We start from the raw sequence: 288,358 nt of genomic DNA, 5'->3' as shown, positions 1-288,358 counted from the left end.
TTTAAAGAGCATTTTTATACTAATGTGCAGACATTATAATGCAGGTTAAATGCATAATGCAGGTTAAATAGATCAATCAATGTATCCATGTATTAAAACTCATGATTAATCCAGATTTCCTTAACTGAGTAGCAATCAAAAACAAAAAACAAAAGGAGATTTGTTCTCCACCCAGCCAATGCCAAACATATGTCCTATTTATTCCAGCAAGGGAGAGTTAAGCATATGAATGCTCGTGTTATTTATTTATTTATTGTTCAAGCTTTATACCGCCTTTCATAATGTATCTCAAGGTGGTTTACAAAAGTTAAAATACAATAAAAATCCATCAAAGTTACATTTAAATCTTTAAAAGCAACATTAAGAACCATTAACACAGAGAAAAACAATTTAAAAGATAAACAGAAGTAAGGAAGCTGAGAAACCTGAAAAGGATTTAAAAGTGCTTTGCTGTGGCTGGATCATGCCAAATGCATTTTTTTTAAAATGGGACAGTTTGTATTTGTCTTTAAGGGAGGAAACAGCATTCATAATTTTAGTTCATAAACTGATTAGGAAGTAGAACCCACCTTTGCAGGTGCAGTATTTCAACACAATGTGTAATCAATTATTAGTACTCCGCAGAACTAGATAGTCTGCTTAATTAAGTCCTAGATATGTGGGTGTGGTACTATAGGAAAAACATGAATATTTGCCCTGGGAACTGCTAGGGTTTTTTCAGAATGCCCTGAAAGGTTAGCTATTGGTTTGCCATTCATTGTAGGAGTTGTGCTGAAGAGGGTGCTGATTTTAAACACTGAAACTAAATCTATTTGCTAATTGCCAAATTCTGTTCACAGGTATTAAGCATGTAGACTGAAAATGCAGCCACACAATACACACCATATTCTGAGGATACTGAATGAACATGTTATCTTGAAGAACACAGGACTTGACACGGCTATTTTCTCATTTGTCAGGTGCAGCTCAGGAGTTCATAGCAGCTATGGGCCTTTCCCAAGTGATCTCAGGACCAACACATGATAAGAGGTCACATGCTCGATTTGGTTTATTGCTCTGATCAGGGAGGTGTTCTGTGAGTGGGGACTCCTATGATTTCCCCATTGTCATGGACAGACCACCACCTGGTGAAGGTTTGACTTGCAGCGGCTGGTCATCTCTGGAAAGGTGAAAGGCCTATTAGGATTGTCCGCTCAAGGAGGCTATTGGACCTAATAGGATTCCAAGAAACTTTGGAGAGTGTTAAGGTTGGCTTTGCCAGCACCCCTGTTGATGCCCTGGTGGAGAACTGGAATAATGAGCTCACCAGGGCTGTAGAAACAATTGCTCCTCTCTTCTCCAACCTGCTTCTAAATTAGCTCCATTATATATGGAAGAACTGCAGGAGCTGAAATGGCTAGGTAGACACCTAGAGTGCAAGTGGAGATGGACTCGACTCGAATTTGACAGATTACAGCACAGAGCACAATTGAAGACCTATGCTCTGGCAATACGTGCAGGAAAGTGATTATTTGCTGCACGTATTGCATCCACAGGTTCACGTCCAGCAGAATTGTTGAAGGTGGTGAGAGGACTTACATGGAGCCCTTCTGCCCCAGCTTTGGAACCATTAGTTAGCCACTGTGAGGTTTTGAATGAGTTTTTTGTAGACAAAATATCTCATATTTGAGCTGACCTGGATACCACTTACGGTGCAGAGTCTTTTGTAGGGGCATCCAGTAACTCCTCTAGTGTGATTATATTGGATCAATTTCAGTTTGTAACTCCTGAGGATGTGAGGTTTACACAAAATTTTTAAAAAAGACTATTAAAAATGACACAATTAAAATATAACGCTAAAATATAAAACAAATCTGATTTAAAATATTTAAAATACAAGCATAAAAACTGTACAATATACAAAGAAGCAGAAATAGAGACAATTATATAAAAGCCTGGGTAAAAAACCAAGATTTAACATGCTTTCTGAAAACTGTGATGGAGACTGAGGAGTGAATAGCCACCAGGAGAGCATTCCAGAGTCTGGGGGCAGCAACAGAGAAGGCCCTGACTCGCATGCACGACAACCAAACCTCCTTCATTGTTGGTACCTGGATCAGAGCCCCCTCAGATGACCTCATCAAGCCGGCAGAAACCTTTGGGATCAGGCGGTCCCTCAGTTATCCTAGGCCCAAACCGTTAAGGGCTTTAAAGGTCAAAACCAACACCTTGAATTGGACCCAGAAACAAACTGGTAACCAGTGCAGCTCTTTCAAAATAGGTGTGATATGATCACACTGGGCAGCTCCAGACAGAACCCTAGATGCCACATTTTGCACTAGCTGCAGTTTCTGGATATTCTTCAAGGGCTGCCCCACATAGAGCGCATTACAGTAATCAACACAGATTAAAATACACGAAACAATAAAAAACAGTAGTATAAAACAAACACAATAAAAACAGTAGCCTAAAACAATTATTAAAACAAATTATTAAAAATAATTATAATTAAAAACCTGTGAGAATAGGAGAGTCTTGAGGGTCTTCCTGAAAAGAGATGCTGTTATTTCAGCAGGGAGCATATTCCAAGCCCTGGGGCAGCCACAGAGAAACCCTGTGGCATCCATAACCGGACCTCTCCTGAGGATCGTAACAGGTGGCAGGGTTTATGACAAAGGAGGCGCTCTCTTAAATAGCCTGGACCTAAGCCGTTAAAGGCTTTATAGGTAATAACCAGCACTTTGTATTCCACCTGGAAACATAGTGCAGTTCTTTCAAAATTGGTGTTAAGTTCTCCCAGAGAGTACAAAGGCAGCCTGATGTAGAGTGCATTAGGAACATAGGAAGCTGCCATATACTAAGTCAGACCATAGGTCCATCTAGCTCAGCACTGTCTACACAGACCAGCAGCGGCTTCTCCAAGGTTGCAGGCAGGAGTCTCTCTTAGCCCTATCTTGGAGATGCCAGGGAGGGAACTTGGAACCTTCTGCTCTTCCCAGAGTGGCTCCATCCACTGAGGGGAATATCTTACAGTGCTCACACTTCTAGTCTCCCTTTCATATGCAACCAGGGTGGATCCTGCTTAGCTAAGGGTCATGCTTACTACCACAAGACCAGCTCTCTTGCATTGCAGTAGTCAAGCCTGGAGGTTATCAGCACATGTACCACTGTTTTAAGGTCATTTACATCCAGAAATGGACATGGCTGTCGTATCAGCCGAAGCTGATAAAAAGCGCCCCTGGCCACTGCCTCAGCCTGAGGAACCAGGGAAAGCTTGTTGGGGTCCAGGAGCACTTCAAGCTACATACCTGATTTTTCTGGGGTAGGGTAATCCCATCCAGAACAGGCAGATCTAAACCATCTCTCAGGTCCTGACCAGTAGTTCCGTCAGTAGTTCCGTCTTATTTGGATTCAACTTTAGTTTGTTATCCCTCATACAGCCCATTACCACCTCCATGCAGGCATTTAGAGAATATATGTCATTTCCTGATGAAGTTGATATGGAGAAATAGATCTGGGTGTCATCAGCATATTGATAACACCCAGCACCAAACCTCCTAGTAATCTCTTCCAGTAGTTTCATGTAGATGTTAAAAAGCATTGGAGAGTGGAGACAGTATGGAGCCTTGTGGCATTCCACACTTTAGTTCTTGCATTGCAGAACAACAGTCTCCAAATGACACCATCTGGATTTTACCAGAGAGGTAGGAATTGAACTACTGTAAAACAGTGCCCCATAATCCCACCTCCCTCAGGTGGTGGTCGATAGTATTGAAAGCCACAGAGAGATCCAAAAAGATCAGCAGAGTCACATTCCCTCTGTCAGTAGCCAGTTAGAGATCATCCATCAGGCCAACCAAGGTATCTCAACTGCATAGCCCACACAGAAGCCAGTTTAAAATGGGTCTAAATCAGGGCTTCTCAACATTGGCTCCCCAGATGTTATTGGACTTCAACTCCCATAATCCCCAGCCCCAGTGGCCTTTGATTGGGGATTGTGGGAGCTGAAGTCCAATAACATCTGTGGACCCAACATCCCCTAGAATCCCTGGTCTAGATAATCTGCATCATACAAAACACCTCAAGTTACGCAAACAGGAATGTACGCAAACAGTGTTAGGAAACTGGGACTGACTTTTCGATGCCCATAGGACTTAGCTGCTATATTGAATCTGGAGATCCTAGCTCTGGTGAAACCCTTCATGGTTTCCTCCCAAGGGAAAAGGAGTGGAAGCACAATTAGAATGTGTTGTCAACACTTTCCACATGGAATCAGATTTATCATGCTTTGATAGAGCTCCTGATAAAATGGTTGCCCACATGCACAAGCTTGATTGTATTAGTAAAGCTTTGGCATCAGTTGCACATTTCCAGTGATGTCTCAATTGCTCCTCAGGGGACCACATTCATATGGGGTACCAGAGATGAGAAAAGCAGATGAAACTTCTCTAGATTAGTTTTCGCTGCATGGTTACACAAAGTCTTATAGAATGTGATTACATTACAATAGATGGTGCAAGATCAATTCCAGTGATAAAGATCAGCTAATAGCAAAGGAGAACCTGTTCACAGGGATATATGCTTCTAAACATGGAAGTCCTGAGCAGCTAGCATCTATCTATCTATCTATCTATCTATCGATCTATCTATCTCATGTATATACTGTCCATACCAAAGTCTTGAGGTGGCTTAGAAAAACAAAACAAACAAAAAATTAACACATTTAAGACATATATAAAAATTAAAGTTAAAACAATCAATAACATTCAACTAAAAACATCAGCTAAAACTTCAACTAAAAAGCTTGGCTGAAGAGATGTGTCTTCAGCTGCTCCATAAAAGCCATCAGGAATGGAGCAGCTCTAATCTCAGCAGGAAGTGTGTTCCACAGCCCTAGAGCAACTACAGAAAAGGCTCGCCTCTGAGTCACCACCAGACGGGCTGGTGGCACCCTCAGATGAACTTCCCCTTATGATCTCAATAGGTGGCAGGGATCATAACAAAGAAGTCATTCTCTTAAATACCTTGGGCCCGTTAAGAGCTTTATAGATAATAATCCACACTTTGTATTTTGCATGGAAACCTATTGGCAGCCAGTGTAGTTCTTTTAAAACAGAAGTGATATAATTTCTTCAGGGCAACCCAGAAACCAACCTGGCAGCAGCATTCTGCATAAATTGCAATTTCCAGAGTATGTTCAAAGGCAATCACACATAGAGTGCATTGCAGTAGGAGTGTGCACGGAACCGGCTGGCCCGGTTCGAGTCTGAACCGGATCCGAACCAGACCAGGCTAATTTGGTCCAGCACCCCCTCGACCCCTGCCCCGGTTTGGTTCAGTCTGGGGGTGGGTTCTGCGAATTTCTTTTTTAAAAAAAATTTAATCACTTACCCCCTCCGGGGGACTACCTCTAGATGGTGAGGGGCTTCCCCCTCCCCCGCCAGCCTCCTTGCCACCCTAACTGGCCATTCGGCTGGCTCTTCGGCCCATTCGGGCCTTCCCCCTCTGGCATGGTGGCCATTTTGGATGACCCAGGCCATGCAGAGGCCCATTGCACAGGCATGGCAGCCTCCCAAATGCCACCTGTTAGGGTGGAGAGGTTGGAGACAAGTGTATAATTGCTTAATTCTGAGGGATCTAATGTAGGCTTCTTTAAAAGAGATCTAGTTATTGCCTCCTTAAGACAATGAGGCATCCTACCTTCCCTCAGATAACCATTATGACCATTATCAACCAGACTCTTTCTAATAATCTCCTTGCTAGTAGGGATGTGTGAAATGTTTTGGGTACAGAATGATCTGTACCCGAATCTGCTTGTTTTGGGCGATTTGTGCACAAAACAAATTGCCCATCTGCAAGTCCTGAAAGATTTGGTTCCAAAACAAATCGCCCAAATTTTGGAGCCGAAGGTTTTGTTGTTTCAGACCTCCATTTTGTGGCAATCTCCATGTAGTCTCCATTTTGTGTTTGACGTCTGTTTGAATTTCCCACCCTTCCAAGCTTCAGATCAGTGAAGGAAAGCATGGGCTGATCTGCTGACGATTCCCTCCTGGTTCCAGATTGGCTCTTTTGGCTCTTGCCACTCCTGAGTGACCCCACATTGGCCAGGGGAAGGGTCGAAGAAGAGGCAGGGGTGGGGGGGAGTTCAAGGAGGGATTTTCAATTAGATTTAAAGAGGCAGCAGCCACCATTCTGCCTTTTCTGCCTCGTGGGAGGAGAGAGAGAGAGCTTTGCTTTGCCTTGCCTTGCCTTGCCTTGCCTATTGCCTTCTGCCTTGCCAGCCTGAGCCCAGCCTGTTTGCCCCTGCTTCTGCATGCAAGCCTGGGAATGGATTATATCTGCTGCATTGCTTATTTTTTGTTCCTGAGAAGAAGAGAATTCTTTTTTCACCCCCTTCCTGCTGCTGAGAGAATCACTGCCTGCCTGTGCCTGCTGAGTCTGTGCCAAACACCAACCCCAGTCCCTGTGGCCACTGACCACCTGGCCAGCCATCCCCTTCCCCCTCAGATTTTCCAGGCTTTTGCCCCAGCCCCCCCCCCTGCCCAGCCCCCCAAAATCTGAAGATTGAAGAAGAAGATGAAGATTGAAGAAGAGTAGACTCAGAGACCAGACCACAGAAGTAGACAACTGGACACAACTTGGGTGAAGCCCTAGACTGAGTGAGTGTCCATTTTAACACACACACACACACACACACACACACACACACACACACACACGTACATCTCTGGAATTGTTTATTCTTGGGGTTTTTTTCCTGTTTGGAGGGAGGTTTGGGGTTGCAATTGAATTTTAAAAGTTGTGTGTTATTTAGTTTAGAAAAAGTTTAAACAGGAGTTCTGTGTGGGAGGGATCCTTGTTAGCTAGTACTAGTAGGTGGTTAGAAGGGTAGCATAGCCTCGTGGTTTTAAAAAACAATTGTCTTCTTCCCCATTCCAAAGTGGTTTGTTTGGGTTTTTTTGCATTTTTAAAAAACAGAAGCCTGTCCTCCAGCCCTCTGTGCCCATAATATATCAGTATGAATATTCTCTGCCCAGCAGTCTCTAGGCTCTGAGTGGGCAGGAAGGCACAGACTCCAGCCTCCTTCCTGTGCCCATTTACCCTCCACCTCCAACTGCAGCATTCTGCGGCCATGGCAAAAATTAACACTAAACCCACTAAGCCTTTTGCAGAGCACAAATATACAGGTATACTATGTGTCAACGGGTTCAGAGAACCCGGGCCGCACCCAATCAGGGGCTGTGCCTCACAGCCCCAACACGCCCCCCGCGTCTGACATCAGACACGGGGTTGCTGCTTTAGCTCCTGAGCGGGGGACGCGTGGCCCTCATTCAGGAGTTAAATGGCTGCTGCGTTCATGGCACGGCCATGAGTGGCTCTTTCCTGCCTTTAAGGCAGGGAAGAGCCACTCCTGGCTGCACTGCAAACACAGCGCCAGTCCACGTCTAGCTCCCGAAGGGGCACACGGCCCCTTCGGGAGTTAAATGGCCGGTGCTGCTAATGCAGCGCCGGCCGGATTCCAACTCCCGATTGGACAATAGTTATCTAGATTTTCCGTGTTGAGAGAAGGCTTCTACAGAAGAGGGTAGACCACCACCTCTTTAAGCGTTGATGGAACAAACCCCTCCCAAAGAAAGGAATTAACCATCTCCCGAAGCCAGGACAAAACTTTCCCCCTCACAGCCCTAACGAGCCAGGAGGGACAAGGGTCCAGGCTAGAGGTCACTGTGCTCACGGTGGCAAGAATCCTGTCCACATCATCAGCCCCAATAAGCTCAAAGGTATCTCAGATGGTTTCACAAGACTCAGCCTCTACTACCTCAGCAGGTACTGAGCAATTACTCTAGAGGATGTTCTAGAGATCTATAGAATATTAGAGATGGACAGCCCTTGGAAGTCTTCTAGTCCAACCTCCTACTCAGTGCAGAAACTGCTACAGCATCTGTCCCTGATAGATGGCTGCCCATCTTGAAAACATCCAGCAAATGAGAGACGACCGCTACAAGGCAGACTGTTCCCCTGTCCAACAGTAGGGAACAGAATTTGAACCAGTTCAGTTTGAAGGTTTGAAGTCAGACCAAACAGGGCATTGCACTGGCAATGCCGGTCCGAGTTTGAACCAATTGAGTCAGGTTCATTTGGAGCCTGGTCGAGCCAGTTTGAGACAGTTTGAAGATTCTAGAGGCCATTTTAGATGTTGTCATCCATTTTGTGTGACTTGTGTTTCTTTATTTCATTGGCTGAGCTCTTGCTTCCCTGATTGGCTAGATGAGTCTGGCTCTCTGGTAGGTTCTGCACTGTGCCAGTCCTCGAGAACTGGCACCCTATTGGCCAGGGAGGAGGACAATGGTGGGGGCTCTCAAAGGAGGGAGTTTCAAATCCTATTTAAAGCCAAGCCTATGGCCTAGCAAAATCACTCTGGCTGCAGTCTTTCTTGGCTTCCTTCTGGCCTGCTGCTGCTACTGCTGGTGTGGTGAGAGTCTGCTTGGCAGACTGCTGTGTGCTCCTATCCAGAGGAGCCTACTGCCACTGAACCAGTTCCGTGACCAGTGGCAGGTCCTTCAGGTGGTGCTCCACCAGTGTTGCTGCCCCGTCCAGAGCCTGGTGGTGTGGGGAGCTCTCCTTTCAGGGAAGCTCCTTCCATGGCAGGGGTGGAAGGCACGGGCTAACGACTGGAAGTGCAGCCAGATTTTCCCTCCCTCTTGCGGTGCCTCCAACGCTCCTCTTGCTACTCAGTGGGAGCTCCCCTGATGATGCCCAGGTCATGGCAGAGTCCAGTGCTGGATCTTTCCAGTCTGGCTCCGAGGAGGAAGTTGCTGCTGAAGTGGAGGGGATGGCCCCTCCTCCAGTGAAGCCGGGCCTTTCTTCTTCCGCACAGGGTGGAAGGGGGATGGGTGATGGCAGTGGGTGAGCACCAGCAGCCCCCCTCGGTAGGAGGAGAGCTGGTCTTGTGGTAGCAAGCATGACTTGTCCCCTTAGCTAAACAGGGTCGGCCCTGGTTGCATATGAAAGGGAGACTAGAAGTGTGAGCACTGAAAGATATTCCCCTCAGGGGATAGAGTTGCTCTGGGAAGAGCAGAAGGTTTCAAGTTCCCTCCCTGGCTTCTCCAAGATAGGGCTGAGAGAGATTCCTGCCTGCAACCTTGGAGAAGCTGCTGCCAGTCTGTGAAGACAATATTGAGCTAGATAGACCAATGGTCTGACTCAGTATATGGCAGCTTCCTATGTTCCTATGCACTGTCATCCAAGAGGCAAAAGATGGCACCCAGGGCATCGGAGGCCACCCAGAGAGCAGAGATGTTTGGCGGCATTTTGAGGTCCCTCGAGATGCCCCAACCCTGCTCACTGTGCCAACTGCAGGGCACAGATCAGTAAGGGCAAGGATGCTAAGCATCTGGGGACGACCTCCATGTAGCGACACATGTAACAGCATCACCCAGATCTCCTTGACTCTGCTGGCAGCGCTAGTGCGCCCCTTGTGCCTTCAACTAGCACTGAAAAGGGCAGTCTACCAGCTTCCATGAAGCAGGGCACACTGCCAGTCAAGTGGATGCAGTCGTCGGGCAAGAAGCACCCTGGTCACATGGACCCACGTCTCCTCCCCCGCTTCATAGGGGAGATGATGGCCACTGACGACCAGCCTTTTCAGGTGGTCAAGAACTCCAGCTTCCACCGGATACTCCAGCTGCTAGCACCCAACTACACCATCCCCTCAAGGACCACGTTCAACTGGAACATGGTCCCTTCCCTGTTCAGGCAGTGCAGGGAGCTCATGTCAGCCATGCTGCGTGCAGCACCGTGCAGCATGCATTTCACCACTGATCTGTGGAACAGTGTGAGTGGGATGTATGCTCCTTTCCTGGCCCTGACTGCCCACTGGTGGGGTCTGGAGAGAGAGGGGGCCTCCGTTGCTGCCTCTGGCATTCCACACCGCATTTCAACACAGGTGGGTTGTCTTGCACATGGAGACCTTGGATGTCAACCACACCAAGGAGGAGGTGGCAACTGTACTTATCTGCCAAACTGAGGCATGGATAGGTGGTCCCGGGGCTTGATTGTGACAGATAATGGCTCCAACGTAATGGCAGCGGTAGAGTCAGTGCTGGAGTGTGTGAACATCCACACACCAGACACGCATGAACTGGCAATGATGAGTAAGTGGTCTCTCACCACAGCACATTGTGTGTGGCCTCCACTGACCCACCTCTGAGCCAGACTTTCCTATCCCTTTAATTTTTTCAGAGCCCCCCCCCCTTTCCCCTCTCCAATTTGGTTCTGCTGACACGCACACAAACACACATACCAGACAGGCATGCACTGACCATGATGAGTAAGTGGTCTCCTGCCACATCACATTGTATGTGGCCTTCACTGACCCACCTCTGAGCCGGACTTTCCTATCCCTTTAATTTTTTCAGAGCCCCCTTCTCTTTCCCCTCTTCTAGCTAGCAGCACACATACATACACACCAAACACAAACACACATGCACGCCGATAATGACTATAACTGCTCTAGTGCCACCCTGTGCCTGGGGCCCTGTGTGGCCTCCAGCAAGGATGTGGTGGACCAGACATGCTGAAGCATTTCTTTACCCACAGGCAAAACACATGCATTGCACATAAAGAGAAGAACAGAAGGACCAGGTACGTGGTGTGTGTTACTTTAAGTTCTCCTTCAGTGTGTTGGTGTGTTTTTGCCTTGCCCCTCTTTCTCTGCAGTTTGCGTGCCGGGTTGGTTTTACTGCCTTGCGCCATCTAGTTAGGTCTTGTTGGTTTGTGGCTGTCATTGTGTAGTCTGTGCTGTTGTTTGGTTTGGTCTCCTTGGCTTTGCAGTTGTGCAGGCACAGCAGCAGGTGTTTCTATGGTGGTTTTTTGGTTTCCAGTTGGTTGTCTTTTTAGTTGTATCACCGTGTGTTGGTATGGTGTTCTGCTAGGGGCACAAAACTGGGGTGGGTGGTGGGCACCCAGGGGTGCCAAGCACCCACCGAAACCCAAAGCAATTGGACACTTCTGTGATTTTAGATTTTTCCAATTTTTGAATTCCTCCCATAGAGAATACTGGGGATTTGAGGCATCCTAGCCAGCCCATTCTCCCCTTTGAGAGGGGGGATGCCAGGGTACTCCAAAGAGGGTCTGGAGGCATGGTGGGTTGTGCCACAATCCCCCCCCAGGCAGTCCCAAGCCGGTGGGGTTTATGGTTCCCCCCCACCCCAGGCATTTTTCAGTTACTATCCTTTTAGCAAGTCTATCTCTATCAGAGTAGCGTCTCTGCTCTGTATATATATGTGTATGGAGAGATCTTGATAGGGATTCATTGAGAGAACTCATACAACCACCAAGAATCCAATTTGTGTTTGGACTTGCTATGTATGGGTTCTCTCAATGAATCCTTGTGAAGATCTCCCATACACATATATATGCAGACCAGAGAAGCTACTCTGATAGAGATAGACTTGTTAAAAGGACAGTAACTGGAAAAAAATTCCGTGTGTGTGTGTGTGCCTGGGGGGGGGGGGAGTTGTGGTACAACCCACCGTGCCCCCAGACCCACTTTGGGGTGCCCTGGCACCCCAAAAGGGGGAATGGGGCTGCCTCAAATCCCCATTATTCACTATGGGAGAAATGCAAAAATTGGAAAAATCTTCAAAAATTCATTAAAAATCGTAGGAGTGTTTGATTGGTTTAGGGTTTGGTGGGTGGTTGACACCCCTGGGTGCCTACCACTCTTCCCAACTTTGTGCCCCTAGGTGCTCTACATAGGGAGGAATGGGCCAGTTTGTGTCCCCATTATACCCTTAGAATAGGTTCGAATTGGGTTTGAATTTGAACTGAACCGGTGTGGGGGGGGGATTTGAGCAAAACCAAAACCACCCTGGTTCAAAGCTGGTTCAAATTTGAATCAAACAGGCCATGCTGGTTTTGTGCACATCCCTATCCAACTGTTCTTACATTCAGGAAATTCTTCTGAAGGTCGACCCTGAATCTGTAATTTCAACCCATTAGTTCTTGTCCAGCTCCCGGAGCAACAGAGAACACATTTGCTCCTTCTTCTCATGACAGCCCTTCAAATATCTGAAGACAGTTATCATATTTCCCTTTAGTCTTCTCTTCTCCAGGCTAAACAGACCTACTCCTTCAACTATTCCTCAGAGGACATGGTTTCCAGACCCTTCACCATCTTTGCTGAGCTCCTGTGAACCAACTCCAGAATGGGACACAGTGGCTGACCAATAGTGCAAGGCAAGGTGGGAGGATCTGAACTGCCACTACAAAGCAATGCCCACAATGTTGCAGAATAGACCTCATTTGCTACTACTTAAAACTGCACAAACACACTTCTGTGACACTAAGTACATCATTTCCAATTTATTTAGTACTATGGAAGTGCAATTGCACAATGTTAACTATGAACAAGCTCTGTTCTGCAACACCATGGACACCAATTTACACAGCCACAGTGGTGTGAGCAGTTCAGAAATGCCTGCATCACCTTGTGCAACATGTTGGTCAGTATTCTAAGGGAGTGCTTCTTTAGCAGCTGCATCACAATGCTGGCTCACGTCCAATTTGTTGTTATCCACTAAGATACCTAGGTCCCTTTGACATGTACTGCTACCTAGCCAGGTCTCCTCGATTCTGTACTTGTGCATTTGATTTTTCTTGCTGAAATGCAAGACTTTATATTTGTCTCCCTTGAACTTCACTTGGCTGGTTTTGATGCAGTGCCTCTCGAGATCCAAATGACTCTTGATTCTGTTTCCTAAGAACTATTCCCCGCAACTTTGTGTCATCTGCAGATTTGATAAGCATCCCCTCTTCTCTCTCCTCCAAGTCATTGATGAAAATGCTGGATGGTACAGGGCCAAGGACAGAGTCCTTTGGCACTCAGAACTGACCTGGCCTCTGCATATGTGCAGAGGCCATTTGTGTGACCTCTGCACATGTGCAGAGGCCCGGTCAGCTCTGGATGGACTACTGGGGGGAGCGCCGCGGTTTTGAGGAGCAGCCACTGCTGCCACTGCAGCCAAACCAGTAAGCACCTTACATCCACTTTTAAAGGTGCCCTCTCACCGTTCTCCCAGCCACCCTTTAGAAGATTTTCATGCCAGGATTTCCCTTTGCTTGAATCCCCTCACTGGGTTCCCCTTTACAAGCATAGCCCCTCAAACCATCGAACCACAGTGAACCAGTCCTCCACGAACTGGACTCAGTTCACAATTGCAAACCAGTCTGCCTCTCCTGGAGGCCAGCCAGTTCATGACTGAACCGTCGAACTAGCCCAGTTCATGGTGGACCAGTTCGCTGTCAAACAGATCGTGCACACCCTTCATACCTCCTCCAAGATGACATGGAGCCATTGATGACTACTCGCTGGATACAATCATTCAAGCAGCTGGCCACCTACCTAATGGTAGCATAATCTAGCCCACATTTTATCAACCTGTCAATGAGGGTATCTTACCAATCTGGTCAATGCTTGAAGGAGGGACTGCTCAGAAGTCTCATACATGCAAACTATCCTGAGCTTCCAAATAAAAGAATGGATCATGGATGCTCATCACTTGAAGACCGCACTACCAAGTGATGGCTTGCATTTGTAGAAGAGCCACCCAGATAGAACTTCAAGTCTCCAGTCCCTTCTCTTCACCAAAGTGACCTTGTAAAGGGCTGCCCCTGGAAATTCCTACCTCACAAGGAAGTGGGGAGCTGTAACACAAAATTTCCATTGAGATCGTGCTTCAGTAGAAAATGCCCCAGTTTGTAACAGGACATTTTCTTTGACTTGCTGCCTTATAACTCTGAATAAGAAATTACTAAAATTATTTCCCTCCCATCTTGTTTATTTCCTCACCTCTAAATCTTTCATAACCCAATTTATCACCACATCTTTTCAAAATCTACTACTTTCTCCTCCCTTGGTCTTGACATACTGCCCTAGGCTATTTTAAAACTTGCCTCTCTCTCATCACATAATTTGGTTGCTTGCTGAGAATTTAGATTTCTTTTATCTGTCAGCTGGGAGGCAGCCAGTGTTGTGGTTTAAGAGTAGGAGCCAAGATCAGCTTGGCTTCACACCCTAACCCTGCCTCTGACTCACCACATGGCCTTGGGCAGTTCATCTAGCTTATTTTCCCATATATAAGATGGGAGTAATATACAAGTTGTTAAATTTCTAATTGCTACTTTGAAAGTGTTCTATATCTCTTTTCTTCCCATTAATGACTGAACTTTAAGGCCGAAAGGTGCCTTAAAAGGTTATTCAGTCTATGAGCGTAGCCTGGTTGAACTTCCATTCTCTCTCTCTCTCTCTCTCTCTCTCTCTCTCTCTCTCTCTCTCTCTCTCTCTCTCTCTCTCAAAACTGTTATTGTCAGATGGTTATTTAACCCACCAGAGAAAAGGAGTCCAAAGCCTCCCTCAGCAGTGTCATTGTCTAGCACATTTTCTACTTCCAGGGACCCCTTTTTGGATCACCTTGTCTGCTGAGGAACCCCTGAGTGCCTGCTGCAGAACCTGTGTGCATTGCAGAATATTCTGGGGCATGTCCTAGAACTCACTGCTAGTTCATTTGAAGCACTAGCTAGACCTCCTAGATCTCATCATTGTCCCACGTGGACTGAGCATGCAATCCACAAGACTCTTAACTGGTGTGAAATGCAGGGAGAGATTAATAGTGGTTGAGAGCACGCTGTTATTCAAACCAATTATGCTTTGCCATTATTAATCTTCTTGAAGAAAAGCCTCAAGGCTTCTCTTATACACAGCTTCAAAACTGTTCATCTACCGAATCTTTGCAAAATCTCAAGAGGTAACTGGTAGAGACCATATTATGTCTGTACTTAAACAGTTGTACTGGCTGCCAATATGTTTCCAGGCAAAATACAAAGTGCTGGTTATTACCTTGAAAGCCCTGAATGGCTTAGGTGTGGGCTATCTTAGAGAGTGCCTTCTTCTGCATGATCCCAACCGCACACTAAGGTCATCTGGAGAGGCCCATCTCCAGTTGCCACCGGTACGTCTGGTGGTGATTTGGAAGTGGGCCTTCTCTGTGGCTGCTCCTGGGCTGTGGGAAGCATTCCCAGAAGAAAATTGTGGTCTAGGATCACTGTTGGCCTTCAGGAGAGCCCTTAAAAATTGTTTGGTCTGGCCTTCCTTTAAATTGCTTTTAAATATTTCTGTTTTTAATGGTTTTAAACTGTTTTAAAATTTCTTTTTATTGTTTTAAGCTGCTTGTTTTAAATGATTGTTTGTCAAGTTTTGTTATATACCTCCCAGAGCCTTTGGATGGGGCAGTATAAAAATGTCACAAATAAATAAATAAAATAGCACATGCTTGAAATATCTCTGTTTCCCAGGTATATTCCCTGTTTGGGGGTATCTGTCTCTGGAAAATTACAGTCCCCGCTTTCTTCCTTTTTGACTTTTGGGGGAGATTTCAAGGATGCTGTGTTAAAAAGTAGGTTAGCGTGACTTGCTACTTTTAACATTTCTGTCATTTCCTGCTGGCTTCAGTTGCATCTTTGAGTGAAGAATAGATTCATTGTAGTGCATATGCATGACTACTAAGATGCAGCCTGCCATTTCATAATTATTGTTTTCCTAGTATATCTTACACAAAAGGAACAAACACTTGCCTAGCTTTGAAATCAGGGTACGTCAAGCAATTGCCGAATAAATAAATATAATAGAGAAGAGCCTTCAGTAATATGTCATGGGGCGTTGAACTCATACTGGAAGTATTGTAAGAATGTCTCTGTTTTCCCCTCTGAAATGTTAGGAACATAGGAAGCTGCCATAATACTGAGTGAGGCCCTTGGTCCATCTAGCTCAGTATTGTCTACACAGTCCGGCAGCTGCTTCTCCAAGGTTGCAGGCAGGAATCTCTCTCAGTCCTCTCTTGGAGATGCCAGGGAGGGAACTTGGAGCCTAGATGCTCTTCCCAGAGTGGCTCCATCCCCTAAGGGGATTATCTTACAGTGCTCACACATTCATATGCAACCAGGACAGACCTTGTGTTAATTTCATTAAATTAAGCATATATCTAACTTCTCCATTAAAATAATTGGCCCTTTGTCCTTAACTTTGACTGAATTGTATCCCCAGTGGATTTCTAGAGCATTTCTTGTAGCTTACATTTTAACCTCAGAATCACCAGAGATACTGATGCTCCTGAAGAAGAAGAAGAATATAGTCTGAAACACAGAAGAAGGGGAGTGCCTCCTTGCCTTCCTAAAGGAACCCCAATGATACGCTTTTTAGTCAACCAATATCTATTGATGCGAGAATACTTGCTTTTATTTTATAGACTTGCTAGTTGTTTTTCTATTTCAAAAACCTACCTACAATCAAAGCAACATTAAAAGCTCCTATTTACATTTTTATAGCCAATATAAAACAATCTTCAAGTGACAAAGTAACATACTAACAACAGTAGTCAGGAAGAAGTTTCTTTTCAAAAAAAGAGAGAGATAACATCTTTACCTGCTGCGTATATTAAAGAGAGATCCACTGGGCGGTGAGGTGGGGGTGGGGGGTGGGTGCTTGAATGAAATTCCTTCTCAACAGAGAAAGCTTTTCCCTGTGCCAGAGTATGCAAGTTTTCGCATTACACAGAACTTATAGGGAGGAATAAGGACGTATGAGAAAGGAACTTAAAAAGCAAACAGTGTGTTTTAGCTATCTCAAGCTGTGGCTTATCTTTTCAATACAGGTTTATTTTTAAGGTCATGAATTAAGGGTGGGCTACATATTACATTTCTCACACAGTAGTGTCTCTACCTGATGCCTAAGTGTAAGCACTGCTGTAATATGAACATAACTTCCTCATCAGTTGGGGAAGATCGATGCCAACACCTGTTTCCACAAATTGCATGGAATTGCCCCACTGTTGAGGAAGTATGGTGTATATATTGATACCATACATGATAAGAACATAAGAACAGCCCTGCTGGATCAGGCCCACGGCCCATCTAGTCCAGCATCCTGTTTCACACAGTGGCCCACCAGATGCCGCTGGAAGCCACAGACAGGAGTTGAGGGCGTGCCCTCTCTCCTGCCATTACTCCCCTGCAACGGTATGATATGTGTGGCATCGAAACCACAAGTAATCACATTCTCTAATTAGATTGTAAGCATGTGGGCAGGGCTTTGCAATTGTTTTTAATAAATGCACAGCACAGTACATATTAAATGTGGCCATTCACATGACTGGGCGAGAGGTGGGGTGGAAATCTGGTCCAACTCACCATCCCCACAGACAATCACAGAAATGTTGCTGGGTGCACAGACCGTGCTTCCAGATGACACATCCCAGCCTCCAGATATCCCACAATGCACCATACCACAAGCACAATGCATCTATCTATCTATCTATCTATCTATCTATCTATCTATCTATCTATCTATCTATCTATCTATCATATTTTTATACCACCTGATATGTAAATTTTTGGCGATGTACAAATCCCAACATTAAAATCGCAGGTAAAAATACATAAAACATGATAAAAACAATATAAAACAAATCATTAAAATTATTAAAATTCTAATTAAAAGCTTGCAAGAACAGGAAAGTCTCGAGGGTCTCCCTAAAAGCAAACAGAGAAGGAGATGCTCTTAGTTCAGCAGGGAGCATATTCCAAAGCCCTGGGGCAGCCACAGAGAAAGCCCGGTCCTGAGTGGCCACCAGACAAGCTGGTGGCAACCGCAACCAGACCTCTCCAGAAGATCATAAATGGTGGGTGGGTGCATGACAGAGGAGGCACTCTCTTAAATAGCCTGGCCCCAAGCCATTTAGGGCTTTATAGGTAAAAACCAGCACTTTGTATTTCACCTGGAAACATATCGGCAACCAGTGCAGTTCTTTAAAAAATGTTGTTATATGGTCCTTTCATGTTGTGCCAGAGACCAATCCAGCTGCCGCATTCTTTACCAATTGTAGTTTCCGGACTACGTGCTAAGGCAGCCCCATGTAGAGTACATTACAGTAGTCAAGCCTGGAGATTACCAGCATATGTACCACTGTTTTAAGGTTATTCACCTCTAGAAATGGACATAGCTGACAAATCAGCCAAAGCTGATAAAAAGCGCTCTTGGCCACCACCTCAACCTGAGAAACCAGGGAAAGCTTTGGGTCCAGGAGCACTCCCAGGCAATGTACCTGATCTTTCAAGGGGAGTGTAACCCCATCCAGAACAGGCAGATTGAAACCATCTCTTGGGTCCTGACCCCCCCCCCCAGTCAGTACTTCTGTCTTATTTGGATTCAGCTTCAGTTTGTTACCCCTCATCCAGACCATGACCACCTCCAAGCAGGCATTTAGGGAAGATATGCCATTTCCTGATGAGGTTGACATGGAAAAGTAAATGCTGCTAGTCTAGCAAAGATGCTTCATTGGTGAGATAATAATGACATCAGTGCATGGGTGATAGAAGAAGGAATACTGAGATCCCTCTTAAGGAATAGATCCTAGAGAAAGAAATAGTTATAAGGTACTTTTGTATATGATCAGACCAGGTATACTCAAGGTAGGGATGTGCACGGAACCAGGCGGGGGTGGCTTGAGGGGGTGGGGTGTCACTTTAAGGGTGGGGGAGCGTGCACTTCCCCCCCACTCCCCCCCTGCCTGCACTCAGTTTCTGTAATAAACCTCCCTGCTGCCCCTTCCCCCTCTTCGGCCGGAAGTGGCCAGAAGTACCTGGTGTCCGTATGCATGTAATGCATGCATGCATGCATGTCAGATGGATGCGCGCGCACAACCAATGTGTGCATGTGCACCCAGTACTTCCAGCCACTTCCGGCCGAAGAGATGGAAGGGGCGGCAGGGAGGTACACTGCTGCCCCGAAGGCTTTTACGGAAACTGAGCATCGGCAAGGGGAATGCGGGGGGAGGGGTAAGTGACCCCCCCCAGTTTTGAACTTTGAACCCACCCACCCCCGGTGTTTGAACCTGTTCAGAGGCCTGTAAAAGGGCCTCCAAACAGGTTTGTGAACATCCCTAACTCATGGCATGGGTAAAATAGAAATCTAAGATAGTATGTGGAGTGTCTCCTATTTCACTGATAATTAATGCTAAGAGATTTCTAACGTTGGATAGTTTGAAGAATTTTTCAGGTTGAGAGAGAAGTTGCTTATTTTAGTTAGATATAATAATCTGTTGGAAGGCAAAGTGTGTCAATCATATGGATATTAGGACTAGATTTTTAAACAATCTGCCACTACTTTTTCAATGACCCCAAATCAGGAATATGATCCATGGAACTAAATGGTAATATGACATAAGTAGATGATGAACAAGACTTTGAAAAACTAATGAATAATATGTCACAAATAGGTAAAGGGAAGGGCTTCTATCTAGACCAGGGCTGCAAAATATCAGCCTTCCAGCTGTTGGTAGACTACAACTCCCATTATCCTCAGTCACTGTGGGAAATAATCAGGGATGATGGGAGTTGTAGTCCAACAATAGCTGGAGGACCAAAGTTGTATAGACCTAATCTAGACTATATAAGCTATTTATTCCATTAGATAACCATGGAGATAAATACAAAAGCAAATGAGAGGATGATCTGCAGTGCAGATTCAATTGAATGATGTAGTTTGATGAGGACTATGTAGACTGGATTCCTCTATGTCACAAAATATAGCAATCAAGGAGAATGCTATAGTATTGGTGGTACCTGACCCAGTAGAGTAGACTGGAGCCCTATTCAGACATCATGTTGTATCTCATGATATATGCCATCATCTGCCAACAATGTCCTTCTGCCATGTACATAGGTCAAACAGGGTGTGTTCAGATGTCTGTACACTCATATATGGTTTTGTTTGTTTCAATGACTGTACCTGGGTTCATTTTAAAAATGAACCTGGTATAGGTCTCTTTAAATGCAGCATGCAGATAGGAAGTGTACTGTTGTACCTGTGTTGACCATAACATGTGAATAAATGTACCTGAGTACATATCTGTCAGTGGCGCACCTAGGGGAAAAAGCAGCCTGGACCTGAAGGGCTTTGGAGCCCTCCACCCATCACAATGCCGCCTATTTCTTTTTTTATCTGTGGCTACCACCACTGCTGCTCCTGTCACTGGGGGGGGGCCTCCTCCAGAGAGGAGCCTTGCATGCCCGTGACATCACGGACATGTGATGCTCAATACTCACTGTGCAGGTGCACCCGCTGACAGGCCAACCAGCTGCTGCATCAGTGGCCTGCCGCCACCACCACTGGCGGAGACCTGCTCCGCTCAGCCACTCACCCCACCCCCTCAGTGGTGGGGATGACAAATATCGGCAGGGCAGCGGTGGGTGCAGGGCAGTGGCAGGGCGGGTGCAGAGAAGTGGCGCAGTGGCAGGGCTTGGGGGGCAATCATTTGGAGCCCCCCCCAACAGAGGAGGCCATGGATCTGATCCCCAAAGTCTGTGGCTAAATCCACCTCTGAGATCTGTACACAGAACTGTGAGTGGATTCAGACATAAATTGAAACTGTGGTTTGTTTAGCTAAACCATGGTTTCATTTTATGTTTGACCCCAAGCCTGTCCATAAATGATGGCTTATTTGGAGCCAGCAACAAACTAGAATCTGAAACTGTAGCTTGAAGTTTGTTTGCAAACCACAGTGAGTGCTAATTGTGGATTCAGGTTATGTCTGAATTCACAAACCCTTGCTAAATCACAGAGTCATTGCTCAAGAGATTCAACAGCGTGGCAATGGGAGTGAACTTAAAATCTCATGAAACTGAGCCCTAAGCAGAAATAGAAGAAAAGCAGTCAAGCAGCAATCATAGTTTACCTATTATTATAGTTTACCTATTATCCATCTGGAAACTCAGACAATAGTTTGGGTTCTTAACTATAGTTGGCACAAATAATGGTTTTGTGTTATGACTGAATCTAGTCTAAGAAAATGTATAACTTGGAACATATACAGTAAAAGTTTGTGTTGCAAGTTTCGTTATACTGTATGGTGGAGATGCAATCAGCTTAAACCTTTTTGGACAGAATTATTAAAGAATTGTTGGGTTAAAATATTGTTTTGACACCCAGGATGACATAAATTTTGAGGACAGTAATGTTCAGATGGCTATTAATGTGCATACAGTAACCAGACTATTGATAGCTAAATAGTGGAAGGCAAGAGTAATTCCCTCTTTAAACAAATGGTTGGTGAGAAAAAAGGTTGATAATGATTATGTCTAAAATTACAACGGAATCACTTTTCTGCAGGTAAATGAAAAGCAATTCAGATTTTCTTTAAAGATCAGAAGACAATTCTTGAACACTAGCTGATCCGGCAAAGAGCATCTGCGCACCTAGTTCTCTGTCTCTCCTCCCCATCTTCATTCCCCCCTCTTTCAGCCCAGGTCCCTTCCTGCCCGCTGGGGACGGTTTCCCCTGCCGGCCTGGCTGGCACTTTCCTTGGCCACCCATCGACTGGCTGCACTGTGGCTACCTGCCGGCCTGGCGGCTGCCACTTCTCCTCCATAGCCGCCTGGTGGCTGCTGCTTCTGCACCATCGCCACTTGCTGGCCTGGCAGCAGCTGCTCCCGCACCATGGCTGGCTGCCGCTTCTCCTTCACAGCTGGCCGGCCTGAGAGCGGTTGCTTCTCCTCCGCGGCCGTCCTGGCAGTGGCCGCTTCTCCATGGCTGCCAGCAGGGCCACCCGTCCCCATTGCAAATTGGCAGCTCGCTCATGAACTCTCATGAGAGCTGCCACGCATGGGATTAGCAATGGGTATGTTTAGGAGAATTATATAGATAGATTGGAGGAACCCGTTTTTACATGACAATGAGGCTATTCTTATGAACAGCCTAACCTGATGCTCCCAGCCAGCCTAACCCCAGTCCCAAGCCTGGCTCTTAGCGGAGGTGAAGGGAGCAAGAATTCCTTAACCCGGCTGCCAGGCTCATGTGTCTCTCCTTGGGCTCCACGCAGCCTGAGGAGACACCTAGAGCGCCACCTGATGGGGGAATCCCACCAAGGCACCATGCTCATTGTGTGGAGCCTTGTGGGATATCCAGAAGCTGGAAAAATGAGTCCAGGCCTCTGTTGAACCATGCTGCCAGGAGCAGTGCAGAGAGTGATATGTGCTGCTCTGGGCAGCATGAGTCATGTGGGCCCATGTTGAAGGGACAAAGATCAATCGTCTGGGGGAAGGTAGGTTGAACACTGCCTTCCTCCACACCTGCCCACCTGTGCAATTGTGTGAAAAGGCCAATGTCTGTTAATATTAAGCTAACATTATTATAAAAGAACCATTTGGCTAGTATTTTGATGTGTAAAGAAACTTCAAACGTGATTACTTAATTTCTGTGATGTATTTATGTTTACACACACTGCATATATGAAACTCAAATATCTACATAAACAAAAATTATAAAACATTGGGATACTAGATTTCTTTTAGACCACCTTAAGTGGCACAGCAGGGAAATGCTTGACTAACAAGCAGAAGGTTGCTGGTTTGAATCCCGGCTGGTATGTTTCCCAGACTATGGGAAACACCTATATTGGGCAGCAGTGATATGGGAAGATGCTGAAAGGCATCAAAGGAGAGCCAGCGTGGTGTAGTGGTTAGAGTGCTGGACTAGGACTGGGGAGACCTGAGTTCATATCCCTATTCAGCCAAACATTTGCTGGGTGACTCTGGGCCAGTCACTTCTCTCTCAGCCTAACCTACTTCACAGGGTTGTTGTGAGGAGAAACTTAAGTATGTAGTACACCGCTCTGGGCTCCTTGGAGGAAGAGCGGGATATAAAAATGTTTTTTTTAAAAAGTTTGAATCCCCATTCAACCATGAAACTCACTGGGTGACTCTGGGCCAGTCACTTCTCTCTCAGCCTAACCTACCTCACAGAGTTGTTGTGAGGATAAAAATAACCATGTACTGAGCTCCTCTGAGGAACAGCAGGATATAAATGTAAAAATAAATAAATATAAAAAATAAATCTCATACTGCACGGGAGATGGCAATGGTAAACCCCTCCTGTATTCTACCAAAGAAAACCACATGGCTCTGTGGTTGCCAGGAGTCGACACCAACTCAAGGGCACAATTTTACTTTACTTCCTCAGTAGCATTCCATATCAGCTATCGCCATCCTATTATTTTCAGGTAAGTTGTAGGATGAGCTACTATGAGTAGATGAGGATACATATGGAAACCAGTATTGGATATAGATAGCTGATGTTCTTTAAGAATGCCACCAAGGAAGACTTATTTTCGAAACACATCTGGCATTTTAAATATTCTCATGAAGGTTCTTATGGAGTGCCATTTGGCACTCCACTTGGGAAGGGCATACATTTCATTCGAGAATTGGATTTTATGATAACTGGTGGAGATATGACTTGACAAGTGGCATTTTATATATGCATTCCCATTAAGATTTTTTGATTCCATTTCACACTCCACTTGGAAAAGATATTCATTTTATCTGAGAACTGTATTTTATCATATTTAGTGGGGATGTGACTTGGCATTTTGTGAAGAATTTCTCTGTTGGAGATTCACTCAAAGAATTTCATCTGATATCCTATTTGGGGAGGACATATCTATATGGGTCTCTAACTGGGTTTATAAGAATTTTTATTGTAATATTGTTGCTTTGATAATACTAGACAGTTAGATTATATTTTTCATTTAGCTGTGTTGGGTATTTTAATAATTAATAATTTTTAGGGTTCTTTGGACTGATTGTTATTGTTAGCACCCTATGATGATTTAGTATTGCACTAATTGCTATTGTGTTATTTGTACGTTCGCTTGACATCAGCATGGTGTAGTGATTAGAGTGCTGGTCTAGGACTGGGGAGACCCGAGTTCAAATCCCCATTCAGCCATGAGACTTGCTGAGACTCTGGGCCAGGCACTTCTCTCTCAGACTAACCTACTTCACAGGGTTGTCGTGAGGAGAAACTTATGTATGTAGTACACTGCTCTGGGCTCCTTGGAGAAAGAGCGGGATATAAAATGTAATAATAATAATAATAATAATAATAATAATAATAATAATAATAATAAATAAAAAGAAATAGAAAAAAATCACAAAATACAAAGATCTACAAATTGAAATTGAAAGGCTGTGGCAGAAAAAGACCAAAATAATCCCAGTGCTAATTGGCACCCTGGGTGCAGTTCCAAAAGACCTTGAAGAGCACCTCAACACCATAGGGGCCACGGAAATCACCATCAACCAATTACAAAAAGCAACTTTACTGGGAACAGCCTATATTCTGCAATGATATCTATAACAGCAGCAACAACATTGACAATAAAATTCAGCCATCCCAGGTCCTTGAGAAGGACTCGATGTATGGATAAAACAAACCAGTCAATAACACCTGTCTGTGTAAATAAATAATAATAATAATAATAATAATAAATGATAATCTGTTTCTTGCTATTGCAACTGTAATTGCTGGTTTGTTCTGGTCAATGACCGTAAATAAATAAAACTGAACTGAGCTGCTATATGCCATTATCTAGACGTTTTTCACATCCGGTTTTTAGTTCGCATCTCTTCCCGAATGGAGGTGTGCATTCATATATTGGCCAACTTTACCCCCAAGTCCCTGTGAGCTATCAGGGAGCACTTCACACACAATTTGGGGTGTTCATTGCATGTTAGAGTGTAGCCGGATTTATATCCGGGTTAAAAGAAGTCTGCTTTTTGTGTCATTTGGGGGGTGGGTGGGGCAACTTCAAACTCACAGGAAAACCTCAGAGAAAACCCGTGGGAAAGCCCGCTGTCTGGGAAAGCTCCTACCAATACTGCCCTTCTACCACGTACATAAGCCAAACAGGTTACTCTCTGTGCAAAAGAACAAATTAGATATTTAAAACAGGAATACCCATTATTTCTTTTCTATGGATGTATACAATAAAAACATTACTGGGATGGGGGGGAGGTGCCACAGAAACTGGCAGAGGAACCTTTCAGTTTCCAAGGACATTCTGTAGGCAATCTTAAAGCTGTTGTACCACAACAAAAGAAGCTTCAAAGGGTATGAAACTCAACAGTATGAAGCTGTTGAATTAGGATTCATTAGGGACCAGGTCTCAACAAATCTTGGGAGTGGCTTGCTCACTAAAGAAAATAATTGCCATCTTTAGGTATTTGCTTACACTATTGATTTTGCTATGCCTATTCATCACAAACAGCTGTTGGGAGTGGATCACTCCCACGCTGATTGGCTTGTATATATTTGATTGGCTTTTATATTAATTTGTGTATTGTATAGTGCTCTGGCACATCTATAGCTGTCTTGATTTGTTCGAACTTTTGACCTCACATTGCAAAAAACACTCCAATCTCCCCCCCCGCCCACCTTCTTTTTATTGTAGCCACAGTATATATACCTGTTTGCCTAGGTGACCACTTCATGCATCTAATGCAAATTAAAGCAGTCTGGTTTGGGCTGCTTTGGCTCATGTTGACCTGAAGCAAGCTGCCAGATCACTTGGGCTGAATCATGTCAAGTCAGCCTCAATTTGGTCTGCTATTTGGATCCAAATAGTGATCCACAGTAGAAGCAGAATCCCCTGACCCTTGTACTTACCAGGCAGGAAAGGCAAGAATTTATCTATTTTTAACTAGCCTTTATCCTGGTGATGAAGAAGCAGCAGCTGCCACAGCCTGACTTTGAACAAGGTACTCAGAAGAGGGGATTCCCTCCTCTGCAAATCTTGGGAAAGGTACAAATGCTCCTTCACCTTTCCCAAGGAACTGTAGTTCTTTCAGGGTCTATGGCCATTGCAGCAGCTGCTGAGGAGACGACCGTTTCCAGGAACACCTGCCCCTTTTTATTTACATTAAAATAAAACACATATCATAAAACAATTAAAACCAAAAATCATTTAAACCAGATTAGAATTAAAATTTAAACTAGATATCATTAAAAGCCAGGCTAAAAAGATGAATCTTTAAGGCTCTCTTGAAGGCCTTTAAAGAAGATAATCCTGTTATATCCATGGGGTCCCATAACCTAGGGGTGACACTAGGGGTGATGTTCTACGACCTAGGGGTGACAACTTAGAAGGCCCAGTCCCAGGTCACCACTAGATGAACTGGTCTCACCAAACGACAGACTTCTCCTGATGAACCTAATGGTAGGAATCTTGTAGAGAAAGGCATTTTCTCAGGAAACCCAGACCTAAGCCATTCAGGGATTTAAAGGTAATAACTAGTACTTTGTGCTTTTCCTGGAAATATATTGGCAGCCACTGCAACCGTTTAAGAATAGGCACAATGTGGTCTCTCTGGGATATCCCAGAGACCAATCTGACTGCCACACTTTGGACTCACTAAAGTTTCTGAACCACATATAAAGGTGGCCCTACACAGTGCACAATGCAGAAGTCCAACCTGGAGGTTACTAGCTGGTGCACCACTGTTTTCAGTTCATTCTCCTCAAGAAACAGGCAGAGTTGTCGAATCAATCGCAGCTGGTAAAAAGTGCTCCTGGCCACAGCCTCAACCTGAGGCACCAGGGTGAGACTTGGATCCAAGAGCACTCCCAAGTTATGAACCTGTTCTTTCTGGGGGAGTTAAACCATGTCCAGAACAGGACGTTCTATCCTGTCTTACAGATTATGACCCCCCAACAATGAGGACCTCCATCTCGCCTGGATTCATTCAATTTATTATCCCTCATCCAGCCCACTACTGCATGTAGGCAGACATTTAATGGGCTAATTCCACTTCCTGATATTGATGACAAGGAGAAGTAAATTTGGGTGTTATTAGCATATTGATAGCACCTAGCACCAAATCCCTCAATGACCTCACCCAGCGGTTTCATGCAGGGTATTACAAAGCATTGGTGACAGAACGGAGCCCTGAGGGACTCCATATAACTGTTCCCATTCTGAAGAGCAACTGTTAGCAAGCACCACCATCTGGAATCTACTTAAGACATAGGAGTGGAACCACTGTTGATCCAGAAGGATACCATGGTCAATGGAATTGAAAGCTGCTGAGAGATCCAAAAGAACCAGCCGAGTCACACTCCCTCTGTCAATTCCGTTTTGGAAGTCAAATCAAGGAAGGTGTTGTTCCTTCATCACTGAAAGCAAAATAAAGTATTGATTGATTGATTGATTGACTGATTTGATTTTATACCACCCTTCCAAAATGGCTCAGGGTGGTTTACAATTAAAAATAAAACCATTAAAACCTGTAACAGTTAAAACAGAAATATAAACAATATAAAATATCAATTAACAATTAAAACATCATAAAAACAAAACAATTTTTAAAACCCTGAAAAGCAGGTTACAGTATTAAAACAATTAAAACCAATTAAAAACCCTGAAGGCTAGGCCAAACAGATAGGTTTTAAGGGCTCTCTTGAAGCTCAATAAAGAATTCAGATTGTGGATTTCTGCCAGGTGTGCATTCCACAGCCCAGGTTAAACACAGAAAAATTATTGGCTCTTCTGTCTAATATGTACAGGGGTCAGGGAAGTGTTCACCATGCCCTTGGGCAAAGGTTCCAATTCAGAGGGGTCATTGTGAAGGGGCAGAACCAAGATGCAACTCTCTGGAGAAGTGCCAAATAGAACTGAGGCCGCTAGCAAAGCACCAAGGTGACCTCTGAATTGAGCCCTTGCCTTCTTGCACAAGTCTTGTAAAAGGTTCTCATCCCTGCCCACCCTGGATGGCAACTGGATCTTTCTGAACATGAAAGAGTATTAAAGACTTCCTGTTTGCGCTGTGACATTGCCTGAACACCAAGCTGTCATGGAGTCTCTTGACTGTGACTATGGCTTGGCTGCTTAGTCCTGACTCCTGGCTTGCTTCTGGGTCCTGACCAGTATGCCATCTAAGAGAGAATTCCAGATGTTGTTGACCACAACTCCCAGCATTGCCAGCTGCGATGGCATTTGGCTGGGAATTATTTCCCAGCCAAACCAATTCCATTCACCTAACAAATTTATGTTGCTGATCTGGCATTTCCTTTGCTGCTTCTGCTCAAATTGCATCAAGAGCAATTTAGTTGTTCTCTTAATTGGCAGTGCTTAAAAGTGGGACACCTTAAAATATACCTGATAAGATCTCTTTTTGGTCTTATCCAGGGTGAATCATGGATAAGGCTTCCCTCCCATTTTTCTCATTGGCACATACACATTTGTGGCAGATAATGAGGCATGCTGAACTCTGAGGTAAGGTCATAAGACAGCACAGAACAATATACAATGGTCCTTAATGAAATGTGAATTGGAGATAATCATTAAAAACACATCAGGGAGGAGGGATCCAGGGCTTCCAAGTTCTTTCTTGTGTTTTAGAGGAAAATGCATGATTTATTATCAAGGGGGAGAGATGACAGGGGGCTACATAATTATGAATTGTGTAAAAATCATTCATAGCAAAAATTCATTTATCATTTATTTGTTTATTTATTTATTTGCATTTTATTTAACATATTTATATGCCACCCAAAATGTATGTCTCTGGGTGGTTTACAAGAAAACAAATATTTTCATAAACAATACAAAAGTGTAGCAATATGTTCAGTTCAAAGGAAATAATTTATCTCAGACATTGATTGATTGATTGATTGATTTGATTTCTATATCACCCTTCCAAAATTGGCTCAGGGCAGTTTACACAGAGAAATAACAAATAAATAAGATGGATCCCTGTCCCCAAAGGGCTCACAATCAAAAATAGACACCAGCAACAGTCACTGGAGGTACTGTGCTGAGGGTGGATAGGGCCAGTTACTCTCCCCCTGCTAAATAAAGAGAATCACCACGTTAAAAGGTGCCTCTATGCCCAGTTAGCAGGGATTACAATGCAGAATTCCTTATGAAATTTATTAAAAAAATGATGTGAAGGTCTTTGGCTTGCATTACTGACAAGGATTAGGCAGATTAACAGTTGGATGGAATTGGTTTGGCTGGGAGAACTTAATGTATTTCAAAAATGTTAAATGTCTTCTGTGCCCACTGAAACTCCCATTTAGGAATATTAGTTGATAACTCCTGGCCAGAGTATCAACTGAATCAGCTCTTTGATAATTGTATTTGTTTACAATTTGATAAGCATTCTAGGATTGTTTGATTTAGGAACATAGGAAGATGTCATATACTGAGTCAGACCATTGGTCTATCTAGCTCAGTATTGTCTTCACAGACTGGCAGCAACTTCTCCAAGGTTGCAGGCAGGAATCTCTCTCAGCCCTTTGGCAACGTACTGTATGCTTTGGTAGTTTGTTGGTTCAATTAAAAAATCTTGTCCTATTTTAAAAAAAAAATCTTGTCCTATCTTGGAGAAGCCAGGGAGGGAACTTGAAACCTTCTGCTCTTCCTAGAGCAGCGGCTCCATCCCCTGAAGGGAATATCTTACAATGCTTACACTTCTAGTCTCCCATTAATATGCAACCATGGAAGACCCTGCTTAGCTAAGGGGACAAGTCATGCTTGCTACCACAAGACCAGCTCTTGTGGTATAAATACATGTTTATATGTTTGTATATAATACATACATGTTTTACCCCGACTTCTATATTTCTTCCCTTCTGTCAGCCAAAATATCTAAACATCCAGAGACTTACCAAATGCTAGAAGCATTCATACAGCTGAATCTTAGAGATATGCAAAATCTTCCCTATTATTTTCACAGATATTTCCACCATATCGAAAAGCAACATTGCATGTTTGAAGTGCACGTTCCCCAAGAATTGTATATGCCATTTTTGTGAGGTCAGATTTCCTCAATTAAAAAAAAAATTATGCATGCTAGTTTGGATCCTATGATTATTGTGCCCTTTCAAGGCACAGCACATGGTTTCTGTCTCTCTGAAATGCACAGAAACTTGGCTTACTTGTATATTGTTTCCGCTTTGGAAGAAAGTGGGTAGTTTTGCTATTGTACAAACGCTGACCATCTGATTGTTTAATTTCACAATAAGGGATTTAAGACTTCTATAATAGTAAGAAAGATAATTTTTAGTTGCAAATATAAATACAGCTACACCACAGAATACATACTGGATACAATGCAGCCAAAGTGAACCACTTTTCAATCTGATTGGTTTCAATGGGGAGAATTTCTAATGGAAAGTAATCGGTTGAAGAGTGCTAAATGTTGGCTAAATCATGCTCATTTGGGTTTAATTCCCCCCCACAGTAGCTTAACTCGACTATTATTGTGATATAACAGTATGTAATAAGATATATTATTCTGCTGCTAGGAAGAAAAGAAGTAGTAGCTAAGCAAGTGTCCAGGTTTAGGAAGAGAAAACGACAAGAAAAAAATAAGGGCTAAGCAGATGATTAATAATAGGATAGGCTATTGACGGTGTATTGATACAAATGTTCTATGCAAAATACACACCCCAAATGGAAGAGCAGGAAGGTACCTAGGGAACCAACCAGTACTTTATGCTTGCAACAGTAGAGATGAAATAATCAAGGATAAGTCTATCAAAGAACATAAGATCAAGTCCATGAAACATAGACTACTAGCATGAGAGGTGCATCGTTGCCTGTGTAAAAACTTTTTGTGTAGATTACATTTATAGGAATTAAGTACAAAATAGCTGGGCAGGGCACAGAGCATCTGCGCTTCTGCCGGCCCACCCAGCCCGCTTCTCCACCCCACCCCCCGCCCAGCTGCGGTATCTGGCCGGCTTTCAAGCCGGCCTGTCCCCTCCTCCTGCCCATTGCCTGCTCCCAGCAGCCGGGTCAGCCCGCCCCACCGCTGCCGCCTGCTCATCCTGGAGGCCATTTTCTCCCATCCCCGTTGCTAGTCTGGCAGCTGCTCGCAAAATCTCGCGAGAGCGGCCATGCATGAGATTAGTGCCTTGGAGAAATAAATATATAGATATGAATGCCAAAAAAGGTAACTTCTATCAAGTAAAGCTTCCATCACGCTTTGCATAACTAATTTGCATTATTTTGTAATTTGTAATTTTGTAAAAATGTCTGTTGCACTAAAATGAGAGTTGAATAGGCAGCTTAATTTTAATGTTGTTAGCAAATATCTTGTATGAACTCTAATCATGTCTTTACTTCTTTTAAATGGAAAAAAACAACCATAATTATTTCAACCTTTCAAGTAATCACGAAAGATGACTTTATTTTGCACAAACAAATCCACAAACAAATAAACTCTTCAAAATATATAGTAGCCTAGAAACTGGAATTGTCTAGAAATTTCAATTGAAATCAAATTGATTACATTACTGGTGCAAGGAGGTGGAAGAGTTCAGTTATAATAGCAAAGACACAGCCGGGGGCCGACTGTGGAACAGATCACGAACTGCTCATGTGCAAGTTCCAAGCCAAGCTAAAGTGGAAAAACAAAGCTATCTAGCTTCCACCACGATATGATCTTGAGACTGTACCCACCATTTTCAAGGAGAACATCAGGAACCACTTTGAAGTTCTGAACCTCATTGACAGGGAACCAGAGGAACTGTGGAATGAAACCAAAGAAGTTGTTAAGGATGAATGTGAAAAGAGACTGCCAAAGACCAAGAAACAGAAGAAAGCAAAATTGATGTCAGAACAGACAGTTGAAATTGCCCAGAAGAGGAGAGAGGCCTCAGGAAAGAACTTAATAGGGAATTACAGAAAGCTGTTAGAAGAGACAAGGAGCAGTACTACAATGACATCTGTAAAGACCTTGAGGATGAAAATACATTGGGAGAACAAGGTAAGTTTCCCAAAAGATCTCTGAACTCAGAGGGAGATTCCAACCTCAAATTGGTATGTTAAGAAATGCCAAAGGACAGATAGTAACTGATTCAGAGAAGATCAAACAGAGATGGAAGGAGTATACTGAAAATCTGTACAGCAGGGACCTCAACATCCAAGATACTCTAGAAGATATTCCCTACTTGTAAGAACCTCTAGTACGGGAAGATGAATTTAGATCAGCACTCCGGTCATTACCAAGTCGGAAAGCTACTGGAATTGATGGAATAGCTACATAGGCAGGCAAGTGAAGAATAAACCATCAAGGCTCTAACCAAACTATGCCAGCAAATTTTCAGAATGACACAGTGGCCAACAGATTGGAATGGGTCAGTCTACATACCCATTCCAAAGAAAGGAGACTTAACAGATTGCACAAACCATTGCACAATATCCTTAATTTCACATGCTAGCAAAATAATGCTCAGGATCATCCAACGCAGATTAGAGCCCTACGTGGAAAGGGAAATGCCGCATGTTCAAGCTGTTTTCAGAAGAGGCCGAAGAACGAGAGACATCATTGCTTATGTATGCTGGATAACTGAGAAAGCCAAAGAATACCAGAAAGAAGTCAATATGTGCTTTATTGACTACAGAAAAGCCTTCAATTGCATCGACCATGTCAAGTTGTGGAACATCCTTAGGAAAATGGGCGTCCCGGATGTCCTGTCTATAGGACAGGATAGGAAGCCACATGGTGAAACAGACTCGTTCCAGATCGGCTACCGAGTAAGAAAAGGCTGTATACTTTCTCCTCCTTTATTCAATTTATATGCTGAACATATTCTGAGAGAAACTGGATTGGAAGAAGATGAGCGTGGTTTTAGAGTTGGAGGAAGAAACATCAATAACCTGCACTATGCTGATGATACCACTCTGATAGCTGAGAATTACCTACAAAGATTAGAATCGTTCAGACAGTGTTTTTTCCTGTGACACTCTATGGATGCGAAAGCTGGAATTTGAAGAAGCAAGATAGAAAAAATATTGACGCTTTTGAACTTTGGTGTTGGAGAAGATATCTGAGGATACCATGGACAGCCAGGAAAACAAACAAATGGATCATAGAACAAATCAATCCAGAATTTTCACTCGAGGCACAAATGACCAGGCTCAAACTATCAAATTTCGGACACATTATGTGAAAGCCCCAACTCCCATAATTCTTGGAAATGCTGAAGGAAAGAGAAGAAGAGGATGACCAGCAGCAAGGTGGATGGACTCGATTATGACAGCAATGAATGCACCACTGAGATCTTAAAAGCCAAGCTGAAGACTGATCATCCTGGAGAGAATCTATCTATGTGTTCGCTAGGGGTTGACACTGACTTGATGGCACTTAATCAATCAATCAATCAATCAATCATCATCATCATCATCATTAATAATAATAATAATAATAATAATATTTTAATATAATGAAATAATTATCCCATATAATTTATATTATTGCTTACTCTTCCAGAATATCCCTGGAATAAAAGGCGGTCACAATTCAACAAAGATAAAAATATTTAAATCCAATGTATTTCAATAGAAAATTAAGTACATGCTTCATTAACTCCCATTGAAATAAATGCAATTTTAAAGTGTTTCAAATGGTTGAACTATGCTTGATGAATATTGTTCAAAACACGTTGAATTTCTTCATACTGCTTTTTATAAAAATAAAAAAGTCACTTGCATTATGGATGGAAGGCATCTACATGTTTCAGTCTAATTGTTATCAATGCAGGAGATTTAAGTACATACTTAACTCTCTCACTGACATCAGTAGGACTGGGGAAAGTGTTTTGTTTTTGTTTTTTTGCTGGTGTGTTCTCTTTGCAGCAGATAGAGCTATGACGAAAATGAGATCTTATACAATGGGGTGGGGAGGGACCCGGTTTCAAATGTGCATATTTTCATTGCAAAAAAGATTGTAGGAGACATTGAGGTGCTTCACACAATTGGTGTGAAGCGCCATTTGGGTTAGTGCAGGGAGAGCGGGCTTAGCCGGCTCTCCCCACACACAGGCAGGGAGCTGTCCCTGGGCGGCCGGATCGGCTGCCCATACAATTGCCGGTTCTGTCACAGAGCCGGCAGGGATGGCGGGGATTGGGGGCCAGCTGGCCCCTGGAAGTTCCAGGATCCCCCCCGCGTGTGTTTGTGGGGCATTCCGGAGAGACCCCCAGGCCCGGGAGGCATGTTTTAGCCTCCCGGCGGAGGTCTCCTAGTGTGTTGCCATGGCATGGAGCCGCGGTGCGGCCCCACATGATCCACCAAATGAGGTTACCATAGTGCTCGCTCCGCTAACCTTGTTTAAGGGGAGTGGTAATTTGGGCAGTTTGCTGCCAGGAGCCGTGCAGCTCCTGTGGCAGCAGACAACCAGGAGGAATCGGACTAGGCTCCCTTAGCCCAAATTCTTCTGGCCATGAGAATAGCTTCTTTATATTTAGTAGCATTACTACTAAAGGAGAGAAGAGCTGGTCTTGTGGTCGCAAGCATGACTTGTCCCCTTAGTTAAGCAGGGTCCACCCTGGTTTGCATTTGAATGGGAGACTAGAAGTATGAGCACTGTAAGATATTCCCCTCAGGGGATGGAGCTGCTCTGGGAAGAGCACAAGGTTCCAAGTTCCCTCCCTGGCTTCAAGATAGGGATGAGAGAGATTCCTGCCTGCAACCTTAGAGAAGCCACTGCCAGTCTGTGAAGACAATACTGAGCTCGATAGACCAATGGTCTGACTCGGTATATGGCAGCTTCCTATGTTCCCTATGTTCATTTCAGGACAAAAAGAAAACTTACAGAAATTTTATTTATATGGAATAGGTTTGTATTAGACTGGAATGATTCAAATCAGAATTAGTACAGGGAAGTATTAGTTATTTTAGGTTAAACTATAGCACACATAACATTTCTGCATTATTTCTCAATGTTAGATGTTTTATCTTTAATATAAAGCTGCTTGGGCCTCACTGACTGAGGTGAAACTCCCAGATCAAACCAAAACAGATAGAAACATGACATTTTTGCAGGTAGGTTCCAGACCCTGCCCAGACTAGCATCATCATCATCATCATCATCATCAAAGGCAGGACGCCTCTGAGTACCAGTTGCAGGGGAGTAACAGCGGGAGGGAAGGCATGCCCTCAACTCCTGCCTGTAGGCTTCCAGCATCTGGTGGGCCACTGTGTGAAACAGGATGCTAGACTAGATGGGCCTTGGGCCTGATCCAATAGGGCTGTTTTTATGTTCTTATCTTCATCATCATTACCATCACCATCACCACAACAAACAAGCCCTTGTGAAAATTCAACCCTTTCCCAGAAAATCCAGAAAAACCTTCTCATTGGATAGCATGGAGAATGAGACCACATAGGGATAGCAAAAGACTAGAGTAATAGAAAGCTAAGACGTTAATATGATTGCAAACTGCAAGCCCTCATTAGGTCACTGACTGACTGCCATGAAACTTCTAGACCAAACCATGGAAGATAGACACATGCCATTTTTTTCCAGTAGGTTCCAGACTACCCAAAAAACCAAACCCCAGGAAAAACTCTAACATCCTGGAAAATCCAGGAAAACTCCTCCATTGAAACATGTAGGGAATGAGACCAGTTAGAGCTAGAAAAAGACTGTCACAAGATATTGATATGTTTGCATACTACAAGCCCTCACTGACTCACTCACTGCCTGCCTGCCATGAAACTCCCAAGCCAAACCACGAAAGATAGAAATACGCTATTTTTTGCAGGTGGGTTCCAGACCTCGGCCACACTCCCATAAAAATCCAGAACTCTGTATAAATGCCCCAGAAAATGCTAATTGAGCAAAGAGACACCTTTTAAAGTGGTGATTCTCTTAGATTTAGCAGGGGGTGAGCAACTGGCACTATCCAACCCCAACACAGCATCTCTCCCATGGCTGTTGCTGGTGTTTGCTTATGTTTCTTTTTAGATTGTGAGCCCTTTGGGGACAGGGGACCATATTATTTTGTATTTATTTTTCTATGTAAACCGCTTTGATAATTTTGTTGAAGAGCAGTATATAAATATTTGTCGTCATCATCGTAGTAGTAGTAATATGTTTGAAAACTGGGTACATTTTACAAGTATAATATACAATATATATGCTTAGCTATTTGTAAATTTATTAATAATTACTATTTTTTTAGTGTGTGAATTCTTTTTCTTTTCTTCTTAAACTATAATTTAGGGTAATTTATTATGAAATAAATTTTGAAAAAACAAACTTGGGCTCTTTGGCATAAGCTAAAATATGTCAAGATTATGTAGATAAGAATGTTGATAATGATTATGATGATACCTGTGGATTTGTTCATGGTTATGAAGATACCTGTAAAAAACACGTCCTAACTATTATAATCAAATTTTTCTTGGCTGCATTCACTTGGCTGCATTCACTTGTGTGGATATACAAGTTCTGGGTATATTCATTCCTCCCACTCCCTGTTCATCTTCAGCCTGCTTTTTCTCCAAGGTATGCAGTGAGATTATCCAATGTTATTCTCACAACCAGGCCAAAATTTTGGCTCAAGTGTTACATTGGATTCAGATCTACCGCACAGGTAATTTCCATTCATTAGAAGTTGTCCAGGTGGGATTTCTCCAGGCCATTTTTCAACTTCCTAGATGTGTTTCGAATGCTGCTCTGCATTTGGAATCTGGAGTAATCAGAATCGAAGCACAGGCATGGCTTTGTACGATTAATTTCTGGCTCAAACTCCACACCTGCCCAATGGGCCTTGTGCCCTTAGTTTTAAAAGATGAATTTCAGTCATCTTGGAGAAAGAGCTTGCAGGTTACTCTAGGTAAATGTGGGTTCTCAGGGCAATATTTACTTATATTTATGCACTGATGTTGCCAAAAAGATCGTCAGTTGGAGAGTGTTAGATATGGAGAAACAAAGGGACCTAAGCCTGGTTACTTCTAAAAACACCCTAGGTAGCTTTCCAAATTACACTCAGCCTGCAGCATACCTCAATCACCTGACCACATGAAGTCAGAGGAGAACATTTTCACAAGCACGATTCAATGTGTTGCCTTCTGCCATCTTAGACGGGAGATTTAAAGGAATTCCCCTAAGGAATCGGTTATGCCCATGTGGTGTGTGTGTGTGTGTGTGTGGAGGGGGATGATGTTGAGACGGTAGCCCACGTTTTACTGCACTGTACTTTCTATAAGACCATTTGTTCCATCTGGATAGAACCATTATTTTAAAATAGGCTGGGTCACTCAGATGCTTATTATGTTTCTCACTTTTTAATGGATAGTTACATGGAGGTCACGGAGAGGTTAGCAAGATTTTGTGCAGCAGCTGGCAAATTGAGATGAGAACAACTCAGCTGTACGTGAGTTTTTAAAGTCACTTTTATTTAAGTTATTGTTCTGAACTTTTGTGTTATGTTTTGTGCTGTATTTCGTTTTATTATCTGGTCATGGACTGTAATAAACTATTTATTCATTCATTCTCACAACAACTCTAGAAGGTGATGACTCTTCAAAGGCCACCCAACAAACTTGGTGGCATTTGACCAGTCAAAAATATTTTGTCAAACCATGTTCAAATAATAGCTGCGTTAACACAGTCATGATCTGATCTTGGTTATCTATCCAGCTTAAATGTGGTTTAACCACAGCAGTTTGACCAGGATTGTCCGGGAAGTCAGGGTTCCCACAATCAGCTCTGTGAGGTTCAGTGATCCTGTTTAACATTTTAATTACCATGATTGTGTGTCAACACAGCTGTCATCAAATCATGGTAAAGTATTTTTGAAACATCAGCTCTATTAGAACAACACAACAACAAAAAGATACTTTAATCTTCAATAGGTTTGATACCTGTGCTAATTAGAAAAACAAATTATGTAACTGTTACTATGAAACCATTGTTGGAAGGGAAGGACTCTGCACTGTTTCATGTCTCAGTGACAGAGGGGGACAGATTAGTGAGTCAGAGGGCTAGAGGGGTCAAGACATTGGTCATCCCTTCTCTACTGCTCTGACACTATCCCTTTGATTTGTAAATTGCTACTCTCAGTGACTTCCTTCCTGCCACTTTCTCTTCCCCTTTCTTCTCCCTTGCAACACCCACATTCCTCTCTCCCTGCACCATGTGTGCAGAGATGCAGAAACCATCCCTCTGCTTCCAGCTAGCTAGCTAGATTAGAGATCCTATCTCTCCACTTTACTATCTAGAATGGAGTTCACCAATAAAGACTCCTTTTATTGATTTGAAGCTATGAACTGGCTCTTACCGGAGAGAATTCTGAACAGGTTATGAGACCCAGAGACTTGAGCTGCGTGTACTGCAACTAAAGAGTTAAGTTTGTTCCCAGAGATCCAGTGAGATCTAGCTGTGGGCACTCTGAATTGCTGATCTACAGCTGCTTTTATGGAACACGGTGAGGATGGCTACTTATCTAGAAGGAAAGCTTGGGCTGACTGTCCTGAACCCAGACTATTACTCAGAATGGCAAATTCGACTGCAGCTTGCATTACGAGCTGAAGGACTACAGAAGGCCATTGAGGAAAATGCACCAGCAGATGGAAAAACAGCTGCAGAAAAAACTGCTAAGGAAGCTTGGGAACTGAACGATGCTAAAGCGCAAGCCCTCATCGCTGCTTCTGTTAGTAAACACTATCTTTCTACCATATGTGATCTTGCTACTTCAAAGGAAATGCTGAGAAAGCTAGATTCCCTGCATATGAGAAAGGGGTGACAATACACCTTTAACTTGAGAAAGAAAATGCAGAATCTCCAGTATATGCAGAATCTTGAGAAAGAAAATGCAGAATCTCCAGTAACAGACGGGGACTGTTTTGCCAGCCATGTGGGAATACTACAGGACTTTTTTTTTTTTTTTTTTGAGAATTTAAAGCTGCAAGAGAGAAATTTACAGAAAATCAGAAATTGGAAGCTCTGTTTCTAAGCATGCCTCCCAGTTACCGTAATATTATTGGGCAACTGGAAACCCACACCACTCTAATTTTTGAGAGAGCCGTGGAAACTATCTCTGCTGAGGCAAGCAGAAGACAAGTTTTGAGTTCTCGCTATGAAGATGAACTGGCAAGTAACTTCGCCCTTAAAGCAACACTGGCCATGCCAGAGAAAACCCAAGGTGGAGAGGGAAGAATGCTGCAAGAGGAAATCGCATGGGCCCCTATTTGCATACCAAAAGCTCTGGCTCTGTTGCCAAGGGAACTCAGTCTAGAGGGAGAGGTCACATGACTGCCCACAGGGAGACTGCTCCTGGGATGTCTGGAATGAGGCCAACTGGGACTAATGCCTTTAGATGTTTTCTGTGCAACCAATTCGGCCACAAGGTGGCAAACTGTCCCAAGAATCAGACAAGAAGAGTTGATTTTACTGAGAGAGATTTAAATAAGAACTATAATGTGTACTTATTTCAAGGAGATGGAGGATTCATTCTAGATAGCGGATCCACAATTCATATCTCAAACTGCCTGGATTTCTATACTGAACTGTTTGATATTCCCGAAGAGATTGTTCATTTGGGCAATAATACTACAATTAAAGCAAGGAGGAAAGGCAAAAGAATTTTGTATTGCATGCAGATGGATCCATTAATCAATTTTTAGTGAAAGATGTTTTGTATATCCCTGATTTCTCAAGCTCCTTGCTTTCATTATCCAAGCTAGAGAAACAAGGCTGTGAACTGAATATTAGAAATGGACAATGTGTTGTTACCCAGAATGGAGAGGTTTGCCTAGTAGGGTCTGAATGCAAAGACCTGTACAATGTGCAGGAGCAACCTGTGTCAAAGACAGACTGAGAAAAACCAGCCTGGTCCAAATCTGAAGCATGTTAGCCTAATGAAGTGAACCTTGCTCAGTCATGCTCATGTGAGAACTGCTTGCAGCTGTAGCATAGACGTCTAGGACACAGTGTTACCATCCAGGCCTGATTTATATACTAAATCTGCTTATTAGCTAGCATACCAAATTAGGCCTGGCTCATAGTGTCACCAAGTGACCAAGTTCTTTTATATGATGACCATGTAGGATCTGGGTGCATGGAAGAAAGGAGATCAAACCAATCCTCAAAGATTCAGTGGGCTTTATTGAGTATAAAAGACTAACAACATAATCTATCAAAGCAGAAAGCAGAACACTCTATCAATATCAGCAACAGTATTTCCTAGCCAGCACCAATATTCACCCAGTGTTCCTAACTACATATGTGTGTGTATTAAATCTTCCTAAAGCCTAATACAATTCAGATACAGGCAGAAAGGGGGGGGGGAGGAAGGCTGAGGGCTGGCATGGTTTGGGGGAGATCAGGAATTAGTAGGGGGAGAGGGGAAGGGAGCAGGAGAAGGGGAAGGGAGGAAGGGATTCCAGGCTTGTAGGAACAGCATATTTACCAGGATCAGAGACTTGAGAGTGGAGATCTTTTCAGCTTGAAGGAGCAAGGCGCTTGGCAGGAGACAAGAGCGTTTGCAGTTGCTCAGATCACACTGAGAGCCAGAGCACCATGGCTGGGGAAGTCTTGACTTCTCACTGTGCAGTAGAAGTCACAGACAGCTCCTGTCCATGGACAGAGTTCCTGCTTTGCCCCGTGGCTTAGCAGCAAACTCTTGGTTTAGTCATGAGCAAGTCTTGCATGGAGACACCAGATTGCCCATAGGCACAAGACTGCTGAACTCTCTGTCCAGTAGCCTGCTTCTTATAGTGTATTTTCCTTTGATCTTTCATAGAACCTATTCAAATCTCATCTTTTCCTGGGTCCCCCAAAAAGGTGACAACTTGCTGCTATCTTCTGGACAATGTCTTTTAATTATTCAGGATATTGGCCAGTCCAGAGAGATCTGAATCTCATCTTCTGTAAACTGTGTGCTCAGAAGGGAGGGGGAACATTGCCCAAAGCAAATCTGCATCTCTGAGCAAATGGGCCCCTTTTCTTGTCCCAGATGTGCTAGCCTGATCCAAAAAGGTGTTAAAAGCCAGGAGTTAGTGAGAGAATCTAGTTCTATTTGTGTGAGACAGCAATTACATTATTTCTTGTGTACCTCTATCTAGTGTGTAATTGTAACAAGAGAATATTTAAAGTAACATAGGAAGGGGGTACATGTGTGAGACGTCCAATACATTTGGCTAGGGAAGAAGCATCAGTGAGGTAAGAATTAAAGTCTACAGGTATTTACTTTGTATGCATTTACCTATGTGGAATTTCTATAGATAGCAACTGAGTAATCCCCTTTGGGCATAGCAGAGCCATCATTGACAACGATTACCATAGATTTCTTGCAACAGGAAAGAGGAGTTCAGCCCCTGGCCTCTTCCACAGACATCTGGTAGTCAGTGGCATTTTAGCATATGGATATAGCATTCAGCATTCAGGCCTGGCTTTTGTGTTTCCTTGCATATCCATTTTTACAATACAATGTTGGATTGCCTCCTCCCTTCGCAGAGCAGGGAGAGCAGTATGCCAGTTCACCTTGAGTTCAGGAGTTAATTCATTTCTTAATATAAAATGAAATCAGACACAGGTCTATATTTCACATACTTCTGAGTTGGTACCTCTGGTTCTGATATGTTATATGGACCGTCCTCAACAACAGGAGCTATGAATCAATCCAGAACATGAAGGAAAGGGGATTAGCTGATGGCATTGATTTTATACCATGTGACATTGTGACTAACTGTGTTTGTTGTCTTGAGTCCAAAGCAGTAAACAAGTCATTTCCTAAGCAGAGTGAAAGGAAGACCAGAAGACCTCTGGAGCTGATCCACAGCAATATATGGGGGCCACTACCAGCAACCATAGGTAATTACAAATACTTCCTAACGTTTACTGATGATTATTAACGATATATAGTTGTCTTTCTACTAAAGGAGAAATCAAAGATGCTCGAGAAACTCCAGAACTACGTGGCCATGGCGAGCAACAAATTTGAGTGGAAGCCAAAGATCCTGAGCACAGACAATGGAGGAGAGTATATGTCCAGTGCCATGCAGCAGTTCCTGAGAGAACATGGAATTGTGCATCAAACCACAGTAACTTATAACCCATTGCAGAATGGAGTGTCAGAGAGCAAGAATAGAGGTCTCCTGGATATGGTAAGATGCATGCTTGCTGATGCACACCTCCCACAGAAACTCTGGGGAGACGGCATCATGACTGCTGCATACATACAAAACAGAATGCATGCAAAGTCTGTAGGGTCATAAGCTCTCCATGACGCATATGCGCGTCTTTGGAAGCATGGCTTACTCATATATCCCAAAGGAAAAAAGGACTAAGTTAGGAGCTAGGGCCACAAAAGGGAATTGTGTAAGCTACTCTGCGCAATCCAAAGGTTACAGAATTCTGGATCCTGACACCAACAAGTTAACCATTACCAGATCAGTGTATTTTGATGAGGAGGAAAGAGCTGCTTTTTCAGAGGGGGCCTACACCAAAGCAAGCAAACAGACCAAACACCCTGACGACTGAGCCATTTTTGGAAGGGCGGTATAGAAATTGAATAATAATAATAATAATAATAATAATTATTATTATTATTATTATTATTATTATTATTATTCCTGATGTAAGCAGAATTGAGGAGGAGGAGACAGCAGATCCAGATCCAACTATGTTTGACACAGAGACCTCCAGTGATCCACCAGACGCATCTGAGATAGTGGAAGAGACCACAGAGGGTGAGGTGAGGTGATCAATGTGCTCAACCAGAGGTGTTTCAGCCCCAAGACTGTCCTACCTCGCAAGAACAGCAGAACAACCAGAAACCTTGTCATGGGAGGAGGTATCCCAGCTACCACAATCAGAAGCCCAGAAGTGGAAACAAGCCACAACTGAAGAGATTGAGGCTCTACAGAAAAACAAAACCTGGACTCTTACTAAGCTACCTCAAGAGAGGAAAGTTATAGGCTGCAAATGGGTTTTCAAACTCAAACATGATGCTGACAGTGAGGTTCAGCGCTATAAAGCCAGACTAGTAGTGAAAGGATTTTCACAGAAATATGGAGAAGACTACGATGAGACATTTGCACCAGTAGTCAAACACACCACAGTAAGAACTCTGTTAAATATTGCTGTTGGCAAAGGAATGCACATTGAACATCTAGATGTGAAAACTGCAGTCTTGCATGGCAAACTGGAAGAGGACATTTATATGCAACAATCACCAGGTTTCTTAGAGAAAGGCAAAGAGAACTTTGTACGCAAACTGCAAAAGAGCATTTATGGTTTAAAACAGGCTGCCAGAGCATGGAATACAAAGCTAAATGATATGCTACTTCAAGTAAACTTCAAAAGAAGTGAAGCTGATCTCTGCCTGTACACCAAATGCAGAGATGGCAAATGGACTTACATTTTGATGTATGTTGATGATCTGATTCTTGCCTATGGGAATCCAGATGACAGCAAGGAAATAATGCATCATCTGAACAGAAATGTGGAAGTCAAGCAACTTGGCAACATTGCACACTACTTGGGCATTCAAGCACAAAGAGAGAGAGATGGAAGTTTCCTCATCAACCAAGAACAGAAAATTAAAGAACTGATCAACCTGCTGAGACTGGAAGACGCAAATCCTACACCAGCTCCAATGGAAGTGAACTACATAAAGCAAGAAGATCAAACTGAGCCACTATCTGACAACCATAGATATCGTGAAGCATTGGGTAAGCTTCTATACATTAGTACACTCACTAGGCCAGATATCAGTACAGCAGTTAGCTTACTTTGCAGAAAGACTGCATCACCAACCGTCAAGGATTGGAATGTGATTAAGAGACTTGTTAAGTACCTAAAGGGTACTGCACACCTTAAGCTCAAGCTACCAGCTAGTAGTCAACCAAAACTAGAAGCCTACGTAGATGCAGACTGAGGTGGAGACCTTACAGAAAAGAAATCCACCAGCGGTCACATAATTTTATATGGAGATGGAGCAATAAGCTGGTCAAGCACCAAACAAGACATAACAGCATCATCTACCACTGAAGCAGAATATATATCAGCTGCACAGGGCTGTCATGAGATACAGTGGCTGTGTCAACTACTGAAAGATCTAGGTATAGATGTACCACAGCCCATACCAGCATATGAAGACAACCAAAGCTGCATTCAACTCTCCAAACAAGAAGATGTAAAGAGGGATACCAAGCATATTGATGTGAAGTACCATGTAGTGAGAAATCTGCAAAAGGATGGACTAATCAAGCTGATCTACTGCCCAACAAATGAAATGCCTGCAGATCTACGCACTAAGCCACTACCAAGACCCTGCTTTGAAAAATTGAGAGAGAAAATGAATCTTGTGAACTGAGGCACGAGACATTGAGAGGGGGTGTTGGAAGTGAAGGACTCTGTGCTGTTTCATGTCTCAGTGACAGAGGGGGACAGATTAGTGAGTCAGAGGGTTAGAGGGGTCAAGACATTGGTCATCCCTTCTCTACTGCTCTGACACTATCCCTTTGGTATGTAGATTGCAACTCTCAGTGACTTCCTTCCCTCTTGCCACTTCCTCTTCCCCTTTCTTCTCCCTTGCAACACTCACGCTTCTCTCTCCCTACACCATGTGTGCAGAGTTGCAGAAACCATCCCTCTGCATCCAGCTAGCTAGCTAGATTAGAGATCCTATCTCTCCACTTTACTATCTAGAATGGAGTTCACCAATAAAGACTCCTTATATTGATTTGAAGCTATGAACTGGCTCCAAGTTTCTTTTACTCTCAGCATACACACATGCCTGGGCAGACTCCGCTGTGTTTTGCCTCTGTGCATTCTGCTGTAATAGAAGGGTATCTCTTACCGGAGAGAATTCCCAACAACCATGACATTAACTCAGTTACAAAAATTGGTACTCTCTGGTTCCTACAGCAAACAAAGGAGAGTAATGGATGATCCAAACCATTGATGGAAATGCCTGTTGCTGTTTGGAGATGCCTTAGGAAATGAAGTTGTCTTCTATCATGTCAGACCTTTGGCCCATCTAGCTCAGTATTGTCTTTGCTATATCTGGCAGTTGGTAAGTCAGGGTTTCCCCCAGCCTTTTTAGGAGACACCAGGGATCAAACCTGAGGCCTTTTGCATGCAAAGCATATGCTCTATCATTATACTAAAGCCACTCCCAGATATAGTAGGTGGCTATAAAGTTTTCAGCAGGAAATGTTTTGATATTTTGCCAGGTTTGCACCGACTATGGGGCAGGGGGCGAATAGCCCTTACCATTGCTCTTGATGATACTGCAGTGAAATGAAAAAGGTAAACTGCTAGCTAGACAGAGGTATCACCGGCATCATGGAGTACTGGTAAACTGACCAGCTGAATATTGTCAAATATTATCAAACCATTATTTCATAGTGATCAAATATTAAGTGCTCCATGATGCCAGTGGTAGCCAGGAATCAACATTGATTCGATGGCATGACTTTACCTTTAAACTGACCAGCATGCCTGCCCTAGTGTGACAAGATCCTGATTGTGGACTTTTGCTTCACTTTGCTTCATTTTGAACTCAAAGGTAGATTTTTGGTGGGGGCGGAAGGATTTATTATGCAAAACTCAAGTCAAGCTGTCCCTGCACTAGACAACACTGGTTCTTTATTGTGAATGTACTGTTCTAAACAACCACCTTAAGTGGTGCAGTGGGGAAATGCTTGACTAGCAAGCAGAAGGTTGCAGGTTCGAATCCCCACTGGTACTATATTGGGCAGCAGCGATACAGGAAGATGCAGAAAGGCATGATCTCACACTGCGTGGGAGGAGGCAATGGTAAACCCCTCCTGTATTCTACCAAAGAAAACCACAGGGCTCTGTAGGCGCCAGGAGTTGAAATTGACTTGACGACACACTTTACCTTTTACCTTACTATTTTAAACAGAACCCAGTCACACCAATTTGTTGAACACTTGCAGAAGCAATTTACCCTGAATTAACAAGCATGCATGCCCCACAATTGCATTAATGCAGGGATTCCCAACCTGTCACAAACCTTCATCCCAGGTACACCATAGAGATGTGTTTGTGTGTGTTACAGTGATGGGACAGGCTACTCCAGTCATTGGCTTACATCCAGACCATATTACTCATTAGTATTCCCAGTGAAATTAATTAACTTCAATAAGATTGATTATGAGTAACTTAATTTGGATGTTAACCAGTGACTGGAGTAGCCCGTTTCATAACTGTAACATTCAAATGCGTGTATATGTGTACACACACACACACACACACATTTAAGTGTTACTGATAGGGGGTCAGGCTTGGGTCGTAGCTAGGGGAGAGGGGGGCCCATGTTCGCCCTTCTCCCTGGCGGCCCCTCAGAGTTAGGAAGATAATAAAGAAAATAGGGAGAGGTGGAGCTGGGGGGCCCTCAGGAGCTGGGGGTGGGGCTGGGTTCTTTGAACCCATCCACTCAATTGTAGCTACACCCCTGGTCAGGCTACTCCAGACACTGGCTCACATCCACACTGCGTTACTCATAAGCAATTTCAATGGGAGTGTGATTTTTTGGAAGTCTCTCTGACTTCTGTGACTAAGGGGAGGGTTATGCCAAGTTTTAGCCAACCAATCAGGAGTAGAGGAGAAGGTTCTTAACTCTCCTCCCTTCCCTTCTGCAGTGGAGTGGACACATCACTGAGGATGCCCTGGCTTAAAGCTGGTGATCAGATGGAGAATAGCACGGCTGTAGCATGGGGAGGCAGGAGGTTCCTGCATGCCCCCCTCTGCCCAAGTACCTCCTGTTGGGAACCCCTGAATTAATGTATTCTAGATCAATGTATTCCAAATATCCGGAGCATCTCAGTTCTGTCCTTATAATCACTGAACACCCATTTTTACTGCTTGTTTTTTCAGACACAAGGTTTATTCCAGTCTGCACAGGAAATTGAACTGATACCAAACAGGTCTGACTTCCAGACAGAATAATCTTATCCTGAATTTATTTTGGAATGGATTTTGCATGGCTATCGATGAGTCAGATATCATGTTTGGCCAACTCCGGTATTATGTTTTCCTGTGGTGATAATCCATCTCCAAAAATGCAATGGATACACAGGTATGTTTTTAGGTTTTTGTTTTTTTAAGTATGTGTTTTAATTAGGCTTTAGCCGCCTTGGACTAGCAGATCACACCAAGTAAGCTGAGGATCCTACCAAGCACAAAACCCCAAGCCAATCTTATTGGGGAGTAAGTCCCAATGAAACTTACTTCCAAAAAAACTGCACTGTCTGGGTCAGTTTCCGTTTCCACCTTTTAACAACTGTTCCAGTACAGTAGGCAGCAAGCCCGGTCCTAACATGTTTCAATGCTATCTTTTAAAGCAGTGATCACAGAATTAAGTGAAGGCCAGTTTAAGGGAGAGAACGTGGCTGGCCCAGAGACAGAGTGGGAAGTGGAATCAAGCCTTATTTTCCTTACTCTTGTTATTACAAACATACTTTCTCCACCTCCACTGAATTTATATACCACATGGGAGAGGAGGAAAAGAGAGAGACGTGTCTGTTTTTAAGCAAACATGTAATCTCCACAAGCAAGTTGACTAGATGCCTGGTCTGATTTGTAGAATTGTGTGAGTGTGGGTTTTAAAGAACCCTCTTCCACCTTCCTCCTTAAAAGAGTCTTTTCCTCTCGTGCTTGTTTTGGCTTGATTCTTGCCCTCGCTTTCTCTAAGCTCTTCTGCCTTTGTCTCATGTGCGTGAATGTATTTCCCGCCCCCTCCCCTCCAGCTTTCCCTGTGCTCAGTTTGTGTAACCGAAGCTCCCATTTCCTGGTAGAATCTCTTAAAGAGGCAGCGCAGAGCAAACTATAAACAAAAGGCGATTGTTTTGTCTTCCTCACCTTTCCTCCCTTATTCGATTTTTTTTAAAAAAAAGATAATCTGGCTCTGCTGGATATCAGATAATAATGTCCTTCTCAGCTACTCCTCTGTTCTAAATGCTTATGACATTTCATTTTATTCTATGCTGATGTTCGCCTTGCACCCACCGCCCATCCTGACGCTCCACGCTGCATTTCGAAATGCGCCGTGCAGCCCGATCCAAAGCCTGTTGTTTACTCGTCACGTCAGTTAAAAGCCACTGGGGCTTTTACACCGTTCCATGAGAGTAGGATTGCAACAGCCAGCCACGCAGCTCGATCCTCTCCCTTTTTGCCTTAGAAGTTAAATTGATTTCAATGAGACTGACTCCCAAGTAAGTGTTTATAGGATTACAGCCCGATGCCATGCACGCATATTTTTCAAAAGTGAAGCGTTCATCGGAATTTGCTCCCAAGTAAGGATACAGAGGGTTGCGATTTTATGCACACCTGCGAGGAAGTCTCGAGGAATTGCGTGGGTCTCATTTCCGAGTGAACACGCATAGGATACGGCTGCAAGGCTCCAATCCTATGCACACGTACAACACAGTCCTGTGTAGGTTTACTCGGAAACAAGCACCATTGTGCTCAACAGAGCTTACTCTCTTGTAACTGTCCATAGGATTGCAGCTTTACGTTGTAAGAAGCTACAACTCGGCGTCTCTTAGTATTTTCCACTTCTTTTAACGGGTTTACTGGTTTGAACGAAATTATTAATTTTTTAAACCACAGTGATCATTTATTCCTCCTATTTCTCCATGACTATGGAGAGAGCTGTTGTGATTGTTGACCCTCCTCCTCCCTCTCCACAGATCCCATTATATATTTCCTTGTAACCTGAGCTTTTTTATATTGTTATTATTATTTCCTGGTGGATCCGGCTCCTTTAAGAGGCAGAGCTCAGTGCTGGGAACTCACGTCACTTTTCAGCTCAGAAACTCTCCACTGATCAATGAGCGAAGAAGAGCCGCTTTTCTCAGTTCTGTCTTTCAGTTTCTCTCTTCCAGGAAGGGGAAAATTCCCACATTCACAGGCAGAAAGTGGGGGAAGGGACGGATTGAGAAAGAGCCGGCTCCAGCTTCTGGGAGCTCTCAGCATTCATCGCGATTCAATCCCCCCTCCCTTATTTTTATCCAAAACTGAAAAGGCAAAACTGAATCATGCAGGGCGCATCTCTCGAGGCAGATCTGTTGCAAACCTTTTGGGTTTGCCTTTTTGGAAAGATGATCGGAGGAACTTCTCTATAAAACGCCTGCGGTTGGCTGGGAAAGGATTTTTGCTCGGGTTGGAGGAAGAGGAAAGGAAAGAGAGGGGAAGAAAAAAAAAGAAAGCTGAGAACTTCCTGGTCTCTTTATTTCCTCCTCTTCTGAGACATGTCTGAGGGTCCTGGCCAGTGTTGCATAAAGGTAAAAATCAAATTATTTAAAAACCTACTTAGATTGAGCAACGATTGTTCCTCCCCCCTCCCCCGGTCTTCTTTTAAAAGTAAACGTGCGGTTGTATATGTATCATTGATCGCAGTTAGGAGTCGTGTTGAGGCGGAAATAAGCAAACGGGTTTTATTTTCTTCTCCTCCGTCCAGCTTTAATGTGATATCCTTTCCCTTAACCTTGGGTTTCTTTATTTGCTTAAAAAGGAGATAAAGCCAAATCACTATTTATAAACTGGGAGAATCAAACTTGTTTTCTGTTTGCCCTGCTAGTTTTGGCTGTAAACACAGAGTGGGGTTTACTCTTATTACACAGCTGGTATCTTGCTTTGCACAGGAAGATCTGGAGTCAGTAATAAGTATGGAGTTTCTGTACTATTTGGAGGAGTGGGGGAGTTTCCCCTTTAAACTGGAAATGTTGTGGGGGGGGGGAACCTAAATTTAGGAGAACATGAACTGCCCCCACCAGATCTAACTAGAAATAGTTATTTAGAGAAATACTTGCTTGGAAACAAAGTTCCATTGGGGTCAGTGGAACGTACAGCTTGAACGTACAGTTTTCTTGGAAGAAAGTCCCACTAGTTAAGCTAGGCTTACCCAAAACCAATGTATGTGTGCAGAGATATATAGCTTTACTTCAGAGTAAACATCCCTGGGGGTAGGTGGCTGCACATGTATATTTCAGCACAAAGCTATATGTATTTACATGGACCTAAGTCTTGTCCAGTTTAGTGTGGCAGTTACAGAGGTGCTTGGTGGTGGTTTCCCCCCCTTAAATAGCTACATATTTGAGGATATTGGGCATATGCCATAAAACTCCATATGCACTCTGTGTTTTGTGTATGTCACCTCAGAATGGGCTGGTGTTGTGATCCTATGCACACTTACCTGGGAGTAGCATTCACTGAATACAGTGGGACTTGTTTCTGAGTAGGCATGCATATGGTTGCACATAAGCGATTTTGACTACTGTGAGTGGCATTTAGACTGTTAAAAAGCCAATATTAAATTATATTGAGATCGCTCTTCAAAAGAGAGTGTCCTACAACTTGACAAGTGAAATATACTGACTCCTTGCTATAACTACACAATTTGCTGCTTGATTAACTTATTCAGTGGCTGCTTCAGTGAATAACAGCTCTAGAACGGACTCTTTTATTTTGTGAAGTTGCATCTCTTCCTGCTTTAATAAACTTTTTTTAGAATTTCCTGCAACTTTTAACAAAATGAAACAGGTGGTTCTATGATCTGGTCAAGTGCTTCAGATTGTGATAAAGGAAAGCCCAGCTGAGGTGAGCTACTTCCATAGTATAAACCCTGCCAAATTGCCTCTGAAAATATTTGAATAGAGAGTTTCCCTCCTAAACTAGAAAATGCTTCTAGAATTTATGAATAAGTGTTTGGGGTGTTTTGTTTTTTTTGTGGTTGAGGGATGTGTGTGCGTGTGTGCCTCAGAATTTCGGATGCACTGTGTATTAATTAGGCACATAAGGTATTTATGTCTACATTTATAAAATCTTCTTCTAGGTCTTCCTCCAAGGAGCTCAGAGTAGTATATATGGTGGTTCAGGTATAGCTTAAGTACAGATTATACATAGCCATTCTTGGTGGATCTACAAGTGATGTTTCTGGAAACTACACTCTTTCCGTCTGTGAGGTAGTGGCTATGAGTGTGAGGTGGAAGTCTCAAACCTCACCACATCCACAAGAAACTTCCACCTGGTAGCCTTATGCAAATCATTGTTCTGTCAATTTCATTCTTCCCATCTGTGATATTGTTTATTTCTATGGCACCATCCACGTATGTGGCTCTGTCTTAATGAAGAACAGGTCTCTGCCCGAAGGGGCTTACAATTTATATATCTACACAAGACAAACAGGAAGGGGAAGGAAATGGAGGCAGGGATAAGCAATGTGGAGACACATCCCCTGCCCAATCTTTAGAGGGCTGTTTTAAGGATAATTGATATAATATATAAATGAAATACTCCAAACACTCAAATTACACCATATGAATGCTAGTGCTGCTGGAAATCTTTATCTCAGAACATGTTTTGCAGCATTATGAGGGGTAAATGCTATGTATCTAATCACACGGGTAGCCTGATGTTAACCATGTTTACTCAAAAGTGAGTTCTGTTGACTTCAACAGGACTGACTCCTAAATAGCTAGGAAATAGGACTGTAGCCTAGGGCATGTGTGGACACTCCAAAGAAGGGTATTTCTTGTCTTGTGGAATAATGGTATGTAGTGAAGCTTTTCATTTTAAGGGCACTCTCGACTCTGCTTTGTGTTGTCCTCCAGCTGTGCCTGGTCACAAAGATATTTTCTCATATATATATATATATATATATATATATATATATATATATATATATGAATGATAGTGTATGGACAGTTCCTTTCTAATTTCACATATTTATACTTTTAATTTATGTTTTTCTTTAGGGACAAGTCCTGTTGCTTTACACTCAAATTTTTGAATTCAGTATGTTTCTAATGTATGTCACTCAGAAATATGCCAACATTTTATGGTAGTGCTTCCATCCTTAAGAGGGTGGCATTTTAAGGATGAGTGACCATTTATCAGTCTTGAACACAAGGGTGCTCAGTAAGTGTGTGAGTATATAATTTGTTTATGGTAGCGGTCAACTCTGTTGCATTAGGTGAGATCTGAAAGTTTCATTTCCAAGCTACATTCTTCTGCTTTGGAAATACAAACTTGCTTCATATTGCTTATATTATTTGGGAGTATGCAGTACATAGCTTACCAGAAACATTCTATCATAAGCAAACTAAATCGTGTGGTGCACAATGATGGCTCAGATTCCTGCTGGTCCATATCCCAATTAAGCTGGAGCCTTTAGAATTAAGCTAATTTTGGTTCTGTTCAGTTTCAGTGCATCTGAATTGGCTACTGTCCAAGATCTTCTGTTTTAAAAGGAGTATGGATCTGGTTTTAAAAATAGGAATTGCTTTTTGTTTGCTGGTTCCAAGTTTCCATTCCAGAAAAGTAGTCCTTTATTAAAATAGGAGGGAAGAGATCTAGCCCTTCTCTGTTAATTGGATTGACCTGTGGATTTTAGTGAGAGATCAATTCCTAGGACCTGAAAAACCATAGCATGGGCTTTAGAGCTTTCTATGTCTGCTTTCCCAGACTTTTGATACTTGGTTCACTAGGTATATGCTTGTGTGTATATTTTCCCACACCATTAAAATTACATCTCATTTTATACTTAAAGGCTATATATGTATCTAATTTATTTACAGATGGTTTTATTGATCAATAATAAATAAATAAATAAATAAATAAATATCTATATGCACTGTGCTCTCTATTGTAGATATAATTCTTCAATAATCATGCAATGATCAGTTTACTATGTATTAATCCAATGCAGATTTGTATGGTTTGTCATAGGTGATTGATTTAATGACCATCTATTAACATTGCTATTTATAGTCCAATGTTTATTGTTCTTAGAACTTTTGTATCATTTATGTGGGGGAGGAAAAAGGTGTGTGTGTGTGTGTATTTATTCCTGTGATTGCTCATAGAATAATGAAAAGGTATTCTCCTTGCAACTGTGGAATTACTCAGATAAGCCAGAGCCAGTGTGGTGTAGTTGGAGTGTTGGAGTAGGACTGGGGAAACCTGAGTTCAAATGCCCATTCGCTCATGAAACTCACAGAGTGACTCTGGTTCAGTCACTTCTCTCTTAGCCTAACCTACCTCACAGGGTTGTTGTGAGGATAAACATAACCATGTTCACCACTAGTCTGGGCTCCTTGGAGGAAGAGTGGGATATAAATCCCAGTAGGTTTCTGGGCAAAATACATAGTTCTAGTTAAAGCCCTAAACGGCTTAGGCCTTGGGTATTTAAGAGAACATTTTCTTCATTATGAGCCGTCCGGAGAGGTCCGTCTCCAGTTGCCGCCAGCTCGACTGATGGCCACACACAGGGATGGGCCTTCTCGGTTGCTGCCCCGAGACTGTGGAATGAGCTCCCTACTGAGATACGATCCTCCCCATCTCTGACAATTTTTTAAAAGCATTTGAAAACCCACCTCTTCCCCCAAGCCTTTTCAGCTTTTTTAAATTTTTAGGTTTTAACCTGTGGTTGATTTTTAAATTGTTAAATTGTATTAAGTTTTTGTATATGTGTTTAACTTGTTTTATGCTATTGTTAACCACCCAGAGATGAAAGTTTGGGGTGGTGTACACATTTGATAGATAAATAAATAAATGTAAAAATAAGTTCTGTTAAGAACAGCTCTGCCTTCTTTCCTTTCACTATACTTAATTGATAACTACCATTCTCACAAGTTGGCCCACTTGCTCCTTAAACATTTACGCATCTGCTATCTTGAATCGGGGTGGAGAACATCATCACAAACTACACCATTGAGGTGCCCCTATGTGTCACTCTCTACAACTGTACCACATTTGGTTCAAATCAGATGGCCCACTTGCACCTCAAATGTTCATGCGTCAGCCATCTTGAATTGCGGTGATTGACATCACAAACTGCATTATGGAAGTGTCCCTATCAGTGTTCCCTCTAACAGGGATCCCCAGATGTTAACTACAACTCCCAGATTCCCCAGCTGCAATGTCTTTTGCTTGAGGATTATGGTAGTTATAGTCAATATCTGGGAATCCCTGTTAGAGGGAACACTGGTCCCTATGTGTCCCTGTAGCAAATTTGGTTCATATTGATCCAGACACTGTGACGTTGATGGGGGCAGGGATGCATACACACTGCCAGGTGATCTCATAAGCCTACTTTCTTTAAGGAAAGTAGGCTAAAAATAGTCACCTGGCATCTTGCCCTCCTCATTGCCATGGCTGCATCCCTGCTCAGGGGTGATGCTTTTGAGCTCTGCCAGGGAATTCTGGTGCATTCTTAACTTCATCCTTTGGGATGATGTCATTGCTCATATATTGGTGGGGTGGGAGATGAATCAATACTATGCAGCCTTTCCACTCCAAGGGGGCTAGAGAGATGGGTGCATCCTACATGGCTTAACATTTAGCAGAACAGTCTCTTATAGGAAATGATGTGCTCTGACAACATAATTTGGGGATCATTCTTCCTTTGTTGCTTGACCAAGAACAATTTTTCTTATACTTTCATCCTGCACCCTCTCATGAGTAGAACTCTACGAAACCTATGTAATGGTCCCCCCCACACCGCATCCCATCCACAACTCTGCTTGTTGACTTTGTTTGCTTTTAGAACACAGAACCCCAAAGCATCTTACAAAAAGTAATACGTGTTTTGAAATGTTGGACATTTCAACAGAATGTCTTCAATAGAGGAATGGCCTTCAGTATGCTGGGATAAGTATCCTTGGTTTCTTATTAGGCAAGAATCATTTTGGCTAGAGAAATAAATGAAACTGACTGTTCCCAAAAAGGATTTAAGTGAACAAAGCAAAAACACAAGGGATTTTGGATGGAAAAGCACAAGGGATTTGGGATAGAAGAGTGAGAGAGATGTGTGGATGTGATCCCGAGGTGCATTACTTTGGGCATCTACTTGCACAGCTCCTGTTTATTTCAGTGGGGCTTACACTGATAGCTGATGTTCAATGTATATTATATTATATTATTTATTAATTATTATTTATTTATTCAATTTCTATATATTAGTGGAAGCATGGTGTCATTTTGGAGTTTCCATATAGTGCACCCACACATGGCTGATGGACTTATTTATTTAGCAGATTTATATACCCCCTGATACGTGTATCTCTAGGCAGTGTACACAATTTAAAACAACAAATATAAAATAGAATGAAAACAGTTAAAATAATTTCACAGAATAAAAAATTAAAACAATTTCATAGGATAATAAACAGTTTAATTTCATTTAAAAGCCATGCGTCGTGGTGTTCAGTTAAGCTTGGTTTGTAGCTGTTGAGTATTGCTGGGTGCTTATTTCCTTTAGGGGAAAGAACTTCAAATGTACTTTAAGATTCAATGGGCTGCTTCCAGTCTCTGTTAACAATGTTATTTTGCAACCATCATTGTTTTCTTGAAATTTGACTTCTTAACAAATTGAGTTTGGAGTGTTATGTTGCACCCTGGATAGGGAACCAATGATTGTGTTGTTACACAATCCTAGTGTTGCCACTTTCCTTCTTTGCAGAGGTAAAAAGCAAATGTTAGCATTGCATTATTTTGATGACAAAGTTGAATGACTATGAACTGAAACACTTGGAAGCTGAGTTGGGAAGCTGGTCATTGTAAGCAGTTTGTCTCAGTTTTGTTCCCCTTTGGAAGAGAAAAAGTCTGTCTTGTGACCTGATCCTTAGATGGATTTTGTAATTCCCTCTTTCTGGAAACTCTCAAAAGTTCAGGCTAAGAATTCTTCAGAAGTGTCGCAAGACCAGTCTGCTTTGGAGGTCTGGGTTAAGCTGACAAATGTTTTTAATCTAGTCTTCAGATGCGAAGAAATTATATGGTGGGGCTGTTGCTACTTAATCCTAAAAGTGTGGTAGGAATTGTGTGTGTTTAAAATTTACGTCCAAAATGTAGAAAATTAGCAAGTTGAGGAAAAGACTAGAGCCCTTCTTGCTGCCATGCTACTCTTTCTTATTTCATTATTTTTAACAGGCAGGGAGTATTAGGGCCAGGTCTCATGGGGGTATTGGCAGACTGCCATCTATGGGCCCATCCTTCTGGGTGAACACTGAGAGAGTCTATGGGCCCCTTCAAAGCAATGGACGCAGAGTTGGTCTCAGATCAGCAGTGGGCCCTTCTTCTGAGGGTTCTTGGCAACTGCCCAGTGATGAGGATCTCTGACATGGGCCTAGGGGAGGGTCAAACCATATGTTGATGTCCCTCATTCTGTCCTGTGAAGTATTATTTATGACCCATTCAAGCCTTCAATATATGGTGGCCGTGCAATCAATCCTCCCAGCTCAACAAATATGCACATCATATGGGGTGTGATGACTGCCACCAAAGTGCATGATGTTGCACAAAATGACCATGGACCTCATACAGTGCAGTGCCATTGACAGCTAGATGTTCCTAAGCTGTTGTGAGAAAGGACTAGGAAGGGGGTGGGCCGGGAATGACTTGTTCCTAGGATATCTTCAGGGTCTTCCTGCTGCAGTTGTTGACCAAGCTGAGTCTTGTGCATGCTGAGCTCTTCCTATTGAAAGGTTACAGTCCCTGTGTGGAAGTTGGCAAGAAGGACTTGGATGTGGTGTCACATCGTGTGGCTGGGTGTGATATTTGAAAGTCTTTTTCCAGAGGCACTAGCCCTGCAGGGCTCGGCATCTCCATGTTGGCATCAGTCTTGTGATTCATAGTTCTGCTGTGGGGATGCTGCAGCCAAAGGCCTGTGGATGTGATAAGAGGCTTTCACGCACCGTGGGGAGGAATGCCATTGACTCTTGCTCATTGGGTTGCTTTTGTTTAATAAGTCTGTTACCACTTATTTGATGCTCCTAATCTCTTCTCTTTGCTCTTTTGTGCCACATACATAGCCCATTTTTGTGCCCCCCCCCTGTGGACATTGTAAGTTAGTAACAGCAGAGCAGGCTTCTGTAGGGTCATCCATTCAAATAGCTCTGGTTGCTATTACAGCAATGTGTATCCATAGTAACAGCTAATCTAACAGAGAGTTGTGAGCTAGGAAATCCTCCCCACCCCTCCACCCCCAGTTCAAATCTCAGCTCATCCATTAACTTACCGGGTGGCTGCAATTTATTTCTGCCTAGTAACCCCAACCCAGCCTACCATACCGGACAGTTGTAGGGATGAGAAAAGCTGGCATGAGGCACTTTGAACACGACGAGGTTGTTCTCATGAGCAGCCAATCCCAGGCTTAAGTAGGCAAGGCCAGCCAAGTCACTGATCCTGGAGGTGCTGCGGCATTAAACCCAGCACCGAAGCCTGGCTGTTAGCTGAGGCTAAGGGTGCAAATGCGCCCTTAACCTGGCTTCCAGGATTGTGCGGCAATGCCCTAAACCGGGATCGTGTGGCAGTGCCCTTAACCTGGCTCTTGGGATCGTGTTGCAGCTCATGCTGACACAGAGACTGGCACCAAGGGCACCTGTCCCCTGGGGAAATCCCCCAGTATTCTGTGCATGGTGCACTGTGGGATTCTTGGAGGCCAGGACAACAGATCCCAGCCTCCCTTTTTCCACGTTGCTGGGAGAGGATGGATAGTCATCCGCACTGCTCTCTGCAGCGCTGGCTGGGTGGGCATGCAGCTTGTGCACCATAGGGGCTCGGAGTGGTTGCCTGGGGGAAGGTAGGTTGAACCCTGCCTCCCCCCCGGCCCGTGTGTGTGTGTTCGCGCGGGCGTGGGGGATCGTGTGAATAACACCTATAATTGCACTGGTGATGGCAGTGGGAGAAGCATTTAACTAGTCTATATACACACTTTTTAAAACTAAAACATGTATCTTCTACACTGTCCTTCAATAAATGACTTCCAGGGTAAAGGGACTGACACATCAAAGTCAATAATAGCTCATATGAAAACAGTGCTAAAGATAAAACAGCTGGTAGCCACCTAATGGCGCAGCGGGGAAATAACTTGCCTAGCGAGCAAGAGGTTGCCAGTTTGAATCCCCGCTGGTAAGTTTCTCAGACTATGGGAAACACCTCTATCGGGCAGCAGCGATATAGGAAGATGTTGAAAGGCATCATCTCATACTGTGCAGGAGATGGCAATGGTAAACCAACGAAAACCACATGGCTCTGTGGTCGCCAGGAGTCGGCACTGACTCGATGGCGTAACTTTACTTTTGGAACCCCTCCGCAAGTCAGAGGGAACATTAATGCTGGGGTCAGTGCAGTGGGCAGGTTCGGATGTCATGTGGAACTATGGTTAAATGTTGGTTTTGCACAGCATCTCCTAACCTTGAGGGCATGTGTTGCTTCCCCTGCCCTTTTTTCACATACAAGCCAGAAGAATTCTGCTTCCAAATGAGGTTAGGAACAAACCAAGGTTGGATGTGATGTCTGAACCAACCAATCTTTACTTACTTGAGAGAAACTGAGATGTGAAAGTTTGAAGTGGATTTCACAGCTTGCCTTATTTCAGGTAGGTTAGAATAAACCAAGATTGGTTGGTTAGGACATTGCAACCAATTTTGGTTTGTTGCTATCCTCAGTTGAAGATAGAATCAGTGTTCTCTCTGGATTTTTTTTTTCATCTGAGTGTGGAATGAGTTTTGTTTTGGGCGGCAGTATCAAGGCAGTGGCGTGCACATGCATTCATAGTGGGGCCTTCCTGATTCAACCTGAGTGGGATCTAAAATTAACAGAGCAGACATTAAAAAAAAAACTTGTGAGCGTGCATGCCTTAGAGGGAACACTGGATAGAATTCTTCTGACTTACATGTGGGCAAAGTGGGGAGGGCATGTGCCCTCTGGAGGCAAGGAGATGCCACATGAAATTGACCATGGCTTCGCAAGATGTCCAAATCCCTTATTAGCAATGTTCAATATAGCTGCTCTTTAAATGCTTTTAAGTCTAACAATATTTATTTATTTAAAATATTTATACCCCACCCCTCTAGTGCAATACTTCTTGAGGTGGCTCACAAAATTAGTAAAGCAGTAAAATAATCAGTCTTAAGTTGCAGAATGTAAGACCCTGTGTATTTACTTATTTTTTAAAAAGACCTTGAATGTACAATCACTGTTAATTCTGACAGTCAGCTTTCTGCAAAGCATGTGAGTCCTACAGAGATATCCAGGAAATTTTCAACTGGAAAAATGTCCATCACGAAGTCTGTTAATTTTGTCAAATGTCCAGGCTCCTAAATTTTTGAACTGGCTCCTAGAGCCAATTAAAATTTGCCATGGCCTGCCATTTTCTGTAACCCAAATGAGAGCATATAGAGAAAGCAGGGGAGCTGTGAGAGTTAGATGACCACTGCCACCATAGTGCCCTAAGCATTAGCATTACAATCTGCAGAAGACAATTTGAACTGCAAGACCAAGGGGAAAATTGGTACATGGGAGCTAAAGTTGTAAAGGTGAAGTGCCGTAGAGTCAGTGTTGACTCCTGCTGACCACAGAGCCATGTCGTTTTCTTTTGGTAGAATACAGGAGGGTTTTACCATTGCCATCTCCCGCGCAGTATGAGATGATGCCTTTTAGCATCTTCCTATATTGCTGCTGCCCAATATAGGTGTTTTAATGGGGATTCGAACTGGCAACCTCTTGCTCGCTAGGCAAGTTACTTCCCTGCTGCGCCATTACATGGCTGGAGCTAAGCATGCTATTAAAAACAAAAACAAACCCCCAGCCTTGCACAGGCAAATTGACAGCTTCCCATGGAAAAAATCTGGGTGGGTGGTGGGGAGGCTTTGTACTCATGGCTTGGCACAGCAAGTCCCAGCTATAACGAAAGAATAAAACAGTTCATGATCTTTCTAGGCTGGTTTTTATTTTATGAAAAATGAGATTTTACAAAATTGTCCTGCAAATACCGTTTATCACCATATCGCAAGCTGGGCAGGATAGCTGCTCTGGCTCAGAGAGTGGCTTACAACAGCTGTGCAGTGTAGTCCAGTGTTCAACATCTCCTATACCGTAGTTATCCTTTTGTACACCAGTTAGGCTCAAGACTGCATATGATGCTTGGAGAGGTCAGCTGATCTCTCAGCAGGGTTCCTTTGTAAGGGACGTGCAGCCGGGGAGAATGGAGGACAACCTTGGATTTGATTGCAGGAGCTGTTCTAGTGGAGGAAGTGATGAACCATTTCATGCTGGATCGTTCTTTGCATCAGAAAATTGATCCAGTCCAAGGCTTTTGCTGCTGGGAGTCCAACCCATTTTTCCTCTCGTGGATGGGATCCAGTTCTGAATCCTGACTTGTAAACCATAGCCCCAGGCTTCAAAATGAGCCAGAGAGTGATCTAAACAAACCAGGATTGAAATGCTGGATTTCCATGTGTGAGCTAAGAAGGGAGTGCATGGAGTTAGCAGGGTTTGGGTCATGTTTGCAGCCCAACAAATTAAGATTTATTTGGCTTCTGAACTGGTCCTCTTCCTCTTTAAATAAATAAATAAAATAAAATAAAATAAATCCCCCGCCCTGCCCCCCTTGTATTCTGGAGAGCTGGACTTCACTGCTGTATCTTCTGTAGGCCTGATCCAGAAAAAAATAGCCAATGGGATTTTGATACACTCCCTCTTCTGGACTGGGCTCTGTATCTTTAATTTAGTGCGGAAAGGCAACTAATAAAGATAACAAAGCGGTCTAGTGAACTGTGATAGGGTGAAAAGAATGACTAGAGAAACATTTCTTTCATAATGCTCTAACTTGAGAGTTCAATTAAGTTGATAGATTTCCTTTTGTATGTCCTGAACCTGTTGCTTTTCTTTACATAATGCATAATTAATTTACTGCTGCTCACTTAGATGGCTTTAAAAAAAGCCATCTGGGGAAATTCATGGAGGGTCATTCTATTAGTGGCTACTAGCTCTATAATGAAATGTAGTTTCTACATAGAGAGGCAATATATCTCTGTATGATATGCTAGGAATCAGTAGTACATGGTTGCACCGTGACCAGCTTGAAAGCTTCCTAGAGCAATTGGGCTGGCTACTGCTGGAAATGGAATGCTAGTGGCAAGGTGGGATAGAAAATGTCTTCTTCACCATGAGCCCCATCACCCACTGAGATCATCCAAAGAGGTCAGTCAGTCAGCAGTTTCCACCAGCCCATCTGGTGGCCACAAGGATGGGCCTTCTCTGCTGCTGCCCTGAGACTCTGGAATGCACTCCCTGCCGAGATAATAAGAGCCTCCCTATCTCTGACAACTTTTTAAGAGTCCCTAAAGACTTATCTTTTCATCTACACTTTTGAAACTAACTGTGGTTTTAAATGGTTTTAATTTTTGTGTCTTCTTGCTTTATTTTGTTGTAAGTCACCCAGAGATGGAAGTTCAGGGTGGTACACAAATTTGATAGATTGGATAGATGGAGCAAGCTTTTCCTAGCTCTGGCCAAGAAAACAATAATGGTCCTGCTTGATCAGACCAGTGTCAGTCTACTTTTTAATGTTAACATTCTCTTAACTTGTAACCTTTACTTCTAACACTATCTTTTAACCCTTGGCAGGCCCAACTATCTCCTTACTGATCAGGGCTGGCCCTAGGATAAATCGCTCCCTGTGCAAGCAGTACCATTGGCTCCCCCCCCACTGGTTCGTTTCTCAAAGTTGCAGTTAAGTGGCTTGTTGAGGATTGCAAAACCTAGTAGTGTGATGGGCTGTATTGTTGCCCAGCTTCTCCAGGACTGCCCATGAAAAGGGCCCGGGGCTCTCTCTTGAAAACTTGCTTCTTTGCTGCCAGTGCTTCCTTGTGCCAGTTCTGGAATCTTGAAGTCTCCCAGGCCTTCTGCAGCTTCATTGTCAGTATTTTCCCTCTTTCCTGGTGTATACCTCAATCCTTTTTCCAGCCCAGCTCCTTGATTCTCAGAGAAAGAATACTTCCTTTTTTAGGCCAACCCAAAGAAATAGGAGCTGTTGGAAATGGGAGATGTAGAGCTCAGTCTGGTTACAGAAGAAAAAATTACAGCATTGATCCACGAGCGAAGCAGGCCTTGAAGATCCCTTTTTATTTTCTCAGACCCCACACATCTTTCCCCTCTCTGTTTCACAGCCTCTTTACCTTGGAGCTCCCTCCAGCTTTAGTGCCACTCTTTTACTCGGCCCTTAACCAGTCCACTGCTGATCTGTCCAGATAAATCAGGTTCCCTCCAGTGGCTGTTGCTGGTGTCCATCTTATGTTTCTTTTTCAGATTATGAGCCCTTTGGGGATAGGGAGCCATTTTGTTTATTTATATCTATGTAAACTGCTTTGGTAACTTTTGTTGAAAAGCAGTATTAGCTGTATTTGTAGTGCAAACAAAGCCGGTACTACTATGCCATGACTACAGCAGGATATGCCTCAGCTAAATGAAAATACCTTCAGAAAAGTATTAAAAACTGGAATGAATGACTCAGCCTTTGAAAAAGAAGTCCCCTAACTATAACACGGAAGCTTCCTTTTACTTCCTGGAGTCCTCCTCCTGTGGCTCCTAGAAGAGTTTGAAGAAGCAAGTTAGAAAAAGTATTGACACTTCTGAACTTGGGTGCTGGAGAAGACCTTTGAGGATACCATGGACAACCAAGAAAACAAACAAATGGCTCATAGAACAAATTAATCCAGAATTTCCACTCAAGGCACAAATGACCTGGCTAAAACTATCATACTTCAGACACATTATGTGAAGATCCAGCTCCCTGGAGAAGTCCATAATGCTGGGAAAAGTTGAAGGAAAGAGAAGAAGATAACCAGCAGCAAGGTGGATGGACTCAATAACAACAGCAATGAATGTACCACCGAGAGACCTTAAAGGCCACGTTGGACAGATCATCCTGGAGAGAATCTATCTATGTAGTCGCTGAGTGTCCACACTGACTTGATGGCACTCAATCAATCAGTCAATCAATCAGTCAAAGCAAGGAGGAAGGCTATTTTCTGCTTGAGAACGTTTGCTATTGGCCACACATCCTCCATGTCGACCAAGTTCTAGACATTGGCCCATCAAGTATTGGGCAGCATCCAGACCACTTAATCATAATTAAGCACCATTGAAATAAATGAGGCATGTTAGTCATGACTCCAATCATTATTAGACAACCCACCCTGGAGTGGAGGGCATTGCGTTGGAGTGGAGGGGGCAAGCGTTGAGTCCACCCCCGCACCCCCACGGAGCAGAGGGCAGGCTGGCTCTTAGGTTTTGGGGGATGTGTCCTAGAACTAAACAAAACATATCAAGGCCTGGTTAACCCCTCTGTATTAATGGAGCTGGTCTTGTGGTAGCAAGCATGAATTGTCCCCTTTGCTAAGCAGGGTACATCCTGGTTTGCATTTGAATGGGAGACTACATGCATGAGCACTGTAAGATATTCCTCTGTGGGGATGGGGCTGCTCTGAGAAGAGTATCTGCATGCTTGCATATAAAAGGTTCCAAGTTCCCTCCTTGGCATCTCCAAGACAGGGTTGGGAAATACTCCTGCCTGCAACCTTGGAGAAGCTGCTGCCAGTTTGTGTAGACAGTACTGAGCTAGATAGACCAATGGTCTGGCAGTTTCCTATATGTTTCTGTAATGATACGTCCCAATTGGCCAAGTGCTATTTGGCATCTATGTCTATTCAGGATGAATGTTTTGTTTTATTGCGAATGGCACTTCTTTTTATTCATTATGACTTTGAAATGTTTGCTATATAATAATATTGATATGTTTATCTTACTGTTTTGTTTTTAATACTTGTTACAAAGTATATGGGATAAAATGATTTACAGATCGTGACTATGACTGTTTATGTATGTTGCTCTTGGACCTGGACTCAGCCATGAAGTTAATGAGGTTGCCTTCAGTAGGTCAAAGCTTAACCTTTCTTTGCAGGGTAGATAATGAAGAGAGGACAAGATAACCCCAGTGTATACCATGCTGAGCTCTTTCGTGGAATATGAGTATGACAAATATTTGTATACTGCTTTTCCGCCTAAGCCCCCAAAACGGTTTAAATTAAAATATATAAATATAAAGAAATAATATAGATATAAATAAATACATACAATAAAATCCAGATATAAATAAATAAAATCCGCTTTGTGGAATGGTTGAGTACATATGTGTTTTATAAATAGGACTCTTTGGTACGAGGCAAAAAGGGAGTTTGGGAGCAGGGCTTCAAGCGGTGCTTTAATTTCCATACATGTACGTTTCCCCTTTCCATCAAGGAGCTCTGACAAGTGAATACGTCTTTTTGTACCCGCCGTCAGTTTGCTTTCACAATAACCCTATAAGGGAGGTTAGGCTGAGACTTGATGATTGGCCTAAGGTCTGTGGATGAGCTTCACAAGGTCTCCGGATGAGCAGGAATTTGAGTCCAGGTCCAAGCCATTCTATTCAAACCAAGCCCAAGCCTTTCTATTCATTACACACAAAGTGTTAGTTCCTGTTTGTTTTGTATTGCAGCGTTTGACAGCTGAACATATTGCAGGGCTCAGCTAGTGGATGGCCATGAACTAGGAGTACTAGATCATCCATCCATGTGACTTCAGTGCATGATCCTAGTGAGATGACATTTTCTGGATGCTGGTGCCTGCAATGATGTGCTCGTCCCTCAATCTAATAGGACAACCACAGTAACAAATGCAGTACGTGATGTGTCATATTTGTAACAATTAATCTTGGCAGGAGCCAGGTATCCCCCCCGCCCCCTGGATTTCTGTGTTAATATAAAATTGACCTTTAACTTGGTATATTGGGTAGATGGTTATGATTCTGTTTTTAGAAACTACAAGTGTAGGCTTCATGGTGTTTGTATTACAAATTTCCTTTTTAAAGAGACAACACAAAGGACATTTTTAAAAGTCAGCTTTATTAAGTTGTGACTCATGTTGGATTAGCTCAGGATTGAACCCAGTGGGGTTCACAATTGTGGTTTCTAGGTTAGGCTTCTATCCACATGACAGATTGTGCTGGATGTTTCAGCTAGATGTTAGTGATTTGCTATGCAGAAGTGGCTTCCTACATGGATCAAATGTAGACCAGTTCTAGTTTTCTCCTTGGCCGGTGCTGTCGCTTTTGGTAAGTAGTCCAGAGCACAGAAACTGTACTTGCTTTTGAGGGGAAAGTGGAACAAAAAATAAATTAGAGTCTAAAGCAAAAAACAAACTGAGAGTCCAAGGCAGGAGTTCTTCTCTACAAAAAACTGTAATCTCTCTGAGATAAAAGCATCTTTCTCAGCTCTCGGAATGCACATGATAGGCTATTGAAATAAAAGGTGAATTGGCAACAGAGAAACTTTAAAGCCAGAAAATCTGCACATAATGCTTAAATTAAATTAAATTAATGTGGCCACAGCAATTTATATAAACGAAAAACTCAAGATGTACCATGGCAGCTATTACTTACTTCAATTAATGGCGCAAAACAGAGATGGTGTATGGATCTGTTTATTAAGAGGCCTACTGAGAGTCCTGTACTGGAAAGATATTTTGAAGCAGAGTCAAATGATTAATGATGGGGTGTAAGCAAGCGCTTCTGCTTGGTTCTAAGTCTTGGCGTCACTATTACTTCTCATAACTTAGAAATGATGATTCTGTTGATGTAGCCTTCTTCAGTCAGCTGCTGATTCATGTTTAGCTTGTGAATGACTGCAGTTTGATATCCTTTTCATCTGTGCTACTTCTAAGCCAGATGTTCCCCATCCTATGTCTGTGCATTTTAATCTTTTTTTTTTGTACTGGATTTCTTTTTTTAAAAAGTTTAATTCCAGTTTTCCATTCTGTCAGGGTAATATTAAATTTTATTTCTGTCTTTTATTTCTGTGCAATCTGAAAATCTGATTTGGATGCCCTTCATCCAAGTCATTGATAAAAAATATTGAAGACTACCAAGCCAAGCCCTATGGCAAGGGTTAGGGTCCAGTCTGATGAGGAGCCATTAATGAGCCTTCTCCTACTATGGTTTTCCAATCAGTTGTAAATTTCATATGATAGTATTATTTAGCCTGGATTTGACTAAATCAAACCAAGCCACCACTGGGAATTCTGTTAAATGCTTTGCAGAAATCAAGATAAAGCATGTCTTGATTTCTAAATGCAATCAAAAAATTGATTTTTGATTGAAATCAATTTTCAATTTAAAAGAGAGAGACAGTTGGACATAACAGGCCCAGTTTCCTAGATCCTCCTTGTTAAAGACTGGGACAGCTTAGCCCATCAGTGGCATCTTGCTTGTTCGCCATGATTTTTCAAAGATGATAGATTGAGGTTCTGAGAGTTTACCTCTAGTTCTTTTAGTACCCTAGCTTGTAATTCATCCATCCCTGAAGACTGGAACTAGCTTGAGATGGACAGGTTTCTCATGACCAACTTCTCATCATTCTTGATCTGCAGTCCTGACTCCTTACAATTCATGCTGCTTCCTTGAGATTGCACACAGTTCCAGTTTTGGAAGAAGGCAGAGGCAAAATCAGACTTGATCTTTGTCCTGTCACCTGTTGACATTTTGCCATCCTTACTGAGAAGTGGGCCTATCACTTTCTTTCTCTTCTTCTGAACATATCCAGGGAAAACAGTCTTTCATTGCTTTTAGCATCCCTTGACGACCTTGACTCATTTTTTAATCTATAGTTTTGCTCACACTGTCCCTACAGATCTGGGCTAGTGATGTGCCCAGACCAGTCCAGATGCCATTCTACAGGCCTCTGAACCGGTCCGGGGAAGGGCAGTTCGGGTTCGGATGGATTGGGGTGGGGGGTTCCATTAAGGGCTGGGGAGGGTTTACTTACCCCTCCCGCGCTTTCCAACTCTGGTGGCCGTATTTTCTGTAGCAATGGGGCGGCAGGATATCTCCCTGCTGCCCCTTTCCCCGCTTGACTTTCCTTTTTCCCCGCACAAAGATCGGTATTTGTGCGCGTGCACGCAAAAGGCTTCTTAAAGCCTTTTGCAGTCACCCATCAGGTGCAAGCGGTAGCAGGAAGAGCAGAGCCGGGTGACAAGGAGCAAGAGGGAAGGGAAGGTGGCCAGGCTCTGAGGGGCAGCGGCCTCGAAAGCTTCGTTTCTCTTGAGAGCCGACGGAGCAACAGGCGGAGAAAAGCAAATCCTCGGCTGTGCTGCTCGCACAGACAGCCGCTGCTCCCAGGCGTGCTTGGTCGTCCTCCCTGCCGGCCATTCAGTGGGGTCAGGTGAGGGAGCATTTCTCTGCAGTGCGCTCTCCCTCGGCGCCTTCCCGTCGTCTTGCTTTTGCCCACCTCCCCCAAAGGCTTGCGAGGCGGCGGTGATGTTCCCGCTGGGCTCCACCTGGAATATCTCCTTCGCGGGCTGCGGGTTCCTGGGGGTGTACCACATCGGGGTCTCCAGCTGCCTCCAAGAGCACGCTCCCTTCTCGGTAGCCAATGCCAAAACCATTTATGGAGCATCGGCCGGAGCCCTGACAGCCACAGTCCTCGTGACTGGAGCCTGCCTAGGTGAAGCTGGTGCAAATATCATCCATGTCTCCAAAGAAGCTCGGAAGAGGTTTCTTGGCCCCTTGCATCACCCAGAGGTATCCTGCTGCCCCATTACTACAGGACAGAGGCGAGTAGTCAAGCGGGGAAAGGGGCGGCAGGGAGGTATCCTGCCGCCCCATTGCTACAGAATATACGGCCGCCAGAGTTGGAAAGTGCGGGAGGAGTAAGTAACCCCCCCGCCTTTAATGGAACCCCCCACCCCAGTGCCAGACCGCAGCTCTGCGGTTCCGTGCACACCCCTAATCTGGGCTACCTGTCTGTGCAACTCTGTCCTTTTTCTATGTTTAGCCCATTACTATACTTCATATTTTCCCCACTTTTCTTTCTTATTGGAATTGTTTGTGATTGTGTAACCCTCTCCCAGTTCTCCCACACTCCAGAGACCAATAGTGAAATAAATTTAGAGGCAAATTTAATCATTAAAAAGATTGAAATAGATCAATTTAAACAGATACACATATCCACTCAGTCTCAGTCTATACACATATCAGGCCCACTCTCCCTGGCTCCTGGTGCTGTGCCTGAGTGAATGATGCTGGAGAGCAGAAAACTGCTGTTCTGTCTTTCAGCAGTACAGTCTCTGCCCTTCCGTTCTTATCCCAAACTCTCTTTGTTTTTCCTCACAATGTCTCTCCCTTACACACTTCCCTATGGCAACCCACCAGGGCCAAAAGTAATTGAATGCACTCCCCATCCAGCAGAGGGCTACACACATGCCGGGTTATAACTGCATCTTTTAATAATTTGTCATTCGGGAACATCCACCCAGCTTGGGCTCCTTTCCTCGTTAGATTATCTGCCTATGGAATCCAACCAAATACTTCTCTGAATGTATTAAGACCAGCCTTCTGGAAATCGAAGGTACGTGTTTGACTATACTCCCCCTTACTGCTCACAAGATCCAGGATTCCAGCATTGCATGGTTATCTCCCCCAAATCCCCACTACTTCAACCTTATTGACCAACTCTTCCCTGTTAATTAGCATACAGTCAAGGACAGCTGATCCTCTCATTTCATTTTCTGAAAGAAGTTGTCAGCAAAGCATGTCAAGAATTTGTGGGGGGGTTCAATACTTAGCAGAGTTATCTCCCAACAGATACCAGGATAGTTGAAGTTCCACATCACTGCCAATCCATGCTTCCTTGAAGCAACTGTAATATGATCTAAGTCAGTGTTTCTCAACGTTTTTGGAGTCATGGACCGGTACATTCTTTGTGCACAGTTTCCCCCTCACCCCCAGGCACCCCCAAAACAGTTTCAGGCTGGGAGGGGGCCATTGCTGCTGTGAGCTCTCCAGAGCTCATTTCTAGGCAGGCAGCCCTTGCTGCTGGCATAACACTCATTTAGCTTCTTCAAAATAAAAATTATCCCAGCAGCGAGGGCTGCCTGCCTAGAAATGAGCTCTGGAGAGCTCCCAGCAATGGAGGCTTCCACCAGCTCAAAATTGTTTTGTGGGGGGATTAATTCCTCATGGACCAGCACAGACTGGCACTCAACTGCTCACGGACCGGTACCGGTCCACGGACTGGTGGTTGAGAAACACTGCTCTAAGTAAACATCATCCACATCTTCTCCTTGCTGTGGTGGTCTGTAATAGATTCCAACTACAAAGTTCTTCCTGTTCTCCATTTACGCAGACGCTCTGCCCTGGGCTACCATGTTTATTCCCTTGATTTCTGTGCATTTTTGACATCATGCTCCTTCTCCCTTTCTGTTGCTTCTATGCTTTTTGAACAAGATGTATTTCAGTTGCTACATTCCAGTCCTGGGAGTCATTCCACCAAGTCTCAGTTAAATCGTTGTATTTACTTTCTTGCTTGTCTCACATACTCTGCATTAGAGTCTAGTCTCAGAATCCACAGATATTAGGCTCCAGTGTCTCTGCTGCTATTTTATTGTGGGGGTTGCTAAGTATCTCCACAATCCCCCAGCTTCTCCATCTCTATCTGTAGTGCAAACCTTTATACTTAGGGAGTTTGTCTCTGTCTGCTACAGGATTTAGTTTTAATGCCCCCTAGAACTGGTTCATCAGGCTTCTGCCAAACACATTTTTGCAGCCCTTGTGAGGTGCAGTCTGTCTCCTGCCACTAGCCCCAAGGTCCTTCACCTTCCTTCCCAGAGTGAAGTTCAGACTGTGGTTCCAGAAACTGAACTTCTTTAATGGACAAAATCTGTGTAGCAAGTCATTTATTTGAAGTTGTTGTCTTCTCTTTGTAGTTCTTTGTCTCTTACAAGAAGAATGAAGAATAGACTCAAATGAAGGACCTGAGCCCCAGCAGGTCCTTCATCTTCCTTCCCAGAGTTCATAGGCAGATGCAATATGTTCATAGTCATGCGTGCCAGCAGTTTTTGAGACAGTGCTGGTGAGGGAAACTGCTGGGTGGGGGAGAGCCTTTGCCCTGCTCCTTAAAGGTAACTCCTCGCCACTACCAAACCAGCCTGAACTCCAGATCGGTTCAACGATCCGGAAAGGACCACCGAACTGGTTCGTGCACATCCCTAGTTCTTCTAACTTCTGCCTCTGCTGGTGGAATAGCCTTTGCTGCTGCTTCTTTACTTTCTTATTGCTTGCAAGTTCCTTTATGGGATGTTTAACACCCAGTGTAAATATTTGACTACAGGTGATTCTCATATCACTTAATCTGCTTTTATTCTGTTTATAGCTTTTATTCAGGTTTTTTACATTTCTCCAAGTGTTTTTCATCATGTCATCAGAAGCAGCTATTTGCTTGGGGTTTTAATTTTCTTTTGATATGGCCCCCTCACCAAAAGGCATAAACTCATAGAAAGGGAGAGAATAGATGGGCCAGGCAGTTTCTTTTCTTTTTTAAAATACTTCTATCATTCAGTTACTCCTAAGAAAATCCCTCATGGGTTTATAATGTTTCATCTAATGTGAGAATGGAACTAAAGTTATTGACTTGGGTTTATGAAACTGGCGTAATGGCATGTGTAAACAACATGATGTACTATGTGGGGAGAGGGTGAAACTTCATTTGTGATACCATAAAGAATTTCCTAGATGCAGCGGGTGTCTTGAAGATTTCAAAGGGGAACATCCATCTGCTGTTTCAGTAACTTCTCAAACTTTCTTGCTTTAGGAAATGGTTTACATACTAGGTTCTGTTCATTATGAAGGAGTTCAGTTGCATTCAGTTCTGGGGCACAGTGTCAATTCAGGCAGACTGCTGGTCACTGACCTGTTGGGCTTTACTGGTAAGTTGTAAAAAAGGCGAGCAGGCACTAAAGTGCAACTTGGACATGACAGCTCATGATTAAGGAATCGTGACTATGGTTTGGTCTGATGTCTGAATTGATAAACCATAGTTACAGCCATCATTCCACTTAGAGGTGGACCATGAAGATGTGATTGAACTTATGAAGCTGAGTGCAGAGAGGCCAGATAACAAAAGTGGATGTGGAGCTCTGAACAATGACTTACAGGGTCTACCAATTTTGCCTGGTTTTAGCAGCCAGTCAAAATTTATTGTTTGCGAGAACTCTGCTCCTCCCCTAAAGGGCAGGAGATTGTCTCTGAAGTTGTATTGTGCCTCTGAAAAGTAGCACATAGTTGAGGACAGCTCCCTGTTCACCACTCGAGATTGGCACTGGGGCGGGGGGGGGCACTCTGCAATTGCACTGCCATTCTGAGGTGTGTGGAATAAATTGGAAGTATGCTGCCAAATCAAGCTTTTCTCTTCCCCTTGGAGCTGAGGAGCTGGCAAGGACTGGCCCTGCAGTTGTGCTGGGTTTCACAGGTTAAGTGCCTCCAAAGTGCAGTATAACTTCAGAGACTGTCTCCATGCCCTCCTTGGCTCCAAAGTTGGGAGGAAACCTGTCACATCATATTTATCAAAGAGTGATGGCCCACTTGCCATGATGAGGGGAATTTTGGACTCAATGGATTTCCTGCCATATCTTATGCATAGAAGTTCAGAAGTTCATAGAAGTTCCAAGTGTGTTGGTTTTTGTTTTTGTTTTAAATCTATGCCCCCACTTTCTTAAAAAATACTCATGGTGGCTAACAAAGCACAGATGGTTAAAACAATACTTAAATACCCTAATAAAAACAAACAATACATTAAAGCTACAATTAAAGACACAAAATTTGTTGAGAAACAAACGGCATATTTGGGTTCTGACCAGTGGTCCCTCTAATTTTTTTTCATCTCTGTGTGGAATGAGTTTTGTTCTGGGCGGCAGTATCAAGGCAGTGTGTGCACACCTGCATTAAGAATGGAGCCTTCCTGATTTGACCTGTGCAGGATCTAAAATGAACTAAGCGGACATCCAAAACTTGTGAGTGCACACACGTGCATATGCCTTAGAGGGAATAGTGGTTCTTCTGACTGATGGTAAGCCCAAACTCTGGTTTGGAGTGATGTTTGTTTTGATTCTCAAAAATCCTAACCCTAACCCAATGACACCCTGTGGTTTGGTTTCTAGAGAGAAGTTGGTAATGGCAGACAAGCTGTCTTCCAGACAGGAGCTTGATGGCCATTTGAAATCAAGGAAACCCCTGAGAAGCTGAACCCAAGGGTTCTCTAGTATGCCAGGTTTAAGAACCACACCTTTTAGGCTTCTATCTTTTGTCAGAGATATTTTGGAAGTAAAATTACACACTTGCAAAAATATTTTAGGCAAGCCTCTCCATATCAGTAAGAACTGTTGTACACAGCTTTGTGGAGAGTTTTTTTTCTTTCTCCCCCATCCCCTACCAATTGCTTAATGCAGGGCTTTTAGCTTGAGATCCTGGGGTATGTGTGTGTAAACTAATTTATTAGAATCAGTTGAAAAGAAGATTGCTTGATCTCTTACTGGAAAGAATTTCTGTGCTTTCAATAACTTGGAGAGAGTTTGGAAATTGTGGCTTCTCTAGTCATTTGAAGCACTGAGTTTGAGGTGGGGGCAGTTCTATAGGGTGTGGTTTCTCCCTGTCTTCTCTCAAAGATACAGGTGCTCAACCTGAAATGGGATTGGTCAACCTGTAAAGAATACAGAGTGCGGACTGATTATAGGAGAATATTGGTCACCTTGACTGATTCCCTTTTGAAAAAGCAGGAGCTTTTGCTCTCAGGACTTTGAGCTCACAGCAGATTGTTAGTTATTATTTATTTATTTATTTTTACATTTCTATCCCGCTCTTCCTCCAAAGAGCCCAGAGCAGTTTACATGTTTTTCCTCACAACAACCTGGTGAGGTAGGTTAGGCTAAGAGAGAAGTGACTGGTCCAGAGTCACCTAGCAAGCACCATGACTGAATAGTGATTTGAATTCGGGTCTCCCCAGTCCGAGTCCAACACTCTAACTCTACACCATGCTTGCTTGATGAACCTTGGACCTGAGGGATATTGGGACCTGAGGGTATGTTATCATCCTTCTCTGGCCAAAGGAGGGAACTGAAGCCAGGGAAGCCTCTTAAACAGCAGTAGACCAGAATGAATCCAATGACATTTTCTGCTTCTTCTAAAAGATTCCAACTCAAGAAGGCTCACTGGTACAGGCAACTAAGGGCTTCTGCTCATTGTGCTAGCTACAAAATAGCTGCATGCTTCTCTGCTTCCACCTCCCCAAGGCGACAGGAGGCAGGTCTGATGATGACACTGATACAGGTTGACAATATTTAGGATTTATTTAGCACACTCGTATACCTTCAACTTGCATCTTACAGCTGTAGGCCTTTTTTTTAAAAAAAAATTATTTTTACCTAGGAAGTTTCCTGTGGCCGCCACCTCATTTGGATTGTGAACTTGTAGAGCTACCAATTCCTGGGCTGAAAGTGCTCCTGTACTTTTCAGAATGATGTTTGAGGTCAATAGAAACCTCATATCACTGCAGCTAACATGATAGGATCCATCACAGCTTCCACTGCCAGATAATGGTCTGCAGGAACTTGATGCACTTCTATTGCTGAAGCAAATCTGGTCTGACCTTCTAAGCTCTTTATGGGAGACCTTCAGGGTACTGAATGTAATTTGCTCTGGGTTCTTTAGAGGAAGAGCAAAGTACTGGTGAAATTCAACCCAGATTGGGGGAGCTGTCTTGAGGGAATGTTGGATTAAGTGTTGGGTTTGGATGTAGGAACACCCAGATTCAAATCTCAGCCAAGCTTGTTGGCTGCCCTTAGACAGTTTCCCCCTCAACCTCAACTTACATGTGAGGATAAAACTGAGAAGGGTAGAAAACAATTTTAAATAGGCTGTGGTATTCATAATTTATAGGCTGAGAAGTGTCTTGTACTAACCACTCAATCTACTCTAGTTTTGGCAGTGGCTCTGGGCAGGCAGAAACGTCATGGCCTCTCTAGGTTGCCATGGTCTTCGTTGATGTCACAAAGGGGTATGTCAGTCAGGATACTCAGCTGAATGCTGTCAGGGCCTGGGTAATTGAATAGGAACCTGTACTAAGGTCCAAGAGTAATCTAAACTCTTACTCCTGTAAAGAGATGATGGAGTCTATCAGACTGGCAGTTTCCTGTGCCTGTGACAGTGATAACTTTTGTGGATTAGTGAAGGTGCTACAGTTAGATTTGTTTTTAGTACAAGAGTTGGTTGGGGCTGAGGTTAGTATTGGCTTTTTGCGGGGTGGGGAATCACCTGGAAGATCCTGTTGTTTGGTCATTCAGGAAGATAAGCCACTTAGGACAACTCTCAGCAAGTCTGACTGTCACAAAACTCTAGTTTCCGCAAGCCACAACTTCTGCAAAAATGGTGTTGTCCAACCTCGCCAATGTCTGGTTCCCAAGCTGCACTTGTCTCTGCCACCTAACATCTGCTGCCCAGCTTCAAAGGTAGTTTACAAATGTTGGGTGGTGGAGGGAAGTGTGGCTCAGGAACTGGATATTGACAAGTTCAGATGATGCAGTTTGAGCAGAAGTACCAACTGCAGTTCCTCTGGTGGGAACTGGAGGTTCACACCAGTCAGATCTGCCATGTAAGGATGTGCACAAATCATTTCACTGCCTCTAATTCGAGGTGCTGAAATGATGCGAGTCTCCCCCCTCCCGGCCGAAATGTTTCGGCCTGGGGCAAGCAGGCATTTTAAACAGAGGGAGGCAGGTCTTGTTCTTCTGGTGCTCCTCTGCTGCCCCACTGCGGCGCTGTCGCTTTCAGATGACTGTACCATCTCTGCAGATAAGCCACGCCATGCTGGGGGCTTCCTGCATGGGAACAGGGAACTTCCTGTTCCCAGCATCCCGTGGGCATCATCATGTAAATGGCATCCGTGGACACCATCTTGAGTGCTCAGCAGTGTTACTGAGCCCTCAAGATGGTTGTCTACCTTCATCTTGTTTAAACTGAGGATTGGTCTGCCCTGGATTATAATATCACAGAGCTGGGTTTGGACATCCATCCATTGTGAGGAGGGACATCAATCCATTGTGTCCTTCAATGTTAGGAGAAAAGAGTGTGACCAAAGTATAACTAAACACTGAAAGGAGGTAAATAGTACTTTTAGTTGTTGTGGAGGGGGAAATCCCTCTATCTGTAAATAAAGTTCAGCTATCTTGGGGCCAGAGGTTTGCCATAATTCCTGGTGCTGCTAGTGTTGAAACAGTGGTAAAGTGTTTTCTTTTTCTTTGCAAGACACAGAAAACCAGTTAGGGTGATGCTGAAGTTATAAACTGGCTGTGCTTCATGCCATGGCAAGAGATTATTTTATTTTATTTTTTAATAAGAGTGTGGGTGGCAGTCGAAGTTGAACTCTCAGTCCTGTCTGTTTGCTTTTGTTTGGCTGGTTTTTGCAGTAGCTGCCCCAGGGAGGGGAAAAAAGCAGTATATGGAAACAGAACACAATAAGGAGCTGAGGACTTGCGTGGCCAGACCATTAACTCTCTCTCTCACTCACTTAAGACTTGTGACGGGCTGTCTCTGGGATAATAAAAGATTTCTGCCAACCGAATGTTTTACCAGCTGGAAGTTAATTTTGTTGTTCTGTTGAGGTTGCTTAGGATGGATGATGAACTAATTGATTGTAAAATGTCTTTTTTTAAGTATTCAAAATTTCAGTAATATTTGTGTTTTTAAAAAAAGTAACTTGGTTTTCATATGAATCTGAATTTAATATAAATATATTAAATGCTATAATCCCTTGCTAACTTGGCAATCCCTTGCTAACTTGGCAAAGAGGCACCTTTTTAATGTGGTGATTATCTTTATTTAGTGGGGGAGAGTAACTGGCCCTATCCACCCCCAGCACAGTACCTCCAGTGACTGTTGCTGGTGTCTATCTTGTGTTTCTTTTAGATTGCGAGCCCTCTGGGGACAGGGATCCATTTTATTTATTTATTATTTCTCTGTGTAAACCGCCCTGAGCCATTTTTGGAAGGGCGATATAGAAACTGAATTAATAATCATCATAATTAATAATAATAATAATAATAATAATAATAATAATTACAATCTCTTAAAACATAATTGTAAGCATCAGGGCATAGCAAGGTTTGGAGTGGATCCTCGGATGAAAAGTTGAAGTTGGGCCCTTGCCCTCCACCTCTTCCTTCAGAGAGATGTTAGAGAGAAAGCAAAGAGCAAATTACCACCCAGCCAGTGGTGCCCCGTCCCTCCCTCAGGAGCCCAGGGACATTTCCTCCCCCCCCCACCTTGTTCAATTATAGCCACACTCCTGTTAAGAATCTGTATAAAACACACTGAGACTGCTTTCCTAGAGAAAGTTTACATGTGTTTGTGTTGGAGTGTGTGTGTGTGTATGTGACTATCCAGTTTAAATTATACAAGTCAAGTACTGTACTTAGTTCTGTTTCCTATATAATCAGAGAGACTATCAAGTCATTAAATTGTATTCAGCTTTCCTCTGAAACCAGATTATTCTTTTAAAAGATACTGACTATAATTAACTCTAAACTTGAGGCATGTCCAGGTAAGGTGTTTAGTTCAGGACTTGTAAGTGTAAATACTAACCTTGTTTGTATCAGCAAGCCTGGGCTAATGCATACCACATAGGAATGGCTTTGGTGATGGTCTTGAAACTTCAGCTAGCTTGACAGTTGCAATAGAGGATGCTTCAGAGATTGTGGCTGTGCAAGACGCAAGCACATATTCATTCCTAGACACTTCCAGAATTGTATTTTTGCAGTGGGACATGAACTATGTTGTAATACAAAACAAATGTGTCATTGTTCCTTACAAATATTGTCTTGTACTTTTAGGTTGTGGGTTGTCTTTCTCCATGGTCTGCAAGTAGAGAAGTTAGTATTACTATATTTATTTTTTGAAAAGCTAAAATAGTTCAGAATACCTGTATCTGCCTTTAATAATCTGTTGTTGATTAAGAGCTCTGTATACCTCTTTTATGATTGCAAATGTATGCTGTTCCAGACCACTGTTGCTGTTGGACAGACTCAGCCTGTTTAACTATGCTTTTAAAGCATGAAGCCTCTCTAGGGCGAGCATCCTCCCTTGACCTAATTTGCTCAATCTAGAGATCATTCCAGAGTTTTAATTATCTGTTTGAAATGAGGCACCTGAAAACTGCTTGAGAATAATAAATTTGATCTGTTTGTTGTAGTGTGTCCTAAACAACTGATAACTGGAGCACACACATTTTTCTGACTTGAAATTGAAGACTGAAATTGCTTCAATCCTGCAACTATACCTTAGAGCAGGCCTGCTCAACTTTGCCCCCCCCCCAGCTGTTTTTGGACTGTAATTCCTGTAATCCCCAGCCAGAGTGGCCAATAGTCAGGGATTATGAGAGCTGTAGGCCAGCATCTGCAGGAGGGCTGAAGTTGAGCAGCCCTGCCTTAGAGAGTAGAAGAATAGGAATCATCCATTGCTGAAGGAGGCTGCCTTCTGTATTTCTGCATGTCCCTGATTGGATGTGCTTCCTGATTGGGTCAGCACAGTGAATCATACAATGGCTAGTCTCCTGGAGGGTGGGTAATTCTGGTTTCTTTATAAGGAGCAACTTTAAGCAAAAAGAGCAGCAGAATTGCCTACACTAAGTAGATGTAAGCAAGATCAGATCAGTAAATCAAACAGAGGTGCACTGGTTACCTCCTCTGCAAGTAGGCAGTGATGTGGTAGAGAAACCTGCTACTACTTATGTTTTCCTTAGAAAACTGTCATTCCTAAAACTTGCATTTTTATCAAATTAACTAAAAACATGAAGCTGGAATGGATGATGTATTCCCTGCCCCTGCAATTAGAAAGGGAACATGCCAGGAGAGTGCCTGTAGTGACATCTTCCGCAAGCATCCTGATGCAATAAAGGGTTGTGCCGAGAGGGCATTAGGATGTCCTGCAGAATACGTCTTCCATTGAGTTGTAACTTCTTGTAAAACTGCCACTTTGTGTGTTGAACAGGGATTGAATCTTAATTTTAAATTCATTTTAACAGATTTCTGTTTGTATTGTAATGTGCTATTTAAGAGAGCTCTTTTTTTCTTCATGAACCCTGCTGCCTATTAAGATCATCAGGGGAGGTCGGTTGCGGTTGCAACTGGCTTACCTGGTGGTGACCCAAAACCGGGCCTTCTCTAGAGTTGCCCCAAGACTGGAGTTGCCCGAACACCCCCCCAAAGGAAATTGGAATCTCCCCATCTGTGGTTGTTTTTCAACAACCATTGAAAACACACCTGTTTCCTCAGATTTTAGTTTAAGATGTTTTAATCTGTTTTGTATGATTTAGTCGCTGTTTGTTTAAATTGTAAACCTCCCTGAGATCTTATATGGGGTGGTATATAAATGTGCTAAATAATGTGTCAAGAGATTCTGTGATTGTGGCAGTGAAGTCTCTGGCAACAGTTGTTTGAGTTGCAAGCATAAGAGTCTCTGATTGTAACAAGGAAGGCTGAAGTTTCTGCACACCTATTTGAAATGAAAAACGAGATTTTGGGTTGCAGACTTCTGGGTATTCTCTTATATTGTGGACAATGGCACTACTTGGATTAATGTAGCTCTTGTGAAAGAACACTTTGCTTGCACAGTGGGTAGTGGCAGTTTTTGCGCACACAAACACAAATGAAAACACTGCTGCTCCTGATGCCTCCAGAAATATGTCCCCGAGGCCAGGGCTCAGGAAATCAACAAGTCTACATGTCTGTGATGAGTGAAAAAAATCCTGACAAGTAATATGAATGAACATAGCTTGACGGGTAAAATGTTTTGTCTGGCTGGTGCCTGGAGGCAACATTTGTTGACTCCTGCCTGAGGATTTCCCAGTCTTAGTCTCAGCACTGTTTGGTTGCTGGGTTGAGTGCCTTCAAGTCGGTGTCGACTCTTAGTGACCACATAGATTCTCTCCAGGATGATCTTTCTTCAACTTGGCCTTTTAAGGTCTCTCAGTAATGCATTCATTGCTGTCGTAATCGGGTCCATCCACCTTGCTACTGGTTGTCCTCTTCTTCTCTTTCCTTCAACTTTTCCCAGCATTATAGAGTTCTGAAGGGAGCTGGGTTTTTGCATAATGTATCTAAAGTAGGATAGTTTGAGCCTGGTCATTTGTGCCTCGAGTGAAATTTCTGGATTGATTTGTTCTATGGTCCATTTGTTTGTTTTCCTGGCTGTCCATGGTATCCTGAAAAGTCTTCTCCAACACCAAAGTTCAAAAGTGTCAATACTTTTTGTATCTTTCTTGTTCAAAGTCCAGCTTTCACATCCATAAAGTGTCATGGGGAAAACCATTGTCGGAATGATTCTAATCTTTGTGGGTATAGACAAGTAGTTGGGTAGATACACACTGTTACCTAATGCAGTTAGGTAGATTCACACTGTTAGGTAGTTTCAAACCTTGCTTTTGTAAGACCTTTTATCCAAATCAAGCAGCAGGTAAGAGTATGGAATTACAATCACCCTTGAATCACAGTGGCTCAAATAATAATTCATATATAGTCCTAATACCTGTCCAGATACAGTTTGGACTTGTTTCTCAACCTTTTTAAATAGACAGCACTCCCTAACTTCAGGAAAAAAACCAAGTATGTCAGTTTTCCAGTGTATCTGATACATTAATATGTGATATAGTAAGATGAAGGATTTTGTATTTCGGGCCATGATATGACATATGTCAGATCTATTGTGGGTAGTGTTGCCCCCTTTTACACTGGGGGGCACAACCTAAGTATGTACCTGTGCTAAAGGTGATGTTGGCTGAAGCTAGGTGGACTGAACCGTTTTCTACACAAAGTGCAACATGCCAAATTATTTGTTGGGAAATAATAAAGTACTGCACATCATGTGATGTATAACTTTTTTTGCCTTCATTTTGTGAGGAAGAAGAGGCAAGAAAGGGTGTGAGAGAGACTAATTCCAGGCAGTAAATAGCAACAAGGACCAAGCAGTATTTTGGGTTGCATTAGAATATGAAAAAAGTTGGAGTTTATAGGTATCAATTCATGTATGCATATAACATCTTCATACTGTAGCCACGCTACAAACTAAGGCATTATTTTTTCACTTTGCTCATTGGAAACTGAAGTGGGAAAGAGAATTGTCCCAAGACTTGCCTAACCGGTACACTGGTGGTCAGTGATTTGAAAGTACTGTTTGAATTATAATAGTATAGAACAATGGCACACACACAAACAAGGCCTTCCACCATGTGTCCTTATGTGACTGCACTACTAATCCAGGGAGGTAATGGAGAGACAGACCCTAAGCCAGTGGTTCGTAATGTGGGGTCCGCCAGATGTTGTTGAACTACACTCCCAGCATCCCTAGCCACAATAAATTGTGGCTGAGGATGCTGGGAGTGGTAGTTCATCACGTCTGGTGGACCCCGCATTAAGAACCACTGCCTTAAGCTATAGTAGATGATTACCCAGAATCCTCACTCAAATCAGATAGATAAGACTCCGGTGTTTAGAACTGGAAGTTGTTTTGTACAAATAAGTGTTCTGTTACATTTCTTAAAAGTTCCATTGTGCAGACTATTAATGGATATGTGTGTGAGTCATTTTCCTGTAAGAAAAAGAGAAATATTTTCATATCCATTGTTGGATGTGCACATTTTATTCTTATTAGGAGCCTTGTTTTGACCTGAAGGGCCAGGAACATTAGCTCTGCTCAATAACTTTCTCCCACAGGAGTGAGGACTTTCTTTGTACTCCCTTTAGTGTGAAGAGCTGGAAACCTCAGGCTGGTTCAGACAACCGAACAAGCCATCAAGAATGTGACCCAAAGCTGGGCAAAATACAAAGTGCTGGTAATTACCTTTAAAGCCTTAAATGACCGGGTTACCTGGGAGAGCGCCTTCTTCTGCATGATCCCTAGCACACATTATGATCATCAAGAGAGGTCTGTCGCCGTCTGGCAGTGACTCAGGAGAAGGCCTTCTCTATAGTTGCTGCTGGGCTGTTGAATGCACTCCCTATAGACATTTGTGGCTTAACATCTTTACCAGCCTTTAAAAGAGCCCTTAAGACATACTTTTTAAACCAGGCTTTTAATAGTCTCTGAATGTTTTGAATTTTTAATTGCTGTTTAAATTAATTGTGGTAATCTTTGAATGATTTGAATCTTAATTGTTTAATAATTGGTTTTATTCTGTTTTTATTGTGTGTGTTTTTGTAAACCTCCTAGAGGTATTACATGGTGCTCCTGTGGGAAGAGTACAGTATATTTCAGCCACAAGAATATCGTTCTGAACCTTCCTTATGTCAGATTCTGTTGCGGGGGGTGGGGGCAGGAAGAATAATTGGTGGCTAGATGTGCAAAGAGCCACCTAATGGCACAGTGGGGAAGTAACTTGCCTAGGGAGCAAGAGGTTGCTGGTTCAAATCCCCGCTGGTATGTTTCCCAGACTATGGGAAACACCTATATCGGGCAGCAGTGATATAGGAAGATGCTGAAAGGCATCATCTCATACTGTGTGGGAGATGGCAATGGTAAACCCCTCCTGTATTCTACCAAAGAAAACCTCAGGGCTCTGTGGGCACCAAGAGTCAACACCAACTCGAGGGCACAACTTTACCTTTACTTTAGATGTACAAAGTACTGAGAAAGCTAAGTAGAGAAAAAGAAGAAGAGGCTGAATGTGCATTAAGGTTCAGGTGTCTGTCAGCACTGTGTTCTTCTCCATGGATACACATTCTGATCTGCATTCCCATTCACAACTAATGAACATGTGTGTGTGTGTTCTGACCACCAGAATGTGCAGCAGATTGTGCAACTGCTTTTTCAGTTGGTGGGGCAAGAATCCTGCTTCACAGGAGTTGCTTGGGAAAACAAGGCTATCTAAAACATCCCACTAGGGTGAATGTTGGAAAGTGTGGGGAGACAGAGTAGAAAGTTCAGTGGAAATATGTATTTTACATCCCTAGTTGAGGCTAAAGAGCAAAATCAGCGACGGTGATACAGTCTCTGTTGCTCTGTCCCTCCTGCCTACGCTTTTGCCAGCTATCTAAGAGATGTCCTGAATTTTGCTTGTGCAGCGTGGTTGTGGGGGTGGGGACAGAAATAGGAGCTGCATCCAACAGCTGATGTTTCCATCATTAAGTGGGAAGTTTTTTGTTTTGTTTTTTAAAAACCACTAATAACCAGGCTGATGCCTTGGATTACATCAGGTTTAATAATCGCTTCTCGGCCTTCTGGCTAAGAAAGCATTTTCTACTAATTTCCCCTCATCTGTAAAGGTACTTGAAACTTAACAAAGTTCCAAACTTGAATCCAGGACACATAACAATTTTGTAGCAGTGTGTCTTCAAACAACAAAAATTAAATTAAGCTGTAGTTTGACTATTTGGGGAACATATGTTCTTGATCATTTTTATTTGCTCAAAAAGTGGACATTGGGTCAATGACAAATGCTGAAGATTTCCTTTAAAGGTGAAAATGTGAGGGGAATGTTCTGTGGAACCAGGGGAATCATAACATTATGATCAGTGATACTGCGAAGAGGCTTTGAGTGTCAGCCATACAAACCCTTTTTGAAATGCTGTAGGAATTGCATTCTTATTCTCTTATACCTTGAAAAACACACACACATCCTAGCTTGGTTCCTTAAAGACAGTTTATAAACACCTTTTGCCTCAAATGATTTGATCCTCAAACCATTGGGTGCATAGGTCCATTTCACTGGAACAAAAATCCCTCAGTATGCAGAACCAGTGAGTTGGCCAGAAATATAGGTGAGGAGTAATTTCATGTGTTATGAAATGCAGGAGCCCCTCCTCTGCTTTTCTTAAATGGCACTTCACACTGTGGGTGGTAATTTAGTTTAATGTCTGATATTTGAATTGCCCAAAACTCTTGGTCATGCTGGATAGAAAGGTAACTATATAGAACAAGTATAGTCATTTGCATATAACCTGGAAAATTCCTGTACCACCCACATCATTTAAAGGATGATGGATTTTTATCTACCTCCTGGCAGTTTTCCTTCTACTTCCAGTGTTTGTTCAGAAAGCTAAGAATGAGTTTTAAATTTTTCATTCTGGAGAATGACTAGAAAGAGTGCCTAGAAAAAGAAAGCAGGTCAGTGAACTGCATCTGTTCCAGAACGATCAGCCAAAGGACCATCATCTGGGGGCTATCCTAAATTCTGGGGGACATGGCAAGGCTAGATGGGGCTGCCTGTAGAATGCCCTCTTCCTGGAGCCTCATCAGACCCCTTTTGCTGATTTTTGGGTGGGGTGGGTGGGGTGGGGGTGGGCATCTGGCAAAAACCTTTCTGTTTTACCAGGTATTTGCTTGCTGACAGTTTATTGTTGGATGGCTTTTTTGTGGAGTAATTGGGGGGGGGGTATTTGTTTTTCTGTTTCTGTTTGGCTTAATAAATAAAACAAGTGTTGAAAAGTGAAGATGTTAAAACAAAATGGAGCTCCTTGCAGGGTTTTTGTTTGTTTTTTGTCTTGCAAGTTAGTTTCTGTGGTGATTGTTTGGTTCGAATATATGCCAGCAGAACATATTTTGGCTTCTCAAGTACATGTGAGCAAACTCATCATAGTGTCCTTGACTTTACCTCTTGGTAGGAGTGGGTGGTATTCTAGACTGGGGTGGTGAGTGCAGATGGAATGAAGGAATTATGTATGGGTCACATCCCTTGCCAGAAGAAAATCTCTTCTGAATATTCACAGATTTACCTGTTGATTTATATATGTTGCAATTGCATTTACAACTTATATTGCTGGGGAACCCCAGGCAAGAACTGGTGCTGCCATTTCCAAATATTGGTAGTGTGTTCTTCTTTAATTGTAAGAAAACATGGGGCATAATACTATCTATTTTGGTTCCTGATGTATTATTGTGAAGCCTTTTGGGCTGTTGAGCACCTGTTTTCATAGTGGGACAGAAATGCAAGGCACCCTGAGACCATCACACAGGCTCTGTGCTGGAATGAGTTAACCCTGTTGTTTCACATTGTTTGAGTCCAGTCTTTACCTGCTCGGTGAGACTTCTTAAACAGTGAGCATTGTCAAGAGTCATTATGAAGAACTGTTGGGGCGGAACCCTCCTTTTGGTGTTTGCTTTTTTGCAAATGTGTGAACTAAGAACTTAGGGAAGACAAACTGAATAGGAAATGTATAAGAAATATGTTTAAATTGGACTTAAATTCCTGAAGAAAGGTTGTCTGACTGGTCCCTCACCTTGTAAATAGTTGCAAACCCAATATCAGGACCTTCCTAAACCTGAGGCTTAGTGGAAACATTTTAATTCTCATTTGCTATGATGGGAGAGACTCAACTATTGAGCAAGAAAAGCCCTATTCAAAATGGTAAGTGTGTCAGTTCAAAGTGACCTCTGAGGAGCTAAACTTGGCCAATGATTTTATCTGAATTTCTATTGTAATGCCTCAATTAAAAAGTGTTTCAGTCCTAGCGCCAATAATTTTTGCAGCTTACTTCTTGAAGTAAGTATACAGTTTATTGTATAGAAAGTTCAGTGCCCTGGCTAATTTTTAATGGGGGCCCGGTTTTGAATGGAGCAAGGACCTGCAATACTGACTCCATCCACTAACTCACTGCTGCATGCTCAGAGTACTGAGCAGAGGGCTCTATAATCCCATCCTACCCCAGTGTTGATGATTTATGTTTGTATATTAAAATTTTCTTATATACCGCCTCCTCCAAAGACACTAGGCAGTGAACAACAACACTACCAATAGCAATTAATTAAAATAATAATAATTAAAGGGCAAACGCCTGGTGAAACAGGTGGATCTTAAGAAGGACCTTAAGAGCAGCCAGGGAGGGGGCTGAACGAATCTGGGGGGAAAGAGTGTTCCAAAGAAGAGGGGCAGTCACAGAGAAGGCCCTCTTACAGACCCAGGCACCACGCATTACACCAGGGCCTGGGACACTAAGGAGGGCCAGCTAAGAAGACCTCACAGGTCAGGATACAACTGGCCGAGAGAGGTGATCCCGGAGATATACAGGTGCTAAGCCCATAAGGGTTTTGTAGGTGAGAACCAGCACTTTGAATTGGACCGGAAGCGAACAGGCAACCATTGCAGCAACCATAAAGGAGGTGTGACACTATCAAATCTATGGCCACCCATGAGGAGGTGGGCCACTGGATTCTGGACTAGTTGAAGCTTCTGAATCATTTTCAAAGGCAACTCTAGGTAGAGTGCATTGCAGTAATCCAAATGAGAGTTAACAAAGGCACGAGTTACTGTTGCCAGGGCCAGCCGATCGAGAAATGGCCGTAACTGGTAAACCAGCCGAAGCTGGGAAAAGGTACTCCTGGCCACAGCCTCCACCTGCTGTTCAAGCAGGAGCCGCGAGTCCAGAAGGACCCCCAGATCATGAACCGTCTCTCTTAAGGGAAGCACAACCCCATCAAGAGATAAACTCACACATGGCAATTGGCCAGATCACAAACTGAACAAGAGCAACTTGGTCTTGGAGGGATTGAGTCTGAGCTTGCTTTGGCCCATCCAGGTCCTGACAGCCTCTAGGCACTGCATAATGAGCCAGTGCATAGACGGCATCACCTGTTTGCCCAGAGGTAGAGAGCGAAAGCTGAGTATCATCAGCATATTGATGAAAGCTTACCTCAAACTGATGGATGACCAGGATGTTAAAAAGAATGGGAGCAAAAACCGAGTCCTGTGGAACCCCACAGGAAAGGGGGCCAGGGTACAGAACACTTACCCCCAATTGACACTGACTAGAATCGCCCAGTGAGATAGGACTGGAACCACTGAAGAACAGTGCCCCCAATGCTCAGCCCACTTAAGTGCTCCAGAAGGACAGCATGTTCGATTGCATCGAAGGCTGCTGAGAGATCAAGAAGAACCAAGAGAGGTGCGCTTCCCACATCAAGGTTACGATACAGGTCATCCAACAGAATGACTAATGCCATTTCAGTGCTGTGCTGTGGCCTAAAACCTGACTGGCAAGGATCCAGGAATTCAGCTTTCTCCAGGACTCTCATCAACTGAGCACAAACCACCTTTTCCAGAATCTTACCAAGAAAAGGAAGATTGGATGATAGTTATCCAGATTTTCAGGGTCAAGAGAAGGCTTCTTCAGGAGAGGGTAGACCACCACTTCTTTAAGGCTGATGGAACAAACCCCTCTTGAAGAGAGGAATTAACTGTCTCTCGAAGCTAGGACAAAACATCTTCCCTCGCAGCCCTAACGAGCCAGGAGGGACAAGGGTTCAGGCTAGAGGTTGCTGAGCGATGGACTGTCAGCATTTCTCCCTCAGAGTAGGAGGTCATTGTTTACAAATGGTTAACTTCCACCTCTTACTCCCAGTAGACAGGAAATTACAGATAATTTTCATGGAGCAGGAAGTCCATCCCCTTTCCCAACATGCTCAGGGAGTCAGATTCCCTCTCCTTGTGCATCTCAGCTCATCGTTCCCATGCATGCTCCAAGACACTATTAAATGGAATTGAGCAGCTGAGGTACACAATAAAGAAATATCTTTACCAAGCCCCTAACTGCTGTTCGCAAGGGTCCAGTGACCATGTGGTTGGACGGACCTCTCCAAGCACCCTGTCAATGCAGTTGGGTTGTAATAGCTGGAATTCATTCATAGAAAACTGGACCAGTGTGCTCAGGGTATCCTGCAAATGCTTTCAAGGGTTTGCTGCTCTCTTCCCTTGTCCTAAGAAGCAAACTGAAAAAAGCCTCTTGCTATTCAGAAAAGCTGGAAATCATTGTGCAGCTGCAGTGATGATGAAGTAATTTGTGTGTGTGCCATTGAGTAGGCTTTCAAATGAGTAGTGCCATTGAATAGACCTTCAAATTGACTCTAACCAACAAGCTTGCCGTGAGGTTTTCCCCCTCTCTGTGTTCTAGTGGTTGTCCCAACATTTTCATCTCCCTGATGTCTCTGGAAAATCAGAGGGCCTGCTTGACTCTAGAAGGTAGGAAAGAATTCTTAGGAGTGATCATGCCAGTCATCCAAGTGACCGAAGATATTCCAGAGATCAAGTAGGATGTGGACAGGAGTACCATCCATATTGGTAGGGAAATCCCCTAGAGAGTCATCTGAAAGCCAGCTGGATCCATTAGGTGATGAAATGGTCCTCCACCCCTGAAGAAAGCACCAATAGCCAAGGCTTGGGAGATAATGATCTGACCATGCTAAAGAAATTGTTGAAATTTTCCCTCACTCTCTGATCATTGGAATTGTGGCCAGCTCAAAAGACCAGATTTGAACGTATTCCCAGCCACATGCGTTCAGGTCCAGATGACTTGGATGGTCCTATGGTTGTTATGACAACCATATAGTCCTGAACTGCTCCAAAACTACCTCTGCCAGCTCAGACTGGGAGATGATTTGGCATCTAGCTAGATGGTCCGCCAATAGAATCCCAGACTTGTTCCAGGATTCCAGCTCTAAATGAAGATAGATTAGAATTCCTGTAGACCATGAGTAGGCAACCTTGGCTCTCCAGTTGTTGGTGAACTACAACTCCCATCATCCCCAGCCATAGTAAATTGTGACTGGGAGTGATGAGAGTTATAGTTCAACAACAAGTGGAGAGCCAAGCTTGCCACCTCCTCCTATAGACTGCTGCAACTTTGCCTCTACAACTACTGAGCCTAGATTGGATTTGCTCAGAGACCTAAGTATGATATGAATTGATCATGGAGATCTCCTGTTGCATTATAGGAAGGATTAGTATTTGATATATTTTCATAAGCCCTGTTCAGGTGTTCACTTGTGTTAACACAGTAGCCAGGTGCCGCATCCATGGAAATGCACCTGTACATCTTACCCACGTGTGCTGATATTCTGAAAAATGCCCTCCCTACACTTACCATAAGGATACTTTGTGCCTGTAGAGACATATGCTGCACTTGGGGAGAGATTCTTCCCATGATGGGGAATTCTGGGGCACTAGTATTACTCATTTCAGGGAGGATCTCAGCCTAAGTACAGTGTTTGTCTCTATAGACAAGATTTTGTGGGCAGTGTGGGGCAGGTTTCAAAATTAATCAGCACAGGCTTACAGGTGTATTTCTATGGATGCTGTTGCCTACATGTAAATGAATGTCTGAAGAGGCCTCTCTCTTAGAAAGCCATTCTTCCCTTCTCTTCTCCTCCATAGTAAATTGATGGTTGGAAATCTGTGCTTTGCAGTTATTTGCATGATGGAAAGGAAATGCTATGTAAATGTGTGATTATTGTATGCTCCTGGGCTTACTTAGTGACATGCCCATGCACTATTGTTATAAAACAATGGTTTTAACATGTTCTACTTTCAAGATAAATTACCACAGAACCCCTGTGTATTGAGAGAATTCAAGGGTATATTTTAGGGCACAGGCTCAACTTCTTTTGGCACATTGCCCATGCCTAATAGACCTCACTGTAACCCTGCGTGAGTGGGAAGTGATTCTAGAAAACACCCAACTGCAGCTGCGTATCACATGTGAGGATTGGTAGTGGTAGAGAATTGATTATAAAGGGAAACTCATCTGTCGTTGCTGACCACCTCGTTGAAGAGCTCCTGGTAGGTGTCAAAGGAGCCTCAAGATTCCCTGGGACATGGTTTGAAAACCTCTACTGAAGAAGGGCATATAGGGTGGTGTTATTGGCAACATCTCCACAACCATGAAGTGCCTCCCATTTTGAAGGCTTGCCAAAATCTGAAATTGGGCATCTTCTGGAAGTGCAGCTGTTTAAATGGAGATGTTTTTGTTGATAGCTTCTGATAACAGTGGCTAAGCTAGTGCTAGGAGACTTGGCTAGGATCCTTGGTAGTATTTGTGGTTTATCTTACATTGGTGTGTTTATAGCTTTGGTTTCTGGCTTTTCAAGTTTAAATTATATCCCCAGTAGGCAATAGATAACCTATATTCCTTGTTTCAGGATGGGGTGGAATATAAATTTATGGTGGGTCACATAAGATATGGACGCTTATGGTAACATTATTTACCAGCCTGTTCCTTTCATCCAGAGAAAGACATTTATTTCAGCACCTTCGTTCTGAGCAATGACTTTTAATAATAGGTCAGACACATCAGGTGATAATCCTTGATTTATTTATTTTTAAATACAATTTTCCAGGTCAGATTTTTTTCACTGATCTGAGCAACTTTGGGGCCTTGGTTTCTACTGCTGCCCACAGATTTCCTTAGCCTCTTCCCAACTTCATGAGAGCTGGTTCAGCTGAGGAGTTACTTGAAGACTGTTCTAAAACCTGCATATTGAAAACAAAGTGTGTATTTGTTGTGCAAGATGACAAAAACACAATTTTGTACACAAATGTGGATATCTAATAGATACTTTAGCTAATTCACGTATGTTCAAAAGATACATCTATTTACAGTGTACGCACATACAGATATTTATGCACACAGTTTGATCAATGTGTATAGCTTCTAATTTATCTGTTTGATATATTGCTGAATCTACTTTGGTGGTAATTGTGTGTGGTAATGTGTTAAGATTTGTGGAGAAGTTATATATATATATATATATATATATATATATATATATATATATATATTTGGTGCTAATGACATTTGATCAAAGCAAATACACTTGCCAGTACTGCAAGTGAAGAGAATGGAAATTGGAAATTTTTAGTGTGTCCCAGCTGAGTCTGTCAGAGCAATTGAGAATCCACTATATAATTAATTCTCCAGGACGTGCCGCTGGGGATGTGTTGCGGAACTCTCGTGAGAGTGGCGGCACCACTCACGAGAGTTCCAGGCTTTGGGCGGGTGGTGGAGCCCGGGCACAGAGGAGGCGGCTGGCCAGCGGGCGGCAGCGGCCTGAGGAGGAGGAGGCCCGAGGAGGTGGCCAGCCGGCTGGCAAAGCCGCGCCAGCCTGAGGCGGCAGCTGGCTGGACATGGTGGTTGAGAACTAGGGGTGCAGATGCTCTGTGCCCGGTCAGCTAGTTGTGCTTTATTTTATGAGGATTATATACTTTGTATTGGCCATAGTCCATGGCAGCACGCACTCATTCATACAAAGACTGCTTGATCTAAAGCAAATGGTAATTCATTCAAATACATGAGGCATGGTCCAGTCAGAATTAAGTTTTTAAGCCATCTTAGCTTCAGTTGTAAGACTGAAGTCTGTACTTTTACATCTGGAGTAAAGGTGCCTAACTTTGTTTGGATTGTGGTTTTGAGTCATAAGAATTTAAAAATCCAAATACTACCTCCTAAACATTGCAACATTAAAATTCTAAAACTATTAAAATACAATAAAACCAGTAATAGTCCAATCAAAACCCAGCTAATAAATAGGTTCAGTCTTCCTGTAAGAAGCCCCAAGAGTGTAAAAGTATCTGATGGTGTTTGGTTGGCATGCAATGGCATTTAGTATTTGCTTCTTGATGGCTTATAGAATTTCATATATGCTGTCTGGAGAACATTTGAGAGATACAAGTTTTAATTGAACTCTAAATTTCAATTTCAGTTCAATTCTTACATTCAGAATTTGATCAAAATTAAAATCATTGACAGTTTTAAAAAATTTGCTTCAGCTACAATGGCTACTTAAAAGAATATTACAGAGCACTTCTTTATATAACCTGTGTTCCTCCAACAGAAAATTGTTTCCTCCTTAACAACAACTTTTTCCTCCTCCATTTCCCTCCCCCAACAACCCTGTTAGTCACGATTCCATTTCCAGATGGGTGGCAAAGTGGCAAGTCAGTGCATGGGCTGACACAAGAGCATGTCCAGCAATCTATTCCTGGAGCATCCTGGACTGAGATGTATAGTTGGCATTTTGCTAGACAATAACTTGTGACAATTTTTGCAACCAGTATTAAGAAATTTTATTCTTTGCTTAGTGTCCTGGCTCTTGACAGAAGTCTGTGGGGGGAGAGAGAGAACACTGCCAAAAACCAAAGCAACCAGTTCAGCAGGTATTGCTCAAGCAAAAACAATGCCGCAAGCATTCACAAGACTTCACCAGCTTACAACCAGCAACAACAAAAAATCTTGACGCCACAATGTGCAAACATAAACAAGGGGATGTAGTTGTGAGGCTTACGGGAATTCTTAGTCCTCCTGTCATCTTGGATTCAGTGGGCCCATCAGCCTAAGCAGAAGCTGACTGTTCTTAGTGATTTATTTATTTACTTACTTATTCACTTTTTATATCCCGCCCTTCCTCCAAGGAGCCCAGAGCGGTGTACTACATACTTAGGTTTCTCCTCACAACAAGCCCGTGAAGTAGGTTAGGCTGAGAGAGAAGTGACTGGCTCAGAGTCACCCAACAAGTATCATGGCTGAATGGGGATTTGAACTTGAGTCTCCCCGGTCCTAGTCCAGCACTCTAACCACTACACCACGCTGGCTCTTAACTTTGTTAAACAGTTAACTTTGTTAAATTTGTTATCAAAATGTTAACTGTGATCCAATACTACCTGTTACTAGATTTGTCAGTGCTGGACCCTATGCAGTCAGAAATGCGAGATGTGGATCCTCAGCAGGATTGGGACCTAAATTGCCTAGAATGCTGGGCAGATCCAAAGGTCAGTCCATCTTCAAGCAGAATCTGTTGCAAGCTGGGTCTAAACTGAGACATCCTTTTGGGAAGGGGCTGAGGCTAGAGTGTGGATGCCCGCAAGCAAGTAGACCTTGATATTTGACAAAGCTTCAGGGTTTTCATTTCCTTGGCTGAGTCTCAAGGGAAAGAAGTAAAATCTCAGGGCGAGAGGCCACATTTAAAAGGCAGACTATTTTCTGCTGTTGCTATGATCAAAACCCAAAATTTGGAAGCATTTGGCCATGTTGGGTGTCAATGGGCTGCTTGGGAAAGTGGTGGGGAGCAGAGTCATTCTGGAACCTGGGAGGATAATATTGTTCCTTCTCCTTTTATTCTGCAGCCTTGAATAGTTCATGCCTTTGAGTGCACTGTTCCCTCTAACAAGGATTCCCAGATGTTGTTGACTACAACTCCCATAGTCCCCAGTCAAGGCCATTGCAGCTGGAGATGCTGGGAGTTGTAGTCAACAACACCTGGGAATCCCTGTTAGAGGGAACACTACTTGAGTGGCTCCTGGATCAAGTCCTAGTTTATCCTGATACCTAGGTATCTGTTGGTTATTTAGGGTATAGTTGGCTAGCTTGTCCTAATCTATGGGAAACATTGTGATACAGTGTAGAGTGATGCGTCAAAATTTTCAGGAAAATGTATAGAATCTGTTGGACATCTGAGACATACTTCAAAGGGTTGCTAAACCACCCCTAATGGAAAACAAGCATATGTATCATAGGAAACAAAAAAGTTATGTTCTTCTTCTGCTTTTTTTTTTTTTGGTCATTTAAGAATATTAGAATTTTTCCAAGGTAATAGCGATGTGCAGAACGTTTCAAGCTTGGAATGGACTGCCTTGAAACGGGCTGTTCTGCATGTTTTGAACCAAAATGGAACACCCTTCAAATGAAGGGCTCGTTCCATTGGAACAACTGGCTCGACTGGTTATTCTGACAGAATGTTCCAGGTATTCATGTTCCATTCTGCGGAACACAAATGCCCAAAATGTTCCAGGCATTCCATTTCAGCTTGGAGTACTTCAAATGGCCTGTTTTGAGGCAGGCCATTCTGAGCTCAAAATGCCCTGCACATCCCTAATAGGGACTATAACTTGTTGAATTGATTTACTGTATCCCTTGGTAGGGACTGCAACACAGACAAGTGGGCTGGTGACAAGTGGAGCCACCTACATTGTTATACCCCTCTCCCCCATAGTGGTTTCTGGGGAAATGATGTAAAGCACTGAATGGATTGGAGACCAAATGTTATCCAAAAAGGAATCTTCCAAAACAGTTTTAATTGAAAAATTAACAGAGGAAATTAGTACATGCAGAGCGAACAGCTTACATAAAGGGGAAAAAATATCGTATAACTCATCATTAATGGGCCAGTATAAGAATATAGAATGTAAGTACAAGTAATACAATGGTAATTACAAAAATATTTATTGGAATGGCTGATGCTCCGAAAGCAGAATTAACTTTATACTCTAGTGCTAAATCTCTAAAAGGCAAATTTATCTCTGCTACTATAAGTAATCTTCATTGCTCTCAAATACATTGTCATCTGTTTGCTCTGTATGTACTAATTGTCACAGTGCTCCCCATTAATATCACAATTGCAGGTCTCTGTGCAAATCAAAGGGGCTTCTACAAAGTCAATTTATACAATGTCCTTTCTTGCAAGAGCATAAACCTGTACTTTCTGCTGGAGCACAACGAAGGCTGCACACTTTTGGTTTATACTTTCCATTCTCTAGTATCCAGCCATGTTTGGATGGTTATTGTAGGTTTGAATAGGATTGGAGAGCCCAGTACTGTTCCATAGGCTATAAAGGTCATCTGCAAATAGCTGGGTGTAATGAAGAAACTGTTAGGGTCAATCCTCTCTCCATAACACTTGCTTCTTTGAATGTTTGTTTGTTTGTTTGTTTAATTTAGCATTTTTATACTGCCCAAAACTTGCATCTCTGGGCGATTTACAACAAAACAAAATAAATGACAACAGAAAAAGTTAAAACATTACAACATTTTAAAACAATATTTTAAAACCATGTTAAAACTATTAAAACAGTATTTAATTAAAAGCCTGGGTGGACAGATGCGTCTTTAGACTTCTTACGAGAAGTCTTCTTACTCTTTTTCTCTCATAAAAGCTGTCAGAGATGGAGAGGCTCTTATTTCAGCAGGGAGCACATTCCAAAGCTTCGAGGCAGCAGCGGAGAAAGCCCGTCCCTGAGTAGCCAGACAAACTGGTGGCTACTGCAGAGATAGACTTCTCCTCAAAGGGTGGTGGGATTCATGACAAAGAAGATGTTCTTTTAAATACCCAGGGCCCAAGCCGTTTAGGGTTTTATAGGTTATAACTAGCACCTTGTACTTTGCCTAGAAACTTACCGGCAGCCAGTGTAGCTATTTCAATACGGGAGTAATATGGTCTCTCCGAGATGACCCGGAGACCAACCTGGCTGCCGCATTCTGGACCAACTGTAGTTTTCAGACTACATACAAAGGCAGCCCCACATAGAGTGATTTGCAGTAATCTAGTAGTCTGGAGGTTACCAGCATATGTACCACTGTTCTGAGGTCATTTATCTCAAGAAACGGATGCAGCTGGCGTATCAGCCGAAGCTGATAGAAGGCACTTCTGGTCACTGCCTCAACCTGGGACACCAGGGAGAGGCTTGGATCTAGAAGCACCCCGAGACTGCGTACCTGTTCCTTCTGGGGAAGTGTGACTCCATCCAGAACTGGCAGATCAAAATCATCTCCTGAGTTTCAACCCCACACAATTGAGTACCTCCGTCTTATCTGGATTCAGTCTGTTTGTTATCTCTCATGCTAGAGAGAATAACCTTGGTGTTTTGAACTATGGTGTGCAAATGTGGTTGCAGGTAAATAGAGCACACTTTTTTTCCCCCTATCCACACAAACAGTTCTTTCTGAAATACCATTGATTTCTCAAAGGGAAATCAAACAACATAAAATGCAACTTCAGAGAGGTCAATGATTTTCTTCCAAGAAGACATGATTGCCTCACCTTTTGAAGGACTCTGTAATGTCTGTACTGGACAGTGTGTGCATCAATTAGTGCTTTACCAAAGAATTATGTTACCTCCTTCTTCTGTTTGGATAGAAGGCAAATACATTTTTAGGGGTACTGCTTCTATTTTTGCATTTAGCAAATAATCTTCACTCCTGTCTGCCTTCTTCCTCTCTCAGTTGCTTTACGTCTTCCTGAAGGTAATTGTTGAACAATTTTTAACTGTTTTTTAAAATGGGTTTAATTTTTCTTTAATTGTTAACATTTGTTGATCTATGTAAACTGCCTTGAGATTTGATGACTGGTAGTACATAAATATAATAAACACATCTCCATAAAGTTTGTAGCCCGGCATTCTGTGTGATTCAAGATGGCATGCACATTTCCAGGGGTGATACTTTCAGAAAACTGAAGTCTCCAAACATCATTCTTAGATATTTTTACTGTTCTTTTAAGAAGCTCATTAGATAAGTCAAAGACATGAGAAGGCTAGCCATCTACTTTTCCTTAGAGATTTTTTTTTTTATAACCCTCAAAACAAAATCCAGTTACTTTTTTATACACTGAAACATGGCTACGCATTAAAGTGATCACTTTTTGGCATTCCTACTTGCTGAGTTTGGGAATGAGACTGAGCTTTGGAGGATCAAACTCCAGAGTGCTCAAACATTTCTCCCTTCGTTCTGTATCCAGGATTGTCTTGTACATGCACTTCTGGTACAACAATGACTACCAATGAGTACTGTTCACTCTAATATTCTTCATCTGAGCGTGGAATGAGTTTTGTTCTGGGCGCATTATCAGTGCAGTGTGCACACATGCATTCAGAATGGGACCTTTCTGATTCAACCCGAGTGGGATCTAAAATTAACTGAGAGGACATTAGAAAAAACTTGTGTGCACACACACATGTGTATGCCTTAGAGAGAGAAATGCCAATGACTGTCAATTGCTTTTAATTGTTCTGGTGTCAAACTTTCACCAGCCATTTTTCAAAGAATAGAGCACCCTCTAGGAATGTGCACAGAACCGGTTCTGTGCGCTCCTGGGAGGGTGGGAGGTAACTTTAAGAGGCAGGGAAGGCGCTGTCTACTTGCCAGTCCCCGTCCCGCTGCTCTTCCCCTGCTGGTGCTCTCTCCAAAAGTGCGCATGCAGGACTGCAGTGTTCCTCCCTGTACCCTGCTCTGTGTCTCCATGCAAATGGCTGACGTGTGTGTGCTGTGCACTGGGGTGGGGGGTGGCATGTAGGCAGTGCCTTCCCTGCCTCTTAAAAGTTACCCTCCAGCACATTTGAACCGGTTTGGACGCCGGTCAACAGAACCGGTTCGGTACTCCAGAAAAGGGGCACTGTACCGGTTCTATGCACATCCCTACCCTCTAGTGTGCCAGTTCAGTGTGCTAGTTTATGCAGCACCTCTGACAATACAATGTAAGAAGAACTGCAGACTGAGTCTCTAGGTTACCTTAGTTCTAATGCACAAAAATGTTTTAGTGACTTAAATGTCCTATGCTGCTTCATGTGTATTTGCCACAGGCTCCAAACGCTTCATTTACAATCTGAAATGGTTCTCTGATGGGGGGAAAGCAATTATACCTGATCATTGCAAGTATTCAGACCAAATACACCTGATAGAAACCAAACATGGCAGGTAAGCATAATGTGGTATTCCCAGCTTGTTTCCCACCTACAATTGAGTAACTCAGCTAGCTGCGGTCCCTACTTTGGTAGAATTTCTAACACTTTAGGGAAGAATTGGATACGTTCATCATTTTTCTGTGATAAATATCCTTGTTAAGGCCGATTTTAGCAGCCTCATGGAGGATTTCACAATGTCCACCAATAACTGAATTCTACAAAACTTTCTGAAAATTTTGATGTGCATTGCAAAATTTCACACTGAATATAACTTACCATAAACCAACCAAGTAGTATTTGAAAAAACTATTTAGTGAGCAGTTTTATTTTTCATGGGTGCAAGGATCATGGATGGTAAAAATGCAGACAAATTCTTTTTAAAATTGTTTTTAAAACTTGAGTTCCAGCACTGAGTTAGGGTCCTTCACAGATAAAAGATGGGGTGCAGAGTGACAGAATGGGAAGCTGGCTAAGCTGCTGCAGAAATTCTTCTTTCTTGTATTTAGGATTTCTCTAGGACAGTGATTCTATAGCCCTCAGCTTGTCTGATGAGGGGATCCCTTGTGCACAGAAAAGGCTCTTTGGACATGTTTTAGAATATACACTTGGTTCACAGAGGACACTGACTGTACCTGTTGAGAGTTGCCTCAGCCTGTATGAATTGAGAGTGTCCTATAACCTATCCATATCTTCCATGTACATGTGTGTTGGAAGATCTCTTTTATGGAAATGTTTGTCATTGTTCATTTTCTAATTAAGGACCCCCTGATAAGCATCCCAGGAACCCCATGGACTTCCCAGAAGACTGTTTGAAAATAACAGCTCTAGAAGATAAACCACATCTCTGAGAACATATCCTGTACTTAAATGCATCCTGAAGTATTCTTTAGCAGCTGCCAAATTTGACTATTGGTCCATGTAGCCCAATATGGTCTATTTGACAAGCATTGGCTCTCCAAGGTCTCAAGCGAATAATATTTGCTAGCCTTCCTAGCTGAGATCATTAACAAGAGATGCCAGGATTTGGTCCTAGGACCTTCTGCAGGCAAAGCATCTCCCTCTGGGCTGTGGACTGGGCCTGTTGGTGGAAGTGGCGAAGGTAACAAACAAATAGGAGTAAGGGTTCCAAAATGCTGCCAAGTGAATGTACTGTGTGCTGCATTCTCGATGTGGCACATGCATAAATAGTTACAGGAGTCAGCTATCATTGTTCTAGCATGTGACTTGGGCAACATTCCATAGATTGCGTCATAAATCTAATCCAATGTCTCCAGGTTCACAGCATTCAAGGCTCTTTATATGACATGTTATATACATAGTGTACTTCAGATTTCAGCTGATGATAAAAGAGATATCAGGGTTTTAAAAATAAATGCTGAAGAATAAATGTTGAGCCAATGTCTAGTTTGGTTTTTGTTTGGTAAGTGAATTGCTTACTAAATGGTGGAAATATTTCTTGATACAGGGTCACAAGGATGGTTGTAGCTGACTGAGTAGGCAATCTGTATGCCTACATCCAGTCCTGAGCCTTTCCCTCTTGGTATGCATATTTCCCCAGTGCAAAGGTGTGTGAAGCATTCAGATCAGTTTGAGATAGGGATTGTGGTATCGTCAGCTATTAAAATTGATTATCTCCAGAAACAGTAGGAAACTGCTGATAGTTCCTAGAGGGTAGGAAAATATGAAAGATGCTGTCCCAGGTGAAAGACTGCAAGTTCCTGAAATAGTCGCCTTCCCCCTCCCTCAGCTTTCTGGAAAGTACCTCTTTTTCAGCTCTGTTGGCAAAATATATGGTTCAGGAGGAGAATGCGGAGACACCCACAGACTTGCAAATGGGAATTACTTGTAACCAAAGACAGTGCTGGGATGAGGGCAGTGCCAGAATGAGCTGGGTGGTTCTCCGTGGTTCCCCCTTGAGCCACTCTCTTAGGAAAGAGCTGCACCATCACACGAGGCTGTGAGGAGCCATCAATGTCTTTCTCCCCTTTCCTGTCATATACCTGTATAGTTAAGGTGGATAGATCAGATATGACCCAGCCAGAGCAGCCAAATTGGACTTGGTCAGTGTGTGTGTGGGGGGGGGGGGGAGTTGCAGGGGGAGGGATTTTAGCTGCTCTTCCCTGTCCCTGTGAGTGCTCTTTGCTTTCAAAATGATGTCCCCAAATACTATGTGGCCATCAGAGCCGTGTTTTTGAAGGCAAAGAACACTTAGAGGGACAGGAAAGAGAAGCTAAAATCCTCCCCTGCCCCATAGGCTCACTCTACTGCTTCCCCACACCCTGAGCTCCGAATGGGCTGTTCACTGGACACAACCCAGTTCTGCTATATTCCAATTTAACTGCTTTGGATGTCAGCCATTGGGTTAAGTGAGTAGGTAAAACATAATGTCCTTATAATGTTCAGGATTTATAGTCCTGAACATGCTAAATTTTAAATATCTTCTTTAAAAAGCAAGTAGGTTAGGATACTTACCTAAACTTGCATGCCATGTAAGCAAGCAGTAAACACATTTTTTAAAATCTCTGATACAACGAAGTCAGCAATCAATTATGTTGTACTGACTAACTTAGACTCCATGTACCTGCTTTTTGGTACATGAGTAAAATTGTAAGCTCCTTTATGCTACTCTTTTTAAATCAAAGGATTTTTAATATAAAAAATGTAATACACCTCTAAAAAAAGAATAGTGAAAGAAAATGAAATGCTAAATGCTCTGAGAATGCCAATTGTGATTGGCTTTCCAATTGTTGCAAAGCATGCCCAGTTTTTCAAGTTTGCATGAACCCGGTATGAAGAGCCATCCTCATCATTTGCTGGCATCTACTGCCATTTGTCACAAAATAGGAAGGATTGACTTCATGACGGTGCAAAAATAAATGGGACATATTCTCTAGGGCTAGTGTCTCCAGCTATTTCAGACCTGGGACCCATTTTTAACCACAACTTGGAACTATTGGACCCAGTTTTAATTTTGTACCATATCCATCTTTATCCTTCTCTCTCTCTCTCTCTCAATTTTATTTTAAAAAATCATTCAAAGGCGGGGGGAGATAGTGTGACTGGTATGACCCTCCTTGGATCAAAGTGTCTCTGACCCACATGTGTCTCCTGACCTACCTACCTACCTACCGCTTGAAGATTAATGACATTGGAGTACTGGAAGATTGGTTCAGTGTTTTTGAAGAGAGTGCTCAAAATTGGAATTTGGAGGACATAATTGAATCTCCTTCTCTGCCATATAGTTCCATATAGTTCCGCCCATGGTGGCGCAGTGGTAAAACTGCCGCCTTGTAACCAGAAGGTTACAAGTTCGATCCTGACCAGGGGCTCAAGGTTGACTCAGCCTTCCATCCTTCCGAGGTCGGTAAAATGAGTACCCAGAATGTTGGGGGCAATATGCTAAATCATTGTAAACCGCTTAGAGAGCTCCGGCTATAGAGCGGTATATAAATGTAAGTGCTATTGCTATTGCTATTTTTGGATAAGGAGACCTTAAATGCTCCATCTTTGAAAGAGGAGCAATAATCCTTTATTACATTGTATAGAATACTTTTTGAACTTTTGGCTGCTTTTCAAATGTACCACAAAAAAGAGTTCATACACTTGTTCTCCCCCTTTCCTTGGGTAAATGATTTGGTGATGGTCCACCCCTTCAGTCCCCCTAAAACATCCTATGTGCAGTAGAAAGTGGAACTGAATTTCTGGAATGTGCTTGTGCTACCATGCAAATGTTGTGTGGGCCGAACCTCTGCATATACAGTGTGCCCAATTTATTTGTGATCTTGCTCATTTTGGAATAGGAAAGGATTATGGAAGTTGCATGTGTTTTAGTACATGCATGTGCCTGGCCCACACTTAGTGGCACTTCTACACATTTGCATGGCATGGGGTTTGCTCTCTCCCATCTATAGGAGAGATGGGGTTTGCTCTCCCACCAGGCCAGATGTCTGAACCAGTCCTAGGACTGATTTTAACCTGATGGTAGCCATGTGGAGGCTGCCCAAAAGCACTTGTGTAGTTGTGCTGTGCAGCTGATGTAATGTTTAAGAGACCTATATTCTCTTTTTCAGTCCATATACCGGCAAGGGAGTGATGTGTTTCCTAGGCAGAGGCCATGGGTAGCTAACTGCAGTCATTCTGATATTTCTCTCACTGGCTGAAACACTTACATGGGTAACTTACAAAAAAGTTTTGTTTTTCACTTATGAAACAAAATAGTAGTACTAGCGTACAGTACAGCAATATAAATACAGTAGTTCACGCAGCACAACTGTCAAACTATCAAAGAGGACCTATAAAATACCCTTATAAACAGAAGTAAGCAATGTATACATAATACGCATTTTTAATTATTCTGGCCGAATACAATTGGAATTGGAATTCTAGAATTTAGAAAAGGAATATATCTTTCTATGAAGTAGTACTTATAGTTCAGATCCAGAGATGCTTTATATGTAATGACAATTAGTCCTGAATTAAAATGTCCCACATCCTTTGTAAAGAGTCTCTTCTCCCAGGTGATCTACCCCCTACTAATCTGGTGACAATTGTAAACTTTACCAACATGGGTGTAACAGAGGACAACACATAAGTGCCCTTTTCAGCACAATGTATTCCGCATAAAGGCGACTTTGAAGAGTCTAAATGGGACAGCTATAGTAGTGTTCTATACTTCTGTGGCATTACTTTCATTACTTTCTCTCCAAGAAAGTTCTTTAGTATTCAGTCAAGTCAATTTTTGATGTCCACTTGACATTATTTGAAAACAAGTCTTATTTCCCAATTAATAGTATCCTTACTTTTTTCTGATCCAATTTCTCAGCCCACACATACACTTTTAACACAGGAAGCTGCCTTATACTGACTGGGTCAGTCCATTGGGCCATCTAGTTCAGTGTTGTCTATACCAGGGCTGCTCAACTATGGCCCTTCTGCAGATGTTGGCCTACAATTCGAATAATTCCTAGCTATTGACCACTGTGACTGGGGATTATGGGAGTTGTAGTCCAAAAACAAGGGGGCCAAAGTTGAGCAGGCCTGGTCTACACAGACTGGCAGCGGCTTCTCCAAGGCTGCAAGCCAGGGTCTCTCTCAGCCTTATCTTGGAGATGCCCTGGAGGGAACTTGGAACCTCAGATGCTCTTCCCAGAGCGACTCCATCCCCTAAGGGGAACATCTTATAATGTTCACACATTTAGTCTTCCAGTCAAATGCAACCAGGGTGGATCCTGCTTAGCAAAGGGGCAATTCATGCATGCTACTACAAGATCAGCTTTTCTCCCTAGAGAGAAAACTAAGTCCTTCATATGAGGTGTCCCACATTATTTTTTCAAAGCTTGTTTGTTTCTATTTTTATTCAAAGTATTAATCTTAAACAAAAAGTGTTGAATCTGGAGATATTCAAACCAGGGCAAATGTTAACAACCCATTTAATCCCTTAAATCCTTCCAACATGATCACATCTTTGATTGCATACATGGGTAATTTTAAGCAGCCTTCACATGGCTGTCATCCCTTTCAAAATTGGCCCTCAGAGTAGGGGCGAGGGGGGAAGAGCTGCCTGGATCGCTTAACAGGTGTGCTGATTGGCTAATTAGCTTACTAATTAGAGAAATGTATGCAGGGCAGAGAAGATAAGACCATATTGCAGCATTTTCAACAACACCATTTACCTCTTCTGCCAGGGCTTTTCACAGTTCCCTAATATGCACGAATACTACACACAGTCACCTGATGGAAAAAAGTAACCGTGCAATCCTATGCAGGTTGATTCAGAATTACGTCTCTCTGTGTTCAGTGGGGCTTACTCCCAGGCAAGTATGTGTAGGATTGTATTCTTAATCAAACCCCATATGGTTAGTTGACTAAGTCTGCATAAAACTATAGATGAATACTTTCGAGGAAAAATGTAATTTTTTCTTGGCCCTCATATGCTGTGATAAATATCAGTTCCAGAAGAGGCATTCACACCTGTATAAGATTATACTTACCACCTACAGTTTGGTCATGTCAGTAAATTTTTAAAAAAATAATAATTAAAAAAACCCTGCTTCCAGACTAAGCTGGTGCACCCTTTAAATCAGTCAGAAGTTGTTTAATCAATTAATGGATTAAAATATTGAAGCTCTAGATACAGCTATTGGTAACATTTTAATTTAAAAAGTGCACTGTGGATGTTGCATTCTTTCTCTCAAGATGATTTGTGATTAATAGTAATACCTCTATGGTCCTCCTTTTGCCTGGAGAAATTTTGGCCCAGTAGGGAATGAGATGAGATATGAGTGTCTCTCTTGTCCTGGGGTTTTGAGATTCAAATTCCGTCCAGAGGGAGGCGGGGGAGGAAATGAACTTTATGAAATTGCTAAGGTCAATAAAACAAACTTGGCTCCCTGTGCTCAGGAAATGAGATGTTAATCTTTTTCCGAACTCTGCTTTGCATAGGGGTCCATTCCAAAGAGCTGTGTTTGGGTGGTTGTTTTTAAAACTTTTTTATTTGCTGCTAGTGTTTTTAATTGGGCCTGCTACGCATCTGAGGTTAATTGCTGTATGAACATTAAAAAATGACTAAAGGTCTGTTACAGAAAACAGAAAAGGAGTCAGAAGCAAGTTTAGTTCAAACTCAAGTATTTTTATACTTCCTCCTTTCAGAGGCCTTTCTTTCATAGTCCACAAGAGCTTGATCCAACATTTTATTTCAAATTCCAGCATGTTCTTTTTGCAGAGTACCCTGTTGCTCTGGTTGTAGGGTCAACATTTGTATGTATTAACAGACTTTGGACTTTTTTTGCCCAGGAATAAATTTGGCTTCCAATGAACCCATCTGCCAGAAAACCCCTGCATTTTGCAGATAATTCAGGAGCTGACCACAATGTGCATACCCCTAGACTGGAAAGGAAATGTGGGTTCAGCATTTTCATAGCCACTGGCATCAGGATTGCCAGTGATTATTTACAGAGAGTCAGTGTCACAGTGTAGGCCATTGAACGGGCAATCTGGCCAACCTTGTCTTTTGAATCAAACATTTTTCACTGAATTGACGTGTCTACTTCTGAACTGAAGGAAAAGCAAATTCGGTGAAGTTCTAGGGCTGCATCCACACCTTTAGAAAAGCAGTGCTCCATCAGTGGAAGCTCTTCCCATGAATAAAAGGAGAGTTGCATTCATAGAAGGAGTTTCTGCTGACAGAGCACTACTCTGCTAAAGGTCTGGATGCTACCCATTGTAACTGGGATGGTCAAAGTGATTTTCATCAGATCAAATGCTTCCTATGGGCACTGTTGAAATACTTCAGTGCACTGTTAGGCTATATAAATATTCTGGTCCCCAATTCTCAGCTTGCAATGTCACCATTGGTGAGCTGGAAAGTAGACTCTCATCAAAGAAACTATTTGACTGAGGTCAATAGGAAGGGCTTACTGAAAAGAAAACTGATGGAGGTAACAATTTAACATGGGGGTGAATACTGGTAGCCACTTACTATGTGGGGAAAGGTTTCAATCTGCTCGGGACGGGATTGCACTCTTCACTAAAGGATCTGTTTGGCAGTCTGGGGATGCTTATAGATCTACGCCATAGGCCCAAGTGGCATCAGTGGCACAGAGTGCCTTTTAGCAGCTGAGGTTGATGACGCAAATGGTGTGTTATCCTTTTGGAGCAGAGAAAGCTTAGCCGTAGTTTTCCCACACTCTGGTAGCTTCCAGGTTAGAATACTTCAATGCACTGAACCTGGGGTTGCCTTCGAAACTGCGGCTAACCTGGAAGTTACCAGAGTGTTGATAACTGTGCCCAAGAAGGGTTGCAGTTGCTGCCTTGGCCTTGGCCTTGGCCATTAAAAGGTACTCTGTGCTACTAATGATATTTGTTAGCAAGAGCACTTGGAATTGTGCTTGGAAACAGACTGGGAGCCAGTGGAACTCTCAGCACTGCAAGATATGGTTCCACTGTACAGTTCCATTGAGTAGCCCTGCAGCTGCACTCCCTGTTACCTGGGCCACAAGGCACCCTTTAAAGTGGGGCTCTCTTATATTTAGCAGGGGGAGAGCTGCTATCCTTACCCACCCCCACACAACGTTTCTGCAGTGGCTGTGATAGTCACAGTACATTGGCAAGCTGATATAGGAGAAGGTGTTTCTTCAGTAATCCAGGTTCTAATTTATGTAGGGCTTCAAAGGTCAAGCACCAGGATTTAGAATTGTACTTAGAAGCCCTTTAAGCTTTAAGCACTGGCAAGATAGGGTCCCATTACATGACAGTTAGTAGCCTTGGAGCTGTAGTTTGGAGTAATTATTTTTTAGAATGTGCATATTTTTATTCTCTCTCTCTCTCTTTTCAACAAGAGTCCACAAGTGCTTTACACAGTAAAAGGTTTGAGAGGATGGTTCCCCATCTGAAGACTGCTCACAAACTATAAAAAAGTAAAAGAACAACACCAACAACAAAACAACCCTTGGAGAGTTTTTCTCCATGGTTTCTTTTTCTTGTGATATGAACATTGTATGTTTTCCTCTCAAATTTAAAATAAGCATTTGGTTGAAAATTCATGGGCTCCTCTGTCCTTCCAAAGGTGATAGCATGAGGTTTTTAATTAATTATCTTTTATATCTTAGCTTTCTTCCATGATAGAACTCAAGGCTCCATACATAGGCTTCCAGGGAAGTCTCCGTTCAGATTCTGACCAGCCCCAGATCTGCTTAGTTTCAGCAAGGTGGCTGGATCATATGCCTTCAGACCAGACCATCCTGCACATAACATTTGAGTCTGTAAAAGTACATGTTTGTGTTGACACATAGAACTAGCAAAGGGATTGGTATACCTAAGTGAAAGCAGGGCTCTTAGGCTTATGTATTCTCTTAGGAGAAATGGCAGCTCTAGTGGAAGTGTGTAGATATTTGGGGTTTCTATGCCTACCCAACCCCTGCTAACTGGGCAAAGAGGCACCTTTTACTGTGGTGATTCTCTTTATTTAGCAGAGGGAGAGTAAACTGGCCTTATCCACCCCCAGCACAGTACTTCCAGTGACTGTTCCTGGTGTCTATTTTATGTTTCTTTTTAGAATGTGAGCCTTTTGGGGACAGGGTTCCATCTTATTTGTTTGTTATTTCTCTGTGTAAACCACCCTGAGCCATTTTTGGAAGGGCAGTACAGAAATCAAATTAATAATAATAATGAATAATACAGTAGCTAATTTTATTTCTTTTGTATGTGCCCTATACTGCTGGCTTCCCCCCCCCCCCATTAACTGCTGCAAGATTGGTTATAACAAGTAAATGGAAACTTGCTGACCACCCCGCTTGGCATGATTGGTTGGTCAAAATGTGGGATCTTGTAGCTATGGTTATAAATTGACTGACTTTATTCAAATGTGGAAGGTAGACAATGAGATGTTGATTTTCTGTTGAACTTGAGTCTTTTAAAAATCGTTTTCTGGAATTACAAGATAACATTCAACCTTTTCTTTCATTTGGTGTAATTTGATGTATATTAAATTACATTTAATATACACTGTATAGGTGGCCCTTGTCAGTCACGGTCCCGGCACCTGCGGTTCTGCATATCCCTGGTTGGGACATATAGACCAGACCTTGGTATCCACAATAGACTGGTCTCGTGTATCTGCAGTTTTTGTTTTGCTGATCCTTCCATATATGGTCGTGCTCTTCCTGCACATGCTTGTGGGTTGTTGTTTTTTGGAGTTTTGAGGAAGATTTTTTTTGTTTGATTTTTGAGTTTGTTTTACTTCAAAAAGACAATTTCAAGAGCATTTGGCAGCCTTGGGTAGCCCTTGGTGTCCTCAGGGAGCCATTGAGAGCTTTTAAGAGTCCATTTCTCTAGAGCTTTTGGAGCCTTTTTGTGTATTTCTGTGGAGCCTTCTCAAGCCTGTGCGAGCCTTTATTCAGCCATTCCTTTGCAGCTTCTTGGAGGAGCCTCTTGCAGCATTGTGCAGCCCTGGTAAGATGCTAATTATTACTTTAATCAATTTAGTTTTGATTTTTATGAAATTCTATTTTTTTAATTTAAAAATTCAAATAAATTTAATTGTAATCTTGGTGATTGATTATAGTACTGTGCGGTACCACATAACTGCACTTAATTTGAATTGCAATTAAAAATTTAATTATCCATTGAAATTTGTTTTTAAGTACCTACTGTACAGTATCCATTGAAATTGATTTTAATTATCAATTACTGCACTATCGAGTCCTGTACTTTATCGATTTGCCGGGGTGGCAGTGGTTGTCTTGCACAATTACTGTACTGCACCATACATCACTATACAAATTTTCCCTTCCTCCACAGTCAAAATGAGCAAGTACACAGTGGAGAGCTCTGCTGGGGGGATTGGCAAAAGGTCTAACAAAGTGTTACCCTTGAGGAAGAAGGTGAAGCTGCTGGACATGTTGGCTCAAGGGGACAACACAGCATCTGTTGCATGCCATACGGCATCAATGAGTCCATATCTGCTTCATAAAGAAAATAAAAGCCAGTATCCGTGTGTGTGGTGTCCTGCATGTCGCTGAGTGAAGATGGCCTTCCATCCACACGATCCCCATATGGAATGGATGGAAAAGGTCCTCAGTCTGTGGACAGAGGACCAAGCCCAGAGGAACATGCCACTGAATTGATCTGTCATCCGTGAGGAAGCGCTACAGCTTTATAAGTGGTTTGCGGCAGATGGTGGTCAAGCGGTTGGAACATCTGAAGGCACTGAGCATGGCTTCCAGGCGAGCAAAGCTGGTTGGAAAGATTCAAGCACTGCTGCAGTCTCCACAATGCCAAGCTGCCAGGGGGGAAGCAGCACCGGCAGACCACAAGGTGACACAAAGATTTCTGGCGGAGTTCCAGTGGCTGATTGACTCCAGAGGGTACAGGCCCAAGCAGGTATTCAGTGTTGATGGGCCATTTCTGGAAGTTGATGCCATCCTGCTCCTTCATCAGCAAATAAGAAAACTGCTCTGGGTTTCAAGGCACCAAGGACTGCCTCACTGCTGGTGTGCGACAATGCTGCACGAATCTGCATTGACAAGCCCATGCTCCTGTACTCGGCCCAGAACCCTCATGCCTTGAAAGGGAAGAATAAGAGCCATTTTCCAGAGAGCCAACAGAAGAGCGTGGGTGACTGCAGTGGTTTTCTGACTGGGTGAGCAACTGCTTTCTGCATGAGGTGCAGATATCTGGCCTCCAAGAACCCGGACTTCATAGTCCTCCTGGTGCTTGACATTGCCCTTGGGCATTCTATGACCCTGCAGTTTGCACACCTGATTTTGAAGATCACCCTCTTGCCACCCAACACTATCTCCTTGATCCCACCAACAGACCAAGGTTTGATTGTGACTTTCAAGTCCTATAACACTCACTGGTCCTTCGGGAGGCTGCTGGATCTCATGGAAGCTGATCTCTCTCTGTCAGTCAGCAATTGCTGGAGGAGCTACAGCACTGCAGACTGCCTTGAGAACATCTCAGCATCCCTTGCAGAGATCACATTCCAGACATGAAACACAGTCTGGAAGAAGTTGTGGCCTGGGGCAGTCCCCTCCTCATCTGCTGCAGCTGTTCCCTCAGTAGCTGATGAAGTGGAGCAGATCTTGTTGTTCACGGTTTTGTTGTGCACAGTTGTAGGCTGGAACAGAACCCCCATGAATAATGAAGGCCACCTGTAGTTGACATGTAATTGTGTGTTTTTTCCTTTTTTAGCTAATGAATTGTATTTATGTTGTTTAATGAATGATAAATATTTCTGTTTATATCTGTGAAAAATAAAAAGTATATCTTAATAATAACAACAAGTTCTCTGGAAGTGTGTCAGTTTTGTGCAATAGATGAAACTACATTTGACTGCTGGGGTCCCAGATTCTAATCTCTGCTCAGATGTGAGGCTCACAGTGTTAGCTTAGGTCAATGTTTCTTTAGAAGTGTCCAACAGCACATATGGTTCTGCATGAGTCACTATTATGAGCGTACTTCCTGACTGGAAGGAGTCAAGCCTAGAGCACTGGCTTATGTAGAGCTGCACTGGCAATTCTCTTAAGCTCCTGCCATTTGACTGATTCAATCATACCTAATCCAGAGAAGTGGCAGAACTACCTGCCTCCAACTGAGACAAATTGGAAGAAGGAGAGGCAGAAACACAACAGGCCACCTCCTCTGTAGACCAATGTTTTGGTCTCATGGGAGCTTATATAAATCTCTTGCAGCATGCTGTGAACTCCAGTACACATCGAAGTCATTAATCTAACCTACCGCGTAGGCTTGTTTCCAAGAATGAACGTGGTAAGGCATTTTGTACATGGAGACTCTATGGTTCCTTACTACCATTATTAATAATGTATCCTGAATGGAGGGTGAACATGTGGCCAGATTTGCTAATGGTGGTTATTCAACAGGGTATTTAAGAAAATGCCTTCTTCATTATGAACCCTGCCGCCTTTTAAGATCTTCAGGGGAGGTTCGTCTGAGGGTGCTGCTGGCTCGTCTGGTGATGACCCAAAGGTTAGCCTTTTCTGTAGTTGTCCCAGAGCTGTGGAACGCACTTCCTGCTGAGATTAGAGCTGCTCCATCCCCGTTGGCTTTTAGGAAACCACTAAAAACACATCTCTTCAGCCAAGCTTTTTAGCTATTTGGTAGTTTTTATAGGTATTTTAATTTGATCTTTTATGTGTTTTAATGGTTATAATTTCTTTGTTTGTTTTTCTTGTAAACCGCCTAGAGACTTCGGTAGTGGGAGGTATACAAATACGTTAAATGATAAATAAATTTTCATATCTGGGATTCTGTCTGAGAAAACAGTGCTATTGGGAGGTGTAATGTGTTCAAGTTGGTTCAATATTCTGCTGGAAACATTTACAGACTGGCAGCAAGAGTGGAGAAGAGCAGTGCAGGAGATGCTGTATATGCTTCTTTCCCTGGAGAGATAACCACAGTCAAAATGTTTATGGAATGACCACTCTCTGAAACTGTGATTATTTTGTTTCCTTATGTCAGGCTAATTGTTGTATTGCTTGTGAATTTCAGCTAGAGTTGGAGCCAAGCTCAGTGTTCAAGCAGCACATGCTTCCCAGGTTCAGTCCCTGCCATTTCTCGTTTAAACAACCTCTGTTTACAGGACTGGGATAGGTCTTGTTCTACCTGAGATCTTGGGAAATCACTCTTGGTCAAAATGGACAATATTAGGCTAGATGGACCAATAAGACTATTGCTCACAGTAGTTTCCTGATTGAATAAGGAGGACATTGGCCAAATTTCCTCATGGTAGTTATTCAACTTCATATCAGAGACTTTGTATTGGAAAGCAATACCTCTGGGAATTGTAGTGTGTTCAGGCTGGATCAAAATTCTGCTGGAAAAATTTACAGACTGGCAGCAAGACGGGAGAGAAACAGTGCAGGATAAAATGTGTATCCTTTCGTGTATCCTTTCTTCAGGCTTAATAATATCTTAACAGAGTGGAATAGAAGGTGATTTACTAGAGATCCCTTACTGCATAACCAAGAACTAGATCCACTCTAGCCATATGGTGGTATAGACATTACTGAAGCTGTGTGAGACAGGACTATAGGAAACCTATGTATGAATTGTAACCAAATAAATGGAAACTTGCAGATTCCTGAATAGGTCATCATTGTGCCAGGCAAATATTCCAGGAAGTTCCAAATGTGCAGCCTGCATAGCAATAGCAGGCATGAAGGCCCTTTATTCTTAAATATTGCAGGATTTGGGTCACACCTGTACATTCTCCTCCTATTTTAATGACACTAGGGCCAATGCATGCTCAGGGGTTACTAAAATGTGGATTTATTTTTTAAATTGTGAGCCTTTTGGGGGCATGGATCCATCTTATTTATTTATTTCTCCTTGTAAATGGCTTTTATTGTAACATTTTATTGAAACGCGGTATATAAATATTTGTTGTTGTTGTTGGATTTCAGCCCTACTGGGAATACTGAAAGAGAAAGGTTGTGAATTGCTTATTGTAAGGATCCATTTATCATGGGGTGGAGATGATAGAGACTGAAGTGAGGGAAGTCAAGAAATAAGAGGAAGTGACAAAGTGTGTGTTCACTGAATATGTAAAGAAGCAGCAGGATCATGTCTGTTAGCCTCGCCCCAGTGAGACTACTGGCTATATCCAACACCTGCACATTTAGTGTTTATCTGAAAGGGTCTGATGTGAATGTCTGGGTTGCGGGTGGGGGGACTTTGCAATTTATAACCCTGTCTGATCATTGTTCAAATTGCACTGAGAAATGCTTTCTGCTTTGAGCTTGGTTCCTTTCATGTTTAATTCACTGCTGCTGGCAGGGATGGGGAATGGGCATGGCGTCCGCATCAGAGGTCATGGCAAGCGGACATGATCCTGCTTCTTCCTCCCTCACACATTCACCAGATGCATGGGGGGAGCATGTGAAAAGAAGTGTGTGAGTAGTGTGGTAGTGTAGGTAGGAGAGAAAGCGGAACTCATGGATTATAGGACGTAGCAAAGTAGCAAGGGGTGTGCATGTGGGAGCCAGACAAATATACTAAATATATTCTTGGGGAGGCTAGGGGACATCACATGTAGAAGATCTAATATGTTTAAATAGCAGTGCAATTTCATAAAGTTTGAGAAACACTGTTAGTGGTTATGTTCCTAACCACTGTTATGAGAACCCCCATCACTTTGATAAAGGCATCCAGGAAATGTTCTTCCCTGTAGATTCTTGTATACAGGAATTAACATTCGCATTTTGATGATCTTTTTTTTCCTGAGCGCTTTGCTACTCAGGTTCTTTTCAAATGGTATATGCATTGAGTGTTCCGTTTTCTACTGGAGAGTACCTAAGTTCTGAGGCAGGAAGCTCCCAGTCCAAATCTTGTCTCTTCTGTGAAATCACTAGGTAGCCTCAGGCAAGCCTCTCAGTCTGAACTGCCATCATCTGAAATATGGGTATAATTTGTCTTCCTCTTCCCTCACATCCTGCCCCTTGTTAGCTTGTGTTTTTGCGCCTGCCTGATCCTCTGTGCATATAAGCATCCCCCTTAAAACTTCTAAAATGAACACAAATCCGTGTGTGTGTTTTTAAAAAAAACCAATTAAAAACATTACTGTAGTGACCGACAACATCATAAAGATAGTATAAATCCAACTCTGGGGAAAGCGCACACACAAGAAAATAATCAGAGGAACATATGGCAGTGATAAGAGTTTTTTTCTGTCCAAATATTGTGGCTGTGTTTGTTTTAGAATTCTGCACGGCGGAGGGTATAATTTTCTTTTGTAATTATAATCCATGTTTAGAGTATGAAGAAATGCTCCCACAAGATTAGATCATGATTTGTCTTACATTTTTCTGGACTGGCATTTGAGAAAGGAAAATCTACCTCCCCCCCGAAAAAATGCACATGATTTAAAGTTTTTTTCAAAAGAAGGTTTTATTTATTTATTTATTTATTTTTGCACACTGGTTTGTTTATATATGGCTCCTTCATATGCTACTGTGGCTCTTTGGAGATTTATAGCGGGTTTACAAGTAGCTATGCCTGATTGCCAGTGGGGAGTAGAATTGTCTGTGGATGACCAGACAGAGAAGTTTTACAAAGGTTGGCACTCTCCACCCCTCGCCTTTCTCTCAGCCCACAGAGGGCTAATATAGGCATGTTTGCTCCCATGGACAATCTCTTTTGAGGCCGAGAGGCTGCTTCCCCTCCCCCACCAATGTATTTTTCATGTTTTTTAATATTTTTAAAATTAAAAAAAGTCTCAACAGGCAACCTCCAAGCTTATTAGTCATGACTAAGCACCATTGAAATCTATGAGGCAAGTTATTAATGACTAACTTACATCTTGTTAATTTCTATGGGACAAAAGCCTGATTCAGACATTATGCTGTATGAGTGTATAGATGCCTGTGCATTCATACATGTGCTTGTATGAATGACTGTACCCACATTCATGTTAAATAGTGAACCTGGATACAGGCCCTTCAAACGCATGCACAGATAGGAAGCATCCTTCTGTACCTGCATTCAGCATAACTTGTGAATGACTGTGCCTGTGTACAGATCAGTACCCGTGTATACTCATTGTACAAGTGTTGAACATAACGTGCGAATGGGCCTTTAGTCATGGCTAACTTAGTTTGGATGGAACTCTGTGTTTTCAGCCAACTCAAATGAGAGGGTTTTATTTGAGTGGGAGCTCACCAGGGCTTATTACCAGAACGTGTTTTAATCAAACAAACAAATAGAAAAGATGCATAAACATTACAAGCTAGTTTGGATGCTGCCAAATGATACCAAAGACAAAATCTGATCACTGCTGGTTTTTGGATGTCTAAGGTGGGATTCTTACTTGGGGGTAAGCCCTGTTAAATTAGTTGGACTTGTGCATGACTAGTCATATCAAAGTAGACATGTCAGTTGTGCATGTCTACTAAAAAGTGAGCAGGCATGCTTCGGAATTCCCTTTCTGGTCTGGTAGGCCTCAGTTTGAGGCCTTTAGTACAAGTTGTATATTATATTGGTTTATCACAATTATGATGATGATATGTGATATATATTAATGCTTTATGTCTGAACAGCTTTGGAGGGCTGTTCAGACAAACAACTGCATAAAATGTTTTAAATAAATAAATGAGAGATAGTTCTTAATCTGCAAAAACTTTTTGAGCTGTCACCTTGACTGTAGACAGGGCCTGAAACAAACTGCAGAATGCAGACAATAAGCCCTTTCCCAGAAACATCCATTTTAATTATACCCAGCCTGAAGAAAGACATGTGTGTAGCTCAAAAGTTCACGTGCTACATTGTGAATTGGTGTCCTACTAAAGATATTTTACTATCCCCATACTTAGTGCTGTTCTTCAAGCATGTAGTCTTAAGTGTTCCATTTTTGTATGAGCTGTAGATATTTGCTCGTTAGCCATGCTTTCAATTTATAGGTGGGATAATTAACGAATGGTTAAATAGTGAATTCTATTCATTTAGAGCAAAGGTATTTCTTTACAAATAAAGACTCAGATGAAACGTTAGGCTAATAATTTGGTAGATATTCCTGAAGTAGGGTGCAGGGCACTTAGCTTAGTTATTTAGTACTATGGGAATAAACTCCACATACATTCAGAGGCATTTTAGTGCCTGAAAAGTCCCACGTTAATGCTAATGGGCTGGATATAGGCTAGCAAAGTGTGGTTAAATACAGACAAGACAGAGGGGCTGTTGGTCAGTAGGAAAGCCAGTCAGGATGGGGTTATTCAACCAGCTCCGGATGGGATTGTACTCTTCTTGAAAGAGCAAGTGCGCAGCTTGTGGGGTCTTGCTGGACCAGGCTCTGCTTTTGGATGCTCAGGTGGAGGCGGTAGCCAGGGGTACCTTTGCACTGCTTTGGCTAGCTGTGTCCCTTTCTAGAGAAGACAGGTATGGCCATGGTTACCCATGCCGTACACGTCACAGATGGATTACTGCAATGCACTTTACATGGGGGTTGAAACTTCCGTTGGTGCAGAATGCAGCTGCCCGGGTTCTTCCTGAAACTCTTTGTTCGGCGCATATTACACCTATTTTGAAAGAGCTGCACTGGCTGCCAATTTGTTTCCAGATCCAATTCAAGGTGCTGTTTATTACCTTTAAAGCCTTTAATGGTTTGGGCCCTTGATATCTGAAGGACTGCTCCCAAGGGTTTCTGCCTGTCCAATAAGGTCGTCAGAGGGGGCTTTGCTCCACGTGCAGACATAGAGAGAGGCTAAATTGTCATGCACATGGGACAGGGCTTTCTCTGTTGTTGCCCCCAGGTCTGGAATGTTCTCCCAGTGAGTGTCTGCTCTTTGACATCTGTGGCTGCTTTAAAAACAAAACAAAACCTAAAGACCTTTTATTTGTTCAGGCTTTTACCTCTTAGGGTCTGCCAAGTTTCTCAGCTCACCTGCTTCTGCTTGTCTTTTTAAAATGGTGGTTGTTTTGGGTGTGTTATGGTTTTTACTGTATTAACTGATTTTAATGTTTTAAATGTGGCTTTTATGGCATTTAATTGTATTTTTAATTTTTGTAATGTGCCTTGGGATACGTTTTTATGAAAGGCAGTATAGAAATTGAACTATAAAATAAATAAATAAATAATGCAGGTAGTGATTGGTAGATATAATCCCTGAAGTGGGCTAAGGATGGCTGTTTGTTATTCTCTGGGTGGAGAAAGAAGAATATGTCCAAAGACATACACAGACACAAGAAAATTGCACAGATCTGCTGAAGTGGTATGCAGCGTACTATAGGTGCAAACTTATATAGGCCACACATTGCACTTATGGATCTCCCTTACTGCCACCCCACCAGTTCCAAAATCCACTAGCTAGCGCTGGAACATGCTGTAGCAGAAGTAGATTTGTTAAAAATTTCTTCACTGGCTGTGGTTCCCTGCCACTAAATTCCTTTCTTTAGTTGTTCTAGCTTCATGCATCTTTCCCAAAGCTCATATTGTCCTTTCTCTTTTCCTTCCATCACAGCAGGAAAGGATTTCATACACCCCTCCAGTGAGCCCGGTAACAAATTACACTTCCTCATCGCCACTACATGTCCCAGTTCCTCGAGCAATCAGGATGGAGGAAGATGCGATCAGACTCCCAGCCCATCTGCGTGAGTAATCATGTATTTTGAAAAGCGGGGAGTTGGGAAGAAGAATTAGGGTTGGTGAAACTACACGAGTAGCGCTCTCCCTTGTTGAATTTGTAACTTTTCAGAATGGAACTTTCCTCAAAAATGCCATGGGAATCTGTTCCATCATCACCACCACCACCTGGGTTGGCTCTTTTGTATCAAGTGACAGATAGCACTTATAGATGTGGTATCACTCTTAGTCCTTCATTGAAGCTCTTGGGATTGCGTCACTTACAGATAAAAACCCAAAGGTGCATTCTGATAGAGTAGGGAGTGTCTTCTGGACTGGACACATAGTACAACCTGGAGAATACTTGCATTGTCAATGGTTCTCAGCTGCTAGCAATGAACTTTCAACATCATTCTGTGCAGGAAAAGCAAACACATATAGTCTCTATTTGAACTGTTGACAGTGTGTTACAAGACAATTATGTGTTCTTGGTCTTTTAACCAAAAAACAAATACCCTTATGTGTGTTTAAATTAAATGCAGTGCAAACTTAAGAGCAAACAAATGCAGCATACAAGAGGCAGAAAAGGCTCTTTAGCAATGGGTGGGGGCCCAGGCAGTGATTCTTAATATGAGAACAGAGAAATTAGAAGTATACAGGAGCGTTGCTAGGTTCATCTGCAGAAATGATTAGTTGCAAATCATGGGATGGAAGTGAAAATTGTTCCCCAACATACTTTATTAATGTGCCTCTTTAGTGCCATGTATTGAATCTTCTGGGTTAGTTGGTGTATACACTTCCTCTTGTCTCCCCTGCCCCCACTTTTTTGTTGCTTAAGCTCATTATCTCTAATGATGCCCTGAAACTGTTCCCAAACCCCATCTGCCCAAGGACTGCCAAAATTCAGTTTATTTGTGCTATTGTACAAGATGGACTTACCATATATCATTAAGTGCTTTCTCATGTGGTGTGTGTAATACCCTGGGGCAAACACTTCTTGGAAATGGCCAAAAAGTATATGAGGGCACTTTGTAGTGTTTGCCAGAAACAGGTAAGCAAAACCTTCCCTTAGAAGCACAAAGTATAGTGCCAAATCTCAGGCAAGTATGCTTGAATCATTTATTTTTAACATGCAGGTGGGGGAGAGGATGGGGGAGAATCTTATTTTGCACTCGCTTCTCAGGCTCTTAGTAATGAATGTTGTGTGTGTTAAAAATTTTTTTTTTAAAAAAAACACCTTTATTTTTGCCCATGTGTAGAGCAGGGAGTCAAGCTATTAAACATTTGGGTTTGATTCCACTTTAGGTTCATCTCATTCTTTTAACTCCCTCTGTTTAAAAAAAAGTTGTTTGGTAACATTCAAACACTTTTAAACTGGTTTAACTACATTTCATGCAGAATAATAGAGAACTCTCTCCCCCACTTGCCTGTAATGCAATTCTATACAATGATAACTATTTCACTTGAGAGGAGGAAACACTGGACAATATCCATATGAAGGTAGTCGTTGACTAAGTCTCATGGAATTTAATAGGACATGTTAATAATGACTACCTGGCTTCATTGATTTCCCGTGGTGCTTCGTGATGATTAACCACTTTGGATGCAGCCCATTTTTTTAGTTTGTGTTTGAATTGTTTAATGGGTTGTACAAACAAAATACATATACAGATTTTAAAAAGAGGAAAATATGCCTTTTAGGATGAATGGTAGAATGGCAGCAAAGAGGAACTGTGGTGCAAGGAAGCACAAGAAGCTTTCAGCCTCAATTAAAGAATCCCCCATGCTTAGGTCTTGTTGCTAGACAACAGCCTATAGATGAGCAAGGGTAGTCCCTTGAACACCAGGAGGACTGCCAGGTCTAGACTCTGCTCCTGATCTCTCCTGCTCCTTCTTTTTAAATGGCTCACTGGGATAAAGTTCCCCCAAACTATAGTTTGCCTGCTGGAGAGGAGAATAGCCCTCATTAAACCACCCAGAGATGTTGTAAACCGCCCAGAGATGTAAGTTTACATATAAAAATATGTAAAATAATAATAAAAATAATAAATAATAATTACTCCTCAAAAGTGTTTCCTGCATTCCTTATTTTTGAAGCACTTGTTTTGAACCATTTACCACTTTTGTAACATTATTTACCACAACATTTTCTACCAAAATTTAACAACATTTTTGGTACCGCAGCATTTAAGCAGGAAGAGATATAGAAAGAAGTCTACCATAGAAAGCTAAACAGACACAAAGAAACACCTTTGTGTTTAGGGGCATAGTTCTGGTTCAGATTCAAAGCAACAAAGTGATTTTTAGGTTTGTGTTCAGTTCCAGTTCGTAGCAAAAATCCTTTCTGAACTGGCTTTTGGGTTTGGTTCAGCTTCCTGGTGTAAAGTTGTTCACATAAATGCTGTGAACATATATCATGTATAGCATGGCACATATCTGATTGTGCTTAGGAGCACTTTTATATGCTGTTTTGAACCATTTGATGATGTGGTCTAAGTACTTCACATGAGGTGGTGGGGTTCAGGACAATTAGGCAATTAGGGTTCAGGCATCTTCAGTGTTAGAGCAAGGAGGTCTACAGGTTTTGGATCCTGGAGTAGTAGAAAAGGTTTGGATGAGAGAAGAGTAGAATCCACCTCTACAGTACAATCGCATTATCTATATCTACACACATAGTATAGTATAGTATAGAACAGTATAATATAATAGTATAATATATCCTTTCTCTGATAGGAATAAATGCAGTTTAAAAAAAATAAAATCTAAAATGGTACATTATTGTGCTGGAATTGTCATTTTCAGTGTTATATTAAACAACCACTTGCATGTGGTGAGCAAGAAGAACCTCCAGAAGAAGATCAGGTAGAAATTTTCTGGTGCCTAGGAACAGTGGCACACCTAGGTAATTTTGGAGCCCAGACCTGAAGGACTTCAGAGGCCCCCCCTTCAAAAAAAAATTTTTTTTAAAGAAAACCTGCATTTGCTAATGTCCTGGGGGGCCTCCCCAGAAGCCTGCCACTGTCCTGCCGTGCTGATCTTTGCCATTTTCTTTATACTGTAAAGTTCTTTAGTTCTTTGCTGGGAGGTGGGGGGGTAAACTGAGCGGGCGGCGGTGGCGGTGGGCACAGCAGCAGCTGGGCCTGTCCAACTGGACCTTGAGCACTGGCAAGATGCTCCAGTCGCCTGTGCAGTGCGAGCATGGAACACCACAAGCCCACGATGTCACGGGCTTGTGATGCTCAATACTCGCACAGCGCAGGCACTCTGGAGCATCTTGCCGATCCTCAAGGCCAGGACGGAGAGGCCCACCAGCCTTCTCGGCTCACCGCCCACCCCCTGGCCAAGAACGAAAGAACTTTAAAGTATAAAGAAAATGGCAAAGATTGGCGCGGGGTGGAGGCAGGCTTCTGGGGAGGCCCTCTGAGACAGGAAGCCATGGACCAGTACCCCAAGGTCTGGAGGAAAGATTGCCTCTACCTAAGAAGAGAGTTGGGACTTCCCAGGCTGTTGAAATGGTGGAAATGGAGTGCACTGAGGGGTGGGGGAGGGCGAGCCGGCTCGCTGGTAAAAAAAAAAAAAGTGTGAGCTACTAATCTTTGCCACAAAGATTGAAGTACGACAGAGGATTTGCTGGGCAGGATATAGCCCCAGCAAGCTTTAGAGTTGTGAGCAGAGCTTGGAGAGAAGGACTCAGTGGGGTTGTCACTTAGGACTGGGGCCTAATATAAAGCATGGTAGGCCCAGAGACTCCCGTGGACAGCCTTCCCTTCTTGCAACATATGAAGGTATATCATAGAGGGGTTGCTGCCCTTGGATCTGGTCTTGGGGCTGGGTTTTTGATACAATGCTGTCAGGCAGCTGCTGAGGCCCTTGTGCCTCAGGAGGGCCCCTTAGCGCTGACAGCTGCTGCTGAGAATCAGCAGCAAGCCACGAGTAGTCAAGATTGGATGCATGGTAGATTTGGGTCCCCTTGGATAGGTGGGCTGCTTCCTCAGTGTGATACTTTCTTTTCCAGCTGTCCAGATTCAAAGGGAAGGCACTACTTGCTGCTTCTTGTAGCTGCCATTCCTTTGCCTGCTCAATTGCCTGCCCTGATTGGGTAGCAATGATAATTGAGCCCATTGGGCTGAACCATTCCTCCCCCCGCACCCACCCACCCACACCCTGCCATACTGGCCAGAGGAAGAGCAGCTGAGTCAGTGAAGGTGGCAGCAACTGTTTCTTGCCACACTCATTCACTTTGGATGATGAGGGGAAGAGAAGAATGAAGAGCCAAATTATTATACCAAATTAGCCATACCTTGTCTTGATAGGGTTCAGTTCTCATGGGTTAGAAAGACAACCTTTGTTGTTTGGTCAAAGCCTTTAGATGTTGAATTCCAGTTGTTTATAACAATAACCCAGTTAAAGCAGTCATACTTGATGTTGGGTTATTCATTCATTAAACCAGCTCAATATATGTACCCCTCACACAGCAGGAGTTAACAGTTCAATTCTCTACAGTTAGGTACAAGCACGTAACTACTTTTACCTCTGTATTTATGAATACGTTTGCTGACTCCTTTATGCATACTCCAGTTGTTTCCTATAGGAGTAACTCAGCCTTGCAAATAAGTCCACTAAAGTTACTAGCCCACAACATATTTAGCTTGCCTGTTTGTCCATACATTATCTATGTTAGCTGTTTGTGGTGCACTGTGGGTTTTAATGGATAAACCACAAACTCAATTCCAACAAATTTAAAGTATGGACAAGTGGAAACTATTCTTACTGTATGAGATTCGATGAGAGACTCATTGGATTTATTAGACATCTAGAACAAAAAGTTCTTTTCCAGGGTTGGGATTCAAAGAACATTGTGACCAACTTCACACATTTAGTTATGCCAGCTAGATAGGTAATCTGTGAATGAGATAAACATTTGGTTGAAAAGATGTGTATCATCCAGGTACACTCAGCAGAAAGCTGAGATGCTACTCCCTGTTGAGTGGAAATGGCAAATCCATTATTTTAAGCTTATTTTCCAAAGAGAAGACAACTTGTGAGATCACCATGTCTTCTTGTGTGTCTCTGTTTGTGACTCCTAGTGGGAGTAACATTTGTGTTTAGAATTGGATACAAACCAAATTCACAGTGTATGGGAAGGATCCTAGGAGACTGCGGCTGACATATGGGTTGTTTCTTTTTGCCAATCTACCATATTGTTTCAAGGCAACAGCCTCTCAAATTTTGTAGCCCTTATGCTGACAGATTCAAACCAAATTCCGAGCACATGGGAGGGAGTCCCATGTAAAAGTCACCATATTAAAAGAAATGGAAAGTAGGCTCAATTCTACTAAGAACTATTTATTCTTCTTGGTTTTTTGCTGCATAATGTGTGGATTGGCCCTGTGTGGGTCACCACCTGTATTAGTCTCGCTTGCTAGAATGTTTTGCCAAGCTCATGGAGAAGTAAGAAGCATCCTACTATGATAGTTGGATGGATTAGTTCCTTACAGTTTGCCTTCAGTTTCCCCATACATGTTTAAAGGGGAGGCATGGAGCTAAAAGGAAACTGAGGTGCAAACCAAGCTCAAAAACTGCGGGCCAGGAGTTTGACATCCCAGATTTAGGGGCTTACATGCCCTGGAAACAGGATTAGTATAAAGGGTGCCTGGACTGTGCCCACTGTCTTTAGATGTTTGCTGTTTTTCAACACTTATTATTCTCCCTCATCATCACTATCATCAATTTTGGGGTACAGGCCTAGAACAGGTTTTTTTAAAATCTTTCCCTGTTCCTTCTCAAGGTAGAACAACTATAACAAGCTTTGAGGACCACTGTGAGATCATTTGCACAGAAGAAAGAATCTCACAGAACTTACTTTAAAACCAGAAGCTGAAAATTCAGGGAAGGGCCTTGGAAATTTGGGATGTTCCGAAGCAGCCCTGACCCCTAGGGGGCCTCATGACTAGAGAACTGAACTATTCTAGTCTGTCCAAGAAGCAACAAGGACAAATGGTTTGCCCAGGAGTACTCCCCTTTTTCCCAAGTACCAAAAACTAGCTGTGAACAACTATTTACCTACTTATTACCTGATAAAATATTGGGCGCTATTAACTTATTTCTTCCAGTGACAGTAACAGGAAGAAGGAAGGAAAAGGCAACACTGATAAAACAAATGGGTTGAAGAATGTTTTTGTATATTTGTTTGAAATAAAATACTTCCTGATGACAATCCTGCAACTTAAATTAGTAAATTAAATTTACACCAGAATATGCTTGGGGACATGTTTGAACAGTGTTTCGGGTATTTTTAAAAAGTAGAAATTCTGAATTAATCATCATCATTCTGTTATTGGACTCAACAGATTTTTAACACTCAGTAATAAGACCAATAATTCCAAAATGACATAATGCCCAAGGAAAGCAGATCTTTCTCAGATCCAAATTTACTACGATTCAAATTTACCATATAAGGTCATTATACAGTAAAATTAATAATATTTGAAATTGAAATCCTACAAATTTCAAACTGTCCTTTTACTTCCCTTTTGCAAGCACACTAATAAAAAAATTATATTTCATATATTTAATTTCTTGAACTTTCCTATAAGTGTAATCTGTGCAAAATGAAATTGCCCAGTTAACAATGGGCCTCACCTATTGGTCAGAAAATAAGATTATCTCCAAGTACTAGTCTGGGACCTGGAATAATCCAAACTTCCTCACAGATAGCAAGACTCTCTCATAAAAGTGGTATCACCTAGCAGTAAGGGCTAGAGTACATTCACTTGGATCAGATGAGGTCTTTGGAGAGAGAGGGAGTTTTTTGTTCATGTGTCTGTCCTTTTCATGTGGTAGTATCTCTTGTTCTTGCATCAAAAGGAGCACAGGTGAGGGAAGAGCATCCTCTACTCCCCACAGCATGCTCTGTTACTTCTGGCCTCTTCTTCCAGCCTGACTCATTTTTTTCTATTGAAGCATGGCTAGGAGAAAAGTGACTAAAGCAAAAGAGTGTGGGGAGAGTAGGTCAGAGAAGAGTATGGATTCTGCTTCCCACTCATGCCTGATCCTTTTGATGTAAAACTAGTAAGAACTAATCTTACTAGTTCTTATTAGTAAGAACTAATCAGCCTACTTTCCTTTCACTGTCTCTACAACTGGACTACATTTGGTTTAACTCAAGGTCCACAAGTTAGATCTCTTGCACCTCAAATGTTCATGCGCCTGCCGTCTTGAATCAAGGTGGATGACATCATTACAAACTACACCATTGAGGTGTCCCTGTGTGTCATTCACTACAGCTGTTCCAAATTTGGTTCAAATCAGTTAGACTGTCCCCAAGTTAGTGCACTTGTGCCTCAAATGTTCACATGTCCACCATCTTGGATTGGGGTGGATGACATCATCCACAACTACACCATTGAGGCATCCCTATGTGTCCATACAGCTGTAGCAAATTCTATTCAAATCGGTTAGACTATCCACAAGTTAGTGCACTTGCACCTCAAAAGTTTACCTGTCCACCATCTTGCACTGGGGTGGATGAAAGCATCACATTCTTTGCCGTTGAGGTGTCCATACAGCTGTAGCAAATTTGATTCAAATCAGTTAAGCAGTTAAAAGTTATTTCAATTGTGCCTCACAAGTTTATTGTTCCACCATCTTGAACAGGGTGGATGACATCACAAACTATGCTGTTGAGGTGTCCCTACAGTTGTACCAAATTTGGTTCAAATGGGTTAAGCAGTTTACAAGTTAGCCACTTGCACCTCAAAAGTTTATGTGGTTGCCATCTTGGGTCGGGTTGGTTGACATCACAAACTACGCTGTTGAGGTGTCTCTATGTGTCCCTACAACTGTACCCAATTTGGTTCATATTGGTCTAGGCGATGCGAAGTTGACACAAAGAATGCCGGGTGATCTCATAAGCCTACTGGAAAGTAGGCTAAAAATGGACAGCTTACTTCTTCTGCACTTTATATATGAATTTGAATAAACAAATGTACCTGTTTCCATAATGTCTATGTCCCTTGGGTGCTGAAGAGGCAAATCTAAATTTTTTCTGAGCAGTTGACCTCTTTCCAGCTGGTAAACTTAAATGAAATCTTGTTTCAAGAGTCTTAGCCCTGCCCCTAAAATATGTTGTCAGATTTTACAGTGTATTACTTCAGTTTTATTGGCTTTATCTTTAGTTCCTTTTGGATGTATTGGCTTAGAACTCTCTGGATTACATTGCTGGACTGACTCCTGCAATGCTGATGTCCTTCTGTTACAGTGACTTTGGCTACTTTGGACCATATAATCTGACCCATTGGGTAGAGGAGATCACAAACACACCTGTCTTCCCTGCCCACTTAGCATGCCAACTCAACCTCCCTCTGAATGTCTATGTGGATGCTAAGTAAATGGTTGCAAAAAGCTGCATATGTGCTATCTATATCATTCTATCTACTGTTATTTAATGAGGGAGAACTGAACATTTTGCGATTTGGGCCTATGTGCATAGGATTTTGTGTAGACTGTATTTGAACTCACCATTTCAGTGTAGATTACCAGGACTGGTGTGTAAGTGGGTAGGGTAGGGCAGATGCCCCCTTTTCTCCTTCCATGTAATAGGATGGATAGTATAGTCTTAACTAGCCCATAGACTTCCACAGCTAGGGAGTGTGAAGGTGGTATATGTTTTACTAATAATGTTGAGAGTAAAATATAATTGCAATTATTTTAATTTAATCAGTACCTACAGATTATTCTGTTACAGATTTCTAACTTCTGTCTAAAGTGGCCATATATATTAGCAGATGCTTTTGACCTCAAGGCATGGTAGTAGTTATACTCTATATGCTCCAATCCTGAAAGGGCTCAGTATCATCCTTGATGCTGAATTTGGATTTCTCCAAATTATATAAACAGAATATGGGGATAGACTCAGCTAAAAGGTTACTTAGACCTGCATTGTCTGCCCCTTCAAACAATAAGAAGGGAGCTGCAGCCGACTCTGGGATATCACAATTTTATAGACATTTTTCGTATGCTCCCTTTGCTTTATCACATTATATTATAATGATCTGAAATTTTAGAAAGTAAAAGTAAATTGTGCCATCGAGTCGGTGTCGACTCCTGGCGACCACAGAGCCCTGTGGTTTTCTTTGATAGAATACAGGAGGGGTTTACCATTGCCATCTCCTGCGCAGTATGAGAAGTGTATAGCCTTTACTAAAACCTGTTTAAACTTGATGCCTTCAGCTATTCTAGAGGGAATATATAAAAGCAAGCCATATCCTGAGTGCATCTGCCCTTGCAGGTGCCCTTGCGGTCTGACCATAGAAGACCTAGCACATGTTATTACCCAGTGCTCACTGTATAAGAAAGAGAATTGCAGAACTATGAGAGCACGTCGATCAATGATACAGTCTCATATTTGTTGTGTGTACATGAGAAAGATGTAACAAGAAAGGTTGCTCACTTTTTGTCTGTAGTGATTGTTATAATAACCTTTTTGGAAGAAATAGTTGTTGCATGTTGGAGGCAGGATTCTGAAATTTAAGTAGTGGTTTTAATTTATGATTCTATGATTTTGTTATTTCTTGTGTTTATGTTGATTTTAACTATTTTATTCTCACCTGGTTTGAATTTGTATGACATTATTTTACTTCCACAGTATGTTTTCCTTGCTTGTTTTCTTGTATTTTTATTATTGGTAACTATTGCTGTTATGTTTGTTTAATTTTGTTCATTACTGGTTATTTTATTGATGCTATGTCTTGATGGATTACATGACTTTATGATTTCTATGTGATGTATTTTTATCAGTTTGAGTCCTGCTATGGTCTAATGACTAATGCAATTAAAATCAATCTGATTCTATATGCTGAAATAAAGGCGAGCCCATATGTTAAAGAGTTACAATAATATGCATGATTCTTTGGGAGGGAATTGGTCTGGAAACAAAACCCTGTTGATGCATTTTCAGGGAAATAACACTCATTACATATGCATATCAGGCAAAGGAAGAGGGGAGAAAGTTTCCTGGAATATGAAATCAGGACTTGTGAGATAAGTCCAGTCTGCAGAGAGATCAATTCTTAGAAAATAGCAGCAACTTTCCCCCTCAGATGTTAATTGTACCTTAGATTTTCAGTTTAAGTGTAATTCAGGAACCACATTGTGTGAATGACCAAAATTTAGCACCTCTAGATCCCATTGATTTCAAAGTAAGCGTGTGTGTGTGTGTGTGTGTGTGCGTGAGAGAGAGAGAGAGAACGAGAACTTGGATGTTTTCTCTGGTTTCCTGTTCATAATGCAGGTTCCTCCTGGAGAACTACAACCTGGTATATATTTCTCTCTCTGCTGGCTCCCCCCCCCACCCCCACTTCTGCTTCTAAAGCCAATAGCAACAAAAACACCACTGTATTTATGAAGGGACTTTTTCCTTTTTGGGTTTCTGAGCCTCTGGAAAGAATTTCCAAGGAAGGCAGACCAGTTCCCAGCTATATGCTTCCTGATAAGGAAGTAGCTCCAGCGAAGGCAGCTATAAATAGCTTTTTTTAAGTTTTAAAAATGGAGAGAGATTTATTTATTCAATCTGCCAGAAGAGAGGATGGCCTTGGATTAGACTACACAGGCTTGCTTTCTGTCCCAGTTCTCCTTGTACTTCCATTGACTCAGTTCTTCATCCCACCAAGCTAGATAAATCTGGGAATATGGCATATTATGTATGTGGGTCAAGTTTTTGTGCAAGACCTTATAAAGCCAGCAGCATCTTCTCTGTGTTGCAGTGGAGGCTTTAGAGTAGGGAGAAGCAACTGTTGGTCCAGACATTCAATCTGGACCTCTGGGGTTTTCAATCTCCTTCCCCACAAGAGTGCTGAATCCAGAGGACCTCCCTTATTATACAACTCACCTGGTTTTCTCCCACATAATCAATACATTGGTAACCTCCTGCTTTGCAGTGTGAACAGAAACTTAGGCTTTGTCAGAGTTCTGTCCTCTTTATGAACTGCAGCTGCCTGTCTGAGGTGGAAGTCCAAGTGATGGTAACAGACTGGTGTTTTCAAATGCAGATTGCCACCAAACACCTGTGAAGTGGTGTGTGGAGCAATTTGGAATAGAGTAGCGGGACCAATGCATTCCTCTGCCATTCCCCTTCCTCCAACAGAACTGTTCATTGTATTTTGGGATTCGTGGTACAAATGTTTATATAGATTACGTTTATTTAAAAATCTGAAGACATTGCTTACCGATAAAACCCATTTTTAAGGTTTTTATTTTTTAATGTACCGTATTAGCATATAGCATTTCAGGACAGTGCTGAATCTTATACTTCATTGTTACAGATGAATGATCTATCACATTTGAATACTGTTTTTAAAATCCTGTTGTCATATAAATTAACTTCTGTTAATGAGAACAACTTCTGTTGTTCTCATGACCAGGCAGGTGGGGCGGCGGGGAAGGCTGCAGAAGCCTGCCTTCCTCACAGATGATCTCTGAGGACCATGTGGGTGCGCAGATCATCTGGGCAGATCGCATATCCAGATGGCCCGCTGCTGCCCTGGGGAGCGTGGAGCCCCCGGAAATCCCACAATGCATGCTCAAGTGCATGGTGCATTGTGGGGATCCCTACCCCCCAGCAACAGGTGGGCACCCATCAAAGCAGCCAATGCTGACAGATGATCAGCTCAACAGAGTTAAGGGAGCACTCACTCCCTTGACCTCATTTAGGAGGCGGGCTCTCTAGGTGGGTTTGCTGCTGAGGCGTCACCAAGAGCCAGTCAGCTCCCAGCCATTCCCACGGGCAGCCAAGCCTAGGCTTAGCTGCCCTAGCCCGGTCCTGGCTGCTTGTGGGAACAGCCTCAATATGTTGCAAATTGTTGCACGGCAAATCTAAACAACTTTAGAGTATTGGCTCATAGCTCTGCAGAAGAAATGATAAAAGGGCACTTTCCCCACATTCATTCATCCATCCATCCATCCATTCCATTTATATACCGCCCCATCCAAATGGTTCTGGGCGGTGCATAACAACAAAAATAAAACCCACAAATCAGACCTTAAAAAACAATCCTTACAAAACAATTTAAAAACAGCATAAAACTATTAACAATTAATATTTTAAACAGTTTAAAAACCCTGGAAGGCCAGGCCAAACAGATAGGTTTTAAGGACTCTTCTGAAGGCAAACAATGAACTAAAACTATAGATTTCTACCTATTTAACATGTATAGATAGAATCACCATACAGCCTTAGTGCATTGCAGAACATTTTTGGAGGATATTTTGGGCACGCCCTCAATTCATTCAGAGCAATTACTAAGTTTGCTGGGCTTCATTTTGGCTGTTGGTGGTTTGTTTTTAGTTCAATTTATCCTTATTTATAGATTTTCATATTATTGTTATCCTGTCTTTTGAACTGAAAAAGATTCCACAAGGAAATCAAACATATCACCAAGACAAATACATGTTAAAACAACATAACATGATGCACAAAACGGTCAACCAGTGACTAATGAAATTCAGCAGCAATAAGCAATAAGCTAAATAAAAACCAACAAGGGGGGAAAAACCCTCTTTTTAAAAATTCAAGTGGATCAACCAGAGGAAGACCCCTTCAAGCTGTAGAATCCTAAAAGATTAAAGACTGTCTAAGAGAATAGCTTCTGCCTAGTATTGGAACTTGCACTAGGAGGGAGTTCCAGAGCCTTGGTGCTACTGTTGAAGATTTCTTGTCTTGGGTAACTGCACACTTAAAGATCTTAAAGTCAGGTGGGTTCCCTTAGGATAAGAAAGTACTTTAGGAGAAGGTCATGCTGACAATATGACCACATCCATTTGCAGATTTGCAAGAGAAGCTCAATAGTGGGCAAGCTTCTCTTAATGAAGCTTGCCCACCAGTATTGATCTTAACATTCACGTGCCCTTGATAAACTTTGAAAGAAACCCATGGTTCCATGGAAGCAAGTTTGGAAAGCAATGGCATACAGTGTACTGTTTCAAAGACTGATCTAATCAGAGGCGTAACTAGGGAAAACGGTGCCCGGGGCAAGCATTGAAATGGTGCCCCCTGCCCCCCCCCAACATACTACATTATACTTAGGTTTTTCCTCACAAGCGCCCGCCGCTGCCAAGCCAGGCCACTGACTGGCCGCCAGGCGCCAGCAAAGCAATGGGGGGGGCGCGGGCAGCGCGGAAGGGACCGCTCATGGGGGAGGGGGGGCCGACACGCTCCCTTGACTGCTGCAGCGCTGCTGCACTGAGCAGGAAACATTTGTATTAACAAAAAATTTTTAAAAAAAATAAAAAAAATTTTTTTTGTTATGGCGGCGCCCCCCACGTGACCAGAAAAGATGGTGCCTGGGGCACGTGCCCCCCCTGCCCCCCCTATAGTTACGCCTCTGGATCTAATCTGTTTTCAAAACTTCTATAAGAATTGGGCACTCATGGATGCATAACCAGAGCACCTGCGAGTGAGAGTGAGGTACTGACAGACTTGGGCCTACCTGCAGATAGGTTGGTTCCACAAAAATCAAAAGGAGAAAAAGCCTAAGTGGGCCAACCCCTATAAACTGCCCCAATATAACTCAGTGGCGCAGAATGTTCACACTCAGGGCAGTTAACAGACAACCAGGTGGAAGAATTAAATGAAACTCAGTGGCAGCGGGGAGGAAAGGAGTGCTTGAACAAAAAGAGCAGGAACTTCCTCAGCTTGAAGAATACTCCCTGAAGATAATCATTTGCTTCTGGGGGAGTGCCTAAAATATGCTCAGGCTTGGGCAACACATGAACTCCAGGGATATTCTTCAACATTTTGTTGTGGGTTCGTACTTGTTCCTTCTAACAGCGATCTCAGTTGGTTGAGTGTCTACCAGTTTGGAGGCAAAACAGGGTCATCCAAAAGCAAGGCAGTGATTTCTGCATACTGGGAGTATTCCAAAAGTATGTAGAAGTGTTCTGTAAATTGAATTAAAAACTATAGATCCTTTTTGCTTCCAAGGCCTTGGGTTTCTGGGTCCAATAGCATGTTGAGGACTCTTGAGGCAGGGTGTTGGTTGATTGGCTTATGTGTGTGCTCGGTGGTTTTTTAAAAAGGAAATGGCAGGGAGCAGTAGCAGCCGGTGCAGGTGCTGCTGGAGGGCAGTGAGAGGCACCTTTAAGGATAAATTAATAGCTTACCTCCGCTCTTGCCGCATCTGAACGCTGCTCAGAGCGTCGGCCAGCACCCCCTGCAGCGGGGATCACCTCTGTCACTCACCTGGCCATCACAGAGCAGATCCCCGCTGGTGCCCAGGTGAGTGGCGGAGGCGATTGCTGCCCTCCAGTCCCCTGGTGGCTCCTGCACCGGCTGGCTGCTCCTGGCACGGGGAGCAGGGTGGAACTGGCTTGCTTAACTAGATTACAGTAAGTATCCTTGAAGGCCATCAGCGTTGAGACGTTGTATTATGATAAGAAAAACTCTCCTCTCTGCAGTCTATTATTATTATTATTATTATTATTATTATTATTATTTTTACATTTATATCCCGCTCTTCCTCCAAGGAGCCCAGAGCGGTGTACTACATACTTGAGTTTCTCTTTCACAACAAACCTGTGAAGTAGGTTAGGCTGAGAGAGAAGTGACTGGCCCAAAGTCACCCAGCTAGTTTTATGGCTGAATGGGGATTTGAACTCAGGTCTCCCCGGTCATAGTCCAGCACTCTAACCACTACACCACGCTATAGGTATGGTTTAGGAGGAAGGAAAGAAAGGACATCTTTTTCCAGAACATGCTCCACCACCTCTAAATAAAGGAATAAAGTAGTCAGATTTCCAGCTGGCAATTAGACCCTGTGCCTTGCCCCTATATAGCATAGCAGGGGAAGGCCTCAAAGAAGTAGGAAGGAAAGGGAAAATGTGTCATTTTCTCCTCCCACTACTTCCTGAAATTCCCCTTATCCTATGGTGCCTGAAGTACAAGGCTCCTGTTCCAGGCTGGCTGGAGTGCTGAACAGGAACTCTCCCCTTAAGGGTTGAGGATACACTGCAGCCATTTGTTGAAGGTCCCGCTTGTCTTTAATAAAACTAGCCTGAAACATCTCTGTCTCTCTGAGTGGGAGTTACCAGAGCCATTCCAGCACCAGCAGGTTCATCTGAGAGAGATGAGGCCAAATAATTGCCCTTCTCCTCCCACGTCCAACTTCACAAGGCCTTTTGGTCGTAGTCTTCCCAAGAAGGCATTCAGCTGCTGTATCACCGCCCTCTTGGCCTGTGGGGTGTGCTCTCTGTTGGCCTTAAGCCCAACACACATTTTACTAAAGTGCAGCTGCTTGTAGCTCCCTTCTTAATCTCATTATTTGCTGAGATGCCATCTGAAGGCTTGACACATACCCTTTTTGACACATTTTTCTTTACTTCTACTTTCTTGCCTTGCAAGGGACTTATGAATTCTGATTAGTGCATTAGGCAGACTCAAATAACTAGTGGTGTCCATAGTTTCAAAGGGAGAGTAGCCACTGCTGCTTTGTCCTAGCATGACTATCTGTAACAAGAGATGTTTGTTTCGAGTACAGTTCAACCAAATCATGTCTGCAAAGTGCATCATCTATTCCATCTTTAAATTGTTAGAAACTGCAGACTGGGGCTTCCATCATACCCAAGATAAGCCTTTTCCTCCTCCCACCCACATTTTGTTTTGCAAGGTTATTTTTGTAATTAACATCTAGCCTGAAAGCTTCCTCACTATTTTTTCTGATTTTTGGTTGTTTCTGATAAAGAAGTATCTCTTTATGGACATTTTGGGAACCTAATCTGGTGTGTGTATATTGTAACTTTTGAGTACCTGTGCTCAAGGCCGAAGGCTTTTCCCACCATGCTTCTGCTGCTTTCCTATGGAACATGCACAATTAATACGGTATTAATTAATTATGGGGAGAGGTTGCTGTTGGCACAAGAACCAAGGCTTTCCAACTTATGAAACAAATGCTTTGATGCTGAGCTTGAAAGACAATTTCCGTCATCTCCAGCCAGCAGAATGATGGAGTGATATTTAAACCCACCTCTCCTTACGAAGTCTACAATGTATGAGCCATGCTTGTAAATATGGATTCTATTTCAACCTAGTGGGTAATGCTAAACCAGTAAGAAGCACAGACTCAGTGCTTTAACTGGAATTAATTAAACAGTTTATTGAGGCTCAACATCCAATATACAGACTGGAGGTAAAATGAAACATAGGTGGTAAACAGTCAAAGCAAACAAAGGAGTACATAATACATGGACAGTGGAGAAATAAAGCCACAATGTATCTGAATGCATTTTGGACAAAGCAAATAGGAATAATGGATTACTAATGAAGACTGATGGCAAATGGCTAACTGAAATAAGATCAAACACTGCTTTAAGACTAACCTCCTCCAGTGTACCTCAATTAAACAACACATAAAAATGAACTCCTCCAAAGCACTCTGTATCTCAAAGCAGTAGCAGTGTTCTAGCTACCTGTATTCAGTTCAGCAGTAATTAAATGGCTTGAGCCATTACTTTATCCAGGGGGGAGATAGCAGAGCCCGAACAAAGGAGGAAACACAGTGTTGGACGGAAGAGCAACAGAGAGGTGGGGATAAGGAACATTAGCCAAGCTGCCTTGGGAGGGAGAGAGCAGCAGCAGTAGCGGCACTCGCCACCGGGGTAGATGTGCATGTGTGCACATTCGTTACATGATGGAGGGGCAGTCATATTGTCTGAACCCAAAACATTAAAAATAGCACATAACATTATGAAAGCTGGAGCAATGGTAGTTTTTAGAAGCTGCACCCCAACAACAACTCAAAACTTGCTTAAATAGGAAGGTTTTAACAAGCAATGGAAGCTAGACAATGAGGTAACAAGTTGTGGTGGCACTGTGGTGAAGGTCCTACTTTCATAACTGAGGTGGCCTCAGTGAGGAGGGGTACTTTTTATTAGCTTTGGCCGATTCCGTAGCTGCAACCTTATCTGGGAAGGCTTGTTTAGCTTATGGCCGTAAATAAAATGATTCTGATTCTGATCTGGGAAGGTCTGATGAAGCTAGTCTGTTACTTCCAGGTTGGACTACTGTCATGTGCTCTCTGTGTGCTGCCCATGAAAAATGTTCAGAATCTTCAATTGGTACAAAATGTAGCAGCAAGATTTCTAAGGGGCTATCTGTTGGGAGCCCATCACTCCAACTTTACATGATCTTCATTGGTTAGCAGTTTGTTTCCAGGCTCATTTTAAAATGCTGGTTATCTCTTTTGTTTGTTTGTTTAGTTTTGTTTGTTTGAGAGAGAGAGAGAGAGAGAGAGATATATATATATATATATACACACACATACATACACACTGCTCTTCCCAAAGTGGCCCAGGGCAGTTTACACTAAAACCGGAAATACATAACAATTAAAATCAGGAACCAATTAAAAGCAAATTAAAAATAAGTATCATTAAAAGCTATGCTAAAAAGATGGGTTATTAAGGCACTCCTGGAAGTTTTACATACCCAGCTTTTAGTTTGCATCACCTCCAGAATGGAGATATGTGTTCAAATATAGACCAAATTTTACCCCAAAGTCCCTGCAAGCTATCAGAGATCACTTCACACACAATTTGGGTTTTTCATTGTGCATTAGAGTGTAGCCTGATTTATGTCTGGGGTAAAAATTTTTTTAAAAAAATCCACTTTTTGCATCGGTTTTTTTGGGCAACTTTGTACTCTCAGTAAAGCCTCTCAGAAAACCCACAGTATAGCCTGCTGTCTGGGAAAGCTCCTGTAGGCCTCCAGGGAAGACAATCCTCTTATATCTGTGGGGAGCAGATTCCACAAGCTACAGGTGAAACAGAGAAGGCCCTGTCCCAGGTCTCCACCAGATGAACTGGTGGCACCCAAAGATGGATCCCTCATGATTATCTCAATGAACAGTGGGGATCTTGTAAAGTAAGGCACTCTCTCAGGTACCCTGGACTTAAGCCATTTAGAACTTTAAAGGTAATAACTAGCTGTACTTTGCCCAGAAACATACCGGCAGCCAATGCAACTGTTTAAGAACAGGCATAATATGGTCTCTCTGAGATACCCCGGAGACCAATCCAACTGCCACATTTTGAACTAACTGAAGTTTCCAAACTATGTAGAAAGGCAGCCTTACACAGAGCATGTTGCAGTAGTCCAACCTGGAGATTACTAGTTGATGCACCATTATTTTCAGATCATTCTCCTCAAGGAATGGGTGGAGTTATCAGATCAATTGCAGCTGGTAAAAAGTGCTCCTGGCCACAGCCTCAGCCTGAGGCACCAGAGTGAGACCCGAGTCTAAGAGCACTCCAAGCTATGAACCTGTTCTTTCTGGGGGAGTGAAACCTCGTCCAGAACAAGAAGTTCTATCCCATCTTGAAGACAGTTCTGTTTGTTATCCCTCTTCCAGCCTATTTCTGTCTTTAGGCATGCATTTAAGGGGCCAACATTTCCTAATGTTGATGACAAGGAGAAACAGATCTGGGTGTCATCAACATACTAATAACACCCAGCACTAAGTTTCCTGATGACCTCACCCAGTGGTTTCATGTATATGTTAAACAGCATTGGTGACAGAATGGAGCCCTGAGGAACTCCATATAGTAGCTCCCATTTTGAAACACCACCATCTGAAATCTATCCGAGACATAGGAGCAGACCCACTGTGAAACAGTGCCCCCATCCCCAAATATCTCAGGCGATCTCCAAGGGTACCATGATTGATGGCATTGAAAGCCGCTGAAAGATCCAAAAGAACTAGCAGAGTCACACTCCCTCAGTCAATTCCCTGACGAAGGACATCTATCAGGCCAACCAAGGCTGTCTCAACCCCATAGCCCGCTCTAAAGCCAGTTTGAAACTGGTCTTATGATCTTGAAAGTCCTTAGTGCTTGACTTGTGATTGAGTTGGGTGGTAATTTCTGGCTGTGGATTGTGTTCTTATTTCAGATGACTTTTTATAATGTTATAATTGTGATGTACTTTTATTTGCTCTGCTTCTTTCTACCATTAACAGCATTGAGACACTTTTGGTGAGTAAGACCAAAGGTGACTTTATTTTATTTTAAAAAATAAATTAAAATGCAGAATTTAGAAAAAGGAAAATACAAATAGAGAAAGTTGCATGAGAGAAGGGCAGTCCCAGTGTGTTTTCAGATGATGGAAATTTTATTTATTGATTTGCAAAAATACCAAACATTTCTCTCCCTTTCATTTCCTCGAAACCAACTACCCCTTTCAATATCCAACTTTTTTCTGGTTTTCACTTCCCTGTTATGACTTAGCAGAGGCATATTTTCAAAATTCCCCACTCGTGCTGTTACTTCTTATTCCCCTTTATTTCCATGTACGGCACAGGGTTTTATATTGAGCTTCTTTAAATCTTTCTCTCTGTGAACTTACTGTGGCTTGGGCTTAAGCTTTAAGTTTTTATTTTTCTGAGTAATTGTATTAAGGCAATTAGATTTCATTCATATGGAGAAGATAGCCAGGTCTGTACAAGTATTGAGTACAGGATTCCTGAGAGGGTCTTCATAATGAAAAGAAAAAAGCATGTTCTAGTCCTTCCTGCAAAGCAAGAAGTCTGGCGAGTTGCTAAATGATCTACAAATGAGATGTGGATTGGGGCCTCAGTGTAGGCATTTTAAAATGCAAATAGATACCCAAGGCCTCGATACAAATCAAGACCTTGACCATGGGGCAGAGAGGGCTTTCTTTGCCCTTGCTATGGCCCTGATCTGAACTGGAGACCCTGAGTGTGCTATTCTCAGTATAAAAACTCCCTTTGGCACCAATGGGAGCGTTTTCCCTTTGTAAAACAGTACCTGTTGGGAGGGTGGGAAGAGATTGAGAGAGAGAATATAAGAGAGATCAGGACTGTAATGGGGGCAATCTACTCTCCCTGACCACAGTCCCAAATAAATTGGGGTCCTGCATAGCTGCCGTTTACATTAAAAAATACAGGCCCCAATCACCCTATCAAAGTACAGTATTTTCTGATTTGGGCCATAGGGTGGGGTGGAGCAGGGGAGAGGGCTTCAGTGCCTTGCTCTTCCCGACAGCAGAAATGGAAATAATTATGCAAAAATAAGAGAAATCATGCAAGTTCACGTAATTTTGTATAACATAATTAGGCTGTAGAATCCAGCTAGTATTTTGGTTTTATTTCATCAGGTTTTTGTTAAAAAGCACTGCTTGTTATCCAGAGCAGCATTCCAGAGTTGCAGCAAGAAGCTGCATCCTCATGGTCAGAGGCTTCCTGAGTCTCAGAGAGTTCATGCAGGCTTGCCACCTGAAGAGTTCCAAAATAAGGAATATACTGTAAGACCTTAATAAAAGCACACACATCACACAGTCCATCATGCAAAACTGAGACATCTCTGTTATGTACATTCAGTGAGCTTTCAAAGCATTATAATGCAGTTTCTGCAACCAACAGAACTACTTTTCCTATTCTTCACATATTTCTACATTCGCCTATCTTTTTTTTTTTTTTTTGGCTGGAGGCTCATTGGAGGAGGATGCCATGATGACAGTATGCAGCCAAAAGCTGCTGTAAGTGAGCAAAGATAGCCCTGCTAACTGAGCAGAGAGACACCTTCTAAAGTGGTGATTCTCTTATATTTAACAGAGGGAGAGCAACCGGCTCTGTCCAGCCCCAGCACAGCATCCCTCCAGTGGCTGTTGCTGGTATCTGCCTTATGTTTCTTTTAGATTGTGAGCCCTTTGGGGATGGGACCATTTTATTTACATATTATTTATTTTTCTATGTAGCCACCTAATGGCGCAGCAGGGAAATGTTTGACTAATAAGCAGAAGGTATGTCCAGAAATATGTCCTTGAGGCTCACACAGCCATCAGGGCTATATTTCTGGAAGCAAAGAACACTTCTGGAGGTAGGGGGATCAACAGAAATTACTCGCCTTTCCCCACACACACAATCTGCTGCTTGGGAAGCCTCTGGTTGTGTTAAGAGCAGCCTGATGCTGTCTCTTAGAATGCTTCTCTGGATGTCATCTGCTCTTATGGATACAAATATTCATAAAAACTGCAGAGAGTAAACAGTATCTTAAGATGCATTCCCCACTCCTGTTGCTCAAACCAGGAAGGAATACTTCTTCATTTTAGAAAGAAGTCTGTTACAAGAGGCACATGATTCATTTAAAAACAAAATGTGCTTTTTGCTTCAGAGCTATTGCTTTTACTCATGTGCAAATGTAATTGGTTAATCAACGACAACACATAACTAATTGACTAAGATTTATTTTAATTAGAGGACAAGCATTAAACAAAATTCAGGAGAGAGAATGGAAAAGCTCTGTCTACCGTCACTATAGGTGCTGGCAGTTTAGTAGCTTCTCATTTTTCTCTGTGGACTTCTGTGTGGTAGCTGGAGTTAGATAGAGCTCAGTTAAATTGCTCCTTCTATACTGTCTGATACAAATCTTTACTTCATGTTTTTTTTTAATGTACAGCTTTCACAAAATACATTGGTATCAATTAAGTGTTATTTGCCATGCATTAATACTGTGGTGTTCTCATAATCGAGTATGAGATATGTATTTAGAAAGAGAAATTCTTCAAGGCAGTGAGAAGTGTGAGTTTAGTTTTCATTAGGAGAGTTGCATATCAATGGGCGGGGGGGGGGTAGCAAAATAAAGACTTGTTGAAGGGAGAAAACGGAGGATGGATGGGGAGGGGAAGTTTGAGTGTTCCATGTGAAAGGAGAAGCAGGCATCACTGCTGTGGGAGATAGTGAGTGGGAAGAGCTGAGGTACTGGAAGGAAAACATATTTCAGTCAAAGCAAAGATTTGTTAATAACTTCTGATGAAGAGATAATGAAATAGGAGAAGAGTTATGAATGGTATTGAATTAACCAGCAGATTTCTCTGATTTTCAAAGCAGCCACGAAGGGCTACTAATTAGTTAAGACATTGCTGGACATCATGATTTGTGCATTTCCAGCATCATGTCTAGTTGGGCCATAAGTTTCCTTATGTTTGTATCTTTTTTAAAAAGTGATCTGAATTGAAATGAGGAAATTGCAAACATATTGCAAGTCTGGAGGTATCTGATTATATCGCCTTTGCTAAGGTGCTTCGTAAAATACTGTCTGTTATTTACTCAAGCTTGGCTCTCACCCACTTAGTCATTCACAAGATGTCTGTGACATTAATTTTTATAGGTTTGCTCCACTTCTTTAGCTTTTTCTGCATAGAATTCTTTTTTTTAAAAGAAAAAAGAAAAAGTTCCTCTGTGTGAAAGTTTATTTAAAATAAAACCACAGTAGACCGAGAATACTTCACAGATGCAAAAAGGCGGAAAGCTGACTCCAAAATGCTCTCCAGCAAGATCTAAGAAAATGTAACAGAAAATGTTGGCCCAAATCCTAAATGCGTTTGCCAATGTGTAAGTTGTGTTAGAATCAATTTCTAAGTGTGCTAAGGACTGGTTTCTTTGTTCTTGATTTCAAAGTGGGGGATTAGTGTTGTTTTTCTCCCCCCACCCCAGCCTTGTTGCTGCTATTCTTTCACCTTTCTTCACTTTACTGCAATCCCAGGCAACACTGTTTGTGCACAGACTTTTCCACAGGGAGGGAGTCTGGGCTGCATCTTATCCAGAAATTGTCTGAGGTGTCTGTGGAGGAAGGGAGGGAATCATGGATATAAAACCAAGGGTAAGTGGAGGTTTGTGTGCCTTGTCTGAAAGGGGACCTGTTGATTCCAAAAATCCTGGCCACAGAAGCACTGATGAAGACCGAGGCTGCCACAGGGGGAAAAAAAGTCTTCAAACAGCTCTCCGCTCAAAGGCCACACTTCTGAGGGAAATTTCCTTTTTGGGGAAGTTGCTGCAAAGGAATTTCCTGTGTGGGCAGACGCAGCTTCCTGACTTGAAGGCTTCTTGGATGGGAAAAGATTTCATAATGGAATGACAAATTAAAGACATACCAGCCCAGTTCCCTTCAAAACAGCTATCAAATCAGCCCGTGCACAATTCTACTCCCGCGCAGAATGAAAATAAACTGCTTCCTGACAGGATTCACTCTGAGACAAGAAGCATATCCTTCCCACAGAACTCTAGTCTCAGTTTCACCCTCTTCACAGTTAGCTGGCTGGTTGTTGTAGTTACACACAATTCCTCAGTATCAGACTTGCCCGTAATGAGATTTTGTTTGTGCAAGCTGCTGCTCTAAAATAACATTCCTAGAGCACCTTTTCTTCCAAAGCTTATTAGTACATGTCAGGTCAACACCACCACCACCACCCCACTTCCATTCTCCACCAATACATTTCAGGTTTTCTTATAAACTACAGGTGGCCAGCATTATTTGCAGAGTTTCCATTCTCCCCTATAGGTGCAAATACAGAAACCGCAAGTAACGAAACCTTAACTCTATGGGAATTGGGGGATTAGGTTCCAAACAGGAACAAAATACCTAAAAGGTTGGAAGGAGGGAGAAATAACAGTCGAAATGCACAGTACCTTGCTCTGTAACCCCCCCAAATCAGCTGAATTTTTGGCAGAAATATGTTTTTTAAAAAGAGACGAAACCGCGGTTGCCAGATCTGTGGGTGATGAGAGCCACTTGTATTCTATTTTTTTGTGTGAATATTGTGACTTGTGAATATTTCTACTGTACAACCTAACAATGGAACCCTTTCTACATAGATTTGTCTCTGAGGAACTCCTGTGCAGGAGCATTTTAGGAGATAGGCCATTGTTAGGCCTTACTGTTGCACTATGTGAACTATAGTGCCTTTCCCCACCAGGGCCTAGGAAGAGATGTTGGGTGGAGTTACAATGACGACACAACCTGGGAAAGGTCTCTTCCTCATGCTTGGGGTGGGGATTGAAAATAAAAATGCTAATATTATAATACCCTTATACAATTCTGTGGTGCAGCACATTTGGAGTACTGTGTACAGTTTTGGTCACCATATCTTAAGAAGGACATTGTAGAACTGGAAAAGGTGCAGAAAGTGACAACCAAGATTATCAAAGGTGTGCAGCACCTTCCTTATGAGGCAAGGCTACAGCACCTGGGGCTTTTTAGTCTGGAAAAGAGGTGACTATGGGGAGACATGATACAGGTGTGTAAAATTATGTATGGAGTAGAGAGAGTGGACAGAGAGACATTTTTCTCCCAGTCAGGAAATTTATGACTAACAAAAGGAAGTATTTTTTCACACAGCACATAATTAATCTGTGGAATTATCTGCCACGGGATGTGGTGATGGCCACTAGCTTCGATGGCTTTAAAAGGGTCTTAAATAAATTCATGGTGGGCGGGTCTATCAATAGTTACTAATCTGATGGCTATAGGCCACCTCCACCCTCGGAGGCAAAATGCCTCTAAATAGCAGTTGCAGGGGCGCAACAGCAGGAGAGAGGGCATACCCTCACCTCTTGTCTGTGTGCTTCTCAGGGGCATCTGGTGGGCCACTGTGGGAAACAGGATGTTGGACTAGATAGGCCTTGGGCCTGATCCTGCAGGGCTGCTCTTATGAAGAGGGATATTCTCTAGACTCGCAGGGATTCTCAACGTTGGGTCCCCAGATGTTATTGGACTTCAACTCCCATAATTCCCAACCAAAGGTCACTGGGGCTGGGGATTATGGGAGTTGAAGTCCAATAATGTCTGGGGACCCAACGTTGAGAATCCCTGCTCTAGAGGAAGCAGCAGCATTGGAGCCAGGTAATGCCAATAGAACCCTGAGGAGCCAAAGGAAGGGTGGGGGCCTGCTGGCTACAATCTAAGCTTGACTTGTGCTCAGACTAGTCAGCAGCAGCTTACCAAGCTGTATCTTCCCAGTGTGATCCTCTTGATCCCAAACCTTGTCTTGCCAGTCTAATTTGCTCCAGACCTCTTTCTTTGCCGGCTGTCTAGTTCCAGACCTTGAACCTTGTCCTTTTCAACTCTGCCCATCTGTATACCATGTTCCAGGCAGCCCTGTTTCTATCTCTTTGCTCTTCAGCTTTGCCTAAAGATTAGTCTCCCTAGCCCCTCATGGCTCCAGTCATGCATAGTGGTTCAACTTGATTGCTGAAACCTCAACTGCACCTTCCTCCAGTCCCCACATCTGACCCTCTTTGGCCATCCTGGAGCAGACTTGGTGGTGAGTTGCCACCAAGCTTGCTGCCTGGCCACAGGGAAAGAAGACAATAATGGACAAACTGGCCTATTTGTATGATCATGGAATACAAACCAAGTTCACATCCCCCCCCCTTTCCTTTTCTTTTCATCTCCCATGCTGCCAGATATCTTGGATTGTTAAACCACTGTTACACAACTCATGAGAAGCTGGGAAGTGTAATTTAACTCTGGCTTACAAGCCAGGATGCGAAACCAATTTCAAACTGTGGTTTCACATCCTGACCTGTAAACCAGAGTAAAACCACAGCTCCTGGCTTCACATGAGCGCAGAACTATGGTTTAACAAGACAGGATTGAGGGGACTGGAGCGCTTTAGCTTGGATCACTAAGTCATGTGAACCAACTCACTGTCTTTATATCATGGTTGCCATTTTGGATCTTTTCATTTAGAAACCAGTGTATTTCCAACAAAAGTATTTCCAACAAAAGGAAGTACTTTTCCCACACAACACATAATTAACCTATGGAATTCTCTGTCACAAGATGTGGTGACAGCCACCAGCCTGGCTTTAAGAAGGGCCTAGATAAATTCATGGAGGAAAAATCTATCAATGGTTACTACTCTAGTGGCTATATGCCACCTCCAGCCTAAGAGGCAAGATGCCTCTTAATACAAGTTGCAGGGCTGTAACAGCAGGAGAGAGGTCATGCCCTCTGTGGGCTTCCCAGAGGCATCTGGTGGGCTGCTGTATGAAACAGGATGCTGGACTAAATAGGCCTCAGGCCTGATCCAGCAGGGTGGTTCTTATGTTCTAATGTTCAGCGATCTAGTCTAAATTTAAATCTGTGATGATGGTGGTTGTCAAAGTTGGGGAGAATGTGTCATAAACACAGAATGTCAGCATATGCGTGTGTGACTTGGGACACTGAGTGTTATGGCTTCCCAAATGAGGGGATGCTCCCCATTTGCAACTCCTGTTGCATTTCCGCTTGCATGACTGCTGTGCCAGTTTTGGTATGGAGGGTAGAAAGAAGACAATTTAGTTACTGAACCAACCATCTCTGCTTCCCATGCAGCCAATTGCCAAATGCTTCCATTTCCTCTACTTTTATAGCATGACTGCCAGTGATTCCCAGATGTTGTTGACTACAACTCCCACAATCCCCAATCAAAAGCCATTGCAGTTGGGGATTCTGGGAGTTGTAGTCAACAACATCTGGGAATCCCTGTTAGGGGGAACACTGCTGCCAAGGTAGAAACTGCAGTGGGGGACAGAGCTAATTTTAAAACTGAGAGGATACTGGTGTTCAAGTCTAACTAGAAGCATGAGTCTGAATTTGTTATCAGCAGAACCTACCAATTTAAGTTGTTTATTTTATTTTACACATCCGGATACCACTGCAAACTCATGTCTCCAGGTAGTTTACACAGTAAAATATAACATTAAAAATTAAAAGAAGAGTTAAAAACAATTTACAAATTTAATTAAAAGTTTGTTTGAAAAAGTGTGTCTTCTAAGTCTTTCTGAAAGTTGTCAAAGCTGGGGATGCTCTTATTTCACCAGGGAGTGCATTCCAGAGCCTTGGGTGGCTATAGAGAAGTCCCGCCCCTGAGTAATCACCAGATGATCAGTGGCAACCATAGCTGGGCCACCTCAGACTTTCTCAGTGGGTAGCTGGCTCATGATGAAGGTGTTCTCTTAAATATCCTGGGCCCAAACTCTTTAGGGCTTTATAGGTAACTAGCTGATCCGGCGCAGAGCATCTGCACCCCTAGTTCACTGCCACCTTCTTCTCCCACCCCTGATTTTTTGCTTGCCCTTCCCTGCCCGTCTTCTTCTCCCCCTTCTTCTTGTACCCTGCCCGCCACCCACCCCCATCTCCTTCTTTTGCGCCACCTGCCCATTGCTGGCTGCAGCTGCTCAGCGCTGTTTTCTTCAGCCGGCCAGCTACCGCTGCCATATTCTTTCTCTGTCCTGTCCTGTGGCTATCTGGCAGCTTTCTGAACTCTCATGAGAGCTGCCACGCATGGGATTAGCCACGGGTATCTTAGAGAATTATTTATAAAGATAACCAACACTTTGTATTTTGCCCAGAAATATATTGTTTGCAATATTTATATTGCAAACACAAACAAACAAACAAAAAACCCATATTTGCAGCCATCATAGTTATTTAGGAGTGATATGGTCTCTTCAGGATGCCCCAGAAACCAGCCTGGCTGCTGCATTTTACACCAATTGTAGTTTCCAGACTGTATGAAAGCAGCCCGACACAGAGTGTGTTTCAATAGTCAAGCCTGAGGGTTAACAGCATGTGCACCACTGATTTAAGGTAATTTACTTCCAGAAATTAATGCTTTACCTCCAGTAAGGCAAGTTTTTGTCACAAACACTTATTTGGGACCTGAGCTTGGGAAAGAGTAACTTATAGGGGAGTAAGTGTGGTTAAGAGTGCTCCTCCCATTCTTTGTGATAAGTTTATTTATTAAGAATATTTATATATTGCTCTTTAACAAAAATACACAAAGTGGTTTATATATTTTTAAAAACTGCATGAGAAGATGGTTCCCTGTCCTAAAGGGACTTGCAGTCTTATATATATTGTGATCTGAGTGAAAAGTAATGATATGGGCTTTTCCCTGTATTTTGACCTGTATGGCTATGTGTGTGTAGAAATGGAATATCTTAAAACTAGTCTTTCACTTCCTGAAATAAGTATATCCCTATGGATAATTTCAAGAAGTGAATTACTAGCTTTAAGATGTATCTAGTGGTTGCATATCTGACCCATAAAAAGGAACAGTTTACAACAGGAAATGATTCAAAGCAGTCTAAAAATGAAGGATAGGGTGTACTATGCAAATCATAAATTGGGAAATATCAGAATAAATTTAAAACTAGAAGAAAACCAGGCACAGCAAGACATTACTATTTTTGATATTATTGTTTTATACCAGTGGAAGGAAAAGCCATCTATAATACTTTTATATATACGACTAATAGCATCTATTAATACTATGTATAATATTCTACATAGGCAAAGGACTGTGTAGAAACTGGGCTTTTATCTTTGAAAAATAATCATGGGAAAGACCTACTAGTTTCAAATCCTTGCCTATTTTTTCTTAATTACAACTTTTGTCAGACACATTGATACCGACCAAGCGTTAATTATTTTTATAATGCATAAGTACCATATTGTGCTGAGAACTGGATATGGGATGTGTGTTTGGAAAGAGAAATTCTACAGGGTTATTAGGTGAGATGTGTAGTCCACTCATAACAGAAGAGATTTCCAAGATTCTTCTTGGTCAGAGCCATGGTCCAGCTGCAAGCAAGAGGGGGATTCAAGCCATCAAAGCACCATTACACTGACCCAATCTGCTGTAGAAAAGATAAAACAACTGCTTAAAGACCAGTCTAATCATGCAGGAATTAAATTTTGGTGCCCACACAAGGGGTTGTAATGGACTTTTTTGCTCCCCAGAATACACAAAAGTGGACTCTGGTGAAGTACTAGTACAGGATGGTGTTAGAATGTTTATTGAAAAGAAGCACTGCTCACAGTATTCACAGCTGAAATGGGCTATTGTAGTGGATTATAGCCTTTGTTTCAGAGCAAGACTATGTGAGAGGAAGAAAAATGCTGAATCATCCCCTCCATGCTTTCTGATCAAGGCTTTTCCATAAACTTTCCTGTACTTCTGGTAGTTTCAAAAATGACTGCCGCCACCACCCCTCTTTATTTCAGAGTTCGACCCTCCCTGGGCTTGGGGTGGAAATCCCAGGGAAACTCTCCTTCTTTTGTTATGGGAAAAATACTCAAAACTCCTCCACATGCAAGCCTACATGTGGTGAGAAAACTGGTAGCTGATAACCCAGCCTGAGGCATGTTTGCACCAGAGAGGGGGAAAAACCCCTTTTCTCTCTCCTTCTCCTGAGCCAAATGATTCACTCAGAGGCTTGTAAAATGCAAAGAACAAGAAGAAATAAAAAGCCTTATTAGAATGCTACAGACTGCTTTGGTCTGAGGCTCCCTCAGCTTTCTCTCTCTCTCTCCACACAACGCATAATCCACTTGTGGAATTCTCTGCCACAAGATGTGGTGACAGCCAACAACCTGAATGGCTTTAAGAGGGTTTTGGATAACTTCATGGAGGAGAGGTCTATCAACAGCTACTAGTCAGAGGGCTATAGGCCACCTCCAGCCTCAGAGGCAGGGTGTCTCTGAATACCAGTTGCAAGGGAGTAACAGCAGAAGAGAGGGCATGCCCTCAACTCCTGCCTGTAGGCTTCCAGCAGCATCTGGTGGGCCACTGTGTGAAACAGGATGCTGGACTAGATGGGGCCAGGGCCTGATCCAGCAGGGCTGTTCTTATGTTCTTAGTTACAGGTAAAAATACTCAGTGGTTACAAAAATACTTCAGAAAGCACTCCAGTTGGAACAGGGGTGTAGGAAAATACAAAAGCACCTTTAAAAGATTACAGAGTCTTTTGCAACACCCTGGCTGAGTGGGCACAGGCTAGCGTTTCTTGCTTAGTTACGTTACAGGTAATCAGTCCTAGAACAGTTTCAGGGATATGCAAAGCACACAAAAGAAAACAAATGTCTAATGCCAAGTCTGAGTAAACAAACTTTCCCCTAGACTAAACTTCCTGAAGCTAAAACCCTGGCTTCCTCCTTGAACTCACCAAACCATGGTAGAGGATTCAGGCTTCTTGCCCTCCTGGCTTCCCAGGACTTGCAGAGAGATTTTCCTGCAACCAGATTTCATGGCCACATCTGTTCCTCTCTGCACTCCCAACCAGCTTCTTCTAACAAAGAAACCTTTCTTCCTCTCCAACAGCCCTCTACATCCCACCCACCTGGTGTGCTGGTTGGCTAATCCCTGGAGTTTACCAGCTTGTCAGTCAGGACAGGGTTCACTTCCAGTTAACTCTTTAGGGAGGAGGGCTGGCTGTTCACTACAACTATACAGAAGACAAACAGTCAAGTGACTTTGCCTTCAATAACCTAAACATCAAAGGAACATGTGGTTGAGGAGAAAGCATTAGCAGTTGAAATCTCCAGACAAATTCCATGGCTTTTAATACCACAAAACTGCTGTCTGAAATAATCACTTGTGGCTGGTAAAGATGGCTGCAATATGTGAGGAAGATGGGGTTGTGCTGTGAGTGCACCTGCTTTGATGTCATTAAAGGATGTGCCGTGAGCTCTACAAGTCCTTTAAATATGTGAGAGGGGTGTGCATCTGTATCACCCCTTTACACAAACTGTAAAACCCTGTTTAAACCCTGTTTACAGCGTGAGTAGAGAAGTGATAGGATGCCCTGACAGCATGTTGGGACATCCTTTAGTGATGTTAGGATGGGCACATTCCTGGCACAGTCCTTACCTGCTCATGCATTGTGGCTCAGTTCCATCAGAACTGGCCCTTGTGCTTTCCTCTGGCTTTTTAAAATATGGCTGCCTTTCCAGGAAAATTACTTTATGGGGAAAAGGAGATTTCTTCCTTCTTTTAAAAGATTGGATGTTATGTGACCATGTGCAGGTGAGAGCTGGACTAAATTTAATTTTGCTTCCCAGTGAGCCAGAATAAAGTTCTTGAAAATAACTATCCTGGGTGCGGTTCCCTCCCTCCCCCTCCCATTTTTACTGAAGCCTTATGGGAAACTTGATTTAAATTGAGGTTTTTACCTCGATTTAAATCAGTCTCATCCTGTCACAGGGTGTCTTTACCTTTTGCCTTGATAAGTCATTTTTGGCTCCCATGTGAGATCCCTCTTTCTAGGATTTGGAATCATAACATGCTCTGGGCACAGAAGTAGAACAGGTGTTGTGCTGCACGTCTTCACTGGTGGCTTCATGGGCAGTATCCAACAGACGCCTACGTCATTTGCACAGCCACATTCCAGGGAGCTCACCTCTTTACATTGGCCCTTTTAGCTGCCGAAATAATAATAATTTTCCTAGTAACAATATATTGAGTCCAAGTGCTATAAAACAGAAATTGTTATATTCCTGAATCAGTAGCATTTCCATAAGGGAAAATATTTTTATCTCTAGCAAAACCATGCACTCATTGTGTACTATAAATGGTTTACAAAGACCTATATTTACACAGGTTGCATTTCACCTTTAAAGTCTTGAGGGTTAAAAATGCACGAATGGTAGTTTCCTAGTCTGAATCAGACGGAAAGGTCTGCAGCCTCCCTGCAAATGAGGGACTATTTTTATGAACAGAAAACAACATAGGCTGTTTTTGTTTTTAGCCCTGCTAACTGGACAAAGAGGCACATTTCAGAGTGGTGATTCCCTTTATACTTAGTAGGGGGAAGAGCAACTGGCCCTATTCAACCCCTGCTTAGCATCCCTCCAGTGGCTGTTACTGATGTCTGCTTTGTGTCTTCATCTGCTCATGGAATAGGCAACTTCAGACTGGGGGAGGGGCAGAATTGCACAACTGGATGCTTCCTTCAAGTACATTACTCCTTTAATATAGAAAACTAGATACTGGAATGGAAGGTTTTGGCCTATCCGTTTCCTTGACATGTTAGTTTTCTGTGTGTAGAGATTTCTTTTCATAATTCAGTCTGAAGTGGTAAACTCCAGGAAAACATTTTACATATGAAGAGCTGCTACTGCTACTCCTACTATTACTACGAATATTTATTTTAAGAGCCTTTTAGAAATAAGGAAAGCTGAGAGAGAGTACTGCTGAGAGCATAAACTGAGTAGAAGCCCCCAGCTAGCTTCTATATCATTTCAGCCCAGCATTCTTAACCTTAGCCTCCCATCTGTCCAGGGGTGGAGCTATAATAGGGCAGATGGGTTCAAAGAACCCAGGCCACCCAGCTCCTGGGGTTCACCTGACCTGGGAGGTCCCTGAGCTCTGGCCAGTATTTTCTAGCCGTGTGTGTTGCTGGGATGCATACTAAATGAAGAAAATGTGCACACAGCAACAAACTTGACTAAGAAATGAGCTCCGGACGGCTTGTATTGCCCTTCCAGGACTCTGATCACACCCCTTGATGTCATGCACAAGAGGATGTGGCCGGAGCCCTGGAGAACCCACGTGAGCCCTCCAGAGCTCATTCCCAGCTAGCGTTTGCTGGCTGGGTGCATGTATTTTGCTTTCTCATCCTTGCTTGAGGGAGAGAAAGGAAAATATGTGCATCCAGCCAGCAAATGCCAGTCACGCTCCCTTGCACATAGTGTCACATGCAAGGGGTGTCACTGGTGTGCGCATGCTGCAACCCACCAGAGATGGGGGTGAACATGGGCCACCATTCCTTTTACTATGCCACTTCATCTGTCATATGGGAAGGAAGTCATAGTGGCTTACTTTATAGAGCTATCAAAAATAATACTGAGTAGTGCTATTTCATTGCACAGTACGGTTACATCAAAGGGAATAAACAAGTGTAAGGGTGATGTCCATTTAGATTAGTGTGCCAGTATTGAGAGAGACTTGATTGTTGTGCATGTGGACAGGGCCTTCTTGGTCATTGCCCTTGGGCTTGGGAATCCCTTTCCCAATGGACATCCACTGCTCAACTTTTATTGCTGCCTTTAAGGATTAGCGAAATACCTGGCTGTTTAATCAGGCCTTTGTTCTCTAAAGGCTGCTGTTTCTACTCTTGGTGCTGCATTTGTAATCTGTATTTATTTGTCATATTTATATACCGCCTGGTATGTGTATCTCTAGGCAGTGTACACAATTTAAAACACCACAAATATAAAACAGAAAAAACAATTAATAGAATTTTACAGAATAAACAAGTTAGAACAATTTAAAATAAATCATAAAAACTATGGTTTTATTATTATGTGTTTTTAATTGTTTTGTTTTTAATATTTCTGCTGTAAACTGCTTTGAGATATTTTATGAAGGATGGTGTATAAATTTAACAATAAATTTATTTATTTATTCTTCTGTTCTGGTGACAGATTTGGTTATATGCTGTTGTCATTGTGATAGTTCTATATACACAATATGGCATTGGGAGTATGTGCTTGTTACCACTGCACAATGTAATGAACATGAATGATGATGTTTGATCACTGGATTTGCCTCTACCTCACCTGTGATGTAATGTGTCACATACATCATGTGCCTGTTGTGCACAATTTTTCCACCCCTTTCTTGACATAGAAGTGGCCCAGAGATTAGATGTATGCATGTACATGCTTACACTGAATCCCAGTTTTTTCTGTGATCACATAACATTTTATGTTGTACATGTTGGCTGTGCCCCACTGGAAGGCAGTGCCACACAGCTTTATAGCCATGGGAAAAGCTTTGTACCCATGGGGAAAGTGCTGGGAGAAACCTATGACTCCCAGACATCCCTGCGCCTTTCCCCAGCATCCCCTGCATGTCTTCCCAGTAGGAGTGTTCATGGAACCGGCTGGTCCAATTTGAGTCTGAACTGGACTGGGCCAGTTCGGTCCAGCACCCCCTTGAACCCCCCCCCCCAGTCCTGTCTGGTGGGGTTCATGAACTTTATATATATAATCTTTATTTAACAAGAAAAAGAAGATAATATATATAAAATACAAAACAAGAAAAAACGTATCACTATTTGCTTTTATATCCACTTGGATTACATCTCATACGAAATTTAAATCTTGACATACAAAGTTTAAGGCCTTATTAAAGAGAGGCCATGCAGAGGCCCATTGCGCAGTTGCAGCAGCCTCCAAAATGGCCACCGTGCCGGGGGGAAAGGCCCAAATGGGCTGGAGTATGGCTGAACAGGCCGGTTTTGGACAAAAGGGGGGAGGGGGGAAACTCCGCAAACACACACACACACACACACCGCCTTGGAAATCACCCCTGGAGGGTAAAAGTAAAGTGTGCTGTCAAGTCTGCTTCTAGCAAAGCAGAGTCCACCACTGAATGAGGCAAACTGTTTCACTATCAAACAGTTCTTACAGTTAGGAAATTCTTCCTATAGTCTAGTTTCTGTCTGCTTCCTTGTAATTTCGGCCCATTGAGTCTCGTTCTGTCCTCAGAAACAACAGAGAAGAAGGTCTGCTTCCTCTTCTGTGTGACAGCCCTCCAGTTATTTGAGGACTGCTATCATATCTCTTATTAGTCTTCTCTTTGCCAAACATATCCAGCTCATTCAACCATTTCTCATAGGATTTGGTTTACGTTATGATAAACAAGTTGTTCTAGTAAGAACTAATCAGCCTACTTTCCTTTCACTGTCTCTACATCTGGACTAAATTTGGTGCAAATTGAGGTCCACAAGTTAGATCTCTTGCATCTCAAATGTTCAAGTGTCTGCCATGTTGGATTGGGGTGGATGTCATCATTACAAAATGCACCGTTGAGGTGTCCCTGTGTGTCACTCACTACAACTGTTCTAAATTTGGTTCAAATCAGTTAGACAGTCCTCAAGTTATCACATTTGTGCCTCAAATGTTTATGCATCCATCATCTTTGACTGGAGTGGGTGACATCATCACAAACTACACCATTGGGGCATTCCTTTGTGTCCATTCAGCTGTAGCAAATTTAGTTCAAATCGGGTAAGCGGTTCACAAGTTAGCCCACTTGTGCCTCAAAAGTTTACACGTCTGCCATCTTGAATTGGTGTGGATGACATCCTCACAAACTATGTTGTTGAGGTGTCCCTGTGTGTCCCTACAACTGTACCCGATTTAGTTCATATTGGTCCAGGCATTGTGAGGGGACACACACACACGGACAGACACATACTCAGAATGTCAGGTGGTCTCATAAGCCTACTAGAAAGTAGGCTAAAAAACATAATAAAACATAATAATTAACATTAGAAAAACCACACACATTTAAACCAGTTTAAAACTCATCAAAACTAAAACTAAAACTAGATATTAAAAGCCATACTAAAAAGATGGGTCTTTAAGGCTCTCCTGAAGGCCTTCAAGGAAGATAATCCTCTTCTATCCACGAGGAGTGTGTTCCACAACAGAGAAGGCACAATCCCAGGTTGCTACCAGATGAACTGGTGGCACCCGAAGACGGACCCCTTCTGAAATACTTTTAACTGGAAATACAGTGAAGTAAACCTGCATACAAAGCAGATGTTGCACTGAGCCTCAACCCCTCTCTGTATGTTTACCCTAGGAACTTAGGCTAGTAAGTAGCTACCTGGTGGCAGGCTGAGACTTTGGGTAGCTGACAAGAAAACCTACATTTTGGATGCAGTGGACAATTGCTAAGTAACTGGCCACATGATTGCCCTAGTTCTGCTTGCCCCTGGCCTAGAGATTTTAGCCCTAGGAGAAAAAGAGTAATAGAAGGACACTGTTCCAGCTGTAGAAGAAAGTGAGGAAGACAGTTTGCATCACCCTGGTCAATTGTTAGAAACCTAAGAAGGAGTCCTGTGGGTTCTCCTAAAATATTCTTGCGTGTCCCCAAAATATCAGTAGTCAGCTCTCACGAGGTATAATGTTTACCTCTTTAATGGGAAGAGTTAGTGTTGTATAGTGGCTAAGAGGCTGAGGTATGAATGGGGAACTCTCCAGTTTGGATCTAGACTCTGTCCTGAACTTACTAGGTGACCTTCGGCAAGCAGCTATTCTGTCAGCCTGAGCTGACATCCACCCCTGTCTTCAATATTATTTATTTATTATTATTTATTTATTACATTTCTATACCGCCCAATCCAAAGGCTCTGTGTGGTGCTCAACAAGTAAAATGCAATAACAAATGCCATTTAAAACAATATAAAAACAAATTTAAAACAGTTCAGAGCCATTTAAAATCAATTAAAAATACTTAAGAACAATTCAAAAACCTCAGAAGGCCAGGCCAAACAAGTAAGTCTTTAGTATAGTTTAAATATGGGGATAATAATAATCATCGGTTTTACAGGACTGTTGTAAGGATACGTATGAAACACTTTTCTGTCTTGCCTTGCCAGAAGAATGTAATGAAGGCAGCTTGCAAATAATAAAATATTGATCAGCAATCAAAATAATAATGTGATCTTAACTAATTTACAACAAGGTTAGAAACAGCAGTAACAATAAGAACCTTAACAAAAGCAATGTCTTGGAAAGGCCCACTCAAATGTATCTTTGCCACTCATTTAAAACTGATCAGCAATTTATATCTTCAATTTAAATACTTATACCCCGTCGTTTTGAGTTACAAAATCTCCATGATGGCTTATAATTGATTCCATTTTGTCGTATAAGTCCATTGTGGCAGAACAGCTAAAAAAGATGCTGAAGGGACATGATGTTGAATCTTCTCCCCAGCTCTCCAGTGTTCCTGCTGCTATTGCTGCTGCTGTTAGGGGCTTGAGGTGAACTCTGATAAAACAGCCTCCCTCCAGAAACTAAGTTGTCAATGTACCTCTGTCTGGAAGCTATTCCAGATTCTGGGAGAAAAGGCCCTACCTCTAGTCCCCAACTGTCATACATCTGATGGAGAAGGGAGTACCTCTGCCTCAGAGGTAGAATATTTTCAGGCAATTTTGTATTGAGAAATGATTGAAAATTATTGTTATCATGTTGTTCAGGACTTGCTCTCATTATGCTATGTTTTTAAGTCCCAAGAAATGCTGTACTCCTAAATACTCCTGTGAAAATGGGATAGGTGCACTGCAGAGTTTGAGTAAAATACAGCAAAATACTGCCTTTATAATGATAAAGGCAGTATTTTGCTGTATTTTACTCAAACTCTGCAGTGCACCTATCCCATTTTCACTGTTACACTGTACACGTTTTTGCAAATAGTTTTTCTAGTGAGGTGGGGGAATAAACTACCTGGGGAAAGGTTGCCCAGTTTTAACTTTCACTATTGAGAATTGTCTTCCTTATTAGTTACACTTCATTAATTCCTTCAAATTTGATGGCTGATTCATACATACATGACTCTCAGAATGACTGGAGTATTGTAAAACTCCTATCCCCTGAGATTACTGCAATTTATATATGTATGTGTACATGTACATGTATATATATCCGTAAATGACAGTCTGTGGATTGGGACTGGAGAGATAAGTGCTTCAACTCTACCCGTGCCATGGTCTCAATCCAGATCTCTCCACCTTGCTATTCTTATTTTTCAAGACAAAAAAAACCTTCAGTTGATCCCTTAACAAATAGCAGGTGTAGGGCTATGGTTGAAGCCCCCTCCTATGATGCACTGGAGCACCACCAATCTGAGTGCAATTGACTATAAAAATCAAAAATCAAACCATAAGCTTCCTGCATAGTTTGACCCTTAGCTGCTGTTTTTAGAAGTCTGTGTGGGAATGTGACTTGATGAAAATTGAGGGGAGTGGGATGGGACATATGCATTTTAAGGGTCCCTAGGTTTCCCCCTGTGAATACTGAATGCATTGTTTTTCAATGATTCAGCAGCAAATGCAGCTTCTTGAATAGTATGCCAGACCACCAACTTAAGGGCAGCCCCATATCCCACCCTATTTTATCTGCCTTCTCACATATGGAAAAACACATACAAAGTAAGTGTGTGTGTAAATTTATCTGTATCAACTAGTAAACATTCTCTGGATTTGTATCTCAATTCAGTGGTTCTCAAACTGGCATAATCAGATGCCTGGGGCATCTTCCTACAGTGCTTTAAAAAAAGGCACAGGTTTACATCCTTATTTCTCAAGGAGTGTGCAAATGTCAGACAAGAAGATTGTTTGTTTTTTACATTTGCTTCCCAAAGAGTTGCATGCATTTCTGTTACACAATGAAGATGTATGTGTGATTGTACCATACTCAGGCCACACAGGAAACCCATTGTCTTCCTGAAACAGGCTGTCTGTGAATCCATTTATACTCAAGACTTTCATACTTCTTTAGTCAGGTGTATACAGCCTGTACAATACACACATTTGTTGCTTTCATACATTAAATTTCTCAGTGTACACGTGAAAGGTCTCAGTTGCCCATCCAAAAATGTCTCATTTAAAATGTTCATACAACATCCAAATAACATCCAAGAATATTATTATGTGTGCAGTGTCCCTAAGAGTATTTAGGACTCACTGGGCTCTGGAAAATAAGTATGTGTCTATATATTTAATAACAAGCCTCAGAGAAAAACATGTACAGTTTTATGGTTTGATTGTTTCTAATAAAGTTTTTTGAGGTATTCCTGAGAGACCTGGTAAGAAATGGGGTCTCCCTCTCCCTCCCCCCTCTTTCTGTCTCCTTCCCTCCACATACTGCCTTGTTATGACCAGATGAACTGTTCAAAGGAGCAACTGATGTTTTGCTTGAGGGAAATTTCCTTTCTGAGGAAGTTAGTCATGCAAAAATGTGAAAGAAGAATCTAATGTGGGTAGAGGGAGTGCCTTGGTTGCACATTTCCTGGAAAAGGCAGCTGTTGACATACTATTGATTGTGCAGATTCTGCCTGTTTGATGGCAGCTCTCTCTATTCAGTATTCTCATTCCAAAGGGCAGGGTGATAGAGGAGTGGCTATTGCTTGGTGGTAAAGTGTGCTCTGATACGATCCTTAGGTCAGTACCATTATCCATCAGTAGTATATCTCAAACTGGAAGGATGCAGTTTATGTTAATGCCTTAATTGTAAACCACCCTGAGATTTTATATAGGGTAGTACATAAATGCGACAAATTAATATTTGTCTCATTAACCCTACTTAATATTAGGGTTTATAAAAATCAATGTTCCTTTAAAAAAAACCCCAAAGATCTTAGATTTTTTTAAAAATCTGTCAGCTGTTTTATTTGTCTTTGTTAAAAAATGCTTTGTTTAAAAAAAACCAAAAAAAAACTCCTGCATGAAATAGGTTTAATTTAAACTGTGGTTTTAAAAGTTTTTACTTGATGTGATTTAAATTAAATCCACCCTGTTTAGTATTTACGTAGTGCTTCCTGTTTGGTCAATGACTGTAAATAAAATTACATTACATTACATTACATTACGTAGTGCTTTAGAGAACTACATCATCTCAGTAGTCCTTACAACAACCCTGTAAAGTAGGTCAGTCATCTTGCATATGGGGGAGAAGTCTGGGAGAATACTGGCTTACCTAGTGATATAATGGCTTAGGTCCAGCAACTTCCATGTTTATTTCTCAGTTTCCTAAGCATAACACTAACTAGCTCTATAATGTGAGAAATAGGAGCAAGTCATTGCCACAAATGAGAGACACTGGTCGAAAAAAAGGAGAGGCAAATAAAATATGATGCATGTGTGAAAAAATTACATAATTTGTCATTGCATCTATATCTATATATTTAATTCTCTTAGCCAGCATGCATTCCCAGGATTTGGCGGCAGAACTCTCGCAACACGCTGTGAGAGTTCTGGCAATAATAATGGAGGCGGCCTGGCCCAGCTGAGTGAAGAGGGAGGAGGAAGAAAGCAGCAGTGGTGGCCGGTAGGCTGATGGATGGATGGATGGGGAGGGGAGAAAAAGTGGCAGTAATACACTAAGGTCGTATGTGGCAAGCATTACCAACCAGAGGTAACAGAACTGAAGCACTGTGGTGATTGGGCAGTGGGGATTCCATATGCAGATAGGGAAGAGGAGCGGGTAGGGGGCAAGTGAGGGAGTGAGTAGTGGGGAGGCAGCGAGTGAGCGGGTGGGGAGGGGGCCGACTGAGTGACCAGGGAGCGAGCGAGTGGCAGGGAGGGGGCACATGAGCGAGCGGCAGGGAGAGGGCGCATGAGTGAGCCGTGGGGAGGGAGTGCGTGAGTGAGCGGGCAAGCAGCGGGGAGGGAGAGAGTTGCAGGGAGCGGGCGAGTGAACAAGGGGGCGAATGAGCGAGGGGGTAAGTGGGAGGGCGAGTGAGCGAGCAGGGAATGAGAAAGCAAGCAGCAGGGAGTGGACGAATGAGCAAGCGAGCAGTGGGGAGGGGGTGAGTGAGCGAGCGAGCAGGGAGTGAGCAAGCGAGTGGCGGAGAGGGGGAAGATTAGCGGCAGGGAGGGGGCAAGTGATAGTGGGTGGCTGACACTGAGTAATAAAGCAGGGGCTGTGGCAAGTGGCAAGGAAAGCAACAAAGTCCTAGCACACAGATGATCTGTGCAGGTTTAGCTAGTAATTTGTTATTACACTATGAAGAGTGAAGAGATGGCTTTTTGTAAACTTCCAGAGAATGCCATTTCAAGCTCTACTCACTAGGCATGTGATCATTTGGGGCTGCATTTCCCAACCTTTTTATCTGGCGGCACACTTACATAAAAAAAAGTTGGCCCACCAACACAGACACAATTGCTTTTGTTTTTGAGGTAGCAAAGCCTTTCTCTATTTTTCTTGTTTCTTTTCTTTTCTTTCTCTCTCCCGGGCTCCAAAAGTAAGGTATTTAAACTCCCTGCTTTTGGAACTGGCTCACTCCCTTATGCACTGAGAAAAGATACACCATTTCTGGTGTGTTAAGGGATGAGTTGGCTCCAAATGTCTGCTTTAGCTGACTTGGAGTGAGTCGACACAGTAGACCAGCCAGTGTCCTGCAACACACTAGTGTGTTGCTGCACATTATCTATCTATCTATCTATCTATCTATCTATCTATCTATCTATCTATCTATCTATCTATCTATCTATCTATCTACTGTATTTATTCGGTTAGGAAACATTGATTTGGGGTATGTTGAGAATCAGCAGTTAAAAATAATAAAAAATCAGTATTTGATTTCAGCAACTGCATGCAAATTCCATGTTTCAAAGTCAAGAACCCTTTAAAAGAGCAGTTTCATATGCAATAAGGGTGCTCTTTCAAAAGCAACCCATCAGCCAGAGTTTCCAGAAAAAAGCTTCTCCTTGTACCTTGGTTATTTATTCCTAATGAAAATTATGTTCCTAGGAATTCTAGGTTTCTTCCAAGGTTCATGGGGGGACATAACAGAGAACTTGACATTGTCAGTTTGGACTATACCTCCCCAACCCATACAGTTAAAGGTGGGACATGCCAAGTGCCATCATGATGTATTTTACTACACTCTCCTGGCTCATCCCTTTATCAGGGGGGGACTGTTCATTCAAACAGCTGCTCTACACATGCTCCAAATGCAAGTCTTAAACTATCTTAAACTAGTATTTGCAATGCACGTAGAGCAGCCATTTGGATAAACAGCCCCCACCCCCACCCCAGCAATAAAGTAATGTGTTGGGAGGGTCTGAGGATATCACAAAAGATGTCATGGCAGGGATGTACTTGTCTGAACCAGCCCGTATCAATATTCTATACAGGGCTTTTGTAAGTGTGCAGCCGGATGGAAAACAAAACAAAAAATGCAGTTCTTAAAAATAAAAAAGTGCAGTTCTAAAAGAACATTTGTGCAGTTCAAGAATTCAAGTCAAGCAAAAGTTGTGTTGTGTTAGATGATGTAAAAAATGGCTGCTAAGAATGAAAAAAGTAAATTGAGTAGTCCAGGCTTCTCTGGAACTCAGACCTGCTCAAGAATATCTATTTCTTCTCTCCTTGCCAAGACACTTCCTGCAGACTCCACTGCTACTCACCACGAAGTCTTCACCAATGAATATAATGCTATTCTGCAAGAGTGATGTCAAATTCCCAGTTTTGAGGATTTTCTCCTACTCTCTGTAGGCGGCAAAATGTCATGGAATGTAACTCTAGGCAACAAAGTGTGTGCACACAGAGAAGGAAAATTCGCAGATGTGTGCTGTAGTAGGACATGCTACACATGCAAATTTTGATTACATACCATTGTACGTTTCTAAATTTTCCATTACAACTGCTCTGCATCAGGGTGTATTGAAATGTCAGAACTTCCACAGTTTGCTCTTTGTCATTTTTGTAGCACTGAAGTGAAGAAAGATGCAAACAAAGGAAACCCCCTGTTTAGTAGGAAAATAATGTTGTGCTGACTTCTGTCAAAATCAGGAAATATTTTGGGGAAAACAACTACAAGAAGCTTTTGAGCCCCGGACTAAAAAAAAAATCAAAGAAGTTTTGACTTGCATTGCCCTGTGTGCTTACTTGAATTGGTAAAGTCAGTTTCTATAGATAATGGAACTATTCACATGACTAGGTGGGTGGGGGAGCGAGCAGGCAGGAGGAAGCCTGCACAAATTTTACCTCCCCCCTCCCCAGACATGTTGCTGGGAGCGTGGACCGTGCTCCCAGAGGAGCAGCACTGCGCTGAACAGCACGCAGCTCCAGAGATCGGGACGACACATCCTGGCCTCTGGGAATTCCACAATGTACCGCACGCCGAGCATGGTACGCTGGTGGATTCCCCCAGGAGATGGCACCCACTGCTGTGTGCAGCTGGGCTGGAAGCAGCTCGAGCCAGGATTAATGGTGATTAAAAGCCTAAAAAGCTGGCCTAGGCGGTGCTGCCCCTCCAGGACTGGGCCTGATCCTGGTGGTTCTCATGCGCAGCCTAACTCAGGCTGGGCTTCCCTAGCCTAGGTTAGGCTGCATGTGAGAACAGCCTCAATATCACTTGATCATGGAAAAACTACAAGCGTGTCTCACCTTATAACAACATTTCCATATGAACCCCTGGTTATCTCAAATCACCTTTATTAGTCACAGGTACATAGCCTGAATGCAGACATATCAATCCATGCTTTGCATTAATCCTAGTTTAAAACTCTATGGAAAACCATAGCTGAGAGCAGTGTCCCTGCTTTTGTTTTCCATCTTCTCAGCATGCAGCTTCAGAAGTTAACTCTTGTCTCCATGTTGCAGCATCTTCTAAAGGCACTGGCAGAGAAATGGCTGTAACTGTGATGTATCAATTCAGGTAGCACACCAACCCATAGTTAGCGCAAGTGATGGTTTGCAAACCTTCAAACCTGTTTTCTAATTCTGATTTGCTAGCTGATCACCAACCATGATTTGACAATTAGACACCACACTAAGGAATAGTTATGATGTCTTAGCCATGGTTCAACATGATGTCTGAAATAAGCCATTATATCCTAGGTGCAAAATGTATTTTAGGGAAGATGCCTGAAAACTGGGGAAGTGGGGGAAACACTATATTGCGTGAAACATCATGCAACACAGAAGAAAAGTAATAAAATAATGAAGCAGGTAGGAGAAAACCAAGGGCTGTACAGAAGCAGAAGTTAAGAAATCACAGGTTTATGGGAGAGTAGGGATGTGCACAAAACCAGTTTACCCTGTTCGGTTCAAGTCCAAACTGGACTTAAACTGAACCGGGCATGTTTGGTTTTGGCACCCTAAAGGAGGGGCCTGACTCTGTTTGAGTTTGAACTGGTTCAGGCCTGGTTCGGGGGTGCCAGGGACATTTAAAAAAAAATTAAGGCAGACTTACCACCTCCAAAGCTTTCCACGCCCTTGGGGGGTGTTGCTACAGCTGGGGGGGCCCTCCGGCGGTTCCCTCTCCCCCCACCAGCCTCACCCCAGTCTCCCAATGGCAAGTTCAGCTTGTTTTGGCCCTCTCCGAGCTCACGGTGGTCATTTTGGAGGCCACTGCACATGTGTGCAGGCCATTTGCGTGGCCGGGTCACCGATACGAATGAACAGTGGCCTCCAAAATGGCCTTTGGGAGACCAGGGGAGGCTGGTGGGGGCAGGAGGACCACCAGAGTCCCTCCGTGGCCACAGCAGCACACACCCACCCCCCAGACTGTGGAAGCCCTTGAAGTTGTTAAGTCTGCCTTTAAAAAAACAATAACCCTGAACTGGCCCCGAACCAGCTTGGGGGTCCAGTTCAACCTCAAGCCAAACTGAGTCCAGTCCGGCTTGAGGGTGAGCCCTTGAACCCGGCCGGTTTGAGTGTGAGCCAGCTCAACATCAAGTTGGCTCGCACATCCCTATAGGAGAGTCACAGGGAGAGTCACAGAAGGGATAAGTGGTTAGATAGAAATGAGTCTGTGGAGTGCATCCTTTTATGAATCTCAGAATTGTATGTATCTTGAAATTATTCTTGGGATTCTCCTTTTGGAATTTCAGTCATTGTGTGATTTTGACATGTAAATCAGCGTGTTTGTCCAACTTACCGCAGAGCTCTCCAGATGGTAACTGCTACTATATCTGGACCCCTGGTGGTAAGCATCTAAAATAAGTTATCTGTCTGGAAGAAGTCTGCATTTTTAAAATTAGTTATTAAACATGTATCCTGGTGGATCCATATTCATAGGGAGATCAAGAAAAACCTTTATCTTTTATACTCTTAAAGCTTCCAGTATTTGAATTCTTCTGTGTTAATGAAAATGAATTTACAACTCTTGTCTATCTTATTTTTGTGGAGGTAGGACAAAGGGCATTATAAATGAATCAAGGAAATAGGGAAATCTTATTTGCTAAAGGAATTTCCCTAAGGAAACGGTTATGCCCATGTGGTGGGGATGATATTGAGACAGTAGCCCATGTTTTACTACACTGTGCTTTCTGTAAGACCATTCACTTCATCTGGATAGAACCATTATTAAAAAATAGGCTGGGTCACTCGGATTATTATTATGTTTCTCACTTTTTAATGGATAGTCACATGGAGGTCACAGAGAGGTTAGCAAGATTTTGTGCAGCGGCTAGCAAATTGAGACAAGAACAACTCCACTGTAAGTGAGTTTTTAAAGTCACTTTTATTAAAGTTATTGTTCTGAACTTTTGTATTATGTTTTGTGCTGTATTCTGTTTTATTATCTGGTCATGGACCGTAATACGCTATTCATTAATTCATCTTATTTGCTACTCAAATAGCCTGAAGAGACCTTGGAGGCCAAGTGCAGACATGAATGTTTCCAATCTGCTAATCATGGCTAGGAGACTGAAAGTGTGTCAGCCTTGCATGTTCTCTCCTCTTCCTTTCGGTATCAGGATTTGAAAACCTGCTTCAGACTCTAGTTAGCCCCTGGTGGCGCTGTGGTAAAACTGCCGCCCTGTAACCAGAAGGTTACAAGTTTGATCCTGACCAGGGGCTCAAGGTTGACTCAGCCTTCCATCCTTCCGAGGTCGGTAAAATGAGTACCCAGAATGTTGGGGGGCAATATGCTAAATCATTGTAAACCGCTTAGAGAGCTTCCAGCTATAGAGCGGTATATAAATGTAAGTGCTATTGCTATTGCTAGTTACAAGAGAATCTCAATTAGTGTTACCCATGGTCATATATGGTTTGGAAAAGGTGGAGAGGGATTCTCTCTTTCTCTCCCATAACACTAGAATTTGCAACAGTAGATTCAAGACTAGTGATGATGCCACCAAAACTTGTCATAGACGAATTTATATCATGAATCTTTGGCATTAATATTTCCTGTATTTAGTTACAAGCCCTGAACCCAATCTGAAGCAATTCTTAACATGCCTTTCTTTTATTAAAATGAGATAAACTGCACTTTTACAATCCATGTGGCTGAAATAAATGACTAAGCAAAGAGAAATTCCAAGTGTTTCTACTCTATTGGCAGGTGCTCAGATATTGCATATTTAACCCTTTAGTTGCACGATGTCCTTTTTGCTTGGTAGGTCTTAACAGTGTACTCCTTTGCATACTTACTTGGAAGTAAGTCCCACTGTGTTAAATAGGGCTTAATCCAAGGTAAGTGTCTATAAAATTGCAGCCTTAATTAAACATCCAAAAAAGTAAAACTGTTCCTTCATGGGGAAGAAAACATCATATTGATGGAGAATTTAAATATTGCTAGAGGCCATTGTGGCTGTGGATTATGGGAGCTGTAGTCCAACAACAGCTGGGGAACAAGGTTGGGAATCCCTGATCTAAACTAATTTACTCTCCTCAGATAAATCCCAGTTTTCCTATGAGATTGGGAACAAATGTATTTAAAACTTTGCCCAACGGATCACTTTAAGAGTTTGGCGTACAGATCACCAAGCCAATGATATGGTTTGGTATAGAGTCAAACCATGACAACCACCAATTGTTATTAATTATTAACAGTTATTAATTTACTAATATTTGAATTCATCTTGCTGCCTGCAAGAGCTATGACCAAGCAACTCTACCTTCCTCCCTCCCTCCCCACTAGCATTGTTAACCACTAAGGACAACTAGCAATGCAACTAGCATTGTTAACTACTAAGGAGATTTTGCATCTTTCTTTCCTGTGCTGCTCTCTTGCATTTCCCCCTGCCTTTCATTCATCAGGCATGTGACTGATGATAATTGGCTGAATCCTGGTGGCGCAGTGGTAAAACTGCCGCCCTGTAACCAGAAGGTTACAAGTTCGATCCTGACCAGGGGCTCAAGGTTGACTCAGCCTTCCATCCTTCCGAGGTCGGTAAAATGAGTACCCAGAATGTTGGGGGCAATATGCTAAATCATTGTAAACCGCTTAGAGAGCTTTGGCTATAGAGCGGTATATAAATGTAAGTGCTATTGCTATTGCTATTGCTATCCTTCCTTCCTTCCTTCCATATTTATCTCATTCTTTCCCCCAAGGAGCTCAGAGAAGTATACATGGTTCTCTTGCTAATACCATTCTATTCAGGGGCGGAGACACCATTGGGCCAACGGGTTCAAAGATCCCAGGCCGTGCCCCATCAGGGGCTGCACTTTGTGGCTCTGACACCCCCCCCCCCCGCACCTGACGTCAGACGCAGGGGTGCTGGTTTACTGGCGGGCTCCTGCGCAGCCCCCATTTGGGAGTTAAATGGCCGCTGCATTCGCCGCACGGCCAGGGGCGGCTCTTCCCAGCCTTTAAGGCAGGGAAGAGCTGCTCCTGGCTGTGCTGTGAATGCAGCACCAACCTAAGTAGCTCCGGAAGGGGCCGCGCAGCCTCTTCGGGGGCTAAATGAAGGCGGCCAGGAGCGGCTCTTCTCAGCGAAGAGCCGCTCCTGGCTGCACTGCGAACGCAGCGCCAGCCTTCATTTAGCTCCCGAAGGGGCTGCGCAGCCCCTTCAGGAGGTGGACGCCATCTGCTGCCGAACGGAGCCTTGTGGCCCCGTTCGGGAGCCAGGCCACGCCCCCGCATCTGACGTCAGACGCAGGGGTGTGGCTAGCCCCACGTCCGACATCAGCCACGGGGGGTGCGGTGAGCGGGGCCACCGCCGTGGCTGCTCACAGGCCACAGGCGGTCACATTCTGCCATTGATTCTATTCTTACAACAACCTTATGAAGTAGATTAGCCTGGCTGAGAGATAGTGACTGGTCCAAAGTCTTCATGACTGAGAAGGGATTTGGACTCAGTTATTCCTAGTCAGACACTGTCATTGCTATGCCATACTGACTCTGACTATGTTCTGTCAGTGATGTGGGGGGGGGGGGAGGCACCAGTTTGTGGATTTGGCTTTATTGATTGTGTGTGTGTGTTTGTGCATATGCATGCACAGAGGAAGACGCGAGGGGCTAGAAATTAAAAGGAGGGAGTATGTTTAACTGCCTTAAACAGCAATTCCTCTGTTCCATACACCTATTGTGAAAGCTTCGGGCTTGGAGGGATTTTGTGTGCTTGGTTATTCTTTTATTTCTTAAAGGAAATCCTAGAGGGCTCTTTCTGAACCTAGGGAAGGGGTGATGGTTGTCAGAATCGCTGCTGAGTTGAGTCATAAGGTGCCTCCTCCCAGTCAGCCGTTGTACTCCAAGTGCTACTGCTTCTGCCCCCTCTTCCCTTGCTGCTACCTCTACAGCCTCTGCACGCAGCTCCATGTTTTTGTCCGTTGCAAACAATCAAACCAAAAGTGACATTGACCATTCAGAGGCTGATGTGTCAAGATGATGATTTGGGGGCGGGGGGCGGGGGTTGTCTTTGTGTGGTTGCCTTGGCAATGGTGATATGCAGACCCCCATTCCCAAGATGAGCTTCAGAAACATAAGGAATAAGATAAAGTGTGCTGTGAAGTCAATTTCGACTCCTGGTGCCCACAGAGCCCTGTGGTTTTCCTTGGTAGAATACAGGAGGGGTTTACCATTGCCTCCTCCTGCACAGTATGAGATGATGCCTTTCAGCATCTTCCTAGATCGCTGCTTCCCAATATAGTACCAGCGGGGATTTGAACTGGCAACCTCCTGCTTGTTAGTCAAGCATTTCCCTGCTGTGCACCATGCAGGAATCAAAAGCTTGAAATTCAGCTTGAAATAATTTATCCCCTTTCCTTCATCTAAACTGACAAATAATGCACAAGTACAAATAACACGTAAGGTTGCCTGTCACTACTCAAAATAGAAGGACAAAAGAAAATACTGCTTCATACATCACAACATAATGGAATTTGCTGCGGCAAATGGTAATGATCGTCACTGGCTTGGATGACGTTTTCAGCAGATGCGGTGTTCATAGGAGAATGTGCATGGCCACCACCATTAGTCACAATAGCAAAATAGAGCCTCCAGGTTCAGAATCCATTTGACACTGAATAGCAGTAGTATGTTTATTGTAGTCACAGACCAGATTAACAAACAATAACAATTAATAGCATTAATAAGAAAATTCAAGGATTTCAAAAGACACTGAATAGCAGCTGCTGGGGTGCATACAGTGAGGGAGGGCTGTTGCCTTCATGCGCTGCCTGTGGGCTTTCAGAAGCCACTGAGGGCAGGGCCGGTTCTATAAATTTTGGGGCCTACTTCAAAATTAGGGTTGGGGGTCCCTGTGTACAGCTGATTTCCTTTGAGCTAAAAAGTGAGGAGGCATTGGTCATCCCTTTTCTCCTGCTCTGACACTATTCCCTTTGGAATGTAGATTGTTACTCTCAGGGACTAACTTCCTTCCTTCCTGCTTTGCACTTCCTCCGTCTCTTCTCTTCCTGTTCCTTCTTCCTTGCAACATGCAAGCTCCTCTCCCCTGCACCATGTGTGCAGAGATGCAAAATCCATCTGCATCCAACTAGCTAGATAGATTAGAGATCCTAACTCCTCACACTTCCGCTGCGACTGATCCCTCAGCTGCTGCTCTGCCTCAGCTAAGTTGGCAACAATCTAGAACAAAGGAAAGGGAACTAACAGTCTCTAAGCAACTTCTCCTTTCTCACTGTTATTTGCCTAATTTTCATTGCAGAGGTCATCCAATGAAGCTGATTGGTAGGAGATTTAGGATGTAGAAAAGAAGGAACCTCTTCACACTGTATCATTAATCTAAGGAATTACGTGTACAGAACAGACACTTTGCATTCAAACTAAATTTAATTCAGTTTCTAGCCACAAAGTTCCTGGGTAACAATGCTGGGGAGGAGCTTCGAAAGCTGCTGCCAGTCAGGGTAGACAATACTGGGCTAGGTGGACCAAAGTCCTGACTCAGTGCAAGGATAGCTTACTATGTCCAGGGTACACTTATGGGATAGAGTCCCTGCTTTGCACACAGAAATTGCCAGGTCCTTCAGCTCTCCATGGCTGGCAACATCCTTGGCTGTCCAGTGGCTTCTCCTTCTCTTTCTCTCCCCATCCCTCTCTCCCCTCCTGTTGCTGCTGTTCTGCACTGACCGCAGCCCAGCATGAGCCCCACCCCCCCAAATGCTACAGCCTGCTGCAGTTGCAGTAGTTGCAGTATGCTTAAACGGGCCCTGACTGAAGGAAGTGGGATGCTAGACCTTTGGTCTGATCCCACACACTGCTCGTAAGGTGAAGTGCAAATTCCTAATGCTACACCATGGTTAAATCAAACCATGTAAGGGAAGGGAAATTCATACAAGAGAGAGAAGAGAGCATGCAAACCGGTGTCACACTTCCAGTCTGTTAAGCATGGTTAGAAGATCTGGAATGTTACATGTGCCCCAACCTGGGATGTGAAATTGTCAGGTTGCTGTGTCTTGGAGACTGGCTTTCATAGATCTCTGCTTTCCAAATGGATAATCTTGTCTTATTCTGTAAATGAAGATCTCATTTATACTGGTCCATGAGGCTGTTCTCCCAAGCAGTCAAGCCCAAGGTCCTTGTGGTGCTGTGGTGTCAAACTCAGCGCTGAAGCTTGGCTCTTAGCCAAGGTTTAACCTGGCTGCAGGATCGTGTGTCAGCACTGGCTACTTTTAGCTCATGCTGACACAGAGACAGATGCCTAGAGCGCCTGTGCCCTGGGGGAATCCCCTAGTGCACCACGTGTGGTGCACTGTGGGATACCCGGAGGCCAGGATAACTAGTCCTGGCCTGATAGCAATCCGCCTTGCTCTGTGCTACACGGAGCAGTGGGGATTGATTGTGTGGGAGCATGGAGTGCGTTCCCATCAAGCTCAAGATGCTAGAAAGTTTTGCGAAGGCTTCCCCGCTGACGCCCGCCCAGTGGGTCATGTGAATGGCCTCCATGATATATCATCACTGCTGACTGAAGTTCAGCCAGGGAGTCAGAGTATTTCTTCATGTGTATTTCATGATATGATCCTTGCTCTACAGACTCTTATAGTACATTTGTGGCAAACTGTAGTCAAGTTGATATGGGGAGAATTCTTTGGGAATAGATGGTGCTAGGTTGGTACAATTAGATTAGATTACTTTATCTTCAGACCCTGAGAATCTGGGATTTTATGTTTAATCCCATGTTGCACAGGCCCCCAATCAATAAAGTTTGCTAAACTGCTGCCTGGTTTTTATTCCATGGAATTTAAAAACACAGACACCCCAGAACTTAGGCTTGCATTCTGAAGATCATCCTTTCTGCCTTTATCTACAAAGTGATTATCATTTTTCAGTTACAAACAATCCATTTACAGATTTTTTTAAACTCAAGGATAGGAACAAGCAAGAGTTGTGCAAACAGGGAACTTTCAATAGGTTGCATTACACAATCCCAAGAAATTATCTGAGCAGCAGCTGAACAAATGGAGGAACTGAGTCCTTTGCTGCAGTTTGTTGAATAGTTACATATTTCTGCAGGTGTTGAGAAAGCTGAACAAATACCTCTCTTCCTCCTCAACCAATTGAAGGGTATTTAAGCAGGGAAGTGAGGGGTGCACTTCCCTCTCTGGCATTCTGAAGGTTTCATAATACACACCATTATGTCTCTCTTAATGAATGCAAGTGACAACATGCTGAAGGTCTAGGAGTGCCTCTTCTTTCCCTGGACATCCTCCTCCTCCTCCTCCTCCTCCTCCTCCTCATTATTATTATTATTATTTGCACCTTTAATTCTCCCAGTGCCTGAAAGAGGAGGCAGTCACAGCCCCTCCTGCCTCTTTGCTCTCTGATCTTCTCATCCACCCTTCTCCAGCTGCTGGGTGACACATGTAGAGATCTGCTCCCTATGCAGGTAAAGTGAGGGGTGGACAACAGGACTACAGAGTAAACCAGCAGGAGGAATCATAGCTATTTTCTTTCTCATTGCATCTTGAGGTTTGAAGGTACAGGTCTGGAGTAAGAGGCAGAAAAGCTATGCAGGCTTATTTATATGGCTGGTTATTTGTACTGTATGCATTTTATAGTAAACACCTTACTCCAAAGGGTCAAGACAGATTAAAATATAAAACCAGATGTTAAAACTTCACCTGGCTGTTACTGTAGCCATGGTTACCAAAAGCCAAATCCAACCTTCTCCCGACACCATTCAAAGTGGGGCCTAGTGAGTTTCCTTGTTTTCCCTTAACAGCAGGCCCTTGGACCTTATCACAAACTGCTTCGCCTCCAAGTGGAAAGCAGTTTTTCATGTGTCAAGGGGGAGCTCCCGTTACAGAAAAACAAGTCCAAAGTATCCTTTGGTATATGGAACTAGTGGTGCAGTTCATTAGACACTGGTCTATAACTCCATAAGTTTACCTATAGACCAGAGATTCTCAAACTTGGGTCCTCAGGTGTTATTGGACTTCAACTCCCATAATCCCCAGCCTCAGTGGCCTTTGCTTGAGGATTATGGGAGTTGAAGTCCAATAACACCTGAGGACCCAAGTTTGAGAATCACTGCTATAGACCATCCATTTGATTTTAAGCCAACTATAAGCTCCATCCACTCCCACCCACTCCACAATCCGTGTAGTAGACTACATCCTTTACATTAGTATCTCCTGTAAAACTTCATCTCAGTCTTCAATCCCTCTTTTTAAAGTGGAAGTTCTGTAATCCATTTTTCTTTACCTTGACTGACTGATATCATTGACTTAGATATTATTATTATTACGTGTAGTAGGGCTGCTGCCTTCCTACCCTGCTGGTGAGCTTCCTGGAAGCATCTGTCTGGTCACTGTGAGAATCAGGACACTGGACTATGGAACCCTTGGTCTGATCTTATGTACCTTTATTATTACATTAATCTGTCTAGATTTGTCTTTCTCTTCTCCCTTCTCCCTTTTTTTTCTTTCTCCAAGTGATAGTTGTGACACTGGTAGTGCATCCCACCTTTGATAAGACTATGAATCAGTTGTGGATCAATATCCACCTGTTGGTATAACTAACACACACACACACACACACACACACACACACACACACACACCGTGTTTCTAGTTCTAATAAAGGTGGAAAAATATCACCTCAGGGAGTTACAAAAATTATTTTATTGATAGCAAAATGCTTGCAATTATGACGGGTTTTAGGAATTTGAACAGTTTGTGATTTTGTAAACGTTTGAAATTCTTGAATTTTCTTATTAATGCTATTAATTGTTATTGTTTGTTAATCTGGTCTGTGACCGCAATAAACATACTACTACTACTACTACTATGGCAGGTTGAGTGTGTATAGAGGAAGGGGTTATAGATTTCATGGACTCTTGAAAATGGTAATGTATCTCTGTATACTGAGACACTTTCATCCCCCATAAAATCCCTATGGGTGGAGACTGGGTCACCGAATATCAAAGGGGAGGTTTTGCACGTACTACAACAGTGTTTCTAAAGAGTGTTTTAATTTCCCCATAGGAGTAAATGGCAACCATTCACATAAACATGCAAAAATAAAGGGATACATTGATTGATACAATTTGTGGTGTGTGGGGGCTTGTGCACATGTGCACAGCAGAACTGAACTTTCTTCCTACTTCAGAGACATCAGCCTGTGGAAATAAAGCCAGTCCTCCCTTTTGTTTTTTCGGTGTTCTGGAATAAGGGAATATAGGCCACTGTTTTTGATAGAAATAGAGAGAGCACTGACCCACACACTCACACACTACTGATTGCATGTAATGAGACAGGGAGGCATTGGAGGATAAGTTTCCATGGAACTCAGCCCTGGAATTCTGTGGGCCAGGCACAGCTTCCCTGTTTCTTGCAAAGGCCCAGCCCAAGTCCCAACACCTGAGGCAGAGCTGCCACCCCCACCCCCATCCCCACGGTACATGGAAAACACTGTGCACCAATCTTCCCTCTCCAAGCCCTGCAGTGTGCAAAGCATGTCATGAAACAATTTCCCCACACCCAGATCTCCCCCTTCACACTCCTCAATCTATCCATATTTGGTGGTGACAGCCAGCACTTGGGCTTCTCCTCCCCCTGATCTCATCCTGCTCCCTACTTTTTGAAAAGCCATGAGGCAGGGAACAGAGCAGCAGGAAGTGTGGATTCCTCCGTGCCAGGTCAAGAAGAGATTGGACCATGCAGCTGGCAGGTGTGGAGTGCCTCTGCTGGCACTTCCTCTGCCAATCTGCTGCCTGAGGTGGCCACCTCACCATGTCCCATTGGTGGTCAGTGTGCTATTGGAGCCACTAGTAAGGCAATAACTATAGCAATTCAAGCTGGGACTGAACTGCACAGACCAGTCAAACCTGTGTTCTGGAAGTCAAGTGATCCAAGAGAGCGTATATGGTGATCCTCCCATATACAGCCTCAAGATTTGCAGAGTTTGGTTTGGGCTGCTCCATCCTGAGGGAGACCTGGAACAGAAGGAGCAACAGCCAAGTACAGAGAGGTAATTTTATCAAGTGACCTCTCTGGGCTTGCCTGTTGCTGCTTCTGTTCCGGGTATTTGCTGGTACTCATACCCATTCCTACAATTATAGTAAGGCCTTGGGTGTTTTTTTAGACAATTTCTTGTACCTGTGTATCATTGTTCGTTGAATTATTTTCAGTACCCTTTCTGCAGTAGGTTAATTAGAATTGGCTGTAATTGACTGAATGCCAGTAGAGGTTTTTCTTTTAAAAAACACTAAAAAAAAAACCCACCAGTCTTGTAAATGTTTGTATTAGGTTACTGAAAATGTAGGACTTTTGGGGTCCTACTAAGAGGGGGGTGCAGGCAGAAAATATTCTATCACAGTGTTTCCTGTGTGGGATGTGGCTGTTCACCTCTCCCAGTTTTGTTTGTTTAAAACAAAATGTCCAGGTTCTATTTTTTCTAAAGAGTGTGTGTGTGTGTGTGTGTGTGTGTGTGTGTGTGTGTGTGTGTGTGTGTTTTTCTCTCAATGTACTTTCAAGTCTTTTTCAGGAGATGTTCTGGGAAATAAGGAGTAACATAGGATTTGGAATGTTCATTTTTTTCTAAGGAACATGCACTTGATCAGTAGGACAGGCATGCTATCCAAGTTTGGGAGCTATGCATGATCCTGTTTTGTGATTGTGTGTGAGTAGGCGGGGTTGTGATTGTGTGTGAGGCTCCTGCTGGATAGGAGGGCTCTGCCCTACCCAGAAGCTGTATCCAGCTGTTTAGTGAGGTAGGAAGAAAAGCCTTTCTACCCAGCAGGAGTCTCGCACACGATCCCTTCCTCCCCCTCCTACCTTGCTTTTTACTCGCACATGATTGCAAAACCAGGGTAGAACGCTTGACTTTTAAATGGATTTTTAATAGGTCTTTGCTATTTTGCTGGTTTGTAATTTTGTCAAACTGTTTTCTATCCTGTATTATTATTCATGTTATTGTTGGCTTCATATTGTAATTTGCTATTTTTTACTTTGTATGTCTCCTTGAGTGATTTTCATTGAAAAGTCAGCTTATAAATATGTAAGTAAAGGGAGGGCAATGGTGAGGCCTAAGAGACAACGTCAGGGTACCCCAGAACACTTTCCAGAATCCTCTGCAGTCCATTGGAGCACTGAAGCAGATGTCCTGAGGTTTCCACAACAGATAGACTGATATGGAAGGGGCTCTTGGGCATAATGAGATGTTCTCCAGATAGCTGCAGCAAAGTGTAGGTTGCAAACAGAGAAGCCACAAGCAAGAGAGGGTCCTTTATCTTTTCCCTGTCTACACTTTCTCCCCTACCTGGGGTTCTGAGGGGAGGGTGCTGCAGAGGAAAAGCCGTTGGCAGGCAAAAGGTTATCACCTCTCCCACTCACTACTACTCATTGGAGATCCAATGGGAGAGGAGAGCTGGTCTTGTGGTAGCAAGCATGACTTGTCCCCTTAGCTAAGCAGGGTCCACCCTGGTTGCATATGAATGGGAGACTAGAAGTGTGAGCACTGCAAGATATTCCCCTGAGGGGATGAAGCCGCTGAAGGTTTGAAGCCGCTGCCAGTCTGTGAAGACATACTGAGCTAGATAGACCAATGGTCTGACTCAGTATATGGCAGTTTCCTATGTTCCTATGTTAAAAAATTTTTTTGGAGAGGAGAGCTGGTCTTGTCGGACAGGAGAGCTGGTCTTGTGGTAGCAAGCATGACTTGTCCCCATAGCTAAGCAGGGTCTGCCCTGGTTGCATATGAATGGGAGACTTGATGTGTGAGCACTGCAAGATATTCCCCTCAGGGGATGGAGCCGCTCTGGGAAGAGCATAAGGTTTCAAGTTCCCTCCCTGGCTTCTCCAAGATAGGGCTGAGAGAGATTCCTGCCTGCAACCTTGGAGAAGCCACTGCCAGTCTGTGAAGACAATACTGAGCTCGATAGACCAATGGTCTGACTCAGTATATGGCAGTTTCCTATGTTTCCTATGTTCCTATCCTAGCTTCCAGACCTTTATTGAACTTCTAGTTCTATCCTGAGGGTAACAAGTTCACTGTTTCCATCCAATTTCCACCTTAAGATGTGTCCTCTGTACCCAAGGCATCTCAGACAGCCGTGTGTCCATATCTCTCTCTCTCTCTCTCTCTCTCTCTCTCTCTCTCTCTCTCTCTCTGAAATCTTCCTGAGGAAGTCCATGACCTGATAGTATTAACTTCTACTAATACAAATATTTATAGACCGCTTTTCAACAAAAGCTTCCAAAGCAGTTTATACAGAGAAATAAATAAAGATGGTTCCCTGTCCCCAAAGGGCTTACTATCTAAAAAGAAATATGACAGACACCAGCAACAGTCACTCGTTGGGTACTGTGCTGGAGATGGATAGGGCCAGTTGCTCTCCTCCTGCTAAATAAAGAGAATCACCACTTTAAAAAGGTGCCTCTTTGCCCAGATAGCAGGGACAAAATATGTTCTCATTATTCCTGATTTCATATTCCATTGTCCTGAGACTTGTCCAGACCAATTGTCCAGACCAATTTTACTTGTTATGAAATGTTAAGCCAAAATTGCAGCTGAATCTCAAGTGCACTATGTGAAGTACTGTAGAAGATGCAATATGTAAAGTACAAAGGGCCAGATTTTATGCCTAGTAAACTGAAGAATTGTGGGCAGTCTGAGAGCTTTTCCCCATGTTGGCTGTCTGCTTCTTTTCCCTGAAAAGGCTGCAGTAGTCAGTAAAAATGTTAATATAACATTTTCCAACCACCCTTTAACATATATGTCTTTCTAGCCTTGTAGGAGGCACTTCAGCAAATAGCCATTCGGAGACTAAGTGACTTGTGTGAATAAATTGCTTTGTATGCCAAAGGGAACTTGTCTGACATTTATGTTCTGTGAGCAGTAAGGACCTCCCAATGGCATTTTAATTATCTTTACGTGCTGCAATGGTAACCAAAACAATTCAAAGTGCTTTGGAGCTGCAGTGACAAAAAGGCTTTTCAAAAAATTAGTCTAGGCTTATGCTTAGTTTATGCTTACAGCGCAGTAGTTCTGATTATGAAGTGGAGAAGAGATAGAAGACCTGTTCGTATGTTAATAAACAATTGATCAAAGCCTGTTTCAATTGTACTTTTGGTCATATGATCAGGGATTTCTTTTGAAAAAGCTGAAAGATGAGGAAAATTGCCCCTGGATATTCTGGGGCTACCTCTTCTTGTTTATTATTACTTCTGATGAAGCAGCTGTGTAAACACAAGACTTGGTATTTTTATTCACACAGGGTCAGCAGCTCAAGACAATAAAACTGTGTACCTGTGTAATCTGATGGGTGAAAAAGATTGTTAATGCCAGATCAAATAGAGAAGCTCTATAGTAAGTTTGTTGAATAATAATTCAGTAACATCCATAATAACTTCCTTTAGGCTCTCTGTGCTCCGCGCTTAAAAAAAAACAATTTTACTAGCCTGGCTGGAATGTCAATTTCTGTGATTTTTAAGAAGTAAAGCCAAAAAAAAGTACTGTTGGTGGACAATAGCCCTTATTCAGACAATGATCCTGTCCTCTGCATGTACAGTGAACATGTGTACAGTGGGGAGTGTCCATTTCTGTCCTCCAAAGCAATGTATTCAAATGCACATCTGCAACATGACTATGTATACAGGTGAAACTCGGAAAATTAGAATAGCGTGCAAAAGTCCATTAATTTCAGTAATGCAAATTAAAAGGTGAAACTGATATATGAGACAGACGCATTACATGCAAAGCGAGATAAGTCAAGCCTTAATTTGTTATAATTGTGATGATCATGGCGTACAGCTCATGAAAACCCCAAATCCACAATCCCAGAAAATTAGAATATTACATGGAACCAAGAAGACAAGGATTGTAGAATAGAACAATATCAGACCTCTGAAAAGTATACAGTGTACTGTGCTTGATTGGCCAGCAAACTCGCCTGACCTGACCCTATAGAGAATCTATGGGGCATTGCCGAGAGAAGGATGAGAGACATGAGACCAAACAATGCAGAAGAGCTGAAGGCTGCTAATGAAACATCCTGGTCTTCCATAATACCTCATCAGTGCCACAGGCTGATAGCATCCATGCCACGCCGCATTGAGGCAGTAATTGCTGCAAAAGGGGCCCAAACCAAGTACTGAATACATATGCATGCTTATACTTTTCAGAGGTCCGATATTGTTCTATTCTACAATCCTTGTCTTCTTGGTTCCATGTAATATTCTGATTTTCTGGGATTGTGGATTTGGGGTTTTCATGAGCTGTACACCATGATCATCACAATTATAACAAATTAAGGCTTGACTTATCTCGCTTTGCATGTAATGCGTCTGTCTCATATATCAGTTTCACCATTTAATTTGCATTACTGAAATTAATGGACTTTTGCACGATATTCTAATTTTCCGAGTTTCACCTGTATACACAACACTCCATGCAATTAGGAACACTGAAAAAGCAGGATTCCCAGTCACACAGAGCACTGCTTACTCATGTAAACATGTTTGGAAGTGTGAACCACATGTCCATGATGTGGTTCTGTTCATATTCATTGTACACTTGCAGGAAAGGGCCTAATTCTGAATAAGGCTAATGTTCCAGTAACTAATATGTGCTTAGACTTTTGTTAAAATGTCCATTTTAAATGCAGTAGCTCATTCCCTTCACATGGCAAGATACTTGGAGCACAGTCAAAGGAATACCTCCCTTTCAAAATCCTTAGCTCCTCCTGCTTTTAAAAACCATTGGGATGAAAAGACACTTTATACAATATAAGCTCAGGTACACTGCTATTGAGGTGCCAGCATTTTTGAAGACAAAAGGGAACTACCTTACTCCAAGTTTTCCAAAACTTTATTATAAGAATGTAATCTAACTGTTTAATAAAATAAAAACACATATTCCCATGCAAGTGTGGATCTTTTTTGGCTTTCTGAGAGCAAAACTGATTCATTTTTCAGTGTCTCATTTTATAAAGCAGGCTTGCTGATGAGGCTAACTGGAAGAAGTCCTGCACGGAGATATTTCCAGGGCTGAGCTGGGGGCTTTTCAAGTAACATTTCTTTTAATTTTCATTATGGTGATCTCAGGTTCAAGTATTTTCAGATTAAAGCACTTTTGAAAAGGAAAGAAGGAGGAAGGGATGCAGTGAAGGCACTGTTCTTTTTATGAGATCTGATATACTTTTGTTCCATCACATTTTGTACATTCAGGGACAGAAAATTATCTAAGTGGAGGTTCTGATGCTGAAGAAAAGAGAACATAGTGTGTGGGATCTTATCTGGACTGGAATATAAATACCTCTAATATCCACAGGATTCCATTGAATCACCTTAACCCCATGTAAGAACCCAACCTCCAATAATAACAACAACAACAACACCAATAACAACAACAACAGTCAATAACACCTGTCTGACTGTGTAAACAAGAAATAATAAATAATAATAAGGGCCACAGAAATCACCATCAGCCAGTGACAAAAAGCAACTTTACTGGGAACAGCCTATATTCTGCGACGATATCTATCATAACAGCAACAACATTGATAATAAAATTCAGCCATCCCAGGTCCTTGGGAAGAACTCGATGTCTGGATAAAACAAACCAGACAATAACACCTGCCTGACTGTGTAAATTAATAATAATAAAAATAATGACTATAGATTATAGGAGCCAATTTTTTAGATTTAACAGAATACATTAGTAGCCTTCTTCAAGCGTTAAGTTGTATGTTCTATCAGGACCTATACACATGTACATGATTTGTGTGAATAACTGTACATGCATTCAATTTAAAAGTGAATCTGAGTACAGGCCCCCTGAAATGTAAGGAACAGACAGGTAGTATACTACTGGACGTGCATTCAAAATAATGTGTGAATAACTGCACATGTATATTAGTCTGTACATGTGTACACTGTACACAGGTTGTACATGCATTTAACATAACGTGAGTGTGCCTCAAAGATTTGAAGCCATTTGCATCAGGCTGGCATGGGGTGGCGGAAGAAGACCTTAAAAATTAAAATATAGAAGCATTTATAACTTGAACATATTTCAGATGTGCAGGTCAATACAATTAAACTACTGAGAGTTAGCATTTCCCCATCTTCTTGTGCGAGGGATAGTGTTGTATTAAGGGTATCCTCTGGAGCCAGAGGAGTACATTTCACATTGGGATTTTTTTTTTTTTAACTCAGTCCAGTAATTCCTAAATCTCTATTTAGATAGGATTTTAGACACTGGTTTTTATCCAAAGTTTCACAAAAATGTGGGTCAAGAATTTCAACGAGTTTTGTTGGCTTCCAGCACATCACCAGGCCTTGCCTTAATCAAGCTGCCCGGGGGCCACTATATAACTTCTAACGTTTTACAAATAAAAATATAGAAACTTGTGTTTTCTTATAACACCTTCCATCTTCTCAGAAAGGAACATTGCTCAAGCAGCACCCAACACTATTACACCCATTGCTGATGACTCTTCTATGCCTGCTGTAGGCTGTATTCAGTTGCCCTGCAATAGTCTTTCCTGCACTGGCGTCTGAAGCTGAGTGTGTTCATACCGTGACTATAGCAGGTTTGTTTGGTTTTTTAAAACTTTAAAATGTTTAATCGCACAATGAATCTGGTTGCACTTTTTATAGAATAGCCACAACACTTTAACACATTCAGGAACATCTACTATCTAAATAGGCAATTATGTGAGTTATGAAAGGAAAACTATGGCACCCTTTGTGCACATACAACATTTTAAAATGCTCCCCCATCTCCTCAAAAGGCAAAATAGGGGCTGTGGTTTACTAGGAATAGGTACCAGAAAACAGGAAAAAAGCCTGTTAAGTTTGATAGACAGTTGGCGTGTATATGTCATTCACACTGATATTAAGTTCCTCCATATAGGTATGAGCCCGAATGGGCTTGGCCAGCTGCAGGCAGGGCAGGGAGTGGTTCCCTTAAAAAGCAGGGAAGCAGGACCTTACCTGCTCCTGCACCGCCTACTGCTTTTCCGGGCGCAGCACTCTCTCTACATGTGTGGTGGCCATGTGTATGCCAACGCCACACGCAAACTGCACAGAGCAGCACTGCAGCCGCACATTGCTTTTTGTAGAGCAAGCACCGTGGCCAGAGAAGCAGTGCGGCAGTGCAGGAGCAACGAAGGAACTGCTTACCTACTTTTTAAGGGAACTGCTCCCCACCCCACTGAACCAGTTCAGCTGTGGGTGCTCTAGCCAGTTTGGCGCTTCCCTAAGGAGGTGCAGACGGGTTCATGCACATTCCTAATCACATGTCCAGGAGAAGCTTAGGTAACTTCCCTTTGACATGCTAATTTTCAGAGGGTCAGCTTGGATGATTCCTCCCCAGCCCACACATTTAAAAGGGAGGCATGCCTGTTATGACATCCCATGAGATGTTCCAGGGGCCTCCCTGCTTATCCCTTTATTGCATGGGAAGTGGGGGCTATTCATCTGAATGACACCTCTATATGTGCTCCAATACTATTTTCAACTAGTTTTTGAAGTGCATGTAGAGTAGCCATTCAGTTTAACAGCTCCATGCAATAAAGAGAAGTGCTGGGAAGGCACTGGGGTATTGCAAATGATGTCACAATGGGTGTGTACTCAGTGCCCTCCCCTTTAATTGCATGGGTCAGTGAAGTATCTGACCAAACTAGCCATATGCGCTGGTTTTTGTGGGTTTGTCTGGGTTTTTTGTTGAGCAGTACAACATGTGAGCCACTACCTGCAGCAGTCTGAAGTGGTATAACCCAGAAATAGGTTTAACAGAAGCAAAAGGAGAAATATTTTAGCTTCAGTTGTAAAGTTTGTTTCTTCAACGTGGTCCCTGTCTTTTACACAAATGGGCTACGCGCCTGCTCAGAGACCTCTTCGGAAACTAACAAGCTCAATTCTCCTGCTTTGGGTGGGAACTCCGCCCCCAGCCGCTATATGTGGCTGCACCACTCCTCATCCCCTCAGTCTTTCGTTGTCTGCGCTTCAGTCAACATCGTGGAGTCTGCAGCCCTTGTTGTTTTCTTCCTGTGCGAACGGAGAGTGGATTGGGCCAGGGCCATCCTGATAGCCCCGTGGTGGACCAGGAGGCCTTGGTTTCTGGCCCTGAGGAGGCTGGTGGTGACTTGGATGTGCCTCCCCGCCCTACTGGACCTGCTGTCGCAGGAGGGGGGAGGGGTACACCACCCGGATGTTTGGCCCCTGCACCTGACGGCCTGGAAGGTCCTGCCGACTTCCCGCTGAGACTCAGGGACATTTTGCTTGCAGCTAGGAAGCAGTCCACTGCAAAATCCTGTGGCCATAAGTGGACTCGCTTCTGCTTCTTTGCTTCTCTGCATGGTTTTAATGCATTTAACCCCTCTCTGCAGGATGTCTGTACATATCTGCTCTCCCTTAAGGAGTCTGGTCTAAAACCTTTGTCCCTTAAGGTCCATTTCGCTGCCATTGTGGTGTATTTCCCGACAACACGGGTTTCTTGGTTTAAGGATTTGTTTGTTAAATGGTTTTTTTTTAAAGGTTTGTCCCATGTCCTTCCGGACAACTCTGGCCGGTTTGCTACCGCCTCCCTTTCAGCTGTTGGCTTTAATTGACCCCCGTCTCCTGACCTGGAAGGTTGCTTTTCTGTGGCTGTCACCTCTGCTAGGAGCGTGAGTGAATTGCAGGCCCTGAAGGTTGATCTGCCATACCTTCAGTTTCACATCTGTGCTCAGGCCAGATGTCCAATTTCTTCCTAAAGTGCTCTCTATTTTTCACCATTCTTTGCCACTCACTTTACCTGTGTTTTCCCCAAACCCTTCCTCCGATGAGGAATGCAGGTTACATTGTTTGGACATTATCCTTCTATGTCCAGAGATCCGCTGAGTGGAGGAAAGCTCCTTTCCTGTTTGTTCTCTGTGATGGGCCACGTAAAGGTCTCCAAGTTTCTGCCCAATCCTTGTCTAGATTATTTTTTTTATTTTATTTTATTTTATTTTATTTATTTATTTATGTATTTACATTTTATATCCTGCTCTTCTTCCAAGGAGCCCAGAGCAGTATACTACATACTTATGTTTCTCCTCACAACAACCCTGTGAAGTAGGTTAGGCTGAGAGAGAAGTGACTGGCCCAGAGTCACCCAGCAAGTATCATGGCTGAATGGGGATTTGAACTCACTTCTTCCCGGTCCTAGTCCAGCACTCTAACCACTACACCACGCTGGCTCCCTGCTGAGTAGATGGATAGTCTCCACAATTAAAATGGTATTTTCATTTTTGTTTGTTTGTTTGTTTTTATTGGTTTTGTTTGTGAACCGCCCTGAGCCAAATTGGGTAGGGCAGTATAAAAATTCAATAAATATATAAATTGAACTTTGCTATCAGTTGGCTCATAAGCAGTTGCCTACAACTATCAAGGCGCACTCAGTTAGGTCCGTAGCAGCCTCTGTTGCCTTTGATCGTGCGGTCCCCTTGGACGCTATCTGCCAGGCAGCTATTTGGGCGTTGCCCCATTCGTTTATCTGTCATTATTCTATTGATTCCAGGGCACGGAATGATGCTGTATTTGGCAAGAGTGTCCTGCAATCCATTTTGGGTTGATGTTCTTGTTTCTGAAATAAATACTTCTGGCAGATTACATATGGATCCCATTTCTTCCGTCCTCCTTGGATGCTAGATTGTTCTGTGCCCATTTGTGTAAAAGACAGAGACCACGTCAAAGAACTATGGCTTGCTTACCTGTAACTTTGGTTCTTTTAGTGGCCATCTGTACTTTTACACGCCCTCCCGTCCTCCCCTCAGGGTCTACTGAAGCTTGACGCCATGATTGAGGGGATAAGGAGTGCTGCAGCCGCATATAGCGGCTGAGGGCGGGGTTCCCACCCAAAGCAGGAGAATTGAGCTTGCTAGGTTCCAACGAGGCCTCTGTGCAGGCGCATAGCCCATTAGTGTAAAAGGACAGATGACCACTAAAAGAACCAAAGTTACAGGTAAGCAACCTGTAGTTTTACTGCATTGGTTTTGTTTGTTTTTTTTGCACACTTTCTCAAGCACACAAAGGTGCTTTTTTGTATATGACAAACTGCAGTTTAATCGAGGTGAGGTGTGTGTGTGTGTAAAATGAGACATATAAGAACATGAAGCTAAATGTGAAGATATATACCTCACAAGGAGGCATAAATATGTATTCTAAGAATGGCAAGTATTCCAGTGAAGTCTTGCTGTGAGTAGAGTTGATGTGAATATGTATCTAACTTTCCCTGCCTTTGTACTTTACTGTCTGAGAGTGGGAGAGGAAGATAGAGAGAGCTGCCAATAAGGAAATAATGCCTAAAAGCTCAAAAGAATGGAAAGAGTAAAGAGCCAAGAGAGGCCAGTGGGGTAAACAAAATACTATTGGGAAATAAAACAGCCCTTCAGTTTTTGGAAGCAAGTATGGAAACTAACCCCAGGTACTTCCATGTGTACAAATGAGCCTGTGGCCTCATCCAAATCTATCTACTGGATAGCACATTTCCCTGAATATTGTTAGTATTCTGCATTCAGAGACTGAATAAAGGAGGTATGGTTATTACTGGAATACAGATAATACAAAAGTAGGCTTTAGACAACCAAGTGGTCTGGTATACAATGGGGGAAATGCACAGACTATTTAAATAGGTCTGTTGTTATCTTGTTATTAATTATTAATAATATAATGCCAGCCATGTACATAGTGCTTTACAAAAAATGAGATGACAGGTCTCTGCCCCAAGGAGCTTAAAATCTAGATACTAGTCCAAGGTGAAACAGCGGAGGATGGGGGTAACTGGAGGCAGGGGTAAGCAGAGGAAGAATGTGCAAGGGTTTCAGTTACATGTCCTTGAGCTTACTCACTGTAGGGAGTATGAGCTTGTCCCAAAGGCTTCATGGAAAAGGTGGGTTTTAAGAAGGGATTTGAAAGAAGTAAGAGAGGAGGCATCACAGAGGTGTTCTGGGAGACAGTGCCAAGCATAAGGGGAAGCAAGGGAGGAAGGGTGGAGATGTCAGCAGGATTAGGAGACTTTGGATGGTGGAGCTGGAGAAGCAAAGGTCACAGGCAAAGTGTAACAGGATATGAGAGGGTAAAGTGTTCCATCAAGTCAGTGTCACCTCCTGGCAACCACAGAGCCATCTGGTTTTCTTGGTGGAATACAGGAGAGGTTTTCCATTGCCATCTCCCATGCAGTATGAGATGATACCTTTCAGCATCTTCCTATATCGCTGCTGCCCGATAAGAGGTAGGGCTGGGCAAAGTCATGAAGGGCTTTACAGGTAAGAACAAGGAGCTTGTGATAGATCTGACAGCAGACAGGAAGCCAATAAAGACATTTAAGAAGGAGGGATTGCTAAATGATTTTAGCAGCAGAGTGTGGAATGGAGGTGAGTGGCCAAGATGATCCAATAGAAGACCAGTGAGAAGGAGATTGCAATAGTCAAGGCAAAAGATGAAGTGAAAGAAGAAGGCAGGGTGGTAAGACTGGAAAGGTGAGAAATTGGGCAGAGGAACAATCCCAGCTTACCAAGAGAAGTGGCTTGGGCACCAAATGGATGATGCCATTTAGCATCAACTGCTGTCCAATGCAGCCACTTTATACATATGGTGAAAATGGAAGCTGAGGTTAAGCTCAGTAATTAAGTTCCAAATGGCGTTATTAGGGGTACAAAACAGCAAGTAAGCTATACTTGCTCTAATGATATATCACTGTAGCACGTACCGTTTACTTGTTCTGTACCCCTAATAATGCCATTTGGAACTTAATTACCAAGATCAGCATCAGCTTCCATTTTCACCAGATGCACTCCAACCTAACTATTGACTGCTATTGGTACAATTCAAATGATTTCAAGCTGGCTCATACATACATGTTATCATTCGATGACTTGTTTGTGTTAAAGAACCATCACAGATGTAACCTCACACTGCCTCAGACACAATGAAGCTTCTTCTTCCGGGCTTCTTCTTAGAGCTTCTTCTTAGCCCACTCTCCCTGCAGACAATCAAAAGGCAGTCCTGGCTGGCCAGATCAGCTGCCCACATGACTGCTGGCTCTGTCACAGAGCCAGCGGGGGCCGTGCAGCCACCAGAAGTCCTGGCCTGGGGTCTACTCGTGTGTCACTGCACACCATGGCAACACACGAGCAAGCAAATGGGGTTAACGGAGCACGCGCTCAGCTAGCCTCATTTAAGGGGAGGGGGAATTAGGTGGGCTAGCCGCCTTGAGAGCACCAGATGCGCCTGCGAGCCCAGTGGTTTCCACGATCCCTGGAAAATGAGCTAAGCTCCCTTAGCCCACTTTCCAGTGATTGTGGGAATAGTCTCAATGTTTTTCAGTGGAGATTGTTCACAGAATACACACAGCTCTGCTACAGACATTTGTGCTTTGCATAAATGCTTGCTCAAGATCCAGATCAAATATGAACCAAGTAGAATTGCAAGGTGATTAGGAAAAAATGGCCCAGGTGTTTTTTGGCTTCTGGACCAGTTGCCATGAAAGCCAGAATTTAGGACTGCTTGAAAGTTTTTTTGTTTTTGTTATTGTTTTTTAATTAAAGCCAGAATTTTTCTGAGTAAAAGTTGGTGCCACCATTAGTGGTTGAAGATGCTTGAGCTGTGTACAAAAGAGCTCAGGCCCAGCTCCTTATTTCCATAATTCTTCATGAGAGACTATAGTGCTTCCTGCTCAGTTGCCCTCATAGACTCTATTAAGCCACAGCAATGTAGTAACCTGGCTACAGTGGCCAAAGAGACTGCTTTTGTATCTACTTTCTTGAGCAGTTCCTTCACCCCAGGCGCTAGAATCCAAGCACAGATTCTGCCTACCTCTCAAGTGACCTCTCATCTAAGAATAGAAACTTCCCCTTACTGTGAAAGCTTACACATCAGGGACAGAAGACTAGGGTAGAAGCCTTTCCCTAGTTATGAGCTTCCTGCCTCGTCTGATCCATCTGTTTCTTCTTACTTAAGAGCAAATATGTGCCAAAACAAATGTAAGATGGTGATAAAAGCTAAGAGGAATGTCTGTTGGCCCACAGGAAATTTCCTGTGCAGGAAGAGATCTTTGGAACTTCCTGTGGAGGAGTGCATTATGGGCCTGTTGGCAAGAGTCTCTTTACCACAACTGCAGCTAACTGGTTGAAGCAAGGGGGATGGAGGTGAGGGAGGCAGAAAAAGGAAGGTCATTATCTGATGTCTGCCATCATACAACTCAGAAATAGAGTTTGAACGACATAGTTTTCTTTCCTTGTTTTCCTCAGTGCTGCAGGGACAAGCATTCAATCAAAGTTGTGGGTTTGTGGTAAATGTTACTCATACACAGGAAGTGAGAAAATTACTTCTTCGTTGTAGCTGGATTCTTCTCCCTGTGACGGAACTAAAGAATATTTACTTATATATATATATAATTGCTCTTCAACAATAAAATTACCAGAGGGCTTTGTAAATTGAAAACTGAACCAATAGACTAGAATAGTAAAGACAAAACAGAGGCAGATTAGAACAGCATTAACTCCTACAATTCTGAGGTTAAAGGCAAGGATGATTCCAAGGGGTAGTGAGTGCTCCCCCAGAATTATTTCCTTCCCACTGCCTTTTGCTACCCCATCCCATCCACCTATTGGAACTTTACAGCAAAGAGTAAAGTCAGTTATATACAGATATAGTATATTATGTCCTATAGCTTGAATTAATTATTTTAGAAGGCCTCTGTTGTTTAAAAAAGCCTCATTCACTCACTCCTTTACCCCGGAACATGCATCCATAGCCAGGTCACTAGGAGCTCCTCTAGCCTCCCAGGAGCCAGGCCATTCTCTTGGCCAGGAAGTGGGCTTTTTGGGACCATAGCCCTATTCAGACATATAGAGAACTCATGCTTGCAACTTGAAAAGTGGGAAAGAAGCCTCACCACTGTCACTCACCCCCTTGAACCCAGCATTCATGCATACCATGCTGTTTGTCTGAAAAGGGAAGAGAAGTAAGCATGAAGGCTAGCAGTTCCGTGAGCAGCAACCTTGATCTCCTGAGGTTGCTGCTCATGGAACCATCATGCTTACGGCATTTCAGGCAAACAGTGCGGTAAGCACGAATGCGAAGAATTGTTTCCAGGAGACTAAATACTTCTGGCCTAAAAAGGAGAGTGTCTTCAAAGTAGCTTGTAGGCAGATAGATAGATAGATAGATAGATAGATAGATAGATAGATAGATAGATAGATAACTTGTAGATTAAAGTTACCTTAACAACTGCCTCCTCCCATATTAATCTGTCCAAATTTTGAGGCAGCCACCCAGTTTCTCTCCCTGCCACCCCCCATTTCTCTCCCCATCACCCCGCCACTGAGGCAGTATTCCTCCCACTTGCTACCACCTCGTTCCTTCTTCCAGGTGCACAGGTCCCTACTGACCATTCTTTGTCCCCTATGTCCTCATGGCCAGTGTTGAGAAGGAAAGCCTGGCAGCCCCCTCACCCTCTTCAGCCTTTGAAGTACTTGCTTCATGCCGGACTGGATGAAAGGAAGTATCCAGCCAGCACAAAGTAAGCACTTCACAGGCTGGAGAGAGTGACTGGGCTGCTGGGCTTCCCTTCTCTGCATGCTCAGCTTCTGGGATTAGGGGAACCATGGTGGGGGAGGAACAAGGTGGCAGGGCCAATATCACCATGGCTGCAGTAGTGGGGCTGAAGAAATGAGGGAAATAGAGCAGTGGCAAGGGGAACCCTGGGGGATGAGGGGGTGCCATGACAGCCCCTCCCTGGCCCAGGGACAATAGCCTCTCCTTGCTCCATTGTCCCTACATGTCTGGTTGGCAAGCATTAGGAAATAGGGCCTTTCACAACAACACATTCCTTGTGGGATTCCCCAGAGATGTTTGGCCCTCTCTTTGGCCATTTTTAGATAGCATCAAAACATTTTGGAAAGCACTTAGTTCAATGTGATTCTGTGGTTTGTTTTATCACTTTTATAACAGAAATTGTAATTTGATTTTATTGCTGTTCTTATGCTTTTTGTATTCTACTGTGAATCACTTTGTTGTATACACACACACACACACCCCACCACCACCACACAAATAATTCAAATGAATAATAATAATAATAATAATAATAATAATAATAATAATAATATTTTTTCATGTTTTATTTTATATCTCACTCTTCCTCCAAGGAGCCCAGAAACCTACATACTTGGGTTTCTCCTCACAACAACCCTGTGAAGTAGGTTAGGCTGAGAGAGGAGTGACTGGCCCAGAGTCACCCAGCAAGTCTCATGGCTGAATGTGGATTTGAACTCAGGTCTCCCCGGTCCTAGTCCAGCACTCTAACCACTACACCATGCTGGCTCTCCATGTTAGACTTCAAATCTCCCACTCAACTTTTACATTCACTGTGTTATCATGGGACCAGTATCCCTCTGTTTGACCTACTGCCCAGGGTTATTAGGAAAACTGGAAAATCCTATGGATGCTCTAAATTCCATGGAGGAAGAACGAGGTGTAGAAGGAGGGGAACAATACAGATGTGATGAATGAGCAAAGCCCAGCATATTTTGAGCCACAAATGACCTTTCACCAGTTAAACTAATGAAGGCCCACTCCAGCAAATAAGAGAGGCTTGGAACCAACAGTAGGTTTTAAGGGACTTCATTTTGCGTTTATTTATTAAATTTATATCCTGCCCTGGGGAAGGAAGGGGGAGGGAGAGAGAGAGAGAGAGAGAGAGAGAGAGAATTTGCCAATCTTCTAAAAGTAATAATGGAGCTTGATGAACTTCTAGCGAAGAAGTTCTGCAACCCAGTTGCCAGTTGCAACTTACTTAATTTATTTATTTCATTTCTCGACTGCCCCATGCAAAGGCTCTGGGTAGTGTACAAAAAGTTTAAAGAACACACCTTCCTCAGACTGCTTTTCCCCAGGGAAAGCAACCATCTGACTTCTGTTATGCATGTATGTGTGTAATAAGTAATCAGGCGCTCACATATTTCATTGGGCAATTTTGCTCCCAGTAAATATTCTCCTGTGGTTTAAAAAAACCAAACCACTTAAAACACACTGCTTAAAACAATATAAAAACAATTTTAAAACAGTTCAGAACCATTTAAAACCAATTAAAATACTTTAATACAATTTAATTGAGAAGAGAGAAACATTGTTGTCCTTTGTGTATGCATTTTTCTCCACTAATCTCTTTGGTAAAATAGCTTTTTCAGGTTGTTGGTCTACGACCAAATATAAATATCTAGCTAGCCTTTTCAGATTTTTTGAAGTGTTATAAGGCTTCAAAGCCTGTTTTCCACAGGCAGTAGTAAAATGAGCAAACACAGTACTGGGAATAATTAACATACATCTTTAAGATACAGAAAAAACTATTGCTGTCTCCAGCCAAAGTCAGCATAACCTGCTCCCCTAGATATGGCTTGAGGCCTGTTGGGTTTTATTGATTGCTCAGTAAAGTCTTGGTCAATAAAGAATACATTCTTTTTGGTCAATAGAGTAATTCTTCCCTTCACCATTTAATGTTGTTGGTCATTAATGTTGTCAGTTATTAAGATGCTTTCTTAATCGCTGTTCTTGTTTTTAATACAACAAATTATTCTTCTGGAATGGGCTTGTTCTGATATTCAACCCTATTACTGTATATATAAACCCCTATAAGGAGCAGAAAGGGAAGTGGAGAAGAGTAATCCTATTTTTGTACACTATGAAATAACATAGAGCCAGCATGGTGTAGTGGTTCGAGTGCTGGACTAGGACTGGGGAGACCTGAGTTCAAATCCCCATTCAGCCATGAGACTAGCTGGGTGACTCTGGGCCAGTCACTCCTCTCTCAGCCTAACCTACTTCACAGGGTTGTTGTGAGCAGAAACTCAAGTATGTAGTACACTGCTCTGGGCTCCTTGGAGGAAGGCACCTCCTTCTTATATACATGTAAAAATAATAATAACATAAAATGCTCTTCTTCCTGTCAAGGTCTGTCAACGACTTTTGAAAACAAACCTGCTTTATCAGGCTTTTAGTTTATGATATTCTAAAGTTTTGTTTATGGTAATTTTAATTGGTTATCTGATTTTTAGGTTTTGGTGTTTTTTGGATTGTAAACACCCTGAGATTTCATAAAGGACGGTTTATAAATTCAACAACAACAACAACAAAATAAGGTTATTGCTTGGGAAGGCACCTGTCCTTTTTTCTTCAAGGATTATTACAAGATAAAAATTAGAGCAGCTATGTTTTATTGTTAATGGTTTCCATTGAAACGATACTGATAAAGCTCTGAATTGACGAGTGTTTCCTGAGCTGTCAAGATGACCACCAGGTCAGCTCAGTCCTGCCTTCTCCACACCTGGAGTGTTAAAAGTTCATCTGACCAGCTACTGATCCAGTGAATTAAAATAATAATGCTTACCTCATCTTCCTCACCAGAAAACCTAAGTGCTGTTTCAGCTTTTCACTTGTTTTTATAAACCGTGGAACTCTTTGTCTGACCGATAAGCACTTCCCCACAGGAAATTTCCTACGACGGAAAATACTGGGGAAACTTCCTGTCAGACAGGATGCTGGAGGGGGCAGATAATGGAGGCATTCTAAACCCCAGACCGCAGCAACCAAGGAGGTAGCCAGCATTACTTGTTGTTTCTTGGAGTGTGGGAGGTAAGAGCAGAAACCTGTGTTGACTAGATGAGCATACAGCAGAGATATCTGCTGGAATCTGGCTGTTCTGAATGTTTTGTTTTTTTAAGACTTGCCTTCTTCCTCTTAATGCATGCATTGACTTAACGTATTTTCAGGCAGCTAGGTATTGCAGTTTGATTGAGGCAGAGAGTTGTTTGTGAAGAGCTCCCAGAAGGCAACACACTCTTTTATCCAATGGCTTGTGCTGCTGCAGCGGAATTAGAGTCATCCTAATTTGGCCAAGGTGCAACAGAGTTCCAGTTGTGAACAGCCCCTGAGGCTCACGATGAGCTGGTTAACACAGGAACTATATATTAGTTTCCATTGTGGTCAGAAGTATTTGGGAGACTAGCAGCCGTCCATTTTGACAGCTGTTACAACTGTCCTCAGAGATGTCCCTTCAAGTCTTCCCACAGCACTGCTGCCTGCTCTCCAACCAGTTCCCTTGTTATTCCCAATTATTGCAAAAAGCAAGCAGATTGGGGCTGATAGCAGCATGGAGAAAGGTCTGGAAAAAGGTTTTCTGTGAGTGATTTGTAGAAGTTGTCAGTGACCTTTGACCACTTGTCTGAAAGGTCACAAGCTTTCAGCTTTGTTTTAGTCACACTTCTGGGCGGGGGCTGGGGGGAGGCTGTGACTCAGTTCTACTACTGTTGCAAGATTTGCAAAGCAAACCACAGCCAATTGTTTGCATGGAAAAGTAGGATTAGGAAAGTATCGTGTTTTTGGAAGTAGAAACGAGGAGAAGAGGCAGTGCTGATGAGAGTCAGCTAGGTGCTGGGTCACTAGTAAACTAAATACCCAACACAATATAGTCTGGAGCACCATCATCATACAGTCAAACGAGCCATGATGTTGGAAAATCTGTGGTCATTTGTTTATTTGTTAAATTCTTCTTAAGAGCAGCCGTGGAGAGTTCTGGATTTGATCGTGTGTGGTGGAGGGGCTCATCCTGTTCCATCATGTTATTAAACCCCCTCCAGCTGCTGTTTGCCGTGTGAGGGAATACCTGGTTTTTCCCCACCCTGCTTGCCTAATAGCAGGGGTTTATGGGTGGGGGCTGCATTTTTATTTGTGGTTTTTTTTTGATTGATTGATTTCTATACCGCCCTTCCAAAAATGGCTCAGGGCGGTTTACACAGAGAAATAACAAATAAATAAGATGGATCCCTGTCCCCAAAGGGCTCACAATCTAAAAAGAAACATAAGATAGCACTAGCACTTACATTAGATAGACACCAGCAACAGTCACTGGAGGTACTGTGCTGGGAGTGGATAGGGCCAGTTATTGGGGAAATAGCATATAGGAAAGGGGTAAAATCCCCTCTTCCAAAACCATGGCTACAATTCATTTTCCCCTTATGAGAAACATGACATTATGCCTGGCTTGGCCCTTCACTGAGAAATGTATCCATATTTCTTTTCCCATTTATTAGCTTAGCCCAAGCCATCAGTTAATTAAACGAATCTGTGATTCTAAAAAACATTTGTACTGGCTGTATCTACAAACTCCTAGAATTGCAGAGTGCTATGAGCTTCTTTACAAACAGAGCACCTCCTAAGGAACAGCAGCTCTTGATGGTGGCACTGTTTTTGGTTGAGGTATGATCACTGCAGTTCCCCTTTCTGACCTCAGGAAGCCTTGCTTCTGATTTTCTCCCCTAGTCTGATGGCACAAGGAGCAAGGCTCCTTGGGTCTCTCTGTAGGGACTCCCAGTGCCTGAATGAACATACTGCCTCTAATGAACCAGGAAGAGATTGTGGGGGAAAATAGTTTTTCACAATTTTTCAAAAAGATCTATGGGGTGACACTACTGAAACAGTAGGAGAATATTGTGGGGCAGACATGCCTGTCAAGTGACTGGTCAAATATTGTCAAGTATTTGACCACTGTCAAATCTTCCGTGAAGTCAAGAATGCAAGAGGGAAGCCTGTGTTTTGTTTTGTTTTTTAAAATTGCTTCTTAGTCCTTTTTAATAGCAAAGACAGGAAGTAAGGGCCTATTTCCCCCCAGTACTGCAGGAAACAGGATCAGATGTGCATCTTCCTCATTTAAGACCAGATTGCTATCTTCCTCTTTCCTTGCAATTAAGCTACATAGTCTAGCCTCTCCTGCTGGTCATACACAGTAAGCGCACACATCTCTAGAGATAATGGAGCAAGTATATACACACTGTTGTTATTGTGGCACAGATCGCATGCTCTTGCAAGTCAGGACTATCACTGAATCCATTACCTTGGCTTATTCTCCAGACAAGTGGTTTTGGGACCAGAAGTTTATTTTGCCAGTTAGTTTAAAATAAAAAATAAAAAGTCAATGAAACTTAGCACTAAGAGTTTCACAAAAAAGAAGCACATGCTTTCATGCATGCTCTGGACATCACATATGGAACCCTAAGAGAGCTGAACTGCCATATATAATCTACACATAGCAACTTTTGAAAACCATTTATAGCCTACTTTCCTTAAGGAAAGTAAGCTTATGAGAGCACCTGACATTCTGTGTGTGTCTGTGTGTCCCCCTATCAGTTTTGAAATGCCTGGACCAATAATGAACCAAATTGGATACTGTTGTAGGGACACCTCAGTGGCGTAGCTTGTGAGGATGCCATCCACCTCAGTTCAAGATGGTGGACATGTGAACATTTGAGGCACAACAGGGCTAACTTGTGAACCGCCTAAACAATTTGAACCAGATTTGCTACAGCTGTAGAGACACATAGGGACACCTCAATAGCGTAGTTTGTGATGAAGTCATCCAATCTGATTCAAGATGGCAGATGTGTGAACGTGAGGTGTAAGTTGGAACCAATTTGAACCAAATTCAGCACAGTTGTAGGTATGTTTGTGATGTCATCCACCCTGGTTGATGTATGAACATTTGAAGCACAAGTTGGAACTGATTTGGACCAAATTCGGTATAGTTGTAGGGATACATAGGGAGACCTCAAAAGTATAGTTTGTGCTGATGTCATCCACCCCAATTCAAGATGGCAGATGTGTGAATGTTTGAGGTGCAGATGGGCTGACTTTTGAACTGCCTAACTGATTTGGACCAAATCTAGTCCAGTTGTAGGGATAGTGAAAAGAAAGTAGGCAGATTAGTTCTTAACATAATTTCTTGTCTTTAAGTGCAGTTTTCACCATATCTTGATTAAAAATTTGTAGAATTGTAAGAGGGGCATAGAAAAGAACTCTAGGGGATGGATGAAGCCTTGCAAGTTGTTCATTTGTTTTGACTGGACAAATGTCAGAATATTGGTAATCTCTGAGATATAAGAAAGAAACAATCTAATTAGGAGAGAGGTACAGTATATTACATGGACATACTTATGCAGTATAACCAAAAGAGTTTTTTATTTGTTTGATAGTTACTGTCCATGGGCTTGTTGTCAGGTTTATAGGTCTTGCCTGTGGTATTCCCAGTCACACTGTGAAAGCTGCAAAGAAAGTCCTTTTCTTTTTTTTTAAAGCTGTGTTAACAGGAATCATCAGGAGGGATGTTATATTAATCCTAAATTGGACACACAGCTTGCTGCCAAAGTATTTTATGCCGTTTAGGATGGCTTTCAAGAGCTCTCAGAGCATTGCTGTTTTAAGTTAATTAAAAGGATCCATTGTAAGATACTCCCCACTTCCCCAAATGGTAGAAGGTTCCAATACATCATTGGAAGAAACAGTACTGGAGACTTGTGGTGATCTTGCAATATATATTTAATTATAGTCACCCACCCACCCACTCACAAACATTAGCATACTCTGTGTGTGTGTATGCATTAACACACACACACACACATACATACATACATACATACATACACACACTCGCACACTAGCTGCTTCTTGCCAGTTAGCTCTAAAAACAGAGATTCTTATCACTTTTTTCTAGCCCAACTAAAAAACACAAAACTGTATCTTTCAGCTCTCCTTCCCACACTGATTTTAGTCCTCACCCTAGCAGGAGAAGTTAACCTTCAGTCCAGGTTCTAGGAATATCACCTAATCATTAGTGACTGTCAAGCAAGCAGTGCAAATCACAGAGTGATGGGTATTGTTTCACTTTGCACAGCAGAGCAGCAGGGCTATCGCAATATGTGAGATTGGTTGCTTCTCGCTTAATCACATACATGCACCCTCGCACACTCTCTTCAGTGACTTCAGGTGATCTCTGCTTTGAATCCATCCAGAAGTATTTTTTTAAGATTTAATCTCACACTGGTCAAAGTTCAGATATCAGACCACAGTTTTCCCCCATTAACATCTCATGACTAGTAATGTGCCACAAGAGAACTGTTAGCAACCTGTAAGAAATTAATCAACTATGTAAAGGCTATGAGCCCAAAGCACCAACCCACAGATGAGACAGAATTGCCCACCATCAGAGAGGCTCCCCATTGCATCACTGAATAAGTCACTGTTCAGAGCTTGCCTCGCTCTATTCAGGGGGCATGCTCACATCAAAAGGCAAGGAGTGGGTTCCTCTATGAGTAGGGCATTCTTACTTGTTCACCTTTTTAGATTGTGTGCTTCCAAATTTAAATGGTGTGTCTCCTTCACAGGGAGTGAAGTTTGCCTCCAAATTCAATTCAGGAAAAAGTATGCCTCAGCTATCAAACGTTTGGTAGATGATGTTAGGCAAAGAAAAGCCTTTAAAGAATATTTAATCTAAATAAGGACAAAAGAGAGTTCTTTGTAGCAACTACCCATGTCATTCCACACAGCTGTTGCAGGGGGGATTTTATTTATCTGATATGCACTACATTGCTCTCATGTTTTGAAAAAAAGAAGAGATAATGTCCATGTGAAGCAACACGATAGGCTACAATGTGTTTTCATTATTAGTATCTGAAGGCAAAAAAGTCAAAAATTGGTAGTTTCTGAGAACTGAAATAATCTTTTCATTTTCAAAGTGATAGTGAACTAAAATTTCAAAGAACTCACCAAATATATATGTAATGCCCTGTTGGTACCCCCAAAATGATGTACTTTTGCCTTTAGTAGCTGACTGGCCTAGAGAAATTCAGTAGATACACTTTCTGCCTTACTGCTGCACTGTGATGGGGAAGGCCACATTCACTAAATTTCTCACTGCCACATAAAAAGTGCCCAACTGGCAGCCTGTTGATCAAAATGGATCCCTGGTGGTCCTGCCAAATGACTCAAGGTGTGCTAAAAATATTGTTTACTGTTTCACTTCTAAGGAAAAGAAACACATTTTCAAGCTTTAAGAAATACAGAGACTCCATATCTTGTATTTGGTTGATCTCTGGATATATATGTGATGCGATGCCTGAGCATGGGTGCTCCATAACCTTCCTGCTAGATGGCACTAGTCTTATTATGGAGACTGGTCCCTGTGAGAGAGCTCAGATTGTTTGGCACTTGGATACACTTCCAGCCCTGGGATCCCTGCTTGTATAGCAGAGAGTGGAGAGCTTGTCTTGTGGTAGCAAGCATGACTTGTCCCCTTAGCTAAGCAAAGTCCACCCTGGTTGCATATGAATGGGAGACTAGATGTGTGAGCACTGCAAGATATTCCCCTTAGGGGATGGAGCCGCTCTGGGAAGAGCATCTAGGCTCCAAGTTCCCTCCCTGGCGTCTCCAAGATGAACTCTTGCCTGCAACCTTGGAGAAGCCACTGCCAGTCTGTGTAGACAATACTGATCTAGATGGGCCAATGGTCTGACTCAGTATATGGCAGCTTCCTATGTTCCTAGACCACCAAGGGGGTGAATAGTGTGGCCATCCATCTTGACTGTGAAAGGAATGGGAGTCTCTCAAGCTTCCAGAGTAGAAAACTCCCATTGCCAATCAGAGTGTAGAGATTCTGAGAAAAATGAAGCAAAGAATACATATTTAAAGTTTTAAAGCATTTGTATCTTGTCCTCACTCCCCACTGGTGAATGCCCTTTCCATTTTCTCCTTCCTTATTTTTGGCTGTCTCTTTCATTTCCCCATTCCGCTGCTGTCTTTCTTTTTTCTTGCCAAGAGTATGAGCTGGGAAGTTCCTGGCCTCAGTGTCACCTCAAACATGAATTCATGTTGTGGCCACTTAGGAAGGCACAATTTTCTCAGCCTCAGTGCGCACACACACATCCCCACCATCTGCAATGTGGTGACTGTATCACCAGCCTAACTTACAGGGCCACAGTATGGATTTCTGAGCTGATAACTGTGAAGCATGTCAAACACTTGAAATGCACTCTATACAATGCTGAGGCTGCATTCCTAAGCACATTTATTAGTAAGTTCCATTGAAGTCAACAGGATTTATTTCTGATTAACCATGCTTTCGACTGCCCTAAAAGTATTATTGTTCTCTCTCATATACTGAAAGTGGGAATGTGTGTGTGGTGGTAAGGGGTACTTTGCAGGCAGCGGAACATCACACACACACACCCACACACACACACCCCGCTTCCTCCTGTGTTTCTATTAGTCTGTTCTGGTTCAGGGCTTGGAAACATTTCCCATAGTTGCCTTTGTACCCTGTTGCAAAAGCATTTTCTGGGAATTGTTATACTGGGGTAGAGTTATTGCTATTGATGGTACTAAACTGGCTGCTGAAGGAAAATAAACTGGACAATTGGGGAATGCAGAGTGGGACAAGTAGTTTATGTAGAGCTGTTTTTCCCCTGTCAGAATGTGGGTGTTTTTGGAGACTCAAAGCAATAGCGAAACAGTATGTGCTTAAGTAATTGTTGATCATGTATGAGTTACGAGAGTGATTGATAATGGTTTGAATAGATAACAGAGTGCATACTGCAAGGATGTTTTCAGTCCCTTGACTACAAGCATATCTCATTTTAAAATGGACTCATAGACGTCCCCAATGAAAGGACATTAGGAAAAGAATGCCCTGCCTTTGGAGCAGGACAGCCTTGCTCCCTGCACAGCCTATTTATTCCAGGTGTTTAAACACTCAAGGTAGCTAACAACAATATAAATGAAATCAATAAAAAATAATTAAAACTATAAAAAGCAAACCAAAAGCAGCAGGGGGAAAGATTGGCAACCAATTGTATATATTACAGTTGCTGCCAAGGCCAAATTCCCTCTAACATCTTCAGTGAGCATTTAAAATGAGGCCGTCAGAGAATCAAACAGATCCCCATGCAGAAGAGCATTCCAGATCCTTGGTGCCACCACTGAAGAGGCACATCAAATGGTAAAAGTGACGTGAAACAAGGCTTAGGCATAGTTTCCCACTGCCCCATTCCCTTCACGGAATGACTGATGTCCATTGCACTGTCCCTTCCATTGGATCTGTCCCTTCCATTGGATCTGTCCAGTTTTCTCTTTACTCTGCTCACCTCCATCCATCTTCGGTGAAGGCCCAGCATCCGTCAAAGTGCTCACCTTGGTGGTGAAGCAGTCAAAGAGAGAGGGTGGTCTCCCAATGCTGCATAACATCCCAGCCTCTCAAAAGTTTTGGTTGGGGTCATAAAATCCTTCAGGGGAGTGGGAATGGGGGAGCACTATCTTGCTGTCAGCCAATTCCATCTGACTTGGCTATAACAGGAGTAGCCAGGGTGGAGCCAGTGAATTCACTGCCTAACCTAGGATTTTTTTTATTTTTTATTTTTGGCAGCCGGGATTGGCTTTTTGATTTGTGGCATGATGATGATAACCTCAGTTTAAATAACAATTGTGATATACTTTTTTTTTAAAGGCAGGTGGTGCTGGTCCCCCCCGCCCCGCAAAAGTGCAGTAGGAGGATTCCAAAATTCTGCTCACTCAAGTGGGGGTTTTTCATTATCACAGATACCCTATGATTACTTAAAAGATCCTGGGAGGTAGGAGGAATCCTGTATAATAGCATGGCCCTTGAAGAGTTAAATATTAGAATTTTCTGTTATGGGTTAGTCTCCTCCCCATAGATGGTTTACTCTGCTTTTTAGTTTTAGTAGCCAACAATAAAGAACCATGTTTGTTGGTCTGCAATAATAAATTAGTAAGAGTTTGTTTCTGCTATAATTGTTATGAAGCCACCTAATGGCACATCGCGGGAGCAACTTGCCTAGAGAGCAGGAGGCTGTTGGTTCGAATCCCTGCTGGTATGTTTCCCAGAATATGGGAAACTCCTATATCGAGCAGTAGCGATATAGGGAGATGCTGAAAGGCATCATCTCATACTGCGTGGGAGAAGGCAATGGTAAATCCCTCCTGTATTCTACCAAGAAAACCGCATGGCTCTGTGGTCTCCAGGAGTCAACACTGACTCAACAGCACAATCTTTCCTTTTCCATAATTGTTATGAAAGTGAGTAGAAAGGGCAGTGTAGGATGTTTTGATTTGTCTGGGGATTATTGTGAGTTTGGGGAAACTGGTGAAAATGGGACTGGGATATTCACACTCCCCAGTTTCCAGTGGTGAGAGATTCTTGTTACCCTTAATCTTACAATTACATCCCTGCTTGGAAGATGTATTGATGGCCAACATAATTTCTAGGGCCATAATTAGCATGTTCTGTTATCCAGAATTTGAGGATGAAATGCACACAGCTCCTTGTAAGGTAACTGTCTCTTTCAGAGGGAAGCAAGAAAGAACACCCAGTTTGATACTTGCAAATCAGCCAAGAAAGTTAGTTGGGAGTAAAACCAGGGTGGATTCAGCCTATAACTGGGACCAGCACCAATCAGACTTTCCCCTGTCCCCATCAAGTCAGCAGCTGCTTATGGCTGCCCAAGTATGAGTTGCATGGTTATTCCCTTTCCTTATTTACCATCACAGCATAACATGATTGAGACAGCTGAAGGGTCACCATGAACCCAAGTGAACTCTTCTTTCCCCAGACATTCTTCTCCCTGCAGCTGGGTGACTGGCAGGAGCCATCTTATGGGTTATTGTCTCCCAATCATGGCACAATTTTTTCTGCACATGGTGCCTATGAGGAAGGATTCTGCCTTGATTCCTTCCCCACTTCCTGTTAAAAAATGTTGTATACAATATACCAGATAGTTCTCCTGTGCAAGCTCCATTGAAATGATATGTTACCATGTGTGCATGTCTGAAAATATTTCATCTTTAGCCAGGTTTGTCCTGCCTGAGAAGTTGCTATTTCTCCCTTTTCTCTGATGACTTTTCTCTTGTGCAATTGACAAGCAGGAAAATTCTTCAATCACTCATATTGTTGTAGCTTTTTTTTTTTTTGGTTTTGATTATTTTAATTTAGCCTATAAGAAAATCTCTCAGTAAGGTTAGTAAAATGAATAAAAAATGATGGTACCTATGTTGATTTTAAGTGTTAGACTCAAACTTCTGTTTAGGATGTTTAAAAAAGGAATAATTGCTCCCAGGACAACTGCTCCATTTTAGATGTGTTCTTATTTGGAGGAGAAGCCATAGTTTCAAGACAGAGAACAAGGTTTGTATATGTAGAAGATTGTCGATTCAATCTGCACATGAATCCAATTGAAAGGATCTCTTATAGCAGGGTACTGAGACCTCTTCCTAAATCCCTGGAGAGTCACTGATATTGAGAGCAGACAATACTAGTCTAGAAGGACCAATAGTATAAGACAGCATTATATTATATCAACATGTCTATCTGTCTCCTGTATACACACAATCCTTTATTTTCTTTAGTTCCTAGCTCTTCAGTTCTTCCTTCCTGCAGTCTCCATGGACAGCACTGATTAGGGTTTCTACATTACAACCTGAATAATTCAGTTTTTTAAAAAATATGTATTTCATTATGGTTTATAATTTTCAGGAGTAGATTTTTAGAATTTTCAGAAGTAAATTTCTCAGGAGTTCGTTTACATGTAGAGCAAGATATATAAATAACTTAGAGAATTCATTTCCACAAGATTTGGTGATGATCACTGCCTTAGATAGCTCTAAAAAAGTTTAGAAAAAATCATGAAAGAGGTCTGTTGATCACTATTAGCCATCATAGCTAAATAGAGCCTCCAGGTATGGAAGTAATAAACCAGTGAGCACCAGATGCTGGGAACAAAGAACAAGGGAAGACATCACCTTCATATCATGCTTGTGAGCCTCCCAGAGAATGTGGCTAACTGTTGTTGACCTCCAAATTCTAGATAGATCCAGCAAGGCAATTCCCATATTATGCTCAGGTCAAGCATTCCCTTTTCCCAAAAGTGTTCCCTGTCAGCTTCTCCCATAATATGAATATGCAAAGACAAAGTGGGATATAATTCCATTGTCCTTGCATACCATTGCAACCTAGACATTTCCCTCTCTTTCCAAGTCCTTGAGAAGAAAAAGTGGTTACAGGCACTGCTTTTCTTTTGCGACTCTCCTTTGAGCCAGGTTGGACAATAATTATTCAACTGACCTGAGCAATGCAAACAGGATGTGTACATGCCATAAGCATGTCCTTCTACCCTTCCAGCATGCTAGGGCAGCTTTCCTTAGGTGTGTGTGCTGGCAGGGGCGGGGGGGTGGCGGGGTGGTGGTGGTGGTGGTTGTGATCTGAAAATTTAAACTAGTATTTTTAGTACATGTAGTTAATCAATTTGGATGAATCACCCCTCACAGACACAACTAAGACAGGAGGAAAGAATGTGTGTGCTCATGGCATACACACATCCTGATTGCATGTGCCTGGACTGGTTGGACAAGTACAATCCAAACTGGCCCCTGTCTCTTCACCCACCTGCTTCAGGGCAAAGCTGAGGCTAGTTTTCACTGAGTTAGTAAACCTGGGCTCTCTCTTCTTCTTTAGACTGTAGGTTACAGCTTATATGACTGTTTTGTGTGATGAAACATTCATTTATTCCACAACCTGTTTGACATCATAGCTTCATATTGAAGGATTCTCATATTCAACTGCTGTTCACAACTGCTGACTCACCTGCGTTAATTCACCTTAAAAGGCCTGCATTGTTGTGAACCAAGCCTGATTTGTATACTAGATATGCTCCGGAGCTAGCATATGAAATTAGGCTTGTTTCACCAGTGTCACAAAGTGGCCAGTTCTTTATAAAGTGACCATGTGCAGTCTGGGCACGAAGGTAGAAAGAAGACCCAAAATACTCTCAAACAATTCAATGGGCTTTATTATAGAAAGTTGCACATCAGGATAAAATTCAAACAGGTCATCCAAATTAAACATGTTGCTGATTCAAGGTGTGGTGCAATGTGCTTAGCTATCATATATGTGTGCAATCCATAATTACAGCTGCCTAATAAATCCTACTAAAACATTTAGAGAGAAACAGAAAGAGAAGAAGGAAGGGAGGGCTTAGGAGAGGGGTGGCAGTGATTAGTAGGGAGGAGGGAAGTAGAAACCAAGGCCATATTTACCAGGTTCCGACATGGGGCAGCAAGTGTAGACAGCTTGGATGCGAGGCTTGGGAACAGTGAGGCTGCAGATGGAAGGAGCTGGCACTGGATTTCACAGACAGAGTCAGCCGTTGATTCTTTGCCCCATGGCAAGAATCACTGAGCAGCCTCTTGTCTGCAGGTTCCAAGTCTCTGCTAGCTTCGCAGCTAGACAGCAGCACTTGGGTTACACACATGAGCAAGTATTGCTTGTTAGGCAAAGACTGCTAATTTGGCGTGTCCAGAGACCCCTTCTTGTTCCATCATTTGATCTTCATAGAGTCTATTCAAAATATCATCATCCTTTCTGGATCACATAAGGTGTTAATTGCTGTTGCCCTCCAGTTCCTGTCTTCTAATTATTCAGTCAGGGTAACAGGATCTGGTCCCATCTCCTGTTTGGGCAGAGTATTGTTCTGTTGACATTCCCAAAGCAAATCTGCATCTCTAGAACTTGCAAATGGGCATCTTCTTTAGTCCACAGATCTTCTGGCACCTCCCCCCCCCCCCGCCCCACAGTGTTTAAAAGGTGTTAAGAGAAGGAAAACTCAAAGCTATAGGTGTGAGAGAGCAGTTAAATCATTTTCTTTTCTAAAGACAGCAATAAGGTATAACAAGGCTTCTAATTCTACATAGCAAATATCCCTCAGAGAAAGACAGGATTATCCCCTTTGGGCAAAGCAGAGCAATTACCAATGATTAGGATAGACTTTTTTTGTAAGAGGAAATGCGAGCTCAGCTCCCAGCTTCCCCCAAAGACATTACCTGAAAGTAAGTTCAGGCAAATTTTAGGAGTCTAATTGTTTTACTCCATTTGAATTCCTGTTGCAAGGAGTTCAGTGGTACTGGAAAAGATACAGAACTGGACTATGAGTTCTGATTCAACACGAATGTACTGGGCACCAACATATCCAAATTGCTAGTGTGTGTAAATCTTCCTGCCATGCATTTGTAAAGGCATTCCACAGTAATAGTATTTGTATATGTGTGAGACAGGAAACCAAGCTTGGCCATTGTGTCTCTTGATTACCCATTTCACAAACATTGATAAACAATGCTGTATTGCCCCTACCTTCACAAAGCAATTACCATCTGTCCCAGAGGCAATTCATGAGACCTGGGTGTCATGTACTGGTCAGTTCATCTGAGTTCAGGCATTAATTGATTCCTTAATAAAATGGAGACAGACGCAGGCCTGGATTCTACATAATTCTGGATTGGTAACCCTGGGTTTAATGTTGGAGTCAGGGTGTCCACAGCATCATTTTCTAAAGCAACACAAGGACCAATTTATAGTGTGCTTTAGTGCCACATTTCATGTGAGATTAAAAGCAAAGTTAATATTAAAGAGTAACTGGGGGGATTGTATGAGACTACTGTGTTCCCCAATCCGCTCCACTCCATTGCCTTCCCAGTAAAATGTGATTATTTCAGCTATAATGGATGTGTCCCATATCTTCAGATGTTAATGTTCTGTGGTTCAGATGTTCTGTCAACCAACTAATTCCCACAAAATTGTGGATGGTTGCTTCTGAGAGTGAACCCACCCATTTGCCATTCATGGAAGCAACTGTGTTGACTGCAGAATATCCTTAACAACGTTGCACTGGTTACACAAGTAGACTGCTGATGTGAGGAGTTGTTTGTAGGAGTTAACTAGCTGATAGTACATCTTAACCAGCCCAGAGACTCTTAAGTGTAAGAAAGAGTTTGGGGTGGGGGGCTAAGTTCTTCTGCTGTTTCAGTGGCTTTTAAAAAAACACCACATTTTTTCCGTTGAACAGCTGGTTCCCATACCACATTGCAAACTGAGTTTGAAACATCACCTTTCAAGAGTCGTTTCCCAAGTGGCATGGGTGATGGTCAAGTCCAGTCATTGCCTCTGTTGGCCCTCAGAAGTTATGAGATATTTTGGTGCCTGAGGCAGAACATCCACACAGCGTTCAGTATGCCAGTAACAATATAATCATCAATGGGAAAAATGAGTCATTTTCTATCCCTTTCCTCCAAAATCTGCCCCTGAGGTGGGTTTTCTCATTTTGCTTAATGTTAAGATGAGCACTAATCCTGTCCCCAGGCCCAACCCTAGGATTTTTTACTCCCTAGGCAAACTTTGACTTTGGCACCCCTCCCCCAGCCGAGAAGTGCAGTGCCCCAGCTTGAGCTGCATGGGGAACAATGTCAGTGTCCATACCCCCAAGAATCGGTCCCCTAGACTGCCCCTAGATATCCTGCAATCTGTTTTCACCGGAGAATAACACTTCATGCAGCAGTTACTCTGGTATCTTCCCTGTGGGGTTATATATATTATTTCATTGATACTGGGAAAGTGTGGTTTTCCTCTGCTGTAGCTTGTGACCCTTTTAAGAAATGTTCAGCTACAGTATAGAAAAACACACTTTTTTTGTTTAGCAGTTTGGCTTGGAGGCAGGGGGTGCTTTATGAATGTGAGGGAGTTTTATTTCTTGCCTTCCAACTCCTTCTCTGTTTTTGTTTTAAACTGGCAACATGGTCTGCCTTCATTAATCAGCGGGTGATCCCTCCCTTTCCAGCGAGGTAATTTTAAGTCTTGGTTGTACACTTGATCAGCAAATGCAAGCCATGTGTTATGTCAGCAGGTCAGGAGGGCTGATGGCACATGGGATTTTCACTCCGGTTCCTGAAAGGGGCCGTCACTGCTTCCAGGAAGCAGCACTTGGCTGCGCTTCTGGGGGTTTGAAAGATTTATTTCCTCCCAGGATGGGCTCTGAGCCTGCAAATTCTGTTCAAGTGTGTTTGAATCAATACAGTTTTTGCAGGTTTTCCAAAAGGGTCTGTGAAGAGAGAGAAAGAGAAAAGTTTGTATATTGCTAATTTTATTTTTGTAACATTGCATTACTGTATAACTGTGGGAAGCAAGACATCAAAAGGAGTAAACTGTCCAGTGATAAAAGAATAAACTAGATATAAGCAAGAAATTAAGCATATTTGGTCACAGATATTTTAAAAAATTATGACTGGTGAACCACCATAAGCTGTAGACTTTGCAAGCTTCAAGAACTTTGAGGATTTTATGAAATTTGCCAGAGGAAAGGGTCTCTCTGAACAGCAGCAGAGTTCATTTCTAATAACCAAAAACCACCCTCCCCTTTACAAGGATAATCTCTTCCATTCCATACTAACAGTAGCTACATCAGCGTAAGCAGGTATTTTTCTGGCAGCAAAGAGGTACAGCTGTGTTCATACATGTGCTTTTCCTTCCCACTCACACAGCCCTTCAGTCGACAGAGCAGCTCCGGCGTTCACCACCATTTCCTTGACTGCAGCAGCTCTTTCCCTTCCTGCCACCCCCCAGCTATCAGCACATGCTGGTGGCACTCTCCCCCAGCACACACATGGCCTCCGCACATTGTGTTTTGTGCACATCCCTAACATTTTTCTCTGTGGTATGTGGGATATGTGGTCGGTTTGGCCCAGTGCTTCCCCCACCAGAAACTGAAAAATCTATGTCCCTGTCTTAGTTGTAATGCTCAAAGGTACTTTTCTCTGTTCTAAATCAATACTGTATATCTGTCACTTTAAATGATGGTCATGGTAAAATATGAGATGAGATAGGCCAAATGGATATGCTTAAAAGAAGGATGTAGCCTCAAGACCAATACCTAGAGTTGTGTGGGGTGGGGGTTTTGGGGGGGGAGGGAGGGTAATTAAACCACTATTTTGCTCAGTGTATACATAGAAAGTTGGTCCTTGTACATGGGTTCACAAACACAGGATTCAGAGTCTTGCTTCAAAAGTAGTGGTTGGGCACAGTTGTTTGGACTATGGAACTGCAATTGCAAACTGAGCTATGGAAAGCCCTTTGCAATTGTATTACTGCACTGTTTTAGAAATAGCTTTACTGCAGAGCAGAGTTGCTAGTGTTTCATTTCAAAATTATCCGGGCAGAGTGAAGGCATAACCTGGCAGATGAAGGTAGAATCCAGCAGAATCTGGAAGGTCAAGAGTGACTCCTTGAAAAAACTGGGGTTTTAGTAGCTTTTCAGACTTTCCTGTTGGCTACCTAACAAAACACAGTTTAGTAGTAATAATTTTTATTTCGGTCACCAACCAGCAAACAAAACACAATTTTACTGAGCAGCCTAGTAAAATACTGGATGGTTTGTAACTCTGTAGTGGTGCTATACATTACATTTTTAAAATCTGCTTTAAAAAATTGAAAAACTCATTATGAAACTAGGTGGAAGCTGATAACAGTTTGAAACGTGCCTGCAATCTCTGTTACCTTAAGCCAAAACATCAATACCACCTTCATGAGACACTGAGAACCTTTCATTGTAAAAAAGATTCTAGTCCTTATGAGATTGTGAGCCCTTAGGGAACAGGGATCTATCTTATTTATATTTATATATTATTTCTCTGTGTAAACTGCCCTGAGCCATTTTTGGAAGGGTGGTATAGAAATCGAATTAACAACAACAGCAACAACAATTGTGATGATGATGATGATGCCAATGCCCAATAACATCTTTAAAATGCAGCTGCAGTGTGTTTTACTTGCAGGTTCTGATACTCAGAAAGATAAATAAAAACGCTCCCAAATTTGTTAGCAATTTATGTTTTTCAGAGTATTTACTTGATTTTAGGGAGTTTGACTTTTGAAAGTCAAAAGTTTTGACTTTTGAAAGTCTGGATTGGCAGAACAGGCTACATCATTTTATTCTAATCTTCTGCTCTGAAATGCCCCCTGCCCTTCCTTCTCGGTTTTAATTTCAAAGCCGGTATGTTTTTGCCAGGATTGCGTGGCTGGGCAGAGTCCTGATACTGTAATTAGAGATGGTTGCTTTTTTTTCTTTTTATGATGTGCAGGACTTGCCTTGGGGGGTATTCTAGTTTCCCAGCTAGCAATCTGTTCTCCCTCCCACGACTAATATATTCTACCACTGCTAATATATGCCCCACACATAGAAGTATTCCATTCTTGTTTCTTTTTCCCACTTTAGCTCCCTGAACTTCACTCCATCAGTTAATTTTCTTCCTTTACTACGTGCCTGTTACATAAAATGTCCTGCAGCATAATTAAACCACAGTGGTATAAGGAGCAGGGGAGGGAAACCTTCTTGCAGATACTGCTGCTCTTGATCTTATAGCCCACTTCTGTAACCATGCCAATTTAGCACCAGCCCCTCCTAAATGGCCATATTATCCTTTTAAAATAATCAGACATAAAGCAATGTGTTATAATAAAATAAGGTACACACGAGCATATACAGTGTACCCTCTTGTTCCCTCACATTTAGAATCAAGGAGCAGGGCTGCTTTCTTGAGGTCTGCAGCACTACCCCTTACACTCCTATCAGCATTCTCAGTATACACTTCAGTTTAAACAAAAGTCTAAAGCTTATAGCTTGTGGTGATTATCCTGAACTATCACCTTATGGCAGTACTTTGTACCTAACTGCCAGGTAACCATATCTGTTCACTTTCACCACTGTTGCATACATTTCTTTGTTGTACTATAAATTTATTAAGACAATGCAGTAATCAATGTATAGTGCTTAATTTCTGAGTATTTTACCTGGAGTCTTTACCTCCTTTCCCAGGTGTGTGGGGATGAGCTAGGAATATTCGGAATGACCGAGATACACTTAGTACAATCTCAGAGGTACTCTGCTATTGCTTCACGTTTTCTAGAATTGACTAGAAAAGAGTTTCTAAGTCTGAGTCCATGTTAACCTTGATTCAGCTCAAGTCCTGGACTGTTACCTACCAAAATGGACACATCAGCTGTAGTGCCACAGTAGTGGGCTGGTAAGTGGTCTTATAGCTACAAACTAACATGGCTATTCCTCTGTAATGAAGCTCTTGGAATGAAGCTAATGAGCAGGAGAGATCCTTTCTTCTGAATAATGGATGCTGGTCAAACTGCCTGACTTGCTTTATTATTCTGGGGCTAGGAATTCAAATTCTGTAGTCTCCCATCTGGAAGGGAAACAGGTGGCTATATCTTCAGAAAAATGGGAGTGGGGGATAGGACAAGAGCTCGGTGGCAAAGCATATTGTTTGCCCACATAGTTCCAGGTTCAATCCCTGACACTTCCAGTGAAACAGATTTCAAGTAGCAAGGCTGGAAAATACTTCTGCCTGAGACCTACTACTACTACTACTAATACTACTACTTCTACTGATGTTTATATACTGCTTTTCAGCCAATGTTCTCAAAGCAGTTTACATTTAAAAAATAATAATAAATAGATGGTCCCCGGTCACCACAGGGCTCACAATCTAAAAGAAACATTAAGTAGACACCAGCAACAGCAACTGGAGCGATACTGTGGAACATAGGAAGCTGCCATATACTGAGTCAGACCATTGGTCTATCTAGCTCAGTATTGTCTACACAGACTGGCAGCAACTTCTCTAAGGTTGCAGGCAGGAGTCTCTCTCAGCCCTGTCTTGGAGATGCCAGGGAAGGAACTTGAAACCCTCTGCTCTTCCCAGAGTGGCTCCATCCCCTGAGGGGAATCTCTTACAGTGCTCATATTCTAGTCTCCCATTCAAATGCAACCAGAGCAGACCCTGCTTAGCTAAGGGGACAAGTCACGCTTGCTACCACAAGACTAGCTCGCCTCACCAAACCAGCTCTCCTCATCTGTGCTGGGGCTAGATAGAGCCAGTTGCTTCCCCCCTTGTTAAATATAAGAGAATCAGCACTTTAAAAGGTGTGTCTTTGCTTTGTTTGTTTAACATATTTCTGTACTGCCCAAAACATGCATCTCTTGAGAGGTTTACAATTGCAATTGTAAGGTCCATGAAAATCAACAGGGTCACTCTCCTCCTTTCTTGCCTGGTTGGGACTGGGAGGCCCAACGTTACCAACCTGGAGAGACGTACCCAGAAGGTAGTGCTGGGGGACCTTTGCTCTGCTCTATGGCTGCTTGTTTAAGGCTCCATTTTCTCCTCCATGCTGTTTAACATCTAAATTAAACTGCCTGGAGACATCATCTCGAGGGCTGGGCTATGGTGTACCAGTATACAGATGAGACCCAGTCTTACCTCCTGTTGCTAGCTGATGCCAGGGAGGCCGTGGAAGTCCTGAACCAATGCTTGGAGGCAATTCTGGTTTGAATGTGGGCAAAAAACCTGAAGCCTAATCCAGACAAGGAGGTGCTCTGGCCTGGAAAACCCACTGACTGGATAGTGTTGTGTAACCTGTTCTTGATGGAGTTGAACACCCCCTAAAGGCTCAGGTTTGTAATGTAAGGATGTGTCTTGCATTATCTTTGGATGTCATGGTGACAGCAGTAGCCAAGAGTGTTTTTACGCACTTCAGCTGTGCCCCTACCTGGAGAAGGCAGGTATGACTTCAGTTACACATGCACTGGTGACATTTCGGATTGGATTATTGTAATGCACTGTTAGTAAGGGCTTCCTTTGGAAATAGTTCAGAAGCTGCAGCTGGTGCAAAATGCCAAATGCTTGTGGGAGCAGAGTGGCATATGAGTGTAATACCTATTCTGTATGAGCTGCACTCCTTACCAATTTGCTTCCATGTCCAATAAAAAGTACTAGTTTTAACCTTTAAAGCCATGCATGGCATCGGTCCAGGGCAGTGTTCCCTCTAAGGATTCCCAGATGTTGTTGACTACAAATCCCATAATCCCCAGCCAAAGGCTATTGCAGCTGAGGATGCTGGGAGTTATAGTCAACAACATCTGGGAATCTCTGTTAGAGGGAAACCTGATCCAGGGTACCTTAATGACTACCTGTGTGCATATGAAGCCTTAACATTAGCCTTGCATCCTCTACTCTCTGGCCTGCCACTGATTTGTGTTCATTTGCTGGTGGCCAGGGACAGGACCTTTTTCTGTCATGGCACTGCAATTGTGGAACTCTCTCCCAGGGACATTTGCCAGGAACCTCCTTTAGCTGCTTTTTAGAGGCAAAAACTGTAATGCTTCAGGTTGCCGCAACCTCAACATTTCAGCAGGGAGTGAGTGGTAGCTTTAAGGAGCAGGTCCTCAGGTCCTCACCTGCTCCTCCTTTGCTCCACCGCCATTCCTGTCATGGCACTGTGCTGCTCAAAAGGCCGCGCATGGCTACATCCCTGTTCCCAGCTGCCTGCGCGCAGTGTTGGTGCGCGCTTGGCATCTGCGCATGCATGCGCACCATTTGTGTGGTCAGCAACACCATGCTGACCATGTAAATGGCACTTGCGCATGCACAGATGTCATGTGCATGCTGACACCACATGCAGGCTGCTGGGAACAGGGAAGCAGCCACGTAGGCCTTTTGAGCAGTACAGCACCACAACCGAAAAGGGGTTTGGGTGGTAGAGGAGCAAGTAAGAACCTGCATACCTGCTCCTTAAAACTACCACTTTTTGCCCCCCGCCTGCCTGAAACATTTCATGCACATTCCTAATTATTATTATTTGAAAATATTCATATTCTACTTCTTTATAAAAATGGTTATCTGTCCCAAAAGGCTTCACAATCTAATGTGCACGTGTGTGCACATTCCCACAACATCAGCAACAACCACTGGATAAATACAATGCTGGGCTGATTAGGAACAGTTGTTCTGTCCCTGTTAAAATATAAGAGACCCAGCACTTTTTAAAGTGCCTCTTAGTCAAGTTGCAGCTTGCTTTCATTTGCTTTGTTTAGTATATGCCTTGGTTGTCATATGCACGTTTATAATTAACCTGACATGGTTGTTGCAGCCCTCTGCTTCTGGAATCTTGAATGATACAATCTAGATGATGTGGAATAAAATCATTGGAGCATTTAGATGTGGTGGATGCCTTTCTCATTAGAAAATTCTAAACAAACAGAAATACTGATACAGACTTCTAGAGCTGCAATATCCGTGCCAACTATGCATTCCTTCTGTACAGTGGAAATAGTTATGGCTCTGACCATATTAAATGGTCTGATTTGGGATTTGCCCCATGTGTAGCAGCCAGATTTGGTTTTTTAAGATGTAAGAAGTTGATTTCTACCAAATAGTACCAGTTTCAGTGATGTACCTTATGACATAATTTATGGTCTCCATTAACTCCTTATAAAGGAGTCAGATTGGGGCTAAGCCCCAACATAGTTGATCAAATTGGACTATCTGGAATTCTGTACACTCTTCCACTATAGCTACTGCTTCTCTCATTCATGTACCTTATGTAATTATTGGCTGCAAAATAGGACTTGGGGGCACCACCCGCTAATGGCATCAGCAGTTAATAAAACTGGACATTTTGGAGATGACACAACTTTTGTAAGATGTCTAGATAGCCAAAACTTTTGTACTTTACAGCACAAGTATTTGGGCAGGGCTCTTGAGACTATAAGCAGGGGAAGTAAGGAAGAGGAAGCTTCTTCCACCCTCCCCCCCCCCCCCACCGAACTTTTCAATATACAAGAATAGCCATCACCTCTACTAAATTTCTCAAATGTGTGGGAGTCTTTCAGGCCTAATTTAGCAGCATTCACTCTTGAGTCTCCATGTTCAACCATAAACTGCCCAGGGACGTAAGTTTTGGGTGGTATAAAAATATGATAAATAGATAGATAGATAGAATAAAAATAAAGGCAAACTGAGCAAGCACCTGAGGTGCCAAAATTTCAGTGCCTCCCACACTGCTGACACTTGGAAGGAGGCAGCCCAGAGGCAGCTTGTTCACTGGTCCTGCATTCCACTAGATATGAACAAGAGCCTTCTGATCTCTACTGGCTTCCCAAGGCATAAACACAGTTCTAAAGGGGACAGTTCTTGACTACTTTTAATGTCCTATTGTTATGCAGCTCAACATGCCATAAGACATAAAAAGGAGGTGTGGCAAATTTTAAATTTTGAAGGTTAAAAAAAAACCTTTGGCCAGATCTGTCATGATAAACAACCAAAGGCAACTGAATTGGTATCCAGATTTGGTGCTTGTGAAAGACTTCTTGGCCAGTTTTGAAGCCAACAGAACATTTCAGTTATTTAGACTGTGGGCAAAGACTTAGGCAAAGGTTTTTTTAGTGATATATAAATGAGCTAAATAAATAAATAATAAGTATGGAAATTAACTACAGTTTCCATTTTGGTTCTGCCTAATGCTTGACAGTTCATTACTTCCAAAGGTGTAGAGTTTTTTTCTAAGAAACTTGTCACTGAAACAGAGAAAATAGTTTCTGAAGGAGAGCTTTAATTATCACAAATAATTAAAGTGATCAAAGGGCCTGTATTTAATTATCTCAGAAAAGTAGTCCATATGTACATACTTGAGATGCACACAGTTCTTACTCTCTAAATTTGATGGAAGAAGATGAGTATATTCAGTTAGAGCTAGTAGTTGGGGAAGTTGAAAGGCTACTCTGGGAAGAGCAGACACAGCTGAGAAGGTGAGCAAGCCTTTCTAAACATCTAGTCTTTCCCCCTTCAAACAAACTAACAGGAAGAGGGGAGTTTTGCAGGGGCTGTTTCTCTTTAAGGGGTAGGTCTTAGTCTCTCTATCTCTGTGTGTGTTACTTGTTAGGGTTGCTTGTTAGGGTTAAGATATCACAGGGCTAGGAGTTCTTAGGGTTACCTAACTGCAGTGTTTACTTAGTGGCTGCTTGGAGGGGGTGGAGTCAGCTAGGACTGGGAGAGGCCCCACATTCCTTTCCTTTGACTCACATCCTGTGTGACAGTTGGAAGGCTACTCTACATATGAGGTGAAGGCCCGAGAGCATAGCGAACAGGGATAGCAAACAGGACGTAGGAGTTTTGCAGGAGTTTAGCGGGAAGTGTGCGGGGGATCACAAGGAGCCTGATGGAAAAGAGAACGTAAGTACATATCACTTCCTCGTTTCCCTCATATTCTTGGGAAAGACTGTTTGGACAGTTAAATAGTTGACCATTACAGCTGAGACCTATCCTAATAAACTATCTAATAAACGGACAATAAGCTCCCTAAATACTGTAAACAGCTAACTAAAACAGTATGAAGATAGAAGGTCAGCAGGGGAAGGGGCACTTCCCAGTGTATTGCACAGAGTGCCACATGTATGACTATTTGCCGCATGGGCAGAAGTCATGGGTGTGTGCTCGGTGCAAGGAGCTCCTGGCTCTCAGGGAACAAATCCGTTCCCTTGAGACCAAGGTGGCGGATCTGGAGAAGCTCAGAGAGACAGAGAGGTATGTGGACGAGACCTTCAGGGATGTGATAGAGGCATCCCACTCCAGGGCTGGTAGCTCCTCTGCTGTCAGGGAGAATGAAGGTCTTGGGCAAGGAGGACATTGGTCTGAGGAAGAGGGAAATGCTCCTTTAGAAGGGACCCCTTCCGTGGATGATGAGCCCATATCCTTTCGCACAGGGGATACTCCTCTGGGGGGTGGGGGCCTCCTTGTAGTTGGTGATTCGATCATTAGAGAGATAGAGAGATGGGTTTGTGACCTGCGTGTTGACTGCACAGAGACTTGCCTGCCTGGTGCGAAGGATGCGGACATTACGCAGCGTTGCAGTGCTGAGGAGGAGACAGCTGTCGTGGTGCACGTCGGCACCAACGATGTGGGGAAATGCAGTCGGGAGGTCCTGGAAGCCAAATTTAGGCTGATAGGTAGCATTTTGAAGTCCAGAACCCCCAAGGTAGCATTCTCAGAAATGCTACCTGTTCCACGCGCAAGTACAGTGAGACAGGCAGAGCTGAGGGGTTTCAATGCGTGGATGAGACGTTGGTGCCGGGAGGAGGGGTTTAGATTTGTTAGGCACTGGGACACATTTTGGGACAAGCAAGGCCTGTACAAAAGGGACGGGCTGCACTTGAACTAAGAGGGAACCAGACTGCTGGCGATTAAAATCAAAAAGGTTGCAGAGCAGCTTTTAAAATGACACCTGGGGAACAGCCGATGGGAGCTGGGCAGTATCCCGTTTGGCAAAAGCCATCCTTTAAAGTGTGAGGATGAAAAGAATTCAGATAAAACAGAAGGGGACAGAGGAGAACCGCATAAAGAGCAGACGGGAGCCTGTGCTAGCAGGTCAAAGAGTCAAAAGAATAGCAGAGTCAGTGTATAGGTGTTTATATGCCAATGCCAGAAGCCTCCGAGCCAAGATGGGTGAGCTGGAGTGCTTGGTTGCTAACGCAGAAATAGATATAGTGGGCATAACAGAAACATGGTGGAACAGTGAGAACCGGTGGGACACTGTTATCCCTGGGTATAAACTCTATAGAAAGGACAGGGAGGGGCGCCTTGGAGGAGGGGTAGCACTGTATGTTAAAGAAGGGATAGAATTTAACAAGCTAGAAAACCTAGGTGGACTGGAGTCCTCCACAGAAACCCTGTGGGTGACTATACATGGCTGGAAAGGGAACGTGCTACTGGGGACGTGCTATCGTCCTCTGGATCAAAATGCCGACAGTGACTGGGAGTTGCAGGAGGAAATCAGGGAGGCATCAAGGAGAGGCAGGGCTGTAGTTATGTGTGACTTCAAATACCCACACATAGACTGGGTAAATTCACATTCAAGTCAGGACAAAGAGGTCAAATTTCTAGATACGCTAAATGACTGTGCCCTAGAACAGTTGGTCATGGAACCAACCAGAGAAAAGGTGACCTTGGATCTAATTCTGATTGACACCCAGGACCTGGTGCGTGATGTCAGTGTCATCGACCCTTTAGGGAACAGTGACCACAGTGCCATCAAATTCAGCATACATGCAGGGAGAGAATCACCAAGGATGTCTAACACAGACATTTTGAATTTCAGAAGAGAAAACTTCTCCAAAATGAGGAGCATGGTGAAAAGAAAGCTGAGGGGGAAAATCAGGAGAGTCACTTCGCTCCAGAGTGCATGGAGTTTACTCAAAACCACAATACTAGAAGCCCAGTTAGATTGTATACCCAAAAGGAGGAAAGGTACCACTAAGTCCAGGAGGATGCCAGCATGGCTAACGGGTACCATCAAGGAAGCCATAAAAGGGAAGAAGACTTCCTTCTGAAATTGGAAGGCCTGTCCAAACGAAGAGAACAGAAAGGAACACAAACTCTGGCAAAAGAAATGCAAGGTGACAATAAGGGAGGCAAAAAGAGAGTTTGAGGAACATTTAGCCAAAAGTATCAAGGGGAATAACAAAAACTTCTTTAAGTACATCAGAAGCAGGAAACCTGCCAGGGAGGCGGTTGGGCCATTAGACAATGAGGGAGTGAAAGGGATTATTAAGGAGGATATGGAGGTTGCAGAGAAACTGAATGAGTTCTTTGCATCTGTCTTCACGGCAGAGGATACTGAGCATATACCTGTTCCTGAACCAGGATTTTTAGGGATGGAGGCTAGAGAGCTGAGTCAGATAGAAGTGACAAGGGATGATGTTCTAAACTGTCTGGAAAAACTGAAAGCTAACAAATCACCAGGGCCGGATGGCATCCATCCAAGAGTCCTCAAAGAACTCAAATGTGAAATTGCCGACCTTCTTGCTAAAATATTTAACTTATCCCTGAAATCGGGCTCTGTACCAGAGGATTGGAGAGTAGCAAATGTAACACCGATTTTCAAAAAGGGATCCAGAGGCGATCTGGGAAATTACAGGCCGGTTAGCCTAACGTCCGTTCCAGGCAAATTGATGGAAAGCATCCTCAAGGATAAAATTGTAAAGCACCTAGAAGAACAGGCCCTGCTGGGAGTGAGCCAGCATGGCTTCTGCAAAGGTAAATCTTGCCTCACCAAACTTTTGGACTTCTTTGAGAGTGTCAACGAGTGTGTGGATCAAGGTCTTCCAGTTGGACTTCCACCGTCTACCTGGACTTCCAAAAAGCTTTTGACAAAATTCCTCATCAAAGACTCCTGAGGAAACTTAGCTGTCATGGGATAAAGGGACGAGCACATGTGTGGATTGCTAACTGGTTGAAAGACAGGAAACAGAGGGTAGGTATAAATGGAGAGTTTTCACAATGGAGGGAAGTAAGAAGTGTGGTCCCCCAGGGATCTGTACTGGGACTGGTGCTTTTTAATTTATTCATAAATGATCTAGAAGCAGGGGTAAGCAGTGATGTGGCCAAATTTGCAGATGATACCAAACTCTTCCGGATAGTGAAATCCAAAACGGATTGTGAGCAGCTCCAAAAGGATCTCTCCAAACTGGGGGAGTGGGCGACAAAATGGCAAATGCGGTTCAATGTTAGCAAGTGTAAAGTGATGCACATTGGGATGAAAAACCCCAACTTCAAGTATATGCTGATGGGATCCGAGCTGTCGCTGACGGACCAGGAGAGGGATCTTGGGGTCGTGGTGGACAGCTCGTTGAAAGTGTCGACTCAATGTGCGGCAGCTGTGAAAAAGGCCAATTCCATGCTAGGGATCATTAGGAAGGGGATTGAAAATAAAATGGCCAACATTATAATGCCCTTATACAAAACTATGGTGCGACCACACTTGGAGTACTGCGTACAATTCTGGTCACTACATCTTAAAAAGGACATTGTTGAACTGGAGAAGGTACAGAAGAGGGCAACCAAGATGATCAGGGGCCTAGAGCACCTTTCTTATGAGGCAAGACTACAACACCTGGGGCTTTTTAGTTTAGAAAAAAGATGACTGCGGGGAGACATGATAGAGGTCTATAAAATCATGCATGGTATGGAGAAAGTGGAGAGAGAGAAATTCTTTTCCCTCTCACACAACACTAGAACCAGGGGTCACTCCATGAAATTGATTGCCAGGAGGTCTAGGACCAACAAACGGAAGTACTTTTTCACACAACATGTGATCCACTTGTGGAACTCTCTGCCACAGGATGTGGTGACAGCCAACAACCTGGATGGTTTTAAGAGGGGTTTGGATGACTTCATGGAGGAGTGGTCTATCAATGGCTACTCGTCGGATGGCTGTGGGCCACCTCCAGCCTAAAAGGCAGGATGCCTCTGAGTACCAGTTGCAGGGGAGTAATGCAGAGGCGTATCTAGGGAAAATAGCGCCTAGGGTAAGCACTAAAATTGCGCCCCTTGTCCAAACATCTGACACCCATCTTTCAGATAACTTTACCATAATATCAGCTGAAAAAAACAAGTCAAGCTCGTTAATCTTTTAATATTTCAAAAACTATTTCGCAGTGGATGGAGCCAGACCAAATAATGCTGGAAAACTATGAATTTCTGTATGCTGGGCCTCATGAAATACCAAATACTATGTGGAGGTGTACTTGGAAAACTAAACAGAAGTGCCTGTCTAATTCTCTACTATGCATTGTAGCATCACTATTACATAAATTTTAAAAATAAATGGAGAATTTGACTTTTCCCAGATACTCTGAAAATAATTAAAGGATATGCAGAGTAAACTGCATCACTGCTTGGAATATATTCTAGTATTTCAGAAAGACAGTTAAAATGAGAGAAAGAGAACAAGAAACTCCCAGTGGGCCTTAATACTAAGGATTTCACACTGATTCAAAGACAAACTCACCATTAATAGCCATATTATTAAGACATCACATTTAACTCACTTATCACAAGAAACAAAGTAAGAGCAAATGAATACAATCCTAGCTCATAAGCTTCAGCTCAGTATTCACAAGCCCTGATTCTCTGTACATAGTGCCAAACTGAATATGTGTACAGTGACTTTTATGTGTACAGCCCTTTTAGGGGGCTTCCGAAAGTCCAGGGGGAGGGGTCTGCAAAGGTTCCCCCTCCCCCCACTCACCTCTAGGGCCTCACAGGGACCATTTGAGCATGTGTAGGGGCCATTTTTAAAAAATCCAAAAAATGGCCGCTGAAAACAAAATGGCCACCGCACATGCTCAAATGGCCTCTGTGGGGCCTGGCATGGCTTGGGGCCTCACAGAGGCCATTTGAGCATGCATGGCGGCCATTTTGTTTTCAGCGGCCTTTTTTAAAAAAAATAGATTTTTAAAAATGGTACCCCCTTCAAGTGGTGCCCGGGGCACGTGCCCTGCCTGCCCCACCCTAGATACGCCCCTGGAGTAATGGCAGGAGAGAGGGCACGCCCTCAACTCCTGTCTGTGGCTTCCAGAGGCATCTGGTGGGCCACTGTGCAAAACAGGATGCTGGACTAGATGGGCCTTGGGCCTGATCCAGCAGGGCTGTTCTTATGTTCTTAGTATGCAAGATCTCTGACCTGTCCTCCCAAGGTGAATTTACATGAAAAAAACAAACAATGTGACAGGTACTTCTACAGAGATTATTCAGGAGTATCTCCTTCATTTTTATAATATTCACACATTTTGTCTCCACAAGAAGGATTTGGTTCACTGAAGATCTCTTGGAATGTTCTTTTCCTTAACTCTCTAAGCTGTGCTCTCTTGATTGATTGATTGATTGATTGATTAAGTGCCATCAAGTTGGTGTCGACTCTTAGCGACCACATAGACAGATTCTATCCAGTATGATCTGTCTTCGACTTGGCCTTTTAGGTCTCTCAGTGGTGCATTCATTGCTGTCATAATCGAGTCCATCCACCTTGCTGCTGGTCGCCCTCTTCTTCTCTTACCTTCCACTTTCCCCAGCATTATGGGCTTCTCAAGGGAGCTGGATCTTCACATGATGTGTCCTAAGTATGATAATTTGAGCCTGGTCATTTGTGTCTCGAGTTAAAATTATGGATTGATTTGTTCTGTGATCCATTTGTTTGTTCTCCTGGCTGTCTATGGTATCCTCAAATGTCTTCTCAAGCACAAAAGTTTAAAAGCATCAATGCTTTTTCTATCTTGCTTCTTCAAAGTCCAGCTTTCACATCCATAGAGTGTCAAAGGGAAAACCATTGTCCGAACGATTCTAATCTTTGTAGGTGTAGACACCTCACGGCATCTAAATATCCTTTCCAAGGCCTTCATTGCAACCTTTCATTGCAACCAAGTGCTAGTCTGCAGTGTGTTTCTTAACTGCTGGATCCTTCACTGTTGATGGTCGATCCTAAAAGGCAGAAGCTATCCACCACTTCAATGTCTTCATTGTCAATTCTGAGGCTGGTTGCTGTACCTGTTGTCATTAGTTTAGTCTTCTTGACATTTAGTTGTAGACCCATTTTTTGTGTAGACCCACAATCAGCCCCCAGCCATGTCTTTGCTGTTATAACTGAGCTCTTCCACTTCCTTGCACCAATAATGTAATCAGTTTGATTTCTGTTTATTCCATCTGGTGATGTCCACATGTATAGGCGCCGCTTTGGTTGTTTGAAGAATGTGTTAGCAATGAAGAAATTATTGGCTTGGAAGAAACTAATAAGTAGTTCTCCTGCTTCATTTCTGTTTCCTAGGACATATAGGCCGGCTGTGTTTTCCTCCTTACCTTTTCCAACTTTGGCATTCCAGTCTCCAACCACCAGCATCACATTTTGCTTGATGTTCTGTCAATTTCAGACTGAACTTGAACATAAAACTCATCAACTTACTCTTCTTCTGCATCAGTCGTTGGGGCATAGACTTGAAGAACTGTCATGTTAAAGGGTTGTCCACGAAATCTAATTGATATTAGTCGGTCACTGACCGCATTGTACCCAAGTACTGTCATTGCTATATCTTTCCTGACTATGAAAGCAACACCGTTCCTTCTTTGTTTCTCATGTCATGAGTAGTAAATGGTATGATCTCCTGGCTGAAAGTGTCCCATTCCAGTCCATTTTAATTCACTGATGCCCAAGATGTCAACCTGTAGTCGATTCATTTCATCTTTCAGTGTGTCGAGCTTTCCCATATTCATGCTCTTTACGTTCCATGTTCCCATTGTAATTCTCTCTTTGCAGCTTCAGATTTTCTTTTCCCGCATGGCAACATCAGCTGCTAGATGTCCAAAAGGCTTTAGTCTAACCGCATACTATGAGAGATCCTCAACTCTTCCTTAGTAGCATGTTGAGTACCATCCGACCTGAGGTGCCCATCATCCGGCACTACATTGGCAATCATTCCATTTTGTCTATCCATGTGGTTTTCTTGGTAATTCTTAGTAATTTTCTTGGAGTGGTTTACCATTGCCTTCTCCTGTGTAGTGATCGTCCACCTCCGGCACCTTCCTATATCACTGCTGCCCAATATAGGTGCCTGCTTGCTTTAGCTGGGCATCTGGGATGACCGTTGCGCTTTGGGTGACCCTACTGGGAGTATACCTCCCGGCGTACTTCACTCACTCCTCCCAAGAACACCCCCCACCCAGCATGATGAGGCAGTACAGCAGGACTTGGGGGGTCCCTACCCTCAGGAAATCCTTCTCACCCTGTTGCCTGCCAAGAAAACCCCACATATTGCAGAGGATTCTGGGTGTTTTTTAGGATGTATATCAATCTGACCATGCAGTGCCTTGCCTTAACTGAAAATGCACCCTATAACACATCCAGCAGTTTTGTGCAGCTGATCATTGCAGGGGCAGAAAAGAACAGGCTGCCTTCGGAGAACAATCTGCCTTACAGATAAGTTTTATTTTTGTCATTGGGCCCCTCCCTGAAGTATTTCTGAGAAGTCCTGCAATTGCCTGGAATGCAGTGTGAAAACTACTTCTCTAAACAGTACTTTCTTCTGTCAGGTGGGAAAGCACCTTGAGGAAGGATGACATGGGCCCAGCCCCTGCTACAGGAATAATTGCATGAATAAGCAGTTCAGGAACCAAGGCTACAGATCCATCTTCAAATTTGCATACCCCTCTTCACTTTTCCACACGAAGCTCCCAGTACTGTCGACTCAGAGGCCTGGCAGCAGTCCCCCAGAGTTCCAGGCAGGGATCTTTTCCTGTCCTGAATATCAGAGATCCTTTGTTTCATTTCATTTCTATACTGCCAATCCACAAAATAGCTCAGGGCAGTTCACAATAAAAATAAGACCATTTAAAATATTAACATAAAATATAAAATGAAACCATTTAAAATATTAACATAAAACTCACTTTAAAACCTCTTAAAATTCACTTAAATAAAACTGAAGATGCTGCGGATTGTTCCTGAGACCTTTTATATGCAAATCATGCATGCTCTTCTTCAAACTGAAAAGAGTTAAAACTGAAAATGGAACACAGAATTAACTTGCAGAATTCATTGTAACAAAATATCTTTCACGGGGTTTCGTTATGTTTATGATGAACAAGTCTACCAAACATGATTATCCATATTGCTAAATAGAATCTTCTTATCTCTGAATACCAGATGTGTGTGGATTTCCAGTGACATCTCTCTTGAATCTAGACTAGTTGGCCCTGTGGTGTGTTCCAGCAAGGCACTTCTTATGTGGAAAGGATTTGTTATGTAGTAATTGTTCATGTGAACGTGGCCCCTGAGGAAAGGACTGGATATTTATCTGCTTATTTCATGTAGACATTTGCATTCTCAAACTGAAGGAGAATTCGCTCTCATGATGTAGCATGCCAGAAGGTACAGTACATTTCTTCCTATGGGTAGCAGGGTGGATGGGAGCCAAGTACAGTATAAGAAAGGAAAGAGAGCCAGCGTGGTGTAGTGGTTAGAGTGCTGGACTAGGTCCAGGGAGACCCGAGTTCAAATCCCCATTCAGCCATGATACTAGCTGGGTGACTCTTGGCCAGTCACTTCTCTCTCAGCCTAACCTACTTCACAGGGTTGTTGTGAGGAGAAACTTAAGTATGTAGTACACTGCTCTGGGCTCCATGGAGGAAGAGCGGGATATAAAATGTTTTTTAAAAAGGGGGAGGGGGAGGATGTTCTTCCACAGAAGAAAAATCTATTAGCCACTGCCAGAGGATACATGCCAAAGATCTGATCAAATATATGTTCCCGTATATGAGACTGCCCTTGCTACATTATATATTGAAACAAGCAAAACGACGAGTCGTTTCACAGAGAGAAACGGAATGAGAAAGAAGTCCAATCCATATATCAACTTTGGTCTTTAAACTGTTTTTCAGCATGTTGTCTTCTCTTCTCTCCATGTCTTAAATAAAGCTTATTTTGAACAGGGGTTCACAAAGTTTAGCTGCATATATACATGGGAATGGATTTGTGCATATTCACCCCATTACCTATGCCTCTCTCTTTCCCCACTCCCCTCTGTTGCTTATGTCTAAATTTGCTTATGTCTAGAGTAAGCTTTCTGACATATTTTACTCTGTATAATGCTACATAAACAAGACAATAACATGCATGTTAACACTGGCCCACATACAGCACAGTGAAACGTGGGTGGTTCAGCAGCACCCAAGCTGCGTGCATGTGTCAGGGCTTCAACTTAAAATTGCACAACCACAGTTATATAGATACTACCTCCATTAGAAAGAAATTGACACCGCGTTGCACAACTGCAGTTGCACAAATCTAAGTTGGAGCAGAACATCCCTGTTCTGCAACAGCATGGGCAGTGTTTCAGATATTTAAAGGACCACACAAAAGGGAAATTGATCTGAGAATATGCAGCTTCAGACATATATCCAACAAGCTTAATTCCCTTTCCCGTAAAAGAGACCACAAGTCACTTCTATGCTAGTGCAGAGAAGCTGAGTGGCTGTCCCCAGAGCCTGGGATCAGGTGCCTAGGTCCAGGTATAGCAATCTTGGAGAAGACTCAGGCTTAGGCATGTGTAGCATTTGCTGGAAAAGGGTTTAACAGTCAATGGCACCATCAAGCAGTACATTATAGACATTGATTACCAAACTGATCTCAGCAGGGTTCTGAACTTTCATATCAGTGATAGGCTTAGATATTCTGCCTCTTCAGCAGCATACCTCACCCAACTGGATGTTCCAAAGCACGGAAGAGTATTCATTCTGGCTTGCTGTCATGGCCTCCCTTCAGCAGTTCTAGAAGGCCGTTATAGACGGACTCCATTTGCAGAGCGACTATCCCCTGGGGCTCAGAGCAGATCGAAACTACTGAGCATGTCCTCCTCCACAGTTTGTTATATAGATACATTCACGCCTCCCTCGTCCTTCCATTTCTGTGCAAGTATCCAGGACTTTCAAGCCAATTCTACAGCTCCTTGCTGCTTTCTGATTTTAAGCCTGCCATCACATATAGTGTTGTTCTATGCGGCAGCGACCAGCATTGTCGGCGGATGGCAGGCAGTGAGTCTTAACGGCCTTAGTCTGACCCTCGGTGACTCAGGGTGGGCACTACGCTTTGCTCACTCAATACTGATTCAATAGAAAAACTTACACTCCCCCCTTCTTTTTAACTTCTCCTTCTATGTAGCCTTATAGTCTGGCCCTTATCCAGTTTTATTACTTAGGCTTTGATGTATTTCTGTCTCCTCGTGTCTTTTAATCTTTTTACATCCATTTTATGCCCCCCTTGTAATGCACTTTTATGACTTTTATTACTTTTCAGGCTTTTATGCCCTCATGCTTCTGATGTACTTTTATATTATAAATATTTATATAATTATATAATTTTTTAAATATTTTTAGTATTATGCCTTAAGTACCATTCCATATGAAATCACTTTTTATCTATTCTCACTTTTAACATTTAATCACCCTTATACTTTATGCTGGTCTATGACCTTAATAAAGACTGATTGACAGTCAATGGTATATGCTATGGAACAGCCTCCCCAGTGAGAGTTGCCTGGCATTGTCACTTTGTTCTTTTAGACACCAGATGAAGACATTTCTGTTCACATAGGCTTTTAAAAATTGATTTTAAAAAAAGGTTTAAAAAATATTTGGCATTGTATTTTGTATTTTCTATTATAAGTTTGTCCTGTTTTATGCGTTTTTATTGGATGTTTTTTACCACTGTGTTATGGCGAGGCATTCAGACAACAATTTGCTATGGGACAGTTAACAAATAAATTGTATTATTATTATTAGTAGTAGTAGTAAATGGGATGCACTTTTAAATGTAGATGCAAACTCTTGGCACTGCATTGCTTTCAGTGGAATGTGTACTTAGAAGTGCATTCATATCCACATTCCAGATGTGTATCTCATTGAAAGCAGTGCACTACAAATAGACATCATCCAATTCATATCTTTTTGAATCTGCACTGTATATTTAAAGTCAAAAGAACGTTGCATTTAATTTATAGTAAAAAGCGGGGGCATGCACCAAAAGTAGGGGCAAAATATACAAAACATGTGGTTTTCCCCCTCAGGTTTCCATTTATTAATAATTTGAAGGTCAAAATCAATTAATTGAAGGAGGAGTTATAATATTTGACTCATTACTCTATTTCACTCTTCATTTTAAAATGATGTATGTCAATAAACATTTTAATGTTCTGTTCAAAATATCAGATAATTTCTCATGAGTCCGTAGCAGTGAGGGGCAGGGTGGAGCAAAATTTAAAGAGACAAAGTGACACATTCATTCACAGGTGTATGAGAGACTGTGACCTTTATCAGTGAAATGTGCAGCTGCAGAATACAACTCATCATAGGACCATCCTATTTAGTTCAATCCAGAGCTGGTCTTGACACTCGGCCTCCCTGGTACTTACCAGAACATCTTGATTGTTGTGCCAGTTCTTCAGCATGGCTCTAATATTCCTTCATCTTTCCAGGCTTACAGCCCATATATTGGAGCAGGGACGATGTGGGCCAGTGGCTGAAGTGGGCTGAGAAGGAGTTCTCGTTGAGACCCATTGACAGCAACACTTTTGAGATGAATGGCAAGGCGCTCTTGCTTCTGACCAAAGAAGATTTTCGATACAGGTCTCCACATTCAGGTGAGGAGTTTACGTACTAAGTGGGGAGCGGGATGCACACACTATGTAAGGCAGGAATTCAAAGTCCTTCAGAGCCTTGCAGTGGCAAAAGATTTGATCTGCAAAAGAGCTAAAACTCTGCAATATTTATTCAGTTTAGACTGCAAGTTCAGAGACCTCTCTATTTGCTTATGAACACCTGTAAAGCTCTGTGGCTAGGTTACATGCTACTCACAAGTTACTCTAAAGGACTTCTTAATTTCAGTAGGACTCCTCAGAAGTAATTTAGCCTGAATGTCAGCCTCTGTATATAGGTGGCTCTGTGTAAATTTCTGTAATAACATTCCAGATGTGTACAAGCATGCAAGTCCTCCTCTTCTCCTGAACCACTTCCACCAACATAGGCAGGAAAGATACTATCAGAGATCCAAGAGGGAAAGGAAGGCATTGGACTGTTTGGAGAACCTGTGACATTCCACTGGGGAGAACCCCCTCCTACCACCAAATGTCTTTTTCTCCTAGAAAGTACAGTGAGGATAAGGTCGTACTTGTTAAAAGCCATTGTGACCTCAGCAGCCAGTCCTCCCTGCTGCCCTGCCACCTATTTGCTTGTTTGGAAATTCTAAGTTCTAAATGGAAAGCTGGTCCATGCCATAGATGTCAAATATTCCCACCATTTGCTGGACATTTTGTTAGTAGTAGTGTGTGCAGTGTATTCTGTCATTTATATTCTTTGCATCCGAGTTTTAAAATGTGAATCGGCTCTCATAGGAACATAGGAAACTGCCATATACTGAGTCAGACCATTGTTCTATCTAGCTCAGTATTATCTTCACAGACTGGCAGCGGCTTCTCCAAGGTTGCAGGCAGGAATCTCTCTCAGCCCTATCTTGGAGAAGCCAGGGAGGGAACTTGGAACCTTCTGCTCTTCCCAGAGCGGCTTCATCCCCTGAGGGGAATATCTTGCAGTGCTCACATCAAGTCTCCCATTCATATGCCACCAGGGCAGACCCTGCTTAGCTATGGGGACAAGTCATGCTTGCTACCCCAAGACCAGCTCTCCTCTACTCTCAGTCTGCCAGATGCTTAATACTAATACTGTTTTATTCACCCATGGGTGAATAAAACAGTATTAGTATTAAGCATCTGGCAGACTGAGAGTAGAGGAGAGCTGGTCTTGGGGTAGCAAGCATGACTTATGGTTTCAAGCATGTCTTATGGTTTCAAGCAAGCATGACTTATGGTTTCAAATGACTTATGTTGACCACCTCTGCCTTTGGAATGTAGTCAACATCAACCCATGTATATTTTACTAAATTTGAAAAAGTATGAAATCAACTTAATAGGATTTTTTTAAAAAAATACCCATATCACATACCTTCATATTAAGTGAATGAACTTGTAATTCAATCATATATGAACGACTAGAAATGATAAAAACCAACTTAGACTAACTGCCTGGGAACAGCTTGTGTCTCTTATGGGGAGTAACAGTTTGGGGCACACACACACCCTGGGCACACACACACCCTTTGCAGCCCTTCACACGGTGCCTGGCATGGAGGACCTGTATTTCGAAGTCCAGGAGAGATGTGTGTTTGCATGAGCAAGTGAGAAATGGGATACGTCATGCATGCAAAGGACCTGGTGTGCTTATGGGTCATTCTGCGTGATCCTGATACTATGAAATTGACTTCCCATATCAAGATCTCCCAAACCCTCCTGAGACAGATTGCTCAGAATCCCCAGAGCCTGTCTCTGTTTGCTCAGTAAGACATTTTAAGTGCATCCCTTCCTGCCTTCATCCAAAAGCCCCAAAGGCTAACTAACCCAGATCTCTTGGGATTTCTCAGTTCTTAGGTGTACAGAATGGCCCCCTTCCAGTACACCTGGGTGATTGTCCCAAAGGATAAGCCCATCACCTTTCTGGTGCCAAGATTGGCACATTTACATATCCCCTAGCAGTAATTTTCAGTAATATTTTATTTTCCTCCCCCTAGACCCACATCCTAGCCCATGCATGAATGACTGTGTGTGAATGTATAGGACTAGACTAGTAGGTATCGGTTAGAATGACTTAGGACTTGCCCTTTTGGTTTATGGTTTAGATTTTGTTCTATTTTTCAACAAGTTTTGTTGGGGAATGGGGCCCAGCCCCAGCCCCTGGGTTGAAAGCATGCTCAGTCTCAGCCAAACACATGTTGGGGTAATTATGGCTATTGTTGACTGTTCAATATGATATGCAGTCTGCTACTAGCCCCACTCCAAGAGAACCACTCTCTCATGAGAGTATTTGGCCATAGAGATAGGCATGTAGGCAAAGGGGCTTTTACTGCCCAGCCTAGTTAAGAATTTGGTCTCAGCCCCAGTGATGAGTCTCCAAACAGCCTCGAACTTGGTCCCGGCAGTTTCCGTGGACTGAGATTTCAAATGTCCCCTTTAAGAGCCCTTTCTTTGGTTAGTTAAATCCCACACTCTGTTCCACTGATGGCATTCACCTGGCTTGCCCAAACTGCCTTAACATTGAGGTACCCTGTCCCAGAATTCCCTGCTGTGGCTAACTTGCATCTGTTGCAACTTCTGGCCTAGTTCGGCCTAATCTGCCTAAGAACGTAGAATCTATCCCCAGTCTTTCCTGATCTGCTTTCCTGAAGCCACCCACATACACGGAGTAGCCCGGACCCATTGTCTGGAGGGTTGAGTAGAAAGGGGAAGGATGTGAGTTCTGTTGTTAACCAGAAGTGCTGGGAACCCCACACTAGCAGGGGCTTCTAGGAGCTGGAGTGATATATCTCATGAGAACCCTAAGGTCTTCCCTGGTTAAAGTGAACCACAGAATTGGCCCAAACCCAGAATCCTTTGCCCTTTTTTATCTACTTATCCTCACCTAAAGGGCTGTACATAGGCCCTTTCACAGAGCTTAGGGTAGCTGGTTCTCCCTGACCTTTCCTAGGTCCCAAGCCCGAAGCCTTTTGAGTACCACAGACTTAACACCCCACTTGGTTCCTCCACTTCTATCTATGCTAACATCAGATAATCTAAATGTTGTTTAAGTTATCAGAGTTTCTAGACACTGTTTATTAACAGCAGTATACAGTATTTACAGTTCCTGTGTAAGAATCCACCATCTGTTTAATAGTGGTTATGGTTTTTATTTGTGAAAAGGGTAAAACAGTAGAAAATCAATGTTTTGACATGCAAGTTGACATACGTGTACTCTGTCATGTGGGAATGCCCCACATGTTGTATACTTTTCCTCTTCTCATTATTTTTAATAAAAGTCATGATCGGAATACTGCTGGGTCCTTCTTTTGTCCTGAAAAAACCCTGCATGTTTTATAACACCCCTTCTGATCCCAGAGGGGCAGGGTAGCACTCCCAAATCCCTCAAACATTCAACATCTACTGTTCTACAAAAAAGGCTAGGAGTACCTGATGTTTCATTAATGTTGAAGCAAAGGAAATTGTTGACCTGATCACTGCATAGATGAAAAGCTATTCTGACTAAGGTGGCCTGTACCACTTCTAACTGCAGGTAGAATTTCACCTACAGTCTGAGGTGATATAGTGGTTGACCCAAGTCTGTCTTTGTTGAGAAAGAGACTAATAGAAGTTCCCAGTTTTCTGTCACATTCTGGCTTGACCAATGGTGCTTCTACTCTAGTCTAGGGATGTGCAGGAACCAATTTGGAGGCCCTAAGGACTTCCGAACTGGTTCAAACAACCAGCTGTTTGGCCTGTTAGAAGTGGGGTGCGTGTGTCTGACTTTAAGGGTGGGGGAGGGTGCACTTACCCCTCCCTCCGCTTTCCCCCCCGCTGGTGCTCCTTTAGCAAAGGATCCTTCAGGGCAGCAGCATACATCCCTGCTGCCCCGTCTCCTCTTTGCCTGGAAGTACCCGGCGCGTGTGTGTGTGCATACACCCGCCATGCCAGGTACTTCCTGGTACTTCTGAGCAAAGAGGAGACAGGGCGGCAGGGAGGTATGCTGTTGCCTCGAAGGAGCCTTTGCTAAAGGGGGGGAAGCCGAGGGAGGGGTAAGTGCACCCTCCCCTGCCCTTGAAGTCAGACCCCACCCCCGCCTTCGAACTTCCCCTGCCTGGTTCCGTGCACTACCCCTCTTTCCTAGAATTACCATTCATTTTTTCTAGAATTACCATTCACTCATTTTTAACAAAGCACCCAGATGGCATCATTTCCCAGTTGTAGACATCCAGTTTCTGTGTTCTTCTCCCATTTCCCCCCCTGACCTGAGTTGGGTGATTTTTAAAATAATAATAAAATGTAATTGCAGCTCAAACATGTCTGATATGGAGCACTATTAAGGTTTTTCAGGACTCCTGTGCCTTTAAATTAAACATATTTCCAGGTTCAGGCCATTTTATTGCTTTGTCGATCCTGGCTGAGTAATTAGTGAATGTTGTACATTGAATTCCCTCTCTGTGAATTGGCCCATGTCAATTCCTTGTTCCTCTTGGGGTGAAGACTAGAGGCTTTAATTATGGCTTTCCTGTCATCCCCCCACTCCCAATTTTAATAGCAAAATGTTTTGTTAAAAAAGGAAAAGGAAAAAATAGGAAACACCCCCCCCCCCCGGAATAGATTTTTATATGGGGCAGTTCACTGAAAACCTTTTCGGTGGGCAATTTCTCACTAATCATGTAGCCAATATAAACAGGAAGCAATCAGTCAGGCTGAACCTGCAAGCAATAAACTTTAGCTTGAAGTTTCCAGGGAGCTTTCTGAATAGAATTTAGTTGTGAGTAGACTTTATAGAAAGATCTTCACATGGGGAAGGGCACTGCTAGTTTGCATAAGCGGTATTTTAAATGTCATGTGGAACCTGTGTTCTGATTCCACTTGCAGCTACTTGTAGAAAGCAGTGCCTCAAGGCATGTGTGAAAGCACCCTGAGAAACAGAACTGGGACTATGCAGATAGGGCAGGTTTGTTTCTTAGTGGCTCCCACTGAATTAAATGGGATAAAGTAAGAGGTTGCACTCTGTCACATCACTTGAGAAGGAGCAAAACCTGCTTCTTACTCCAGACCCTGGATTCACCCATGGTGAATGGCAAGTTTAGACCTCATCCCAATGTAATCCTGAGTGGACTTTTTGCCATATGGCTGCCATATTTTTTGTGTGAGGAAAAATGGCTCCCTCATGCCCCACCTTCTCTTCAAGTACTAGGGCTCTTATTTTGAAAGAACAATGGGCAGGGCTAGGTTTGGAAAAGCAAGCCTGGTCCTGTGCATTGTTCTCATAGGAGGGTGGCAAATGGGGGAAGAGAAGTAGGACAGTGGAGGTTATGGAAAGGACTAGAATGCTCCATCCCTCCCTCTCTTCTCTCCTTCATACTTGACAGGACTTTAGCTAGTAAACTGTGATAACATCCAAAGTTATGTAACTCTGTAGCAATGAGCCAAAGTGCAGGATGCGTCTGCACAAACCCTGTTTCTGAAACCACACCCTTTTTTGCTGGGTCTACATCATTCATTGTATAGCTATAATTCAGACTCTGTGTGTGTAAAACACACAGGCCAAGCCCTAAACAACAGGTTGAAATCCACCCAGATTCAACTTTTGAAATATTTTGCAATAACATCCTATTCAATGGTATTGTTTATCTGATCCTACTAGGATTTTTTTCAGCAAGCGTGGTCTCATAGATGGAGATAGATCTGGGAGGCCTAGGTTCAATTCCCATTTAAGAACAGCCCTGCTGGATCAAGCCCAAGGCCTATCTAGTCCAGCATCCTGTTTCACACAACGGCACACCTGATGCCTCTGGAAAGCCCACAGGCAGGGGGTGAGGGCAAGCCCTCTCTCCTGCTGCTACTCCCCAGGAGCTGGTATTTAGAGGCATCTGAGGCTGGAGCTGGCCTATAGCCATCAGACTAGTAGCTATTAATAGACCTGTTCTCCATGAATTTGTCTAAGCCCCTTTTAAAGTTATCCAAGCTAGAGGCCATCACCACATGCTGTGGCAGATAATTCCACCGACAGCTTAGACCCCATCAGCGTATATGTGAAGTTGGGGGGGTTGCCCCAACATGCATCACTTTACGCTTGCTTACATTGAACCGCATTTGCCATTTGTCACCCACTCACCTAGTTGGGAGATATCTTTTTGCAGCTTCTCACAGTCTGTTTTGGATTTCACTACCTGAAAGAGTTTGGTATCATCTGTAAATCTGGTCACCTCTCTGCTCACCCCAACTTCTAGATCATTTATGAACAAGTTAAAGAGCACCTGTCCCAGTAACAATCCCTGGGGAACCCCGCCTCTTACTTCCCTCCATTGTGAAAACTGTCCATTTATTCCTCCCTCTGTTTCCTGTCCTTCAACCAGTTACCAATCCACACATGAACCTGTCCCCTTATCCCATGACTGCTAAATTTACTCAAGAGCCTTTGGTGCAAAACTCTGTCAAAAGCTTTTTGGAAGTCCAAGTATACTATGTCAGCCAGAGCACCTTTATCCACATTAGGGATGTGCGAAATGTTTCGGGTACAGAACGATCTGTACTCGAAACAGCGAATTTCGGGTGATTCGAATCCGAACTGAATCACCCCCGGAGAGCCCCAAATAATTTTGGATCTGAAACGAATCACCCCTGTTTCGGATCCGAAATATTCGGATGTTTCGGACATCCATTTTGTGGCCTTCTTTCCCCCCCCCCTCCATTTTGAGCAAGGACGTCTATTTGAATTTCCCGCCTTTTTGCCTCCAATTGACTTCAATGCAAAAAGGTCTGATGTGGCGTCTGCTCGAATTTCGGATCCCAGGAGCAAAATAGTGGGGTGGGGTGGTAGTGCCTAATGGGTGGAGGCTACCACCCCAATTGCAGAGGGATTGGGCAAAGGGCTGATTTTTGGTGAATCTTTGAAGTTTTAGTGTCTTTGGGGCAGATTGGGGGCATAATGTGGGATCTGGGCCAAAATAGTGGGGTGGGTGGTAGTGCCTAATGGGTGGAGGCTACCACCCCAATTGCAGAGTGATTGGGCAGAGGGCTGATTTTTGGTGAATTTCTGAAGTTTACTCATCTTTAAGGTTTTCCCCCATTAGGTATAATGAAGGGTGTATCTCTTCACATCAGGGGGAAAGGGGTGGCCTAGAGCGGTGTGGGGTTGGTGGTAGTGCCGGGTAGGGGCAAGGAAGCTACCTGAATTTTTTCAAAGGATTTGGGCAGAGGGCTGATTTTTGGTGAATTGTTGAAGTTTACGCGTCTTTAAGGTTTTCCCTCATAAGGTATTATGGAGCTTTCAGCAGCCTCATAAGTGCACTTAGGGGGTGCTGGGGTGGCCCAGAGCGAGTGGTGGTGTAGTGCACATAGGGTGCCAACCACCCCCATGGGTTGTTAACCCATGGCGTACAGGGTTCTGTTGTTTCTGAGGTATTCTGAGTGTGGATTCTATGATAGCAAATTAGAGTGGATTCATGGTGTCTCATTGAAAATCTCATTTGCTATCATAGAATCTACACTCAGAATACCTCAGAAACAACAGAACCCTGTACGCCATGGGTTAGAAACCCATGCGGGTGGTTGGCACCCTATGTGCACTACACCACCACTCGCTCTGGGCCACCCCAGCACCCACCAAATGCACTTATGGGGCTGCTGAAAGCTCCATAATACCTTATGAGGGAAAACCTTAAAGACGCGTAAACTTCAACAATTCACCAAAAATCAGCCCTCTGCCCAAATCCTTTGAAAAAATTCAGGTAGCTTCCTTGCCCCTACCCGGCACTACCACCAACCCCACACCGCTCTAGGCCACCCCTTTCCCCCTGACGTGAAGCGATACATCCTCCATTATACCTAATGGGGGGAAACCTTAAAAACGCATAAACTTCAGAAATTGACCAAAAATCAGCCCTCTGCCCAATCGCTCTGCAATTGGGGTGGTAGCCTCCACCCATAAGGCACTACCACCCCACCCCACTCTTTTGGCCCAGATCCCACTTTATGCCCCTGATCTGCCCCAAAGACACTAAAACTTCAAAAATTCACCAAAAATCAGCCCTTTGCCCAATCCCCCTGAAAATTGGATGGTAGCCTCTACCCATTGGGCACTACCACCCCACCCTACTATTTTGCCCCTGGGACCCATTTTTTAATCCGAATCGATTTGGATTAATTCGGATCCAAATCGAATCGGGATGATTCGGATGGGCCATATTCGGATACAAAACAGAACAGGGGTGTTTCGGTTCAGATCTGAATCGAAACACCGAAAATCCGAATTGCACACCCCTAATCCACATGCCTCTTTTGACACTCTCAAAAAACTCCAAAAGGGTAGTGAGTCAAGACTTGCCCTTGCAAAAGCCATGCTGGTTCTCCTTCAGCAAGGCCTGTTCTGTTTAACAATTTTATCCTTAAGTATGTTTTCCATCAATTTACCTGGCACAGAAGTTAAGTTAGCAGGCCGGTAGTTTGCCAGATCCCTTTTTGAAAATCGGAGTTACATTAGCTACTTTCTAGTCCTCTGATACAGAACCTGATTGTAGGGACAAGTTACATATTTTTGCTAGGAGATCAGCAATTTCACATTTGCATTTCTTCAGCACTCTTGGGTGGATGCTATCTGGTCCTGGCAATGTGTTAATTTTTAGTTTTTGAAGGCAGTTTAGAACATCCTCTCATCACCTCAGTTCCTCAGCCTCCACTTCTGGCTAGGGCTCACCATATAACATTGTGCTAGTCACTATCTCTCAGCCTCATTTGCTTTTAGTTAAGGTGACTGGAATTATAACTGATAGTTATTTTGGGTGGAAATGAATTTTAAAAACCTACCTCACAGGATTGCTGTGAGGAAATACACATAACACCCCCCATCCTCTTCCCCAGTAAAACATGTTTTACATATGTTTTAAAAATTAAAACATGAGAATTGCAAGAATTGCTGTCCTAGATCAGACTCAGGACCCATCTTGTTGAGCATCCTCTTCCCAATAGTTACCAACTAGAGGTCTCTGGGAATCCCACAAGCGAGGCATGAAGGCAACAACTTTCCCCTGTGGTTTACCCTTGGCAAACAGGCCTAGTAAGTACAATTTTGAAAGTGAATGATTTAGTGAGAAGACATTAATTTGAGATGATGGGCAGGACATCATTTTGCACATATATAGCATTTGGATACATCCCACTCTGCTGTCCAGTTCTTTGTATTAGTATAGGGAAGGGGACTTAGTCCTTAAGGAATGCTTCAAATGTCTACTTCTGCCTAGTTCTTGCTGGGTGGCAAGTCAGTGTCTGGGCTGTGCCACTTCAGAGTGCAGGTGGGGGTTCATGTAACTAAATGCTCCAGCATACTAAAAAATATTCCTGCCAAACAGAAATCCAGATGTCAAGGGAAGGAGTTCTAGCCTAGCCTTCTCCCTCACTGTGTGTTTTCTGTGTTCAGGGGTCTTTTGTGGGGGAATGATGGAGGAGAATTCTGTCATGTAAGCTCTCACTTGCAGTCTGAAGTGGTACAGCCCAGGCAGACATTTACCACTCCTGTGGCATCCAGGACTTTGATTTTTTTCTAGCATTGTGTAGCTTTTCATTTCCTTGAGCTGGCTATTTCTCTTTCAGGTGATGTGCTATATGAGCTTCTTCAGCATATCTTGAAGCAAAGGAATTCTCATGTACTGTTTTCACCATTTTTCCACCCTGGGAACTCTATCCATGCTCAATCAGATGTCATGTTACACCAGAACCATGATGAAGGTAAGGACAAATATATCTTTCTTATAAGAAGTAATGTTACACAAGGGATTTTTGCAGTGCTCTGAAATGATGGGAAAACATTGAGAGGTACCTTTAAGAGTGGTATAGAAGGATACATATTCCTGTACCTTTAAGAGCGGTATAGAAAGATAAATCTACTACCATTCCGTCTTATGCAACCTGTAAAGATTCAGGAGCTCTGAACTAGAATAATAGGATATAGCAGAGGCTTGCATTATAGTCTCTGTGATGACATATTTACATTCTGTGCTTGTGGCTATATGTTTAGATCACTCCTCTAAAATTGGTTCATGTGGTTGAAATACATAACTAAGGAGACCAAAGAAGGGCAACCTATGTTGTTGTGTGACTTGGGTTGTCAGATCCTGTTAATTTGGCACATGAATGCTTAGAGTAGGGCATACCTACTGCTTCACTTATCCAATAAGAAACAGCTTGTATGTAGAAAACTAGCGCACTTGAGGAAATTTGTACACCCAACCAATGCCAGTATATATGTGGCAAACCCCTATAAATCCATAAAGTGTGAATTGGCTTTTTATCACTGGAGTTTGCTGCCCTTCAGACTTTTAACATATTAAGCTTATTTAACTTATTTAATGAAAAGAAATATCACTGTAGCTCAGTAATAGATCAGATGCTTTGGGCAGAAAGTCCCAATATCAATCTCTGGCATCTCCAAGAAAAAGGACCTTAGCTAGAAAAGTTAGAAGGGCTGTGAAAGGCCTCTGCCATTGGAGCGAGACTGGACTGGGCTGACTGTGCTAATGGTAGTGATTCTCTTTATTGAATAAGAGTAACTGTCTCTATTCTGTGTCCCTCCAGTGGTTGATGCTGCTGTATACCTTGTGTTTCCTTTTCGATTGTGAGCCCTTTGGGATTAGGGAGCCATCTTTTTTTTTCCCCTTTGAAAACCGCTTTAGGAACTTTTTGTGTTGAAAAGCCACCAGAGGCTTTTGAGTAAACTTAGCAGTCATGGGATAAGGGGGCAGGTTCATGTGTGGATTGGTAACTGGTTGAAGGACAGGAAACAGAGGGTAGGAATAAATGAATGAACAGTTTTCACAATGGAGGGAAGTAAAAGGTGAGGTCCCCCAGGGATCTGTACTGAGACCAGTGCTCTTTAACTTGTTCATAAATGATCTGGAAGCTGGGGTAAGCAGCAAAGTGGACAAATTTGCAGATCACACTAAATGTAAGCAAGTGTAAAGTGATGCATATTGGGGCAAAACCCTCAACCTCACCTATATGCTGATGGGGTCTGAGCTGTTGGTGGAATTCTCTGCCACGGCATGTGGTGATAGCCTCTAGTTTGGATAGCTTTAAAAGATGGCTATAGGCCATCTCCATCCTCCAAGACAAGATGCCTCTAAATACTATGTTCAATATATGCGTTGAAGCACAAGCAGAACCATAGTTTGCCTTCCCAGATGAGTGGAAAAAACTGACGGTTTGTTCAAATCAAAGACTGGGAATCAGTCTTGGAATCACTGCACGTCGGGAGAGGAAGTAGGGGTGAATAAAAAGAGGTTGTGAGCCTGAGGCTACTCAAGCTCATTCTCATAATGCCAAACAACCCCCATTATGTCTGAACCATCCCAGTACAAGACAGCTTGTTGAATTCAAATTAAAAACTTGGCAACAAGGAGTTGCCAAATTTTGAACCAACCTCTTTCATAGCAATTTGATCTGCAACAGTTCTCAAGTGATAACAGCCCTGTTCAGAATACATGTATTCTAATAGAAGTATACTGAATATATGCATTCTAAGCGCACAGAGCATGTAGCAGAATTGCATTCCCTGAGTTTCAAATGTTTGGCCAAAAGGTTTCCCTTCATCCTCTGGGCAATCATTCTGCCTGTGGAGAAGGAGGTGTGAAATGTTTCGTTCTATGCCATGGAAATATTCAGAAGCTGACTTTCCTAGGTTGCTCAGATCTGTCTCCAACACTAATTGGAACATAGATCTGGAGACAGATCTGAGTAACTGCTATTTTCCAAAAACAAATGCAAGTGGCAGAACAGCCATTTTTCTTTCTTTGTCCCAATAGCCCTCAGTGCAAAGTGAAATCTGCCTTGCACTTAACAGAGATTAATCAAATTAAGTCTGCACAAAACCTCTTGCACTCCCACTTAAGACTGTTGCAAACTGCAGACCTTGGGACTTTTCCATCAAATCCGTATTTCTCTTTCTTTCTTCCACCCCCTTTGTTTTGCTCAGGATTCTGACTGATTAAGAGTTCTGGAGAACTCAAAAGCTCATTCACTACTTTGTCATATTTCAGTTGATCCTAATAAAGGTGTTGTCCTTTTAAGATGTTTAGTATCTCTACCTGTGAACACAGAAAACCAAATACAAATCCTTAATTATTCCATTGCTCCTCAAAGCAGATATAAATTCTGTACCTCAAAAGGCATGAGAGCTACTTGACCAATAAGTAGTAGAAAGGTTCTGATTATGTTGTTGCAAACAGAAGTTTCTAGTAATATGCATACTTGCTCAGAAATATGATAATATAGGAAGTTGGAAACTTTATGTAAATCAATTACTTATATCAGCCCCCTTTTAGTCATTTAAATCATGATTGTCATTGCAACTAAATATTTTGCTGATGGTCCCAAAGAGAGTGTAATGCTTAGGAGCACATCGCTCCTTCAGGGTAGGCTGCCAACACTTGAAGATTGGTCCAGGATCACTAACTACACTCTGACATGGCTTTGGCAAACCATAGAACCATCCAACTAGAGACTTCCTGACACAACACCGTCAGACTACTTTACAGAATACAGCTCTAGACAAACAGTGGCTGACATGCTGCATAACATTATGTGCTCCTTGCGACTTAACATTTGCGCAGTTGCCCAAGAGCACTGTTGCGCTCAATGCAAGAATTGCACAAATGCAAGAATTGTGCAATGGACAGTCATTGGAAACATTGCTGTCAAGTGACCACCTGTGTTTGCAAAATTCTTGCATTGTGCAAGTGTTCTTGCACAACTGCACAAATGTTACACTGCAAGGTTCATGCTATGTCAGCCTCTGAATTTTAAAGAATGATTATAAAGACAATAGCATTCCGTAGCACAGTTATCATGCATTGGCAATAATAGGAATGAGGAAGTGCTTTGCAAGAGTCCACCAGAACCTTTTAAAACTCATCTGAAGCCATTTCTAAGAATATGAATTTTATTTTTAAAAAACCAAGCATCACACACAATTAAGGAAATGGGAGCAAGGAAAAAAATACAAAATAGTTGCTAATACTGCTTTACCTTAGCTCAGCAGTTGGACATGTCCTTAGCTGACGGAATATTAATCCCTTCAGCATCTCCCTTCAGATGCCAGCTTGAAGGATGGAAATGGGTGATGTTAGCCTCTTCAGGAGTTATTTTAGGAGGGTTTTTTTAGAAGGGATGCGGTACCTTTGTACAGCATCCCAAAAGTACATCCATACACCCTGTCCTGGTGCTGACACATTCAGAAGCCTCACCTCTGCATGGTCCACGCTTACAGCATTTGTCTGCTGAGACAAACACTGTAAGCATTGTGCAGCGCTGGGGGAGGCTTCTGAGCATGTCAGTGCCAGGGCAGGGCTTGCCAGCACACTGGAACATAGGAAGCTGCCATATACCGAGTTAGACCATTGGTCTGTCTAGCTCAGTATTGTCTTCACAGTCTGGCAGCAGCTTCTCCAAGGTTGCAGGCAGGAATCTCTCTCAGCCCTATCTTGGAGAAGCCAAGGAGGGAACTTGGAGCCTTCTGCTCTTCCCAGAGCAGCTCCACCCCCGAGGGGAATATCTTTCAGTGCTCACACTTCTAGTCTCCCATTCATATGCAACCAGGACAGACCCTGCTTAGCTAAGGGGACAAGTCATGCTTGCTACCACAAGACCAGCTCTCCTCTCCTGTTCCAATGTTGGAATGTTGTACACAGGTATAGTGCCTCTTTTTAAAAAATTGTCTGAGGGGGGGCTTTCTTAGGCTAGTGCTCAAATATTTATAGGAACGAAAGCAAGGAAAGGCTTGTCTCTTTTCCAGGGATAGACAAGCCCTAAGTCCAGTGAGAAGGCTTGTCTGATCTCTCATGTAATCGTGGTTCCTGGGGAATCAGAATTTAGGTTCTGCTCTCCAAATGTAAGATTCTTCCTCGTAAATGAGTTTTGATTTCCATGACTGGACTGGACTTGTTCTCCTTTGTGAAAAAGGCTAAATCCACTAAATAACCAAAAGGTGAGAAATGTGTGTATTTGGAGTTCTTGTAGTGCTCATGAGCCAAGTCTGAGATTTGGGGTTCATCACAATATGGCATCCTGATCTCCAAGAACCCCTTCCCTTGTTCCTGCACGGTAAGCTTTGTGGTCACTGGATCTTGAGGACTATGTATATCATTCTGCCATCCCCACAGTTGTCTTGTGTCCCTTGTGTGATGCCAGTTGATTGCCAAGCTATTTGCCAACAGTAACTAGTGGTGCAGCATGAAATATGCCATGGTGCCTCTACTTCATTTCAAACTGGAGCCCCAAAAGAGTTCACAGGGCCTTCTTTACTGCCAACATTGTCTTGGACCCTGCCCTAATAGCCATGGTTACCCTGTTTTATTGTATTCTCCAAGTGCTGGGTGAATACTATATTTCTTTGATCCTTTTACCTCAGATTTGCTTCCAGCCACTACAATTAGGCTTTTAGTTACGTTTTTTTAAAGGCCTCCTTTGGTAGAAATTAAAAGCTGAGGAGGAACATTTTGTTTTAATTATGGATTACTTCCAGCCACAAACTCTGGGCAGCGAGGGAAACCCTTTGTGCCAAGCGTTCTCCGGCAGGTAATGAGTGCTTCTTGTGTACTTTGACTCACTTACGCTGCCTCTTTCCTGTCATCCGGTGCCTGGTGAAGGAACTCGCACGGCTAAATATAGCACTGTGTGCTGCCTCTCAGGGTGTGTTTTTTGTTGTTGTTGTTGTTCTTCTCTTAGTTGGACTTTTTGGTATGAATGTGCTCCAACCATATGGGGAAAGAGCCTATGGATTTGTTAGCTGGCAGTTGTCTGAAGGAACAGTCTTTAAGCTAGTTTCACAAATTGAGTACCTCACTGATGAAGTTCTGTTTTTCTCCTAATTTTTCCATAATTCTGCAAGCCATAAATGGTCCCAGAGCAGTCATTTCAAAACTATGTGCTGGAGCATACGAGTATAATGCAAGAAGATTGATTGTGTGGTACAAGGTTTAAATCATTTCAGTAACTTAATGCTGTGAGCCCAAAGCACCCATTCACAAAAGGGACTGTCTGCTGTATCTCTGCATGGTTTACTACTCTGACCTTGACTCCTTCCTGTCAACCTCAGCAGTGGCCAGTAATTTTGCTGCATTGGGATAACTGAATGAGCCAGTCACACCCAATCAGAGACCCAGCACAATTACCTGCCCTCAGAGGAAACTTCCTCTCGCATCTCTTCCATTTAAGAGGTACACTCAAAACAGAGGATAGGCTCTTATGAGGGAGGGTAATTCTTACTTTTTCATGCTTTAAAAGTAAGCAATTTCAAGTGTAAGAATGAAGGGTGCTGTTAATGGAACTGCCTCGGGTTGATTGGTAAACACTCCAAAAGCTGTGCTTGGCTTTGGGGAAATTAGCTCAGAGTGGAGCAGTTCCACATCAGAATAAATTTAATGGAAAGTGTTGGTTACAGGAAACTGATTGGCAAAGAGAAAGAGATGTTCATAAACAGAGAAGGTTTGAGGGTAAGGGATACAATGGAATAAAAGAGTCACTAAAATCAATATTATTACTAAAAATACAGTACAAGATTAACTGTACAACTGCTAAGAGGAAATTTAGCTTAGTGTCTGAATTGAAGTAGCTTCTAGGCTGGCCAAAGAAAGAAGGCTCAGAGAATCAGGCTCTTGGATTTAGGAGAGAAGAGACAGATATAGAGGGGGCTCAGATTGGGGCGCAGCAGTTATCATACAACCTCATTTCTTCCTTCAGTAGCGGACAGACCCTCGTGGCTCAGGAGTGATAGACAGACCTCTTCCCTCAGGGGTGGACCAGGGAGTGGCAAGTAGTGAAGAATCAAGGGAGTTAGATAGCAGGGATAGATCCCAAGGGTGTCTGTTCTTGTGAAGCCAGCTCCAGATGTTAGCGAGGAGGGCAGCACAGATTGGATCCGGCAAGGGAGCTGATCCCAGGGCCTGGAAGCAAGAGTGACCTGCAGAGCAAAACACAGCTAAGTGGTATAGCAAATGTTTTCAGCAGCGTCAAAGTAACGGGTGACTCCACAAGGTGGTAACCAAGTGGGTCGCATTGGAGGCCACGGGGAGCACACTGGCTCAAGAATCCAGGGGCAGATAAAGCCCAAAACATGTCCTGAGGGAACATTCCAATTGACCTTCTTTCTTGACTGGGCAGTTCCGGTGAATCTCAAAAGATCCCATTGTTTTGTCTGTTGTGCTGCACTACAACACAATGCGTGACTAGGATAATGCAAATGGAGTGGTTGAATGTGCAAATATGGGAACTCTTTTCGGTCAGAAACACCCAGTAAACTAATCATCGTTTTAATGGGTACATCTCTGAGTTCCTATCGACCACTCCAGTCTTCTTTTGATACGGAGGGAATGCACATTTGCGGAGCCTTATCTGACTTCCTTGCTGGGATAACTGGCTTTTTTACTCGTTTGAGGCATCTATGGAGGGGAAGTAAATCAAAGGAGGGTCAGTCGTGCAGAGAGACCTTGAATAGAGTGTTAACTGTTGCGAGTTAACTTCAGGCATCTGCTTGAGTATCCCAGCATGGGGAAGGTGTGAGGCGAGCTCCCTTTCAATTTGGCTTTTTTGCAGCTGCTAAATTTAAGGGTAACTATCCCACTGCCTACTGAGTGACTGTTCCCCAATATGCCAACAAACAGACAACTCTTGATGCTGTGAGACTCCTGAGCATGCCAATAGTGAGACTCATACTCCTGCAGTCTCAACCATAGGAAGAGAGGCTTCTGGGAACTGGCAGAAAAGCAGTGCTAGCAACAGTGCTTTTAATTCAGAATTAAAATTCTGAATTTCTGAAAATTTTAAAATTCTGAAAACTAATTTTAATTCAGAATAGTGCAACTTAGTTATTAGAAGTACATTGTCATAGAGTATTCAAACAAGTGGCTTATCCAGATTCTGTGTTGTACAGCAGCGTTTTCAGTGTTTGGCCAGGGAATACTGGTGGCTTGATCCAGTTCCTGAGACCATCTTTATCTGGCCCTTAAGAACATAAGAACAGCCCTGCTGGATCAGGCTCAAGGCCCATCTAGTCCAGCAACCTGTTTCACACAGTGGCCTACCAGATGTCGCTGGAAGCCATAGGCGGGAGTTGAGGGCATACCCTCTCTCCTGCTGTTACTCCCCTGCAACTGGTACTCAGAGGCATCCTGCCTTTGAGGCTGGAGGTGGCCCATAGCCCTCCAACTAGTCACTGTTGATAGACCTCTCCTCCATGAAGTCATCCAAACCCCTCTTAAAGCCATCGTGGTTGTTGGCTGTCACCACATCTTGTGGCAGATAATTCCACAAGTTGATTATTCATTGTGTGAAAAAGTATTTCCGTTTGTTGGTCCTAGATTTCCCGGCAATCAATTTCATGGGATGACCCCTGGTTCTAGTGTTATGTGAGAGGGAGAAGAATTTCTCCCTCTCCACTTTCTCCACACCATGCATTATTTTAGAGACCTCTATCATGTCTCCCTGCAGTCATTTTTTTTCTAAACTAAAAAGCCCCAGGTGTTGTAGCCTTGCCTCATAAGAAAGGTGCTCTAGGCCCCTGATCATCTTGGTTGCCCTCTTCTGCACCTTTTCCAGTTCTACAATGTCCTTTTTTAGATGTGGTGACCAGAATTGTACGCAGTACTCCAAGTGTGGCCGCACCATAGTTTTGTATAAGGGCATAATAATATTAGCCGTTTTATTTTCAATCCCCTTCCTAATGATCCCTAGCATGGAATAATTGGCCTTTTTCACAGCTGCTGCACATTGAGTCAACACTTTCAACGAGCTGTCCACCACGACCCCAAGATCCCTCTCCAGGTCAGTCACCGACAGCTCAGATCCCATCAGCGTATACTTGAAGTTGAGGTTTTTCATCCCAGTGTACATCACTTTACACTTGCCAACACTGAACCGCATTTGCCACTTTGTCGCCCACTCCCCCAGTTTGGAGAGATCCTTTTGGAGCTCCTCACAATCAGTTTTAGATTTCACTAACTGAAAGAGTTTGGTATCATTTGCAAATTTGGCCACATCGCTGCTTACCCCTGCTTCTAGATCATTTATGAATAAATTAAAAAGTACCGGTCCCAGTACAGATCCCTGGGGGACCCCACTTCTTACTTCTCTCCAATGTGAAAACTCTCCATTTATACCTACGCTCTATTTCTTGTCCAGTTAGCAAGCCACACATGTACTTATTATTATTATTATTTCTTGTTTACACAGTCAGACAGGTGTTATTGACTGGTTTGTTTTATCCAGACATCGAGTCCTTCCCAAGGACCTGGGATGGCTGAATGTTATCATCAATACTGTTGGTTATTATAGATATCATCGCAAAATATAGGCTGTTCCCAGTAAAGCTGCTTTTTGTAATTGGCTGATGGTGATTTCTGTGGCCCCTATGGTGTTGAGGTGCTCTTCAAGGTCTTTTGGGACTGCACCCAGGGCGCCAATTACCACTGGGATTATTTTGGTCTTTTTCTGCCACAGCCTTTCCATTTCAATTTGTAGATCTTTGTATTTGGTGATTTTTTCTATTTCTTTTTCTTCTATTCTGCTATCCCCTGGTATTGCTGTGTCGATCATTTTGACTTGTTTTTTCTTTCTTCTCGACTACAGTTATATCTGGTGTATTGAGTGGCAGATGTTTGTCTGTTTGTAGTCGGAAGTCCCATAATATTTTTACATCTTCATTTTCTTCAACTTTTTCAATTTTATGGTCCCACCAATTCTTGGCTACAGGTAGCTTGTATTTTTTGCAGATGTTCCAGTGTATCATCCCTGCTACCTTGTCATGCCTTTGTTTGTAGTCAGTCTGTCCGATCTTCTTACAACAGCTGATCAGGTGGTCCACTGTTTCATCTGCTTCTTTACAAAGGCAGCACTTGCTGTTTGTTGTGGATTTTTTGACTTTTGCTCTTATTGCATTTGTTCTTAGTGCCTGTTCTTGTGCAGCCAGTATTAAACCCTCTGTTTCTTTCTTCAAGTTGCCATTCTTAAGCCATTGCCAGGTCTTGGTGATGTCTGATTTTCCACTTATATTGTGCAAATATTGACCATGCAGGGGCTTATTTCTCCATTTTTCTGCTCGGTTCTTGACTTGTTCTTTCTTGTAGGCCTGCTTTGTTTCATTGGTGTTGAATAGTTTCTCGTTCTTGACCATTTTAAGTGCATCTTCTTCACTGTCCTTGATATATTCTTCAAGGCCTCTTTTCTCTTCATCTACTGTTTGATGGACTTGCAGCATTCCTCTTCCACCTGAGCTGCGAGGGAGGTAGAGCCTATCTACATCACTGCGGGGGTGCAGAGCATGATTGATGGTCATGATTTTCCTGGTCTTACGATCTAGCATCTCTAGCTCTGCCTGGGTCCAGTCTATTATTCCTGCAGTGTATCTGATAACAGGTATAGCCCAGGTGTTTATGGCTTGTATGGTGTTCCCGTCATTGAGTTTGGACTTTAGGATTTTTCTAACTCTCCTGATGTATTCACTTCCAATTTTTCTTTTAACTTCAGTGTGTGCGATGTTATCAGCCTGGAGAATGCCCAAGTATTTGTAACGTTCTTTCTCTTCTAGGTTCTTGATGTTGCTTCCATTGGGCAGTTCTATTCCTTCTGTTTTTGTTATTTTTCCTCTGTTCATTATTAATGCAGCACACTTGTCTAGTCCAAACTCCATTGCTATATCACTACTGAATATACGGACAGTGTTTAGCAGTGATTCGATTTCTGACTGGGACTTTACATACAACTTCAGATCGTCCATGTACAGCAGATGGTTAATTTTACTTGATGTTTTAGATGTTTGGTATCCGAGGCCTGTTTTGTTTAGTATTTGTGAAAGTGGGGTCATGGCGATTACAAACAATAGAGGGGATAGTCAGTCCCCTTGAAAAATGCCTCTTCTAATGCTAACCTGCCTAAGTGCCTCGCCATTGATTTTTAACTGTGTACTCCACATGCTCATTGCTTTTTTAATAAATATCTGAATGTTTTTGCTGACACCAGTTGTTTCTAAACATTTTAGTATCCATGTGTGAGGCAATGAATCGAAGGCTTTCTTGTAGTCAATCCATGCAACACTTAGATTGGTTTTTCTTCTCTTGCAGTTTTCTAAAATCATTTTGTCAATCAGCAGCTGGTCTTTTGTGCCTCTGGTGTTCGGGCAATTTCCTTTCTGTTCAACTGGAAGCTGTTTGTTAGTTAATAAGTGTTGCATGACTTCATCTGCTATTATTCCAGTTAATAATTTGAACATGGTTGGCAGGCACGTGATCGGTCTATAATTACTTGGAACTGCACCGTTTGCTGGGTCTTTCATAATGAGATGAGTTTTCCCAGTTGTTAGCCATTGTTCAATATCACCGCCTTTCATAATGTGATTGAACTGTTTTGATAGTTGTTTATGAAGGCTTGTTAGGTGTTTAAGCCAAAAGCCATGCAGTTCATCGTCACCTGGCGCAGTCCAATTTTTAATTTTCTTTGCTCTTTCACTTATTAATTCTGGTGTTATTATTAGATCTTGCATTTGTTGGTTACATTTTTCGACCTCTTTCCTCCAGCCTGCTTTTTTATTATAATCTATTGGATTGTCCCATAATTTCCGCCAGAATTGCACTGTTTCTTCTTTATTTGGTGTTTCTAGGTTTCTTGCAGTTTCTCCTTCTATGCTTTGGTAGAAACGTCTCTGATTCGACTGGAATTGGAGATTCTGCCTGTGTTGTGTAATTCTGGCTTCATATCTACTAATCTTCTTTGACACTGCTGTTATTTGCTGCTTTATTATTTCCAGGACTTCTCCAATTTTCCTGGAATCTAGGTGGTATTTTTGGATCAGATACTGTTTGGTGTTTTCATTCTTCAGCTTCTTGTCTTTCATATCTTTCAATTTACTAGCATCTGATCTAAGCCTGGAGATTTTATTTTCTAATCTAATCTTCCATTTAGGTGATGTACTGCTTTCTTTTTCGACAGGTCCACTGATCTTAAATCCGAGCTCTTGTGTTGATATTGTTGCTGCACTGTACATTAGTTGGTTTGTTTCTTGCAAATTCTTGGTTGTTATTTCTGCAAGTGCAGCATTGACATCTTTTAATACCTGAGCAAGTTGTTTTTTGGCAACTGTTTTTAGAGCTGGAAGTCGAACCCTGGTGGTTGTTTGGTTCATGTGCTCAGTTATTTTTTGCTTTAGTTCTTGTTGCTTTTCTGTTAAACGGCATTTGGGTTTTTGAGGTGAAGGCAAAGGGGAGGTTGCCTGGTTTTGATTTTGAAACAGTTCAGCAACAGTGGCATCCTCTATTTCCAACACCTCCTCCACCTGCGCCTGAGCAACTTCTTCAGTTGGTGATAATTCTTCTTCCATATCTTGAGCCTGTGTTGCTCTTTGCAGTTCTTCCAACTCAACTCCTGTGAATACTTTATTTCTTATTATGAATCTTCTCTGGTCTGCTAGCCTTTGTTCTCTTATTTCTGTGTCTGGATGCTTCTCTTTCCAAATTTATTACATTCTTTTTAAATAACCTCTTCTAGTTGGACTAGACTTGTAATAGCAGATCATTATTTCCTTGTTGGCATTTTTCGTATTTTTTTTCGGTTAAGCGACGTTTCTTCCAGTAACTTTGCTGTCTCCAGCCCTGGTTGCTCAACTGAAGATCCTGAGTCCTGTTGCCCACTTGCCACCAGATGTCCAGGGACTATATCATCTGGCATGGTCCTTGTTGACCTGGGCGACGACCGATCCGGTATAGATTTATTAAAGTTACGTCTCACCATATTGTTGATGGGAGAGGCACTCTTCATCTGGCTCCTCTGGTGAGACCTGTCCAGTGTGGTTGGACCTCTGGCATAGCTCTCACCTTCATCAGAGCACACAAGCCCCACAACCACGCCAAGGTAGTGCCTCACTGGGGGCTTAATATTATTATTATTATTATTATTATTATTATTATTATTAATTCAATTTCTATACGTCCCTTCCAAAAATGGCTCAAAGCGGTTTACACAGAGAAATAATAAATAAATAAGATGGCTCCCTGTCCCCAATGGGCTCACATTCTAAAAAGAAACACAAGATAGACACCAGCAACAGTCACTGGAGGTACTGTGCTGGAGGTGGATAGGGCCAGTTACTCTCCTCCTGCTAAATAAAGAGAATCACCACGTTAAAAGGTGCCTCTTTGCCCAGTTAGCAGGGGATACTTGTCCTCTTATTCCATGACCGCTAAGTTTCCTCAGGAGTCTTTGATGAGGAACTTTGTCAAAAGCTTTTTGGAAGTCCAGGTATACAGGTGAAACTTGGAAAATTAGAATATCGTGCAAAAGTCCATTAATTTCAGTAATGCACATTAAAAGGTGAAACTGATATTTGAGACAGACGCATTACATGCAAAGCGAGATAAGTCAAGCCTTAATTTGTTTTAATTGTGATGATCATGGCGTACAGCTCATGAAAACCCCAAATCCACAATCCCAGAAAATTAGAATATTACATGGAACCAAGAAGACAAGGATTGTAGAATAGAACAATATCAGACCTCTGAAAAGTATACAGTGTACTGTGCTTGATTGGCCCGCAAACTCGCCTGACCTGACCCCATAGAGAATCTATGGGGCATTGCCAAGAGAAGGATGAGAGACATGAGACCAAACAATGCAGAAGAGCTGAAGGCCGCTAATGAAGCATCCTGGTCTTCCATAACACCTCATCAGTGCCACAGGCTGATAGCATCCATGCCATGCCGCATTGAGGCAGTAATTGCTGCAAAAGGGGCCCAAACCAAGTACTGAATACATATGCATGCTTATACTTTTCAGAGGTCCGATATTGTTCTATTCTACAATCCTTGTCTTCTTGGTTCCATGTAATATTCTAATTTTCTGAGATTGTGGATTTGGTGTTTTCATGAGCTGTACGCCATGATCATCACAATTATAACAAATTAAGGCTTGACTTATCTTGCTTTGCATGTAATGCATCAGTCTCATATATCAGTTTCACCTTTTAATTTGCATTACTGAAATTAATGGACTTTTGCACGATATTCTAATTTTCCGAGTTTCACCTGTACTATGTCAACTGGATCAACTTGATCCACACACTTGTTGACACTCTCAAAGAACTCCAAAAGGTTTTTGAGGCAAGATTTATCTTTGCGGAAGCTATGCTGGCTCACTCCCAGCAGGGCCTGTTCTTCTAGGTGCTTTACAATTCTATCCTTGAGGATGCTTTCCATCAATTTGCCTGGAATGGACGTTAAGCTAACTGGCCTGTAATTTCCCGGATCGCCCCTGGATCCCTTTTCAAAAATCAGTGTTACATTGGCTACTTTCCAGTCCTCTGGTACAGTGCCCAATTGCAGGGATAAGTTATATATTTTAGCAAGGAGGTCGGCAATTTCACATTTGAGTTCTTTGAGGACTCTTGGATGGATGCCATCCGGCCCTGGTGATTTGTTAGTTTTTAGTTTTTCCAGACAGTTTAGAACATCATCTCTTGTCACTTCTATCTGACTCAGTTCTTTAGCCTTCATCCCCCAAAGGCCTGGTTCAGGAACAGGTATATGCTCAGTATTCTCTGCTGCATATGGATGCAAAAAACTCATTAGCTTCTCTGCAACCTCCATATCGTCCTTAATAATCCTTTTACCTCCCTCATTGTCTATTGGTCCAACCACCTCCCTGGTAGGTTTCCTGCTTCTGATGTATTTAAAGAGGTTTTTATTCCCCTTCATACTTTTGGCTAAATGTTCCTCAAACTCTCTTTTTGCCTCCCTTATTGTCACCTTGCATTTCTTTTGCCAGAGTTTGTGTTCCTTTCTGTTCTCTTCATTTGGACAGGCCTTCCAATTTCGGAAGGAAGTCTTCTTCCCTTTTATGGCTTCTTTGGTGGTACCTGTTAGCCATGCTGGCATCCTCTTGGACTTAGTGGTACCTTTCCTCCTTTTAGGTATACAATCTAACTGGGCTTCTAGTATTGTGGTTTTGAGTAAACTCCATGCACTCTGGAACGACGTGAGTCTCCTGATTTTCCCTTTCAGCTTTCTTTTCACCATACTCCTCATTTGGGAGCAGTTTCTGTTAGAGGTTGTTGATTTTTACCCACAATAGGTAAAACAGCAGAGCACTAAGGAATGAGCACACACTCCAGTTACAGAGTAGGTAGCAGAGGATGGTTCGGATATTGCAGCTATTTAAAGAAAACACATAGAGATCCTTGTATGAGTAAACACTAAATATTTATTTGTTAAATACACTTAGATAGGAAAGACCTATCTCTAATCTAAAGGACTACATAGTGGATAGGTAAGGAGAGAGAGAGATGTTTCCATCTGCTCTCTAGGAGGAAAGGAAGGATTGTGACTCAGCATAGGAAGTGCTGCAGAGTCAGTTCAGGGGTCATAGAGTAGGGACAGATAGGGAGACCCTGACTCACTGTCTCTACTCCCAATGCCCCTAGTGGTCATTAGGACAGTTGGTGCAAAAGGTCGATGCACTGGAAGTTCATCTCCAACAGCTTCTTTGGTGGTACCTGTTAGCCATTCTGGCATCCTCCTGGACTTAGTGGTACCTTTCCTCCTTTTAGTTATACAATCTAACTGGGCTTCTAGTATTGTGGTTTTGAGTAAATTCCATGCACTCTGGAATGACGTGAGTCTCCTGATTTTCCCTTTCAGCTTTCTTTTCACCATACGCCTCATTTGGGAGCAGTTTCCTCTTCTGAAATTCAAAATGTCTGTGTTAGACTTCCTTGGTGATTCTCTCCCCACACATATGCTGAATTTGATGGCACTATGGTCACTGTTCCCTAAAGGGTCGATGACACTGACATCACACACCAGTTCCTGGGTGCCACTCACAATCAAGTCCAAGGTTGCCTCCTCTCGCCCTTCGCAGAGACATAGAGGGTGGGAGGGAGGAAAGTAAACCACCCTCCCCGACGATCCGGTGTGGTCCCAGGCCATGTGACTTGTGCACCAACATGACTGGCAGTTTTGCAAACCACACGGTATTCTGGAGGCCAGGATAATGCATCCCCCGCCTCTAGATACCCCCACAATGCACAGGAATTCCACAGTGAGTCAGGAACTCTAGGCACCCGGCTCTGTGTCCGCTCAGGCAGTGTGCAGCTCAAGCATATGCATGACCCTGTACCTGGGTAAGGGTGCGCTCACTCCCTTTTACCCAGGTAAATGGTTGGGTGAAAATCCCAGGCTACCCGGGAAGGCAGTGCCGGGAAGCAGCCCTACCCAGGTATAGTGGTGAGAGGTAGTGCCCAATGTCTCCTCGGCTCTGCTTGGTCCAAATCCAGCATTCTGTTCTCTACACCCCATTTCACTCCACCCAGTAGAATTCATGGCTTGACATAATGGTTCTTCCTGGTGGCCTCCTATGTGAGCAACTTGCAGAACGGCTAATGGCTTGTGGCAGCAGGGCAGAGCTCAAGAAGGAACAATTTGCAGGCAGTCAGTATGATTTTTGCAATTGTAGCAGCGGTTTTTGTAGCTCTAGAATTGTTGAAATCACAGCAGCCACATGTACAATCCTACATGGAAGCTCTAGTTTGCACAAATGGTATCTCCAAACGTACCTTCCAGATGTTTATGCAAATCTCATCCAAAACATTTTGGTGCCTGAGGCATAAATCCATAAATGCCGGCTACCTTGTCATGGTGGTGGAAAAACATAACCTTAAACTATATTATTGACAAACCTGTCACCTGGCTGTGCTTGCATGGGGACCCCTTGGATGTGTGAATGGCCCTGGGCCGCACTGAAGTAGTGTCTGGGCTATTCCACTTCAGACTAAGTGGGAGCACATATGATGGAATGTTCTACCACGTGAAAGCCTAGCAGAGAGAAGGCTAGGCTAGAGCCTTTCTCTCCTATACTGAGTTCTTCTTCACAGTCTCTGTGCAGCAATGTATATAGGTTCTGTGGGAGAATTTATTTTTTTTTAATTTGGAGGAACATCCAATTATGCAAACACCCATCTGAAGAGATATAACCAGACACAGGTTTACCACCTCAGTCAAACCAAGCCTTGGCCTCTGCCTTTATTTGCATCTTTGGGGACAAATCCTCCATCAACAGTACTATGCTCTCCTTATCCTTAAACTCAGTTTAAGTTTTGAAATCAGGTAATGTGCGTTTGTTTGTTTTTTAAATCAGGCCAGTTGGAAGGAATATCAGTGTTGCGCCTTCCACATCAGCTGGCCAAACTAGTGCCACACATGGGCCTGAAATATGCTTACATTCTTCTTTTTTCTAAATCCAGTTTTTAAACTTTGTTGTTCAATCACCGCAGACAGGGCAAGGCCTGGCACTCAAGTTTCACTTCCTTGTGCCCATTTCGTTATTACTGACCTAAATAGTCAAACAAAGACAGACCTTTCTTGTTTATGGCTTTGGACATGTGAATCATAAAATCCACACCGATGTCGCTTCCTCCTCAGCCTTTACAAGGAAACTGGTGGTTGCTGGCAAGATTTCTTAGGAGGTGGACAGCTTGATGAGTGGGCTTAGAGTCAGCCTAAGGTCACTGAGCTTGTGCTGGTGGAATCTCATTTTCCCAGCAGTGAATGATTTTTGTAAGTCTTGGTGGAAGTCTTTTGTTTACAGTGTGTAGATCTGTAGAACAGACAAAGACTCTACTCTGTCCTTTTTGAACTGACCTTTCAAAAGAATAGTGGCAGCCACAGACCAAGGAAATAGAAGAAAAACTATGATGGCCATCTCTATGCATTGTGGCAGGACCAGGCCTACCATGAACATTTCCAGATGGGGCTTTTAGCTCCTCCTCCGGAATGGAAGGTGTGCATTCACTTATCGGCCAGATTTACCCTGAAGTCCCTGTAAGCTATCAGGGAGCACTACATGCATGATTTGGGTTTTTCATTGTGTGTTAGAGTATAGTCCAGTTTATGTGAGGGGTAAAAAATCCACTTTTTGTGTCACGGGGAGGGGGACAAATTTGATGACGCAGGAAAGCCTGCTGTCTGGAAATAGTCCATGAGTGAGATAGAGTGACGCCTCAGACTGCAGATTTGGGGCACCATGAAAGGGTTGTAAATTGCTACAGTTCTGTTAGGTGTACAAAGAGGTATTGTGTATATCAGTGTTTCCAAAGTGTTAATGCCTGCTGACATCACAGAAGCTGGAAAATGGCAAAATAGGTTTTTCAGGATTGGGGACAGCGTCCTCGTTCTGCTCATGACTGACAAAAGCAGAATAAATTTTGCAGAATAAATCATGCAAAATAAGAGAAATTATGCAAATGTGATATACCCTTTTACAGATACCTTAATTCAGTTTTTCTTGGTGCAGGATTTTAATTTTTTTAGCACAGAGTTCACTCAGCTCATAGGCTTTAGAATAAAGCAGCAGTAAAGGCTTCACATGTGCACCACTGTAGTAGCATGATGCAAAACATCTTTGTCATAACTTTTTGAAACATTGTTTGTTTCAATTTGTTTTTCTCCAAATTGTTTTGGAGAAAAATTGGTAAAGTATTAACCCCACCTTTGTTTAAAATTACTGGAGCCAGAGACCTTGCTTCATGGATGACATCTTCCCTACCAGCTGGCCTTCCCTAATCTAAAGGGTTTCTGTAGTTTGTTGAACCCATCACACAATTCAGAATTTTTTCTCTTTGCTCCTCAGACAATTTTGTCCACAGACCTTCACGACAATCGGCAGATGCAGTCCATCAGAATCCACCGACCATTGAACTGTTGCATCGTTCTAGATCTCCCATCAGTGCCAACCACAGGCCTTCACCTGAGCCCGAGCAGCGGTCATTGAAATCGCCACTGGAGAACACTGTTCGTCGTCTCTCACCAACTGAAAGGCTCTTGGGGACGAGACACCACCAGGAAAACAATCACCAGGAGTCTTACCCTCTCTCAGTGTCTCCTATTGAGAATAACCACTGCCCAACCCCTTCTGAAGTGCTTCAGAAACCTTCCAGCCCCCGGCAGGAAAATACCAGGGTGATCCAGCTGATGCCCAGCCCCATCATGCACCCTTTGATACTGAACCCTAGGCACTCTGTCGATTTCAAAGCCTCGAGGTTGTCTGAAGAGGGGCTGCACAGAGAGGTGAAGCCCATCAACCTCTCCCACCGAGAAGAATTAGCATACATGAACCACATCATGGTCTCTGTCTCCCCTCCTGAAGAGCACACAATGCCAATTGGAAGGATAGCAGGTTAGTGCAACATGTTCCCGAATCATGCATCTATCTCGAACTTTCCTGAGCAAAAATGTTAATGCTGTGAACAGTCAGTTTTGAAGTTCTGTTTATTTTATGAATGCAAAGAATTTTATAGCTTCATTTAAAAGCACAAAACTTGTTGCCACCTCTTGGAGGCAACAATGGAGAAATTGAGATAGACAGTGACTTGGTAGAGATCAAAGAGCAATCAGTGGCAATGCAGCATAGTCAGAGAAGGCACATGCATGAGTGTGGTGATGTAGCTGCTTCCCTTAGTTACAAATGGCATTAGATTTTAATGGCATCTAAAATCTAGTGACGAGTGAGAGAGAGAGAGAGTGACAAATCTCACCCATGGGGCACAATCTGCTGTGAGGTTCTTCAGAGTAAGCCCTGTTTCAACAGAGCTTACATAGGAGAATTTCCCGATGAATTATGCCTCAAGTATTAATATGCTTTGGGGGTGTTTGGCTCCTCCTTTCAAGCCATGTATGAAGGGGAAAATTGGTAGCCGTTTGCAAGATGGAGGCACAGTTTTTCAAATGCATCAAGGATGAAGCAAGATACCAAAAAGGAAGTTGGCACTCAAGGGGGGAAATGATAAGGCTTGGGGGGAAAGGTGCTGGTGTAGATGAAGCCTTAGTCATAATCATGGTTTCCAGACTCGGGCACTAGTCCAAAGAGCCACGGTGCATAAAACCAGCCTTCCACTAGCAAGCCACAAAATGTAGGGCACAGATGCACACATAGCAGATTCTTGTTCTCTTCTGATACAACTGGTTACATCTAGGATGGACCCATTCTAGATCTTATCCTCACTCAGGGATGGCCAGCCTGCATTGTCAGAAGGTACTTTATTCTCCAGACAGTGGTTAGCTTCTCAGTATATTTGGCACAATCTAGCAGCAAGAGTTATGCAGTTAAGTGCACTCAAGCACTGCAGAGTGCATATAGATATGTACATATTACATACAACCTGAAGAGGGATGCAACACTGAAGTATGGAATCTCTGTTTCTTATAACTTGAGTACATTGTGGAGGTGGAGAGGGGAGAGCCACTAGGGGCCAAATGAAATTGCACTGTGGCCACATCAAAATATAGACCCCAAACCACTTCTCAGCCTTTTGGCTGAGATCAAGTGTGTGACCCCAGTTGCCCAAGTACTTGGGTTTTCCAGCAAACAAATTTAATTCTACAAGTGAAATCAGACCCAGTAGTGGGCAACATTTACCAGAAAGCCTGTTAAGTCCTATTTATAAGAGAGATTTAAGCACATGCTTAATTCTATTCCATGCAACTTAATGGGGCTTAAAATTGCTTTAACTCTTTGCCCAGACTCTACTCATGCAGGAGGGATCCAAATGTCAGCCAGTGCAAACGCAGAGGGGCTCCAATTAATAGTTAGTAATTCAATCACATGTAAACTGTGTCTCATTAATCAAAATAAATTTAAGAATTGGGCCTGAGGGGTTACCATTGTGGTTGATGCTTTGATTCTGCAAAGGGCAGATGGTTTGATTCTGCAGAAGTAAACTGTATCTGGAAGGGGGGGAAACTTACTATGTACCAAAGAGAAATGAGCCACCTATTGGCACAGTGGAGAAATGCTTGACTAACAAGCAGAAGGTTGCCGGTTCAAATTCCCACTGGTACTATATCGGGCAGCAGCGATATAGGAAGATGCTGAAAGGCACCATTTCATACTGCACGGGAGGAGGCAATGGTAAACCCCTCCTGCATTCTACCAAAAAAACCCCACAGGGCTCTGTGGGCACCAGGAGTCGACATCGACTTGACGGCACACTTTACTTAACAAAGAGAAAAAAGGAGATAACAGTATTTTATTCATTTAATTTATATACCGCCTGACTCCAAAGGTTCTAGGCGGTCTACAAAGATGAATACAATACAAACAAAATAAAACTGTAAAAAAATAATTTACAACATTCAAAGATTACTAAAAGCCAGGCTTTAAAAAAAAGCATCTTAAGGGCTATTTGAAAGGCTGATAAAGATGCTAAACGGTGAATGTCCATATGCATTAGTATGCAGATAAGCAAAAAAAAAAAGGAGTGGGGTTGGGAAATGTGGCATATCTGACTTCCTACACCTATCAGGTTTTACTAAGCAGTTACCAGTGGCTTAACAGTTATGAGATGGGGCAGAAAGGTTTCCACTACTATATTTTTTCATGGAAATTTTCCCATTTTTAAAAACATATTGTTTTATAAAAATAATTAGTAACACAATGAATGGATACAATGCCAGTCAAACTGGGCAGTTTCAAAGTTGTAATTAACATTTTTCAGATGACTGTCCTTGTCTCTCTCCACTGTACAGTGTTCTGGATATGTAAAAAGGAGTAAGTTAACAGGTTTCAATGCCTTCACGTTTTTTGCTTTAAATTAAAACAATGTAATCAACGTGCATAGCTTTGAATTTTTAGCTTAATATTTACAAGTATTCAAATAAAAATGTTTACATAAAGATCTTACATTTTAAAATATAGCATTTAAACCATATTGAATGTGCGTTACTGCATTTTTTTCTTAATCAAATTTTTACTTCATATACTTTTGGCTATTGAAATAACTTTTGAAATATTTACACAGCACATAATATTAACACAGTGTTTTTGTTTAGTTTACTAAATTTTAAGCTTGTTGCTTAACATGTCTCAAGCTGAAGATTTACCATTTATTTGTGGTGAACCTGTGTCGGCTGTGCCACATCAAACAACAAGTGGAGACTCATGTGACTGAGTCCTTCTCCACACAAAATCATCCCTCCATGTGGAAAGCTAGATGTCACTGGCATAGCCTTTCCCCGACACACTCATTTTCTATGTGCCTGGATTGAATGATTGATTTACTTACTTGTGCAGGAACATTCAAAATCATGTCAGTCCCCATTTCAGATCTGCAGTCTGAAATGGCAAACCTCAGACACAGCTTTACTACTGTTAATGAAATTCCCTGAAATTCAGGGTGATTGGCCTGTACACCCTAGTTTGGGCAAATGTAGGGAATTTAGTTCAAAAGGGGAGACCGTTCCAATCAGCCTTTATTTGTGCAAGCGTAATTTGTGCAATCCCTGCTAACTTGGCAAAGAGGCACCTTTTAACATGGTGATTCACTTTATTTAGCAGGGGAGAGTAACTGGCCCTATCCACCCCCAGCACAGTACCTCCGGTGACTGTTGCTGGTGTCTATCTTTCTTTCTCTTTTTTAGATTGTGAAAAAAGTTGTGAAAAAATCACAACCCCTTTGGGAACAGGGGTCCACCACCCTGAGCCATTTTTGGAAGGGCAGTATAGAAATCGAATAAATAAACAAATAAATAAGCATATGAACTCAAGAAAATCAGCTTGAGAGAGAGGTTTGAATTAAATCAAAGTTTACTAAAACTAAGATCGGACTAAATTACTATGTGGCCCTAGTTTAAAGGCACTACTAATATGCTAAGAAACAGACTATTGTAAATTCCCAGGCGGGTTAGAGAGGTACTTTAAGATAGAGGGACAAGATTTCAGAAATAAGAGAAAGGGATAAGTTCAGGCCTAAAGGAGCTGGGCAAGAGGCTATATCACCTGTCCTGAATAGGGGAACACCAAGGTGGTCTGCTGAAGTCTCTTGTTGCAGTCTGCTGGGGTCCAGAGTGAGAGGCACAAGGGATCACTAAGATGTTTCGCAGTGGGAGTCACAGCTGCAATATAATACACGAGGAAGCACACTGGGTCATAGAGTTAAGGATTCTTATATCCCAAAATGTGCCTTGAGAGCACTTGTCTTTTATCCTGCTCTGATGAACAGGGGAACCCAGACAACATTTTTTTTTTTTTTTGGAATGCATTGTGTCAGTCCTTCCTAGGTAGGAGTGTGTGTGAATGGCATTCAAGGCTGATTGTGAGGACAATTGGAGTGTGCAGGTGCGTTTAAAGAATATCCTGTGCTGGGAAGGGCTTCCCAATAATTCTATCAAGAGTTTCAATGGGCACCTCTTCAAAGTTACATCACCGACTCATCCCTATTGTAATGGAGACTGCAGTTTCACTTGTCTTATCTGTCTTTTCTCTCTGGCCTGATGGCCAGGTATTGTCTCTCTTTGTGAGAGGAAGAGGGGAGTTTAGATTTCATTCCAAGGCTGAAATGATCTTAGATGCCAGACACTTGCAGTAGCTAGTCCTGGGAGTCTGCTTAGCTGGGCACCCCTCATAGAGAGTGTGAAGCTAATCCCCTTTTCAATTTGTGGGGCTTGTAGTCAAGTCTAGAGGTGACCAGTCCACTGCCAACTAAGTGACTTGTCCCCATGTATAACATAGACTGGGAGCTCACATTGCAGTACAGTTCCTGAGCATAGGAAAAGTGCAATCTCCAAGGCTGGAGATGCAGTTGCAACCAGGGAGGCTTCTCGGAGTGGGCAGAATAAGCTCAGCCGGTAACACTACCTCAATGAGAACTAGGCCTATGTTTTAGTAAGTTGTGAGCAAGAAACTCCTACGCAGCGCAAGGTGGTTTTAGCAGCATCCAGTAGCTGGTTTGGCCATCAATCAGATCCAAAGCCAGATAGAAGATAAAAGCCTTGCTTGCTAGCCCCACAGTTTATATACAAAACAAATGCGGGGAGAATCATCATTTTTAAAAGGTGCCTCTTTGCTCTGTTAGCAGGGGACTATTGCTAGAGATAGTTACATCTTACATAAGCTACATCCAATTATTTTAAATCAAACAAGGTACATCAAGGAAGGTTCTATCAGATATGTAATTTTTTTTAAAAAAGAAGCACAGCCATCCTATAGTACAATATTACAAAGCTGAGAGCCCCTCCAATCACAAGAGAGTACATGTTAAAAAAAAAATTAAATGTAAGAATTGATTCAGCATGGGCATAATCCAGGCAAAACTCAGCATATTTAACTGCCAAACTCAATAAAATCTGTGACCCTGTCTCTTTTTAATTTACTTGAAGGCCAGATGTGGTTGAAGGAGATTGAATGAAATTGGGACTGCAGCACTAAGAATAAAGGAAGATGCCAGCAGGATCAGACCAAGGGTCCATCTGCTTTGCCATCCTGTTTTCCACAGTGGTGAAGCAAATGCTTTTAGAAAGCCCACATATGCTGTTGCTCTCCAACAAACCATGTTCAGTGCATGCTGCCTCTGAACATGGAAGTTTCATGTTACAGTTGTAACCAGTAGGTCATTGATAGGTCTATTCTCCATAAATTTGTCTAATCGCATTTTAAGATCATCTAAACTGGTGGTCATATCACATCTAGTAACTAGGGATGTGCGGACTGGTTCGGGGGTTTGGGGTCGAACCGAACCGCCCGCCTCCCCCCCCCCCCGGTTCCATCGGACCGGAACCGAACCCCCAGACAAGTCAGTGAATTTTTTCTAAATTTAATTTTAATTTACCTTTGGGAGGCTTCCTGTAGGTCAAGGGAGGTGTTTGGAGGAGTACCGGACCAAACTGGTCCAGTCAGGTTCAAGTCCAGACCGGACTCAAACCAAACCGGGCCAGCCGGTTTTATGCACACCCCTGCTAATAACTGTGTGTTCCATAGGTTAACTATGCATTTTGTATAGATGTACTTTGGTCTGTTCTGAATCTGCCAATCAGTTTCATTAGAGCCTGATAGGATGCTCCCCTCTGCAGCACAACATCTTTCAAAAGATCTGACCCCCCACCCCACCCCACTCATGAGTCTCCCATGTCTCATCTAGCTTGGCTGTTCATTCCATTGATTTCAGGTTGGGGGCAGATGTAAACATGTGCTTAACTTTGTCACTGAGATCAGGTGACTCCAGGCAAGTCTGTCCTCCAGTTATGTCATTGGTCTGCTTCCACATACACAAAACATGCAACCCGCCTGACACAAGTATGTCACAGTGACTCCTACTGCATGTGCTACTGCGATACAAGCCACAAGAGGCGGAAAACAGAGCAGGCAGGGCTTTCACAGAAGGGTTTCCAATTTGCTTATATCACTGGCACAGCCGCATATGGCTAATAGCCACCTTTTTAACCACACATATCAAAGGGAAAGAAGACTGCTCCCTCTGAAGAGGAGGGGGCATCTGCAATAAACACACAGGCCTCTCCAGAGCAAAGTCCCCATGGGGAAGCAACATCCATCTGCAGGAAAACATCTTTTTGACAGGGGAGAAACCAGGATAATACACAAGGGAAGCCCCAGCTGGCCTTAAGCAGTGAAAACACGGCTTACTGCACAGTGACTCAGGATGGATACCAGGCAAGCCAGGTTCAAGCCCCAGACAGCGCCAGTGGGGGGAACATCCTCTATAATAAAACCCTTAAGTGTGATCCCGTGCCACCCGTGTCTTTCTCGGCAGTTCTGGGCATGCGCAGAGCGCATGCCCAGAACCACCGAGAAAGATACAGCCGCCCAGACACGGGCGGCTATGTTAGCCAAATTGGCCCAAACAATTGCCGCCTCCGCCGCCCGCCCTCCCAGCTGCCCGAGTCCTCCTCACCCCCCCCATGATTAAGGGCCAAATCGGCCCAAACAATTGCCGCCGACGACCGCCCTCCCTCCCTCCCAGCTGCCCGAGTGCTCCTCACCCCGTTAGGCCCGCGTCAGTCGGGCGATCAAAGACCATATTCTGAGAAGGAGAGAGGAGCTCGCAAACAGAGCTCCTCTCTGTGCAAAGCCTCTGCCCGGACTGGCGCTATGGACTCAAAGGATGCAACAGGCATCCTTTGCGCCCAAAGCGCCAGTTCAGCCAGAGGCTTTGCAGAGAGAGGAGCTCTGTTTGCGAGCTCTTCTCTCCTTCTCAGAATATGGTCTTTGATCGCCTGACTGACGCGGGCCGGGGTTGAGGAGGACTCGGGCAGCTGGGAGGGCGGGCGGCGGCGGCGGCCGCGGGAACTCCCAGGCAGAACTCTGGCGCTGGCCAGAGACGGAGGGAACGGGAGGTAAGGGGGGGGGAACGCTAGCGCCCGTTATTGTGACGGGCTAAAAAACACTAGTAAGAACATAAGAACAGCCCTGCTGGATCAGGCTCAAGGCCCATCTAGTCCAGCATCCTGTTTCGCACAGTGGCCCACCAGATGCCGCTGGAAGCCACAGGCAGGAGTTGAGGACAAGCCCTCTCTCCTGCCATTACTCCCCTGCAACTGGTACTCAGAGGCACACCCTTGAGGCTGGAGGTGGCCCACAGCCCTCTGACTAGTAGCCATTGATAGACCTCTCCTCCATGAAGTCATCCAAACCCCTCTTAAAGCCATCCAGGTTGTTGGCCGTCACCACATCCTGTGGCAGAGAGTTCCACAAGTGGAACACAGCAGGAGGGTTAAGAGCACCTCCCTGCTCCTTAAAGGTAACCCCCCAAACACACACACACACACACACACACACACACACACACACACACACAGTCAAACTAGCCACCAGCTGTTCCGTGCACATCTCTACCATGAAGCCCATGGGTGATAGAGTGGTGCACCAGAGAGGTTCCAGACCCCTTTTCCTTAAGACCTAAGCTGAGGTTTTTGGGTTTTTTAAAGTGTTTTGTTTAATCACTTTATTGAAACAAATTTACGATGCTAAACAACATTGATCCAAACACAAATAGCAAAACCTAATCCAACAAACCCCAATTCATCCAAACTCGAATATTGTCTAAAATAGGAAAACAACCATAATTTTCCCCTTTAGTGTAAAGAATAAAATCTGACTAAATTACATAAAAAGCATTATTTGTAGTCTAGTTTGAATGGGACCGAGTAATATGGGTTAGCTTTTCTGAGATCGTGATATGCCATAAGTTCTTATACCAGATATCTATAGCTAACTTGGTAGCAGTTACCTTATGCACAATTAATTATTATTATTTTGATGTCACGTCTGTACAGGCCCTAGAAAATACACTTACTAAACTCAGCTGGGGACATAATCCTATTTTCTGGTCTAAGCTGAGGTAAGAAACAGTTAAGGCAGGAAGGGATCCTTGTCTCCTAAATGCTGGTAATTAAGAAACCACTGGGAGGAAATGAAAGCTTTTACTAAATGGCATGCATCTGGAAAAAGACTCATGTGTGTAGTTGCCAACCATCCCACCCCATCAGAGCTACTATGCATTTGCAAGCTGCATGTTAACAGCATGGCAGGTGTTGCTGGGGATCTGGCTGCACCTGTTGCATAAGTGTCTGCCATGGAACTTGCAAAGCCCATGGACAAGATAGATTGGCAACCCCACAAAGAAGCAGCTGGAATCCAGGAAACAGCTCGAATCCCACTGAGCACTGGTGATGGCCATGTGGCGGGCTCACCTTATAGTCTCTCCATGGCCCTGAGCATGCGGAAAGTCCCATCCTCTGCACAAGGTGGAGGGGCTGCCTCCAGAGAGCAGCGAATCGCAGGCAGCAGCCACTGGCAGTGAAAGGTGATCTCTGGCTACGAGGGAGGGATGACTGCAGAGAGCTGCTGCCGCCGCCACCGCCACCACCTGGGGGTGCCTGCAGTGCCTTGCTGCAGTCCAGCACTCCCTGTCTCCAATGGGAGTGGCTGCAGGAGTTGGGGCAGTATCTCTTCCCCTGTGGGGCGATGCATGGAATTGTGTGCAGAGACTGTCTGTTCTGCTCCATGTGGCCAGGCTTCAATCCTGAAAAACAGAAGAGCTTGTGATCTGTTTGGCCCGCAGTAGCAATGGTTGGAGGGGAGAGCCAATCCACAGAGAGCAGGCATCAGTGATGCCTGTGCGGGAGACACTGCTCTTAGCTGTTAAGTGGCGGGGGGGGGGGGGAGCTGTTGACCAAAACAGTTTAGCCAAGACACAGCTGACAATACCGAAGGAAGGAGAGTGACGTGAGAGACATTTGCAGGCTTCATACTTGGAGGCACGGTATTTCCACAGCTGCCATCACTCACCTGTTTATTATTTATTTATCATATTTCCATACCACCTGATATATACATCTCTAGGTGGTGTACAAATTAGAAGACACCACAAGTATAAAAACAGTATAAAAACCAGTTAAAATTCACAAAACCGACAAAACAAGGTTGCAGACAAAAACCCATTCGTTTTTTAAAATTCGTTTGTAAAGACTGAGAAAACAGGTACGTCTTGAGGGTCTTCCTGAGCGCAAACAGAGAAGGAGTGCACTTATGTCAGCAGGGAGCATATTCCAGAGCCCCAGGGCAGCCACAGAGAAGGCCCAGTCCCGAGCTGCCACCAAATGAGCTGGGTTCAGGACAAAGAAGGCACTCTCTTACATACTCTGTTGTGGTGTGTTGTCTTTGCATTCCCAGTCGGGGTGGTGAAATGGAAGCTCCAATTGGGTGTTTGTGTGCAGAGTCCTCTTAAAGCAGAGCATCTATAAGGATTCTGAGAAGACAATATATGGGAGGTGGGTCTGAGGTCAGCAGGCTGTTTGTGCAAAGTACTTTCTTTTGATTTTATAATTCTCAGTTTTTAGCTTTTAAATTTTTTAATTTGAAATTTAATACTGATTGTGGTACACCACATGAGGCCAGAAAGAGATGGCCCCAAACCATCTACCCTCTCATCTGAGTTATGGTCTCAGTCAAGAGTTCCTATACTGAGGTAGGGGTGCTGTGATTGGCTCCAGAGGCTGAGGCTGAGTCCTGCACGCTATTGTCACAGAGTGGGGTGGGTGCAGGTGGCAGTGGTCTTTTGCTCTCCATTGGGTTTGATGGATGCTTTTTAACTTATGCCACCTCTGAAGTTGGCATAGCGTTACATCATTGCTGGGGGCATGTCCAGATTCTGGAGGGGATTAGCATTTGGTGCAAGTCAACTTCTCCCCTACTCACCCATGACAGCTCCACATCCCTGCCCCGTTCTGGATCCTCCACCAGCAGCACAGATATGCTGGCGTAGCATTCCATGACAGACTGGCAATGACATGTCTTGATTTCCACTGGCAGAAAGGGCCTTACGCCAAATCCTTTGCTGCTTAAACTCTGTTTTTGTTTTTCAATATAGGATTATACCCAAAATGCTTGATTTGGGTTGGATCATACCCATGATAAGGAAACTGTTGACTATTTACAGAGAACAGTTTGAACAAATACTTTAGTATGCACAGGTATCATTATATCATTGCAAATAGCAATGATATAATATTCAGATTCAGTGTCCTGTATTGGGAATTCTAATTCAGGCTATCCTGGATTTGTAGAAGATAATATGCTGAAGTACTGTCCTCAGAGGACAAGGAGAGGAGAATATGGTACATTAAATCTATACTGGAAATACCTGTTTGCTGTGAGAAGCTGCTCCTTGTTTGCTGTTTTTGGCTTCAGGGTTCCAAGTGAGATGTGAATACCTTTACTGGAGCCAATCATAGCCAAAACAATAAAGAACAAGGCAGTACTTACAACATTGCTGTGTCTTTAATCTCTGACGCCTCATGGTTGTGCGTTTCAATTCCCATGCTCCCTGATCCTTAGAACACACGTTATGCAACCCATCTGTGAAATCATTCTTCTGTTTCTCCCAAGCACCTCCAGTTCAGTTTATTACGATCAAAGATCAGCACCTAAAAAAATCAGGTGTGCTTCTTGCTCCCATAATTCCAATTCCATCTTTAGTTAACAATAATGATAATAAGAACAACCCAGTGTAATGGCTCACGTACCGATTAACCTCACATGTGCTTAAGAACATTTCACACATGCAAGGGGGTGGTTTTCACCAATTCCATTTCCGTCTAGTGCCACCCATGCCCTCCAAAACTACATCCCTGTGGGTCCTCTAATCCTCAGGGACACGTTTTCATGAGACATTGCCCTCCCTCGCCCCACCTTGCATGCACAAAACATTCTTAGCACATATGTGATATTAGTCAGTATCTGAGCTATCTATATACTATTTGCAAAAATGCTGAAATTTGGGACTCTTGTGGCTGGAGAACCAGAGTGCCTGTGGGCAAGTGGGAGGTACCAGTAGACTTGGGGTGACCCTCAGCTATGTCAGTGTTAAAAAAATTGGAAGGGGAAAAACCCTAAGGGGACCAAAAATAATCTTAAAACTGCCCCCATTATAATCAAAAGGATGAAAAGTTATTTATTATTTATTCGATTTCTGTTCATGTTCATGCACCCAGGCAGTTAACAGTTAGCAGACAAGGAGGTGGGCAAAACTAATGGAACTCTGTGGTGAGTGAGGGAAAAGTCTTAAACAAAAAGAGTGGAAAATGTATCAGCTTGAAGAACACTCCCTCAAGATAGTCACAAGCCCTTCTGCTTCTGAGGGGGAAAGGTGTCTACAAGTATTTTGCTTTCTCACCAGCTGTTTCACAGTTCTGTGTGTTTGAGGGAGGGAGGGAAAGAACTGGCTGAAAAGGAGCTGGGACTTGGGCACCTGTATTCTGGGTCATCATGCTGTGTGCTTTCCTGCCCCCAGCAGACATAATTGCCCTTGGCAGAGAAATGCACGTCATGATGGTGACCGAATATGTGCAAGATTTTTACAGGTCAGATAGAGCAAACAACCCCTCCCACCCTAGAGTCTATTTCAATGTCTATTTCTGCACTCGGCCATTACTGTCAAGATACTGCAAGCTGCCAGAAGCATACAGGACAGAGTGAAATTTAGACATTTTAAGTACATGTAAAGACAAAAGAAGTGTCAGACCCTGTGAACCTCAAAAAAATCAAGAGATTAACCAAGTAAAGAGCAGAATGTATGAGAGCTTTCTGAGACCCTCTTTGTGGCAGTTCACCTATCTTGTCACAGGCCCATCTTAGACGGAGTCAGATCACTGGCCCATCTAGTCCAGGACAGTCTGCTCTGACTGAGGGCAGTTCCTCAGGCATGCAGGCCGAGTTTCTTCCTAGCCCTGCTATCTGAAATCCTTTTAACTAGAGAGGTCAGAGATTGCAATTGGGACCTTACCCTGAGGTATGGCCCCGGCCCATAGGATTTTAAGCAGTACAGACAAAAGCTGAAATTCTCCATAGACTCACAAGCGTTGTCTTATCTTATGTATGGTCCCATCCCCATCTACTCCTCAGTAAATTTTAATTTAAATGACCATGAATTCAGATGCCACCTCTGAGGTCAAAGTAGTTGGTGGAAACCAAGCATTGTCTGTGATGGTCCTGTGCTGTGGAAGTCATTCTTGTGTGAGATTCACCAGATCCACTCTATCCATATTTTGAGATTAGTTTTTAGTTTTGCACTAAGCTTTCAAGGACTTGATTTTCAAGGACTTGAATCTATCCGTATTTTGAGATTAGTTTTTAGTTTTGCACTAGGCTTTCAGTGACTTGATTTGGCTATGTTAGTGGATACCTTGCCTCTTTTTGTTAAAGATTAGCCTTTGTGATGGCTCTTAATGTTGTGGATTATTTTATTTGCTATGTTGTGACTTGTTTTGTGCTGCCATGAGCCACTTTGAGTGCCCAATGGACAGAAAAGCGGCACAGAGATTTTCAAACAAATTAGGGGATAGCCTGTCAGCCAGAGTATACATTTCTTCCACCCCCTTCAAAATAAAAATCCTCCTTTTGAAGTCTGCTACTCATTTGGCATTGTAGTACCTTGAACCGCAGTTATGGGAATCTGAATTTCTTATTGCAGCTGCCTGTGCTGCGTGCGCATGCATGCGACTCATTCAATCATGGGACACAGGAAGAGTGGGCAAATAAGTTTTTACTCCCCCACCCCCAGCTCAAAACACTGACACGGAATAGGAGAAGAAGAGGAAGAAAGTAAACAAAATCAAAGTAATCTGTTGGACCTTTAATTAGAGATCAGGAGCATTTACCAAGAGAACATTTCAATCCAATTATCAAAAGAGAAGGTATTTAAATGCTTAATAGCTCTGGAGTAATTGCAATGCTTTTACAGATGTTATGCAGATTTTGAGCTGGAGAAAAGTGTCAGACATATAGATGGAATATTGGTATTTTCCATTACCTTTGCAAATGGAGTGTGTCATTATTGTACATGATTTAGTGAACGTGGCTTAGCTTTGATGCTACACGTTAGGTGGGGAAATTAGGGATGTGCAGAATGTTTTGAGCTTGAAACGTCATTTCGAGTGTTCTGAGCCAAAATGGGATGCCCTTCAAATGAAGGCCTCATTCAGTCAGAACAACTGGCGTGACTGGTGGTTCCGACGGAACATTCCAGGCATTTGTGTTCTGTTCTGAGCTAGGAACACAATGCAAATCCTGTTCCATGCACATCCCTAGTGGGAACACATGTTCATTCAACTCTGCCATTTTATGGTGAAACCCATAGCATCATTGCCTCTTAGTTGCTCTGAAGTAGATATTTGTCTGTATAACAGGTCCAAATTACATCAGGAACCATGAATTTCTTGCTGAACATTTAGTATACAGTTGCATTTTGGGGAAGCACTGTACCTTGTAGAGACTCATCAGGCAGAAATTCATCAGGTGATTATACAAAACTGAACAAAATCTTTACAGTTTATACAGTGCTGAAATTAAGACAGGCACTTTAACTTGCAATTTCTATGCTTTTTAGAGCATGGGTAAAAATTTAAAGCTTCTTAACTCACATCTTAAACCAAAAGGTTTTTGAATTACTGAGTTCCAGGTTTTTTTCAAGAGGAAAATCTGTCTGAGCATTGTGGGAAAGGAAAGTATAATACAGGAAAATGTCAGTATTCGTGGGGGTTCCATTCTCAACCTGTACTGTGGATACCGGAACCGTGGAGCAATTGGAATCTGGGGGTTAGGTTTCAAAGGACAGGGAAGTGGCTAAAAACAGGCAAATAACAATGAAAAAATGCCAGATAAAGTGCCCTACCATGCTCTGTTCGACCTGTGTGTTCCAGCAATGCTTCCCAAAGGTCTCCACTCTGCCATTTTTTTGGCAGAAAATCATGATTTTCAAGCCATTTTTTAAGTGAAAAGGAGCCACAAAATTTTGAGCTCTAGTGCTAAAAATGGCAGCCAGAAATGACCTCAGAAGTCATTTCTGGCCACCCCCAATCTTCAGATTTAACCCCCCACCCTTTTCTTGCGTATACCAAGGTGTGTATGTATGTGTGGAGAGAGAGAGAGAGAGAGAGAGGATGCTAGACAAGGTGAGTCCTTTTGTGTTTCATCCAGCAGGGCCCTTTTTATGTTATTACTGCTTTGGGAGAAAACAACAAAAGAAATAAGATACAGAAAAAATATCATGGAGGGTGGAGAGACTTTGTTCATACCAAATATCAATATTGTCCAAGTATCTACATGTTTGAACATTAGAAACTGGGTTTATAGGTATATTTGGTTCCTCCTCATTTCTTCCAAGGGTATCATGAACTTCATATACTACAAGATGTGGTCTTCGTCACTAGCTTAATTGTCTTTAAAAAAACAAACAAAACTTAGACATGGACTAGAAATATAAAAACACCAACTAGACCACGGCTGCTCAACTCTGACCCTCCTGCAGATGTTAGCCTACAACTCCCATAATCCCTGACTATTAGCCACTGTGGCTGGGAGTTATGGGAGTTGTAGTCTAAACAGCTGGAGGGCCAGAGTTAAGTAGCCCTGTACTAGACTGCCTGCAACTGGCATCTGTTGACTCAGTATACCCTGATATCACTCTGTTGTATAAATATATCTTCATTGAAATATCTAAAACTGCATACCACTTCTAATGCTCCAGTAAACCCTGTATTTCATTCTTGCATTGTATGATTTAAGTGTCATTCCTACAGGTTGTTATAAGGTATATTAATTAAAGTAAATTAATATTAAGTAATAAGAATTAAAATACTGTAAACAGTTTAGGAAAAAAGACAGATTCCTGGAGGATAGGTCTATCGATGACTACTAGCCATATCTGAATGAAGCCTCCATGTATAGTGGCAGCCTACTCTGAATACCAGATGCTGGGGAGAAACAACAGGGAAGGTAATCACCCTCATACCCTCCTTATAAGCTCTTAGAGGCATCTGGGTGGCTGCCACTGGAAACAGAATTCCAGACTAGATAGACCTTTGGTTTGATTTTATAAAGCAATTCTTATATTCTTAAACTGAAATCTGAATTTTTGGCATCAATCCTTTTGGTGACTCAGTTGTGACAAACAACTCAATTCATTCCAAGCAGGAGTCTTTGAAAACTTGTGTGTCCTTCTCTTCATAGACTGCAGGCTCCTTTGGGATTATGTCTATCAGCTGCTGTCAGATACCCGGTACGAAAACTTCATCCGATGGGAGGACAGGGAATCCAAGATATTCCGGATAGTGGATCCTAATGGGCTGGCCCGGCTGTGGGGGAACCACAAGGTACAGTGCAGCCTACCTTTGGTACATAAAACATTGATGACTTGCAGTGTTTGAGTGATCCCAGCAATGGGAAACAGAGAAGAATACTGCTAGAAAAGTTTGTTTATGTGATGATAATAATAGTTTGTTAGCCGTCCCATAACAAATTTTATTTATTTTTATTTATTGTTAAATTTATGTACCGCCTTTCATTAAAAACAATCCCAAGGAAATTCTTCCGTGCACAGAGAAATGCTGCAGCCCCAGGTAGGGATGTGTGTGAATGGTTTGGGCAGCCACCAGTGGGGCAGGGAGCAGTTCCCTTAAAAAGCAAATAAGCAGCTCCTTACCTGCTTGCCTGCTGCCCCGCCACTTTTCTGGCGGTGGCACTCGCTCTCCAAAAGGCTGAGTGCAGCTGCGGCACTGTTCCCTGCAACCTTTGTGTGGCGGCGGCGGCGCATATGGCCAGCACACATGCACATTGGCTGCTGGCACACATGTGGGCTGCTGCTCCGTGGAAGCTGCAGGGAACAGCGCTGCAGCCGCCTGCGGCCTTTTAGAGAGTGGCCGCTGCTGCCGGAAAAGCGGCAAGGCAGCAGCTGAGCAGGCCAGGAACTGCTTACCTGCTTTTAAAGGGAACTGCTCCCAGACCCACCAAACCAGTTCAAACACTGGCACCCAAGCTGGTTTGGCACTTCCCAGAGGAGGCTCCAAACCAGCTCATGCACATCCCTGACCCTAACCCCCGGGAGTCCTTCCACACATACTTAATGGTCTTGACCAAACTGCCCTGCAGTCTCACTATAAAAGCCTCACTAATCCTGTTACTGAGGTGACAGAAGGCCACATTAGCCAAATATCTGCCATCTGTCCTGACAGTTTAGCTACTCACTCACAAATTTTGAGAAATTAATACTTAGCTAACCAGATCAGCCTAAAGGAATAAGCTCAAATATATACAAAATATTAATACAAATAGAGATTGGAGATCCCCCAATAGGTTTGAGGAATGCATGGGAAATGGATTTAGGTAAAAATGTAGAGGAGACACATTGGCAATTATGGAGGACGGGGTTTTTTCTCTCGGCCTCTGTTCAAGAACTTCACTGGAAAATACTACATCACTGGTATTTAACACCTTCGGTATTAGCCCATTTTCTCAACAAAATTCCATACAATGTTGGAGGGGTTGTAAACAGAAAGGAACATATCATATGTGGTGGACTTGTGAGACGATTAAACCTTTTTGGGAGAAAAGTTTTGTTGAAATTAGCAATATAATTAATCAAAGAGTAGAATACTCTGGGTTTATTACATATTTTTACAGGAAATAATACTAAACTTAAAGATAAAGAATGAGTTATCTTTTTAATCCTGGCTGCTAAAGCAATTATGACACAGCAATGGAAATTGTTGGATAATTTAAATGTGGAGAGATGGTATAATAAAGTATGATATATGCTATATAAATATGCTATATTGATTTGTATTGAATTGTATTGAATAAATGTAAGAATGTCCCCCCCTCCCCCCCAAAAAAATCTGTCCTGACCTCTCTAGGGACACAAATAAGGCTCTCACTGATCTCTACCTTGTCCCCTTCTTCTTCCCTTAAACCTCCACTGCCACCACTCAGAGCCATCTTTAAACTGCCTTCAGAGATTGATGTTTGTTGCCTAAAGTTTGTGTCAGTTCTCATTATTTAAGAACCTATAACCTAAATCTTCCTTTTGTTTTGGTACTTGGATTTTTCAGAATGGGAGAAGATCAGGTTCTCACAACAGTTTCTTTAAAAAGAATAATTACTTCATGATAAAAATGCTTTTACGAATAAACATGGTGTTTATACATTAAAATGTCCCAAGAGTGTTACGATATATCTTGCCGGTACCAGCTAACCCAATCAGAGGAATGGTTAACTTTTTAACTTGCAAATATTTTAACTATCTTCTAAACCTGCTTAGTTTTTCCTGACCCCATTTCCTGGGCTATTTCTTTTCCTTTCTCTGACCAAAAACTCGTTGACACCAACATCAGCCTTCCCGCCCCAAGTTTCCAAAAGGGGTTTCTCTGCATATAGGCAGGGCCCCTTCCCTGTCAGTAGGGATGTGCACGGAGGCACGGTCCGGCACTGGGGAGTATGGAGCTTTCAGGGCGGGGGGGGGGTAGTACTTACCCCTCTCGCCGCTTTCCCCCTCTGGCGCTCGACTTTTTATCAACGTTTTTGGGGCAGCAGCGTTCCTCCCTGCCGCCCCTGCCTCCGTCGTTGCCCGGCAAAAAAGGAAGTTGAGTGTACTCATGTGCCTGTTGCGGCGCGTGTGCTCCCATTGCTGCCTCTGTGTGCACGCTGCCCACGTCACACATGTGACATGTGTGACGCACGCGCGCATGGTGGTGACGGGCACGCGCCACAACGGTCGCATGCGTACACTCGACTTCCTTGTTTGCTGGGCAACGACGGGGGCAGGGGTGGCAGGGAGGAACACTGCTGCCTCAAAAACTTTGCAAAAAGTCAAACGCTGGAGGGGGAAAGCGGCGGGAGGGGTAAGTACTACCCCTCCGCCCTTAAAGCTCCATATCCCACCCCTGCCGGATCGGTTCGGAGGCCTCTATCATGGCCCCGGACCAGTCCAGTGCACATCCCTACCTGTCAGTCAACTATTATGATTTCTTCTGGTTTATTCCCACATCCACCTTAGAATTTTTAAGGACACATTTTAACATATCTATTTTAACTATACCAGTTCATCCCAGTAAAGTAAAGTGTGCTGTCGGGTAGATTTCGACTCCTGGTGCCCACAGAACCCTATAGTTTTCTTTGGTAGCATTCAGGAGGGATTTACCATTGCCTCCTCCCTGCTTAGTATGAGATGATGCCTTTCAGCATATAGGTGTTTCCCAGTGGGGATTCAAACCAGCAACCTTCTGCTTGTTTGTCAAGCATTTCCCCGCTGCTCCCTTAAGTAGTATAAATCTATTGTCCTGCCACAGCCTTGGAGATGGGATGGTCTGTTAAGTGTTTACCACGAGTTGCTGTCGTCTGTTGAAGGCAGGCTTTGTCCGCATTGCCACAGTGTCCACAAGTGTATTTTACTTTTCCCAGTCAAGTGTATGGCCATCACCCACTTATGCAGGGCAGTCATTGGTTGGGGGCTAAACCTAAAATGCAGCTTTATTCCTCCCACCCCCAAGGTAGCTCTTCACTTATTTAAGAGAAGATAAGGGAATGCACTTGGGGATAGCTTTGGAGTAAGGGCTCCCTGCCCTTAGGAACTCCAGTCGCTTTGAGTAAACCTGCCCCTTGGTCTGTACAACCCCATTCAGGGTTCTGTTTTCTTGGGCATGCCTGTATGTGAACATTTACAAGGAAAGAGCGGGGAAATGGAGATGTACAGGGAAAAGAAAGAATGTTCTTTAGCCATCCCTTCCACCTTGTTCTTTTTATTGTTGTATTCTTACGTAGTGCTTTTCTCCTTTTCTTTTTTGACTTTGAAATGAACAGAACAGAACAAATATGACCTACGAGAAAATGTCTAGAGCCCTGCGCCACTACTATAAATTAAATATTATCAGAAAAGAACCAGGACAAAGGCTTTTGTTCAGGTAATACTTCCTTATTCTTCTTCCTCCTTCTTTAGGGGATGTTGTTTCTCTGTGTTTACTTATGGCTAAGTTGTGCAATAAGATGGTTTTTCAGGCAGACATGAAGCTAATTCAAACTGAAAATCAAGCTTCCCAGCATCAGAGAACTTTGCCAGTTTCCAAAACCAAAACCAAGCCCCCCCAATTTCACCAGTGTCACAGTCTTTCCTGAGCCCCCTGTGGCAAGTGTCTATGTAGCTCTGGCACCTCAGCAGTGTTCCCTCTTAATTTTTATCATTGGTGAGTGGAAAGAGTTTTGTTCTGGGCCGCAGTATCAAGGTAGTGCATGCACATAACTCTCTCTCACACACATGCACACATACACACAGAAAAAATTAGTGCAATTTTTTAATCCCCCTGCCCCTAGGCCCCCATTACCATTAAAGCCAATGCATATCAAATGTGCATGTCACAGCTAACGTATTTCCCTGAATTCTATGCACTTTTCTGATACAATGCAACTAGAAATTCTTGAGTTGAAAGGCTGAAGAGGTTCTCTCTGAAGGTAGATTTTGCTAAACATAAGAACATCCACTAATATCACTCAAAACATAAGTATATATTTTAACTGATTTTTAAAAATCAGTATTTTTAAAAATGCACTGTTTATATCAAACACTGATTTGTGGCCAAGTCATAATAATTAAAAGCTTGGACTACAGTGAATATCTACACCTTAGTGCCATCATCACTACATTTAATTTTAAAAGTAACATGTACAATCTATCCCAGCACCTTCTCCTGTGCAAACTCTATTGAAATAGATGGGGTTTTCACAAGAGCCTGGCTGCGCGTGTGTGCAATCCTAGTCATTTCCATGGCATGCACAGGAACCTCATTGAAACAGATAGAACCAAAACCATTCCATTTCAACAAATTCCATTTTCAATTCCATTTGAAAAATAAGCAGTGCATGTGGAGTGGTTAAATTCACTACAAAATTACCTTTCACAATATAAAACAAAAAGACTTTTTCTACTAAAAAAAACCCCACACCTTATCCTTGAAATTTATTATTGCTTGAATAAATTGAGATCTATATTACGTTTTGCTAGCTACTACCGCATGCCGTAATGAAACAAATATAAGTCACAGAAATACCAATAACATTTTTTTTAATCTCTCCAGGCCCCCACCTCAACATTCTGCCAGTCTTTTGCTTTAATTTTTTTAAAAGGCATGATGGTGGCAGTAGCTGCCGGCGGGGGGGGGGGGAGGAGGTTCGGGTGGGTGGCGGCAGCAGCCGGCCAGGGAATGGGGGGAAATAGTACAATGCTTCCCAGCCGGAGAGAAGGTAAAACGGGGTGCCAGGCTGTTGGGCAGTGGTAGCAGGCACAGCGAAGACTGTGCACCCACCAGAAACTGCTGCCCGGGGTTTGTGCGCGTGCACCTTAGAGGCAACAGTGCACCTCAGCCACTTGTGTGATGAGCTGGGTCATGCCGCTGCTTTCCCGTGGCAGGTAGCAAAACTGCAAGATTGCATTAATGGAGGGAAAGGAGCAAGGCTAAGGATATCCTACCCAAAACATCAGCAATTATTTTTTGTAACCTGGGACATGGAACAGGGGGTTTGGTTTCATAATTTAGTACTGTGCCTTTTTACAGGAAACTGCATCAAAAGAAGGTAGAACTGGTAGAGGATTTACATAAAGTGACAATTCTAAGACAGTACCATTGTAGGTATTAGTGATAAAAGACGCATTTTTTAATTAAACAGTGAGCATATGACTCTGCCTTGTACCGAGTCAGACCTTTGGTTCATCTAATTCAGTGCTTACCACTCTGATTTACACAACAGCCCCCTCAAAGCTTTAGGTATAAGTCTTTTCCAGCCCTACTCAAGATATACTTTAATTGATGATTTCAGTTAACCTAGGACTGAACCTAGGACCTTCTACAGCAAAAGAATGTGCCCTCCCACTAAGCTCACGTCCCTTCCATCAGCAGATTTTTGCAACATTGTCCCAAACTTTCTATGTTTCATTAATAACTATAATTGAAGTGAAGAATATATACTGAACAGCAACTAGTTACATATTACTTATATATCCCTCAGAATTCTTAGGTTCTTACTTGGATTTATTTATTTATTTGTTTGTTTTATTTAAAATATGTATACCCCACCCCTCCAGTACACTACTGCTTGGGGTGGCTTACAATAAAATAGATACAATATACAATAAAAGTAATAAAATTAACCAAATTGAGTAAAGAAGTTAAAAGTCAAGTTAAAAATCACAATCAGTATTAAGTTCAAATTAAAAGTTATTTTAAAAGCTAAAAACTGAGAATTATAAAAACTAAGGAACCTACCAGATATAACCAAAGATGGAGCATTAAAAAGTCTCCTTAAAAGGTGCTCTTCGGGGAGGGCGTTCCAAAGCTGAGGGGCCACAACTGAAAAGGCCCTGTCTAGTCCCCGCCAACCGGATCTCTGTTAGTGGCAAGGCCATGAGCAGGGCCTGAGACAATGAATGGAGGCCACTTCACTAGGGATCAACACGGCCACTTCACTTGAGGTCAACACACATTTTTACTGGTTTTGGTGGCCAGCCAAACTTTTGTGGCTGCTAGTTTCCTCCTCTAAGGGGTGTGATCTTGTCCCTAACTTCACACTGTACCTTTAAAATAGAGCACAAGGTCAGGTATGATCCCCTGCTTCTCTCTCTCCAAGCATTGAGTTGGGAGGGTGGTGGGGGGAAGGAACTGCTTTTAGTCCTCTCTAGTTTGGAGCTGGAAAACCGGTGGGAACACAAACTTGTCAGTTTGACTGGTGCATTTGTGGCCAAAACAAGTCCTTCACCTCTTCCCTCTACTTCCAAGCTGTTCATCATAATGACTTAATATGCACATTTATCTGGGAGTAAGCACCATTAAAAATAGTGGGACTTCCAAGTAAACATGGATAATAGATACAACTTGTCTCTAGTAAAGAAAAAGAAAAAGGATGGCACCAAAACCAGCAGCAAAAAAGAACCATTTTATTTACTAACTTTATTTCTATGTAAACCACTGAGAACCTTTTGTTGAAAAGTGGTATATAAGAAGTAATAGTAAGATACTATAAAGGGGGGACCAAGGAAAGTGTGTAAAACATAATACAAGATTATTTTCTCTGTGCCCAATGCATTTTGGCCAGTGGCGTAGCTAGAGGACTAGTGGCCCATGTTCAGTCCCCTCCTGCAGTGGCTCGTGCAATCCACCCCACCCCCAGTAGTGCACACTCTGCATGTGTCCCACTCACAGCCGCTGCTCACCCACCCCACAAGCTGGCTGCATCCAAGGCTGACCACCCACTCAAACACTTCCAGTTCCCTCCGAACACTTCCTGCTTCCACAAAAGGTAAAGTGTGCTGTCGAGTCAGTGTGGACTCCTGGCTCCCACAGAGCCCTGTGGTTTTCTTTGGTAGAATATAGGAGGGGTTTACCATTGCCTCCTCCTGCACAGTATGAGCATCTTCCTATACCGCTGCTGCCATGCAGTATGAGATGATGCCTTTCAGCATCTTCCTATATTGCTGCTGCCCGATATAGTACCAGTGGGGACTTGAACCGGCAACCTTCTGCTTGTTAGTCAAGCGTTTCCCCACTGTGCCACTTAAGGTGGCACTAGGGGTATGCAAACAGGTTTGGTTCAACTGTTTGGGGTTGAACTGAACCACCCCCATTCAGTCCGACTTCGAACTGAACCCTACTGGGGGTTCGTGATTTTTTTTAAAAAAATTAAGCACTTACCGCCTCCAGGGGAGTTGTTTGAGGCAGCGGGAGGGGTGTCTGCAGAGGTTCCCCCTCCCCCCACCAGCCTCCCTCATGTGCCTAATCAGCCTTTGGCCTTCCCCCTTGGTGCAGGGGGAAAGCCACACAGAGGCCCATTGCACAGGCCTGGCAGCCTCCAAAATGGTCGCTGCGCCAAGGGGGAAGGCCAAAGAGTGGCCAAAGAGAGGCCGACACATGAGGGAGGCCAGCGGGGGGAAGGGGAACCTCCGTGGACCCCCACACACACTGCTTTGAACAACTCCCCGAGAGGGGGTAAGAGCTTACATTTTGTTTTAAATCATGAACCCCCCCTCAAAATGAAATGGGAGGATTCGAGGGTGTGCCGGACTGAACTGGCCCAGTCTGTTCGGGTCCAGTTTGGACTCTAACCTGCCACTTCTGTGCACATCCCTAGCTTCCACCCAGAAGCAGGAAGAGCTGGTCAGTGGCAGGTGATGGAAGAGGAGGAGGGAGCAACAAGGAGTCAGGCAACTGAAGGTTTGCGGCAGATGGTGGGAGGGGGCAAGCAAGGGGTCTCAGAGCACCAAACCTCATCAGCCACCCCTCTCCTCCATGACCTCTTCCAAAAAGGAAGTTCAGCAGTGGAGGCTCCTGCAGCACAGAGCATGGGAGAGAGCTCTTAGCCTCACCTAGCTCTCTGTTGTTTCCTCCTTCATACATGCATATTAGAGACTTTTTAAAAAAACAACATATGTAATTATTTTTGGGGGGTGGGGTATGATTGAGTTTAATTATCAAAAGTGGGTAGTGGGCCCAGGACCCAGATCTTTTAAGTACCTAGCAATTACCCTGTACAGATCAGATGCCTTTTTAAAAACAAAGTAGGAGAGGTGATTGCAGAGTAAATGAAAATACCATCCAGCAGATGAAATAAGTACTGTGTATGGAGCCAGGTTGGGAACAGCCTCAGTATGAGTATACCCCTTACTTCAGAGGTTCTGATCCGGGCTTCTTGGGAACAGAGGCTAAAGAACTGAGTCAGATAGAGGTGACAAGAAATGATGTTCTAAAATGTCTGGAAAAATTAAAAACCAGGAAATCGCCAGGTCCAGATGGCATCCATCCAAGAGTCTTTAAAGAATTCAAATGTTAAATTGCCAGCCTCCTTGCAAAAATATCTAACATCCCTACAATCGGGCTCTGTACCAGAGAACTGGGAAGTAGCCAATGTAGCACCGATTTTCAAAAAGGGATCCAGGGGCGATCCAGGAAATTACAGGCCGGTTAGTTTAACATCTGTTCCAGACAGATTGATGGAAAACATTCTCAAGGATAAAATTGTAAAGCACATAGAAGAACAGGCTGTGCTGGAGGAGAACCAGCATAGCTTCTGCAAAGGTAAATCTTGCCTCACAAACCTTTTGGAGTTATTTGAGAGTGTCGTGTGTGAATAAAGGTGATCCGGTTGACATAGTATATCTGGACTTCCAAAAAAAAAGCTTTCGACAAAGTTCCTCATCAAAGACTCTTGAGAAAACTTAGCAGTCATGGGATGAGGGAACTCATCCCATGTACTTGGGAACAAGTACATGTGTGGATTGGTAACTGGTTGAAGGACAGGAAACAAAGTAGGAATAAATGGGGAGTTTTCACAATGGAAGGAAGAAAGAAATGGGGTCCTCTAGGGATCTGAACTGGGACGGTGCTTTTTAATTTATTCATAAATGATTTAGAATTTGGGGTAAGCTATGAGGTGGCCACATTTGCAGAACTATTTAAGGTAGTGAAATCCAAAAGAGATTGTGAGGAGCTCCAAAAGGATCTCTCCAAACTGGGGGAGTGGGCGACAAAATGGCAAATGCGGTCAATGTAAGCAAGTGTAAAGTGGCACATATTTGGGCAAAAAACCCCAACTTCACATATACACTGATGGGATCCAAGCTGTCAGTGACTGACTAGGAGAGGGATCTTGGGGTCGTAGTGGACAGCTGATTGAAAACTCAATGTGCGGCAGCTGTGAAAAAGGCCAATTCCGTGCTAGGAATCATTCGGAAAAATAAAGCTGCTAATATTATTATGCCCTTATTCAAAATTATGGTGTGGCCACACTTGGAGTACTGTGTACTATTCTGGTCACCATACCTAAAGAGAGACATCGTAGAACTAGAAAAGGTGCAGAAGAAGGCAACCAAGATGATCAGGGCCCTCCCAACACCTGGGCGTTCTTAATTTAGAAAAAAGATGACTACAGGGAGACATGATAGAGATCTATAAAATCATGCATGGTGTAGAGAAAGTTGATAGAGATAAATTTGTCTTCCTCTTGCATAACACTAGAACCAGGGGTCATCCCATGAAATTGATTACCAAGAAATTTAGGACCAAAAGGGGGAAATACTTTTTCACACAACACATAATCAACTTTTGGAATTCTCTACCACAAGATGTGGTGACAGCCAACAACCTGGATGGCTTTAAGAGGAGTTTGGATAACTTCATGGAGGAGAGGTCTATCAATGGCTACTAGTCTGAGAGCTATAGGCTACCTCCAGCCTCAAAGGCAGGATGCCTCTGAGTACCAGTTGCAGAAGAGTAACAGCAGGAGAGAGGGCATGTCCTCATCTCCTGCCTGTGGGCTTCCAAGCAGCATCTGGTGAGCCACTGTGTGAAACAGGATGCTGGACTAGATGGGCCATTGGCCCAGGGTTCCCTCTAATTTTTTTCATCAGTGGGTGGAATGCGGTTGTTTCTGGGCTAGTTTTGGGTTGAAGCCAAGCTCTTAATATTCCATACAGACAAAATTTATTCTGTCTGCTGGGTTAATTCTTGGGTGATTGTGCTAGTAGATTCCCTCAGTAGACAAGATCTGAAATAACTGAGATCGTTATTGAGTGTTAAAAATCTGCTGAGAACAATAATAATTAAAATATATCAGATTTTTTTCTGAAAATAAAACACATTGTCTGATAAAGAAAAGACTCTATTAAAGACTCATGTTTAAGTAATTAAAAGCTATAACTTTGAAATATTTTAATTAAATAAAGTCTGTTGTTCTGTTTGAGATCCAGTTATTCCAGATCTTGTCTACTGAGGGAATCTACTAGCACGATTCCCTGAGGATTAACCCAGCAGGTACAGTTCTGCCAGGACAGGTCAAAACCAATCACCATATCAAGACAATACTTTCAGAAAAGCTCAGGCAGAATAAATGTTGCCTTTATGGAATTTTATTTATTTCTTCTTTTTTTAATACCGCCTTTCATAAAGCATCCCAAGGTGGTTTCCAAAAGTTAAAATACAATAAAATTCCAGAAAAATGAGACATTCTCCCTCATGACAGTCCCAACAGGACCAAATTACATGTTTAATGTAACATATACTTTAGTGTGATGAATATCCTTCACTCTGCCCTTGAAATCAAAGGGGTTAAGGATCAAAGTAGTCTTGGGTCAGATTTTAAAGAGAGGTTTTCAGATTTTAAATGCTGCTGTAGGGAGAAGCAATTTGCATCAGAATGGCACAGGGGAAAGGGTTAACCCTCTCCCAGAGCCCCGCTTCTGTGTTGAATCACACACACACCCATGAGTGATGCAGGAAACCTTCTGCCACTTTAGTCTAGTTGCATCCTTAGAAGTGTTTAACATTGCCTGGATCCTGCTATGAGCCTTCCAGAGTGGGTTAGTGCAAACAGAACCTGAAACCCACCTACACATCTTTATCACAGCAAGCAAAATAGTTTTGTCCCTTGCCTGCGGGGAACTTGTCAACTCCCAATATGGGGACACCTTGTGCATCAAGCTGGGGCGGCAACTTGGCACCTAGCACTGCTCTGGAGTAGCTTTAACCAGAAACTGAAAAATGCCTTCTGGGTTGAGCTTGGCTTCAACTCCAAAACAACATCATGTCCAAGAAAAGTAGAACCCCTCTCCCCCACCCACCCACTCCTGACCCTCCACCCATTCAATTCATTCCTGTGGGGAAGATAGGCATCTCCAGCCACCTTCTTTCTTCCTCCTCCCCTCGACACTCCATTTCGTCCTCCCTCCCTCGCCTCCCTCTTTCTCCCACTCTTCCTCGTCACACGCAGCTGAGGTTGAGGAAAGAAGGAGCGGCTCGCCAGCAGTGGGGGAAGCTTCCATTCATCTTGCCTTCCAGGCATGCCATTGGCCAGGTGCGGAGCCAGCCGAGCGGCGGCCTGTGTCCAGCCCTGCTCGGCGGCCCCTTCCGAAATGCCCGTGCGCGTGACGTCATGTGCACGGGGCGTGGCTTGGGCTCCATAGGAGCCCAGAGCGAACTCCCCCCTCCCACGCCCGGGCCGCCGAGCCCAGGCAAACTCTCTGCTGAGGATTTCAGGCAGCTCCGACTGCCTAATAGAACTTTTTTCCCTTCCTCTCCCTCTCTGGAGAGAGAGAAAGGGGGAAACGTCCTATTAAGCAGCCAACCCTGCCTGAAATGACATGCCTAGAGCTTGTTCAGGCTCTCGGCAGCCCAGGCCACGCCCCCATGCCATGTGACTTTGTCATGTGCAAGGGGCTTGCCCTGGGCTGCCGAGAGCCCGAACGAGCTCTCGGCACGTCATTTCAGGCAGGGTCGGCTGCCTAATAGGACATTTTCCCCTTTCTCTCCCTGCAGAGAGGGAGAGGAAGGGGAAAACGTTCTATTAGGCAGTTGGAGCTGCCTGAAATGCTTGGCAGAGAGTTTGCCCGGGCTCTCGGCGGCCCGGGCGTGGGAGGGGGGAGTTCGCTCTGGGCTCCTATGGAGCCCGAGCCACACAGGGCGGGGCTCTCACGGCGGCTTTTTGCCATTGGCGGCTTGGGTTCTTTGAACCCTTTCGCCCAATGGTGGCTCCGCCCCTGCCATTGGCATGCCCCACAGTGAGGGGGGAATAAAGGAGTGGCTTGGCTCTTCTTCGCACAACTTGGGGAACAGGAAGAAGTTGCTCGGGTGGAGGGAGGAGGTTCTTTTAAGAGCCCCTGGTGGCGCAGTGGTAAAACTGCCGCCCTGTAACCAGAAGGTTACAAGTTCGATCCTGACCAGGGGCTCAAGGTTGACTCAGCCTTCCATCCTTCCGAGGTCGGTAAAATGAGTACCCAGAATGTTGGGGGCAATATGCTAAATCATTGTAAACCGCTTAGAGAGCTCCGGCTATAGAGCGGTATATAAATGTAAGTGCTATTGCTATTGCTATTGCTATTTTATCTTTCCCCTTCCACCTGCATGCCACCAGCCGCACAGCTTGAAAAAGGAAAAAGGAAGGAGTGGTGGGGTGGGGGAAAGGAAGGAGCTGAGGCTTGAGGGTGGGCCAAAGGAAGGAGCTCCATGAGGATTTGGGCAAGAGCCTCTTGGAACAGGTGATGGTATGCATGCACCCTGATGCTATTATCATGGCACACATGCACCTATTTCCATTTTAAATAGGTATCTTGCAATGGCCAGAGCAGGAGAATCATTTCTCTCACTTGTACAAGAGAACCGATTTCCCCGCTCTGGCCATGGCAAGAGGTAATGCAGTGGGGGAAAGACGACAGTGGGGAGGGACAGGAAAAGGCAGTACTAGCAGCAGTGCGGTGAGATTGTGCTGCTGCTAAGAACAGCTACATGGAGGGCTGGGATATTGTGTGTGTGTGTGTGTGTGTGTGTGTGTGTGCGCGCGCCCAGGCACAAACCTTCGAGGGGAGACAGCTTGGGTGTCATTTTCATTTGACATCTTTCTGCCAAATCTAAACCAATTATAAGAGATGTCAACTAATGTAAAGAGCATAGCCATTTCCCTAACACATTCTAAAAGATGGCATGGAACATCATCCCAAAGTCACAATTGAGTTAGCAGGATTAGCAAGCGGATTAATGACACACACGCAAAGGAGTGGGGGCAGTCCTTTTTGAGCAGGTGGCTTTTAACCTGTCTCCCAGGGACCCCTAGGATTTCTCCAAAGCTTTGTAGGGGATGTTCAGTGAGGAGAACAGTAATGGCAGACAAGCTTCCCTCCCTGCAGCCACCAGGGAGGATTCCGTGTGTTCTGTGTGTTTGGTGAGGTCTAGCCAGTACCTCCTGTGAATTGCCTCTGTCTTCCCAACATCATCTGCAACACACACAGTTATGTGGCCAATGTACAGGAGTTTCTTAGAAAACAAGCTGCTATGGAAAAGCTTATCTGAAGCTCAACAATTTGAAAATCACTGTTCTGGAGAACTTGGAGTTGCCCAATATTATTGATCAGCCACCTAATGGTGCAGCGAGGAAATGACTTGATTAGCAAGCCAGAGGGTGTTGGTTCGAATCTCCAGACTATGTTTCCCAGACTATGGGAACCATCTATATAGGGCAGCAGCGATATAGGAAGGTGCTGAAAGGCATCATCTCATACTGCACAGGAGATGGCAATGGTAAATCCTTCCTGTATTCTACCAAAGACAACCACAGGGCTCTGTGATCACTAGGAGTCGACACCAACTCAACAGCACACTTTACCTTTAATATTATTGATAGTATCAATACACCACTTCTTACAGAAATGTAGTGTGCTGAAAAATGCAAATTTAAAAAATGTTTTTCGTTTATAAGTCCATAGGAAATCAAGAACTAAGTCCAATTAGGTATGTGCATGAACTGAGGTTCATGCAGAGGTTCAGCGCTGATCCAGTTCAGTGCTTTGAGGTGCAACCGGTGGGGAAGCAGCAAGCGGCCCCTTTAAAAGGGAGTACAGCAGGTCCTTACCTGCTCTCTGCCGCTCCATGCACCTTGCTGCTGCGACAGCGCTCCCTCCAACTGCCTGCACATTGGGGCAGTGGCACACACACACGGGATCTATGCATGCGGGCTTATTGAGGGGAGTACCATCACATCAGGAAGGTGCATGGAGTGGCAGAGAGCAGGTAAGGACCTGTTGTGCTCACTTTTGAAGGTGTCACTTGCCACTCTCCCCTCCTCCAGTGGCACCTCAGAGTGGCAAACTGGTTCAGCCCTCGCCCGAACCAGTTTGGTGCTGAACCTGTGGATGGACCTTGGTTCATGCACATCTCTAGATCCAGTTCCAATAGATCTTTATATTTCTTGTTTTTGCAGGTTCATGAAGACCCCAGATGAGATTATGAGTGGTCGCACCGATCGCCTGGAGCATCTTGAATCTCAGGAACTGGATGAGCAAATATACCAAGAAGATGAGTGTTGAAGGAACCGCTCCTTCTGCTTCTCTTTGGTCTGTGGAAGAACAGTCTGTATGGAGGCACATTTGGGTGGAAAATGAGACCCAGGACTTGGCATTTGGAGCACCTCGTGCAGGACCCTAGAGCACCTTAGCAAAACAAATTTGTAACAAGGGTGGCATTGGCAGCAAGATTTTGAAGAGAGAGAGAGAGAAACATAGCACTACTACATTGTTCCTTTAGAATCTTCCTCACCCTGTAGTAGGTTTTCCCCTTTTTGGTTGGTTGGTTTTTCTTTTCTAACATGCCATTTGGACTTTTAAAATGACTTTTTCGAGCAAAATGTCAGGTTTTTGCTTATTCTGAAGGCTTTCCTATGGAAATGTAGTGCAACTATTTTCTAGACAAAGTCTCACAACATGATCCCAACGTAACAACAAATAGTGACAAATGGCACAAGATGTGTTAGAAAGCATCTCCAGTTGCCTAAATTGCTTTTATTCACTGTTGCCATGGAGGTAGAAGATCACGGATTACAATCAGTGGTTAAAAGGTATCGGAAATGGAGAGGCATTTTCCTATTATAGATCTGGGAGATCTCATCAACATATATTGAGTTGGTGCCAAGTCTTGAGGTGTCAGCTAGCACCCATTGTATATAGACCTTACCCAAACACCTCAGTTCTGTGAGGATAAGAAATAAGTAGGAGAATCTCTAACAAAATGCAATAGATTTCTCCAAGCTTTTGACCAGTCAAATAAGGCTTAAATGAAAACCACACTGATAGGATGAATTCTTGCTTGACTAGCTCTTCTGAGCCATCACCAGTATATTTGCAATTGCCAAGAGGGAAGTTAATTTTCTGTTCTAGGTAGAAGGAAGGCTTGATCCTGAGAGAAGGGAAGGGGGTTAGAGCCTTCAGTAGGGTGGCTTATTCTTTCTAGAAGCTTCCCAAGAGCAGCCCACATGTCTCTGAGAGACTGTCAGCACAACTAGATATGCTAGAAAAACCACAGGTCACATGGCTGGGCTGATCTTTCTATTGACTTTGTTTTGCCTTGTTCCTTTCTAATGCAACATCACAATTTTCAGGCCATCTTGCCCATTTTTATGTAGAATTTAACATAAGGAATTGCATTCTGTTAAATTTAAGTGTTTTTGTTTCTGACAGCTCTAAGTTGGTTTTGCAAGCCTTTGTGAGATGAGTTTCAGAAGTGCCTTTTGTGGGTAGGAAGTCTTTGCCCCTTAAATCTCAATGAGTTCTTTCTGCTGAGGGTTGTTCAATTATGCCGAAGTCAGCACTGTTACCCTGTGGTTCTATGCCACCAAATTTCTTACTCTTCATATGTTCGTGTGTACACCTGGTGATATGTGTTACAGCATCCACACCTTACAAAAAGCCATTGACAAGGTAGTGTATATTTTACACTAAATAAATCAACATTCTGTGCCAAGGTAACTTAAACTCCACTTCAGGAAAAATGAAATTGTATAACTTGTATCAGATGTGCAAATTAAGCACAACTGCCTATGCCTGCTTAATTTGCATAATGTGTTCTATTTCTAGTAGTTGGGGAGGGGCATAAAGACTGATGTCTAGAAGCCCGGCCCTCTCCAACCCCAATGACTAGAAATCCTGCTGCCTTTCTAATTTCTGAAATTTCACCACACATTTTCAAGCCTATCTTTATAGCCTGAAAGGCTAGAAACTTGCTTAAAAAAAATAATTAAATTTGAGATTCTCAAGATGCTGAGTACAGTATTTGCATGATGTGGCCATGGAATTCACCCAACCATGGCCATTGGTTGATTACACAAAGGTATTCACTAGAAAATTGACAAGGTCCTGTTCCTGAGATATTTTTTTTTCTATAAATGTTTACTAGTGAAATAAAATGTACTACTGATCAAAATCTTTTTTAAAAAAAATATTTAAAATGCAGCATATGGAGAAAATAATTTTGCACACACATAAAACAAACATTCATTTTGACACACATGTGCCCTGTCATTTCCCCTCTCATTGTTCATCAGCCTGCCCATGGACCCCTGGCAGTCTTCCTTTCCCTTCTCCCTAAAGCTTCCATAACCACTGCCCCATCTCTAATTTCTCTATGACTTGTACTTTGGTCAGTTAGGGAGCCTGCATGCATTGGTCACAAGAGCTGCTCAGTCTGCAGGGCCAATATAAAACAGCCCCAGCATCATCTTAAATGGCTAAAGATGTGGCAATATTGCCAAGGTTTTAGGGAATTGTTTCTAATGAGCTTCAAGTCCTACTCATTACAGACTTTAGAACTTTCAGATTAACTGCTTTATATATTTGCAGAGGGCTCAAATTCCATTTATTGTTTCTGAATTTGCAGTTTATTATTAATTTTTTGCAGATCCTTATATAGCTTATAGTTGGCTCTCTCTTCTAGGTACTTATAAGCAATTCAAAAAGCTTAAGTCACAACTGTCAACACAGATGCAAATCATATTTCCAAAATTAAACAAGGCTATACTTCTAAAAGGGCATATACATCTACGCAGGTTCTTACAGTACTTATTTTCCTCCAAGGAAGCAGCTGACTGTGTGGGCAAGTGTAACATATGAACTGTGCAATCATGAGTCTGGTCTGAAACCATTTCTGCAATGGTAGCAGCTTGAAAAAGAAAATTGCTGGCTGCTGGAAGAATGAGATATATTTACAACTGGAACAGTGTATTTGTCATATTCAAATCTGAGTTCTTGCTTCCTTTGGGGCAAATTACATTACAATGTATGAAGAGAGTAGCCATCTGTCCAGTTTGTGACACCAAGTAAAACCCATTTCTTCATGATGTTCTGCACTTCCCTGCCTGAGCAGTGGCAGTCAGTAATAACCAGGATAGATGTTAGTTCTTGAACTAATAGGAAACCTGGTCTTAAAATGTAAAGATGCTGGGAAACAGTTGTGCTGCAAGTACTCACTTTGAAGTTCTCCATACAAACAGAGCATTGGAAAACAACCCTGAATTCACACAAGGGCTAAAGATGCAATTCTTTAATGATTTATCTTTAGACAACTGCTGCCATATGCAAATTAAGAATGCAATGGTGTGTTTGTTTTTAAAGAAAAATCCTTTTATTGTTCAACATAAATTATAGTCTAATGACGATGATGATGATGGCTCTTTTTCCTTTGAGGTGTTGGGTAAGGGATTGAATTGAATGAATGTAACAAAGCAAGCAAGAATGCCTCTTCTCAGGGCCAGTGAGTTGCAAATAATTTTTAAATGCTTGTAATTACATCATCTCAATAAATTTTTTAATATAAAAAGAATGTGCTATTTTTCCTTAAGTCTGCATAGGGAATATGTCATAATTCAAACTGTGGTCTTCCTCATCCCAATCCACTGCACAGCACTCCACTGTAAATCCAGTTCAAGCCTTGTACCATTTCATGGGTCAGGACTGCACATATGCCTCCTTGTCAACAAGAAAGCTGGGGTGGCATAATGGCTAAGAGGTGATCTTAGGAACCGGGAAGCCCATAGTTCAAATCTTCAGCAAACTATTCTTGGTCGCCGAGCAATGTGGGTACTGGCCTACTTTAGAGGGTTATAATAAGGATTACAAGAAGGTAATATATGTGAAGCACTTTGAACATTGGAAAGCATTAAGTATATGCTGAACATTATTATCAGATGCTACCAACACTCTGACATTAGTAGCCTTTCATTGGGAGAGCAGTGTTTCGAAGAGTCTGCCTTCTCTTGCTCCAAAGGGAGTGGGTATGAGCATTGCTTCACATACATTATCTCAGCAATCTTTCTAGCAGCCCTGTAAATATTAATATCCCCCATCTGCAATAAAGCTAAGAGAAAAGCAGATTGCCTAAGGTCACCTAGAGAGTTCACAAGATTTGAACCAGAAACTTCCAAGTTCCTCACTCGAACTTCCTGGTTCATCAGCACCAAACTAAATATGACTGGGCAACTATGTTTATTGCCCATGCATCAACATTGTACACATATGAAGTGGGAGGTGGGGCGGGGACGTGGTGATTTCAACATTGGAGCAAGTGTGTGGGTGAAGACAGATTAACCTTCCCAACTCTCCTGCCTTACCTCCTGGTGGCCCATCACCCCAGCACTTCTCTCTCAACCTGACCCAGTTCCAGTTTTGGAGCCAAGCAGGGAGGATGGTTCCCTATTGTCCAGTCGTTTTGGGGAGGTTTCAATCCTTCCCTTACATGTTTCTGGGAAGACTTTCCCCTCTCACTTTTGAATTCCTACTAGAAGGGAGATTCAATTAAAGCAAAACACCTTTGGTTTACAGCAGCCTTGCGCAACATGAGGCCCAAAGCTGGATCCAGCCCACAGGGATATTTTTGCTGGCCCACAAAGATTGGAATTTGTGTGGGGTTGGAATAGTCAGGTGCCCCACTGACTGAGCAGGGACAGGGCTTATTTTTCTGCCTGCTGTTCTTGGTTAAAATTGTGGGCCCCTGCGGGGAGGGAAGGACCCACAAGTGACTAGTAATGGCTTTAATTAATAATTATTAATTTTACTGAACTAATCAACACACTGAAAATTGACCTCCCCCACCCCACCCCAATACAGCAAGTCATGGTTGTTTCTGGCACACTGGGGCATTTGAGTTGTGCATCCCTGGTTTAAAGGGATAGCTACGGGAGTGGCAGCTCCAGCTGAGCTCCAAAAAAGGAAGGAAATTCAATGGCCCATGATGTTCATGCCATGAAGGCATGATAAATGTCCAGTCTGAGATATTGTACTGGCCTACAAAATCATAACCAGGGAAACACGTTGGTTACGTCCTTCATGCCCCAGTTCACTACCTGTGTAGGCTGGTGGCAAGAGCAAAAGCTGCAAATTTGTGTTACTGCAATGTTTCAGAAGATGTTGATATCATGTGCCACTGAGCATATGGTGAGTGCTGTTACCTCAGCAGGCAACAACTACAATCAGCACAATTAATGAAAGAGAATCTTTTAATCAGAATCTTGTGCTCATACAGGTGAAACTCGAAAAATTAGAATATCGTGCAAAAGTTCATTAATTTCAGTAATGCAAATTAAAAGGTGAAACATATATGAGATAGACGCATGACATGCAAAGCGAGATAAGTCAAGCCTTAATTTGTTATAATTATTAATTTGTTATAATGTGATGATCATGGCGTACAGCTCATGAGAACCCCAAATCCACAATCCCAGAAAATTAGAATATTACATGAAACCAATAAAACAAGGATTGTAAATAGAACAATATCGGACCTCTGAAAAGTATAAGCATGCATATGTATTCAGTACTTGGTTTGGGCCCCTTTTGCAGCAATTACTGCCTCAATGCGGCGTGGCATGGATGCTATCAGCCTGTGGCACTGCTGAGGCGTTATGGAAGACCAGGATGCTTCAATAGCGGCCTTCAGCTCTTCTGCATTGTTTGGTCTCATGTCTCTCATCCTTCTCTTGGCAATGCCCCATAGATTCTCTATGGGGTTCAGGTCAGGCGAGTTTGCTGGCCAATCAAGCACAGTAATCCCATGGTCATTGAACCAGGTTTTGGTACTTTTGGCAGTGTGGGCAGGTGCCAAGTCTTGCTGGAAAATGAAGTCAGCATCCCCATACAGCTCGTCTGCGGAAGGAAGCATGAAGTGCTCCAAAATCTCCTGATAGACGGCTGCATTGACCCTGGACTTAATGAAGCACAGTGGACCAACACCAGCAGATGACATGGCTCCCCAAATCAACACAGACTGTGGAAACTTCACACTGGACTTCAAGCATCTTGCATTGTGTGCCTCTCCATTCTTCCTCCAGACTCTGGGTCCTTGGTTTCCAAATGAGATGCAAAAGTTGCTCTCATCAGAAAAGAGGACTTGGGACCACTGAGCAACAGACCAGTTCTTTTTTTCTTGAGCCTAGGTAAGACGCTTCTGACGTTGTTCAGGAGCGGCTTGACAAGAGGAATATGACATTTGAAGCCCATGTCCAGGATCCGTCTGTGTGTGGTGGCTCTTGATGCACTAACTCCAGCCTCAGTCCACTCCTTGTGAAAGTCCCCAACACTTTTGAATGGCCTTTTCCTGACAATCCTCTCCAGGCTGCGGTCATCCCTGCTGCTTGTGCACCTTTTTCTTCCACACTTTTCCCTTCCACATAACTTTCTATTAATGTGCTTTGATACAGCACTTTGGGAACATCCAACTTCTTTTGCAATTACCTTTTGAGGCTTTCCCTCCTTATGGAGGGTGTCAATGGTGGTTTTCTGCACAACTGTCAAGTCAGCAGTCTTTCCCATGATTGTGATTCCTAATGAACCAGACTGAGAGACCATTTAAAGGCTCAGGAACCCTTTGCAGGTGTTATGGATTGATTAGCTGATTGGAGTGGGACACCTGGAGCCTAGACTGTTGAACCTTTTCACAATATTCTAATTTTCTGGGATTGTGGATTTGGGGTTCTCATGAGCTGTACGCCATGATCATCACAATTATAACAAATTAAGGCTTGACTTATCTCGCTTTGCATGTAATGCGTCTGTCTCATATATCAGTTTCACCTTTTAATTTGCATTACTGAAATTAATGGACTTTTGCACAATATTCGAATTTTTCGAGTTTCACCTGTAATTGGTACAAAGGCTCCTTACCATAGGAATTGATATGGTTACAATAGAAAGATGCCAAAGGGATGAATATGCTACTACATGTTGTGGTTGTCTTATTTTTGAAATTAGAAAGATTTCAACTCCTGGCACCCACACAGCCCTGTGGTTTTCTTTGGTAGAATACAGGAGGGGTTTACCATTGCCTCCTCCCGCGCAGTATGAGATGATGCCTTTCAGCATCTTCCTATAACGCTGCTGCCCGATATAGTACCAGAGGGGATTCAAACCAGCAACCTTCTGCTTGTTAGGCAAGCATTTACCAGCTGCTCCACTTAAGGTGACCCAGTGGGAGCTACCATAATTATCTCTGTAAACCAAAGGTTTTTTGCTTTAGTTGATTTGTCACTCTGTTTGGGGGTGGCATTCCTCAAGTGACTGTAATGTGTGCTCAGTCTTTTAGTCACGTACTGCATCCTAAAGAGGTTCAGTCCCAATGAAGCTCCAATTTAACTTTTTTCCTGCTCTGATTGCCATCGCTAGACATCCGTGGCTCTGCACCATAGAGATGTAGGCATAGAGCAACACTCCTGTCTTCACAGAAGATCATCACGGACAATGCTGCTTTTCAGTTTAGTGCCAGAAGTGCAGACTATGTGCTACTCCACTTTTCCCCCTCACGAGACTATTTTGCCAAACCCTTAAGACAAACACAGTGGTCCATAGGAAAGGCTGATAATGTTGGATCTCCTAAGCTCCAGATTCAAGTTTAGGCAAAGATGTATGTCGCCTTATGTCAGGAAGCTGTCCATATCAATTGTCGGCCTTTTGTATCTGCCCTTTCTGGAGATTTGTGTAATCTGCCATTTAATATTTGAACCTGAAAAAGACTGCCCGGGAACTTCCTATCCCTCGGGGAAGTAGGGAGCATGAAACAATACTGGCTTTGTTAAAGCCACCTGTCATTCAGCTGCCTTCCCTTCCTCTCCCGTTGAAAAGGAGCTGTTAGAAGACTCCACACACTGAACAGCATTTGTCTACTAATCAATGACCTCAGGCTAACAAACCGTCTTTATAAGCTAGCTTGGGATCTGTTGGCGCTGCTGTACTTCAGCGTTGTCCTTGGTAACCACCATTCTGAGATACTGGGAAATGCCTATGCACAGGTGCCAGTGGGATTTTTCCTTAATGCTTTGTAACTGATGTCAGTTTTAAATACTGTAATCTCTATTGTCTTATGCTGTACAGCACTTTTAAACATTTTTGTCAACAACATCATGTGGAGTGTGAGTACCAGCAGCCTAGCACTTACTGCTGAGATATACATCACTTCCCTGGCTGGACCACACTTAAAGCGAATCAAAGAGGATTCTGAATTGATCCTTGTGATCCTGCTGAGTTGCTGTTGCAGTTGCTATTTATGGTGAGAGTTAGTGTAGTCACTACACTGTAGCATCTAAGGGCCAAAGTAGACCTGCAAGAGTCAGCTATATTGGTTGTCCAGGTGTCTTCTTTATCCGCATATAAAGTGTGTGTGTGTCTAATTTCCATGTGAGTTGAACTGAATCTTTCCCTGTCTTATCTGCCTGCGATCCATCAACAACAAATGGTCATTGGTCAAAAATGGTCCAACTGGAAAACTAAGTTATAGGCCAATCGAAAGATTGCCTGTGTGTTTCTCATCATTTCTCTGATGAGTGGAGAGGGATTTTGGTGAGAGGTGCATAAAAAGGGCCGGAATGGGACCATAGTTCAGATGGCTATCAATTCCACAGAAGTGTCAGTTTGAGAGACCTGTGTAACTCAGCTCAGCAGCTGTAGAAAGATCTTCAAGAGCAGCAGAAAATAGCTGAGATCCCTTTAAATGACAGAGGACTGGAAGCTGAAGGAGGGAGGAGCTGAGATGGTTTCAGTGCCCGATTCCCAGGAGACTGCAAACCAATTGGGGGTGCAATGAAGAAAGGTATGAAAGCCCTCAAGCCTCAGTCTAGTTGTGGAGCTGTGTGTCTGAAGGCAGGCATCTGCAGGGATTTCTCCAAGGGGGACAAAGTATATAATACAATACATACATAAAATATGTAAAAAGAAATCAGGGAGCAGTTGTCCCCTGCCGAATCCCCAGACGCCCATGTGAAGACCAGAAGAGAGTAGACTAGAGAACTGGCTGCCAGCAGGACCATAGCAAGATTGCTCGTGGTCCTGGGACAGGCTGTCCAGGCTGCTGTTGAGTGCATGACCTTGCTCTGGCCACACCCCTTCCCCCTGCATCAGCATGCTGACCCAGCACATCATGCTTTCCAGCCAGTGAGCCCTTTATGCACTGGCTGGGTGCTTCCTTTGCCTCTCTTGAGAGCAAAGGAGAAAAAGGAAGCCCCTAACCATTGAAGAAAGTGAGGCTAAGCAGGCATGCATTTGTGCCCAGTGTTGGCCACACCCCCTGCGTTGGCATGCTGGGGGAAGGGGTATGGCCAGCACAGGGTAGCGCTAACCTTGGTTTGCCTACTAACTGGACAAAGAGGCACCTTTTAAAGTGGTGGCTCTCTTCTATTTAGCAGAAGAAAAGCAATTGTCCCATTACTATCTCCAGGGGCTGTTGCTGGTGTTAACCCTTGTGTTCCTTTTTTAATGCAAGCCACTTCTTCCTGGTATTCCCTTTGCTTTGTGTGTTGTGTTGAGAACTTCCCTGTTGAATAGTGTCATACAGTATAAATATTAAATCAAGTCATCACAGATTAAATATCACAGATGGAAAATTGCATATTACCTCCCATAACTTCAGACAGGATGCATTTCACGGGGCACAATTCATACATTTAGCCTCGAGTCATCAAGCAGGAAGTAGCTGGGTTTGGAGAAATCTAATGTTGTGCATGCATACTACGTGAACCAGCCCACACAGAGAGGTGTCATACAAAGCAGTCTCAGTCTCAAAGCAGTGTTTGTATGTTAATATCAAGGCCTATTTCTCATGGAGATGGTAAAACTGTCGCGGCTGTACTGCTTCACACTACAGGTGGAGGAACCCATGATGGATATTTTTCCTTCATTAAAAAAGTAATATATTAACATAAAATAAATGAAAACGTAAATGATCCAAAGTGATTCCAAAGAATTCTATATATGAAATACTTGTGTTACGCAAAACCATTAGAATTGTATGGAGGTTGATTTATTATGCTGGTTTATTGTTTCTGTCTTGGTAAGCTGCTTTGGGAGACCTGTGATCTGCAAGGTGAGGTACTACATTTTTAAATAAATAAGCAAAAATGATTGTGTGAACACCACATTGCAAAAGCGTAAACTAGTTTTAAGGTGTGCAGAAGTTCATGAATACACAGTCGCCCAATGTCAGCAGAAAGACATCTCAGCAGTTATGCACTGTTCCATTTGTGAGTATATTTTTGAATTTATTATAAAAACAAGGAATTGCCGATATATAATAGCTGCCAAATAGATATATAGATATGGGAGTCATGGATGAAGGCATGTAGTATTGGCATAAGCTTGACTGCCCCTCTACTTCCATATCAATAACCAAAATGGTCCATTTTGTCACTAAATGCCTCCATCTCCCCCCAGCTCCTCTTATAGGTTGCAAACATTTCCAGGTGGTACAACCAAAGGCGGGGAGCTGGGTCTGTGTGACTTAATGTTCCTCTTTCATAGCAAAGATTGCATTATTCTGGGGTGTGTGTAGGAGGAATATGCTGACAATAATAAAGAGTCCCGATTGAAGCCTGTTTAACCCCCCCCTAGGAGTTAGGAAGGTAATAATATAATAAAGTGCCTGGGTGCTAAAGTGCCTCTATAATAAAGTGCCTGGGTGTGTGCCCGTGTCTCCCTCGGCCGTTCTGGGCATGCGCAGAGCGCATGCCCAGAACGGCCGAGGGAGAAACGGCCACAGGCACCAGGCGGCCATGTTGGCTGGTTGGTCGGCTCGGCTGAGGGGAGGCTGGAGGTGGCCACGGGGAGGGCAGAGGCGGCGGCGGGTCCAGCCCGGCCGCGGGGAGAGGAGAGGCGGCGGCGGGTCTGGCCCGCCCACCGAAAAGGACAGAGGCGGCGGTGGTGGGTCGGCAAGCGGCACTCTTGGCGGCGGCGGCGGAACTCACCACCCGCCCAGAAGGCCAAAGGTGGCGTCGGCGGGCGGCACCACCACGGAGGCCCCCCCAAAAAAACCACAGCGGAAGGTGGAAGATCCGGCCGGGAGGAGGAGGTGGGGGAGGGCGGAGAAGGCAACTAGCGCCCGTTATTTCAACGGGCTGAAAAATACTAGTGTATGTAATAATTTTATACGTATGAAATGCTGCTGTCTCATTGTTAGTTTAAGCTGTGTATTTTTAGTTGATTTATATTTAGAAAGATTTTCTTAGTTTATTTGGTTTTATTGGTTGAAGTAGAAGTTTGATTAGTTTCTCTTTTATATTTGTTTTAACTTTGTGCTGGTTATCGACCAAAATAAAGATTTGTATTGTATTGT

The 288,358-nt window shown here is 43.1% G+C and overlaps 1 protein-coding gene across 10 annotated transcripts; it reads left to right on the top strand.

Moving 5' to 3' along the window:
* Window positions 1–47,733: 47,733 nt before the first annotated feature.
* ETV6 (ETS variant transcription factor 6) lies at window positions 47,734–280,591 on the top strand. 10 transcript variants are annotated; one of them, XM_053257822.1, is made up of 9 exons: window positions 73,413–73,518; window positions 76,174–76,212; window positions 114,020–114,149; window positions 219,204–219,368; window positions 228,927–229,061; window positions 246,990–247,535; window positions 262,656–262,798; window positions 266,280–266,380; window positions 277,203–280,591. In XM_053257822.1, exons 1-9 carry the CDS (start codon window positions 73,450–73,452, stop codon window positions 277,306–277,308), a joined length of 1,434 nt encoding a protein of 477 aa, XP_053113797.1. In that variant the 5' UTR covers window positions 73,413–73,449; the 3' UTR covers window positions 277,309–280,591. The 10 variants fall into 10 exon arrangements, with proteins under 10 accessions (XP_053113803.1, XP_053113802.1, XP_053113800.1 ...); XM_053257828.1 differs by lacking the exons at window positions 73,413–73,518; window positions 76,174–76,212 and adding an exon at window positions 47,734–47,852; XM_053257827.1 differs by lacking the exons at window positions 73,413–73,518; window positions 76,174–76,212 and adding an exon at window positions 48,456–48,923 and having other exon boundaries at window positions 114,023–114,149.
* The last annotated feature ends 7,767 nt before the right edge of the window (window positions 280,592–288,358 follow it).

This window comes from Hemicordylus capensis, chromosome 5, assembly GCF_027244095.1.
Source record: "Hemicordylus capensis ecotype Gifberg chromosome 5, rHemCap1.1.pri, whole genome shotgun sequence".
NCBI classification, from domain to species: domain Eukaryota; kingdom Metazoa; phylum Chordata; class Lepidosauria; order Squamata; family Cordylidae; genus Hemicordylus; species Hemicordylus capensis.
The sequence above is the reverse complement of the archived record's forward strand: the minus strand, read 5'-3'. Positions and strand labels throughout refer to the sequence as shown.

Excerpts from the sequence above, each read along its gene's own strand:
- ETV6 (XM_053257822.1), top strand. The coding sequence starts at position 73,450 with ATGATGGAGTCTATCAGACTGGCAGTTTCCTGTGCCTGTGACAGTGAT. Across the intron at positions 73,519-76,173 it reads ACTTTTGTGGATTAGTGAAG|GTTGTGGGTTGTCTTTCTCC; the intron begins GTGCTACAGTTA and ends TTGTACTTTTAG. Across the intron at positions 229,062-246,989 it reads ACACCAGAACCATGATGAAG|ACAATTTTGTCCACAGACCT; the intron begins GTAAGGACAAAT and ends TTTGCTCCTCAG.